Source organism: Leucoraja erinacea, chromosome 1 (genome assembly GCF_028641065.1).
Source record: "Leucoraja erinacea ecotype New England chromosome 1, Leri_hhj_1, whole genome shotgun sequence".
NCBI lineage: Eukaryota > Metazoa > Chordata > Chondrichthyes > Rajiformes > Rajidae > Leucoraja > Leucoraja erinaceus.
The window spans coordinates 169082023-169357678 of record NC_073377.1 but is presented as its reverse complement, the minus strand read 5'-3'; the positions used below and the strand labels follow the sequence as shown (position 1 = coordinate 169357678).

The 275656-nt window shown below is 42.5% G+C and overlaps 3 protein-coding genes and 1 pseudogene across 7 annotated transcripts; 1 reads left to right on the top strand and 3 right to left on the bottom strand.

Annotated features, from left to right (window-relative positions):
- Positions 1-9162: 9162 nt before the first annotated feature.
- Positions 9163-45395, bottom strand: LOC129704638 (calnexin-like). 4 transcript variants are annotated; one of them, XM_055647923.1, is made up of 15 exons: positions 45278-45395; positions 35025-35190; positions 32421-32494; positions 31253-31311; positions 30707-30848; positions 29006-29087; positions 27050-27242; positions 23307-23496; positions 23031-23144; positions 21779-21935; positions 17369-17584; positions 15600-15719; positions 13322-13454; positions 11370-11482; positions 9163-10362 (listed from the first exon to the last, which is right to left on the bottom strand). In XM_055647923.1, the coding sequence occupies exons 2-15, from the start codon at positions 35175-35177 to the stop codon at positions 10282-10284; spliced, it is 1827 nt and encodes a 608-aa protein (XP_055503898.1). In that variant the 5' UTR covers positions 35178-35190; positions 45278-45395; the 3' UTR covers positions 9163-10281. The 4 variants fall into 4 exon arrangements, with proteins under 4 accessions (XP_055503898.1, XP_055503875.1, XP_055503882.1 ...); XM_055647900.1 differs by having other exon boundaries at positions 45316-45377; XM_055647907.1 differs by having other exon boundaries at positions 11370-11479; positions 45316-45377.
- Positions 45396-56516: 11121 nt separating this feature from the next.
- On the bottom strand, positions 56517-183120 carry LOC129704629 (alpha-1,3-mannosyl-glycoprotein 4-beta-N-acetylglucosaminyltransferase B-like; annotated as a pseudogene).
- Positions 183121-194629: 11509 nt separating this feature from the next.
- elmod2 (ELMO/CED-12 domain containing 2) lies at positions 194630-223666 on the top strand. Of its 2 annotated transcripts, none has more exons than XM_055647877.1 (9): positions 194630-194648; positions 202790-202937; positions 205388-205416; positions 206236-206333; positions 211407-211536; positions 212033-212166; positions 214273-214341; positions 216858-216991; positions 222188-223666. In XM_055647877.1, exons 2-9 carry the CDS (start codon positions 202793-202795, stop codon positions 222340-222342), a joined length of 894 nt encoding a protein of 297 aa, XP_055503852.1. In that variant the 5' UTR covers positions 194630-194648; positions 202790-202792; the 3' UTR covers positions 222343-223666. The 2 variants fall into 2 exon arrangements, with proteins under 2 accessions (XP_055503852.1, XP_055503843.1); XM_055647868.1 differs by lacking the exon at positions 194630-194648 and adding an exon at positions 195858-195876.
- Positions 223667-225057: 1391 nt separating this feature from the next.
- LOC129704612 (mitochondrial uncoupling protein 2-like) lies at positions 225058-238891 on the bottom strand. Its single transcript, XM_055647855.1, has 7 exons — positions 237915-238891; positions 232942-233099; positions 232572-232779; positions 231208-231405; positions 231017-231118; positions 229499-229679; positions 225058-227243 (listed from the first exon to the last, which is right to left on the bottom strand). The coding sequence occupies exons 2-7, from the start codon at positions 233065-233067 to the stop codon at positions 227144-227146; spliced, it is 915 nt and encodes a 304-aa protein (XP_055503830.1). The 5' UTR covers positions 233068-233099; positions 237915-238891; the 3' UTR covers positions 225058-227143.
- Positions 238892-275656: the final 36765 nt, after the last annotated feature.

Below are 275656 nucleotides of genomic sequence, written 5' to 3'. Positions count from 1 at the left end.
AATACACACTAAGTGGAAGCTAGTCCTGGAAATCAGAGATTGTCCACCTTGCTACTTGCAAGAATGACTCATTCCAGCAAATAGTTTTATTTCCTTCTCCTCAGAATGAAAGGTGTACAATTTCCTGCACCAAGAATTGATATTATTCTCCACTCCAACAGCAGGCACGTGACATCCTTAAAAACGCATTTGATCACTTGCATCCTAAGCACGTTTCCCTTTGCAGTATGGGGGTGATCGAGGACACAACGTTTTGTGGTAAAACTGCAGATTTGGCCCTTGCTAAACTTCTTATACCTGATAAATACTATATTTACTTGATGAATTAAACTACAGTGCCCTCCATAATGTTTGGGACAAGGATCTATCATTTATTTATTTGTCTCTGTACTCCACAATTTGAGATTTGTAATAGAAACAAACACATGTGGTTAAAGTGCACATTGTCAGATTTTATTAAAGGATATTTTTTATACATTCTGGTTTCACCATGTAGAAATTACAGCTGTGTTTATACATAGTCCCCCCCATTCCAGGGCACATGGCTTCACAGGCGTTTGTAATTGCTCAGGTGTGTTTAACTGCCTCCTTAATGCAGGTATAAGAGAGCTCTCAGCACCTAGTCTTTCCTCCAGTCTTTCCATCACCTTTGGAAATTTTTATTGCTGTTTATCAACATGAGGACCAACGTTGTGCTAATGGAAGTCAAGAAGCCATTGTGAGGCTGAGAAACAAGAATAAAACTGTTAGAGACATCAGCGAAACCTTAAGCTTACCAAAATCAACTGTTTGAAACATCATTAAGAAGAAAAAGAGCACTGGTGAGCTTACTAATCGCAAAGGGACTGGCAGGCGAAGGAAGACCCCCACAGCTGATAACAGAAGAATTCACAGCATCAGTTGTCTCGTCGATTGAGATCCATATTTTGTTGATGCAACTCCAGCTCTAATTTTCTGCGCAACAATGTTGAAGTTGCTGTCAACATAATGTTTCCTTAATGATGACTCGCTCGGTATATGTTCCTCTGTGTATTTCTCTAATAAACCTCTGACAGATTTGTTTTCCAATTTCCACAGTGGAACTCCAGCATCAATGAATGCCTTGCACAGATCACTCAAACTCAGATTTGCGACTGGGGCCAGCAGTAAATGTAGATAGATATATAGATATGCCATTTATTGTCACTATACATGTACAGTGAAACTGAAAGCTGCTCGTACTCAGTGCATACATACAATTTTACACAAAAAACAAGAAACAGAAAAACAAAACAGAAGGGAGATGGGGGGGGGGAATAGGTGCACAAATTCTACGGCGCTACATACATATATACAGATGGAAGTCCTGTTGGGCGGTGTAGTCAGTGCATGTGTGGATTTGAATTTATGGTAGATATAATTCTCGGGAAGCAGCTATTCCTGAGTCTGTTTGTCCTGGATTTGATGCACCTATAGCGCCTTCCAGAGGGCAGCAGGTCGAACAGTCCAAACGCAGGATGGGAGCTGTCTTTGGTGATCTTCTTTGCCCTGCTAAGGCAGCGGGAGGTGTAGATGTCCATCAGGGAGGGGAGAGGGCAACCAATGATCCTCTGCACTGTCCTGGTTACCCTCTGAAGCCTCTCCCTGTCTGCCATGGTGCAGCTGCCATACCATGCTGTAATGCAGTATGTCAGCAGGCTCTTGATGGACGAGCGGTAGAAGGTCAGCAGCAGGTTAGAGTCCAGGTTGTGCTTCCTGAGGACCCTCAGGAAGTGCAGCCGCTGCTGAGCCTTCTTGATGACCGCTGTCGTGTTGTCCGTCCAGGAGATGTCAGCCGCGATATGGACACCGAGAAACCGGAAGGTGTTGACCCTCTCCACACACTCGCCGTTAATGTGTAGGGGGACTAAGTCGGTGCTGTGCCTCCTGAAGTCGACAATGAGCTCTTTTGTTTTCCTGGTGTTCAGAGCCAGATTGTTTTCTGAGCACCAGGTTGTCAACTTCAGGACTTCCTCTCTGTAGGCTGCCTCGTCTCCCTTTGAAATAAGTCCGACCACAGTAGTGTCGTCAGCAAATTTGACGATGCGGTTGTTGTGGGCCGGACTACAGTCGTAGGTGTAGAGACAGTATAAGAGGGGGCTTAGCACACAGCCCTGTGGGGAACCGGTACTCAAGGTAGTGAGGAGACGAGCTTGGGCAGTCTACACCCCAGCAGTATCAACATTGACTTCTCTAATTTTAGATAACCCTTGTCTTCTCCCTCCTCCCTCCTCCCAGCTCTCCTCCTAGTTCTACTGTCTCGATCTCTTCCTTTCTTTTTACTGCCCCCCCCCCCCCACATCAGTCTGAAGAGGGGTTTCGACCTGAAATGTTGCCTATTCCTTCTCCATAGATGCTGCCTCACACACTGTTTCTCCAGCATTTTTTGTCGACCTTTGATTTTTCCAGCATCAGCAGTTCTTTCTTAAATAGATCTTGGAGCAAACTGAACCAGCGGGCAGTGGCACGAATGACCGACGGTGGCGCCCCGAGTTTTGCCCCGGTGGTGGAAGTTTTCTTGTAAGATACTATGTTAACACGTTAATAATAACATTAATATTAACGTGTTAACATAGAAACATCATTGTAATCACGGTACAACTAGAGAAAATAGCACAATCTTTTTGCATTACGGCAAAAAAGGCTGATTTAACCATATAACATATAACCATATATGATTTAGCCACTTGATCGTAAAAAATGCATTATCCTGGTGAAATCAAAAAAGGCATTCATGGCATTTATGGCAAAATCCTGGCTCTAGTGATAATATAATGAAGGCATTGACAAATGCATGTTTAAATCCTGCATTACTTCTCATGGTGTTCAGGTACTATCTGGGAACAAACAATTCACCCACATGCAATAAAAACAAACTGATGGATTAAAATATAGGAATAACTTGCAATAAATATTGTGAAAATCCTATTTATTGCCTCCCAACAAATGATATCCCTTATTGAAGTATTAGATCTTCAATGAGCACATTTTCTTGCTCCCTTTGGTAAGACTGAAAAGCCACATGCCTTTCATATGCTCGCGATGTGGAAAGCAATTTGCAATACATGAATTAGTTTTGAAACACATTTCTTTATCAGCAAAATGTGGCTGCCAATTTGCTGGAGAAGATTGCCAGAAAGATAGATCTGACCTTTAACTCTTTTTAATGCTGTTGGTGGAGGGTTTAATATTGGCCAGGCACCAGCATAATTCCATAATGCTTCCGTTATTTTTAAAATGTTCACTCACAGACAGATGGGACGTAATTGAATGGCTCATGCAAAAGAGATGGGTTGGAAATATTTCAAGTCCTTTTCCAATTTGGTGCAAAGCAATGAAATATTTCACTGTTCATAATTGTATCCCTTATTTAAGTATTAAGGTGCTGTGTGCTGTGGAATGGTCATCTTCCACACAGAATGGAATGGAACTCAGAATGATGGTGCAGCAGACAAGCAAGGCTGGCTGGCTCGCTCGTGAGTAAAAAAATGGAACATCCAAGTCCAGTGAAAAGAGGTAAAGATAAGAAGAGAAGCATGAGGTTGCCAGTGGTCTTTCTACTTTTGCTTTAATACAAGGAACCCCGCAGAAAAAGATAAATGAGTTGAGAGTGTGGATCAGCACATGGGAAAATGATAATGTTGTAGTCAGAGAAACAAGGTGATAGGAAGGGCAGGCGTGGTGTGCTCCACAGTGACACAGTAGTGCTCAGTGTTCTGATGTGCAGAGATTTCAGGCATGGCTGGGGCAGGTGCATTACAGGACAGGGTGTTGCACTAGGGCACATATCTTAGAGGGATTAATTAGTGGCTATTTTCTACATGAATTTATGAATATAAAATGGGTGATTATTTTAATAGGGTTATAATATAGGCAAATTAGAAGAACAGATATGGAGGCAGATCACAGAGGAGTACAAACAATCAGGTTATAGTAACAGGAGATTTTAAACTTTCCCAATATTGACAGAGATGACCTTGTTGCTAGGGTTTATATGGGCAGGAATTTGTAAAATGCATTCAAAAGGGGTTTGAAACAATTTGTGGAGAGTCGTACTAAGGAGCGGTCTGTACTGGATATCTTTAGGAAACAGACAAGTGATTGAAGTGTTTGTGGAAAAGTCATTGGGGAACAGCGATATGGGTTCAGTAGCTTCGAGGCAGCCATGGGAAAAGGTAAAGTTGGCCATCAAGTTAGGGTGCCAAATAGGGGGAAGGCAGATTTCCATAGTGGATGACAGGAGCTGGGAGAGGTAGACTGGGAAAAGCTGCTGGGGTTAGGTTAGGGAAAGAACATCTGATAAGTGAGAGGTATTTAAAAGCAAGACAGTAAGAGTCATTGTTTTCCTGTAAGGGTAAGAGAGAAAGATGGCAAGTTTACATCTGGTCAGCATGGACTAGTAAGTGGGTCGTAAGGGACAATTTATGTGTTGTACATTTCCATTTGCATTTGGGAGAGCCTATTGTACAATGGCAAAACTTTATCAGGATCACAAAAGATGGCATAGAGGTAACTGGCAGAGACTTCCTCCAGCCACGTAAATTACAGGAAGCAGCATGGAAAGATTAGGATAGACAAAAATGCTGGAGGAACTCAGCGGGTGCAGCAGCATCTATGGAGCGAAGGAAATAGGTAACGTTTTGGGCCGAAACCCTTCTTCAGACTGATGTAGGGTGGGGGTGGGAGAAGAAAGGTAGGGGAGGAGCCAGAGGGCTGAGGGGAGCTGAGAAGGGGAGGAGACAGCAAGGGCTACCGGAAATTGGAGAAGTCAATGTTCATACCGTTAGGGTGCAGACTGCCCAAGCGAAATATGAGGAGCTGCTCCTCCAATTTATGGTGGGACTCACTCTGGCCATGGAGGAGGCCCAGGACAGAAAGGTCGGATCCAGAATGGGAGGGGGAGTTGAAGTGCTGAGCCACCGGGAGATCAGATTGGTTATTGCGGACCGAGTGGAGGTGTTGGGCGAAGCGATCGCCAAGCCTACGCTTGGTCTCACCGATGTAGATCAGCTGACACCTAGAGCAGCGGATGCAGTAGATGAGGTTTTAGGAGGTGCAGGTGAACCTCTGTCACACCTGGAATGACTGATTGGGCCCTTGGATGGAGTAGAGGGGGAGGCAAAGCGGAAGGATTATGACTGCTTTGGGAATTCTAGATGTTTGATGTCTGAAGAGGTAATCAGGATGTTACTCTCCTAACCAACAATTCAGAACAGATTTGGCAGACTCCTGGGATGATGTCTATTCCCAGACACATGACACAGTGTTTCCACTTTGAAGAAAATTACCCGAAATTCGGGAAATTCTGGTTGTCGGGTAATTTTAGGGAAATTGAATCATTTTGGGGAATTTCCGCATCCGGCCCATAAAGGCGTGTAAAGGTAATACACGCAGTACTTACTACCAGTTTGGCGCTCAAAGGTTTCAACAGAGCGCTGTCAGTGGGAGTTTAAACAAAGAGCTGTCGGCTGCAGCTCTATGGGTTCTAAATTTAGCGCTACCCAGCTACAGGCTTTAAACATAACGCTATAGCCACTGCTCTGTGGGTCACAGACTGTTCAGGAACATTCTCGTGTAACGATGAGTCTTTGGAATTCTCTTTCTCAGTGAATGTTGAGCCTTTGATTATTTTTCAGGCAGTGGTAGAATTCTGGATAAGCCTAGTGGTGAACAGTTACCAGTGGGATTGCAGTTACATTGGGATTGGCTTTGATTTTACAGAATGGTGGGTGGTCTCAAGGGGGAGAGGAAGGGGTGGAGAGACGGAGAGAGGAAGGGATGGAGAGACGGAGAGAGGAAGGGGTGGAGAGAGGAGAGGAAGGGGTGGAGAGACGGAGAGAGGAAGGGGTGGAGAGACAGAGAGGAGGGATAGAGGGAGAGACTGAGGGAATAAGAGAGGGAGAGAGAAAAGGGGGAGAGGGAGGAAGAGAGAGAGAGGGAGGGAGGGATGATGAGGGAAAGGTGGAGGGAGGGAGAGGGAGCAGAGACACATGAGAGCAGGTTGAAAAAACAAAGATAACAAAAGCTGTTGGAGGCAACGAAAGGTGCCATGCATAACACTGTACAAGTAACTAACAGAAGCAGGTAGATACGGTGTTGTTACATAGATCTGTTTTGCTTTGTTCTTTGTGTTGTTAACGTGTGCCCGTGGAAAAAAAACACAACAAATAGTACGCAGGAAGCATATTTGAAAATTTCAGGAAATACCTTCAGGAAATTTGGGATTCTATTTAAGGAAATGTTTTTTTGAGGTGTGGAAGCACTGAGATGGCAACAGACATGAAGGGAATAGGGTGCACCAAATCCATTTAAATAAATTCAATGATTGCAGTGTTCATCCATGTTTGCTACAGCAGGCCAAGATTCTGCTCCCATGCAGAGCATTGAGAAAGTATTCAAACCCTTTCACCTTTTTCACATTTTATTATGTTACAGCCTTATTTTAAAATTGATTTTTATCATCAATCTGCACACAATATCCTGGAATGAAGAACAGGTGTTGAGAAATGTTTGCCAAGTAATTAAAAAATAAATAACTGAAATATCACATTTACAACAGTATTTAGGCCCTTTGCTGTGACACTCAAAATTGAGCCCAGGTTCTTCGTGTTTTTATTGATTATCCTCAAGATGGATGTTTCTACAAATTGATTGTGGAGTCCACCAGTGGTAAATTAAATTGGTTCATCAGGATTCCAAAACAGGCCAACGTCACAAAAACTCTCATTCTTGATCATTCACTTGTCACTGATTATTTTTTCCCAAACTTTTGGCATTCTGAAATTATAATCAAATAGCATTGTGGGTCATTTTCATCACATGGACTGCAGAAGTGCAATGTGAACAATCTCCAATACTTAAGATCATTTGGATAGGCAACACCAGCCTTGCTAGTGATTCCCCAAAAAGCCAAGACACTGAATTTAACAAAAAGGTATAAGGAATTTGAGACTTTATCAACAGCCCATAACAAATCCTGCTTCAAATCTACACGTGTCTCTCATGTCTGTGTATTACCACTGGTCCCCAATGACAATAAAGGTTAGGGCTCCAAACAGTAAACTCCAGATGCTCCTTCACAATGGAAATATCATGCCGTGGAGTTTATAAATAGCTATTCTTTCTCCCCCCTAATGTGGCACCAACTTAGATTACAAAAAAACAGCTTGAAAAGTCATTAGAAAACAAAAGGTAATAGGAAATTGGCATGTGGTAGATTAACTGCTTACCATTCTATGCTTGCTGTCAATTTCGATAACTTCAGGGAAAAAATGTGAAACAGCAATTAGGAATAAGAATTGATAAAGTCAAAAGACTAAGATAAAGTGAATTATAAATAGCTAGTTATTTGCCAAAATTCAAGGTAGACAAAAATGCTGGAGAAACACAGCGGGTGAGGCAGCATCTATGGAAGGAATAGGTGACGCTCCGGGTTGAGACTCTTCTTCAGACTGATGTAGGGGTGGGTGGGGAAGAAGAAAGGAAGATGTGGAGACAGTGGGCTGAGGGAGAGCTGGGAAGGGGAAAAGGGGAAAGTAAGGACTACCTGAAATTGGAGAAGTCAATGTTCATACCGCTGGGGTGTAAACTACCCAAGCGAAATACGAGGTGCTGTTCCTCCAATTTACGGTGGGCCTCACTCTGGCCATGGAGGAGGCCCAGGACAGAAAGGTCGGATTGGGAATGGGAGGGGGAGTTGAAGCGCTGATCCATCAGGAGATCAGGTTGGTTATTGTGAACTGAGCGGAGCTGTTGGGCGAAGCGATCGCCAAGCCTACGCTTGGTCTCACCGATGTAGATCAGCTGACACCTAGAGCAGCGGATGCAATAGATGAGGTTGGAGGAGGTGCAGGTGAACCTCTGCCGCACCTGGAAAGACAGTTGGGTCCTTGGATGGAGTCAAGGGGGAAGGTAAATCGACAAGTGTAGCATTTCCTGTGGCTGCAAGGGGAAGTACCAGGGTAGGGGGTGGTTTGGGTGGGAAGGGACCAGGGAGTTACGGAGGGAGCGGTCTCTGCGGAAAGCCGAAAGGGGAGGAAACAGGGAGCTTGTTGGAGGTGGCGAAAATGTCAGAGGATTTTCTGTTGTATGTGACGGCTGGTAGGGTGGAAGGTGAGGACAAGGGGGACTCTGCCCTTGTTACGAGTGGGGGGGGATGGGGAGTGAGGGCAGAGTTACAGGGTATGGAAGAGACCCTGGTGAAAGTCGCAACTATAGTCCAAGAGGGAAACTCCTGTTCCCTAAAGAATGAGGACATCTCCGATGACCTGGTTTGGAACAGTAGGGGTAGAGTCCTTACAGGAAGCACGGTGGGAAGAAATGTAGTCCAGATAGCTCTGTGAGTCAGTGGGTTTATAGTAGATGTCAGTCAGAAGACTGTTACCTGTGATGGAGATAGTGAGGTCTAGAAACGGTAGGGAGATGTCGTGAATGGTCCGGGTGAATTTGAGTGCTGGATGGAAGTTAGTGGTGAAATGGATGAAGTCATTGAGTTCTGCATGGGTGCAGGAGGTAGGTCCAATGCAGTCGTCAATGTAGCGGAGGTAGAGTTCGGAGATAGGGCCACCGTAGGATTGTTCGATGTACCCTACAAAGAGGCAGGCATAGCTGTGGCCCATGCGCATGCCCATAGCTACACATTGGATTTGGCCAAATTAAAGTATTAGGGATGACAAAATTAAGCATGCCAATTTAGGAAGTATTTACAGTATGCACAGTCTCTTATTCTGATACCCATTGAGATGCCAACAAGTTGGGTTTTCTTAAACAACTTGCAATAAAGGATATTCACCTCCATCTCACTGCTGCTTTTTAAATTTGTTCGGCTTGCATTGACATTTTAGATAATGCAAAGGAAAATAAACCCTCAATAGGAAACGTTTACTAGGAAAAATCCGAGGTTGTTAAATACAAATACAGGTGTTTTAGGAGGATGATTTATGAAGCCATCAAGGAATGGGAGCACCAAAAATAGTATTTAAGGTGAATTTCAGTTTTGTTCCTCATCCTACAACACCAGTTTAAAAAAATTCAAGTCAATTATACTTGCAGATAGGAGACACAAAATACAGCAAATACTGGAATCTGCCAGTGCAACTCACCAGCTCACTCAAATATAGATTTAATATGTAGTCAACACTAATATTTCCATTATATTAAATATTTATTTCAAAGAGCAATTATACATTTGCAAACATCAGTGTAAACAAGGATTATGCTAACTCAGAGTAACATTAAAACTATAAAACTCCAGAAAATTCAGTACACTCCATACCATTCATCTCCCCAAATTCGCCCATTGGGGGTCTGTTAAATCATTCATCTCTGTATTCATAACATTGAAACTCAGACAGGAGATGACTTAGGAATGTCACTGCACTGTAATACTAATTATTTACCAAAATACACATGCACACCAAAGAAAAACTATGGGGAAAGATAATTGCTCACAGCTAGGTTGATAATATGGAGTGCAGATCACAAGATGTTTTACATTAGTGGTACAGTTAAAATGCAACACAACTATTTGTACCACATAGAACTGTGCGTCGAAGGGGAGAAATAAAGCACAACACCTTTGTGTGTACCCGAACAATTCATATGTACAAAGAAATTCAGTGCATTTTTAGTTTTTCTACAATACAATCCAGTAGGAGATCTATTTAGGGAAGAAAACATTGGCAACAAAGATAAAACAGAATTGTGCCAAGAGCTGCATCATTTAAATTCATATACAGTATGTACATTAGAATTACGGTCATGTTAATTTATCCTCCCCACAATAGGGTGAAAACTTGAAATGAATAACATCAAATACCAGTCATAAAGTATGCCAATGCGTCTCCCCTTTCAATACAATACAAATGTTACCATATAACTGAAACTACCTTTCATTTTATCATATTTGTAATTACCCTGGTTAACACTTTTTTCGCAAAAGTCATCAAATATTTTCTACAACTTTCTTTGCAATACCAGAATTTGCTTCCCCAACGGGTCATTTGGTGTTAGGCCACATTCTGATAACGTTAAAAATGAACAACATCTTCAGAGCATTTTTGTTTCTCGCCAGGAAGACTAAGAGGTTTGTAAATGAAGCAGGGAAGATAATAGTATGGAGGCTAGGATTAGATAGGTACTTCTACAAGGCTGATTTATCACTCAGCCATTAGCCAAGTAAATCTGCATGCTTTCAGGAAGTACAGAGGGCTTTATGCCCATCCGAAAAATGACAATGCCTCCATTCCAAGAGTATTAAAGTATTTATTCTTTCCTCAGTTTTTTCTTACGGCTCAGTTTTGTTTGACAGTCACCCGAGCCAGTTCCTTCATCTGCTTCTTTCATCTAAAAAAAGCAAAACATGTATTACAAAAGTTGAAGTTCCACTGCCAAAGGAAGTAACGTCGTTTGCACTATTCACCTTGTTCTGTTCGAGTATTGCTATCAGATTCAGAGCTATACAAAATTATATTACAAAGCTAGTTTCCAGTCTTATGTACATGTGGATGTTTCAACGTGGATAAGAGAGCAGAGGATTAGATACCACACAGTTAGCTTATCGTATTACTCAGTTGAAGACATCTAAAGTATGCTCCTCCCTTTTTGGTTTCGGCCCGAAACGTTGCCTATCTCCTTCGCTCCATAGATGCTGCTGCACCCGCTGAGTTTCTCCAGCATTTTTGTCCACCTTCCCTTTTTATTAATCTGCCCTTAAACCACATGCTATTACATCTGATTTAAAAGTGGATTTCAAATTACTCCACACTACACAGAATCCTATTCATGTTCATTTTGGGTTATTCCTCATTCTAGATGCCTATCATGGGCAAATCCCAGCTCAACACAACTTGAAAATCTGTTCAGAATGGGAATTCACTGGCAGATATTGGGTGACCAGATCAGAAACTGATATTTCATTCAATTTAGTATAACTCATCACTTAACTAAACAAAAGAAGTTAATCACTAATCAAATTAAACAGCCCCCAAACTTTTCATTTTAGAAAAATCAAATGACTTTCTGATTAGTAAAGCAAGTATGAAAATGAGTCCTCATATGAAATCTGCATATGCTCAAAATATGCGCCGGCCCTTTTGAACGTTTTGGGTCAGGATACATCGTCACACTGATTGGAGTAAGGACCCCACTTGAAACGTTGTATGTACATTCCCTCCACAGATGCTGCCTTACCCATCGGGTTCCTCCAGCACATGGCATTTTGTTCAAGATTTCAGCATCTGCAATCTCTTATGTCTCCAAAATATATTGCACTGATGAGTTGGATATAAATTAATTTTAAATCCTCAGCAAAAAAGATTTCCAAGACGCACTCAATTGAACAAAATATTAACCTCATCCTCTGAAGCAGATTTTGATTTTTTTCCTTCTTCTTCCTGCTCATCATCTTCTTGACTGCCGTCTCCAATGTTTTCATCATCTCCACTTGCTTTGTCATCATCAGCTTCTGGAGTGAAAAGGGGAAAGAAGTTATGCTTGACAAGTACTCTGAAAGCTAATATCCTGGTACAAAATGTAAAGATAAAGATCATTTATTACATTGTATTCAAAGGTACTTTGGGGAGGATGGGGGTGGTTGTGAGTCTGTCGTAAAGGGATTGGAGTGAAAAAGGAGAAGTATTTACATCTGAAGAAGGGTCCTGACTCACAACATGACCTATTTGTGTTCTCAAGGGATGCTGCCTGACTACAGCATTTATGTCATTCATTGCCACTCTAGCAGCTGCATTGCCTTGTTTCTGCAAGTTTAGAGATACAGAGTGGAAGCAGGTTGTTCGGCCGGTTTCCACGCTGGCCACCCATAACCCACACACTAGTTCCATGTTATCCCACTTTCACATCCTACACACTAGGGAACATTTACAGAAGCCAATTAACCTACAAACCTCCATGGAATGTGGGAGAAAAACAGACTATCTGGAGAAAACCCAGACGGACACAAGGAGAACATACAAACTGCAGAGAGTATCCGTAGGCAGGATTGACCCCAGGTCTCTGGCACTGTGAGGCAGCAGCTCTATCACTGTGCCACCTGTCTAGATTCAAGTCAAATCCTACTTGTAGATTTGTATTCATTTTGAACACAATACTTTAATAAGGTTGCTTAAACCATGGAACAGTATGCATTGCAGAGTTAGCAACATTAGGTTTGAGAAGGATGAATTAAGGTCAAAACTGGGTTTGTAAACTTCAAATACAGGAGAAGACTGATCAGTAATTTCTTGGCATAGGAATAGTAATTTCTTAGATGAACTTAAAACATGAAGGATTTGAAAAAGGCAGATGTGCCAAGGTATTCCCCTCATGTAGGAATCGACATGAACGGATCATATGTTGATACATTCACCCTTGGTCTTCAATTAATCCAAATTTAAAACTCAGAGCACGGTAAACTATGATTATTGAAGGCTACCATCCCAGGAATTATATCCTCCACATGTTTTCTTTCTGGTTTACCTGGACTGCACATGAAACAAAGTTATTGACAATAATAAACCAGTATTAATGGCAGATTTGAATACAATATTCAGAATACGATACCTAATTATTTTATAGGTCGATAATTAAAAGCACAATGGATGAGGTGAAATTGGTGTATCCCCAAATCTACCTGCAGAGTCTAGATTAGCAAGATATAGATGTGGAATTCAGAGCCAAAAAGAAGGTGCTCATTTTGGAGCCTCAGAAGCTCAGCTATAATAAAGAAATAAGGAAGCTGCAAACAAGTGTTAATTTGAAGAAGTTTGAGGCTACAGGTTGTAAAGGTGATGGATTTAGTACATTTAACCTTAATCAAAGCGAATGGCGGTTCAGTAGATAACTGCATACACCATTTGTTGACCTCCATTTGTACCTTGGCAACAGAGTATTTTATCGCCACCTGTCATAGTTCCTCCAGTTCCTGATTTGCAAACTTACTTGTTCAAATCTATTCTTGGGTGAAACTTACAAACATTTAAAATAGGTGCAGGAGGAGTCCATTTGGCCCTTCGAGCCTGCACCGCCATGCTGATTGCGGATGATCAGCCATGATCACAATGAATGGAGGTGCAGGCTCAAAGGGCCAAATGGCCTCCCCCTGCAACTAGTTTCTATGTTTCATCCAAGAATAGATTTTGAACAAGTAAGTTTGCAAATCAGGAACTGGAAGAACGATGGCAGGTGGTGAACAAATACTCTGTTGTCAAGGTACAAATGGAAGCCTACAAATGATGACTGCACTAATCTACGTCCACAAGACTTCTATAATAGCAAAATTAAACAACACATTAAAATATTATTCTACCTTTTTTGAGATTATTACATTCCTTTTTCTCATCCATCACTTCTTCCTGCTCCTCCTCCTCCTCCTCCTGTTCTTCTTTAACATCGGGCTGCACCGCATCAGTCTTCTTGTACTCAGCTGCAGGGTCTGATTTCTTAATAAAAAAGTTGTAATTATTTACATTCTCGCTTGATAATTTATACCAAGAACTCTTTTATTTCTTGAATAATGTTGATTTTAATTGTTTAGCCAAAACATATCACAATCCAGGAGTACATCTCCTAAACTTCCCAGTGCGAAAGATGTAGTTGAGGATAGTTTTCCAGTATACTAACGCAGATGTACACAGTAGCCATTACGGCTACTATAGATCAATAAATACTTTCTCACTCCTCTCATTAAAAAAAATGTTGTAGTTACAAAACTGAGCAATGGGCAAGGAAAAGACTGGTCATTACAGACCTGTAAGGCCAACATTAGTAGTAGGACAAGATAACGGACAACATTCTGAGCGACAGGATTAATGGAAGGGTAGGGACTGATCAGAGATAGCTAGATAGCTGTGTCAAAGGTAAATCCTGTGCCACTATTTTTCTTTCTGAGGTAATAAAATAGTGCATTTATGAGGGCAATGCAGGAGATGAGCCTTATGTAGACTTCAGTAAGGCCTTGGACAAGGTCACACATGGGAAATGGTCCAAAAGGATAGGGTCCATGGGATCTATGATGATGAATCCAGTACAGGTAGACAGAGTGATGTTAGAAAGCATTTGTGATAAGATGCCTATGATTAGTGATGTTCCACACGATCAGAGTTAGATTCTTGCTGTTTATGATAGGTTAAACCAGGGCATGATCGTCACAGGGAATTGTTGGGAAGTTGTAGATTAGAATGATCTAGGAGTACATAGAAATAGACAATAGACAAGCGACATCACTGGTAGATATGGGGATGAAGGTAGCTTTTGGGGCACTGGCCTTCGCTAGTTAGGGAAGTGAGCATTATGTTACAGTTGTACATGATGTTGCTGAAGCCACATTTGGAGTATTGTGCTTGGTTTTGGTCACCCTGCTATAGGAAATATGCCATTAAGCTGGAGATAGTTGAGAGAAGATTTATGTTGGCAGGACTCAAAGGCCTGAGTTATAGCAAGACGTTGAGAAGGCTAGGGGTGACCTTATCAAGCTGTGTAAGATCATGGGGAACAGATAGGATGAATGCAAGGTCTTTTCTCCATGGTAGGGGCAGAGGCTTAAGGGGGGGGGGGGAAATAGATTTACTAGGAACCAGAGGGGCAACTTTTTCCACACAAAGGGCAGTGGGTATATAGAACGTGCTGCCAGAGGAAGTCATTGAGGCAGGGACAATAACATTTGGATGGGTACATGGATAGGAAAGAGGGATAGGGGCCAAATGAAAGCAAATGGGCCTAGCTTAGATGGGTAGACACAAATGCTGGAGGAACTCAGTGGGTCTGGAGAAGCTTCAGAGATGCTGCCTGACCCGCTGAGTTACTCCAGCATTTTGATTTAAACCAACATCTGCGGTTCTTTCCTACACATAGCTTAGATGGGTCCTGTTTCCCCACTATACGACAATGACATTTGTCAGACTGCACCTGTTCTGGAGAGGGTGCAGGGGTGATTCACTAGGATGTTGCTTTGAAGGTGCATGTCAGTTATGGGGAGAAACTGAAGAGATGAGATCTGTTTTCCATGGAGCACAGGAGGAAAGAGGGGACATAATTGAGGGGTGCAGATAAAGCAGTCAACAAGAAAAATCTCAAAGGTAGAAAATAAGAAAAGTTGATTTGGGGAATGGACAAGAGATTTAGAGGGATTTGAGGGGGGAATGCTTTTCTCCCATAGATAGGCAAATACACAAAGAGAGTCATAGAGGAAGAGTGAGCACTTGAATCACCTAAACATAGAAGTGTATGGGCCCAGGGCCAAAGGGTAGGGTGAATGCAGATGGGCACCCACTGGTCAGTATGAATGGCCTACTTCCATGCAGTGTAACTCTATGACTGTCCTTTGCTTGAATGAAGATGGAACAAGCAGAGGGAAACAATGTGAAGGTTAGCCATTGCAGCAGATATTCACATTTTCTGCAAGGAGAACAAATCAGAATTGAATCATCTATGTTCCCCATTAATCCAGGAGGAGAGTGTGGCCAAGTCCAACCAAAGTATTTCTCTCCAAACAAGAAAATTAAACCTGGTACCTTCCCAAAGCCTAGCTACTCGCTGTCTAAAAACCAGACAAGAGCATTAGCTTACACTTGCACATATATATTTACCTTGCTTGGCCAGCAGAACAACACAATCAGCCCCAAAGGCAAAACAGCTGTCAGGATGTAAATAATCCAGAGCCATGGACGTTCCTCTGCAGCAGTTGTCAACTGACCCAACACACCAGGCTGGAAATTACATTATTGACAGTTACATGAAGTCAGTTGTTATGTTATTCAGATATCCATGAGGGCTAATCATTTTTAATAGATTAGAGTCGCAGAAGATAAATTATACCAGCACGAATATTCATGAATATGAAAGGAATTAATTCTATAAATGACCTAATTGCATTATGAATCATTTTAACATTAGGTAGCTTTACCATTTCAAGTATTCCAAATAATACTGTGAGAAATAAAATCCTGAAGTGGATGATAAGAAGCATGAAAATAGTTAAAAGTAAAATGTGATTAATTAGTCATAAGGAAAGACAAGATTAATTAAAATGTAAGATTTTTTGAAATATGTAATTAAAATAACAGCAATCTATCTACCCAAGACACACCTTTTCACGTTTGGTTATTTTATGTTAATGTAATTTACCCTGGTAAATAATAAAATAGTCATCAAGAAAAAGACATTTCCCCGTGCACATCAACACATGGAAGAACAAAATTAAAACAAAAACCTTGTGCTTTGGTGCAATTTGGAATACTTGAAATGCAATTATGACAGACTTCACAAAACTATTGAGATATGGAATTCATATGAAAGTTCACTTTAAACATAGAACACGACAGGGCCCAACCGGCTACATGTCTAAAGAAGATTGTCTACAGTGCCTGTGCCAAGTTAAACACGATCTCTATCCCACCATATCAATGTGTCTATCCAAAACCTTCACGCAGAAAGCACCGAAATCCACAAAAATCACAGCAAACATTTAAGTCTGTGGATCTTCAAATGAAATGTTAAAGTTTGATTGGTTTTCAAATGACGATTGGTTAGGTTGGGAAAGGAATGTTTTTCCTGGCTCAATGTGAAAGCTTGAGGATGTTTTACAGGGTGCTGTTCAATTGAACACCAATATTTCAGTTTGAATTTTGAAAAAAATACAATTAGTGCTAAGAAGAGTGAGAAGGCCTGCCCTGTTGTTCAACACCTCGGGGCATCCTAAATAGACATCCTGCAGAGAAAATAATCACCTTGGATTTAGAAGCAAACTGGATTTTTATATAGCACCTTTTTGTAGCATATCATCCTAAATGCTTCACAGTTAATGGTACTTCCAAAAGTGTTATTATTAGTGTAATACATCAGCCAATTGTGCACAGCAGGCTTCCAATGGTGACTATCTCCAGGTTTGTGCCATGCATTGGAGAGTTAGGGCAACCTGGAATACGTGCTAAAGGAAAAGTATTTTTGTATTGGACCCAGGGCACAAGATCAAGTGCCATGGTGTTGCTATGTCCAGTTGCAGTGTCAGACTGCCTGACCCACTCCAAGCTCATTTAAAACAGGGCACATATGATGTGCAGTGTTAAGAGGAGTACATCTTCCATGATAAAAACATACAATTCAAAGCAATGATCATACACATGTCAAGCTGCTGATGTAATGTGCAAAAATCATTCTGTTCACTGAATGTGCTTTCTTAATTTGGTTCTACAAAACAAAAGCAGGGAATGTATCATTGTGGTGCTATTACATGTGTGATGGAAACAATGAGGGACAAGATTTCTCTTTAAACAAAGCATAGAAAGCAAATGTTAATTTTATGACCAGACACCAATAATGAATGAATTAACCATGTAATACTAGACCGACGAGGTACCTCATTTGCAGTAGCCACCATTTTCTTTAGTGCCCATCCATCAGCTGCCCACTGGTCAGACACTTTCCTCTCAGCACAAATGATAAAGTTGTCAAATAAGATGTCAGAAGTCATGGACCATAATTCAAGGCCAATAGCGACGATTGGAGTCATCTTGTAAGGATGAAAATCCTCAAAGTAATTAGGATTTTGGATCTTCCTTGGAGTCCAGACACCCTGTGTATTTAAAAATCAAAAATGCAATCTAAGCTGTTCTTCTAGGTTCATTCATCTGGCACCTTTCTCATTTATTTTAGTTTAGCTTAGAGGTACAGTGTAGAAACAGGCCCTTCAGCCCACCAAGTCCATGCCGACCAACGATCACCTATACACTGTTCTATCCCATTGGGACAATTGACATAAGCCAATTAACCTACAAACCTGCACGTCTTAAAACATTGCAGATAATAAGGATGATACATGTTACAGGTCAAATTAAATACCCTAATGAAATGCTATGTGGACCCGTTTTTAATCCAGTAATAAACTACTCAGCATTACTTGATACTCCCCACATGCAGTATTTGTATCCCTCACACAAAAGCTGATTCCTGACCAGATCACATATAGGTCCACCCATTTCCCCATTTGGAGAATTAATCCTGCAAACAACCTTTCACAAATTATAATGATTCATTCCCTGAATTGTTATATGCAAATCTGATAACTGCAACACGCCAGGTCTACAAATTGAAATTAAACCCCACTAATCTAAATAGATGGGCCTATTTAAGCAAAACCTAGCCAGTGGGAGGGAGATTAATTTGAATGTAGCTGATAACTGGGTAAACTATGTGAAGGAATTCTAATGCAATCAGGAAGATTAGACCCCACAAGTCTTTTCTTGGCACAGATAGAATTCGAAGGGGAGGATAGTTACAAATAATTTCTCTTCTGGCCATGTTCTTCCTCCCAATTAATTTGGACTTTCCCCATATCCATTCCGGTGTGACAGAATAGTTTCTCCTCATCAGCCATTAGGCTCTGGAACTATCCTCCACAACTCTTTGCACTAATGTTGCACTGCATGCTTTGGCTTGCACTAATATGGTCCAGGTTACCCAGATATCTAAATTAATTGTACATTTGTGTATTTACTATGCATGTAAAGCTGCAGCAAGAAAAATAATATATTTGTTCTCATCCTGATGCATAACAACAATTAAACATTCTTGACATCACAAGCCATCAACGTTCTTGGCACAGGCCCAGCTTTGGCAGGAGCATTACCAAGATCCAACATTATTGTTACTAATATTAAATGTCAGTTTCTGGGATAAGGGAGTTTTACAAAATTGCCTCACCCAACCATTAGTGCTGACTAGGAGTCAAGAGCGCGGTAAATGAAAATGTATATTACGTTTCGAAGACCCAACTTAAAAAGAAAAATAGTCACTGAAGCAGCTGAGAACTTTGCAGACGACAACTGTACATCAATTGGTCAGTGCTGGGAGATTATTATATTATGAGAAGTGCAGGTAAATCCAATGACATTATGTAGGATTCATTCCCAATCATTAAAATACAAATATCAGTGTCAATATTTACTACATAAAAAATGTGTAATACCAATAAGAAAAAAATATAATTGTTTTGATACTTGGCGTGTCCCAAAGTTTCTAATCTGTTGATGCAAAACTGAGACAAATGTGAGCAGGACACTCATTCATTCATTCATTGTGACTTTAAACATTTCCAATCCTAATCCGAGTCCTTGCAGGATGATTTATTTTGTGTCAATATATTATTAACCCTCTACCCAAGGTTGCAGTTCTACATCCACTTTAGCATTAATGAAACCAGATGATGATACTTTGTAGAGAAGTCACACAAAGGGTGAATTACCAGAATTATTGGCAGCTGGGGGCGTGTGGGGGAATGCACAGGCCCTTGCGGAGATAATGCATCATCTTCAGCCTCTGATGAATTTCAGGAAGACTGAATTATTTACAAAGGGTAGCAAAGACAAGCCACTGAGTTATTCCAAATTTAGGAGAGGCCCGGTTTTTGCCATGGAAGAAATAACAGGGAGCAAAAGGCAAACTGAAGTAGTTGGAGACACAAGAGACTACAGTTGCTGGAATCCACAATGGAAGAAAGATCCCGACCCAAAACATCGTCTATCCATTTAATTTAGAGATACAGCGGAGAAACAGACCCTACGGCCCACCGAGTCTGTGCCAACGATCACTCGTACACTAGAGACAATTTACACAACCTAATGAACCTCCAAACCTGCACGCCTTTGGAATGTAGGAAGAAATCAGAGCACCCGGTGAAAACCCACGTGCTGGGACCGCAGCTATTTACAATATACATCAATGATTTAGATGAAGGGATTCAAAGTAACATTAGCAAATTTGCAGATGACACAAAGCTGGGTGGCATTGTGAACTGTGAGGAGGATGCTATGAGAATGCAGGGTGACTTGGACAGGTTGGGCGAGTGGGAGGATGCATGGCAGATGCAGTTTAATGTGCATAAATGTGAGTTTATCCACTTTGGTAGCAAAAACAGGAAGGCAGATTATTATCTAAATGGTGTCAAGTTGGGAAAAGGGGAAGTACAATGGGATCTGGAGGTCCTTGTTCATCAGTCAATGAAAGTAAGCATGCAGGTATAGCAGGCAGTGATGAAAGCGAATGGCATGTTGGCCTTCATAACAAGAGGCATTGTGTATAGGAGCAAAGAGGTCCTTCTGCAGTGAGACCACACCTGGAGTAAAGTGTGCAGTTTTGGTCCCCTAATTTGAGGAAGGACATTCTTGCTATTGAGGGAGTGCAACGTGGGTTTACAAGGTTAATTCCCGGGATGGCGGGACTGTCATATGCTGAGAGAATGGAGCGGCTGGGCTTGTATACACTGGAGTTTAGAAGGATGAGAGGAGATCTTATGGAAACATATAAGATTATTAAGGGTTTGGACACGCTGGAGGCAGGAAACATGTTCCTGATGTTGGAGGAGTCCAGAACCAGGGGCCACAATTTAAGAATAAGTGGTAAGCCATTTAGAACAGAGAAGAGGTTGAATAAGTTAGGGCTTTATTCTTTGGAGCGCAGAAGGTTAAGGGGGGGACTTGATAGAGGTTTTTAAAATGATGAGAGGGATAGACAGAGTTGACGTGGAAAAGTTTTTCCCACTGAGAGTAGGGAAGATTCAAACAAGGGGACATGACTTGAGAATTAAGGGACTGAAGTTTAGGGGTAACATGAGAGGGAACTTCTTTACTCAGAGAGTGGTAGCTGTGTGGAATGAGCTTCCAGTGAAGGTGGTGGAGGCAGGTTCGTTTTTATCATTTAAAAATAAATTGGATAGTTATATGGATGGGAAGGGAATGGAGGGTTATGGTCTGAGCGCAGGTATATGGGACTAGGGGAGATTATGTGTTCGGCACAGACTAGAAGGGTCGAGATGGCCTGTTTCCTTGCTGTAATTGTTATATGGTTTATATGTTATATGGTTTAAGAGGAAACACTTTTTCACACAGAAAGTTGTGAGTCTGTGGAATTCTGCGCCTCAGAGGGCAGGTTTTCTGGATGCATTCAAGAGGGAGCTAGAAAGGGCTCCCAAAGATAGCGGAGTCAGGGGATATGAGAAGGCAGGAACGGGGTATTGATTGGGGATGACTAGCCATGATCCCAATGAATGGCGGTGCTGGCTCGAAGGGCCGAATGGCCTACTCCTGCACCTATTGTCTATTGTCACAGGGTGAACGTACAAACTCGATACAGACAGCCCCTATAGTCAGGATTGAAACCATGTCTCTGGCGCTGTAATGCAGCACTTCTACTGCTGTGCCACTGTGGTGCCCCCCCCCCCCCCCCACACCCCCATAGATGTTGCCTGTGCAGTCTATGGATTTCCCTTCATAGATGCTGTCTAATCTGCTGACTTATAGACACATAGATACATAGACAATAGGTGCAGGAGTAGACCATTCGGCCCTTTGAGGCTGATGATCCACAATCAGTACTCTGTTCCTGCCTTCTCCCCATATCCCATGATTCTGCTAGCCCCAAGAGCTCTATCTAACTCGTTTGAATGCATCCAATGACTCGGCCTCCTGAGGCAGAGAATTCCAAAAATTCCACTTCCTCCAGCAGTTTGTTTTATGAAACTGAATTACTCTGTTAACTTTTAGATGATTGCTTTTCACGTACTTATTCCAAGACAGTTCTTACATGGTAAAGCATCCCATTGTACAAGCCTAAAAAATATAACAAAGAATTGTACAATAATCCCACCCCTCCTTCACTCCGTTTAGTCCAACCATTCAAAAGTATTTAATCAAACCCCTAACTTAACACTTGTATTTTATGGTTCTAAGTGCTTTCTGCAATATTGAACAACTTCAAAATGTATTTTTCATACCTGGTAGTTGGGATTGTCAATCACAGGTGACTTCCATTTCCCTTTGTAATTGGGATTGCTCATCATAGGTGCTTCCCAAACTCCACAGCCAGGTGCCGTTTCACATTCTGGATTAGGAATCTGGGGAGCTTCCCACTCACCATCCATCTCTTCATCCCTGGAAATGGAAAGGACATTCAGTGTGCATTGCCACACGCATGTTACTATGATAATGTTATTTTATGCCAACTTAAAAAAAACAAAGAAACTTGAAATATACAAACACCTTAGCCACTTTAGAACTGCAACGTTCAGATGTCAATGACCTGCCATCACCATCTCACCAAATTTAGAGACATCGCACCCTGGATATCTTAACCCCTAAAGATTAGGGAATTGACGAATCCCCATTTCTACAATTTATAATGAACGCAGGCAGCAAATGATTGTGCTGCAATATGGCAGCACGGTGGTGCAACGGTAGAGTTGCTGCCTTACAGCGCTTGCAGCGCCGGAGATCTGGGTTCGATCCTGACTATGGGTTCTGTCTGTATGGAGTTTGTACGTTCTCCCCTTGACCTGCGTGGGTTTTCTCCGAGATCCTCGGTTTCTTCCCACACTCCAAAGAGGTACAGGTATGTAGGCAAATTGGCTACGTATTAATTTAAAATTGTCCCTCGTGTGTAGGATAGTGTTAGTGTGCGGGGATTGTCGGTCGATGCGGACTCAGTGGGCTGAAGTGCCTGTTTCCACTCTGTATCTCTAACCTAAACTAAAAAGGGAATGCATTTTTAATGCCTGCAAGTCAGGCGACATCCGTGGAAGTACAAAAATAAATATTGGGTTGATGATCCTATGCCAGAACTGTGAAAGCAGAGTACACGTAGGTTGAGAAAATAAGAGGGTGGTTCAGCCTGCTTCACTTTCCACAGATGCTGCTTGATGTGCTGAGAGGTTTCTTCATTTTTTGTTTTACATTTATTGGATGGGTATAAATTATGTTTAAATTAAATTTTACATCACCATTTTCCATGGCAGGTGTTTGAAATGTTTATACAAAAGCAGCACTTCTATCCATATTTCTGATTATGCGAGTGTTAGATATTTTAACCAAACTGAAAACAGAAGTATATGGATGCCAACACAATCGCAAGCAAAAACACACAAGTGCTTGATGGGCTGACTTTGAAAGAATCTTGCAGAACACGATTTGTACAGTACCCTAATCTTCAGAACAAATAACACTAATCAAATGCTTAAAAACATAAATTACCAGTCCTCTGGTTTCTCTGCACTGGGATCGCCAATGTACTCTGCTGCATTATCAAGCCATCCCTCTGGTTTAACAGCAGTAGGATCAATTATCTTTGCTGGTGCATCTTCATCCCTGAAATAAGATCCTTTATTTTGAGGTTGCAACTGTAGAAGCATTCCAAATTATGTGATATAAAGAGCAATTTGAAAAAATAAAAACGCTGCCACGAATTTGCAATTAAAAATATAAAAGTAAAGATTAAATTAGAGAAGTTGTCGAGGAGACTGTACTCACCAGTCTTCAGGTTTGTTTGTATCAGGATCAGCTATCTTTGGGTTCTCATCCCAGTCTTCAGGCTTCCTATCATCAGGGTCATCTATTTCTTTCGGGGGATTAATAGGTGGGGTCATGTCCTCCATCAAATTCCCCTTATTAACAACAATTTGGTCAATCAACACCTCAAAGCTGTTATCTGGATTCAGCACTAAAAAAAAATAATAATAATCTTATGTTAAATCAAAGATAGTGTTCTACAGTCATATAGTTATCCCTGAACAGTTAACCTCCTAGCTCCAGCTAAAGTGTACAGCCACATGTTCAAGACAAAGGAAAAAATGTGGGATAACTTGGTTCATTCAAGGTCATAATTTTATATTTTGAAAATGAATGACTGAAATCTAGACTGACTAGATACAATACTCAAAGCAATGATACTGACATATGCACTGCAATAGTCATCTCCTAATTTGACTAAAGGAATCGTTTTTTTTTTAAATAAATCACCTTCAATTTGTGCTTTCACCAATATAATAATCCGTATTCTCAATTATCTTAACTACCAATTGACATAGGAAGCTTGCTTCATTGACGTGCATATTATAACATTTATCAATGGGGATAATAAGGCACGGTGGGAGAGTTGCTGCCTTATAGCACCAGAGACGGACTCGATCCTGGCTACAGATGCTGTCTGTACGGAGTTTGTACATTCTCCCTGCGGGTTTTCTCCGGGTGTTCCAGTTTCCGCCCATACTCCCAATATGTACAGGTTTGTAGATTAATTGGCTTTGGTAAAAATTGTCCCTAGTATGTTAGGATAGTGTCAATGTACAGGGATCGTTGGTTGGTGCGGACTCGGTGGGCCGAAAGTCTCTAAACTAAAATTAGAGTTGTCATATTATTTCATTTCTTTAGGGGCTTTTTTCGAAGGCATGTACACCATTTAATTTTATCCACCCGTAATTTACGTGTACAACTGGAATAAAAGATGAAAGCTATGCTCCTCGTCTATAAAAGCAAAGCAAAAGGTAACTAAATGTTAAAAACATACAGTAGCAATTCATAGAACTTGATTGGCAGTTGCAAAGGTTGGAACTTTTGTTCAACGATCTGTGGTCAGATCATTCTGAAGTGCCTGAGGCAGCCTTAAAGGAAAAGCTTACCAGTGTAGCGTGCACATAAAGATTCACCCCTCATCTGTAGATTTTACACTGGCTATGCTTAGAGACAGGCCTATGGAAGATCAGGGGGTGGGAGGGGGGGGCGTAATACGGACGGAAGAAAAGAGAATAAAGAAAAATCAATGGAAGAGTCAGATTGGGGAATTGGACTGTAAAGGTTCAGGATGAGTGCTATGTTGTGGGTGTTAGTTAGATGGGTGAAAAGTGAATTCACTTGTTGCAGTCAGTAACAATGGGGCAGTTAGGTAATTATAATTACTTTAGAGGACATTTAGGGGCACTGTCCTTGGATCTAATTGGGGAGGTCCTCCTTAAGCCTGAGCAGCAGGTTTTACAGGTACTACCCTGCATGCACAACTGAACATTTCAGAATGGCACAGTACGTAATAGGGTATCGAACATGTCCAGAGTCCATCATGCATTCATGTGAAAAACTAAAGTGGAAAGCAATGAATTTGAGATTTGTAATAGAAAAGAAAAATCATGTGGTTAAAGTGCACATTGTCAGATGTTATTAAAGGGTATTTTTATACATTTTGGTTTCACCATGTGGAAATTACAGCTGTGTTTATACATATTCCCCCCATTTCAGGGACACATGGCTTCACAAGTATTTGTAATTGCTCAGGTGTGTTTAAATGCCTCCTTCGTTAAGGAGGTATAAGAGAGCTCTCAGCACCAAGTCTTTCCTCCAGTCTTTCCATCATCTTAAGAAACTTTTATTGCTGTTTATCAACATGAGGATCAAAGTTGTGCCAATGATAGTCAAAGAAGCCATTATGAGACAGAGAAACACGAATAAAAATGTTGGAGACATCAGCCAAACCTTAGGCTTACCAAAATCAACTGTTTGGAACATCATTAAGAACAAAGAGAACACTGGTGAGCTTACTAATCGCAAAGGGACTGGCAGGCCAAGGAAGACCCCCACAGATGACATAAGAATTCTCTCTATAGTAAAGAAAAATCCCCAAATAACTGTCAGACAGATCATAAACACTCTTCGGGAGTCAGGTGTGGATTTGTCAGTGACTACTGTTCGCAGAAGACTTCATGAACAGAAATACAGAGGCTACACTGCAGGATGCAAACCACTCGTTTGGATGGCCAGGTTGCAGTTTGCCAAGAAGTACTTAAAAGAGCAACCACAGTTCTGGAAAAAGGTCTTGTCGACAGATGAGACGAAGATTAACTTGTATCAATCAGAGTGATGGCAAGAGCAAAGTATGGAGGGGGGGGGGAAAGATCTGCCCAAGATACAAAGCATACCACCTCATCTAACTACCACCTCATTTTAACTAATCTTTTTCTCTTCACATATCTATAAAAGCTTTTGCAGTCAGTTTTTATGTTCCTTGCCAGTTTTCTTTCATAATCTATTTTCCCTTTCCTAATTAAGCCCTTTGTCCTCCTCTGCTGGTCTCTGAATTTCTCCCAGTCCTCTGGTAGGCTGCTTTTTAGCCAGAAAAAGCCAATGAACTGGCCTTGACTACCCTCTGTGGCAGGGAGTTCCAGAGATTCACCACTCTGAAAAAAAAGTTCTCCTCATCTCGGTTTTAAAGGATTTCCCCCTTATCCTTAAGCTGTGACCCCTTGTCCTGGACTTCCCCAACATCGGGAACAATCTTCCTGCATCTAGCCTGTCCAACCCCTTAAGAATTGTGTAAGTTTCTATAAGATCCCCTCTCAATCTCCTAAATTCTAGAGTATAAACCGAGTCTATCCAGTCTTTCTTCATATGAAAGTCCTGACATCCCAGGAATCAGTCTGGTGAACCTTCTTTGTACTCCCTCTATGGCAATAATGTCCATCCTCAGATTTGGAGACCAAAACTGTACGCAATACTCCAGGTGTGGTCTCACCAAGACCCTGTACAATTGCAGTAGAACCTCCCTGCTCCTATACTCAAATCCTTTTGCTATGAAAGCTAACATACCATTCGCTTTCTTCACTGCCTGCTGCACCTGCATGCCTACTTTCAATGACTGGTGTACCATGACACCCAGGTCTCGCTGCATCTCCCCTTTTCCTAGTCGGCGACCATTTAGATAATAGTCGCTTTCCTGTTTTTGCCACCAAAATGGATAAACTCACATTTATCCACCCGAATAAATTATAGCTGTCAAAGATAGCTCGTGAACAATTTCCCTCCAAAATATTTGATGCATCTTTGTCATTTTTCAACTCTACACACACAGCAACTAATGATGAGAGAAAATGAATGATGATTTTTGCTAAAAAAAATGTTTCAACGGTTTGGATGAGAAACTAATATCCTCATCAAACTGTAATCAAATGCATTTTGTATATTTGTGCTTTTGGATCCCAGTAGAATGCATAAAAGACACAATGCAAACACAATATGTGAAGCTGGGGAATATTTCATTTTGGATAGTAGGGCTCCAAGTGCACTTGATTTTCTCTCCCCCCTCCCCCTCCCCCCTCCCAACTCACAATTTAACTGCCAGAACATCTTATTTAATTTCTAAACTTTTAAACATGGTCAAAAGGGATAAATATAACAATACAAAAAAATGTAGAAGGAAGCAATGGAAGTTGGCAAAATGTATACAGCACCTAAAGTATACAAATGCGTGATCTTGTCTGTATAGAACTTCTTTAGATCTACATCAGGGCGTTTTGCGTGTTTTTCTTCATGCTCTCCAGTTACAGGGTGTTTATGTCTGAAAATAAAGTGTAATTTGTAGTCTTCACCACATTTGTCTGGTCCAAACATTATTGTGTATGGAGTTTTGTCAAAGAATTCTTCCTGGAGAGTAAAGCAAAGAGTTCAGATTAATTTTGCAGCACATGAATATCTGTAATAATATTATTAGCCAACAAGATGTCCTTATTAACAAATGATGGTCTGATATTTAGTGACAAGGTCATGTTTGGTTTAGTTTAGAGATACAGTGTGAAAACAGGCCCTTGAGCCAACACTGATCATTGATCCCCCATTCATACTAGTTCTATGTTATCCCACTTTCTTACCCACTCCCTACAAGCCTGTATATATTTGGGATGTGGGAGACAAATCAGCACACCCGAAGGTCAGGATGATCCTCAGGGAAAAAGTACAAACTCCATATGGACAGCACCCGAGGACACGATCAAACCCAGGTCTTGGTCGTCACAATGTGGCAGCTCTATCAGCTACACCACTGTCAGCCATCATCATTAAAAAGCATCTTTGAGAAGTCAAAGAGCATCAGTACAGTGGAGAATAGTCCAATCAATAACGGAGCACGTTGCCAGGTTTAAGGTGAGGGAGAATGATTTAATAGGAACCTACAGGGCAACTTTATTTTAAATTATATATAGAACAAGCTGTCGGAGGAGGAATTTGAGGCAGGTATTGTCACAACATTTAAAAAACATTTGGACAAATCCATGGATAGGTGAGAGGGATATGGGTCAATCGCAAGCAGATGGGACTAGTGTACATGAGAAATGTTGGTTGGCACGGGCAAGTTTGACTGGAGGGACCTGTATGCCTCTCACTGACAGCAGATTGATTGCAAATATGGTTGTATTTCAGGCAGACCATATTCGGTAAATTCAGAGTGGGGAAAGTCATAGTGAGTGAGTAAAGAATGAAAACATTGGGATGGTTGAAGTCATGGCAACAAGTTGCATTGAACAGACCCAAAGGGAGTAAGGCTGCGATCAGAGGTTCTGAGAATTCAAAAGTTGAGTGAGGGGTATACAAAGTGGAAGGGGAAAGATAGTTAGGGGAAACAAGAATTCTGGTCAAATAAATGAGCACTGAGAAGAGCTCGAAATTCATGATGGAAAGAGAGAGGATGAAGTGCAATATTCTGAAAGATTGAATAAGAACAGAATGTAGTATTAACACTAGTCAGCCAGATGACCACTCTGATAGATTTTTCTGGATAATTATACTAGCATAATAAATTTTACAGAGGCCTTGAAGGTTTCTTAAAAGCATAGGAACAGGGTCCTGAGGGGTTTATAATGAGCATGAGAAACATTGCCCAGTGATTCAGATGTCAAACCATGAGGATTAACCTTGGGTTAAGTTTAGCAACTAAGAAAAAGCATGGTTTAAAGATATCCAGGAGTTTCTGGTCATCATCATTAATGAGCTGTCCAAAAGGAAAAAGAAATGCAAGTTAGGAGAGGCGTGGATCTTCTTCACTTCTGAACTGTGACCAGAAATAACCAATTATTTTTATTAAAAGGGATGGCATGGTGGCACAGCAGTAGAATTTTTGCCTCACAGCACCAGAGACCCAAGTTTGATCCTGACTCCGGGTGCTGTCTGTACAGAATTTGTACGTTTTCCCTGTGACTTTGTGGATTTTCACCCCTACACTCCAAAAACATACAGGTTTGTAGGTTAATTGGCTTCGGTAAAGATTGTAAATTATCCCTAGTGTCTAGGATAGTGCTGCCGTATGGGGATTGTTGGTCAGCGTGCACTTGGTGGGCTGAAGGGTCTGTTTCAGCACTATATATTCTCTAAACTAAAAAGGGGGAAAAAAAGCCATCCACTCATTTATTACTTACTAGCTTCAGGTCCTCAGTATGAGAAAGCAGCTTTAGATAAGCACCACCACATTCAATACCATTTTGGAAGTTCACTTCATACCTGTAAAACAATTTGGGCATATTGGTATATAATTCACCAAGTCTTTCTGAACCAAAACATTTACTGTTACTCACAAATTTGTTCTGGCAGATATCCCAAGTCAATGTTTGTTCTTATTTTAAAACAATGGTCATGTGTATGAAATAAACATGTTCCTTTCCTCAAATTCCATTTATTTTATTTAGCCCCTAACTCAATATATTGCATTCTACTTACGTTTGCCAATTTTACAGCTGCTCCTTACTTTGTGGTTACTTCTGCCATGAGCTACCCATCTCGTTATCTGAACAGTTCCTCTGCTGCTCTTAGCAATGGCCAATTTTATACATCTTGCCACTTTAGTCTGATTAAATTTAAAACCATACGAGTAATGCTTTATGACCACCTATAGGTGAATCACATTGAAATTTTCTGCCAGTTCTGTGATAGTAACCTTCACCTTAATTTGTTCTTACTGCAATTAAATTAGTATTAGGGTACATTACAGTAAAAGCATGTTCATTTTGCAACATCCAAGTGTAAAAAATCCCAGCGAATTCCAATCTCTGTACCGATAGGATTCTATATCAATTTTTATTTCGATCTTTGATGGTTATGCACAATTTCAATTAATTGGATATTGATAAAAAATGATCTTAGCATATTTGATAAGTTAACATTGTGGTTTCTGACATTGTTACAAATAACAGTTACTGCAAAAATACCCTTACAATCATAAAATATCCTTAATCAAGGGGACAAACTAGGTTATATCTGGTTACCTAACTTAAACAGTTGAAATAAAATTAAATTTATAGTTTTTATCACAATGGAACTTTCAGAAGCAATAAACAAAATTCCATTTTGGAAATCTGACAAGCAATTAACAATACCTTAAATGTTTGGATGTGCCAGCATCTGTGGAGGGAGAAATGATTTAATATTCTTCTAGGTCAATAGTCTTTCACCAGAACCAGGAATGGATAGACAAGCAGTTTTACGATTTGCAAAGAAAGGGACAAGGGCGCAGAGATCAAAAGGGAAGGCAGGAGAGACCAAATGCAGTGGGAATTTGGTGTAAACAAAAAGTAGTGGTTGATGTTCAATGGAAAGAAGCATAATTACCTTAAAATATAAAAGGAATGAATACAGGGGATGGCCATAGGCACATGGTAACCATTGAGAGAGAAAGATTAAAAATCAACCATTTCAGAATTAATTTCTCATGTTAGATTTCAAGCATCCGATTTTCCTTTTTTTTTTTAAATTCAGATGATTCCAGTTCTCCCATTTATATCCCATCTAAGTAATCTTTTGTTTCTTTACTTGTCTCATTACGATCCAGTTTCACTTGGCTGACCACTTGTTATCCGTCCTATTGTAATTGCTCTCTTTTGTTCTCACCTCGCCTTCTCTGCCATTTAGGACCCTTTCACACTAACTGTTCCTTACTCCGATGAGAGTCTACTGATCCAAAACAATTCCAATTCTCTCCCCACACATACTGCACAACTTGTGAATTTTACAAAGTAACAAAACACCAAGACTCAAAACATTTTTAATTTAAGCATGAAACGGACCTACACATAATTCACAATTAATTATGCAATTTTCCTTAATACATTACGAAGCCAACTTACTGGACAATTAAAGATTCGCCATCGAATTTAAAGGGCTTTCTCAGTGGAGCTGAAATTGCATGATGCTTTGCTTTGGACTTCAATACTAAACTTTGGTCCCCAGGCACGTTGTTGTCCATTAATTCCTCTACTGCCCATTTTCCTGCAAAAGACAAGAACAGAAATTATAACTTATTCACAGGTTCATATAAGTAAACTTCAAAAAACAATCTGCAATCACTTCATAAATGTGTTTGACGACAGCAGATTTGGAAACATCACCTAGATATAGGGCTACATTTGCATTGTCCTTTGCCGATTTTTTGCACTTTGCACGTCTACTTGCCTGGCCTCACAACGGGGACCCAACGGCACCACGGGTAAGTTTTGTTCTATTTTACAAACCCTGCCATGGATCCTCTATTCACTTTATTAACTTTAACTTAATTTCTGCCGTCAACGGCACAACTTTGAAAGTGTCCTGCGCATGCGCAGTTTGGTAGAATATTGCGTTGGGGGACGGGACCCAACGCAATATTTACTTTATTTACCCTGAATGATGCCTACCATCATATTTTGCGATATCTTCATCTGTATCATCTTTCTTGGTGGTGGAAACAACCCATCTGAAAAAGGAGTGGAAAGTTATCTTGCAAGACATTTCTCTGATGTCATCAGTATATTAGCACAGCTATGAGAAATGCTAACAATGATGTATTAATTTATGTGTAGGGAGGAACTGCTGATGCTGGTTTAAACCGACAGATACAAAAACCTGGACTAACTCAGAGAGTCAGGCCCCATCTCCGGTGAAAAGGAGATGTTTCAAGTTGAGAACCTTCTTCACGACCCGAAACGTCACCCATTCCTTTTCTCCAAGTCAAGTCAAGTCAAGTTTATTTGTCACATACACATACGAGATGTGCAGTGAAATGAAAGTGGCAATGCTCGCGGACTTCTGTGCAAAAGACAAACAACAAAACAACCAAACAAATTATAAACACAATCATAACACATATATTCTTATTCATAATAAATAATGGAAGGAAAAACGTTCTGTAGAGTTAGTCCCTGGTGAGATAGGCGTTTACAGTCCGAATTGCCTCTGGGAAGAAACTCCTTCTCAACCTCTCCGTTCTCACCGCATGGCAACGGAGGCGTTTGCCTGACCGTAGCAGCTGGAACAGTCCGTTGCAGGGGTGGAAGGGGTCTCCCATGATTTTGTTTGCTCTGGAGTTGCACCTCCTGTTGTATAGTTCCTGCAGGGGGGTGAGTGAAGTTCCCATAGTGCGTTCGGCCGAACGCACTACTCTCTGCAGAGCCTTCTTGTCCTTGGCAGAGCAATTCCCAAACCAGATGGTAATGTTCCCGGACAAGATGCTTTCCACCGCCGCTGCGTAGAAGCACTGGAGGATCCTCGGAGACACTCTGAATTTCCTCAATTGCCTGAGGTGGTAAAGGCGCTGCCTTGCCTTACTCACGAGTGCTGAGGCGTGTGATGCCCATGTCATATCCTCGGAGATGTGGACTCCCAGATATTTAAAACAGTTCACCCTATCCACAGGATCCCCATTTATCCTCAATGGAGTGTACGTCCTCGGATGATGTGCCCTCCTAAAGTCCATGATCCAGAGATGCTGCCTGACCCACTGAGTCACTTCAGCTTTTCACGTTTGTCTTCAATGCATTAATTTAGTTGGATGTTTACCAATAAGTACAGTGGAAAAACTCTTACCCGTCCAAATAACCTTGATCAAATGCGTCAGCAAAGTATACCTCTTCACTTGGCACTGGTGTCTTGTAGGATACCTGCAATTTCATTAATGTGAGCCTGAAGTTAAAAAATATTATATAACACAGAAAATAGATTTTTGTTGGAATGTTGTTCTTCTGGATTTACATTTGGCCCCATTTCAAATATTACAAATTGAAAAATAGAGGTTATTTAAAATACCGTATTTGCTGGCAAAGAAGACGCTATTTTTCACCCTAAAATAAGGCCCAAAAATGTACCTGCATCTTGGAGGCCGAAGCTTAGATTGTTAGCCAAGAAAGATAGACTTGGCTATCCCTCAGTACAGCGGCTGTAAAAGGACAGCACCGCTGGGGGGGGGGGGGGGGGGGGGGGGGGAGAGAGAAAAAAGAGTTCCTTCCACAGCGTGTTGGGAGTCTGGCCCAGGTCAGCACATACGGTAAAGTTGCCAGGGGTAAAGTTGCGGGGGGACAGGAGCGTTGAGAAGGAGGAGGTCTGGGATCATGCCAGCGGAACAGGGAGAGGGGGACTACACACCGGAATCACAGCTAGACCCGGGGCTCACAGACAGGACAGGTTCCTCCCACCCCCCCCCCCCCCCGAAACTTGGCGGTCCCGGAGTACAGCTGGGGGGGGGGAATAGTTCCTTTCACAGCATGTGGGGAGTCTGGCCACTTGGCTGGGCCGCCAGCGGTAAAGTTGTGGGGCGGGCAGGAGCATTGAGAAGGAGGGGGTCGGGGATTGTGCCAGCAACTCACTCGGTAGCTCGGGGAGCTTCGAGTGGCGCCGGGACCGGACAGCGAAACCGGCCACCACTTCAGTGCCTTCTGCCGGCTGACCGGCCAGCCAGCCACCGTGTCCTTCGGCACAGGCGCAACCAGTGGTGGTGGTGGTTGGCGGATGTCTAGCTGCTCCGCCCCAGGCTCGCTCTCTCTCTCTCTCTCCCCCCCCGTTATGTGATCACCCTGAGCCAGGAAGTACCCGTCCCTTAGACCTGAACCGCACAGCGCATTATGGGACAGGCGAAGCTGGAGGCTCCCCGGTCCAGATTGCCTCCTTGAAGGAGTTTCACATCTTTCTTTCTACTGACTAAACCAAACCCTTAATTCTGTCCCGCCAGCCTTTTATCAAAATTTAGTAACTCAAAATGGGGGGGTGTCTACATTGCCAGGTAATAGTGTATACAAAAAAACCTCCCACCACATTAAACTATTCTTGCACTATTATTATCTAAACGGTGGCCGATTGGGAAAGGGGGAGATGCAGCGAGACCTGGGTGTCATGGTACACCAGTCATTGAAGGTAGGCATGCAGGTGCAGCAGGCAGTAAAGAAAGCGAATGGCATGTTGGCTTTCATAGCAAGAGGATTTGAGTATAGGAGCAGGGAGGTTCTACTGCAGTTGTATAGGGTCTTGGTGAGACCACACCTGGAGTATTGCGTGCAGTTTTGGTCTCCAAATCTGAGGAAGGACATTATTGCCATAGAGGGAGTGCAGAGAAGGTTCACCAGACTGATTCCTGGGATGTCAGGACTGTCTTATGAAGAAAGACTGGATAGACTTGGTTTATACTCTCTAGAGTTTAGGAGATTGAGAGGGGATCTTATAGAAACTTACACAATTCTTAAGGGGTTGGACAGGCTAGATGCAGGAAGATTGTTTCCGATGTTGGGGAAGTCCAGGACAAGGGGTCACAGCTTAAGGATAAGGGGGAAATCCTTTAAAACCGAGATGAGGAGAACTTTTTTTCACACAGAGAGTGGTGAATCTCTGGAACTCTCTGCCACAGAGGGTAGTTGAGGCCAGTTCATTGGCTATATTTAAGAGGGAGTTAGATGTGGCCCTTGTGGCCAAGGGGATCAGAGGGTATGGAGAAAAGGCAGGTACGGGATACTGAGTTGGATGATCAGCCATGATCATATTAAATGGCGGTGCAGGCTCGAAGGGCCGAATGGCCTACTCCTGCACCTAATTTCTATGTTCTATGTTTCTATTTGAATCTTAAACAGCCAATTCAGATATAGATAATATTGATTTTTTGTTGTGAACGAGCTGGTCCGTTTCATGGACCATAAAGCTAGTTGACCCTCAACTAGAATAATGAAGAGGGGACAAAAATCTCTTCATCAGATGTACAATACCACCCTCCACAGTAAAATGTATAATATCTTGGAGATTATGCATCATGGATTGGGATATTACCCATAGAATGGAATTGACTTTTGGTTTTGGATAATATTGCATATGTGGTCATATTTAACTCAACATGATCAATGGTGACTTGACCAAAATGCAACTTATTTTCACTGTTCAGCTCTTATCAACTGCAATGATAAGCAGAAACATGAAGCGCATTACAAAAATACATAAATAATACTGGGCAATGTAGAAAAATACTGACCATAAATCTAATTTTCAGTTGTCTGGAAACTAAGAAGAGCTGAGATTTCAACTTTAAAAATATTTGTTATTTAAAAACCATTTACTTTTCTTGGTTACAAATACAAACAACATGAAAACAGATCAACATTTTCTTCACTGAACCATTTAGTAATCTTGGATAAATTACTCAAAGTTAAGAGTCACCTTAACTGGTGATTTAGTCACAGTATTTGTTTCTTCCAACTCCAAGGCATCTGCGTCTGGTTCTTCATCATCATCATCGTCATCACTTTGAGCCTGGACTGCTGCTATTATGATCAAAAATCCCAGAAAAATATGATCCCATTTCAGCCTCATTTTGGTCCCTTGCCTGCAAAGAATATACAGAACTATTGAGAATCAGTTATTTTTCGACTTTTAAATTGCAACAATTTGCTTCCTTCCCCTTCAAAATCACCAACTCTTGTTAGCATTCTCTTGATCTTTATTCATATTCATGCAAGAATGGCAAAAAAAACATACAATAAAATGCCACAGTGAAAAGCCTAACCATATTCAGTGTTCAACTAACTCCTGCCCACATATGTCTGGTGCCAGGTCACTGTAGGAGCAATCCAAACAAACCATGATAGAATCTGGAGCATCTTCTAACCAGGATATGTGTCTTATTACACAACTTAAGTTTAAGAAAAAGGAGTAAGCCATTTAGAATGGAGACGAGGAAACACTTTTTCTCACAGAGAGTGGTGAGTCTGTGGAATTCTCTGCCTCAGAGGGCGGTGGAGGCCGGTTCTCTGGATACTTTCAAGAGAGAGCTAGATAGGGCTCTTAAAAATAGCGGAGTCAGGGGATATGGGGAGAAGGCAGGAACGGGGGTACTGATTGGGGATGATCAGCCATGATCACATTGGCTCGAAGGGCCAAATGGCCTACTCCTGCACCTATTGTCTATTGAATGCCAAATTAGTGGAATGTATTTCTCAAAATGCAAAACATGCCAAGCTGCCTCAGAGGTGCATCAAATTTTGCTTGACACAAAATTAATTATAGTTAAGAGTAGGTAGCAGGAATTGTCCCGCTTGACATAGGTGTTTGAAAACAGAGGGCATAAGTTTATATGAGAAATAAAAGTATTAGAGGTTGCACAGGAATAATTTTTTTGGACCTCGAGTATAGTTGAAGTCTGGAATCAATCCACTGCCTGAGGAGGTGGAGGACTCGGGTTAACACAGAACATTTGAAGCATCACCTAAATCATAGTAAGCTAAGGATGAAGTTCTGGCAAATGGGAATATTTATAGGCAAGTACTTAATGGTCAATGTAGACATAGTGGGCAGCCAATATTATCAAGGACCACCTATACCCGTCTTCTCGTGTCTCCCCTCTCTCATCAGGCAAAATCTTGATAACACATACCACCGGATTCAAGAATAGCTTCTTCGCCCATTATCAGACTCTTCAACTTCGCTTGTGCAAAGAATGAATTTCCAATCATGCAATCTACCCCATTGCAGCTCTTGTACTTAAAAAAAAAAATCTGCACTTTCCCTGCAGCTGCAACACAATATTATGTTTATTTTCTCTTTTGCAAAACCATTATACTCATTTGAGGATAAATGGTTGTATATTAGATTCTGGAGTAGTTCCTGAAGATTGGCGGGTAGCAAACGTAACCCCACTTTTTAAGAAGGGAAGGAGAGAGAAAATGGGGAATTATAGACCAGTTAGTCTAACATCGGTAGTGGGGAAACTGCTAGAGTCAGTTATTAAAGATGGGATAGCAGCACATTTGGAAAGTGGTGAAATCATTGGACAAAGTCAGCATGGATTTACGAAAGGTAAATCATGTCTGACGAATCTTATAGAATTTTTCGAGGATGTAACTAGTAGCGTGGATAGGGGAGAACCAGTGGATGTGGTGTATCTGGACTTCCAGAAGGCTTTCGACAAGGTTCCACATAAGAGATTAGTATACAAACTTAAAGCACATGGCATTGGGGGTTCAGTATTGATGTGGATAGAGAACTGGCTGGCAAACAGGAAGCAGAGTAGGAGTAAACGGGTCCTTTTCACAATGGCAGGCAGTGACTAGTGGGGTACCGCAAGGCTCAGTGCTGGGACCCCAGCTATTTACAATATATATTAATGATCTGGATGAGGGAATTGAAGGCAATATCTCCAAGTTTGCGGATGACACTAAGCTGGGGGCAGTGTTAGCTGTGAGGAGGATGCTAGGAGACTGCAAGGTGACTTGGATAGGCTGGGTGAGTGGGCAAATGTTTGGCAGATGCAGTATAATGTGGATAAATGTGAGGTTATCCATTTTGGTGGCAAAAACGGGAAAGCAAACTATTATCTAAATGGTGGCCGATTGGGAAAGGGGGAGATGCAGCGAGACCTGGGTGTCATGGTACACCAGTCATTGAAGGTAGGCATGCAGGTGCAGCAGGCAGTAAAGAAAGCGAATGGTATGTTAGCTTTCATTGCAAAAGGATTTGAGTATAGGAGCAGGGAGGTTCTACTGCAGTTGTATAGGGTCTTGGTGAGACCACACCTGGAGTATTGCGTACAGTTTTGGTCTCCAAATCTGAGGAAGGACATTATTGCCATAGAGGGAGTGCAGAGACGGTTCACCAGACTGATTCCTGGGATGTCAGGACTGTCTTATGAAGAAAGACTGGATAGACTTGGTTTATACTCTCTAGAATTTAGGAGATTGAGAGGGGATCTTATAGAAATTTACAAAATTCTTAAGGGGTTGGACAGGCTAGATGCAGGAAGATTGTTCCCGGTGTTAGGGAAGTCCAGGACAAGGGGTCACAGCTTAAGGATAAGGGGAAATCCTTTAAAACCGAGATGAGAAGAACTTTTTTCACACAGAGAGTGGTGAATCTCTGGAACTCTCTGCCACAGAGGGTAGTTGAGGCCAGTTCATTGGCTATATTTAAGAGGGAGTTAGATGTGGCCCTTGTGGCTAAGGGGATTAGGGGGTATGGAGAGAAGACAGGTACGGGATACTGACTTGGATGATCAGCCATGATCATATTGAATGGCGGTGCAGGCTCGAAGGGCCGAATGGCCTACTCCTGCACCTAATTTCTATGTTTCTATATATACTTAAGGATTTGAGTATAGGAGCAGGGAGGTTCTACTGCAGTTGTACAGGGTCTTGGCGAGACCACACATGGAGTATTGCGTACAGTTTTGGTCTCCAAATCTCAGGAAGGACATTATTGCCATAGAGCGAGTGCAGAGAAGGTTCACCAGACTGATTCCTGGGATGTCAGGACTTTCATATGAAGAAAGACTGGATAGACTCGGCTTGTACCCACTAGAATTTAGGAGATTGAGGGGGGATCTTATAGAAACTTACAAAATTCTTAAGGGGTTGGACAGGCTAGATGCAGGAAGATTGTTCCCGATGTTGGGGAAGTCCAGGACAAGGGGTCACAGCTTAAGGATAGAGGGGAAATCCTTTAAGACCGAGATGCGAAAAACATTTTTCACACAGAGTGGTGAATCTCTGGAACTTTCTGCCACAGAAGGTAATTGAGGCCAGTTCATTGGCTATATTTAAGAGGGAGTTAGATGTGGTCCTTGTGGCTAAAGGGATCAGGGGGTATGGAGAGAAGGCGCGTACAGGATACCGAGTTGGATGATCAGGCATGATCATATTGAATGGCGGTGCAGGCTCGAAGGGCTGAATGGCCTACTCCTGCACCTATTTTCTATGTATATGCTATGTCCTGCTTGGATAGTAGGCAAAATAAAGTTTCTTACCGTATCTCAGTACACATGACAATAATAAACCAAAATGAAAACTAAAAATGTAGATTGGTTATTGCATGTGAACCAATCATAGTAGAGTAGCATAATTAACCTCACCTTACTGTATGCTTTATATTAACACCCACTTCCTACATTAAGTAGTCTTGGAAGCAGTGATGATGAATTAACAACTAGCAACCTGCTGTACCGCAATACTATGTGTTACAATTAAAGATGACTTTAAACTCCAGACCTGTGTAACATCATCATTTACAGAAAACAAAAGCTAAATTATTATTTCAAGATGGCACATATATTGCAATAACAGAAATTTTATTTTTTTTAATTGTCAGGAAATTTAAACTTCCTTTTTGAAAATAAAAATTGTGCAGGAGGTCCTCAACTATCAAGTTGCTTATTACTGCAAGATCACAAAGATGACTGACCTTGCACAGGTTCAGTGATGTCATTCATTCTGATGGTGAAGAATAACCAAGAGAAAGAGATGCAAGCTTCAGGTAATATACAACCTTTACATTTATTTTTTTCCAATAGCAGTATGTATATATATTATATCATTTTATATTTTAATTTGTTTGCGCAAATCTGATATTTACAGACAATCAATCTCTTACACATTGTTTTGCCTTGGGATGTAGTTGACCAGCCTTCCACAGAATATAGATTGAAGCATTTGTTTTGGATTCTGCACAAAAGTGCTACCAAATTTCAAGGCGTCATGCAATCAATAAAAAATGATTGAATTTAATAAACTTTTGCCTTTTAAATGAAGTGCTGCAATACATACTTCCCAAGCTAAGTGTAGAAAATAATGTGTTTTCAAGAAAGTCCTTAAATACAATTCATGAATATGGCAAAGGTTAAACAGGGCTACAATTCATTGCATAATTGAAAGGTACTATGGGCCAAGAATATTCATCTTACGATTATGCCACAAAAAATGATCACGTTTATCCATGCCATGCAAATTTAGACTAATGCAGGCTGGGTTTCAAATTGTTTGTGGGAGACAGCTGCAAATGCATGACAATTGAAGTGATCTGCAAATGTCTTTCCCAATCACACAAGCACTTGCACTACAAAATCTACCCACATAAGAAGCCTTGCGGGATGTATAAGTGCTCTAACAAAAATGGAATGATACCTCAAGGGAATTGCAAAGTTTTTATGTATTTTTCAAAAGTAGTTAGATGTATATTCTAATGAAGGTCTACTGAAACAAAATGAATAAAACCATTTTGTGGCAGCTTGACACAATAACAGGAAGATGAGGACAGAATGAAAACTGTTTGCCTACAGTTCCTCAAGCCTAGGTCCAACATTATGGGTATCATTGGCTGGTATCCACTAAAGGACAGGACATCTCTGGATACAAATCTTTCCCAGTTGGCGAACGTTCACTTAACAATGTATTAAAGTTCATTGATTAACAAAGATTTCATTTGCTACCATGAAGAGTGGGGAATGCATTTTACATCCTTTAATACAATCTCATAGATATTAATGATCAAAAGTATATTGGGCCAAGTAGTATTTGAAGAATTTTTGTAATCCAATCCAAAAATCATGGTATCTTGAAACCAAAAATGAAATTAGCCATCCTTTCCAGTAAAGGAAAGCCATAACAAGAAATGAAGTTGGACATTGTGAAAAGGAAGGAAAGCAGAGGAAACATAATTCACTGTCTGGGAACGTAGCATAGTGGACTCTACCTTGGAAACCAGTGCAAAATAACAAAGAAGCAGGAAGGAAAATGACATAAACATCAGTTGGTTCTGGAGTATCAAGAGGGGCAGAGATACAATAATGGAGAAATTACTAATTTCAAGGAGCGGGGATCAAATTGCCACCATTGTCCCCTCTCCTTTAACATCATTTAAACGGCATAAATCACATGGCAGGATCTTAAGCAGCAGTATGATGGGCAAAAAGCATGAACCATCAAAAGCTAAGAGATAAAAGCAGCCAACTGACATTTATTGTAAGCCACATATTCACAAATATTATGCAATATAATTCCAATAATCTACTATCTGATAATTCTAAAATTTCCAGTGGTTCAGCATCTGGCTGACTTGGTGAGGTTACCTACACTCTTCATCCACTTCCTGGGGTCCAGCTCCCACTATCCTCTCTCCCATACTAGGCCCCCCATTCAAGCTAACCAACTTCACTAGAAATGTATTCTACTGTTTACCATCTACAACAGTGACAATTATATGTTGGAGCATTAATATAATAATATCCATTAGTCTCAAAAATCTACGTCCATCATAATCAAAAGCTCTAAGTGTGCCACATTAACAGAGTTTTACTGTAACGTTCCATTTGATTAAGATGGGTGGATCGGCTGCTGATTCAGATAATGCTGCTGCCCAATGATATCCTGAAGGGTTTGCAGATGTTTACATGCATCAGAACAAGTGTTTCTTTTTGAGAAGATAAAATTTAATTAGAAAAGATGACGAAATATTACGTTCATGTCATGGACGAAGATGTTCTACCCCAGAATACAAAGCAGGCAAGGACTGTTTAACCGTTGCCCTTGTGGGCAAAGTTTGGAGCAATTTCAAGTTTAACCTATGCCTCATTGGTCACTCAAAAAAAGGCTGATCAAAAGGTAGACCTAACACAAGCAAATTACAGCTTATTGGCCAAGGTGACACTTTGACATTAGAGGCTTATTATGTGTCATATGATGCATCAAGGTATTAGAGAAAACATGAAAGACGATTCACTATCATTCACTGTTGCATAGAAATAAACCATAAATAAAACCATAATATAGCAGTCACAGGATGAAGTGAAGCAGTTGTGGATGACATTGTTTGTCAGAGGTTACAGCACAAAGCAGTGAATTACTTCAAATGCTTCCCCCATGTTGTCAGCATTAAGAAAGATTAATTCAGAGACTAGGGTCCTGAACTTGAACTTTGAAGGTATGAGACGGGAATTGGGTAGGATAGACTGACAAATTACACTTAAAGGGTTGTCAGTAGAGATGCAATGGCGAAGATTGAAAGACTGCATGGATGAACTCCAGAAATCGCTCATCCCCGTCTGACGAAATAATAAAACTGGGAAGGCGGCTCAACCGTGGCGGACGAGGGAAGTCAAGGATAGTGTTAAAGCCAAGGAAGAGGCATATAAATTGGCCAGAGGAAGCAGCAAACCAGTGCACTGGGATAAATTTAGAACAGAGGAGGCCAAAGGTGTTAAGTAAGAGAGGAGGGGAAAAAAAGCATGAAAGAAAGCTTGTGGGAATATAAAAACTGGTTGTCAAAGTTTCTGGGTGGCCGTGCGAGCTGCGAGGAGGATGCTATGAGGATGCAGGGTGACTTGGATACGTTGGGCGAGTGGGCAGAAGCATGGCAGATGCAGTATAATGTGGATAAACTTGAGGCTATCCACTTTGGTGGCAAGAACATGAAGGCAGATTATTATTGGAATGGTGTCAGATTAGGAGAAGGGGAGGTGCAACGAGACCTGAAAGCCCTGAAAGTAAGCATGCAGGTACAGCAGGCTGTGAAGAAAGCCAATGGCATGTTGGCCTTCATTGCGAGAGGATTTGAGTTTAGGAGCAAGGAGGTCCTACTGCAGTTGTAAGGGCCCTGGTGAGACCGCACCTAGAGTATTGTGTGCAATTTTGGTCTCCTAATTTGAGGAAGGACATTATTGTTATCGAGAGAGTGCAGCGTGGGCTCACCAGGTTCATTCCCGAGATGGCAGGACTGACATGATGAAAGAATGGGTCGACTGGGCTTATATTCGCTGGAATTTAGAAGGATGAGAGGAGATCATATAGAAACATATAAAATTCTTAGAGGATTGGGCAGGGGAGATGCAGGAAAAATGTTCCCGATGTTGGGGGAACGTGTCCCCAGGTAGTCCATTTAGGACTGAGACAAGGAAAACACTTTTTCACCCACAGAGTTGTGAGTCTGTGGAATTCTCTCCCACAGAAGGCAGTGGAGGCCAATTCACTGGATGTTTTCAAGAGAGTTAGATTTAGCACTTAGGGCTAAGGGAATCAAGGGATATGGGGATAATGCTAGATTGGGGTACTGATTTTGGATGATCAGCCATGATCGTATTGAATGGCGATGGTGAAGCAAAAAGGGTGGCACACTAGCACAGTAGTAGAGCTGCTGCCTTATAGCTCCAGAGACCTGGATTCAATCCTGACTACAGGTGCTGCCTGTGTGAAGTTTGCACGCTCTCCCTGTAACTGCGTGGTTTCCTCCAGGTGCTCCAGTTTCCTCTCACATTATAAAAACATGCAGGTTAATTGGCTTCTGTAAATTACCCCCAGTGTACAGAACTAGTGTATGGGTGATTGATGGTCAGCATAGGCTTGGTCAGCTGTAGGGCCTGCTTCTACACTGTATCTATAAATTAGAAAAGTATGCAATGGAGCAATTCCGTGTAAAATTATAGTTTTGAAGGTTACAAGAAGTACAGAGGAATAATACCACAAAAAGATGAAGTCATGCAGCAATTTAAATATAGATGAAAACAATCTGTAGGTGCCAGAAATATGAAATATAAACAAAACATGCAGGAAACATTCAGGTCTGGCTGCATTTGCAAAAAGAAACAGATTTCACATTTCAGGCCTAAAAGCGTTCCCAGAACTGGGAATTTTTAAGTTGCAGAGAAGATGAAGAGATGGAAAGAACAAAAGGAATATCTCTGGAAAGCTGGGACAAAATGGTTCAGCATTGACATTTGATGCAGATGTTTCTTTGAAAGTGTTGTGAGTTGCTAATAGCAGGACCAAGATAAAGTTGGAAAATGTTGCAACTCTTATTAATACAGTCAAACACACAAGTCCAAGGAAAGAATTTGCATTCATGTGGAAACTTAATGTTTGGGTTGTGCGTGGGCACTGTATTTGTTAAATAGAAATTATTCCACATGACATTTTAAGTGGCATTGCCCGACAAAAACAAATAGGCAACTACAATTCAGTTATCTTTAACAAAAAAAAAACTTGATTTGTTGAAATAACTGCATAAAATGTTCAAAAACAGGTACTTCGATTTTGTTAGTACATTATAAAATATCCAACAGATAGATTAAAAATGTCATGTTTAAGTATTTTTGAAATCGCTAGAATTTAGAAGATTGATGGGGGGGGTCTTATAGAAACTTACAACATTTTTAAGGGGTTGGACAGGCTAGATGCAGGAAGATTGTTTCCGATTTTAGGACTGAGATGAGACACAGTGAATCTGTGGAATTCTCTGCCACAGAAGGTAGTTGAGCCCAATTCATTGGCTATATTTAAGAGGGGGTTAGATGTGGCCCTTGTGGCTAAAGGGATCAGGGGGTATGGAGAGAAGGCAGGTACAGGATACTGAGTTGGATGATCAGCCATGATAATATTGAATGGCGGTGCAGGCTCGAAGGGCCGAATGGCCTACTCCTGCACCTATTTTCTATGAAATCAGAACAAAATTAATCAAATATCAATTAAACTAATTGCAAGAGTTGTCACATTAGAAACTAACAAAGTTTATATTTAGTATGGTCAGTTATTTAGAAATCACACAATACCTGAAACAAAATACTGCAAATCTGAAATAAAAACAGAAAATGCTGGTAACACTCAGCAAGCAAGCTGTGGAAAGATTAACAGAATTAACATTTCAAGTTAAAGACTCACCAAAACCGTGAATCTGAACTAGATGTAAAAGATGCTGCAAATACCAAACAGGTTAGGGGCATTTGTAAGTATTGCCAAACCACCATAAAATAAATAACCTTTTCTCTCACCAATAGCAACTGCAGGGTCTGCTGAAAATGTCCAATCGTTTCCATTTAAAAGGGGCAATTAAATACCCAAATTATGTAGGGTAAACATTTGAAGCAAATACCTCAATATAATGGCCTGGATTTACTTAAAATGTTCCAATCCGTTCTCCATTTTAACTGGGAGGCAAAGGATAAATGTCATTCCACTTCCATTTATCACCAACCAGGTCGACCACAAAATCTGACCAATTATATTCACCCTATTTTCAAGCTATGGTTTCATCTTTAATAAACCCAGCTTTGTTTATATTAAAAAAAAATTAAATGTTTGCATAAAGCCACAAAGATGTAATACACAGTTTAATGTGGTCCATTTTGCCCCAGTTTTCCAAAGGCCCTCCTGATACCCTCCTGAATCACAAGAGGAGGCCACACATTGTTATCTTTATGAAGCATTGACCGACATTTACAATCCTTATCTTTCTATTCACACACCATCACTCTCCCTCATGCCTCCCCCCTAAAACATATAAAACGCAATAACGGGCCTGCAATAAATATTTAACCTACTCGACCAGTTTTATCATTAAAACAAAATACTGACGGCTGCCTGGTGAGATTACAATCCATGACTAAAGATCATCTGGCCATCGGGGGACTTTAATTTGCGGCGCACAGGCCGGTGTTGCAATGAATGGAAATCAATGGAGTGGTATCTGTGTGCGGAGCTGATGCAGAAAATCACCAGCTGTAGCGGCCGGACACACACACACAGCGAGCATTTACCTCAAGATGTATTTACAGCATTACCCTGCCGTTACTCACACAGGCTGGCCGTGCGGGCTTTATATTTGTTACCAATAATCATTATTATTTCCCGCCCGCCCGCCAGCCTCCATCACTTACTTACCCACTGACTGTGACTGACTCTGACTGACTCCCCGTTACCTCTCGCCTCCTCTTCTCATGGGCAACCGCCAGACCACGCTGCGCATGCGCGCCGCACGCTGAGGGAGGCGGACGTCAGATTCAAACTGCAACGGGGAGGAGAGTGGGCGGGGCTGAGCTGAGAGGGGCGGGGCTGAGCTGAGAGGGGCGGGGCGGGGCTGAGCTGAGAGGGGCGGGGCTGAGCTGAGGGGCGGGGTTGAGCTGAGGGGCGGGGCTGAGCGGAGGGGGGCGGGGCTAGACTGAGTTGGGAGGGGCGGGGCTGAGCTGAGAGGGGCGGGGCTGAGCTGAGAGGGGCGGGGTTGAGCTGAGAGGGGCGGGGTTGAGCTGAGAGGGGCGGGGCTGAGCTGAGAGGGGCGGGGCTGAGCTGAGGGGGGCGGGGCTGAGAGGGGCGGGGCGGGGCTGAGAGGGGCGGAGCTGAGCTGAGGGGGGCGGGGCTGAGCTGAGGGGGCGGGGCTGAGCTGAGGGGGGGGGGCTGAGCTGAGAGGGGCGGGGCTGAGCTGAGAGGGGCGGGGCTGAGCTGAGCTGAGGGGCGGGGCTGAGCTGAGGGGGGCGGGGCTGAGCTGAGGGGGCGGGGCTGAGCGGAGAGGGGCGGGGCTGAGCTGAGAGGGGCGGGGCTGAGCTGAGAGGGGCGGGGCTGAGCTGAGGGGGGGGCGGGGCTGAGCTGAGAGGGGCGGGGCTGAGCTGAGGGGGCGGGGCTGAGAGGAGAGGACACATTGAAGGAGTGGCTACAGGAGGAGGGGAAAGTCAGATACAAACCCCGATAAGGCAAAGTGCAGCAATGTTACAACATTTTGAGATTTAAAAAATCACGTTTACAATTTATCCCATCAGATAAAGCATAACAATAAGTTTAATTTGACACCTAATTCACTTTCATATCTTCAGTATTAAAAAAGTTTTTGGCCATTTTCATACTCGGAAATTAGCATCTTGTTCCCTATTGCTTTTCCATTGACTTAACACAAAAGCTGTGATCGAGGACAGTCAAAAGCCCATAACTTACTTAAAAATTAAGAGAACTGAATGAAATTTTCAGTTATTATAGATTGAACCATTCTGAAACAAACATGAAACAATCTTGTTAAAGAGGGAACTGCAGATGCTGGAGAATCGAAGGTTACACAAAAAAGCTGGAGAAACTCAGCGGGTGCAGCAGCAAGTCTGAAGAAGGGTTTCGGCCCGAAACGTTGCCTATTTCCTTCGCTCCATAGATGTTGAAACAATCTTACTTGGATGACCTGAAATTAAAGCATATAGTTAGTTAGTTACCTAATTGTAGTCAATTGACCGTTGTGACGAAATAGTAATAAACACCCAGACTGCCTTGAAAATTCAAAAATGTGATATTCTCAAGATCAGAATTTTAATATTATTGTATTATATGCTATGTCGCTAACAGATAGGTAAATAAATTAAAATTTGTAGCAATAGACCAAGTCTTTATTTAAAAGATCAGTTGCTAGCTGGTACATTGGAATATCATAATCAGTAGCATCATCATACTCCTCAGATTGTAACCAATAAGTAACTCTGTACACCTAGTTTTTCCTCAACCTTTCCATTTTGGCATTGTAAACTACAAGTTTTTGCTCTTCAAACCATGCATGACATGCCTTTCTGCCCACTACTTTCCTATTAAGAATGTTCTGTAGATTACATTTCTTAAGAAAAGGATTTTTTTTTAAAATAGCCTAAGTATCCAAATAACAAACTAATCCCATTCACACAAGAATTCACAATATAACATGATTTTTAAATCTCTGTCATGAACTTATATGCCAGATGAAAGGAATTTAATGTTTAATTCCCATAAATTAATCCAGAAAAATCCACCCAAAATATAATCAAAATTATTGTTTTTTGCACAATACATGTGACTCAAACTGTTGTGAATATTCAGTTTAAAAATAATGATCATGGAGAGAGAATAAGACAAAATATAGACAATTTAGACGGCTTATGACATGATTGTCAAATAAAATGTGCATTTTAATCATCTTGCTTCTGGAACGCGATCGATTGGAACGTTTAAATATGCGGTGAACTCCATATCGGCAAGAAAAACACTGCCGGTTCGTATGGGGCCCAAATAACATTTTCGCAACGTAAAATTAGATTAAACCCATCCCAAGAAGCAAGATTATATGTAAAATACACGACTTACCCTTTGTTTTGTCCAGTTCTTGCGATCTGTCACATTTTAGGCGTTGAGGGCGTTAGAGGTCGCGTTTTATTTTAATCTAATTATTAAATTGACTAGCGATTCGGGAACGGAAGTCCGATAGATTTTTCTTCAGCAGCTAGCAGCCCGAGGAAATCCCTCTCTGACAGTCAAGAGAAAACGGCATTTTAATCCCGCCCCCCCTCAAAGGCGCCAAAGTTGCGCGCACGGCCAGTGGCAGAACTGCAGCGCCGCTGAAGGTAAGTTTTGTAACATCGCTACAAAGTGTATTACTTGTTGGTGAAGGTCATTTATAACAAACACATGTGCAGGAATGAACTGCAGATTCTGGTTTAAACCGAAGATAGACACAAAATACTGGAGTGACGTTTCGACTCCCAAGAAGGGTCTCGACCCGAAACGTCACGCTTGAGAGGTAGAGACGAAAGAAGGAGATGTCAGGCAAGCTGATTCAGTGTGATGCTTGCAGTATGTGGGAGGTCAAGGACACCGCTGGTGCCTCTGGCTGCTACAAATGCGAAAAGTGCATCCAGGTAGAGCTCCTGAAGGGCCGTGTTGGGGAACTGGAGAAGCAAGTGGATGACCTCCGGTTCGTACGAGAAACGGAGTCGTTCCTTGACAAGTCCTATAGTACGATTGTTACACCTAAGGTACTGGAAGAGAGAAGGTGGGAGACAGTGAGAAAGGGAGGGAAGCACGGAATGCCAACGTCCCCGGGTGGTGTGCCTCTTGTAAACAGGTTCATCCGCTTAGAAGTTGTTGGGACAGAAGACGTGAGCGGCGGACTGGCCTGTGATGCGAATAGGGCTGTTGAGCCAAAACCAAAAAGGCCTAAGGTTACACAGAAAAGCTGGAGAAACTCAGCGGGTGCAGCAGCATCTATGGAGCGAAGGAAAAAGGCTTGAAGGCAGGCAAGACCATTGTCTAAGGCAGGCAAGACCATTGTAGTGGGAGACTCCATCGTGAGAGGTACGGACAGGGGTTTCTGCAGCAACAGACGGGATGCGAGGATGGTGTGCTGCCTTCCCGGTGCCAGGATCCAGGATGTCATGGACAGAGTGCAGAAAATCCTCAAGGGCGAAGGTGAACATCCGGAAGTGGTAGTGCATGTCGGCACAAACGATGTCGGAAAGAAGGGGATGAATATTCTGCAGCGTGACTTTAGAGAGCTCGGAAAAATGCTGAAAAGCAGGACCTCCAGGGTTGTTATCTCCGGTTTGCTTCCAGTTCCCCGTGCTGGCGAGAGCAGGAACAGGGAGATATGGGACCTGAACGTGTGGCTGAGGAACTGGTGCACGGGGCAGGGATTTAGATTCTTAGATCACTGGGATCTGTTTTGGGGTAAGGGGGAACTGTACAAAAGGGACGGATTGCATCTTAACAGGTGTGGGACCAGCATTCTGGCAGGCAGGTTTGCCACTGCTACACGGGTGGCTTTAAACTGAATAAGGGGGGTGGGGTGTTGAATGGGACAGTGGAGGATGGAGTTAAAGGGAAAGGGTTTCTTAAATGTGTGAGCGTAGAGACCGAGGGGTGTAAAATGAGGGTAGAAGAAATAGGTAGCAAGGTGAAAAGTAAAAGTGGCAGGCAGACAAAACCAGGGCAAAAATCAAAAAGGGTCACTTTTCAACATAATTGTATAAGGGGTAAGAGTGTTGTAAAAACAAGCCTGAAGGCTTTGTGTCTCAATGCAAGGAGCATTCGTAATAAGGTGGATGAGTTGAATGTGCAGATAGCTATTAATGACTATGATATAGTTGGGATCACGGAGACATGGCTCCAGGGTGACCAAGGCTGGGAGCTGAACATCCAGGGATATTCAATATTCAGGAGGGATAGACAGAAAGGAAAAGGAGGTGGGGTAGCGTTACTGATTAGAGAGGGGATTAATGCAATGGAAAGGAAGGACATTAGTTTGGAGGATGTGGAATCGGTATGGGTAGAGCTGCAAAACACTAAGGGGCAGAAAACGCTGGTAGGTGTTGTGTACAGGCCACCTAACAGTAGTAGTGAAGTTGGAGATGGTATCAAACAGGAAATTAGAAATGCGTGCGACAAACGCAAAACGGTTATAATGGGTGACTTCAATCTACATATAGATTGGGTGAATCAAATTGGCAGGGGTGCTGAGGAAGAGGATTTCTTGGAATGTATGCGGGATAGTTATCTAAATCAACATGTAGAGGAACCAACGAGAGAGCAGGCTATTTTAGACTGGGTATTGAGTAATGAGGAAAGGTTAGTTAGCAATCTTGTTGTATGTGCCCCCTTGGGCAAGAGTGACCATAATATGGTTGAGTTCTTCATTAGGATGGAGAGTGACATTGTTAATTCAGAAACAATGGTTCTGAACTTTAAGAAAGGTAACTTTGAGGGTATGAGACGTGAATTGGCCAAGATTGACTGGCAATTAATTCTAAAAGGGTTGACGGTGGATATGCAATGGAAGACATTTAAAGACTGCATGGATGAACTACAAAAATTGTTCATCCCAGTTTGGCAAAAGAATAAATCAGGGAAGGTAGTACATCCATGGGTAACAAGGGAAATCAGGGATAGTATCAAAGCGAAGGATGATGCGTACAAATTGGCCAGAAAAAGCAGCATACCGGAGGACTGGGAGAAATTCAAAGACCAGCAGAGGAGGACAAAGGGCTTAATTAGGAAAGGATAAATAGATTATGAAAGAAAACTGGCAGGGAACATAAAAACTGACTGCAAAAGTTTTTATAGATATGTGAAAAGAAAGAGATTAGTTAAAACAAATGTAGGTCCCTTGCAGTCAGAAACAGGTGAGTTGATCATGGGGAACAAGGATATGGCGGACCAATTGAATAACTACTTTGGTTCCGTCTTCACTAAGGAAGACATAAATAATTTGCCGGAAATAGCAGGGGACCGCGGGTCAAAGGAGTTGGAGGAATTGAGTGAAATCCAGGTCAGTCGGGAAGTGGTGTTGGGTAAATTGAATGGATTAAAGGCCGATAAATCCCCAGGGCCAGATAGGCTGCATCCCAGAGTACTTAAGGAAGTAGCTCCAGAAATAGTGGATGCATTAGTAATAATCTTTCAAAACTCTTTAGATTCTGGAGTAGTTCCTGAAGATTGGCGGGTAGCAAACGTAACCCCACTTTTTAAGAAGGGAGGGAGAGAGAAAATGGGGAATTACAGACCAGTTAGTCTAACATCGGTAGTGGGGAAACTGCTAGAGTCAGTTATTAAAGATGGGATAGCAGCACATTTGGAAAGTGGTGAAATCATTGAACAAAGTCAGCATGGATTTACGAAAGGTAAATCATGTCTGACGAATCTTATAGAATTTTTCGAGGATGTAACTAGTAGCGTGGATAGGGGAGAACCAGTGGATGTGGTGTATCTGGACTTCCAGAAGGCTTTCGACAAGGTCCCACATAAGAGATTAGTATACAAACTTAAAGCACAAGGCATTGGGGGTTCAGTATTGATGTGGATAGAGAAGTGGCTGGCAAACAGGAAGCAAAGAGTAGGAGTAAACGGGTCCTTTTCACAATGGCAGGCAGTGACTAGTGGGGTACCCCAAGGCTCAGTACTGGGACCCCAGCTATTTACAATATATATTAATGATCTGGATGAGGGAATTGAAGGCAATATCTCCAAGTTTGCGGATGACACTAAGCTGGGGGGCAGTGTTAGCTGTGAGGAGGATGCTAGGAGACTGCAGGGTGACTTGGATAGGCTGGGTGAGTGGGCAAATGTTTGGCAGATGCAGTATAATGTGGATAAATGTGAGGTTATCCATTTTGGTGGCAAAAACAGGAAAGCAGACTATTATCTAAATGGTGGCCGATTGGGAAAGGGGGAGATGCAGCGAGACCTGGGTGTCATGGTACACCAGTCATTGAAGGTAGGCATGCAGGTGCAGCAGGCAGTAAAGAAAGCGAATGGTATGTTAGCTTTCATTGCAAAAGGATTTGAGTATAGGAGCAGAGAGGTTTTACTGCAGTTGTACAGGGTCTTGGTGAGACCACACCTGGAGTATTGCGTACAGTTTTGGTCTCCAAATCTGAGGAAGGACATTATTGCCATAGAGGGAGTGCAGAGACGGTTCACCAGACTGATTCCTGGGATGTCAGGACTGTCTTATGAAGAAAGACTGGATAGACTTGGTTTATACTCTCTAGAATTTAGGAGATTGAGAGGGGATCTTATAGAAACTTACAAAATTCTTAAGGGGTTGGACAGGCTAGATGCAGGAAGATTGCTCCCGATGTTGGGGAAGTCCAGGACAAGGGGTCACAGCTTAAGGATAAAGGGGGAAATCCTTTAAAACCGAGATGAGAAGAACTTTTTTCACACAGAGAGTGGTGAATCTCTGGAATTCTCTGCCACAGAGGGTAGTTGAGGCCAGTTCATTGGCTATATTTAAGAGGGAGTTAGATATGGCCCTTGTGGCTAAGGGGATCAGAGGGTATGGAGAGAAGGCAGGTACGGGATACTGAGTTGGATGATCAGCCATGATCATATTGAATGGCGGTGCAGGCTCGAAGGGCCGAATGGCCTACTCCTGCACCTAATTTCTATGTTTCTATCTCTGGAGTGTCAAAACAGGGCTGCCAACATTGGGTGAGAGTTGAGAGTGAGGAATGGCGAGGGAGGGTGAGGGAGGGGGTGTCCCCCCTCCCATAGTCGGCTCCGGAGGCGGCACCCACTCACCCGGTCTACTCCTGGCTCCGGGCCGGGGTTAAAACTCCATGGGGAGTGGACAGAGTGGTCGACAGAGGTGAGGGTGGGAGGTGTGTGTGCCGTGCCTCAGGGAGGAAGGGGGAGGGGGGTTGGTGCTGGGACCACCACCGCCGTGTCTCACCTATCACACCATCTGCATGGGAGAAACAAAACTACTTTTTTCCCCCCCAAAATAATCCCGCAGGCCAGTAGTTTGATAGCCCGGCTTTAAACCAATCCCCTCTAGTGCTTGAATCACATATCCTGGGAAAAAGACTATACATTCACCTGATATTCCCCTCATGGGTTTTACTCACCTCTAAAACAATTTTTGCTTTATTTTGAACTTTCAGCACCCGCAGATATTTGAGCGTGAGAAATGTTGTGATCAGCGTGAGAACATGAGAATTTTGTGAAATGTGCGAGTCTCACACTCAATGCGTGAGAGTTGGCAGTCCTGCTAATAATGCAAACATTTTATGCAAGTTCCAATTGTTTGGACAAAAATCACTTATTGCTGCTTTATAACAGTTGTTACTTTAAGACCATTTCAGAAATGACGGCACTCAACAAACAACTAACAAATTAAAGCAAACTAAAAAGAAATACCATGTTCCCCTTCCTGACTCGACCTCACAAGTACTTTAACGCTGTTAACAGAGCAAAGGGATATTAATCTCAAGAATCAAAATGGGGAAAGTGGGGGCAACTTTGCTTAAATGGTCATTCTAAGCCCATTCAGATCTTCATAGAATCAGAGTTATACAACATGTACGTGGCTGGCCCAATGTGTCCATAATGATCAAGTTGGCATTCTGCGTGTCCCAGGGACTGTCTGCCGTTCCCAGATCAGCTCGTGTCCCAGGGACTGGCTGCCGTTCTCAGGTCGGCTCGTGTCCCAGGGACTGGCTGCCGTTCTCAGGTCGGCTCGCCTGCCCTGACCCTGCGAAAACGAATTGAAATAACACGTGGTTTTTCGGGTTACGGGCCGGATTCAGCCCGTGTGCCGTTGGTTGCCGAACCCTGTCCTAGATGTTTGGCCTCATTGTGGTCCTCCCCATGTTTTACAACCGATTCACCTGGTTAGTTCTATCTCCGGCTGCTTCATGTTGTCAGCGGCTGCACATCCAACCAAGAGAGAAGAGAAGAGAAGAGAAGAGATGCGACGTCACTCACAGCCGCCAACTGACACGTTTCCCCAGACCGCACAGATCGTTGTGATGTGGTGCAAAATGACAAACTGTGCAGGGACTGAACACAGCGTGAGAATTCTGTCATCAGCGTGAGAATTGGCTGAAATGCGTGACTCTCACGCTCAAAGCTCCAACGACGGGTCTGTGGACGACGGCACCGGGAGCCCGCGGATCCCTGGAGAGAGACCGCTTTTCGGGGCTCCTGCAACGGCGACTTCTCCCGCCCGAGTTGCGGGGTTGAAGAGCTCCTGGAGCGGGGCCTGACACCACTGCCCCGCGCGGCTGGAATGGCCGCGGGACTCTGCGAGCGCACGCCGGGGGCTCCAACACCAAGACCCGGTGTGCGACCTCGCACCACCCGGCGTGGCTTTAATGGCCGTGGGACAATCGCCATCGCCAGCCGGGGGCTATGACTTTGACTCTGACATCGGGGGGGGGAGAGTGCAGTGGAGAGATAAGTTTATTTGGCCTTCCATCACAGCTATGTGATGGATGTTTATGTTAAATGTAATTATGTTGTGTCTGGGGTCTATTTGTGTGTAATGTATGGCTGCAGAAACGGCATTTCGTTTGGACCTCCAGGGGTCCAAATGACAATTAAATTGACTCTCTCTCTTGAGCCCTGTCTAAGGCAGGGATGTGACAACAGACGCACAGGGAGACACATACACAAAGGAAGACACACACAGGGAGACACACACAGGGAGACAGACACACACACACACACGGAGACACACACACACAGGGAGACACACACACACAGGGAGACACACACACACACGGAGACACACACACACACAGGGAGACACAGACACACTCACACAGACATGCACAGGGATACACACATGCACAGGGAGACACAGACACACACACAATGAGACACACACAGGGAAAGACATTCACACACCTTTCCTTCCCCCCCTCCTTCCTCCCCTTCAACCCCTCCTCCTTCTTTCCCCCTCCTCCCTCCTTCCTCCCCCTCCCTCTTTTTCCTCATGCTTCCTCTTCTCCCCTTTCTCCTTCCCTTCCTTCATCTCCTTTCTACATTCAGCGTGAGAATTCTGTCTTCAGCGTGAGGGCGTGAGAATTGGCTGAAATACGTGAGTGTCACGCTCAAAGCGTGAGAGTTGGCAGCCCTGGTCAAAATGTAGAAACACAGAACAGCAGATGCTGGTTTGCTCCAGAAAGTCACCGATCCATGTTCTCCAGAGATGCTCCCTGTCCTGCTGAGTTACTCCAACACTTTGTGTTCTCCAACAGTTGCTCTGTGTCTCCGAGTTACAGTTTATACTGACCCAGGAAGAATAGGATCCCAGATTATGTGTTGCATGTGTTCAAGCTAAATCAGTATCCTAAATCAATGCACGTGCTTCATGTGACAAGAATAAACAAAGCTTCACACCATTTTATTTTACATATTTATAAATAGTCAATTTGACTTTATCTACCAACCACAAAACTCTAAGAAAACTGGTTTAAAGTGATATCCACTAAACACGCAACCTTACAGCCTTGATTCCCTCAGCCAGTTTATATAGTTGTAATTTTTGACAATTCGTTGGCAGACTTACCAAGTCAAAGATTGATAAAAGAGTGATGGTCTTTATCTCTCAAATTTTTGTTTTTTTAAAAGCACAAAATACACTCTCACCTGATAGAATGCAATTGCCCAGAACAATGATCTAATCCAGAGACACGAGGAATTGCAGATGCTGGAGTCTTGAACAAAGTGCTGCAGGGACACAGCACATCTGGCAGCAGTTGTGGAGGGAATGGACAGGCAACAATTCAAGTTGAGACCCTTCCTCAGACTGATTGTAGAAGGTGAGAAAAAGCTGGAGGAGAGAGGTGGGGGGCAGGAAAGTCTGGCAAGTGGTAGGTAGATACAAGTGGGGGGGTTGGTAGAGTAAGTGACAAATGCCAAAAGTCATGAGGGTATCAATTAAGGAGAGAAGGGGAATCAAATGTAAAGCCAGAGAGAGAGAGAGACCGAAGGGGCAAGAGAGGAAAAATAGGAGATGAATGGGGGATAGGAGATAATAATAATAATAATAATAATAACTTTATTTATAAAGCACTTTAAACAACTGCAGTTGCCACAAAGTGCTGTACATGAGAACTCATGGACAAGAAGTTATTACAAACCATTAAAAACCGTAAAACAAAGGACTATAAAACAGTAAAAATTAAAAGACATTAAAAGCACTAAAAACAGGAGCAATGTCTCAGCCAGTGTTGAAAGCCAGAGAATAAAAATGAGTTTTTAGGGTGGATTTGAAGATGGACAGTGAGGGGGCCTGTCTGATGTGCAACGGCAGGGTGTTCCCGAGTGCCGGGGCAGCAACAGAAAAGGCTCTATCCCCTCTGAGCTTCCGCTTAGACCTTGGTACATGATGTGATGAGTGTACATAGGAGAACCATCAAGATTATTGGGGGATAGTTGAAGAAATCCATCCCTCTGTCTACTCCCCCCCCATCTCCTTCATCATATATCCTTCCCTCTTGCTTTACATTTCACGCCTTTCATCTGACACCCCTTTGTCTCCTTTTCACCTCTAGCCTTTATAACTTACTCAACCCACCTGCTAATCAAAACCTGCCCATCCCTCATGTGTATCCACCTATCTATCACTCGTGAGGCTTTGCCCAGCCACAGCTCTCTATTCCAGCTTTCTCTCCCCCTCCTCATTACAATCAGCCTGACGAAAGGCCAGGACACAAAATGACTCCTGTCTTCCGCCCACTGCCTGACCCACTGAGTCCATTAAGCACTTAATGATGTGGAAGGAACATTATAGCAGTAATGACATAGAAAGTATAAAAGAACCACTTCCTCTCTTCCATAAAATAAGTAATATACGATTGGTAGAAATAACAATCAGAATGGTTCATTATAATTTAATGTTCAATTATTTATGTTAATGCTAATTACAAAGTAACCTATTCGTTTTTTGAAACGTGACAATTTCCATTAAAAGGACATTTTTCATTCACTCTTGTCGTGATGGTAAATGGTTGGTGAAATATAATAACATGGCAACAACATTTTTTAATAAATATACAAAATTATTCTGTCAAAGACAATTTCAAAATTTTGCATAGAATCTCACAGAATTGTTGGTGTGTAAGCTGTGTCACTGGTCGACTTTTCATTCCATTGCCCTGTTTATATCGTCACACTAGATGGCGCAGCTGTTGAAGAAATCATCGCCGGCAAACGTCAAAAGGACAAGAAATGGCTGTGGTTTTGATGGGGACCATGATTCCCTTCACTTATGCAGTTGCCTCAATGAATATCTGATTAAAAAATGCAGAATTTAAACCAAAGGCTTTAAATATATTTTGTAAACTTTATGGGACAGCATTATATACTAGAACATAGAACAGTAGGGTGCAGGAACAGGCCTTTTGTACAATTATAGACAATAGACAATAGGTGCAGGAGTAGGCCATTCGGCCCTTCGAGCCAGCACCACCATTCAATGTGATCATGACTGATCATCCCCAATCAGTACCCCGTTCCTGCCTTCTCCCCATATCCCCTGACTCCGCTATTTTTAAGAGCCCTATCTAGCTCTCTCTTGAAAGCATCCAGAGAACCTGCCTCCACCGCCCTCTGAGGCAGAGAATTCCACAGATTCACCACTCTTTGTGTGAAAAAGTGTTTCCTTGTCTCCGTTCTAAATGGCTTACCCCTTATTCTTAAACTGTGGCCCCTGGTTCTGGACTCCCCCCAACATCGGGAACATGTTTCCTGCCTCTAGCGTTTCCAAGCCCTAACAATCCTATATGTTTCAATAAGATCTCCTCTCATCCTTCTAAACTCCAGAGTGTACAAGCCCAGCTGCTCCATTCTCTCAGCATATGACAGCCCCGCCATCCCAGGAATTAACCTTGTAAACCTACGCTGCACTCCCTCAATAGCAAGAATGTCCTTCCTCAAATTAGGGGGCCAAAACTGCACACAATACTCCAGGTGTGGTCTCACTAGGGCCCTGTACAATTATATGCCAAATATGATATCAAATTAAAGGAACCCATCTGCTTGCACCTGATCCATCTTCCATTATCTGCATGTTCATGTGCCTCTCTAAATGCCTCTTAAACATTATAGTGTTGCTTCCCCAGCCTTCCACGGTGGCACATTATTGACACCCACCACTCTGCGTTTGACTCTGTGACTTCATGAGTTATGGATATAATAGTGTGGGAGCTGGTACAATTCACAACCTGATATTGGGTTGTAAAGGAAGCCAGCTTGAGCATTCTGCAGACACAGTGGCGCAGCGGTAGGGTTGTTGTCTTAAGGCCTGTTCCACTTGGTGATTTTGCCGGCCTCATATCAGTATCGCCAAAAGATTTCGAACATTTCAAAATCCAGCGGCGACAAAAAAAATGTTGCGACACTTGAAAAAAGGGCGTGCGTCATGCATCATCACGTCACATCACTGCTGCGACATACGTCATCACGCTGCGTAGTTCTCGGTGACCTGATATGTCAGTCAATGATGCCGGCAGTCACCGAAACAAAATCGCCAAGAGGGACAGGCCCTTTACAGCACCAAAGACCCAGGTTCCATCCTGACTACTTGCTTGTCTGCATGGAGTTTACACATTCTCCCCGTGACCTGCCTGGGTTTTCTCCGGGATCTCCGGGTTTCCTCCCACACTCCAAAGATGTACAGATTTGTAGCTTATTTGGCTTGGTAAAATTGTAAATTGTCCCCAGCGTGTGTAGGATAGTGTAAGTGCGTGGGGATCGCTGATTGGAACAGACTCGGTGGGCCGAAGGGCCTGTTTCTGCACTGTATCTCTAAATCAGGGGTTCCCAACCTTTTTCGTTCGATTTACCCCAGGCAACATTAATAGCACATAACAATGTTATTTTATTTAATTCGTCACATGTTTAAATTATAAAGGTTTATTTTTAATTGCTTACTGTATATCGTGTTGCTACTTGCGAGCAAAGCACCAAGGCAAATTCCTTGTATGTGTACATACTTGGCTCATAAAATGTATTCAATTCAATTCAATCCAATTCAATACACAATATACAGAAGCCAATTAACATGCAAACCTGCACATCTTTGGGATGTGGGAGGAAACTGGAGCACCTGGAGAAAACCCATGTGATAACAAGAAGGTGTAAATTCCACACACGCAGGCAGGCAGCACGCATACGGGACTGAACCCGGGTCTCTGGCACTGTGAGTCAGCAGCTCTACCACTGCGTTACGTTGACATTAGATCCCCATCCATGGACATTAAATACCCAAGGATATTCTTTATCGATATAATCATATACATTCTCAATTGTCAACAAATTCTCCACTTTTCTATGTTTTCAGGGCAAGTTTAGCTTTATAAATGTGCATTAATTGAATTATTGTTTTTAGATCTCCCACTCAATGTACAATGGTGGAAACCTTTGAGGTGGCTTGGCCTTTGAGGGTTGAAGCAACAGCTCATTATCTTTCAGGAAAAGCTTGTGAAGGAAGCTTGCATGGAGTGAGGTTTCACACTACCTCCTCCTATGGGCCTGGAACTTGTCATTTTTTAGGCCTCGTTACACTGAGATCCTTAATTGTACAATTAAGTTATACAATGGAAGAGCTTTCATATTAATGACGCTGAAGATATCTGAGATATTGCCTGGAATCAAATTGTTTTCTTTGACATTATCAGCAACAACACTGAATTGGTCACCTGTCCCAGATATAAGCTGTAGTGCCTGGTGTTGTGCAAGAATCTGCAAGGAAATGTACACACAACGAACTGCAGGTGCTGGTTTACAAAAAAATCCACAAAGTGCTGGAGTATTTCAGCAAGTTAGGCATTATCTCTGGGACACATGGATAGGTGACATTTAGGGTCAGAACCCTTCTTCTGACCACTTGTGGTAGTGGAGAGTAAGCTGGAAAAGAGATAGGCGAGGGACAAAGTCTGGCAAGCAGTAGGCGAGCACCTTGTCTCACCCCCACACGATTGTTGATCCAGGGACCATACAGCATGGATACAGGCCCTTCGGCCCAACTTGCCCACACTGACCAACATGTCCCATTTACAATACTCTTGCATTTGCCCCATATCCCTCCAAACCTGACCTATCCATGTACCTGTCTAGATGTTTTTTAAATGTTGTTATAGTACCAGCCTCAACTACCTCCTCTGGCAGCTTGTTCCATACACCCATCACCCTTTGTGAGATAAAGTTACCCCTTGGGTTTCTATTCCACCTTTCTCCCCTCACCTTAAACCTATGTCCTCTGGTTCTCGATTCTCTGGGCAAGAGACTCAGTGCATCTACCGGATCTATTCCTTTCATGATCTTTCCCCCCCTCACAGTGATGATGTAAATCCTTATTGTTATTGAAACAAAGTCTTGGGTGATTTATATGAGCAATACATTGTCAACTGCATGAGACCAGTGGTAAATGAGAACGATGAATCTGTTTTGACATATTACCTCATTCAGTAAAACCCAAAATGGGGAGTCTGTAACAATGAATAATCGAATAGCTTCAATTTTTCCAATCAATCCATCGACTTCACCTTCTGCAATTCCATTCCTAAATGTATCTTAAAACGTAAAAGGAAACAAGATCACAATTTACATAAAAATATGAATACAGTTATAAATACCCACCGGAAGGTCACTGAGTCGATGTTTATATTAATTGCTTTAAAGGAATATAGCGATGATGGTACTGGGAGATTCTAGATCAAGAGTTAATAGTGTTTTATTGTCATATGTCCCAGATAGAACAATGAAATCTGTCTGTTTCATCAGAAAGAAAATGATGGAAATCAAAATAATGCATTGAATAGAATGTTGGAGGAAAAATAGAGGCAGCATCAGTTCAGAACTCATTCCTCAACTTATCTTAATTTTGATATTATCAGCAACAGCATTGAATGAATCACCTGTTCCTGAAATAAGCTATTTGTGGTGCCTGGAGTGGAGCATGGACATGAATGGAAGGCACAGTCAGGTAAATTGTGTTGCCTCTTGGTGGGGGTGACATTGGTGTTTGAAGACTAGTTGTACTGAAGTCAAGGAACATTCACACCTGAGGTTTGTGCTTGATATTTAAGTCAAAAGTGAAGAGTGTTTAATTGTCAAACGTAATGGACTCAATGGCTAATCCAAGGACCAGTGGTGGTTACTAAAACAAAGTCAGTGGATCAGTCATAGAATCGTCCAATACATTTGAAAATACAATAATGTGTGTTCAAAGGCTGGATCGGAATTATTTTAAGATTTCACACAGTTCCAACAAGATTCTATAAATAAAATCTAGATATTGCTGTTGGTGTGGTACTAAATGAAGACCTACCAACAAGACATCTGCTTGAGAAACGGTCCAATTTATTTCCCCCTGCGCCCCACCCTCCCCATTTATACTGTTCCACCCGCTAAATTCCCTCAGAAGATGTTTGTTGCTCTAAAATAATCCAGTTCAATCTGTAAAAATGCTTTTAAAAGGAAGTTATTCAAAGTTGGGCTGATTATAAGGCTGACAGCATTCTGACAAATTCTTACGTCTGTACGTTATATAATTTTATTGTTGGATTAAAAAAATTAAATAACTGGTTACCTATCCTATAATAGCCATCATCTGTTTGTTGGTACTTGGAATATTTTATGCTATTGTTGTGTAGAGATTTCTTCGTCAAATCAGTTCTCTGAAAAATTATGAAAACATATTAATTGATAGGAAGCATTTAATAAAAATATAGAAATTACATTGTTGAGAAAACCTTGTGATTAATATTGTTCCATCACAATTCCCATGTTAAATATTATTTCCATCTCCTTTCGGTCGTGTAGGGTGGAGGGAGCTTGGAATTTTGAGTTTATAAAAGCTTTTTTGGTTGGCGACAGTTTAATATAATTATCTATCTTTCACCAGCTTCATAATATTTTCCGTTGTTGTTATAAAACCAACAAAAGCAGAAAATAAAGTGGGGCGAGTCCAGAACCAGGGGCCACACAGTCTTAGAATAAAGGGGAGGTCATTTAAGACTGAGGTGAGAAAAAACCTTTTCACCGAGAGAGTTGTGAATTTATGGAATTCCCTGCCACAGAGGGCAGTGGAGACCAAGTCACTGGATGGATTTAAGAGAGAGTTAGATAGAGCTCTAGGGGCTAGTGGAGTCAAGGGATATGGGGAGAAGGCAGGCACGGGTTATTGATAGGGGACGATTAGCCATGATCACAATGAATGGCGGTGCTGACTCGAAGGGCCGAATGGCCTCCTCCTGCACCAATTTCTATGTTTCTATGATATAGTCAACAAATCCTAATTGTCTTGCGGTATATCTGAGGATAGATCAATCCTTTTCAAGTTGGGATGGTTGAGTGGTATGTGACATAGAGATTGGTTCAGTGGGGGAATGGCCTCAACGCCATAACTATAAATAACTTGGACAAAGTTAAGTGTTGCTAAATTTGGGGATGACACAAACATAGTTGGGAAAGTAAGCTGTGAAATGGACAGAAAAGGGTTATACATGGATATAGATGCCTTAGTGATGGGCAAGGTTTTGGCAAATGAAGTCTATTATATAAACGATGAGAGATTGCAAACCTCTTAGATGCAAAGAGATCTGAGTATCCAAATGCATGATTTTAATTAGGAAAGATGTCAAATTGTTATTGTTTATTGCAAAGGAAATTGAATGCAAAACTAGAATGCAAAACTCTGGAGGGTATGCTCCAGTCATAAATCGTATTGACCAGACTACATCTGGAGTATGGTCTATAATATTGATATCCTTATTAGAATATTAGTGGATTGGAAACAGTTTGAAGATTTTTTTGTAGACTAATATCTGGAATGGGTGGTTTGTCAAATGGGGAAAGGTTGGTCAGGCTAAACTCATATCTGTTTGAGCTTAAAAGAGTGAGAGGACTTAATGGCAACATGTAATATGGTTGTGGAATGAATGTTTCCTCCTGTGGCGAAAACCACTGTTTAAAAATAAAGAGTCACTCAATGAGTCAAAGATGAGTTTTCTTTTCTTTTAGAGGGTTGTGGGTCTTTTAACTATTTTTTTTTTTAAAGGGTGGCAGAAGCACAGTTTTAAATATGTCCACAGTAGCAATAGTTTGGTTATCAATAAGCAAGAGGGTGAAAGATTACTGCAGGTAGTTGAGAATGTGTAGTCAAGGAGACAATCCGATCAGAAGTGATGCCTAACAAGTTTGGCCCCTCTACATCTGGCCCAGCTAAATATGCAGGGCCAAGAATGGTCCAGAGGCCCAGCATGATCTGGCCAAATAACAAATACGTTCTGAGAGGAGATATATATGTGTTTACTTTTACATATTGTAAGGAAGTGACTGTGGAATGGATTAGACTTCTTCAAATTCAATTATAAAAAATGTAAGCAAACACTCTTGTTATGAAGAAACAAAGAACTGAAGATGCTGGTTTATACCAAAGATAGACATAAAGTGCTGGAGTAACTCAGCAGGTCAGGCAGCATCTCTGGAGAAAAAGGATGGGTGGCGTTTTGGGTCGGGACCCTTCTTCAGACCTTCAGAAGGATCCCAACCCGAAACGTCACATATCCTTTTTCTCCAGAGATAGTGGCTGAGCCGCTGAATGACTCCAGCACTTTGTCTCTAGCTCGTAATATGAATGCTGTCAAATAAACAAACCATTCACAGTGAACAAATGTGATTCATGGTTAATTTGCTTTTGCTGGGATATATTAGTTGATTAAAATAGTGGCAATGCAGCAAAATCAATGCTTATGGCCAGTATGTTTGCATGGGTATCCTAAAAACTGAGCATACTACTAACTGAGCATACTACTAACGAGCTTCTCAACACTTGCTCAACTAGAACCCCGCTAACTGTTCAAGACTTGCATGGTTGGTTTAATGCTAACCTCCATTTCTAGGTCTCATCACAGAGCCAGGTTGATTAAAACTAGATAATCTGCCTGTGTTTCACGATCATATTGACAGACCGTGAGGAAAAACAGTTTCTCGGTTTCACTATTTTCTTGCATCATAAAACCAGCACCAATGAATGTTCAACTAATACTGTAACAAATAACATGGTTCTAGATTCCAAGGAAGTTTCCTTCCATTCAGACTCAAGAGTCAGGGCTACTCTGTGAGTTACAATGTTGCCAGAGGGGGAAATGGATCTAGAACCGAAGGAATTTTGGATTTAGTGTTTGCTGTAAAAAAAAAATGTCTACCCTAGTAGTTAATAACAGGTGGACTTACATCAGCTGGTAGAACCTCCACTGTTGTATTAAAGAGTTTATCTCCTGGATGTTCTGTATCGCCACTTCTAAAACGGTATCTTTGAGGTAAAGATTGCAAAAATAGTGAATGAGAGGGAATATGGACCAAACATATACCTTTGCTGTAAAATTGTAATGCATCTTGTAATGCACCATCTGAGTATGTTAAACTGTACAATGCCAGTAGGTGAATGCCTATCTTCTTTTGCAAAATCTCTTTCTTTCCACACCTTTAGTAGAGTGCCAACCTGCTTATTTTAAATAGGTTAATCCTTCTGTCAGCATAATGGAATGATGAGTATGAATCAACCCATCGTGTATTACGAGTGGCGCTTCAGGACATAAGGAGTGCCATCATTTCTATCCTTTCATCTCCTTACAGGGCCAGAATACTACAACAAACAAAGAACGTAGTATAATCCAGAAAACCTTCCAAAAGATCAGATGTTCAGAGATGAATAGATGATTGTTTAGTTTGCAGTTAATTAATTAATCAGCCTTGGTATTCCCAGATGAGTGAGAGGGATGTGTGACGTGCTGGCACACCTGTGTCAGTTTCAGCTACTTTTAACTCCCAGAGCTCATCAAAATATATCAAGCCTGAAATGCTGTTGCCATGAGGATGTGGGTGGGTGGCTGTGAACGATGATGGTGAGAGTTGGAGGAGGCAATAACTTGGAGCCTCTGAGAACGTCCGCAGTTAGGTAGGTGGATAGGGGAAGAGAAGTTGATAGCCTGGTGCTTTTGAGATGTGGAGGAGCTTATCTGCTTCTAATAAATCCTAAAATACTACAGTTGCCATTCTAAATTCCATCTTCTTTCAAGTTGTGATTCCATCCCAAAATTCAAATTAATCAAAATAATGCACTGTGACTTAAACCTAATCAGGGTCTCGTCCACCTGCATTGCTATGCCTTTATTTTACCCACCTCCAATCACCCCCACCTTTCTCATTGGGTATGAGGTTACATTTAACTCTGAAGGCCCCTCTTCCCCACCTATAATCTCACATTCCCCTTCCCCCTATATTGATCCTCCACTAAAACCTGTCTGAAGAAGGGTCCCAGCCCAAAACATCGCATGTCCATATTCCCCAGAGAAGCTGCCTGGCCCGCTGAGTTACTCCAGCACTTTGTCTCTTTTCTTGTGCTAATAAATTCTACCACAGATGATGGTTGAGTAGATATTTCGTATTAAACACCTGAGAGCATTTCTGTTGCAACTACTACAACCATATTTTAAACTGTGCATTTCAAAACCAAATTGAACAAAAGCAGCATGATTCAGCATCAGAATCAGAACATTCTTTTTTTTTAAATCAGTCAAGGCAGCTGATGTTTTATGGTAGAGTAACTATAGAAGGTATAGCATGTTACAGGTCTACAGAAAAAGCATTGTGTTTTGGATTGGATTGCCCTACCAATTTTGTTACATAGAATTGATGACAGGGCTGGCTTCATCTTGCACCCTGTCTGATTAAGCTTCTCCTTTCCTGATCGAGATAAAAACATAACATGATAAACATGGACATAAATGACAATTCTCGCACCTGTTGGAGTTTATTAATGCACCAGCACATCACCAGCTAATAGTTACATTTTAGATCTTCGACGTAACTATTAGCTTCTAACTCAGTGAAATGAAACATAATTTGGAAGTAAAATGGGAAATAATCCTACAAAATAAGTGTAAAATATAACTTCACTGTATAAATGGCTAGAACTATCAGCATCCTAGATTGAAGAGATTATGGGTGAGTGCACTTTGCAAATTACACATGAAATATGTTTACATAAGACAATTTGATACCAACCTTTCTATTTTCAATGGCTGGAAGAACCTAACTTTGATAAAGTCCCCTGCCACCGGATTAAATGCCCACAGGAAATCCTCTCCTTTATAGGCCTTCTCCAGACTGTGGTGGAGGTAGATTTTCAGGCTGCTCGTTAATTCTGCTGTAGGATTTGAATGTCCTTTGCGTAATAATTCTTTCTTAAAATCCTTATCCTTGCATTTAAAACAGAAATATTAGATTAAGGACTTGAAAACCCGAACTCTTAGCTACTCATAAACAGGGTCAGCTCAGAATAAGTCAACTTTTCAAAACAAGCACCAAAAGATTTGTTGAGCACTTTATTATAGTAAGGTTGTGTAATATCACTCCATTTCCTTCACTTGAGGCAAAACTGAAAGCTACAGATTTATTTTGATATTTCATTAGCAAGTGTACCTTCGACTGGGTGGTATGTCTGAAAATCAAATCTTTATCTATCTGTTTAAGTAGCCAGAAATATTACTTACAAGTTCAGGATTGAAAAATCAAACACTAATGGGCATGGCTTTAAGGTGACAGGGACAGCGCTTAAAGGAGATGCACAGGGCAAGTTATTTACAGAGAGTGTGGTGAGTGCCTGGAACATGCTGCCAGGGGTGGTGGTTGAGGCAGATATCATAGTGGCATTTGGATAGGCATGGATATGCAGGGAGTGGAGGGAGAAGGATATGTGCGGGTCTTTGCTTCATGTTTGGCACGGACATAGTGGGCCGAAGGGACTGATTTATGTTAATATATGCTGTACTGTTTTATGTTAATGTGTGCTGTCCTGTTTTATGTTAATAAAATAATAAGTTAATAAGATGATTACAGATGAGGAAGGTTACCTTGATTTATTCATCTAATCATAACTCATAACATCTAATCATAACAACATAACATTCACTAATTATCCATGTACTTTTATAATATTATTCCACACCATGAGAAGGCATTTCCTGGAACTCTGAACAAAAATACTTCCTTCATTAGTTTGAAACAGTATCCCCTAATTCTAGTACACCACTTTAATGGAAGTAACATTTAAAACTGTTGAATCATCATGTTAAATCACTCTGATCTGCAACTCCACTTACCTTTTATTTCCATTTTCATTGACCAAACAAAAATATTTTTTCCCCCAGATTCGTAGATTTCAATTGGCTTGGCTTAACCACCACATCCATTACATAAAAGATGCTGGCCTCCTGCCTTAGTTAATGTTTTTTTTACAAGTCTCCATTTCACTCTCAGCTGGTTTCATTATCCATTGGTTCAGTTGGAGTCTCGTTAAAGATCTTCTCACTTTTGGTTCTGACCCATTCATTCACCTTTATCTTTGCCGTTTGCAACCTGTTCACCAGGTTTTCAATCTGTCAGTTATATAAATTGATACCCAGTTCCTTTGCCTCAACTCCAGCTCTTTCTCCATTGCAAAAAAGATCTCTTTCTAATACCTCGAGTGTCTTACCTCACACTTCCCCACATTGAATTCTATTTTTCACAGTTTTTCCTCATCTTACAGAATCTGGTCTATTCCTTTTCCCCGCTATTGAATTTACTTGTAATTTAGTGTCATTTGCAAGACTTGTCAATTTTCTTGGCCTATTAACAGTGTTTCACACTTGTCTGCATTAATTTTAATTTGCCTTTGTTTGGTTACTTATTTCTGATTTGCTTCTTCCAATCTTGCATGCATTATTTGGATTATTTTGCATATCTGGTCGCTTTGCATTTAACTTCCTGATCGAAATTACTTATATAATTTGAGATTAGTATAAGTCCCAGCAATGACACCAGCTGCAACTCAATCAATACTCACCCTTATGCTTCCCTATGGCCTGGAATCTTATTCATTCTCTAAGTTTATTTGAATTTTTCAAGTGTTGACTTGCGTGCGTGACAAATTTATCAGAGTAAATTTAGAAACCAAGGCACACAATAAAGGTCATCTTGGCAAAATCCACCTGCGTTACTGAAATTAAACTCAGAACGAGGAACGTATTCATCAAATCTGACAACACAAATAGAGTAGAAACAAAGAACTGCAGATGCTGGTTTATACCAAAGATAGACACAAAGTGCTGGAGTAACTCAGCGGGTTAGGCAACATCTCTGAGAAAAATGATGGGTGACGTTTCGGATCAGGTCCCTTCTTCAGACTGATAGCTGCCTGCTTGCAAGCTGAGTTGCAGCTGCCTGACCCGCTAAGTTATTCCAGCACTTTGTGTTGATCTGTTAACAAAGGAATGGAGCAGCTTGATGACCTGAATTCAGAACTAAGAATAATTAGAGGTAAACATGATTTAAGATGAAGAGAAAGAGTTGAGGGGATGGTTGGTGAGAAGGAACATTAGATGATATGGGTTAGTGTGGGAAACTGGTGCTGATAAAAGACCTTCTCTTTTTTAAGTCCATACAATGCTTTCTTCATACGAGCGTTTGACGGCACTAGGCCTGTACTCACTGGAGTTGGAAGGATGAGGGTGGACCTCATTGAAACTTACTGAATAGTGAAAGGCCTGGATAGAGTGGATGCAAAGATGATGTTTCCACTAGTGAGAGAATCTAGGACTAGTGGGCACAGTTTCAGAATAATGAAATGCACCTTTAGAAAGGAGAGGAGGAGGAATTTCTTTAGTCAGAGGGTGGTGAATCTGTGGAATTCATTGCCACAGACAGCTTTGGAGGTCAGGTCATTGGATATCTTTAAGATGAAGATTGCCAGATTCTTGATTAGTATGGGTGCCAAGGGTTATGGGGAGAACGCAGGAAAATGGAGTTAAGAGGGAAAGACAGATCAGCCACGATTGAATGGAAGAGTAGACTCAATGGGCCGAATGGCCTACTTCTGCTTCCAGGACTTATGAAGATATGAACCTTTCTAGGATGGAGGCCTGGAGAAACCGATTGAAACCGATTGACAAAACCGGGATGGGGAAAAGACATAACCAAATGAATAACAATAAGTGAATCTGAAGCAGGAAGAGATAAATCACATGTGAAATGTTCAGTTGGAGACAGACATGAGAATATTTTTTAAAAGCTTGTAGTCGGGTTGGGAATCATGTTTCCATAAATACTGCCGTTTTAAACTGGGACTGTTCCTGCTCATCAGAGTTGGGTGATAATTAATGAAATGGCCTCTTCCTACAAACCCATCGCCAAACTGCTCAGTTACTTTGCAAAATGTTCTGTTTTTCTTATTTTCTTGGCCACATAACTGCAGACATTCATTGAGGTAGGAGCAAGCCTACTGTGCAGTTTGATTTTTAGATCATTTTCTGATCTCATGGCTGTGGACCACTGTGCCATCCTTTGAGTTGCATATTTTCTTTCATTACTAAGCAACCTCTAAAACAGAAAACATTTAAAAGGAGGCACCCAACTTGGTTTGAATGGTAGAAATAAACATGTATGTCTTGCATGGCATTGCCAAAATAGAACTGGGATTTATTATTCTATGTGTTTCATGGATAGAGTTTGAATTCAACAATTTGGATTGTGGTATTCCCTCTGTTAGCTATGATAGTCATTCTGGGTGGAAATATGTAGATTATTTTGTCCACTCTCCTTAGACTTCTTTGGCATTGCTAGAGGAAAAGAATTCTAGGTCCCTGCTTTTGCAGCAACTTTAATATTCCAATCCAAAGTGAATAGCAACAGGCCTGAAAGTGACATCGTTGCTGTCTGCCACTCGTTGCCTGATCCTTGTGAATGACCCACACTGCAAACAGAAAGTTGAGCTGCGAGTGACAACCTCATTGTTAAAAGATTGATGGCCAGCAGGAACCAATGTAATTTCAGAACAAATATTGAATTTCTTATTGTTGTGAGAATGCTCTGGAGTTCTGTTTGTAGAGGTCTCTGCAAATGATAAGTCTGTTGCTTGCTTAATAACTGCTCATGGAGAGGTATTTTAACTGCTCATGGAGAGGCATTTTTAATGCATTTGGACATATTTTGCCAGCATTTTTCTTTGCACCGAGGTGCTGAGTTGATAACTTTGTTGGATTTATCTAAACAAATCTCAGATCTGCCTGTTTTCAAAGCATAATAGACAGTCTGTTATGTCCTAAATGTAGTCAAACTGCTGTTCCATGCATGTGTGGCTCTATTACAGATCTATTCTTCAAGGCAACTGGCTTCAAAGTCTCTACAATGACAAGATTAGGCTGCGTTTTATTTTTTGACGGCCAGATCTTTGTACGTAACTGAAGTTCATATAGGCATTCATCATTTATTTGTGCTTGTATCTTAACTAAATTCTATACTGCCTCCTTTGTAAATAAAGCCACAGATAACATTGAAGAGGCAATGTTAATTTGAGGCATAGCACTACGATTATTTTCATCACTATTTTCTCTTCCAAGTTTCGACTCCTGGCACAGCAATGAAATGGCCTTTATCTAATTAACAAATGACAGTTTAGTTTAGAGATACAGCACGGAAATCGGCCCTTCGGCCCACCGAGTCCATGCCGACCAGCGATCCCTGCACATTAACACTTATCCTACACAGACTAGGGATAATTTATACCAAGCTAATTAACCTACAAACCTGTACGTGCGGGAGGCAACTGAAGATCTTGGAGGAAACCCACGCAATCACGGGGAGAACGTACAAACTCCGTACAGACAGCACCCGTAGTGGGGACGGAACCCTGGTCTCTGGCGCTGTAAGCGCTGTAAGGCAGCAACTCGAACACTGCGCCACTATGCCATGCAGATACTCATTATTCCAGCAGATTATTTATAGAATTATTTTTTGCTCCAGATTCCAGCATCTGCATTCTCAATTACACAATGACTCCTTGTGTAATTGTGGCCAATTTTGTTTGATAATATTCCTGTGAAATGCTTTGGGGTGTTATTGCATTAAAGATGCTTTTCAAACACAAGATGCTATTCACAAGGTGCCTTCTTGCACTCTGCCAATTCTTTGACACGTATTATGAACTTGATTGGTATTGGAAGATAATGGTGACTGCTTGCAAAATGGAAGGCATATGAGCGCCAAATGTATTTGTTTGTGTCACGTATCCAGAAGCCATTATGTTTATACAGGTTTGAGACCTATAAAGAATAAGGGAATATGTTCCATGGGTCTCAGTCTGTTTGCTCTAGCCTGCGTTGAGGTCTACATGTTGGGATTTCAGCCTTTTCAGACCATGCTTGTAACTGACCAAGGCAGTGGGAAGAGACTTTCCAAACCAGAACCCTAGCCTTACACAAGCAGAAATGTAACTTTCATTTGCCTAAATAATTGCCTGTTAGACTGGCAAATAAATGCTTAAGATGGTATCAATGACTTTAGTGAGAAAACCACCAAAAAGTAATTAAGCAAAACCAAAATCGCCTGCAAAAAAAAGCACTTAATTGTAACCAACTTGATACAAGATTTCCTGACATAGAAAAGAAGAACTGAATCCACTGTTATTGACTGTAGAAAAAAAAAGTCACTCATTGCATATATTTTTATGCAGCGGAGAAAATCTTCTGGTGACAACCATGTCAGTTTACTTTGAACTGGTACACATTTTTGTTAACAGCTTACCACCATGTTAAAATAATGCACACAAACTGCACACACTAAAGTAATATACAATAAGCTTTCACTACACAGATACTTTGACATACCTTTAGGTTCTGAATTTTCCCAGCCAATGAAGAATGAGTTCCTACATGCTGAAAAAGGGAAGGTCTGTAGCGAATTCGCAAATTAGCTTTCTGTCTTTCGCAATGTTTCTGAGAGAGGAAAATGTGGAAATAGTTGAATTTATTTAAAATGTGCAACTTAAAACCACAGGAGTTCTGATGAATTACGCAATCGTACCATGATGTGATTTACAGAAGGACATTGCGTAACTATTCATTGCAGAACCAAAAGCATGGTTTGTTAAATCTGCATTTAAGAGCAGAACAAAAAAATACCATCTCCAGAGTATTTTAAAACCCTAAACATTTATCGTTCCCTCTCAGACATGAAAAGCAAAATTGGCTTAATACCTTCCATCAATTAATCTGCCAACAATTGCTACATATTTGCCACTACTATTATTGTTAATTACACATTTTCTGACTGCTTTGTGTTAAATATTACAGGTTTTTGTGCAGAATTAAGTGTTCACTTAATAGTTTCAGTTACTTACTGGTGCATCAAGGGAGCACCTATTATAAACTGTGCATTAACAATACCCTAATATTCATTTAAAAGGACAAAAATGTGTATGTAGCAGTGTGGTTTTTCACCAAATGCTCCCCATGAGTGTTGTTCCTCAGTGGGGTGAACTCCGATGAGAACTCCAAGATTAACTCCTCGAGTCCTAATTCTTTTGTGTCAGGAACTGCAGGATGCTGGTTTAAACCAAAGACACAAAGTGCTGGAGTAACTCAGCGAGACAGGCGGCATCTCTGGGGAGAAGGACTGGGTGACGTTTCCGGTCAAGACCCTTCTTCAGACTGCAAGTCGGGAGGGGGGGGAAACAAGATATATAGATGGTGATGTGTGATCTATTGTGATCTATTGTCTATTGTTTAATGTGCAGTGATATAGAACAAATGAATGAAAGATGCAAAAAAGTAACGATGATAGAGGAAGCAGGCCATTGTTAGCTATTGGCTAGGTGAGAACAAGAAGCTGGTGCGGCTTGAGGGTGGGGGAGGGGTGGAGAGAGGGAATGCAGGGGTTACTTAGAGGTTAGAGAAATCAATCTCCAATCTTCCTCCAATTTGCATTTAGCCTCACTCTGACAATGGAGGAGGCCTAGGTCAGGAAGGTCGGCGTGGGAATGGGAATGAGAAGGGGAATTAAGGTGTTCAGCAGGGAGATCAGGTAGGCCCAGGCAGACTGAGCGAAGGTGTTCAGCGAAACGATCGGCCAGTCTGCGTTTGGTCTTGTCGATATATGAGACATCTTGAACAATGGATACAGTAGATGAGGTTGGCGGAGGTGCAAGTGAACCTCTTCCTAACCTGAAAGGACTGTCGGGGTCCCTGGACAGAGTGGAGGGAGGAGGTATAGGGACAGGTGTTGTATGTTTTATCTGCACAGCATCACATTTTGGTTCAACAATGGGGTGAGATCAGATTTGTTACCACAAATGCAGCTGCTAAATATAGTTGTTATGGTGCCTGTAAAGTCATAGTCACAGAAAAACACAGCATGGAAACAGGTCCTTCTGCTCACCGAGTCCAAGCTGGGAACCAATTTTACACTAATACTATCCAATGTTATTCTCTATAATCAGTTCAACTTCCCCCTCCCTGCATATTACACACATTAGGGGCAATTAACCTACCAATCTTCATAGTTAGTTGGACACCACCTTGACTTGGAAATATATCATTAGTCCTTCATCATTACTGAGACTAAATCCTAAAACTGCCCCCTCCCCCCCCCCCCCTCTAACTGCAATATATGAATATCATCGGCAGGGCTCAAGACCACCACCTTATTTAAAATGGGCAATAAATGTTGGTTTTGCCAGAGAGTGAATAGAAATATCAAAGTCCTAAGTGGTGTAATTTTGGACAAATGGGGCAGTATGGGAAAATGTGTGCATCTTTTATCTACAATATGTTACCATATAACAAGATAAAATATAGTAAAATAGGAAGAAGAATAGGCCATTTAGCCCTGTGAGTCTTCCACCATTGTAGGATGATCATGGCAGATCCATTTTGAATTTTTGTAATCCCATTAATAGTTTGAATTATCACATCATTTATGTTACCCTCAAGCATTTCCCCACTGTTAGCTACTTTTCAATTCATGAGTTTTTAGGATTATATTACATCTAATCTGATAAGAAACACAATGAAAGGCCGCTCATGTTTTCACCCCAGTGCCTGCACAGATCAGGAATAACTGGAAATAGAATGATATGAACATGTTCAGGATTTTAGGTGATGAAAGATATGTAAGCAAATGTATGCATGGATATATCTGCTGTTATTATGTATAATCTTCTGACACATTTTTCTTTGTGCTGACCAAGAATTAAAATAACACAAGAGCATAGACAAACATTGACAAAGGCAGTTGCTATGAGAGACTTTATTATGACAGGAAACATTTCATGAGCATGCAAAATTAGTGGTGGGAGAATTAAAACCACAAGGATAAACAGTGATGTCTACCTCCTTGTATCGCAGTTTGCCAAATATAAAATTCTAAATGCAATATCCTTCTGTGCTATCCATGAATCTTTAAGGATGCATGTACCTGAAGTTTGTAGTATCATGAAATTCATCCGTTTCAAGTTTTCCACAGTTTAGAAACTGCTCTTATTTTAATAAAATAATTCTGAGAGGTAAGGCAGGTGAACGCAGAGCATTGATAGGTACAGGGAACTGGGATTAGCAATTACAGAAAGGCAGTTCAGGGATGGGCAGAACTGGTAGCTAGCTCAGTGTTCTGGGCTACAGATGCTACAGGCATGATATGGCAGATAAGGTGAAGGAGAATACTAATAGATTTTATGTACATTAAGAACAAAAGAGTAACTAGGAAGAGAAGGGCCCCTTGAAGATCAATGTACCCTGCATGGAGCCATTGGAGATAGGTGAGGTCTTAAAGTAATATTGCTCTGTATTTACTATGGAAGAGGTCATGGAACCCTGGGAATTCAGGGAAGAGGGTAGTGATGTCTTGAAACATAAACACATTACAAACAAAGAGATGCTGGTAGCCTTAGAGTGGATAGATGTGGATAAATCACAGGGCCTGGTCAAATGTGCCCTCTGACATTGTGGCTTGAAGCCAAGGAGAAAACCCTGGGGCCCTGGCACAGATATTTATATCACTGTGTGTCGGAAGGAACTGCAGATGATGGTTTACGATGAAGATGAACACAGAATGCTGGAGTAACTCAGTGGGCCAGGCAGCTTCTCTCGAGAAAAGGAAAAGGTGACATTTCGTGATGAAACCTTTCTTCAGATTGTCTGAAAAAGGTTTTCAATCGAAACATCACAGATTCCTTTTCTCCAGAGATGCTGCCAGGCCCGGTGTGTTATTCCAACATTCTGTGTCTATATTTGTATCACTGTTAGCCATGGTAAGATAAGAGGCTGGTTAACGTTATGGCTTTATTTAAGAAAGGCTACGACAAGCCAGGAAACTGCAGGCCGGTGAGCCTAACATCAACCTGGACAAGTGTGAAGGGTTACATCTTGGTACGTTAAACCTGGGCTGAATGTACTCAGTAAATGGCAGTACCCTGGATGGTGTTATGGAACAGAGAGAACACAGGCAAGTACATACATCCCTGAAAAAAGTAGATAAGGTAGACAAGGCGGTGAGAAAGGCATTTGTCTTCATCCTTCAGGGCATTGGATACACAAGATGGAACATCGTGTTGCAGCAATACAATACATAGGTGGGACCACACTTGAAATATTGTGTGCAGTTCTGGTCACATTGTGACAGGAAGGATATGATTTATCTGGGAGGCAGAAATGATTCACATGGATGATATCAGGATCGATTGGGACTGGATGGCTGGAGTTATAAGGAGAGGTTGAATAGGCTGGGGCATTTTCTGCTGGAGCATAGGAGGGGATAAAGTGAACATATTGTATAGAGGCATATAAAAAGGTGAAAAGTCACAGGATTTCCCCCAAAATACGAGAGAATAGATTTAAGGTGAGAGGAGACATTTTTAAAGGGGCTACTTTTTCATATAGAGGTTGGTGGATATATGGAACAAGCTGTCAAAGGATACAATGACAATGCTTAAATACATTTGGAGAGTTACATGGATATACAAAGTTCAGATGGATAACACAGGCAAAAGGAACTTTGTTGGACAAGTTGGGTTGAAATGTCTGCTTCTGCACGGAATAACTGGATGGTGTCCCTAGACATTAGTTTGAACAGGGCATCTTAGATCGCAAGGGACATTTGCCAGGATATATAGTCACTTCCATCTTCAATCAGCTTCCTTCTATCGAGGTCACATTCATGACTACTTTAAAATAAGTTGACTGCATTTAACAAAACAAAATCTGACCACTATTTATATCAGAGACCCCAGAACCATGTTTTTAATATGCTCAAAGGAAACGACATATATGTAATTAAATATTACCCTCTTATTTTTGGTACAATTATGATCCACAATGAGATAACCTTCTGGGTATTGTAATTAATATTCCATGATGTGACAGTCTTGGATTTCAGAATAGCTTGAAAAACATTTAGCAGGGTAGTTAAAATATTAATATGATTCTTATTATTCTAGTGGGAACTGGCTAAACTAGATTTGTAACATCTTCTGTGATTAATGTCTTCAAAACACAGTTAAATCGTAAAGGAAATAGCCATGTTCATTCTGTTATGTTGATTGATCATTTCATCCACCAGAGTATGAGATACTACACATTGGATGATGTAGTCTCCAAAACCCAGCAGACTGCTGATGGCCCTGTCTGCTACCTGATACTCATCAATCCTGTTCTAATATCACAGCCCACATTAACATGATTTTAGAAGATAATCTGAGCAATTGAGAAAACCATTAGAAGTTGTTGCATAAAGCCTACCACTTATTCCTAAATCCCTAATCACTTCAGTGCTTTCACAATAGAATCACTGCAGCCTTGTATCCAAAGGATGAGTGCATTATGTCCTAATGGATTACACACAGTTTGAAAGTCAGTCCCTTTGGATAATGCAAATCAATATTATGGTGTATCATGATTCTTTTCACTGAGGGATCATAAAACAGATGAATAAAATAAAGCACTTTTCAACTTCTCTCATTATTGGTTAATTTAAAGATATAGAAAACTGATGTGCGTGGGACAGTGTATTCCTGACCATTGTTCCTTTTAACCAAAACTCCTTCGGCCTGAGAGTCAGATGTAATGCCTCTGATTTGTAAAGAGGAAGCTCTCATAGGCTCTTTGTGTTGCACAATAATGTTAACACCAGGTGACCTGCAGAAACTTCCCCCAACTGCTGTTTCAGACAGCGTTATATAGACGTAGATAGACACAAAATGCTGGAGTAACTCAACGGGACAGACAGCACCTCCAGAGAGAAGGAATGAATGATGTTTCAGATCTAGACCCTTCAGACTAGTCAGGGAGAAGGGAAATGAGAGATACAGACTGATGTAGGGAGATATAGAACAAAAGAGTGAAATATACAAAATAGTAATGATGATATAAGGAAACAGGCCATTGTTAGCTGTTTGCTGGGTGAGAACAAGAAGCTGGTGGGACTTGGGTGGGGGAGGGATGGAGAGAGACGGAGTGCAGGCGTTACATGAAGTTAGAGAAATCAACATTCATACCACTGGGTTGTAAGCTGCACAAGCGAAATATGAGATGCTGTTCCTCCAATTTGTGTTTAGCCTCACTCTGATAAGAAAGGTCTGTGTGGGAATGGGACGGGGAATTAAAGTGTTTAGCAACTGGGTGGTCCAGGCAGACTGAGCAAAGGTGTTCAACAAAACAATCACCCAGTCTACGTTTGGCCTCACTGATGTATAAGAGTCCACATCTTGAACAACGGATACAGTAGATGAGGTTGGAGGAGGTGCAAGTGAACCTCTGCCTGACCTAAAAGGACTGTGGGGGTCCCTGGCCAGAGTTGAGGGAGGAGGTATAGGGACAGGTGTTGTATCTTCTGCGGTTGCAGGGGAAGGTGCCTGGGGAGGGGCTGGTTTGGGTGGGAATGGATGAATTAACCAGAGAGTTGCGGAGGGAACGGTTTCTGCGGAAGGCGGAAAGGGGTGGAGATGGGAAGACGTGACTAATGGCGGGATCGCGTTGGAGGTGGCGAAAATGTCAGAGGATTATGTGTTGTATGCAACGGCTGATGGGATGAAAGGTAAAGGGGCTGTCCCACTTGGGTGACCTAATTGGCGAGTTTAGAAGAGTTTGAAAAAATGACATGTTGAAGACCTCCTTCGACTATGTTGAGGATTAGCTACGACTAGCTTCGAGAAAATTGGACACCGAATTGTGGAGAGTGAAGACGACCTCCTTCGACCTCCCTATGATGAAGACTATCCACGACTATCTTCGACTACCCTCGATGACCTACGACTACGACTAACATGCCGACCTACTACGACCAACTACGACAAGTAAAAAACATATTGATTTTCTCCATGGCCACCTTTTTTTAACTCAGACATTTTTTTAACATATTGAATAAAACACCGTGACTGAGCTGACGCCTCGAGTACGCGGAGACCACTCTCGAGCATGAAGGAGAGTTAAGAAGACCTCCTACGACCTCGTGTCGACCATGCTGCGAGTATGAGTCGAGGGCAAACTCGCCAGAACTCGCGGATTAGGTCGCCCAAGTGGGACAGCCCCTTAAGGACTAGGGGTTAGCAGAAGATACAATGACTCTTAATAATCAGGGACTATTCAAAATGCACACAATTATTATTAAGCATAATGGTTTTGACAATATTTTCTCTTTTTAAAATTTGTAAGTATGAGCTGCAACGATCTTGAACAACAATTAAAACTTGTATCTACCTATCTCATGAGTACAAACAAGGTAGAATAAATCACCTACCCTTCATAGATTACTATTCAACTCACTTCCTGGAATCTGACCAGCCAGAATCCTATTGTAAAACAGACACCCTTCCTGGCAGAGAGAATAATATAGTAGAGGCAACTATTTAAACAGCATACGGCCAATTATGTATTCTCCACCTTCTCAAGGCAACCTGTGCTTGGGAAAGTACAGGTTTAAGATGTAGGACTTTAATGTTATACCACTGTCTCCTAACCATGTACTTTACCTTAGCCTTAGAATTATGGAACTGATCCTTTAAAAAGAATTATCAAGCAAAATAATTTCAATAAAAACCAACAGCGCATACTTTATGCAGACTCCTTGCACTTCACACTCTGAACAATGACAAAGGTTTTCGATCAACATGTTGCCTGCAATGAAACATGCAGGCTTTAAGGGGCTGTCCCACCTTCACAACCTAATTCACGACCTCTGCCGAGTTTGCCCTTGACTCGTACTCGCAGCATGGTTGTCACAAGGTCGTAGGAGGTCGTAGGTAGATTATGATGCTAGTCGTAGGTACTCGTGGCATCAATTAGGTCGGGGCGTTTTTCTAGCCTGATGAAAAATGTCCACGAGTAAATAAGGTCGTGAATTAGGTTGTGAAAGTGGGGCAGGCCCTTTAAGCTGTCATTTCACTTAGGGATGTTATATTAGTTTAGTTTAGAGATACAGCACGGAAACAGGCCCTTCGGCCCAACAAGTCTGTGGCAACCAGCGATCCCCGCACACTAAAGGGCCGTCCCACTTTCACAACCTAATTCACAACCTTTTTTACTCGTGGACATTTTACATCAGGCTAGAAAAAACGCCCGACCTACTTGATGCCACAAGTACCTACAACTAGCACCACAGCCTTACCTACGATCTACCTACAACCTCCTACGACCTTGTGACGATCATGCTGCAAGTATGAGTCAAGGGCAAACTCGGCAGAGGTCGTGAATTAGGTTGTGAAAGTGGGACAAGCCCTGAACACTAACTTACACACACTAGGGACAATTTACAATTTTTACCAAAGCCAATTAACCTACAAACCTGTACATCATTGGAGTGTGGGGGGAAACTGGAGATCCCGAAACCCACACAGGTCACATAGAATGTACAAACTCCGTACAGACAGCGCCCGTAGTCAGGATCAAACCCGAATCTCTGTTGTTGTAAGGTGGCCACTCTACCGCTGTGTCACCGTGCTGCCCCTGTTTTTTTTGTGAGACCTCTGAAATTTTAACAAATGAATAGTAATTTTCAATCTTGTTCTTTCTTCGTGGAACTAATTACCAGAATTCGCTCTGGGTAATAAAATCAATTTTCATAATTACATTGATTGGGGAAACCGCATTTATTAAGGGCAATTGAGAAATCTAATTTTGTTCTAATGTTTGATAACAGATTTGAAAATTTGGTAGAAGTAGGTCTTTCGACTTTACTTCAGAGAAACAGCGTAGAAACAAGCACTTTGTCTCACCGAGTCTGCGCTGACCAGCGATCAACCCATGCACTAACACTATCCTGCACATTAAGGGCATTTTACTATTTACAGAAACCAATTAACCTATAAACCTGTACATCTTTGGAATGAGGAAACTGGAACTCCCAGAGAAAACCCACAGGGAGAACATTAAACTTCGTACAGACAGCACAGGTAATCAGGATTGAACCTGGAGACCCTAGCACTGTAAGGCAGCAACTTTACTGCTGTGCCACAACGTGATGGCATTTCGATGGCATCTTTCTGCCAGAGTAGTTCTGCGGTTTCTCCCACCCAGTTCTTTATCAGGCTCGTACAAGTTAGAAAATATCACTCATACTTGCAATTACTTAAATGACCACCCCAAGTGTTGAAATATTGGAGACATTTTGCATTCAGATCATTAATGAACAGAAGTCACCAGCATTGTTTTCATGCAAAGGTGGCACCAGTTATTGGTAAATATTGTTTCCATTCAGTGCAAAATCCCCTGGATGCCTTTCCATGATTTTGCTGTGAGCTCCTATAATTCGTTGATATTCCAGGAGCGTGTGTTTTGAGCGTGTGTTCTTGGGGTGGATCATCACTTAATGGGAAGTTACAATGATATTATTCCCTTTGCACAAAAGTTTGATTGGGCTCAACTGTGTGGTCCTCCATAATCCTCCAACATGCTCACACTTGATTAATACTGCTGGTGGAATCTTTGCAATATACACCCAGGTAGAAATTAACACCGTAGGTTGGGCAAAATCAAAGTGGAAAAGAAATCAAATGCGAATTTCAACCCTGCTGAAGCCGAGATAACTAAATGAACAATGCTGGAAGGCTGAATCGATCATTGTTCCAACTAACATGGAGCTTAATACCGATACTACAAAAACACATTATTCAATAGTTTAAACATAATACTTCTACTCTTAAATCTGTTCCTCATACAAAATAATTCATTGTGCACTTCTCCCCAACTGGTTATGGATTCATTATGACCATGTAATACTAAAGTTACCTTCATCAGTGTCAAACGTCCTCAAAGTTAAATAAAGGTACACTACAGTTTCTAATATTCATAATGAGGTTGAATCAAACAGAGACAGCAGCAGGAATTTCAAGTTTCATTTCTATTGTCACAACTACTGACTGTGAAAGATAAACAAACTTACTGCATCTTTCTCAGGATTGCAAACTTTCACCCACAATATGTGGTCAAGTAACCAGTCTATTGGCTTGTCCTTGTAGAACATGATAAGGAATTCTATGATTAAGGTCAGATCAGGAGTCTTGAACAATTTTCCTAAATCAAACAAAACACAAAAAGGAGAATATTTTAACTTGCCTCTCTGTGTATTATGGGAGGTCTTTAACAATTGAAGCATGAAAAAGTTAACAAAAAGAAAACAAATGAAGTAAGTGACTATAATCTATGTAATATTATAAAAGCAGATTAATTATTCAGATTAAACATTCATAAACACCTGTTTTGTTTGCAAAGTTGACTGCGAAATCCAACTATTTTGATTGCATTGTGATTTACTACATTGACTTTTTGGCAAATTGTATTGGAAGATTGTGAAACAGATAATAGTGTGTTGCAGATATCTGAATTACAAGAGTTGGTCAATATGGACCTTGGTGAACTGACATTCAGTCGCATGTTCAATAATGAGAGTGCGTGCATTAAAAAAGATGAAAATTAGCAGTACACAAGATGTCGACAAGGTGCTTAAATTACTCATGAATAAACATCCACTTTTTTTTAACTAACAAAAAGAATGTCACATCTAAAAACTGCTTTCTCGGTTCTATTATTCATACCATAGGCTGTGATGGCCTAAATGTGGAGACTACAGAAAAGGCTGACTTCATAATCAAATTCAATATCTCTAAGATCCTTGAATAGCTCAGATATCAGCCTTCATCTTGTTACATATGTATATCAACAATGAGCTCCTTAAATGCTGCAAAGAAATTTGATAGGAATATTGCAAATCAAATTCCAAGTCAAGTTGTGAAATACAATATAAAGCTTTTGTACTATATCTTAGAGAGTGCAAATCAGTGCTAGACTTTCTAATATTATTAACAGCTACTATTTTTTTTCAAGATAATTCCAAATACATAAACCATATTATTCAGTGCACAGAGTTTAAAAAAATGCTATTACTATATTGTCATTATAAAGCATTGAATGTTTTAAGGGGATTTCTTTTTAACCTTGCATGTATGTACAATGGTAGTTTTCAAACAGTCGAATAGAGATTTACGTCAAACTGTGGTTTTAACTTCAGTTAAATTGGAATAGCTAACAAAAAGTAAAATAATCTATAACAGTGCGAGAACTTATCTGATGCTAACCTTATTTGAGACTTTGATCAATTTGATAGATTAACATTAATTCTGATCGATATTTTCACTGTGCTTGAGACAGCAGAAAACAATTAATAATAATGAGGTTTCCAACTTTTCTTGTAATTTCCATTCAAATTGGCAAGCAACAATTTTGCATCTTTCACATTCACTTCCTTGACCAAGAGAATGAAGTACTCTGCTTCTCGAATATTACAGGCAGCAACAATTTCATCAACGTCACCAACTTGCACTACTTCTAATCCCTCCACCAAATATCCTATGTAGACTGGGACTGATCTATAGCCGAGAAATTCATTCCAGTTTGTTGTGCCAGTCTGTTAAAGTCTGACTCATTCTTCAGATGTAATTTCCTGTAAGTATATGTTTTATTTGAAAGGTCAAAGCCTGTGCAAATCTACAAATTCAGCTCTTCATACAAGTACATTAAGAATGTGCAGGCTGGAACTCCAAAACCAAAAACATTTAGATACACTGCAGATTTGACAGCATCTGTGAAACAAAGAAACAGTGACTGTTTTGGGTCAGAACTGGAAGATAAAGAAATGGGCAGAGAAAAACAGAGCCAACATTAGTACTAATATAGATGGATGATTTACAGCAGGAAAGGCCAGTTATGAAACAAAGGGAGTTACCTGAAATGATAGAATGTAAGAACAAGTCTGGAAGGTTTAAATGTGCCCATTTGGAAAATGAAACACTGTTCCTCAAACTTGCATTGGGTGTTGTTACAATTGTGTAAGATTCCAAAGACAAATAGGTTTGAGTGGAATTGAAATAGAGGATTTTACTTCGGAGTCACGTGAGTGACTACGTGAAGAACCCGTCCAGCACGCATGCGCGACATGAGCGTTCACGCAGTGCAACAGCGACGAACGGGAGTACGGGCGCTCCCGCTAGAAGTTTAAAAAGACAGACCGTCAGGTAAGTAACTTACTCTGAGGTCGTAAATTCCCAAACCTTCTTCTGTTTTGTGCACTCCAGAAAAAAATGAACAAGTCAAAACAGGGAAAGAAGGTCGAATTGAAATAGAGGATTATAGTGGAAGGCAACAGTGAGCTCCGAATCACCCTGTAAACTGAAACCAGGCACGACACAAAGTGGTCACCCACTCTAGTCTTGGTTTGCTCCATTGCGAAGGAGATCATTGAATTGTGCTCATTATGAATATATCATATTCCTTAACTAGTAACCGCATCAATTCATCCACTTTATTACGAATGCTCCTCGCATTAAGGCATAAGGCTTTCAGGCTTGTTTTTCTTATCTCCCTTCTACCTTTTGCTTCTGTCCTTGTCTTATGGCCCCCTGTCTTGTTGCATTGGTTCCCATTCCCCATGGCCTGTTAGTTCTTACAGTCTCTTTCCCATTAACTGCATGCACACGCTTCCACAGTGTTGACTCCACTCCCCCAAACTAAACAATGCGGGGGGAGTCAACAACGTGGATGCATGTGCATACAGTTAGCGGGAAACGTGTTTCTATACACAAGATTAGAAGTACAATGAGTTGATGTTTCATTATCAGAATGTAACCTAAACGGTGTGCCTAGTGGGTGTGCATGAGTAAACGCCTCGTGTTAAAGGGAGAAGCAGTTTAGAGGGATGGAGGTGATACGTGTGGGATAAGAGGAGATTGAAGTAGAGCGGAAATTAGTATCAGGAGCATGAGGAAGAGGGTTGCAGGCAAGAGTACATTTGCTCCTCACTATATGCACACATGTGCATGTGTGTGGTCAGACTCCATTTGCATGTGGTGAGAATATGTCTTGTATGTGTGTCTGCATTTGTGTGCATGCTTAGTCATAAGGTCATGTGATAGGAGCAGAATTAGGCCATTCGGCCCATCAAGTCTACGCTGCCATTGAATCATGGCTGATCTATCTCTCCCTCCTAACCCCATTCCCCTGCCTTCTCTCCATAACCCCTGACATCCATTCAAATCAAGTATATATCTATCTCTGTCTTAAAAACATCCATTGACCCGGCCTCCCCTTCCTACTGTGGCAAAGAATTCCACGGATTCACCACCCTCTGACTACAGAAATTCCTCCTCATCTATTTCATAGAAACATAGAAACATAGACAATAGGTGCAGGAGTAGGCCATTTGGCTCTTCGAGCCTGCACCGCCATTCAATATGATCATGGCTGATCATCCAACTCAGTATCCTGTACCTGCCTTCTCTCCATCCCTTTAGCCACAAGGGCCACATCTAACTCCCTCTTAAATATAGCCAATGAACTGGCCTCAACTACCTTCTGCGGCAGAGAGTTCCAGAGATTCACCACTCTGTGTGTGAAAAATGTTTTTCTCATCTCGGTCCTAAAGGATTTCCCCTTTATCCTTAAACTGTGACCCCTTGTCCTGGACTTCCCCAATATCAGGAACAATCTTCCTGCATCTAGCCTGTCCAACCCCTTAAGAATTTTGTAAGTTTCTATAAGATCCCCCCTCAATCTTCTAAATTCTAGAGGAACGTCCTTTAATTCTGAGACTCTGACATCTAGTATTAGATTCTCCCACTAGCGGAAACATCCTCTCCACATCCACTCTATCCAAGCCTTTCACTATTCTGTACATTTCAACGAGGTCCCCCCTCATTCTTCTAAACTCCAGTGAGTAAACTCCATTGCCGTCAAACGCTCATCGTATGATAACCCACCCATTCCTGAGATTATTCGTGTAAATCTCCTCTAGACCTTCTCCAGAGCCAGCACATCCTTCCTCAGATTTCGTGCCCAAAATTGCTCACAATACTCCACATGCAGCCATCCCTGTTTTTGAGCCCTCTTGAGCCCTGCTAGCATTGCGTATGCTTTCTTTACAACCGATTCTGGCCTGTCGCTTTGCTAGTTTGTGTGCAACAGTTATGCCACTTTAAAATAAATCACACACAGGCTAGTGTGGAAACAAGTGGACTGCTTAAGGAGAAGATATTGAGCAGCGAGTGTTGTTGTATTAACATGAATACCTGAGTAAATATTGAGCATTAATTTATATTATGTGATGTAGGACTGTTACTGAATGCATGGTTCAGGAATCTTCCCTTCTGGGAATGCAAAATCATCGACATTCACCCAGGAATTCCATTCTCAACACTTCTACCCTTTTATTACAGATACATAGGTACATAGGCAATAGGTGTAGGAGTAGGCCATTCGGCCCTTCGAGCCAGCACCGCTATTTAATGTGATCATGGCTGATCATCCACAATCAGTACCCCATTCCTGCCTTCTCCCCATATCCCTTGATTCTGCTAGCCCTAAGAGCTCTATCTAACTCTCTCTTGAAAGCATCCAGTGAATCAGCCTCCACTGCCTTATGAGGCAGAGAATTCCGCAGATTCTTAACTCTCTGTGTGAAAATCTTTTTCCTCATCCGTTCTAAATGGCTTACCTCTTATTCTTAAACTGTGGCCCCTAGTTCTGGACTCCCCCAACATTAGGAACATGTTTCCTGCATCTAGGGTACACGAAAATGCTGGAGAAACTCAGCGGGTGCAGCAGCATCTATGGAGCGAAGGAGATAGGAAACGTTTCGGGCCGAAACCCTTCTTCAGACCCTAGCGTGTCCAATCCCTTAATAATTCTATATGTTTCTATAAGATCCCCGCTCATTCTTCTAAATTCCAGTGGATACAACGGAACATCGAAGGACAAGAAGCTGAAGCCATGAAGTGGAACCCAAGATTACCGAACGTACATCACGCCGACTGGACACGAACCAGAACGGACACCACGCTGCAGAGGCAAGACGCAGAACGGACATGACGTCACCGGGGACGGGATTGGTCCGACATCCATGTCAGTCATCGACAAAGGTTAGCGATTGGTCCAGACCCCCGACATCCATCACATCACTGGCCAGGGGGAGACGGGAGGGTGGGGGGGAGCTTGAGCTTGCATTTGTAACATGATGGCAGTGAATCCAAGCTGCTGCAATTGCCACACAGGCTTTTCAACGTCATGTTCGTTCCCCATCAGATTTTAAGCCGAAAAACAATCTGACGCTGGACGCACATGAAGCCGGAATGATAAATGGGCATGAAAAATCTAAATTTGCTGCAAGAATTGTTGTACCTTGTTACATTTTGAAATAGTTAAATTGTTGTACCTTGTACGTCTCCAGGGACGGGATTGGTCCTTGACCTCGTCAGTCATCGACAGGGGTCAGCGATTGATCCAGACCCCTGCGGCGTCCATCACATCACAGCCTCTGTGGCAATCGCAACAGCTTGGAGTCACTGCCACTATTTTACAAACGCAAGCTCAAGCTCCCCCCCCCTGCCCCCCAACCTCCCGGCCAGTGATGTGATGGATGCAGGGGTCTGGACCAATCGTTGACAAGGTCAAGGACAAATCCCATCCCCGGTGACACCATGTCTGTTCTGCGTCTTGTCTTTGCGGCGTGATGTCCTTTCGGCGTTGTGCCCGTTCAGTATCCTGGCTTCCACTTCTTGGCTTCGGCTTCTCGTCCTTCGATGTCCCGCCCGCACACGGAATACAAGCCGAGTCACTCCATTCTTTCAGCATAAGACAGTCCCGCCGTCCCGGGAATTAACCTTGTGAACCTACGCTGCACTCCCTCAATAGCAAGAATGTCCTTCCTCAAATTAGGGGACCAAAACTGCACACAATACTCCATGGGTTTCGTTGAGCTGGTGGAGAAGATCTCCTTCGTGAGCGCCGTGTGGGTGAGTTACCGCAACGGCGACGGAGGAGACAGACCCGGGGGGGAGGCGTAGACGAGACCGCCATTGCCGCAGAGGGTGGGCGGGGGAGAGGGGTGAGTGATGAGGGAGAGAGAGACGGGAACTGATCCTCCACTGGGCCTCTGGTGGTGGGGGAGACGAGAGACGAGTTACTGTGAGATGGGGAGAGTGGAGTTTGTGAGTGAGGCGGGACAGGCCGCCGCTGGTGGGGCAGGAAGGGGCGTCACCATCCCGGCCGTGGCATTGACTGACAGGAAAAGAGACCAATCTGCGTGGCGCTTACTGAAGGAATCTGCGCCCGTGCGTTTTTAAAGATTTTTAAACCTCAATAACTTTTATAATATACCACCGAACGGAACGAAACGTGTTGCACTCACAGCACAGGAGAACGGTGAGTAACATGGCAAAAAATCATAGCGCTATCCCCTACCGTTTCTGCGCATATAGAAAAACCCTCAAACGGGAAGAGCACAAGATTAGAGTTTTAGTTATGTATAGATTATCAGTTATACTGGATAACCAGACTAAAACATTCGAGGTACTTAGAGCAACCCATAAAAGTCCACAGTAGTTTGATGCTGAGGTAAGGGTATGTGTATTCAGGAGTCTAATGGTTGATAGGAAGGAACGGTTCTTAAACCTGGAGGTAATGATTCTCAGAATCCTGTAGCTTTTTGCCAATAGTAGCAGTAAGAGGAGTGGCCAAAGTGGTGTGGGTCTGATGATATCATCTGACTTCTTGGGGTCAAGGAAAGAGCGTTCACGTTGATCGCGGCCTTGCTTCCACCAATCATTCCACCACCATGCCCAAGAAGCAACAAGACAACAAGACTGACACCATCGTATGCAGATGATGAGAGGTGTGTTTCAGCTCTGGCTCAACAACTTCTAATCTTGTGCGTGGACTTGATAAGAAGAAGCTGACTTCTCGAGCAAGTGATTACTGCAGATCTCTTTGATGGTGGAGAGGTCAACACTTACCAAGTACAGGGAAATGTCTTGCTACATGCTCAAACCTCCAAAATTAGAGGCTTTGATGAACTTTCTTTGTAATAGCATGGATGTGTTGGAGCCAGGACAGATCTTCACGCTGAAGAACAGTCTTGCCTCGCTCCACCGCCACAAACACAGGTTCATTGATCCTTGCTTTTCCCTTCTTGAAGTCAACAAACAGCTCTTTGATCTTGCTAACATTGAGAGCAAAATTGTTGTTCTGGCACCATTCAATCAGATTATAAACCTCCCCCTGTGCTCTAACTCATCAATACCCTTTATTCATCCAACAATGATGGATCTGCAACAAATTTAAAGATGGCTTTAGAGCTGTGACTTGCTACACAGGAATGAACCCACTTGGAAGCTCCAGGTCGCGGGGAGTCTCAACCATTCTGACGAGGGAGTTTCGATCACCTCAACGCGAGGGCTTTGGATCGCCGGCTGCGGGAGCTTTGACGGTCCCGACAGTAGATGGTTCGACAGCCCTGACTCCATTAGAATAAAGAGGGAGAAGATTGGACTTTATTACCTCCCATCACAGTGAGCAATGTGGGGAGCCGCTGTGGTGTTAACTTTGATTTGATGTGGCCGTGTGTCTTGATGAGTTTCACTTAGTGTGGCTGTATGACCACTCACATTTCACTGCACCTTCATTGGTACAGGTGACAATAAACTGATCTTGAAACCTGATAGCCATTAAGAAATGGTTATTGGTATGTATAATTTCATGTTTCCAAAATTGTCTTCAGACTGATATTTGTACATGTTGTATATTCACTTCAGTTGTCATCTGTGATACTAAATTTCAGAAGTTGATTGCCATTGTATCAACTCCATTGTGCATTTACACACATCTCACCAACACTCTGTCTCAGCCTTTTATTTGAAAGAAGAAACAAGGTGTCACAGTAAGTAACTGCCCACGCTTCACTGTAAATCATGTGAGCATTCTTACACAAGGTAGGGTATCTAACCAAGGCATTACGGATGGGATGGGTAGAGACTGGATCAGATATATAAGTCATCATCACTCTTTGGAATTTGTGGCAGAACAAGCCTCAGAGAATTTCAAAAAATGTGCCCAAATTTGCCCCTAATCATTTGGCAGTGTTTATCAGCATTGCATTTAAGTGCAGTTCCACAAGGATTCATAAATTACGTTTGTAATCAAAAACATGAATATATTTGTAGCATATGGTTATTTAAAGCCAACTGCATCATGAAAATTAATTAGTTATTGAAAATCTATTTTGTTATTTCAAGAGATGCTTACCAATAAATCCAAGCTGGGAAAACTCCAGGATCATCCATTCATCAGAAGACTGGTGTTGAGCAAAGTTCAGGATAGTTTGTAGATAGTTGGGTGTTGCTATAATATCATCCTCTAACTGTTAATAATACAAAACATGTCATTACTACATGTCTTCAAGTTATTAATATGCTTCCAGTCATCTTAATTTGTTTTGATAAGGCATTCCTTATGTGCTATGCTAAAGTGCTGGACTAACCCAGCGGGTCAGGCAGCATCTGTGGAGAACATGGATAGGTGATGTTTCAGAGTGCTGGAGTAACTCAGCGGGTCAGGCAGCATCTGTGGAGAACATGGATACGTGACGTTTCAGACTGACTGTAGGGAGGTGGTTATAAAACTGGAATTTCCAAACTGACCTAAAACGTCCCTTATCCATGTTCACCAGATATACTGCCTGACCCGCTGAGTTACTCTAGCACTTCATGTCTATTTTGTAAAGCAGCATCTGCAGTTCCTTGTTTCTACACATCACTGGAGGAAATTTGGTCAGATATCGTCCACCTGCTGCCTGCATATTTATCCAAGAACATTCACTTCTGTCACTGGTGCTGCCAGATCAATCCATGCGTACCACTGAAGGATTTCCTAGCCTGACCATAGTGCTGATGAAATACTACTTGCTGGATGCAGACGTTTTCTTCAGCTATTAGCTACGTAGCTTCCTGGTGTGCAGCTGGCAAATCCACAAAGCTGCTAACATCTGAGCCACAAATTACTGGAGTAACTCAGCAGGTCAGCCAGCAACTCTGGAGAACATGGGCAGGTGATGCTTTGGGTGAGGAACCTTCTACAGAGTCTGAAGGGCTTTCTCTCTTTTTATTTTTGTAAACCAGCATCTGCTAATTGCATGTGTCAACATCTGAAGTACACAGCTCCATTTGTAATGATGAAAGGAGCAAATTACCTATCCAACTCCAACCCATCTTATTTAAACTCAATTGTACATCAAGTGTTTAAGAAGGAACTGCAGATGCTGGAAAATCGAAGGTAGACAAAAATGCTGGAGAAACTCAGCGGGTGCAGCAGCATCTATGGAGCGAAGGAAATAGGCAACGTTTCAGGTCGAAGAAGGGTTTCAACCTGAAACGTAGCCTATTTCCTTCGCTCCATAGATGCTGCCTCACCCGCTGAGTCTCTACATCAAGAGTGGTTGGGTTTGCCATTTGTAAGGAGTTAGTTTGTCTCGTACACATAATGTAGATTTAATTTGGACTCACTTTCAATTGAAAGAAAGAGAAGAATTTTCAAACGTGTTTTAAAAAAAATGAGAATGGGAATGCCCTGAGAAAATATAATGTTAAATCCCTGGTTTCAGAAAACCTCATCTTTCATAGTTGTCTCAAATACAGATTTTTATTTCTGCTGTAATGCCAATTCAAAAGACTCCCCGATTACTAAACCACAGAGGTGCCACCATGCTTTCAACTCCTAGCTCAGTTCAGCCAAGTCCAAGAAACATTCTCCTGCAATAGCACCTAAATAATCAGAGTTATTGAACCCACTCCCTTGTGAGTGCCACAGTCTGTCAGATATCAATCTTCAACTGATATCTCTGGATCAACTTTCACATCTTTAATTAGCCATATCTGTCCAGCATGTCATCCTAGCCGACAGGCTAGATGCAGGAAGATTACAGGCTAGATGCAGGAAGATTGTTCCCGATGTTAGGGAAGTCCAGGGCAAGGGGTCACAGCTTAAGGATAAGGGGGAAATCCTTTAAAACCGAGATGAGGAGAACTTTTTTCACACAGAGAGTGGTGAATCGCTGGAACTCTCTGCCACAGAGGGTAGTTGAGGCCAGTTCATTGGCTATATTTAAGAGGGATCAGAGGGTATGGAGGGAAGGCAGGTACGGGATACTGAGTTGGATGATCAGCCATGATCATATTGAATGGCGGTGCAGGCTCGAAGGGCCGAATGGCCTACTCCTGCACCTAATTTCTATGTTTCTATCCATTAGATGGGCATGAAAAGCACCAAGCAATACAATAGACAATAGGTGCAGGAGTAGGCCATTTGGCCCTTTCAATGTGATCATGGCTGATCATCCCCAATCAGTACCCCGTTCCTGCCTTCTCCCCATATCCCCTGATACATAGACACATACATTAAGAAACACATTAAGATATGACGGTCACTTAACAGCAATAATAGAAAATAATAAATGGGGTTTGACTTAATCGTTATTGGATATTAAAGTGATACTCTAACACAAGATAGAGCTCCTACAGCTGGAAAACAACAAACCATTAAAATAACCAACTGTTTAGTTTACACGCCTGTACATGTGTTCCTGGCAACTTTCTATTATATAACTCCATCTTGAAATGAATGAATAAAAACTGCCTTTATGTCACATTATAACTACAGGCTCCCACCATTCGAGTTGCAGTTCTGCCAGTGAGACTGTACAGGTGCACAACCTTTATCCGGTGTTCCGGAAACCGAAAAACTCCGAAAACCGGCCATTTTTTCCAGGATGTCGTCTGCACACCAAAGCTCGCGTTTGGCGCCAAACTTGACCCGAAACGACCCACGGTCAACCCAGGTCTGTACTACTGTAGCGGCTGCCTCCTCCCCGGAGACCGGGGAGACACTTAAACATCTGTAAATCATTGCTTAAATGTTAGTCAGTTAGTTTGGAGGACTTTTATGTGAAGGGGGGGGGTTGAAGGGGTAAACTTTAATTCTTAGTCCCCTACCTGGTCGGAGAGGCGGGGAGCGGTCAATGCCTTACCGGGTCGCCATGCAGTAAGCTCCGCAGCGCTGTGGCCGCCAACTCCCAGCTGGGGCTGCGGGCGGCGCCGGTTGTAGCTCCGACCCCGGCAACTCTACCCCTGGCTGCGAGGCGCTCCAAATCCAGCGCCGCCCCGCCGGAGCCCCAGCTCCGCAAATGTTGGGAGTCGGCGGCGTCGCAGCGCTGGGATACCAGCGGGAAGCGGGCAATGCCTTACCGGGTCGCTGTGCGGTAAGCTCCAGGGCGCTGAGGCCGCCTTCTCCCAACATTCGCGGAGCTGGGGCTGCGGGCGTCCGACCGCGGGCGGCGCTGGATTTGGAGCCGCGCAGCCAGGGGTAGAGTTGCCGGGGTCGGAGCTACAACCGGCGCCGCCCGCGGCCGGACGGAGCCCCCAGCTCCGCGATGTTGGGAGTCGCCGACCAGGTAGGGGACTAAGAATTAAAGTTTACCCCTTCACCCACCCACCCCACCACCACCACATAAAATCCCTCCAAACTAACTGACTAACATTTATGCAATGATTTACAATGATTCCCCGGTCTCCGGGGAGGAGGCAGTCGCTCCAGACTTTTCAAGCCGCCCGCGCTACCTACCTAATCTACGCTAAAAATCTTCCATTCGGAAATCCGAAAATGTCCGAAATCCGACAAGTGTCTGGTCCCAAGGCTTTCGGATAAAAGGTTGTGCACCTGTATTACCAGCTGGAAACATTTATATAGAGTCATAGCATAGAGACAGGCCTGTCAGAAAAAAATACATATAACTGCTTTATTGTAAATGTGAACATTGTATATTTCAATGAAAAATATTTTGCTAAATTGCATGTTTTTAAAAAGGGTAATTTTCAGACTTCAATTTTAGACATGCCATTTCATAGTTATCAGCAAGCTATAGTTCAATTCTTTAGTTTGGTTGACATTGTTCATTCATAGAAACATAGAAATTAGGTGCAGGAGTAGGCCATGCGGCCGTTCGAACCTGCACCGCCATTCAATATGATCATGGCTGATCATCCAACTCAGTATCCTGTACCTGCCTTCCCTCCATACCCCCTGATCCCTTTAGCCACAAGTGCCACATATAACTCTCTCTTAAATCCATCCAGTGATTTGGCCTCCACTGCCCTCTGTGGCAGGGAATTCCATAAATTCACAACTCTCTGGGTGAAAAAGTTTTTTCTCACCTCAGGCTTAAATGACCTCCCCTTTATTCTAAGACTGTGGCCCCTGGTTCTGGACTCACCCAACATTGGGAACATTTTTCCTGCATCTAGCTTGTCCAGTCCCCAGACATGGGGGGAATAAATCAAACCATTAAGTATGAAAATGAAAAACCATTTGAGGTCAACATCGATGCTGGCTTGAAGCAAGGATGCATCTTAATACCTACTACTTTGGCATTGTTGGAACCTTGGATGGTTGTAAGCTGGTTCATCAGTTGGCTTCAGAACATAAGATGTATCAACCATTTCACCATTCATGATTTTCTCTTCAGAGGTGACACTGCATTTCCCCAACTGACCCGGTAAATTGCAGACCATAAAGAACAATTTCTCAGATGCGTATACCAGGTCTATGGTGCAGATATAAAATACCACATGCAAAATCTCTGTCACCACTGAAGCTTTGACCAATGTAATCACTTCTTAACTCACCTCTAAGCAGCTCACATGGCCTTGGTGAAGAATGGTGCTCAGATCAGCAAAGACTGTTACCTATGGCTAACTGACTTCATTTGTCTGGAACAAAAAGGTTCTGCCCCAGAACAGAAAGTTGTTCATCCGGTGGGGTTATGTCTTCAGTAGTCTTCTTTAAGGCTGTGTAGTTTTGTATAGAGATACAACATGGAAACAGGCCCTTTGGCCCATTGAGTCCATGCTGAACATTGATCACCCATTCACACCAGTTCTATGTAATCCCACTTTCTTGTTAACTAACTAATTATATGCTTTAATTTCAGGTCATCCAAGTAAGATTGTTTCAGAATGCTGCAATCTATAATTTCATTCTGTTCTCTTAATTATTAAGAAAGTTATGGGCTTTTGACTGTCCTTGATCACAGCTTTTGTGTTAAGTCAATGGAAAAGCAATAGGGAACAAGATGCTAATTTCCGAGTATGAATATGGCCATAACTTTTTTAATATTGAAGATATGAAAGTGAATTAGGTGTCAAATTAAACATATTTTTATGCTTTATCTGATGGGATAAATTGCAGACTTGATTTTTTAAATCTCAAAATGTTGTAACATTGCTCCAAACCCGCAATCTTTAGGATGTGGGAGGAAACTGGAACACTTGGAGGAAGCCCACGCTGTTACAGGGAGAAGGTGAAAACTCCTCCCAGGCAACATCTAAGGTCAGAATGGAAGCCAGGTCTCCGGCGCTGGGAGGCAGCAAATCTTCCAGCTGCACCACCGTGCTGACCTGTGAAAGCTGGTTGTGCTCCACACAACACTGAAGATTAAACAGCTTAATCACATGGAAGCAAAACATTGCCAATGAGGAGCAAAACACAACCTGCTAGAACAGCTCAACCTGCTGAGTTACTCCAGTACTTGTGTTTTACTCAAGATTGCAGCATCTGCAGTTCCATTGCCATCAATTACATCCTTTATGTACTGGTTAGAGCCCATGCTGATTTAACTGGATGCTTACTGGCTTACTGCTGGGAGAGCACATGTAGCACAAGCTTCAAGGTCATCCATTGAAGGCTTTGCTCTGTGTTCATCATCAGGGGAAGGCCAAAGCTTCAACACAGTCGTAAATCCAAACAAGCTTTCAGCAAATCCAGCATTTCTAATGATAACTAGAGAACTAGGAACACGGTGGCGCGTACAGCGGTAGAGCTGCTGCCTGACAGCGAATGCAGCGTCGGAGACCCGGGTTCGATCCCGACAACGGGTGCTGTCTGTACGGAGTTTGTACGTTCTCCCCGTGATCTGCGTGGGTTTTCACCGAGATCTTTGGTTTCCTCCCGCACTCCAAAGACGTAAAGGTTTGTAGTTAATTGGCTTGGTAAATGTAAAGTGTCCCTAGTGGGTGTTGGATAGTGTTAGTGCACGGGGATCGCTGGTCAGTGTTGACTCGGTCGGCCGAAGGGCCTGTTTCCGTGCTGTATCTCTAAACTAAACCAATGTGAACTTTGCAAGCTATTACTGTCTGGAGAAGCCATGTTAAGGCAGGTGCATCACCAAGGACGGATGCCACAGAGGTCAGGTTGAAGCAGAAGCAGAGAAAAGAGAGTGTGGGTTGAAGGTCAGTGAGTCAGTGGGAAAGAATGTGTCACAGGGAAAGGGGTGTGGAAAGGTATGAAGTAGTATATTCCTTTTCTTCTCTGTTCTGTTCTTTTTTTCTATTTTTGTTTTTCCTTTCTGGTTTTCTCTATTTTTCTACATCTTTATGGGCTCTTTCTCTCTCTCTATCTATCTATCCACAAACTACTAATTGTTAACACATCACTACTGTCCTGAATCTTTTCATTTCTCTATTTTTTCTTGCTTTTGTTACTTTTCTATTATTAAATTTAAAACAAGAAGTTGTACATGAATTGTGTTATGTTATATGCCATGGTTTATACGATTGTACATTGCTTCTAATAAAAATATTTTTTTAAAAAGCTTAAAATTCAGGTAATTTACGAATTTGCCCTAAAGTAGTTGATTAGATAACAGATATAAACAAGGGCAACTGTAGCAGAGTGGTCTTGTTTAGGTGAAGTGCCTCGGAGAGAAAAGCGCGGGTCTTTGGCTCAAGAGTCTTCGGCGAGGAAGCTGAGGCAAGGAGGCTACACTGGTTCTGTTCTGTTGTGTGTTTTTTAAACACTTAGGCAGGGAAGCTCATGCTGTGTGTATGTTGCAGGATGTGGGAACTGGCCAAGACCACTTGTGGGAACTACATCCAGGTGCGGTTCCTAAATGAATGAATTAGGGAACTGGAGCAGCAACTGGATGACCTGTGGTCCATCCGAGAAGCAGAAAGCTTCCTGGACAGGACCTACTCAGCCATGATCACATTGAATGGTGGTGCTGGCTCGAAGGGCCGAATGGCCTACTCCTGCACCTATTGTCTATTGTCTATAGACCTTTTCTTGTCGGGTCTCCGTTGTCGTAGGGGCTGCAACGAGGAGCAGCCTCCAACAGGAGAAGACCGGGGACTCTGGTGCCGACGACTCACCGTCACCGTCGTGGGGCTGGCCGAGTCCGGAGCGGATGGAGCGGTGGTGGAGCGCTGCTGCTGCTGCTGCGGCCCGACCTCCGGAGATTCGGAGGCTGCAACTGCAGGTCTGTGGACGGCGGCACCGGGAGCCCGCGGGTCCCTGGAGGGAGACCGCTTTTCAGGGCTCTCGCAACGGCGACTTCTCCCGCCCGAGTTGCGGGGTCGAAGAGCTCCTGGAGCGGGGCCTGACATCACCGCCCCGCGCGGCTTGGAATGGCCGCGGGACTCTGCGAGCGCACGCCGGGGGCTCTAACATCAAGACCCGGTGTGCGACCTCGCACCACCCGGCGTGGCTTTAATGGCCGCGGGACAATCGCCATCGCCAGCCGGGGGCTTTGACTTTGACTCTGACATCGGGGGGGGGGGGGGGGGGGGTGGGGGAGAGATAAGTTTTTTGGCCTTCCATCACAGCGATGTGATGGATGTTTATGTAAATTATGTTGTGTCTTGGGTCTATTTGTGTGTAATGTATGGCTGCAGAAACGGCATTTCGTTTGGACCTCAAGGGGTCCAAATGACAATTAAATTGTATCTCTATCTCTATTGTCTACAGTCAGGTCGTCACTCCAAGAGTGCAGGATGTGCAAGGAAGAGGATGAAGCAAGTTTAGGAGACCTCGGTGGAAGTTCCTCTCGCAAACAGATACACCCTCTTGGGATCTGTCGGGGCAGAAGAGGCTTCCAGTCAGGTCGTGGACAGGTCGGTGGCTCCAAAGCTAGGGATGATACTCGACCGGCAAGACCGACATTGGGCAAACCCATGGCGATGGGTGACTCCATTGTCCGAAGTGCGGTCAGGAGATTCTGTGACACTACGGAGGAAGGTGTGTTACCTCCCTGATGCCAGGATCCAAGAAGTCTCAGACCGTCTTCAGAACATCCTCGCATGGGAAGGTGAGCACCCTGAGTGGTTGTGCACGTGGGCACAAATGACGTTGGGAAGATGAGGAAGGAGGTTCTGCAACGTGAGTTTAGGAAGAAGACTGAAAAGCAGGACTTGGGTGGTTATCTCTGGATTGCTTCCTGTACCATGCTGGTGAGGGCAGGAACAGGGAGATAGGGATCTGAATGTGTGGCTGTGGGGCTGGTGCAGGGAGCAGGGATTTAGATGTATAGACCACTGCAATCTCATCTGTGGTAGGGGTGACCTGTACAAAAGGGACGGGTTACACCTTAACTGCAGGGGGACCAACATTCTGGCAGGCAGGTTTGCTAGTTTCAACATGGGTGGGTTTAAACTAAATAGCGGGGGGAGGGGGTTGACAAATTGGGAGTATAAGGATGGTATTAAAGGAAAAGTTACAAAAGACTCCTGAATTAATGGGAAGGAAAGTTCGAGAGGGGATAAGAGAGTAAGGTCAGTGGCAATAGTGACCGTGTGAGAGGGGAGGTGAATACCAAAATTATTTCTTATACTTCACGCATTCATATACAACACTTTAACGTTGGTATTCACCTCCCCTGATTGTGGATGATCAGCCATGATCACATTGAATGGCGGTGCTGGCTCAAAGGGCCGAATGGCCTACTCCTGCATCTATTGTCTATTGTCTAAGTCTGGAGGTGAGTGGAGCTATAACTACTGGGGAAGCGTTTGCTGTTCATGGCTGAAGCTCACCTCCAGCACCATGGCCAAGCACAACCGATGCTGACCTCTCTCTCTCCTTCCAGTTGCAATATCTTGCGAATCTTCTTAAGGCTTCCTATCACTGACACGATTCTTTCAGGAAGTTGTTGCCATGTGAATGTCAAAGCAGCAGGCCAACCGAAAGGCAACTTGATGAGACTTGGAAGCAAAGCTCAAGCTATTTGTTTGTCATCTACAGCCCAAGATTCAATTATTCTCTGCTGCAACCCTCTGTTGTCATTAAAGTAATCATATTAACCTTCATCAGTACCGTCTCCTCTGTTGCAAAAGGCATGACAATATAAGATGATAAATTACAAAGAATTTGACAGTTTGCCCTGTATTCTATATTTGAGTGAAGACAAACATCTTTTTAAAACAAGTCACAATTTTCTGAAGTTTAGGCAAACTGCATTAATAAAAAAAAATACAGAGCTGACATCAATGGTCCAAACAAGGAGTAGACGAAAACTATGAGTGTGTATTGGGATTACAGTCATCAATATGGGACCTGACGACAATTGGGTGGGTGATACTACTGACTCTGCATTCTTCCCTGTTCAAACAAACAAAGCATTGAATGTGCATCCTTTCATTAATGTGCACCACTGCCTTTGGATTTAATTAATTCAATCATACATTTAAGGAACAACAAACAGGACAAACACTTTTCTGCTAATGTGATGCGGAAAAATAATAATGCAAAGTGGTTGGACCTCTTGGCACAAGGGCAAATTGGTGCCTTTGTCCAATCTAGCAAGTTGCACATTGTACAATTGTATTCTATATTTTACATCAATTCAAAGGTGAAATTGTGTTACATTAACATCATCCTATAAACAATAACTGGCTTGTTGGAAACCATGGATGCTGTGTATAGCTAAATGTTTGTATTGGTTTGGAGGTTAGATAAATAAACTATCTAAGTACACCATTTAACATATAAAATAATAAAAGGACTGGACAAACTAGATGCAGGAAAAATGTTCCCAATGTTGGGCGAGTCCAGAACCAGGGGCCACAGTCTTAGAATTAAGGGGAGGTCATTTAAGACTGAGGTGAGAAAAAAACGTTTTCACCCAGAGAGTTGTGAATTTGTGGAATTCCCTGCCACAGAGGGCAGTGGAGGCCAAGTCACTGGATGGATTTAAGAGAGAGTTAGATAGAGCTCTAGGGGCGAGTGGAACCAAGGGATATGGGGAGAAGGCAGGAACGGGGTACTGATTGGGGATGATCAGCCATGATCACAATGAATGGCGGTACTGGCTCGAAGGACCGAATGGCCTCCTCCTGCACCTTTTTTTCTACGTTTCTATGTTTTTATATTTGTTTACCCACTCTGCTCCTCCCATTCAGTTGCACATTAGTTCCTGCTAGTGTCAAATGAAAGCCAATGTACCAAAATATACATTTTGTTACCATTGAACCATATCAAAACTGATTACACAATATGCATCATAAGTCTTGTCATGACAGGTACACAAAAACAGAATATAAGAATCTGCAAATAGAAGTTGGAAAAAACATTCAGCTCCTCATATCTGTTCCACAAGCTATTAAGCCATGGCTGATCATTTACTCCAGCTCCACATACCTGAATTTACCTAAAAGCCCTTGATTTATATGCAAAAAACCCCATTAATTTCCCTTCTCATTGACAAAAACTTGATATCCAAGTATCCTTACCATGGGTTGATGTAATTTTTGTTCTCTGGCTATCTGAAACAGTGATACCAGGCACTAGACAGGCCAGTGACGGGAAACACCATTCTTGCATCAAACCTGTCAAAACCCACATGAATTATATCCAATTCAAAGAAATTACCTCTCGTTCTTCTAAACTTGAGGTATATGTGCAAGAATAAAATGCTTATTTAGAATTCCACACTGTGTTTTTTTGCTCCAAAGTGTACAGGCTCAATTTGCTTAATTCCTCCACATATGACAAATGAGTCGGTTTTTTCCATTTCCAACCCAGCCTCCGCAAATATTCTTATTAACAATTATATTTATGTAAAGAAAATAGACGATGCTGGAAAAAAACTCAGCAGATCAGGAGCATCTGTGGAAAGAGAAACAGAATGAACTTCTCAAGTTAGTTTCTCTCTCCATTGATGCTACTCAACCTGTTGAGTGTTTTCAGTATTTGCAGCTTTTTATTTATTTTTAATCATATTTACGTATTAAGGATTTTATTCTCTTCTGTTTTAATACCAGAATTAACCTTTATGAAAATGCTTTCATTGTAGTTTGTGTTTATCTTTACAGTGATCAGCTAGTGGAGCCACTGCCTCACAGCACCAGAGATCCGTGTTCAATCCCGACCTCAGGTGCTGTCTGTGTGGGGTTTTCACATTCTCTCTGTGACTGCACGGGTTTCCAGGAAACCCGGAACTAGTAAAATGGACAAGGGAGAGCCAGTGGATGTAGTGTACCTGGACTTTCAGAAAGCATTTGATAAGGTCCCACATAGGAAATTAGTGGGCAAAATTAGGGCACATGGTATTGGGGGTAGAGTGCTGACATGGATAGAAAATTGGTTGGCAGACAGGAAACAAAGAGTAGGGATTAACGGGTCCCTTTCAGAATGGCAGGCAGTGACTAGTGGGGTACCGAAGGCTCGGTGCTGGGACCGCAGCTATTTACAATATATATATCAATGATTTAGATGAAGGGATTCAAAGTAACATTAGCAAATTTGCAGATGACATAAAGCTGGGTGGCAATGTGAACTGTGAGGAGGATGCTATGAGAATGCAGGGTGACTTGGACAGGTTGGGTGAGTGGGCAGAAGCATGGTAGATGCAGTTTAATGTGGGTAAATGTGAGGTTATCCACTTTGGTAGCAAAAACAGGAAGCAGATTATTATCTAAATGGCGTCAAGTTGGGAAAAGGGGAAGTACAACGGGATCTGGGGGTCCTTGTTCATCAGTCTATGAAAGTAATCATGCAGGTACAGCAGGCAGTGAAGAAAGCCAATGGCATGTTGGCCTTTATAACAAGAGGAGTCGAGTATAGGAGCAAAGAGGTCCTTCTGCAGTTGGACAGGGCCCTAGTGAGACCACACCTGGAGTATTGTGTGCAGTTTTGGTCCCCTAATTTGAGGAAGGACATTCTTGCTATTGAGGGAGCCCAGCGTAGGTTTACAAGGTTAATTCCCGGGACTGTCATATTCTGAGAGAATGGAGCGGCTGGGCTTGTATATTCTGGAATTTAGAAGGATGAGAGTGATTTATGATATCTTGAGCTCAGACACAGAATAACAAGTTAACTCACTACTGACTGGAACATCACTGCACAGCTCCACTGTGGTTTATTCAATCATTTACAACTCTCTAACCAAAGGTGGCGTTATTACAGGGCTCTCATTGAAACATATAAGATTGTTAAGGGTTTGGACACGCTAGAGGCAGGAAACATGTTCCCGATGTTGGGGGAGTCCAGAACCAGGGGCCACAGTTTAAGAATAAGGAGTAAGCCATTTAGAACGGAGACGAGGAAACATTTTTTCTCACAGAGAGTGGTGAGTCTGTGGAATTCTCTGCCTCAAAGGGCGATGGAGGCAGGTTCTCTGGATGCTTTCAAGAGAGAGCTAGATAGGGCTCTTAAAGATAGCGGAGTCAGGGGATATGGGGAGAAGGCAGGAACGGGTACTGATTGGGGATGATCAGCCATGATCACATTGAATGGCGGTGCTGGCTCGAAGGGCCGAATGGCCTACTCCTGCACCTATTGTCTAGTGTTTCCTCAGGGTGCTCGGTTTCCCCACACATCCCTAAGATGTACAGGTTTGTAGGTTAATTGGCCTCTGTAAAATTGCCTCTAATGTGTAGGGAGTGGGGCAACATATAACTGGTGTGAACCGATGGGTGATCGATGGTAGGCGTGGATCCGGTATGCCAAAGGGCTTATTTCCTGCTACATCCCAAAACTAAACTAATTACTTCTTTATAAAAGAAAATCAAACTTCTAGCACAGGTGCATGATAGTTGTGGGCACAATTAAAGTTTAAGTGTGTTAAGTACAGAAAACTTTTAATCTATGCTGTCTAAGCTAAGCCATGTTTAAAAATAAATCAGCATTAGTGGCATGTATTTCTTTCAGGAACATCTTTACTTTACCTCAATTAGGTATTATCACAGTTATTTATCTCTTGGCGAGACAGTGGCCTCTTTCCTATTTGTTCCTATGAAAGCAGCCAGTGTACAGTGTTGAATGGCTAAACTAATTACTGGACAATGTTCAAATGCCATTGAGAAAGAGCAAACATTTGTCAGCCCATAGGCTTTGCAAATAGAGGCAAATAGAGGCATTACACTTCAGAACTTACTTTGTGATTGCTACATGAATTAAGAATGAAGACGCTGGAAGAAGCCGTAATCCTTGACGCTTCTAGTTTTCTGTCTCTCAATCACACAAAATCCTGGCCAACAGTTTGTAACCGAATGACCTGAAACACTGAGCTTTAGAATTGCACGATTATCAGAAATACTGAAAGTGCTTTAATGGGCGCAGGGAATAATAGCATCTCGTTTCTTCGCAGAAGGATCATGTGGCCTGCTGTTATTATCGCATTATGCCGACTGTATTAGTCTCTTGGCAAGCTCCTGTGAGACTCTTATGGTCATCTCAATAGGTTTATGAAAGGATGTATAAATCTGTAACATTTGGATCAGAGTTACACAGATATTAATTGCTTTCAGCTGTTTTTGATTTTTTATGTATAGACAAAGACATTACAGAATCGGAGGAAAGGACAAAGGATATGGGCGTGTGGGCACAATAATGGACCCAACAGACTAAATGAAAAGAGACTGTGAAGATTTTCTGGAGGCATGGTGGCGCAGTGATAGAGTTGCTGTTTTACAGTGCCAGAGACCCGGGATCAATCCTGACTATGGGTACTGTCTGTACAGAGTTTGCATGTTCTCCATGTGACCACGTGGGGTTTATTTATCCAGTTTCCTGCCAAAGACAGGCAGGTTTGTAATTGGCTTCTGTATATTGTCAATAGTTTGCAGGATAGTATGCAGGTGATTATTGGTCAACTCATTGGTGGGCCGAAGGGCCTGTTTCCCACTCTGTATCTCTAAACAAAACTACGCATATCTTTATGCTCTACTTGGGTTTTTTCCATTTTATTTTTGTCACATTGTCTTATTTACAGTTCACTGCAGATTCTGCACTTAATTGGTGCTAAATTTGTGACTGTGATTGCATCGAGCAGCTCTGGTGAAAATACACTCTTGCAGCCTGTCCCATCTGGCAAGCAGATCACTCCACTCCTGATAGCACAGCCATCATTAGACCCAACACGACAAACAAGTGACCTTAACAGTGTAGCATTCAGTAGGGAATGTGGAGGTCATGACACCCAATCATGTTAATGTCAGCCAATGTAGCATCAGAAGACTCTCTTCACCCCAGTCCTAGTAGCATCTATCACTTATCTTTGGCCTCCAAGCTCATCCAGTGGGTCATCATTGTTTAACTTGGCATTCAATCATTCCCAACTCTGCTTCATTCTTGCAATGTCAGCAAAATCATGCAACGAGCACATAGCCACTTCTCCAGTCTGTCAATATAAGACCATCACTAATACACAGTAACATTCTCTGCCAGAATTGGAAGGAGTTTAAGTTGCAAAGTACTACCACAAACCCTTAAACCTGCTTACACCAGTACTACATAACCAAAGTGATTCATAGGTAGGTTTAATGCAGGATGAAACTCATGAGCCTATTCCTGTTTAGCTTTACCTCTCCGGTCATTATTGCATTTTGACATTCAAATTTTGAATGTTGATCTATTCAGAAAATACAGATCCTAACACAATCCTTGATGAATTCATCATCAAGAAAAGCATGTGAAGTTTTACATTCGCTGCTACACCATAGCCATAAGCAATTATCTGAATTCCCTTATTTTAGATATTTCTTTACATTCCAAAAATAACAACAGCCACATTATAAAATTACTCGCTCACTTTGAGGTGTTTCTGTTTGCCTTAAAACGTTAATGTTTCTTTATCCTGATTGCTATCAAGCTTCCTGAATGTCATTGGAGCTATACTAATGTAGGGAAGTCAAGAATATTCTACCATTCCTGCTTATACCTGATGGATGGCAAAAATGCTTGTGTAGCACACCACACAATACCCAGCCTCCAATCAGCTCAGAAGATAAACACAAAATGCTGGAGTAACTCAGTGGGACAGGCAGCATCTCTGGAGGGAAGGAATGGGTGACGTTTCAGGTCGAGACCCTTCTTCAGACTCGACCCGAAACGTCACCAAATCCTTCCCTCCAGAGATGTTGCCTGTCCTGCTGAGTTACTCCAGCATTTTTGTGTCTATCTTCGGTTTAAACCAGCATCTGCAGTTCGTTCCTACACTCCTCCTCCAATCAGCTCATGTAGCTACAGTATTAATGTGGCTAGTTAGAATGGAATAGAATGGAATAGAATGCCATTTATTGTCATTCAAACAAGGTTCAAACGAAATGTCATTCCTGCAGTCATAACAGCAAAAAACCAAAACACACAATTAACACAATTCCACACAAACATCCATCACAGTGAATCTCCAAACACCTCCTCACTGTGATGGAAGGTAAAATTATTATCTCTTCCCTGTTCTCTGTTCTTTATTCTTCTCCCACAGTCAAGCAGTCAAACTGCTGCATCGAGCTGATCGAGGCTCTTGGTGTTAGAGCCCCCAGCGAGCGATGGTAAGTCCCGCTGCCGTTTAAGCCGCGTTGGGCGATGGAAGACCCAGCTCCGGGTCGATTTAGACCCCTCGATTCGGGCGGGCGAAGTTGCCGTTGCGGGAGCTCCGAAAAGCGGTCTCCCACCAAGGACCCGCGAGCTCCCGATGTTACCGTCCACCGGGCTTGCAGCCGGAGCCTCCGAAGCTCCGGGGTTGGGTCGCAGCCGTGCGCCACCACAGCGATCTGCGGCGCGCTCCGGTCGGCTGGAGCCGAGGCCACAAGGCGTCGCCACACCGAAAGCTGCGTTAGATAAGTGGTCTGTGACGTTTCCACAATGTTGAGAATAAGATACTTAGTTTAATTTATTGTCGGGTACCAAGGGACAGTGACAAGCTCTTTTTTGTTGCGTGCTATTTGATGAAAGCCATGTTTTAGACGTCAAGAAGAGGTGGTTAGGCCACTGTGTGATATTCACATTATTTACTGAATCATTTTGTACTTTTCAAGCCTGATTAAACACTTGAAAATTATCCGCCCATGATTTGGTTAAATACATGTAGCATTTGTCAGTACCAGACGAGTTAATTGCAGCTCTCAACAACATGTAAAACATGCCAGCTACTTTGGACAGTTTGTTTTAGAAAATGTGTGTTGATAGTTTTCACTCCTTCAGTGTTTATTCAATAAACATAGATCAGTGATTAAACACATAAATGAGATTGCGGAAAGGGTGGAAACAATAGAGGAATAAACCGGATCTTTGTGTCCTGAGAAAGTCACTGTCAGAGTGAGGCCCACCACAAACTGGAGGAACAGCACCTCATGTTTTGCTTGGGCAACTTATACACCAGCAGTAAGAACATTACTCTAATTTCAAGCAAATCTTGCATTCCCTCTCTCTCTGTCCCTCCCCCAGCCTAGATGTCCTGCTAGTTTTACTGTTCGTATCCCCTTATTATCACCTCCTTCATAGCCAACAATGGACTATTGTGGGCTCTTTGGCAGTCGGTGCAGTTCTGTACCTTTTCATATCTCCTGTTTCCCTCTCTCAGTCTGCAGAAGAGCCTCGACCCAAAATGTCACCCATTCCTTTTCTCCAGAGATGATGCCTGACCCGCTGAGTTACCCTAGCATTTTGTGACAATCAGCTGTAAAGGGGCCTGTCCCACCAGCATGCGATTGCATGCGTCTAGCGCGACCAAACGTGGTGGCTTGAGGCGTACGGTCCCAATTCGAACCGCGGAGGTGTATGGAGTTGTGCGGGGCTGGTCTCGACATCATACTCACCAATCAGCTGGGCAGGAGGCGGGCCGACTGAATTTGGACGTCGCACGGCGTCGGGCGGGTGACATCATCACGCAACGGCACGTGATGTCATCACGCTAGGCGTACGCCATCAAGGCGCTGCGTATGACATCGAGACGCTGCGTACGCCCTCAATGCGCCTGCGGGCCGACAGGCCGTTGGCGCGCGGGATTTTCGGACAGTGCAAGATTTTTGGAGCCCCGCGCGATGTCGGGACCAACCCCGCACAACTCCATACGCCTCCGCTGATCGAAGTGGGACCAGCCCCGCGAGGCCATACGCCTCAATCGACCACGTTTGGTCGCGCTAGATGCATGCAATCGCATGCTGGTGGGACAGGCCCTTAAGTCTTCTACGCAGTATTCATATTACCTTTATTTCTCCAGAAGATGACTATACTATTCAGGATTACAAACTGTGTTGGTTAACCATCCTACTTTAAATTACCAGAGAATCAATGGGAGAGCATGGAAACAGGCCATTCAGCCCACCATGTCTTTGCTGACCATCAACCACCCATCTTACATTTCCCCAGTCAGTTAAACACTATGCATCACTAATGACCATTCTCATCTTACCACCACGGACTGCAAGGGTGCATTTCCACTAGAGCTGCTTCATGCAATCACAGTAAACAGTTTTGCACTAATTAATGATTCCATTATTTTTAAGTACAGGATCTGCAGTAAACTGTAAAGAAGACAAACTGACAAAAATAAAATGTAAAACACAATTAAGTATGCTCACTTTGTTTACAGAGAGCGGTGGGTTTTAGAGAGAGTGGTGGGTTTTAGAGAGAGCGGTGGGTTTTAGAGAGAGCGGTGGGTTTTAGAGAGAGCGGTGGGTTTTAGAGAGAGCGGTGGGTTTTAGAGAGAGCGGTGGGTTTTAGAGAGAGCGGTGGGTTTTAGAGAGCGCGGTGGGTTTTAGAGAGAGCGGTGGGTTTTTGAGAGAGCGGTGGCTTGGAGTTACTCTACCCAAATAAACACAATAATTCTGAAACTTAACTTCACCTGATCATATCTTCATGGAATTACTCAGTCTTACCTACAACCTGTCCACACTGACAAAGTCACACAGCGGTTCTAAAACCTCCAGTTTGGTTGTACACAGGGCCGGCCTTAAGCCGATTGGACAGATTTCTCCCAATTGGACCCCGCGCCTAAGGGGGGCCCCGCGCTAGAGTTATCCAAAGCTCCACTCTAGGATCATTGGAGTAATCTACTCTCGGCTCGGGTAGATCTACCCCGGGTGGAGGGGGGAGAGAAGGGTGGATGGGGAGTGGGGTGTGAGGGGGAATGGAGAAGGGGGAGAGGGGGAGGTCCCTTACGGTCCCAAGGCAGCGCTCCCGCCCCTCCAGTCGCCGTGCTTCACGCACACAGCCCCGGCTCCACCCCGCTCTCTCCCCGGGGAGACACGGTGAGCAATTCAGGGAGGGTGAGCAATTCCTCCCTTCTCTCCTTCCCTCCCAGTAGAGGGATTAATGACGTCTGCATGTCATTAGGTTATTGTGAAATTTCCTTGCATGTGCAGTGTACAGAAGTTGCTAGTTTTGAGCTATTTGATGCTTTTGGACAATGAGCACTGGAAACCAATATGAGGGTATTGCAGTCTCTATGGACAGCATCTACTATGGGCAACAAAGAGCACTGCAAGGACGTAATTGAGCAACTCAGCGGGACAAGCAGCATCTCTGGAGAGAAGGAACGGATGATGTTTCGGGTCGAGACCCTTCCCCAGAAATGTTAAAGCATCAGGTTCCCCAGACTTGGGAAGGATCTCAACCTGAAACATTACCAGTTCCTTTTCTCCAGACATGCTGCCTGTCCAACCTTCATTTACTTTGGAAGTGCTCTCTATAAATATAAATTAACAAATCCAAAGAGGAAAGTGCAGGGAACAAAATCAAGTTAGAAAGCAAAATAAAAGTTGCAGACCTCTATTTATTACAACATTTAAAAAAAAGGAAATACAATGATAAGGTAGAGGTAGATGTTGTCTCAATGTATTTTAGTAAAGCATTGATAAAGTCCCCCCGGTAAGCTGATCCAGAATATTAAAATGCATGCGATTCACAGTGACTTGGTCGTATGGATTCAGAACTGTCTTACTAATAGAAGACAGAAGGATGTTATTCCTTCTCTTAAATGTTGTCATATACAGAGGTATGAACATTTAATTTCTGATCTCTGCACTTATGTCTAAGGATTTGTCAAAATGCTTACATGAAGATACAAATCACATCAGCGATTCAGATGAATCTCAGTACAGTTGTCATAACCTCCAGTAGCTGCTTTTATTTCATCTGGAGACTATTACATCCTTGATTCTATCTCTGATGAGATAGACCTTTAGTAGTACTAAGAGTGCCAGATGCTGGGATGAAATTGATTTCTTAAAGGTTTTATACAGCAGGCACCGTAAAGTTGCTGTTACTATACCTGTAAATAAAAACTTCCTTTGGCTTGAGCATACATCATCAAAAAGCTGTAGTCCAAGTTCTGTTTTGTTCTCCATCTGAAAGCAGAAATTATCAAGTATAATGAAAATGTTAAAGCATCACATTTGCAGGAGATTTGATGTTGTGAACTTAATATCTATTCAGGCAACCAGCAATATCATTGAGACACAAGAGATTGCAGATAGAAACATAGAAACATAGAAATAGAAATAGGTGCAGGAGTAGGCCATTCGGCCCTTCGAGCCTGCACCGCCATTCAATATGATCATGGCTGATCATCCAACTCAGTATCCCGTACCTGCCTTCTCTCCATACCCCCTGATCCCCTTAGCCACAAGGGCCACATCTAACTCCCTCTTAAATATAGCCAATGAACTGGCCTCAACTACCCTCTGTGGCAGAGAGTTCCAGAGATTCACCACTCTCTGTGTGAAAAAAGTTCTTCTCATTTCGGTTTTAAAGGATTTCCCCCTTATCCTTAAGCTGTGACCCCTTGTCCTGGACTTCCCTAACATCGGAAAACAATCTTCCTGCATCTAGCCTGTCCAACCCCTTAAGAATTTTGTACAATCCCCTCTCTCTGCATCTTAAACCCGGCTCTGGCACTGTAAAGCCAACTCTAACTGAATTTTCACAGACTCTTTTCATTTAGTTGTTGGGTCTATACACGATATCCCCTCCTCAATCTCCTAAATGTAACTCTGAGTTACAGAGTATAAAGACCATCCTTAAGCTCTATCCCTAGTCTTTCTAGCCTGCCCATAAGACAGTCTCAATGAAATTCAGAGAGTCCAAGTCAGGAATCAGTCCTGGTCTGGTGAACCGTCTCTGCACTCCCTCTATGGCAATAATGTCCTTCCTCAGATTTGGAGACCAAAACTGTACGCAATACTCCAGGTGTGGTCTCACCAAGACCCTGTACAACTGCAGTAGAACCTCCCTGCTCCTATACCCAAATCCTTTTGCAATGAAAGCTAACATACCATTTGCTTTCTTTACTGCCTGCTGCACCTGCATGTCTACCTTCAATGACTGGTGTACCATGACACCCAGGTCTCGCTGCATCTCCCCCTTTCCCAATCGGCCACCATTTAGATAATAATCTGCTTTCCCGTTTTTGCCACCAAAATGGATAACCTCACATTTATCCACATTATACTGCATCTGCCAAACATTTGCCCACTCACCCAGCCTATCCAAGTCACCTTGCAGTCTCCTAGCATCCTCCTCACAGCTAACACTGCCCCCCAGCTTAGTGTCATCCGCAAACTTGGAGATATTGCCTTCAATTCCCTCATCCAGATCATTAATATATATTGTAAATAGCTGGGGTCCCAGCACTGAGTCTTGCAGTACCCCACTAGTCACTGCCTGCCATTCTGAAAAGGACCCGTTTACTCCTACTCTTTGCTTCCTGTTTGCCAGCCAGTTCTCTATCCACATCAATACTGAACCCCCAATACCGTGTGCTTTAAGTTTGTATACTAATCTCTTATGTGGGACCTTGTCGAAAGCCTTCTGGAAGTCCAGATACACCACACCTGGAATCTGGAACAAAACACAGACTACCGGAGGAACTCAGTGTGTGAAACCCCATCTGTGGAGGCACTAAACATCTCTCTGCCTCCACAGATGCTGCTTCACAAACTGAGTGCTTTTAATAGTTTGTTTTCTCCGCTTATAGCATTATTTTATTTGCGGTTGAATTGACCACATTCAAGGCCGAGCTGGCAAGGATGCAGTGAAGATTTATGAAGATGTTGCCAGGACCCGAGGGCCTTGTAATGAGTTGAGTCGAACACATATCAACATACAACACATGTTTATTAAATCTACTTACAGCGAGGATCTGGAGGACATTACATTTCCTAGCAGAATTCTTCGCACACGAACTACTAAAAATTAGAGGGAACATTGGTGTCTACATTGATAAATGTGAGGTTATCCACTTTGGTGGCAAAAACAGGAAAGTAGACTATTACCTGAATGGTGGCCGATTAGGAAAAGGGGAGATGCAACGAGACCTGGGTGTCATGGTACACCAGTCATTGAAAGTAGGCATGGAGGTGCAGCAGGCAGTGAAGAAAGCGAATGGTATGTTAGCATTCATAGCAAAAGGGTTTGAGTATAGGAGCAGGGAGGTTCTACTGCAGTTTTACAGGGTCTTGGTGAGACCACACCTGGAGTATTGCATACAGTTTTGGTCTCTTAATCTGAGGAAAGACATTATTGCCATAAAGGGAGTACAGAGAAGGTTCACCAGACTGATTCCTGGGATGTCAGGACTTTCATATGAAGAAAGACTGGATAGACTTGGTTTATACTCACTAGAATTTAGAAGATTGAGGGGGGATCTTATAAAAACTTACAAAATTTTTAAGGGGTTGGACAGGCTAGATGCAGGAAGATTGTTTCCGATGTTGGGGAAGTCCAGGACAAGGGGTCACAGTTTAAGGATAAAGGGGAAATCCTTTAAGACCGAGATGAGAAAAACATTTTTCACACACAGAGTGGTGAATCTCTGGAACTGTCTGCCACAGAAGGTAGTTGAGGCCAGTTCATTGGCTATATTTAAGAGGGAGTTAGATGTGGCCCTTGTGGCTAAAGGGATCAGGGGGTATGGAGAGAGGGCAGGTGCAGGATACTGAGTTGGATGATCAGCCATGATCATATTGAATGGCCGAAGGGCCGAAGGGCCGAATGGCCTACTCCTGCACCTATTTTCTATGTTACCCTATTTCTGTCTCTCATAATTGTATGTACTTCGATCAAGTCTTCCCACAATCTCCGGCATTCCAGTTAAAACTATCCAAGCTAATACCCCCCAATCCAAGCATCATCCTGGGAAACCTGCTCTGTAACTTTTCCAAAGCCTCCATCCACATCCTTCCAGTAACAGGGCGATCGGAACTGCATGCAATACTCCAAATGTGGCCTAAACAATGTCCTATAAAGCTGTATCATGACTTCCCATTTGTGGAGCAGTTGTAAAACCTTTGCAATTCAAAATTTGACAGAAACATCTTGGACAGTGTGGTTATTGAGTAATGAGAGAAAAAGATAAAGTATAGCAAAGAGAATGCTGCTCCATAAATGCCCTCAGTCACTGCATAAATAATAGATGTCCACCTATGGTGATAGAGCATTAAATGCCAATCTGATTAGCTGATGGGCTATGATACGCCAGCACCTTGTGGCAGAAGGAGAATTATACATCTGTCTGAAGAAGGGTCTCGACCCGAAACGTCACCCATTCCTTCTCTCCAGAGATGCTGCCTGTCCCGCTGAGTTACTCCAGCTTTTTGTGTCTATCTTCTGTTTAAACCAGCATCTGCAGTTCCTTCTTATTCATATGTTTTGGTATATTTAGGCCACTTGAGGGTAAAATGCGAGAGACAAAACTAAAATAAAGAACCCCATTGTGGACTTCATTGTGTCACTTCTTTGGCACCTGCTACAACAGGAAGCCACTTGAAATTGCAAATAACTGCTCCAAGCCTGCAGGCCTCACATCTTCTTCCTACCGTCAGCTCACTAGGAATGGGGCCTCCCTTAAATATTTCAGCAATCAGCCATCGGTGGGGTTAGGGAAAGAGCGTTCACGTCACGGCCCTGTTTCCACCAATCTTTCAACCACCACGCACAAGAAGCAACAAGACAGACATCATTGTATGCAGATGCCGAGACGCGTGGTTCAGCTCTGGCTCGTCAGTATCAAGGGCGCTGTGATATTTCTTGGTAGATGTTTGAAATTCTTGGGTTTCTCTTCAATTAAAAGTCAACAAAGTGACTAGACTTTCCATTGCCAGGTAATACAATGGGAAGCCTCCCACAGTAAGAATGTGACGGAGGCAGGGAGAGTGGAAAAAAAGTAATTTCTTCAGAATGAGAATTAGCAGGAAGTAAATTCAAATTTGACAGAAACATTTTATACAACGTGGGTAATGAGTAATGAGAGAAAAAAAAATCCATTGGGGAAGTTTCCCACAAGTTCGAGAAGAGGTTTAGTTGAGAGATACAGCGTGGGAACAGGCCCTTTGACTCACCAAGTCCACTCTGAACATAATCGCCTTTACACTGGTTCTATCTACACTCTAGGGACAATTTAAGGAACCAAATTAACCTCCAAGTCTTTGGAATGTGGAGCGCCCGGAGAAAACCCACGTTGTCACAGGGAGAACGGATAAACTCTGTACCGACAACACCCATAGTCAGGATCGAACCTGGCACTGTAAGGCAGCAACTCTACTGCTGCACCACAGTGGCACACTTTTGCCAATCTTTGCCTAGATGCCAAATATTAGTTTCAATTTACTCACTACAACAACAAAAAGTTTAGGCTATGGGAAAAGAAAAGTAGGTAGTAGGCTGTTCTTCATAACGCATGTTAGTAGTTCCCAGATTTCTGACTAGAAATTCGAGCCACATTCTCATATGTGCCCATTGTAAAATATATTGCATACCTCAGCAGCTTAACATAAGGCATATTTCCATCAGTTGCATGCTAATAACTCTGGAGACGCCTCACAGACTATTTTTAAATGGGTGTATATCATGGTGCAAAAATATTCAATTTCTTTTAAAATTCGTAATATTTGAACATTTAACAGAATAACAGTTCTGCTGCTGTTGAACTCCAACTCTGAGGAAGTTATATAATGTAGTAAGATATTCAAAGGCAGCAATGACTCATCATTATTAAAGCAGCAAGCTCAAATTAGAAGCTTTCATTAACATGTAATGTATAGATGACTTTTGCCAAGGCTACAGATTTATAATCTACTGGCCTGTTTGCAGAGATAACTGCAATATGCATTTGCTTAATTTTAATTATTAAATATTTCTTTTTAATCGAAGGGCATCATTTTGGAAATTATTTATGGTCACAATTTGTAAATCAATATTGTTTCAATGCTGAAAGGAAGACGTGCACATCAGGGTTATATGGAAAGAGTCCGTGCAAACACCTACTGCACTAGACCTCATGGCATTATGATTCTCAGCATGGGTGGAGGATTAAGTTTAGTTTAGTTTAGAGATACAGAGCGGAAACTGGCCCTTCGGCCCACCAGCAACAAATATGCACCATAGCCAACCTTCAAAGCACTTCATTTACAGTAAAATACATTTGGGCAGCTACATAGAAAAGGTTTAGATGGTTTTGGACCAAACGCAGGCAGGTGGGACCTTGGTCGGCATGGGCAGGTTGTGCCGAAGGACCTGTTTTTGTGTTGCATGACTCCACAAGTCTATGATCTCAAGTGCTGTATCTTTACATTGCATTAATACGCATTTTATATTTAAAAATACCAATTTTCATTGGGTGATGAGTAAGTACTTTAAATGCAGCCGAGCATGGAGTTCAGTATTTAATTTCAAACGCATATGTAATGGTTAGGCAAAACAGAGTTTCACAGAGTACAAGGCAAATAACCATGCAGCAGCAAAAATGCCTTCCAATTTCCTGAAATCTGTTGTGAGCTGATAAGTGAGATATCATATGCTTTTTGTCAGGGATGACACCTTGTTACTTCAGGTGTCTATATATTATTTTATTTACTTTAGTTGGAAATGGTTTATAATCAGTTATGGAACTAACTAAACCACAGCTTTCTAACAGCTGCTTTGCCTTGAGTTGGTTTATACCAGTGAATGAATTAACTGTGTCACAGATGTTTCCAGTCATTAACACCAGACATCTTCCTCTTTGAAAATAGTTGCAGTCCCTAAAGGTTTCACTTTTGTCTGTAGACATGCCACGACACATGACTCAGTTCATGCCTGGTCACATCTCGTCTCACAAACACGTCCCAGTTGATCAAAATGAACAGAAGCATCAGATAAGTCACCGCGATAAAGCATTTGTTTTGTAGCCGTAGGCCAAGCGCATGGACCGGACCCAACTCGACTTTGGAAATGGTGCCAAAACCTGCTGACTTGTAAATCCTGTGTCAGTGGACTATTTCTATCCACTTTCTAATTAATTGGGGGGTTTGTGCTTGGGTATAGTAATACTTTATTGAATTGTATGGAAAAAAAAAAAAAAGAATTTCACTGTACCTCAGCACATCTGACAATAAAGAACCATTGAGTCATTGTTTTGTTGTGGAATCATGTTCTGTTTCATCACCTGAAGACATTCTTGTGGCTGATGTTGATCCAGAGTTCCACATGCAAATCTAATGAAAAATGTGCTGTCAGCAATACATAGCAATCTCTCCCTCCTGTTAGGAAATAGTCAACATCGTAACAGCCCAATTCTGTCAATATAATCACTCAAAACTGGACCTATCCATGAAAGTAACTTTGTAAGGATGCGAAAGGATGATATGCAACACAGTTTGCTTTATGGGGTAACATTGAACTCTTTTTTAAGAGTACAGAATCTTTACCCTGTTCGGTTGAAAGGAAAGCTTAAAAATTGTAAAGAGCCATGGTTTTCAAGGGAAATTGGACACTTGGTTCGGAAAAAGACTACAATAATACAGTAAATGAGGTGCTTGAATAAAAAGAAATTAAAAGTAACGGTCTGATCTGCAGTTTGAAAAGTAAATGGGGTTTCAGTCATTGTAAAAGGATAACGAGCACTGCCTTTCAGACTCTCTGCAGAGCAAAGGATATGGGGGAGACAGTTTCATAAGGAGTTTGTGTGAGACATGTTTTTGGAAACTATGAGGATCAAAGAGTCTCTTTGGTATAAAAGGGATATCCTCCTTTCCACAGGATATTCCCTAGGAAGGGAAGTTGATGTTCAATGGCAGAAATATTTCAAATGTCCCATGCCGGATTGAATGCGCATGTTGTTCCATTTTTAAATTCACCTCAATTATATGACACTCAGTGGGCAAATTAATGGAAAGAATACATAATCATGCCAACATGTGGATAAACATTCATGCCAACATTCTGTGCCTGCTCCTAATCTGCTGTAAGATGTCACAAATTGATGAGGGTAACAGTGGATGTCAAAGGCCTTTGACAAGGTTCCTCAGAAGGGCACAAGGTTCGTTTTGGGTATTACAATCAGGATTCAACAGTGGCAAAGATGCCAGAGAGTAATGGTGGATCTGTCCATGACGAGTGGGGTGCCTTCCCATGGTTGCATGCCAATGACCTGCTGAGGTGTGGTAATCCAAGTAAGTTGCAGATGATACTATGGGGTTGCGGGTAATGAAGTAGAGTTTCAAAGTCTAAAGAGATTCCTAAGAGTTTGAAAGATCCATGCTTATATGTGAGGTGCTCATCTTGGAGCTGAATTTTAGGGAAAGAATGTAGGTGAACACTGGGATACACTCCATCTTGAACAAATAGGGTGGTAAAGAAAGCTTTTGTCACAAACTCTATTAATAAAGTTGGGATGTAATGGAAAGTCCAGAGTATGCAATTTTGGTCGCCTGATGCAACAAATGGAGATTCTTTTACTAAATGTTGCCTGGGTTTCAGCAACTACAGAGCTTCAGTTAGCCATAGAATTATTTTTTAAGAAGGTAGAATAGAGGTTTTTAAAATAATTTGGTGGAAGGCCCCACTCTTTAAATTCATGATTTACTAACATACTTTTTACTCAGAGAGTGGTTTGTGTGGAATCTCCAAAGGTTTCCATTTAAAAATTTCGAGAGGTCTGGATAAAATGGATCTGCTGAAGGTGAGATGATCGAGATGGCAGAAGTCCTGATTGTATTTATTTGGGGTACCTTTTGTCAGCAATCTCTCCCATATCAATGTAAAACCAGATTCCTATCCATGACCAATGTTCAGAACACACTTTCAGTGCCAAAGACAAGTAGACATTTATAACGGTCTCATCTGCATTTGAAGGGTGGCAGTCATTGTAATTGCAACTTGTAAACATCTTCTGAGTTGACTCTTGAGATAGTTGGTGTTCAGGATCATGCTGTTCTTCCAGACATGCGTCCCAAGTGCACTCATCAAACAAGGTCCAGCACACCAGCAAATGGGGCACAGTTTCACAGGGTCACACCATGGTCCAGCACTACTCCCTGTCCCAGCGCCATCCCATGGCCCTAGCCCATGGGCCACTCCCAGCCTGGGGAAAGTCAGAGATCACTCACAGCCAAGGGACCGCCCATCTCCAAACCTCTCCCAGCCCACACCCTCTTCCGCACCAGCAAGCCACTCCCAGCCCAGTCTACTCACAACCCGGTGCACCTCCAGCCTGGGGTCTCTCCCAGCACAGGGCCCAGCTGCACCCGTCCCAGCAACACTCTTTGGGCCCTTTCAACTCCAGATTACCAGTTCAACACACATGCCGACAAGTACCCAGGATCTTGTAAAATTCTCTGGGACCTTGAGAGTTGGTCAACACTCTTCAGACCCAGCACCACTCTCCAGACCCAGGTACAGTCCAGGGTCACTGGTCCAGCACTACCCAGCACCACCATCCTGGCCCAGCCCTGGCCACTCCCAGACCTGGGATCACTCTGGGCCAAGGACACACGCCACTCTGGGCCCTCTCCCAGGATCACTCCAGACCCACTCCCAGGATCACTCACAACCGACCCCAGCCTGGGGTCACTCCAGCCCAGGGCCCACTCCACCCGTCCAGCATCACTCTGGACCCAGGACCACTCCAGACCCAGACCCACTCCAGCAGCAACACTCTGGGCCCAGGACCTCTCCAGACCCAGCACCACTCTGGGCCCAGGTCCTCTCCAGACCCAGGATCACTCCAGACCCAGCACCACTCCAGACCCAGGATCACTCTGGGCCCAGCAACACTCCAGACCCAGGATCACTCTGGGCCCAGGATCACTCTGGGCCCAGCACCACTCCAGACCCAGTACCACTCCAGACCCAGCACCACTCCAAACCCAGGATCACTCTGGGCCCAGCAACACTCTGGGCCCAGGAACACTCCAGACCCAGGGCCTCTTCCCGCTCAAGAGCTGCATTGATGCAATGGCTTTGACAGCCACTGAGACCCTGGCACCAGATTCAGTAATTGCTACAGTTATCACTGAAATTGAACGTTAACACGTGTCTTTGAGCCCTGAATTATTAACAATATATATGTATTTAAAATACACTGATTGAAAATTGAAGACATGTAAAAAGAATGACCTACAATTAAAATAACCGAATAAAATAGATTTCCATTTTCCTGACAGTTCTGATTCCTCTTTGATTTCAGTGAGACTGCCGCACTGGCACCAGACCCAACCCAGTGAGGACTCCGTTTGCAGATTTCCAGACCTAAAGAGTCCGTGCAAGTTTGTGGGGTGCTGTCGGCTTCTATTGGGAGTCCACTTGTGGAGTTCTAGGGATCAAATTGCATGAGCAACATAGCGGGGGATACCATGGCTGACATAAACCCATGTCAGCGCTGGAACTTGGGACTTTTGTGGAGAATTGCACGATATGTGGAAAATCTGCCCCACTGATTTGTTGTTGTCGTAAGTTCTTAAAAGCTGAAATTGCAGTTATGATAATGATCAGCACATTACCTTGCAACCAATTTGACACTATCCATAATTAGTTTGGTTAAAAAGGTTAACTTTAACACTGCAGCAAGAATTGCTTCAACAGTTGCACTAACAAGTTTACAGCATCCCATGGAGCAATTTCAATTCATCTGTATCCTACAATATTTTGTATCTTACAAGTTTGCTGTACCTTATAACCATATAACCATATAACAATTACAGCACGGAAACAGGCCATCTCGACCCTTCTAGTCCGTGCCGAACACGTATTCTCCCCTAGTCCCATATACCTGCACTCAGACCATAACCTGCGTTCAGACCATAACGCTCCATTCTCAAGTCATGTCCCCTTGTTTGAATCTTCCCTACTCTCAGTCTCATTGGGAAAAGCTTATCCACGTCAACTCTGTCTATCCCTCTCATCATTTTAAAGATCTCTATCAAGTCCCCCCTTAACCTTCTGCGCTCCAAAGAATAAAGCCCTAACTTGTTCAACCTTTCTCTGTAACTTAGTTGCTGAAACCCAGGCAACATTCAAGTAAATCTCCTCTGTACTCTCTCTATTTTGTTGACATCCTTGCTATAATTAGGCGACCAAAATTGTACACCATACTCCAAAATTGGCCTCACCAATGCCTTGTGCAATTTTAACATTACATCCCAACTTCTATACCTTACAATATTTTTAAAAAGTAAATTATTTTAAACCAAAATATTATGGTCACTAACAAAATATTTAGCATAATCCATGAAAACCAGACTAAGGAAATGAACTATGAATACATGGAATAATAACAGATAGGTTATATTAATTAGGATGCAAAATTAAAAAGTGCAAACACTTAAAACATACACTGAAAAATAGAATGCAATTTAAATTAAATTCCATTATTCAGCGTATGTTTATAGCACCAACATTTAGTGTGTGGTTAACTCCATAATGCAACTGAGAAAGGAATCTGAAATATCTGCATTAAGTTTATTTCCAAAATAAAGTCGTGGCACGCAAGGCTCCTGACTGTTGTGTAACAATTTTTTTAATGATAATTGTCAATGTTTGCAGAATTTCTGATTTTTTCACTAACAGCATTACCAGCGATGATCCATATGTCCCATCCTTCATCTCCATTTACCAAAGGCACATGCCGATATCTTCACACCAACAGCACCCTGATGTAATCTGTCTCATCTTTAAAACCGTTTTCCTACTTTCCTGGCCTCCCAGAGGCACACACAGAGGAAGATGATATGCTTTCATGGTCTCCACTAAGATTACTGTCGAGTGGTTGTTAGGAGGTGAATGGAATCTTCCTTTTCTCCTGACCTTTGGTCAGCATCTCCTTATCTACCTTGGTGAAATTAAGACAGGTCCACTTTATATTTCTTGTGAAATGATATAAATTGTTGTTATCAACCATACCTTACATAATACTTACGTGTCTTTTAACTTTTCTGCCAGTTCATTAACATAAGTTTCTTCCACCTGTGCAATAAAACAGAGAATATATTTAACACCAGGTGTTTCACAACATGTTTATTCATTTTAATTTTGATGACTATAGGAAGGCATTTTGTACTTTGGACGTGCAATATTAGTGCAGTCACCCACTGGGTCAAACACAGAGCAGTAAATGTAAGACTATATCTCATTATACAGAGCTCCCAATGTCATGCACCTTTTATGATTCATGTTTCAGGTAAGTGGCATAACTCACTGCCAAATTAAACCTGCCGAGTAAAGTTTTCTTTCCACTTTTCCCAAACAATTTAATCCAATTCCTGACTTTAAAATAGTGCTCTCCTCTGCACCATTGTTCACCTGTCCACGCGCTTTGGCACAGTCACAACTTGTTAAGCTGACTTTAAACAGACATCAATCTAGATGCTAATCAACTGCCAGGCCTCAAGGCTATAGGGACAGGAGCCAAGCCTACCAGTGTTGTATCTCACCTCACCGAATAAGTACATTGACACTTCAGATTGGTCAGCATGACCTGGTTCTGGTTAGACACACATTAAAAGCTCAAAGTACTGGGGAGATTTTAGATATCATGACAAGTCACATGCTGTAGGCCTAAATATGATCCAAGAATTCTGTTTGCTGCAATCATACCACGTTCAGTAATAGATGATTAACCAGCCACTTCACTTGTCATGAATCAAAGATAATCCCAAGCACTGTCATAGTTACACAAGGAGGGATAACTAGAGAGTAGGCTTTGTCCCTTGCCTCATGATATAATGGCCTTACACAATATAGAATTCATCTGATTTTCGTTTCATGTTTTGGGAGAATGAAACTGAAGCAAATTTAATAATAGCAGGCAATACAGCTCTGTCAGATGACTACCAAATCAGTGAAGACCATTAGAATCCATCCATGCTGATGTAGGGCACACAGTTATGCTGTACAAGATGGTTGAAATTTCATCATGTATTATACATTTTTTTTAATTGTCACCGTATTCTCATTTAGGAGCCTGAAATTGTGCAACAGATAATTAGATTGCTTAGCGCATCATGTCTGTATCATTTATTGACAGCTTGTCAATGAATCACATTCCCTTTCTTCATAGTCACTCTTTGTCCAAAGTATTTATCCAACTTTCTTCTGAAAATTACAACTGAATCTGCTGCTACCATCTTTGCAAGTTATAAAAAGTCATAAAAAGGCCAGGTAAAATCATTTCTAGCCCTTTCTTCTGTTAATCTCCTTCAATGAGTGCCCTCTTGTTATTGACCTATGCTCCTTCACCTCCACACACTGCCGGCAGGCCAGCCGTCTTGCAGCGCCCCCACCGACTGCCGAGGTTTATGGCCCTGACCACGGGGGAACAATAGAGTACTGACTGTACTTTGTGCCTTCCACCACAGTGAAGAATGTTGTGGTGGATGTTTGTGTTACGTTTTTATTGTATATTGTGTGTTCTTTTTGATTGTACCGCTGCTGGCAAATTCATTTCACTGCACTTTATTGTGTATGTGATGAATAAATATGATTGATTGATTGATCTACCACCCACCCCCTCCAATGATCAGAAGTGGCTATTTCTCTTTGCTTATTAAAAGCTCTCGTAATTGGAACAGTTCTGTTAAATCTCCCCATAACTTTCTTGTTTTTCTCAGTTTTCTTCAACCCTAATACCATTCTGGTAAATCTCCGAATGTGTCTTAAGGGCCCGTCCCACTTACGTGTCCTTGGCATGCAAATTACGCGACCTCGTGCGTTGACATCGCGCGGGGCTCCGTAATTTTTGTAGCGAACAAAATCTTCGCGCGCCAACAGCCTGTGGCGGAACTGACGGCCAAAGTGGGACAGGCCCAAGACCCTGGCACGACGCAACGTCTCACCTCCAACAGCAGCAGAAGCCGGCAAACGATCGCCGAACTCGGCCTGGGGCTCACGGCCGTTGCGGTCCGGATCCGCCCCCACTTCTACTCCCAGAGCGGGGCCAAGAAAATTGAAGATAGACACAAAATGCTGGAGTAACTCAGCGGGACCGGCAGCATCTCTGGAGAGAAGCAATGGATGACGTTTTGGGTCAAGACCCTTCTTTCAGACTGAAGAAGAGTCTCGACACGAAACGTCACCCATTGCTTCTCTCCAGAGATGCTGCCAGTCCCGCTGAGTTACTCCAGCTTTGTGTCCATCTTCAAATGACGTCACGCGCTCCAGACGGCTGTGCGGGCGCATGAAGTTGCGCACGACCTTCGCGGGACCGTTGCGATGATGAAGTCACGTAATTAGCGTGCCAAGGACACGTCAGTGGGACAGGGGCTTTACTTGCAGCATAACAGTAGTCAGTGGCCTGTTGGTTATTGGGAAGAAGCTGTTCCTGAACATGGATGTTAGAATGATCAAACTCCTATACCTTCTTCCCATCGGTAGGAATTAAATGAGAACATGACCAGGGTGTGTGGATCCTTCATGGTGATGCCCACCTTTTTGAGACAGCGCCTTCTAAAGATCACTTCGATGGTGGGGAGGTCAATACCTGTGTTGGACTGGGCAGCGTTCAACATTTTTTGTAATCTCCTTTGTCCCTGGGCATTTGCATTGCCCAACACGGCCATGATACACCCAGTCAATAAGCTCTCTACTCTACACCTGTAGAGGTTCAAGAAAATCTCTGTTGGCATTTGTCCGATCTCCTCAATCTTCCAAGGAAGTAGAGGCGTTGACGGCTTTCTTTATGATTGCATCAATATGCTAGGTATAGGCCAGATTTTCAGAGATAATAAAGAGATTTCCGGTTGTATTAAAGGTAGGGTTAAATACATATGGAATACCAAGTAAGTAATATCAAATACAAACCTGGTGACTTTGATTATCTATTAAATAAACCAATACTATTATGATCTTTTTGTTTTCTCAGAAGCTGTTATAGATGTTTGTCTGTGCCTTGTTATTAGTCTGGAATGTGAATAAAGGTGAGCGTGGTGAATTTAAGGTGTTTCTGTCCAATGCCACACCAAAGACATTAGATCTGTTTTTCCTCTCTCTTTGACTATTGATGAATGTAATTCATAACCTCCCCCCCTGTCGCCTACTCCTTCTCTCCATAGATGCTGCCTCACCCGCTGAGTTTCTCCAGCATTTTTTAGTCTACTTAAAATCTACCAGACAATGTAGTGTTCCAATCCCCAGTGTTGGAATTAGAATAAGCTCCAGAATTGGAGCTGCACAATAGGAGCCTCTGTTTTTATGAGCTCTGTGTTTTCAAAATAATGAAGGTCATCAAATAACTGAAGAATTACTGTAAGCACAGAGACCACTTAGAAAATTAGTTTGGCCAAAACAAAAATAAAGTATTGTAAATGCACAGCAACTTTTATGGTATCGTGCAAGAGCAAATATTGATCGATTGATCGATTGTTCCCGGTGTTGGGGAAGTCCAGAACAAGGGGTCACAGTTTAAGGATAAGGGGGAAATCTTTTAGGACCAAGATGAGAAAAACCTTTTTCACACAGAGAGTGGTGAATCTGTGGAATTCTCTGCCACAGAAGGTAGTTGAGGCCAGTTCATTGGCTATATTTAAGAGGGAGTTAGATGTGGCCCTTGTGGGATCAGGGGGTATGGAGAGAAGGCAGGTACAGGACACTGAGTTGGATGATCAGCCATGATCATATCGAATGGCAGTGCAGGCTCGAAGGGCCGAATGGCCTACTCCTGTACCTATTTTCTATGTTTCTATTAATGTTTGCTTATTGGAGATGCCTACTTTGTTGAATCGATGGAGTAAAGAACTATGATCAACTGGCAGTGCCTTCACTCCCATTTGTAAGTTACTGGAGCTTTTTCACACCCAATGAAACTAGTGACAGATGGCAAAAGAATAACCTCGAATTCCAAGAACAATATAAGACATTTGGTAGTTCTCACGGATAGATAATAATGTTTCTGGCCTCTGAAAATCAAATTTAGATGAACATCATTGAAGTTAGAATAACATTGAAAACTGAACTAACCTCTGCAATGAGAATAACTATGACACAATCTCTCTTTTCATCAGGAGAGAGCTCATAGATAAGGGAGTTCAACGTGTCCAGAAGGTAAGTGTGAGACTCCCTCTTTACTGTAGGTATCCCCATCACCAGTGAAACTACAATAAGAGAAATGAAAAGGTGGCAATGAAGTAATAAAGCACAACTATCACTCTATTTGTAAACTCGAAAACTGCTGCTGCATGCAAACACACGAGATCTTACGCTGAATTCACAGCATTCACGGACCTATATCTACATTGAACCGAGATAAATGAGATTGCCATTTACTTCCAACAAAAATTAACGGCACCTCTGCACAAATTTACATGTTATTATGAAGCACCAAATATACAAGGTCAGAAATTCTAATGCACTTTAAAACATAGTTTACAGCAGAAGGTACAGAAGCTTGTAAGTGTGCACCACCAGACTCAGGAACGACTCATTCCCCTCTGTACATACTGTACAGCACAGGAGGTCTATGTTATTTTGTATGAGACACACAGTTTCACAGACTTCACTGTATGACTTGAAGAACAGCTGTGAAGGGGACAGTCACTGATGTGGAAACATAAAAGATGGAACCCCTCTGGGGTCCAAAGCACCATTTGACTCTCAGATATTTGCCAGAAAGATCAACAGTGAGTTGTGTGCCATTTGATGTCAATGTGCATGGCCAATAACCTAGTTCTACTTGGCCTTCATTAGCACTTAAGACCAATAATAAAGACTTGGGTGGCACCAGCAATGGCTGCCTCGCCAACAGTCTGTCTGTCCTTTCCTTCTTTGTGTGTTTTGTATGTTTTAAATGTATGTTTTTTAGTGTTCTTTACCTTGTTTTATGTGGGGGGTGGGGTGGGGGAAACTTTTTCTAATCTCTTACTTTGACGGAGATGCAAGACTGGAAGCTCCATCGCGGGAGCCTGTGGACTTACCATCACGGAGCGAGTGGTGTCTGTCAGGGGTCATCTTTGGGGCTCCAGCCGTGGGAGCCCCAAACCTATCAAGAACCTGCTCACAACCATCTTCACTATCTGCAATACCACCCATTTTTGTATCATCTGCAAACTCGCTAATCTGAGCATGTACGTTCTCATCCAAATCTTTGATATAGATAACAAACAGTAACAGGCCCAGCACCAAACCCTGAGGCACATCACTAGTCACCGTCCTCCAGTACAAGAAGCAACCTTCCATCATCACCCTCTGCTTCCTTCCATCAAGCCAATTTTCTATCTATTCAGCTATCTCTCCTTGGATCCTATGCAGTCTAACCTTCCAGAGCAGCCTCCCATGCGGAACCTTGTCGAAGACCAATGTGTCTTTGCCTTTCCAAACCCTGGTAGATCCTATCCCTCCGAACCTCCTCCAATAACTTACCCAGCACTGATGTAAAGCTCACCTTAAATTAATGAGCTGGTGACCAAAATAAATTAAAGAAAATTGGATTACAGAAAACCTTACAAGGTCCTGGTTGTGAGGAAAGAATGAATCAACAATTGTTATTTTCTCTTGCTGTTTATGTTAGCAAAAGTTAAAGAGAAAATGTAAAAGCAATGTGATAATGTGGTGCTTTGCCTGACCAAGGAGGGCAAGATCACTGTCCACATTCTTCCACATTTATACAGTGGTCTACACTTCATTACTTCAGGGATCCAAGAATATTGTGAGGAGCAGCACTAAATTAAGGATTCCCATCCTACACTGGGTTTACTGATGTCTCAGCTGTGTGACATCAATGGTTGGACACAAAATGTTGGAGTAACTCAGTGGGTCAGGCAGCATCCCTGGAGAACATGGATAGGTGATGGGTTGGGACCCTTCTTCAGACTGAAAAATGGGCCCCGACCCAAAATGTCACCTCTCCATGTTCTCCAGGGACACAGCTTGGCTCGCTGAGTTACTCCAGCATGTTGTGTCTTTCCTTGGTGAACCAGCAGCTACAGTTTCTTGTTTCTATCCTCTCAAAGGTTGCTCTCCATTTAGCTACAAGCACAGCCTCACAGCTCCAGCAACAATTAAATCCTGACCTGCAATGCTACCTGTGTGGAGTTTGCACGTTCTCTGTGATTCTGTGGTACAGCAGTTTCCTCCCAGTGTATATATGAGGGGTAGACTCTGGGGGAGAGGTAATGAGAATGTGGAGACAATGAGATGGGGTTCATGTAGGTCAGTGTAAATGGGTGCGTGATGGTCTGTGCAGATTGAACCCTCTGTTCCCAGTGTTTTATCGTTTCATGATTCTGAAGACCCACATAATGGAATAAGTTGAGGGGGGTTCAGTTCAATTTCAGGTTGTTGTACTTTCACAGCATGAAACTTCCAATAAGTTAATGTTATATAAGCAAACGTCAGCAGAGATAGTGTATATCTGGTGGGAAACAAACATATTTACAAAGCTGCAACATCGGAGCAGATACAAAGCTGTGAGACATTGGTCCATTTCAATTCAATTCAATTCAATTCAACTTTAATGTCATCGCACAAAATACAAGTATCAGTACAACGAAATGCAGTTTTGCGTCAGTCCGTAGTAGTTGTACATAAAGAGAAAAAACAAGAAAAAAAATAGAAAGAGAGAAGATACAGAATAATCAGGAAATACAGAATGATTAAACAAAGGGGGACGGAGGGACCAGAGAACACCATTAACACCTGCCTGTATTTATTCTGAGTTTATTAACCACACTGATGGGAACTGATTGAGAAACAATTTTTCGTTTCATCTGTGTATGTAAGTACTCAGTTAAAATGACATTAAAGTAAATACTGAATACTGAATACTGCCTGGTCCATCACTACTGCAATAAATGGGAGCTGGTGAAGTTGTAATAAACCTGACCAATTCACAATTACTAAATGTAGATCAAAGGAAGAAGAAAAAATACACAACTCTCAGAAGATTGAAATGATTTAGAATGTCTCTCTGGAAGTGATTCCTTTCACCACCACTGTACCTTCCTCCAATACTGCCCACCAAAAGTAAAAGCCAGCACTAAATAATAAACTCCCAATTCATAAATAAAACCATAGCGTTTTTTGTAGAAATGACAACTGACCTTGAGGTTTATCACGTAATGGAGGTAGAACTGTGTGAGGCTGCTGACTATCGGGAGAGGTGACTGCTCTTAGAATCAACCTTGAACAGCTCTGAGTTTAAAGGCCTGGGTTTGGAGTGAACAAGGACAGTCTTGGCTGGCTGACACACAACAGTTGGAGAGGACATGCAGTTATCTTAACGTGGCCGCTGACTCGTGGGGTCATGGTTACATCCCGAGGGAGGGGTCTGGTCAATCCTATTAACCCACACAAGGAGAAATTGCTGGACCTCTGTGGCACCGGCTTGCAAGCTCCTGTGAACAGTCATATGAGGGAGCATCAATGTTGCTTCAACTTGTGTCATTCCCAAAGCTGCACAATAGCCACCAGAAGTTGATATGCGCCATAATCAACCTCTCAAAGCACTTCATCACCGCAGACGTTAGTGCCACTGGTCAATAGTCGTTGAGGCACATCACCTTGCTCTTCTTGGGCACTGGTATTATTGATGCCCTTTTAAGTGAGAGGTTGAAAATGTCCGCAAAAACTACAGCCAGTTGGTCCACACAGGTTTTGAGAACACAACCCGGTATACCATCAGGTCCACCCCTCTGAAGGATCTTCTGACGTTGGCCTCTGTGACTGTGACCGAAATACCATCACGGCGAATGGGGGCTCAGGAAGGCACATCCGTGTTCTCCCTATCAAACCGTGCGTAGAACGTGTTGAGCTCAATAGGGAGTGATGGTTCACTGTCATTTGAGCCGCCTCCTGATTTCGCCTTGTGATGGCATTCAAGCCCTGCCACAGTTGCCGAACATCTGTCTCATCCTCCAGCTTGGAGCAGAAGTCACTTTTTGATGGCCTTACCAAGGTCGTATCTGGACTTCTTATAGACCTCTGCATCTCCAGACCTGAATGCCCGGAATCTGGACTTCAGAAGAGTGCGGATCTCATGGCTCATCCAAGGCTTCTGGTTAGGGAACACTCGGAAGGTTTTTGTTGGGATGCAGTCCTCCACACATTTCCTTTTGAAGTCTGTAACGACTGTGGCGTATTCGTTCAGATCTGTTGCCTAGTCCTTGAACATTGCCCAGTCTACAGACTCCAAGCAATGCTGTAGTTGTTCCTCTGCCCCCCCCGACCAGCTCTGTACTGTCCTCACCTCTGGGGGTGCGCTCTTCAAGGGATAGATCAATAGGCATTTTTGATGGTGGTGTAGCAGTGGTCAAGGGTGTTAGGTCCTCTGGTGCAGCAGGAGACATGTTGGTGGAAGTTAAGGAGAGATTTCTTCAGGTCGACTTTGTTGAAGTCCCCGGATACGGTGGTAAATGCCTCGGGGTAAGACGTCTGGTGCTTGTTGACCACGGCGTGCAGCTCCTCCAGTGCCAGACGGACGTCTGCCTGGGGTGGGATATAGACCGCGGTCAGGATGAAGGAGGGAAGGTAGGTAGAAGGGACGGCACTTCACTGCCAGATGCTCGAGGTGTGGAGAGCAGGAGTTAGATAGGACTGCCATGTCTGAGCACCACACAGAGTAGACCATGAGGCAGACGCCACCTCCTCTCCATTTCCCAGATGCCAGCGTACAGTCCATGCGATGGATGGAGAAACCTCAGGCTGGACTAAAGGATAAAGGGGAAATCCTTAAAAACCGAGATGAGAAGAACTTTTTTCACGCAGAGAGTGGTGAATCTCTGGAACTCTCTGCCACAGAGGGTAGTTGAGGCCAGTTCATTGGCTATACCACTGATGTGGCCCTTGTGGCTAAGGGGATCAGGGGGGGGGAGAGAAGGCAGGTACGGGATACTGAGTTGGATGATCAGCCATGATCATATTGAATGGCGTGCAACTCGAAGGGCCGAATGGCCTACTCCTGCACCTATTTTCTATGTCTATGTTTCTATGGACCGCTGATTCTGAGGAGCTGAGGGTGAGCCATGTCTCTGTGAAACAGAACACAGAGCATTCCCTCAGCTCCCTTTGATAAAGCAGTCTTGCCCTTAATTCCTCCACTGTATTCCACTCATCCAATTTGATTCCCAAAGTTTCAATGCTCGTTCAATGAGTAATTATCTTGGCAGTTTTATGGCCGTTGTACCTAATTAGCTGAAATCCAATCAAACAGATACCTTGTGTAGGAAGGAAATTCAGATACTGGTTTACACAGAAGATAGACACAAAATACTCGAGTAACTCAGGCACCATCTCTGGAGAGAAGGAATGGGTGACGTTTTGGGTCGAGACCCTTCTTCAGACTGAGAGTCAGGGGAGAAGAAGACTAGGTATATGGAAGGGTAAGGCGTGAAAATGACAGATGATGATCAATGAAATGTAGAATAGTTGGTTGTTGGCTGATGGGAAGGTGACAACATGGCAGACAAACAGTAAAATTAATCATGATGGCAGTGAAACTAGTGGGACAACTAGGGTTGGGGGAGGGTCGGAGAGAGAGGGAAAGCAAAGGTTATTAGAGAAGTCAATATTCATACCGCTAGGCTGTAAGTTGCCCAAGCAAAATATGAGGTGCTGTTCCTCCAATTTCCATTGGTCCTCACCCTCCTGGTTGGTAAACACTTTAACTCCCCCTCCCATTCCCATACTGACCAGGGCCTCCTCCTCTGTCAAACGCAAATTGGATATTGACCAGATACCTTGTTGCTGCCAGTGCAGTAAGCATAAAGCATGGACAAGTGCAGCACAGGAGCTTCAGTCCACGGTGCCTGCATCAAACATGATGCCATGTTAAACTAATCTCCTCTGTCTGCACATGATTCACATCCATCCATTCCTCCAATATTGCTGCATTCTCTAAAAGATAGAAGCTTTCTGTACTGCATATTTCATCCTGCATGAAAAATGATGAAAGATCTTTGATCTAAAATGTTAATAGTATTTCTCGTTTCCTCATCTGCAGACACCAGAACCCAATTAAAACACACTGTTTCCACTAAGTAGTAGTGGGAATCTAGAAACTCCAAAAGGCTTTGGATGGAATCGATAGATTGTCATTCTATAGGGGCACCAAGGGAGATTGAATGTTGATCAATTATGCCTTAATTGGATGGAGAAAGAGTCCTGGTATATGAATAGTCTTATTATTCTGAAATGTTTGATGAAGTCAGCCTTTCTGATTAGCTAGTGCCACTCTGTGATTGTGGCTTAGTGGATGTTCGGCAGCTTGGGTAGTGAATAGGTTTTAATGGCTCTTCACATTCCTCTGTCATAAATATGGGGGCAGATGGATGAGCTGCTTGTTCCACTTGTTAAGATAACATAAGGTAAGAGAAAGACAATTTCAAGTTCAAGTGAGTTTATTGTCATGTGTCCCTGTATAGGACAATGAAATTCTTGCTTTGCTTAAGCACAGAGAAAATAGTAGGCATTTACTACAAAACAGATAAATGTGTCCATATACCATGATATAAATATACACACACATGAATAAATAAACTGGTAAAGTGCAAATAACAGAAAGTGGTTATTAATAATCAGAGTTTTGTCCGAGCCAGGTTTAATAGCCTGATGGCTGTGGGGAAGTAGCTATTACTGAACCTGGTCGTTGCAGTCTTCAGGCCCCTGTACCTTCTACCTGAAGGTAGCAGGGAGATGAGTGTGTGGCCAGGATGGTGTGGGTCCTTGATGATGCTGCCAGCCTTTTTGAGGCAGCGACTGCGATAAATCCCCTCGATGGAAGGAAGGTCAGAGCTGATGATGGACTGGGCAGTGTTTACTACTTTTTGTAGTCTTTTCCTCTCCAGGGCGCTCAAGTTGCCGAACCAAGCCACGATGCAACCGGTCAGCATGCTCTCTACTGTGCACCTGTAGAAGTTAGAGAGAGTCCTCCTTGACAAACCGACTCTCCGTAATCTTCTCAGGAAGTAGAGGCGCTGATGAGCTTTTTTGATAATTGCGTTAGTGTTCTCGGACCAGGAAAGATCTTCAGAGATGTGCACACCCAGGAATTTGAAGTTCTTGACCCTTTCAACCATCGACCCGTTGATATAAATGGGGCTGTGGGTCCCCCTCCTACTCCTTCCAAAGTCCACAATCAGTTCCTTGGTTTTGCTGGTGTTGAGGGCCAGGTTATTGCGCTGGCACCATATGGACAGTTGCTCGATCTCTCTTCTATACTCTGACTCATCCCCATCAGTGATACGCCCCACAATAGTGGTGTCGTCAGCGAACTTGATGATGGAGTTTGCACTATGTGGTTCGCTACGCAGTCATGGTTATAGAGTGAGTACAGCAGGGGGCTGAGCACGCAGCCTTGAGGTGCTCCCGTGCTGATTGTTATCGAGGTTGACACATTTCCACCAATACGAACAGACTGTGGTCTGTGGATGAGGAAGTCGAGGATCCAGTTGCAGAGGGATGCGCAGAGACCCAGTTCTGCGAGTTTGGTAGCCAGCTTGGAGGGGATGATTGTGTTAAATGCCAAGCTGTAATTAATGAATAACAGCCTGACATATGAGTTTTTGTTGTCCAAGTGGTCCAGTGCGGAGTGGAGGGCCAGCGAGATCGCATCCACCGTTGATCTGTTGTAGCGGTAAGCGAACTGTAGTGGGTCCAGGTTTTTGTCGAGGTAGGAGTTGATTTGCTCCATGATCAACCTCTCAAAGCACTTCATCACCACTGGCGTTAGTGCCACTGGTCGATAGTCATTGAGGCACGTCACCTTACTCTTCTTGGGCACTCCTCATGCCCAGTTCCCTCATTAAATTAGTAGCTACAATCGCAATGTTTAAGCAGGTATTACCACAATGTTTAAAAAACATTTTGGACAGGTACATGGACAGGATGTGTTTGGAGGGATATGGGCCAAACACAAGTGGGTGAGACTAATGTAGATTTCAGTTCAGTTGAGTTTATTGTCACGTGTAACAAGGTACAGGGAGAAGCTTTTGTTGCGTGCTAACCAGTCAGCAGAAAGATGCAACATGATTACAATCGAGCCATTGACAGTGTCTGGCTGTCGGAATAGAGGTTTAAGAGTGTGGAGCGATTGTAATGTGTGTTTGTTGATCTGCTTTCTCTGGCTCACACGTAAATAGTACTGTTGGTCAGTGTGGACAATTTGGGCCAAAGGGTGTGTTTCCACATTGTATAACTCATGACTGTGATAACTCGTTCAATCTTCAAATCAGCAGCGTGCAATCTTTAAATCACTAACATACTTTCTCTTTTGTCCTTCTGTCATGGTTTTGCTGTGAACATTTCAGATGGTGCACCAAACAGCTTGCTCAAGTTTCTTGGAAATTAAGATACAAAGCAAATAAACACAAGCTCCATGTCTTTTAGCTCCTTACATTCAACATTTTATATCATTAAACAGGATTAGGCTTGATATCCACCCATTTCTTTCAAGTACTGGGTCATTGGACTTGATTTGCTCCTATCAAATTCTCCAGTTATTAGAACAAAGCTGAAGGATAAATGCAGCACTATTTCATGCTGACATAAAAACTGAAGGATCTTTGACCTAAAATGTTAACTATTTCTTGTTTCCTGATCTGCTGAAATGTTCTTGTACTTTCCAGTTATTTTTCCCATTTCCAGCATCTGCAATCTTTCTTTTATTTTCATTTGCCTTTTCATACTTGATGTAAAGTGAAAATTGGCTAACGTCCATCAATACAAAATAATGGAGGTATATATTGAAGAGATGGTCACGGTTCAAGAAACGTCACCCATTCCTTCTCGCCAGAGATGCTGCCTGTCCCGCTGAGTTACTCCAGTATTTTGTGTCTAGTCACGGTTCGTTACTTTGGTGATATCAACAGGACTTCATTGGTTCTAAAAAACACTTGGAGAGATCCTGAGATCATTGCAATTGTTATGTGAATGCATGCTCATTTTCTTGAGTTAGCATAATGGAGAATGCTTGTCTTTTTAGTAGGCACTAAAATAATTTTAGTAGGCTCAATAATAATTCAAAGTTCATGATTGGTGCCACAAGACCTGGTGGGGGGGGGGGTTGATTTATTTTCACCCAGAGGGCAGAGGAATCTTGTGTCCGTCATTACTGAAGGTCCAACTTTAGGTTTTGGTTTATTATAATCCCGTGTATCAAGATATGACGAATAGCCATCCTTGATATCCAATCAGATCAGAAACTACTATATATAAATACAATCAATCCAAACTCAAGTACAATAGATAGAGCAAAGTGCAAGATACAGAGTGCAGAATATAGCTCTCAATTTGTAGCGCATTCGTTCAATCTAATGCCCACAATGGGGTAAATGTGAACAGACGGTAACAAAGATTATGGAAGGACTGCTCAGGAGCCTGATAATAGAGGGGATGAAGGTGTTCCTGAGTCTAGCAGTGCACACTTTTAAGCTTCTGGACCTTCTGCTGGACGGGAGCAGGGAGAAGAAGGAATTCCAGGGGTGGGACAATTGTTTGATCATGTTAGTGATGGGAAGCCTGGGCTGTGTGATGGACTGGGCTACATCAACAACTCTTTCAAACTCGCCGTTGTGATTCTAAGGTAATGAATTCATTTACATCAGTGCAGCGAGGCACTGCAAATATCAGGGATGGCCATGAGTAATATCTCCCAGGTAGACAAAAATGCTGGAGAAACTCAGCGGGTGCAGCAGCATCTATGGAGCGAAGGAAATAGGCAACGTTTCGGGCCGAAACCCTTCTTCAGACTGATGGCAAAGTTTCGGGCCGAAAAGTTGCCTATTTCCTTCGCTCCATTGATGCTGCTGCACCCGCTGAGTTTCTCCAGCACTTTTGTCTACCTTCGATTTTCCAGCATCTGCAGTTCCTTCTTAAACACAGTAATATCTCCCATTTCTTTGTTCCATTTTGCGTTAATGTTATTCCATTATCGGGCTTCTGAGCAGTCCTTCCATAACTCATGGTACTGTCCACAAAAACCTAGCACACAATACAGTGTTTTTCACCGAACCCTGGTGTACATGCCAATAATAAACCTGAACCTTTAGCTGTCACATGGATGTCCAAAGCCTCTGGCCAGTATAGGGATCTCCAACTGTGCCATGGTCTACTACCAGCAAGATAAATGCCACCGGGAGTTGTCATGTGTGCTGTGGGGGTGGTGTTAGCAAATCAGGATCATAGTCGCCCTGAGTTACGTATTATCACCAGGTGGCACCAGCAATGGCTGCCACGCCAACAATCTGTCTGTCCCTTCCTTCTTCGTTGGTTTTTGTTAGTACGTGTTAAATGTATGTATGTTTTAGTGTTCTTTAGCTTGTTTTATTTGAGGGGTGGAGGAGGGGGTTGAGGGAAACTTTTTCTAATCCATTACCTCGAGGGAGATGCGATTATTTTCTGTATCGTATCTCTGTCCGCAATGCGGCCTAACATTGAGGAGTTGGCGGCCTCTGCTGGAGACCGACTTCGAGAGCTTCACCGCGGATGCCTGCGGGACTTTAACCATGGAGCTCGCGGTGTCCAGTCGCCTGTCCAGTCCCTCCAGAGGTGCTGCTTGACCTACTGACTTACTTCAGCATTTTATGTTTCACTTATTCATATTTTTATCACATTTTAAGCCCTCAAAGTGATTTTATTTTTTTAAGACCGACATCAGGAACTCTAAGCCTCAGGAATTTCGACTGCCCCGACGCTGGAATTTCGATCGCCCCGACACGGGGGCTTCGACCGCGGGCTGTGGGATCGCCCTGACGGATGGTTCGACTGCCCCAACCGCAGGAGAAAAATAAGGGAAGATTAGACTTTATTGCCTTCCATCGCAGTGAGGAATGTGGGGAATCTGCTGTGGTGGATGTTTATGTTAACATTTATGTAGTTGTGTTTCTTGTTGCATTTTTAGTATGGCTGTATGGTAATTCGCATATCACTGCACCTTAATTGGTACAGGCAACAATAAAAAACCCTTGAAACCTTTGAAAAAGCAGGTTACACACCGAACCAGTCATCCAACAGTAAGTCGCTGAAATGGGGTTAGGGCCACCCAACCCATTTTGTGGCAATTACTGCCTTGGGAACACGAGGCATCATAAGTGAAAACCAACCTCACTGTTCACTTCAACATATTATCAGGATGCTTGGATATTAAATAAGAAATAATACTCTGTCTCAGTGTAAAGCCTCAATCAAAATCCCTCACAAGGTGAATTAAGAACTGCCAGATACATAACTAAAAGATTCTATTGTTACCAATAATATTAAAGAGCTGGAGAGTTTAATCCTAAATGACTGAGATGTTTTAAATAATGAAATAATTAAACATTAACATAAAATACATATTATGTCCACATGGATAAGATTTTCAAGGCAGATCATTTATGGAGATTCAGAATAAAGAAGCCATGTACGGACGGGGCTAGGGTTTGTTTTATGGATTGCTTAAGGGCCTGCCCCACTTGGGTGTCATTTGTGAATCCCAAAATCCTGGGGCGCTGCACGCTACCGCACGTCACTGCCCACGCCACCACGTCTTTCCACGCACCATGCGAGCGTAATACACGCCATGCGCCCATGTCGTGACGCGTAAACAATGTAGCGTAATTGACGCGCAAATAATGCCCAAGTGGGACAGGCCCTTTACTTATATTTACTGAAGATTGCTCAGACAGTCAGCATGCCCGATATGATGATTATGCATCAGTCGCTATGGAGTTTACATTGTGGCCTTTATTGTTCATGGAGAAATGTTTTAGAAGCTTTTCCTAAATTGGCAAAATTGTTTCTCTCAGCTTCGTGGCCTCTGAGAGCTAATCAATTATGATTCAATGCTACATTCTTATCAAGTGGTTCAAGTCCTATTCCACTGAAGGAAGACAAAAATCTAGACTCATGGGCCTGTCCCACAGGCAAATATTTCATGCGACTGTCAAGTTGCCGGCAGACACCTGAAAAACCGGCGACTGTCAGACTGGAACACGAACACGAACACGAACACACACCACACATTGCTTCCTTCACCAGCCCATTATGCAGGCGGGGGACAGGGCAAGCGGGGGAACTGCTGTCTGAGTGAAATTCACACAGAGCAAAGCCAATGTGATACAGACATACAACGCGATGAACAGGAAGGTTGATTGATTGATTGATTGATTGAAGGTTGGCTGTAACTAAGAAGCTAAAATGCACAATGTAAAGTAAGTCCTTTAAAAGAGGGGGGGAGAGGAGGAGAGGAAGGGGAGAGGAGGGGAGAGGAGGGGAGAGGAGGGGAGAGGAGGGGAGAGGAGGGGAGAGGAGGGGAGAAGGAGTGGCGACAATTTTTAAGAAGCCAGAGAGAGAAACACGGCTGTGAAGCTCGGCGGACGACTGCTTACGTTTTTATTCCCAATGAACCAATGAAATTCTCCGGTCAGCACCGGCTACAACCTAGGAGAACCCAAGAGAACCTTCGACCTCCTGGCGACCCACATACGGCACGAGAATTCTCGCTACTCTCCATGGCGGCTTCATTCTAGTCATCCCTAATTTTGAAAAATTTGCGGTGACTATAATGAGGCCGTGACTAGTTCCCAGAATATGGGACCATGAAGGCTACTCCCCGGAAACTCCCCGGCAACCACCCGCGAACATGTGGTCTCCTGCAGTCGCCTAAAAAGTTGCCTAACTAGGACAGGCCCATAACACTCCCATTCAGTACAGAGGGGTGTAGCATTATTGGTGACTTTGTCATTCAGGAGAGCCTGCCCTCTTAGGCAAAATAAAACAACCCATGGCATTATTTTGAAGGGGATTGTCAATTGTGTTCCAACCAATGTACATTTTTCAAGGAGGTTATTAAATGCTATTTTTAGGACCAAACCATGCACACAATGAGTCTGATTTCCTATACTACCACAGTAACTGAAGCTACAGGAGTATTTATTCAACTGCAAATCACATTAGAGCATCTAGAGTTTGTGTAAAATGTTATTCAAATCCAAGGCTTTTAAAAAAAACTTTTACACATTGTCCCATCATTCACAAAACCTGAACGTTGACAAATCCTGGAGCAACAGTCCAACTTTAAGGTGAAAGGTTTCGCAAAATTGAAAGCAAAGGAATTGACATTTAATGGTTGAATTGTTTCAATACGACAGGATAATGTGAGAACAATTTTTGCAAAGTTTCTACAGTAAATGTACCAATACATTTTAATTTTTACACACTTCTATGCCCCTTACCTCCAGTTCTTCCCTGTCCTATTAGTGATTTAGGCTGAAGACTTTCCTTATTAGTAATCAGATGAGGAAGATAATAGAAAATATTTGGTAGTTGAACACGAAATTTTTCCATTGGATTCAAAGTTTTCGTCTCGACTGCCCCTGTAAAATAAGGAGATGAATGTTAAGATGCTTCCAGCCCATTTTATTTTTGAGTTAGAGATCCGTTACTGTTTATTATTGATTGTGGCAACCTGGTATAATTATTGTGCAGCGTGTGGAGCAAGTTCAACATCACAACTTTGGCATAAAACTCAAACCGAGACTCACACATTAAATAGCAGGAGTGAAGAGTGAACACTCAGAGAAGTACACAGTTCCTTAAATGTAGCAACACCGGTAGACAGGTCCATGAAGAAGGCATTTGGTATGTTTTCTTTCATCGGTCACCGCGCCGATGATAGGAGTTGAGATGTCATGTTACAGCTTTACAGCATCTTGGCAAGGCCACATTTGTAGTTATAGAAACATAGAAAATAGGTGCAGGAGTAGGCCATTTGGCCCTTCGAGCCTGCACCATTCGCCATTCAATATGATCATGGCTGATCATCCAACTCAGTATCCTGTACCTGCCTTCTCTCCATACCCCCTGATCCCATTAGCCACAAGGGCCACATCTAACTCCCTCTTAAATATAGCCAATGAACTGGCCTCAACTACATTCTGTGGCAGAGAATCCCAGTTGTGGAGATACTGGTATCGTTGTCTCGTTGTAGAACATTGATCATCTTTTAATCTGGATTTTTAACTTAAGTATTGTGGGTTTTGTTAAATATAAATTATGATGTTTTTAAGTGATGTACTATGATTTTATATATATTTATGATATTTGATATGCAATGCATTTTTAATGTAATGTTGCCCCTTATCTGGACCTTGAGTCCGTAATCAAGTTTATTATTATTATTATTATTATTATTATTAATTCCACAGATTCACCACTCTCTGTGTAAAAAATGTTTTTCTCATCTCGGTCCTAAAAGACTTCCCCCTATCCTTAAACTGTGATCCATTGTTCTGGACTTCCCCAACATCGGGAACAATCTTCCTGCATCTAGCCTGTCCAACCCCTTAAGAATTTTGTAAGTTTCTATAAGATCCCCCCTCAATCTTCTAAATTCTAGCGAGTACAAGCGAACTTCTAGCGAGTACAAGCCGATTATGGTCTAGTTATGGTCATCTACAGTACATTCAGAAAGTATTCAGACGCCTTCACCTTTTCCACATTTTGTTACGTTACATCCTTATTTTAAAATGGATTAAATTATATATTTTTAAATCATCAATCTACACACAAAACCCCAGAATGAAGAAGCGGAAACAGATGTTTAGAAATGTTTGTAAAGTAATTAAAAATAAATAACTGAAATATCACATTTACATAAGTATTCAGACCCTTTGCAATGATACTCAAAATTGAGCTGAGGTGCATCGTGTTTCAATTGATTATCCTTGAGATGCTTCTACAACTTGATTGGAGTCCACCAGTGGTAAATTAAATTGATTGGACATAATTTGGAAAGGCACACACCTGTCTATATACGGTCCCACAGTTGACAGTGCATGTCAGAGCAAAAACCAAGCAATGAAGACGAAGAAATTGTCCATAGACCTCTGAGACAGGATTGTGTCTGGAGAAGGGTATAAAACAATTTCCGCAGCATTGCAGGTCCCGAAGATCACAGTGGCCTCCGTCATTCTTAAATGGAAGAACTTTGGAACCACCAGGACTCTTCACAGAGCTGGCTGCCTGGCCAAACTGAGCAATCGGGGGAGAAGGACCTTGGTCAGGGAGGTGACCAAGAACCCGACGGTCACTCTGAAAGAGCTCCAGAGTTCCTCTGTGGAGATGGGAGAACCTTCCAGAAGGACAACTATATCTGCAGCACTCCACCAATCAGGCCTTTATTGTAGAGTGGCCAGACAGAAGCCACTCCTCAGTAAAAGGCACATGACAGCCCGCTTGGAGTTTGCCAAAAGGCATGAGAAACAAGATTCTTTGGTCTGATGAAACCAAGATTAAAATTTTTGGCCTGAATGCCAAGCGTCACGTCTGGAGGAAACCAGGTACCGCTCATCACCTGGCCAATACCATACCTACGGTGAAGCATGGTGGTGGCAGCATCATGCTGTGGGGATGTTTTTCAGCGGCAGGAACTGGGAGACTAGTCAGGATCGAGGGAAAGATGAACAGAGCAAAGTATAGAGAGATCCTTGATGAAAACCTGCTCCAGAGCGTTCTGGACCTCAGACTGGTGCGGAAGTTCACCTCCCAACAGGAAAATGATCCTAAGCACCCTTACAGCCAAGGCACGCGCAGGAATGGCATTGTGAAAAGTCTGTGAATGTCCTTGAGTTGCCCGGCCAGACGTTGGACTTGAACCCGATCAAACATCTCTGGAGGGATCTGAAAATAGTTGCGCATCGACGCTCCCCACCCAACCTGTCAGAGCTTGAGAGGATCTGCAGAGAAGAATGGGAGGAAAAATACCCAAATACAGGTGTGCCAAGTTTGTAGCGTCATACCCAAGAAGACTTGAGTCTGTAATCGCTGCCAAAGGTGCCTCAACAAAGTACTGAATAAAGGGTCTGAAGACTTATGTAAATGCGATATTTCAGTTATTTATTTTTAATTACTTTGCAAAAATGTCTAAACACCTGTTTTTGCCTTTTTATTATGGGGTATTGTGTGTATATTGACAATAAAAAATAAAGAATTTAATCCATTTTAAAATTAGGCTGTAACGTAATTAAATGTGGAAAATGCGAAGGGGTCTGAATACTTTCTGAATGAACGGTAGTTATCGGAAGGATGTTGTTAAGCTGGAAATGGTGCAGAAAATACTTACAAGGATGTTATTGGGTTTGGAAGATTTGTTATGAGAGACTGGATAAGCCAGGACTTCTTTTCCCTGCTACGTAAGGATGACCTTCCAGAGGTAAATAAAATCATAAGGGCCATAGATAACATGAATAGTCACAATCCTTTCTCCAGGGTGGATGAGACAAAGTAGAGAGCATTGGTTTAGGATGAAAGAAGAAAGATATAAAAGGGGCCTCAGGACAACTTTTTTCCACACAGACTGTGGTGCTTGTGTGGAACGAGTTGCCAGAGGAAGTGGTAGGGTTGTGTGTACAATTACAACTTGTAAAAGATACAAGCAGGATCATGAATATGAAAGATTTGGAGTGATATGAGCCAGGTGCAAGTAATTGGGACTAAAAGCACTGTCCCACTATTCATTCAAGAGCTCTTCCGAGTTTAAAAAAAAAAAAATCAAACTCGTGATAAGCATGTAGAATGTACGTAGAGGATACGTCGGAGCTCGGGGCGTTTCTTAGCGGCTCGTAACGCAAACGGCAGGTTCTTGGGAAACGCAGTAAGCACGGGAAGACTCGTGAAGATTTTTCAACATGGTGAAAAATGTCCACGAGAGCCCTGAGTACCTACGAGTGGCCATTACCGTAAATCTCCGAGTCCAAATCGGGGCAAACTCGGGAGAACTCTTGAATTATCTCGTACAGTGGGACAGGGCTTTAAGTCAATTAGGCAACCTGATCAGCGTGTAGGGGAAGGGCTGAATGGCATGTTTCCCTGCTCCCATAGGGAGTGCTTTCTTGGTTGAAGATGTTGCATTGAAGATAAAATCTTCCACTGAAATCTTGTTGGCTAGATGGGAGAAAAATTCCCAAGCATTATTGAAGCTGGTTTGGAAAGCCACTTTATGTCCTGGCCATCAATATGCACCCATTTGCCATTCATCTCACTTCCAGTGCACACAGCTTAGCACCATGAAATGAGTGTCCATGTTTGCACTTTACCAGCACCAACCACAATTTGGAAGCAATTATTTGGATATGGAAGGTTGCCGGGTATTCTGCAACCATGAACAATGCTGTTTGTGATGGGGGGGGGGGGGCCTCGCTGTAGTTGGAGTAAAGGTAGTGCAGAGTACTGTCACAGCTTATATAAATTCTGGCCACTGCCACAAAACTGAGGCGAGACCATCATGTCGTTCTCCCCATGTTTGCAAAAGCTGTACATTAGGAAAATTGAATTCTTTCCGAACCAAAACAGCACCAGGCTGGTGAAGATGAGAATGAATACCTTGTGTTTACAGGAACACTTTAACATAGGGAAACCTCTCAGTGCACTTCCCTGCAACGTTACCAACAAAACAGCTCACTGTACCAAATACGGTACAACATGCCACATGAAGAGACCGTTGCCCAAACGCCCAACAAGCTTGCTCAAGCATTCATATCTTAATTATAGGAGGAAGGAAAGGTTAAGAAACATAATTGATTAGTGAAATAACGGCAGAAGTTTCAACATCGACAGTCATTGGTGTGGCTGATCAAGAGACTGGTATTTTAATATATTGTAAGGGTGGGGAATGGTAATGGAATTGTGGTGGGTGAACAAGATTTTTTTATGGTTAGAAAATGGAAACGGGTTTGAATTAACTTAGGATTCTAAAGTGTAAAGTTTAAAGTTAAACCAATGGATCTCCCTCCTCGTCCCACTTTTTTTGTAGTTTAGTAAGACAGGCCCACCGAGTCCGCGCCAACCAGCGACCCTGCACACTAGCACTATCCTACACACTAGCGACAATTTTAACAAAGCCAATTAACCTACAAACCTGCACGTCTTTGGAGTGTGGGAGGAAACCGGAGCGCCTGGTGAAAACCCACACAGTCATGGGGAGAAGGTACAAACTCCGTACAGACAGCATCCGTGCCCAGGATTGAACTCCGCCACCATGCTGACCACTCTTCCTGGTGCAGTATAAAGACACCAAGCAGATCTTTCTTTTACATATGTTAACATTTGAAAATACAATCGTGGCATTTAAGAGATTTTTAAATAGGCACATGGACATGCAGGGAATGGAGGATCATTTGCAAGTCAAGTTTATTTGATTGATTTATTGATAGAATTTATTTTCCACACAACCAGGGTCGGTGGAATTTTGGGTTGTCAGCAGCGATAAAATAATAAAGAACACACAACCACAATAAAAAATATAACACAAACAGCCACCACAGTGATGAATGCACAGAACTAGGTCGGTCCTCCTCCATTTCCCCCCGTGGTCGGGACCTCCACCCTCCGCAGCCGTTGCTGCGGGCGTCCAGATGGTAAGGGACAAAGTCAAAGGCAAGGTAAGTCCAGGATCGGCTCTTCCCCACCGGAGACCGCGGCTTCAGGCTGGTGTAGGCCGCAGGCCGGCGGTCGAAGCTCCCCTCCAGGGGAGATGGTAAGTCCATGCTGGACCCGCGGTAGAAGTTGGCCGCGGGCCGGCAGTGATGGCTTCTTCTTCCCCTGGGTCCCCCACGAGGGCCCGGGCTGTAGACGCCGCGCCAGCTGGAGCTGTGCAGACCGCGGCTTCAGGCTGCCGGCAGCCCCGGGCCAGCGAAACGGAGCGCTCCCCTCCAGCGAGGGCTCACCCGCTCCACGCCGAGAGTCCACGCTGCGCCTGCCGCTGAAGCCCCGGGAGTCCACGCGTCTCCGGGGAATGAGATGCGAGATGTGCAGTGAAATGAAAAGTGGCAATGCTCGCGGACTTTGTGCAAAATGACAAACAAACAAACTACAAACAGAATGGAACAGAATCACACATTATTTTACATATTAAATATTGTGGACGGAAGGAAAAAGGAAAAAAACAGCAATTTTAAAAAAAGCTTAGTTTAACCTGGCATCATATTGGGCACAGACATGGTGGGTTAAAGGGGTTGCTCCAGTGGTGTACAGTTGTGTATTCTATGTTAGCACAGAAAGTACAATTTGTATTCACAAAGCCTGCTTGTGACAGTTTGCTCTAAGATGTAGAGTCTTTTCTGTGGTTGAAGATCTGCCTCTTTCCTGTGGTTAAATGTTTTTAACTGAAAAGAGACAATTTCTTGTAAAGACACATGATCTTATTTTTCCAGCTCTTTCATATCACTTGGAGATTGATACAGAAACACAAGCCACCACGACCACAAACAACCATGGATCCACCATGGGCTAAGTGAAGAGATGCATCAACTACCAACAATGAATGATTTGATTCAGCCGCTTCAAACTGCACTTTCCCCAAGACTTTGAAAAATCAGCCTATTTGTTTAATTCTAAAGCCAGGGAGTGGCAGTAAAACATGGTCGCCTGTAAGACTCGGCAAGGTTTTCAGCAGATTTGTCCTTCTAGATTAAGATTTGGCACTGTCAGCTGTTTGCGTAACTCTCCAGGTACAAACAAGGCAGAATTTTACCTGTGGCTATCCTGTGGAGAACTTTATCATCTCAATGTGTTAAGACTGGAGTGGGGATGAATCTCCCCAGCAAACAGGAAACATAGATGTTTCCACTACTGATAAAGCTTTAAGGCCGCAGAATCTACCCAATACTTATTTATTTCTCATCTCCACCACACAGTTTCACTGGACGAACCATCATTAATGTCATCTTAGATGTCTCCCGTGACGTTTCCCCAATCTGTAAAGCAACCCCCCTCCTCTTTTATCCCCACGTCTATGTCACCTGCAGCGCCTGTACCCTAGAACGTGAAGCCACCAGTCCTGCCCCTCCCTCCCTTAGCCAGGTTTCTGTAATGGCTGTAACATACCTATTGCATTTACCTATCCACACCCCGAGTTTAACACACCTGGCCTCTCAAATTGAAATAGATGCAAATTAATCCAACAGATCTTCCTTGCCCTCTGCCAGAGATATCTTCCTTTTATGATAGTTCTGGTCTCGAACTGAATGAAATGCAGTGTTTCTGCCTCCTTATTTTTAATTTCCATATTCTATAAATCTTTGGTAGACAAAAATGCTGGAGAAACTCAGCGGGTGCAGCAGCATCTATGGAGCGAAGGAAATAGGCAAAGATTCGGGCCAAAACCCTTCTTCCGGCCCGAAAACGTTGCCTATTTCCTTCACTCCATAGATGCTGCTGCACCCGCTGAGTTTCTCCAGCACTTTGTCTAACTTCGATTTTCCATCATCTGCAGTTCCTTCTTAAACACTTCTATGAATCTTTTATGTTCCTTTGTAGACCAATGGCAATTGGGGATAAGAATGGGGGACTGAGATTAATTGAATAGATTATCAAAAGAGCCAAACGTTATTCCCTTATCATGTATCCATGCACTGTAAATGGCTCGATTGTAATCATGTATTGTCTTTCCATCAACTGGATAGCACGCAACAAAAGCTTTTCACTGTACCTCGGTACACGTGACAATAAACTAAACTGTAACTAACCGTAATAAGGCTCTGATGAAAGGTTCTTGACATGAAACGTTAACTGTTTCTCTTTCCACAGAAACCACCTGACTTGCTGAGAGTCTCCTGCATGTCCTGTTTTATAATTCAGATTTCCAGTATCTGTATTTCTTTGATTTTCTCTCAGCCAACGTGGATTTAATTGGCGTATGATACTGATTAATTTTATCCAGATTTTGGATTTGCTCCTATGGACAGTTTTCAATCATCTGTTTAACACGACTGTCTATTTTCCTCCATGCTCGTAGTATTGAGCTTCAGTTCATTGTTTATTTGTTTCGCAGACACTGACATTTTTGGAACAGATACAATTTTGATGTATTAGTGTACTATACCAGAAAAAAAAATCTGCCAGAATTATGGCCAAAAGCCATTAACATAAGATGCGTTGTGCATAGACATGATTCAAAATTGTATACAGCCTCATGAAAGAACATGCGATGAAATGTGCTCCCATTATGCTATTTAATGCATTATTCAACACACAGTAGCACAGTGGCAGAGCTGCTGCCTTGCGGTAGAGACCCAGGTTGGTGATTCTGACTACGGCTGCTGTCTGTACAGAGTTTACACGTTCTCCCTGTGACTGCGTGGGTTTTCTCTGGGTGCACCGGCTTCCTCCCACATTTGACAAATGTGCAGGTTTATAGGTTAATTGGCTTCCATAAATTGTCCCTAGGATAGTGTAGGATAGAACTAGCATACGAATTATCATAGGTTGCCGTTGATTCAGTGGGCTGAAGGGCCTGTCTCCATACTGTATCTCTAAAGTAAACTGAAAATGTACTTTTCCAATAACGTTAACTGAACAATTTGCAGTGATTCTTCCTTGCTCATGTGATGTAACTTATGCACCAGTCACAAGTGGGATGACATCATCTCCTGCTATGCCGTGCTCTTTTTAAATTGTTTCAAAATGTCATTCAACAATCCTGGCACATCCAGATTAAGATCCACAGTTTTGGACTGGGATCTCTGCAAGGAACTTTGATCCTATTGAAGTGGAACCAATACCCTTATCCCACCTACCATTGATCACATCTCCCCAATCACCTTTTAGTCCCAGTACCAATTTTGTGGCAGCCAGATCCTATGATCTTTCCTGGTCCTGACATCTGATCATTTTAACCCAGTCCAATATCCTAAGGTCATGACTCGCCTTCAATTGTTCTTCTCCCACTATCTCATATGATCAGTTGAGTCCAAGATCCCGTGATTTTTAGATTTCTAATGCAGACAGTGTTCTCCACCATCCCACTGCCCTAACCCCACACACCAATCCGTCCTGCAAAACCTTCTTCTTTATCAGCCCTAAACTAGGTCCTGATTCTTCTTCGGAAGCTTTCCATGCCTGATCTTTCTTGCATACATCACTTCCCTAGTCACCACTAGACCCTCTTTCCCAGCAACCTATCAAACCAGCTCACTACACTTTCATGAACCCAAGCCAAGATTCTATATTATTTAACCATCATGATGCCCAAAATTGGAACAGGGTCAATGGCCAGAACAATGTTTCCAGCAAGCGTTCACTCCAGTATAATCATGTGCATCTGTGCTGGACATCCTGGGGAAGGATATCCAGTGAGCATTTAATGGAGCATGATTTTCATTTTGTAGCAAAATCCATTAGCATGTTCGTTCTGATTTTTATCTAAGTGTCACTGCGACTTGCTGGCCTCCGAATCAGAAAGTCATAATTTCAAGCTCCATGCCAAGATTTGAGTGCTTAATTTAAGATGACATGTCTTTGCATGTTTCAGGGAATGTTGAAAGTGCATTGGTTTGGATGGAATATTTGATTAACCAAGGTCTTGTTTTTCCACTCAGGTGTCACAAAGGGCCGACAGTATGTTTTTTAGTGGGATGTAATGCATATACGCATGTAAACATTTATCTTGAACCACATCAATAAAAGCAGAGCAATATGTTATTTATTTATTTATTTGCTATTTTTGTAGGACCCCACCATTTTTCCATGCAGTGATAACTAAACTATTAATTTGACAGCAGACACAATGGGAGTTTCTGATACTGCAAGTTTCTACCCACAGAATCTACAACTGTACATTATCATCCCTGTTCAGGAAAGCCCATTGAAACTCCTTCATTATGGCACAGTACAGGGTCTAGAATAGCATGTTGATTTCCCTACACAGCAATCTAGAAATTAGTTCTCATACACTACATTCATTCACTCTGCACGCCATTATCGCTGAAATGACAAAATGCTGGAGGAAAGAACTCAGTGGGTCAGGCAGCATTTGTGGAGGGAAAGAAATTGCATCGTTGCGGGTCGGGACCCTTCAATCAATAATGATAAGATTGATTTGACTATGGTGAAGAAAGTTGGAAAGAGAAGTAAGGGATGGGGCAAAGCTTGGCAAGTGATAGATTAATACAGGTGAGAGGAGGGTGATTGGCAGATGGGTGGAGGTAGTGACAAAGTCCAGAGGTGAAAAGGAGACAAAGGGAAAGAAAAGGAGAAATGAAATGTAAAGCAGGAAAGACAGATATGGATGGAAAGGGAAGGAGGGGGAATGAAAGGGAAGGGTGGGAGATAAACCTAAGGAGGGGATAGGAACAGAATAACGGGAGAGATGTTAGCGCATTGCTAGGGGGATTGGAGGATGAGGGGGGGGGAGGAAGGTGCAGGATTTTATTTGAAATTAGAGAATAGAAAAGTACTTGATAACACTGTGAAACATTGAGAAGCAGATAGATTAACAGATCATGTACACAGATTGTTAAACTGTTATGGATAGGCACAGACAAAGTAATCATAAAGCCTTAACCAATACTAGAGAATGATTATTATTCCAGAAGATTAGAATGCAGGTGTTAGGTATGCTACAGGTGTAAAAAGTCCTGATAAGATGACACCTGGAGTAATGTAGGTTCCACCATCGGGTGCATATACTCGGTTTAGTGGGAGTGCAGGATAGGGTGATATCTAGAGAGATTGCATAAACAACAGTTGCATACCCAGAATTTAGACGGTTACAGGGAAATGGCTTCAAAGTTTCCTGGAATTAAGGCAGCGAGAGAAATATTAGCCCTGCTGGTTAGATGGAGCATAGTCTTAAAAAGGAGAGGCAAAGAAAATGAGGAAATATTTGTGTGAAAGAGGATGTAGAAACTTCAAACTCAACACCAGACTGTAGGACAAATGTTCATTTAAACATTTGGGATTGATAATTCTTCAATAACCACTGGCATTAAAGAATAGGCGGCAAAACTAAGTTTTAGGTCAGCCAATCTTTTCCTTTCTGCTTGTGTGTGAATGTCAATAGCATCGAGTTTCACTTAGAGTGCTGGTTCCTAACCTCCCGTACGCAGCCCAATTCTGGTCCATGAAGGAAGGGCTGTAAGGATGTCCACAACATTTCATTTCATGCTTGTATTTTGTTTTAATTATTTAATTTGATTTTATGTATGCTTTTATCGTGTGTTTAATAAGCTGCAGAGCCAAAATGAAAATGTTTTGAAATATCAGCCGTTAAGTCTAAATGTTTGATCAATATTTGACCGTGGATGAGAAAGTTTGGGAGCGACTGACTTAGAGCATGGCCAGATTGTAAATCACCAGACTCCAAGGGTCAATCTTGAGGAAGTAACTTGGATGCCTTCAAAAGGAGACCAGTCAAGTACATGAAAGAAAGGGGAATTGTGAACAACAAATTATGAGGAGACAATATTCATGAGATAATAATCACTAGTTGAACTGAATGGTCTGTTTCTGTACTCTGGCTTAATTTGTTCAATTGAGCACACACCAGGGTAAGAACACAAGATCCTCCTGGCATTTATACACAAGCCACACACTAGGAAATGTCAAAGAAAGATGTTCTCTTTACATGGTAACTTTAATCTTTAAATAATGTCTCCGCTTAGTCTCACCCAGTCCCCAGGTTAAGAATTGATCTAATTTTCTGAAACAATTCTCAAAGCAGTAAGAAAAATTAATTAGACCTAAAAAACTCTTCATCTGGCTTTGAGAGATTTTCACACGGCACTCCTGCTATCAGTCTGTATTAGTCAACATTCAGCAAATGAACCACGGAGAGAAAAACAAAGTTAATGTCACTTAGGCAATCAACTGCTGCTAGCATTTCCTGTTTTTAGTTTCAATTTACAGCATTAGCAGATTTCTCATTTTAATTTAGTTGGATTCTTGTTCCCTGGCATTTGATAAACAATTATAATTTGTTTAATTAATAACATCAATGTCCTGCTTGTTCCCAATCTTTACCAGCATTTACATAAATCAGATCAGCGCTGTTTATCATTTGAATTCGCAGAAATAAAATTTAAGTGAGCTTACCCGAAAAGTTGGAGAGTTTTATGGATGTGTCATTGTCAATTGGCTTCATCCCGATAGCATTATTATATTTAACCTCTTCCAAGAGAAGCTTCAATTTCTGGGAGTAAATCAATATGTCTTTCTCAGCTTTGTGCAATCTGGTATCAAACTCCAGAAGTTCTTGTTGGTATTGAGTTACTCCATCCACATCATCTAGAAATAAATATAAAATGTCCGATTTACTTGAATTACAAAGATATGTCATTTTATCAAATCTTCATTATAATTGTCGATATTGGAAAAACCTTTAGTATACATTTTCTGGCAGGGTTCCAAGGACATTTGGTACTGATGCATGTCAATGATAAAACACTTCCTTTACATGTTTTTCAAACTGTAGTTCACTTTGCAAATAAATAGCAATGCTGGGTCCCTCAATGGCTCCATCAGTATAAGATGTTGCATTTATACCAAATATTTAATGAACTTCTGCGGGTGGCATACTGGCACAGCTGGTAGAGCTGCTGTCTCACAGTGCCATAGACCTGGGTTTGATCCTGACCTCTGGTGCTGTGAAAGTGGAGTTTGCACGTTCTACCTGTGACCACATTGGTTTGCTCCGAGTTCTCGGCTTCATCCCACATCCCAAAGACGTGCTGGTTTGTAGGTTAAATGGCCTCTGTAAATTGCCCTGAGTGTGTAGGGAGTGGACAAGAAAGTGGGATAACATAGAACTAGTGTGGATGGATGGGTTACTGATGGTTGCCTTGGTCTTGGTTAGCTAAAGAGCCTGCTTCCATGCTGTATCCTTCAGTTAATCAATATTAAATCATTCAAAAGGATGCGCTGAAGCAATAAGGAAGTGGTCAATTTGAAATGCAACTGCAATTTGCACACAGCAAAGCCTTGAATGCAAATGTTATACTGCCCAGTGTTGGAAGAACAATATTCGCCAAGTCAACCGAATTATGCTTTTTTTTTCCAAGATAATTTCAGATTGGACTTGAGGTAACATCTCAAAAGAAATATAGACCATCTGTCAATGGCAGTTCCCTCCATATTGCATTGAGCTTCAACATAGATTTTTGTACTCGTCAATAGAGTACAACATCAACACACATATTGGGTCATATAACAGCTCGGATTACACAATACTCGATTGAACTGTACCAAGTTAGAACCTAAGAATCTTAGATTATTAGTAACCTTAGAGTCTTGGGTTACTAAGAATCACCAGTTCTATTCTCCTTTGACAGGTCTGGGGGGGGGTTATCACACTTGCTCTGAGCAGACAGATCATGATAGATAATTATTTTATGGCTCCTGAATCATTTTGGAGCTTACCTACCCTCCAATCAACTTTTCCTTCACCTTGGAACGCTGAAATGGTTCAGCAGGAGAACCCTCTTCTGCACACTGCCGTACCGTGGTAATTTCTGAGATCTCATCCTGCCCCCATGGGCTTGTGACTGCTTGAATCTGAATTGTGTTTGGGGCTTCTCACCAGTGATATTTGGTGCAACATTCTGAAAGGAGTGGTGTAGCAGGTAAGTGCTGAAGGGCATTATGTTGACTTCAAGGCTTCTGTATCGTGCTGTTGCTACCTTTAATAGGAACTTACCTCTCAATTTTATCATAAACTATCATGTTAGCAACTGATAATTTATGATTTTATCATAAACTATCATCAGCACTGTGCTTATCACTAGCCAGATACCGAAATCATTCACAATGGGCAGCTAGCACTAAGCTGACATGATATGCAAACAATGCACACCTAGATCCGCATGCCTATTCCGGAGGGAGCAGGGCTTTACGATTTAACCCAGAGAAATCTCCATCTGCATGCATTTCACTGCCAAATATCAGTCCTTGTCGGTCTGTCTGTCATTTTCCCTTAGCCAAATTTAGATTCTTTTTTTAAAAATATATTGTCAGTTTAGTTTATTGTCACGTGTACCAAGGTACAGTGAAAAGCTTTTGTTGCATGTTATCCAGTCAGCAGAAAGACAATACAGAATTACAATCGAGCCATTTATAATGATGTACACATGATAAGGGATTAACGTTTAGTGCAAGGTAAAGCCAGCAAAGTCCAATCAACGAAAATCCAAGGGTCACCAAAGAGGTAGATAGTATTTCAGCACTGCTCTCTGGTTGTGGTAGGATGGTTCTTTTTTATTATTATTTATTTATTAAAAGTACAATACATTGGAACAAAAATTATGTAGCCAAATTTAGATTCAACAATGGGTTGGATCCATTTAGCAGGATGTGAGCCAAACCAGACAGATGGGACTAGAGTTGATGGGATGTGTTTGTGGGTGTGGGCAGGTTGGGCCGAAGGGCCTGTTTCCATGCTTTATGATTCCATTACAAGAGTAGAATGAGTAGTATGACGTATAAAATCCAAATAATTCTGTGACTACACATCCTTGTGACCAAAGTAATTGGGTGGTTGTCAATGTTCACCTTACATTGTCTGCAGTGGCGGACTGGGTCTAAAAATATTGGTTGCCAGGAGACAAAGGGGGCCCACTTCATCAGGGGCCCACTTGATATAGGGGGGCCACTTGATATAGGGGGCCCACTTGATATAGGGGGCCCACTTGATATAGGGGGCCCACTTGATATAGGGGGGCCACTTGATATAGGGGGCCCACTTGATATAGGGGGCCCACTTGATATAGGGGGCCCACTTCACCAGGGGCCCACTTCATCAGGGGCCCACTTCACCAGGGGCCCACATGATATTGGGGGCCCACTTCACCAGGGGCCCACTTCATCAGGGGCCCACTTGACATAGGGGGCCCACTTCATCAGGGGCCCACTTCACCAGGGGCCCACTTCACCAGGGGCCCACTTCACCAGGGGCCCACTTCACCAGGGGCCCACTTGACATAGGGGGCCCACTTCATCACTTCATATAGGGGCCCACTTCACCAGGGGCCCACTTCATCAGGGGCCCACTTGATATAGGGGCCCACTTGATATAGGGGGCCCACTTGATATAGGGGCCCACTTGATATAGGGGCCCACTTGATATAGGGGGCCCACTTGATTTGATATAGGGGGCCACTTCATCAGGGGCCCACTTGATATAGGGGGCCCACTTCATCAGGGGCCCACTTGATCAGGTGCCCACTTGATATAGGGGCCCACTTCATCAGGGGCCCACTTGCCATCGGGCAAGCCGACACCCTGGCCAGTCCGCCACTGATTGTCTGCACCATATTTAGCATTGTAAATAAATCAGACACAAAGTCAAAAACAGACATTGTTTTTGGTGCCCTTGCATCATAATTTAATAAAAATGTATGACTTGGAATTGTTAGTCCTCAACCTTCATCAAACAATTTCAATTGATTTATGATTGATTTCAATTGAGCACCAACATTAATTAAGAGTTCAGATGGGCAGAGAAGATGGAGCTTAAATCAGGCTTCCGGGGGTGGGGGGGGGGGGGGGGGGGGGGGGGGGGGGGGGTATTAGTGCCCTAGGAACGAGGGGAGGCCACATGGCCAACATTCCTGCTCCACCACATTGAAGGAGCCACTCAGTTCTCCATCTGTTCCCACAATACATCCTTTTCCCTCTGTCCTGCAATATTTCTGTGCTCAAATCATTTGTCTATCCATTACAATTTTCAAACCTACTCAACCTCAATGACATTTTAATAAAGAGCATTGTAGATTTATACTTCGTATGATAAGTACTTCACCCTGAATGGCCCCACTTAAACTAAATGTATGCAACCCTTTCTTTGGAACCCCAGAGGAAATTATGTATACCTTGCTGAACCTTGTAATCACTTAAATCTTACATTTAGAGTCATACAGCACAGAAATAGACCCTTCGACTCAACTTGCTCATGCCGATCCAGATGCCCCATCTACACTAGTCCCACCTGCCTGTGTTTGCCCCATATGCCTCTAATCCTTTTCTATCCATGTGCCTGTCCAAATGTCTTTTAAATGTTGTTATAGTAGCTGCTGCAACCCACTTCCTCTGGCAGCTTGTTCAACACACCCACCACCGTCTGCGTGAAAGATCTGCCCCTCAATTTGCTATTAACATTTTCCCTTCTCACCTAAATCCTGTGTCTAGTTCTAGTTCTGGAGAGATGCTCCTCAAACTGCAGAGCGGCCTGGACAATACAGCTCACCCCCTCTATGACACACTGGTCCACCTGAGGAGAAACAGACTGGTTCCACCAAGATACAGCACAGAACGCTACAGAAGATCATTCCTCCCTGTGGCTGTCAAATTGTACAACTCCTCCCCCTTTTGTCAGAGGGTAAACTGACACTGACTCCCCTCCTCTCACCCACCCCCAATCTTGGCACATCCCCAATCCTTTCCACTCGTCACTTTAATTTCATGTTTAATGTATTTTGTGTTTATAAGACTGTTAACATCAGAGATGCATGTCAAGATCCACCAGGGCAGGGAAAAGTGCCTGAGAGAGCTTGGTGAGGGGCCTCGCATTGACCATTACTTTCTAAGAGGTAGGCCAAATCAGTCGAGTGAAGCCCAGTGGCAGGTTAACCACCACAGGGTATCAGCACCCCAGGCCAAGCTCAACCAAGTACTGTCCCAACAACGGACACGAGTCATTGGGCCCAACCAGCCACAGTCAGCGGTAGAGAGGAAGATGGAAGGAAAAAAGCAGAATGGAGCAGTCCCTAGCTGTGGCTGAAGAGAAAAGATGCTGCCTGGACTGCCACGTGACCATCTAGAGGCTAACCATAAGACACACACCCAGGTCTGATCACCTTGCGGTGGGTCTTCCTCGACTGTGGGTGTCTTGTGATAAAAGGCCGAAACACCCAGTGACGTTGAGGTACACAACTGAAGATGTCTGATTGGTAGCAAAATCACCCAGTGGTCATCCCCAAGAATACCAGGTGTCAGTTGTGGTGAAGAACCTTAGGGATTGTAACATCCAGTCCTACTAATCAATCTGGCAGATCAATCGCTCAATTTCCATCCTGGGATAAATATTAGTTTTATTTTATCATAAATTTTACTCAGAGACTCACAGAACAACCTGTCAGACGTTCCTATGCACTACAGCCCCCAAACTGACATTTCCCATTGCCACACACTATCTTAACTGATGTGTTACTAATTCATCCAACTGTTATGATCTCGGCAGCTAATTCAAAGAGATAAAAATTATATGAGCAACAAGACAGCCACAAGGAGTTTTGTTACAAAAGAAGGAACTGAGATGCTGGTTCACGCTGAAGGTAGACACAAAATGCTGGAGTAACTTAACGTAAACCAGCATCTGCAGTTCCTCCCCACACAGTGCTTTCAAAGGAAGTTGGGTTAATAAAGAAAAAATGGAAATTAACAGAAACACTCCGTAGGTCAAGCAGCATTTGCAAAGAAACAGTTAATATTCCAGATCACTGACCCTTCAATAGTAAAGTGTTTTTTATATTCAGAGAGGGGGAGAGGAATGGAGAAAACAGAAGAATAATCTGCCTTGGAATGAATAGCAAGACCGTATCGGTAACAATTACTTTCTAGTTAATGAGGAGACTTAGATACAAGAAGGGAACATTATTAAACTGCAGGATATAGCAATGGGTAGAAATTGAAAACATAATGGAATGCTGAAATGAGAGTCAAATCGTAACCTCCGAACCTCTCAGGCAATATTTACAGAAACAGGTAAAGCCAAGTCAATGGAATGGGTGGGTGATAGAATGGCTTAGAAAATAGGTGCAGCAGTAGGCCATTCGGCCCTTCGAGCCTGCACCATTCGCCATTCAATATGATCATGGCTGATCATCCAACTCAGTATCTGGCTCATTGGCTTGTTCTGACACAAACAGGAAAGACTGGTTCTCAGAGATTATTTAATTTATTGAGCGCATTGGACTGCACGATGGGGTTATTAAAACCTGGAGATCAGAGAAACAGGAGCTTAAAATGCTGCGGGGGGAATAGTGTTCTCAGACTAGTCCATCACGGAAGCATCTACATGAGGTGCTGCCTCAAGAAATTAGAACATGTTATTCAAGTCACACCCACTGTGCCCTGTCTTTTTCTTGTTGCTGCTGCTGCTAGTCAAGCCTGAAATTCCACAACTGTGCCGAATGACATTCAGTCATGGGATCTCCACCCACTAATCATGGCATTTAAACTGGTTTATAGCCTCTCTCTTCCGGAAATCTAGAACACGTACTGTCCATTCTCCCACTATCGATATCACCCACTGAGGACCCTGCCACCATCAGATTCCTCTACAAACTCCTCAACTTTCCCTGTTGACTGTGGAACAGCCTCCCACTTCCCATCAGAACTGCCCCCTCCATCGACTCCTTTAAGTCGAGACTTCAAACTCATCTCTACTCCCAAGCCTTTCTTGACGTCCTCTGAGCGAGGGCTATATGTATGTAGTGATGTTTGTAAGTAATCTATGAACCACTGTTGTATAATGTTAGTACCTCCACCAATGTGAAGAACTTTGGCCAACGGGAGTTGTTTTTTAAATGTGCTATAGAAATAAAAGTGACGACGACTTTCCCGGTCTGTTATTGTAGATTCTATTAATGTTGATATAATTGGCTGGGCTGATGCTCATCATCTCTTGAGAACTCCCATTATAATCTGGAGATACAGCATGGATTTAGGCCCTTTGCCACACTCAGTCCACACTGACCACCCATCACCCATTCACACTAGTTCTATGTTATCCCACTCTCCTGTCCAATCCCTACATACTAGGGGTAATTTTGCAGAGGCCAATTAACCTGCAAAACCACATGACTTTGAGATGTGGGAGAAAGCCCACACGGTAACAGGGAGAACGTGCAAACTCCACACAGACAGCCCGAAAAAGGTCAAGATTGAACCCAGGTGTCTGGCCTGTGACGCAGCAGCTCTACCAGATGTGCCACTTTTATGATTATGCATGATTAAAATATAATTTACATTTTTCATTATTTTTACCAGCTAGATATTTCTGCTGTAATATTTCCCCATTGCAGATCTTTTCATTTATATCTATGGACTTTACAAATGTACTGTGCACAAACAGCATATTAGTAAAGTCCATAAGTTAGAAAGATTTGTGGACTAAGCAGTCCACATATTTTTCTGTGCATGAGTGAAGCATTTTATTATTTTTACATTTTCTTTGTGATCACACTCAAACATGCAGAAGAAAATACAAAATCCAAGCACAGGAAATTATCAATTAAAATAATAGGCTGTTTTAGTGACTATCTGTCTTCCAAACATAAGCAACGAGGCAAAAATAGTTATTGAAAAGAATTCCCTCTATAACAGAGTGCTGGAAATGTCTCAAAGCAACTTCCTAGAAAGTAAATTATTGGTTGATTTTTAAGGGAAATAGACACAGACAGACAGAGATAAGGAAAAAGGAAAAGTGGAAAACAAAATAAACTATAAACCTTGGAAGAGTAGGATTTTTTTTTGTTTGGTTAAATTTGGCTTAATTTAATTCAGAGATACAGCACAGAAACAGAGGCGATGACTTCAGCCAAAACCAAATGTCCGGTCCCAAGATCCTGGAACAAAATCAACATGCATTCAATTTACACAGTTGTCAGATTTCTGAAGTGTTTGTGTCAAATACCTCGTGCTTGATTGGAAATTCACTCTGATCATTAGATTAGTAACCAATATAAGGATACATTGAGGAAAGGACCATTACATGTTTGTTTAGGCGGTTGCTATAGATCTCAGTAGATTATCCAAAGATAATTAAATTTACATAATATTAGTTAATATTATTATTTTAATCAATGTCACCAAAGAAAACGGGTTCAATGGTTTTTCATCTCATTTCACACCTGGCAGCTCTTCACACTGCAGCTATAAGATCCACTGTGTATGTTTGCTGTTGAAACATCAGATGCGCATCTGGAGATGGCAGGAAGATGTTCAGACATACTTGTCCTGTGCATACACACAAAACCCATGGGTGCAAATAAGAGAGTTAACAAATGTATAACAGGGTTGCCAGGGTTAAACTTGACCAGAAGTACTTGGTCAAATTCCCACTGCAAAGATAAATGATGAAAAAAACAGACATACAGATCAATAGCACCGAGACAAGGATAAACAGCATTATATGCCCAAATTTCTAGTATCCACCAATGTCTCAGCACTCTTTTGCATAATGGACTTCTTAATAGACACACAGTTTGCTCCAAGGACTCCAGTGATTCGGGGAATAGCTACAGATCACTGTGTGCAAAAAGTGCTGGTACATTCATCTTGTTAGTGTTGCATTTCTAAAAAAAATGGGAATTAAAGTTCCATAAATTGCGAGTCGATACAAATGATTCGATGCTATGTGATCTTGCTCCCTTAATCATTTTTATAATGCAATGAAATGATGGGGGAATGGAGTCCTGCACTTGGAATGGTCTCAATCTAGTTACTGCAACACCAATTAGTGTTGACTGACACTAAAAAAAAGCTGCAGTTTGACTTGTGTGGGAAATGTAGAAAATCATTTGCATTGATCTAATGTGTGCCCTCTACTGAATTTCAGAATCAGGTAGGCTGTTGACCCCAAACTAAAGGAAAATAAACTCTGGGTCTATTAAATTTGTATATGACTGTACAATATCTGACCAACAAGTACTTAATGATGAAACTGGAAGAGTTCCAAGTATCTTAATGTGTGCTAAAACAAAGGTGTTGGCAACTTTCCAAAATAAGTGAGTGGTTCTGATGAATATACATATTTAATCCAATTTAATTTGGGCATATTGAAACAGGTATCATTATGAAGTTGCATCCACAAAAGGCAAATTGGTGACTTTCCCTTTAACCCTTCTCACAATTGGGCCTTAACCCGTTCTGATACAGTATTGCACAAGGATCTAACTGACTTGCTCTTTAGACAGTAGATGAACATGCTATATATCTTGAAATATTTTCTGGTGTTAAAAGTTAAGCTGTATTAAGTTCAAATTCAAGTGAGTTTATTGTCATGTGTCCCTGTATAGGACAATGAAATTCTTGATTTGCTTCAGCACACAGAAAATAGTAGGCATTTACTACAAAACAGATAAATGTGTCCATATACCATGATATAAATATATACACACATGAATAAATAAACTGGTAAAGTGCAAATAACAGAAAGTGGTTATTAATGTTCAGAGTTTTGTCCGAGCCAGGTTTAATAGCTTGATGGCTGGGGGGAAGTAGCTATTCCTGAACCTGGTTGTTGCAGTCTTCAGGCTCCTGTACCTTCTACCTGAAGGTAGCAGGGAGATGAGTGTGTGGCCAGGATGGTGTGGGTCTTTGATGATGCTGCCAGCCTTTTTGAGGCAGCGACTGCGATAGATCCCCTCGATGGAAGGAAGGTCAGAGCTGATGATGGACTGGGCAGTGTTTACTACTTTTTGTAGTCTTTTCCTCTCCAGGGCACTCAAGTTGCCCTGGATGAATTGAATGAATGAATTAAAACGTTTATATTTCTGCATGAAAGGGAATTATACAATCAAGGAAACAAGTCCTTCGGCCCACTAGGCCCATGCATGAACATGATCTAATCCTATGCCATAGAAAGTGGTTAACTCAGTCAGCTCCATCACAGGCACTGCCCTCACTGCCACTAAATGAGTGGCAACAAGAAAGGAAAGAAGAGGGAATTCACTCAGTGTTTTCATCAACTCTCAAGGCACTGATCATTCCAGCTTTCACAATTCCCACCTCCCCACGACAAAATAATCGTCAAATCTAAGGCATGATATTTGCAGGCTTCCCACCCACACCAACTTCCAATTCCAAAGCACCCACCTTTCAGGATTCTCAACACCACATTCCCAGGTGCTGCTTGGTTCAGTTGCCCCAATGCCCTCAGGCAAGGAATCAATCAATCCACACTCTTCCTCTCTCTACCTATTCACACTGATCAATGATACTCCATAATTGAGCCCACAGTCATTGACCTCTAATGGCTCAATTAGAGAACATTCACAGAAGGAACCCATTCTGTGAAGTGCACACAAGTGCAAGTGAAAGGAATTTGCCAGCAGCGGTACAACGATAAAGAACACACAAAAACACGATAAAAAATGAACACAAACATCCACCACAGCACTGTAGTGGAAGGCACTAAATTTGTCCAGTCCTCCTCCATTTTCCCCCGTGGTCGCGACCTCAACCCACCACAGCCGCCACTGCGAGCGTCCAGATGAGTAGACAAGGTAAAGTCCATGTAAGTCCAGAATCAGCTCTTACCCTTCAGCCATGATCAGCCATGATCAGCCATGATCAGCCATGATTGAATGGTGGAGTAGACTTCACTGCTCCTATTACTTATGAATATATGAACTTATGAACTTATTTGCGTGCATTGGAATCTCTAGCTAACACATATTGAGAATATGAAATATGAAATTTCCATAGATATTGAATATAATTTTGGACTATTAATTCATAGAATTATTAGGACCATTTCACATTCCCAATGTTGACATGTTCCTTTCTATAGACCCTGAAATCAATCTGACATAAACATCTTAGGATTTGCCTTTGTTTTATCCCAAGAAATTAAATTAAAATTACTAACACCCCTACAACTGAATAGAGCATGATATCTACACTTGAATTAACGCAATTAGGTTCAAGACAAGTTGCAGAAGGGTGTTCCAGCATTCATGAAAGAGGCTAGTTGCGTTTGAACTCAGTTATTGCTTTCTTCTTCCAAGTGGTTCAGGTTTCAATCTTTGGAGACAGAACAAAAAATAAATTGGCTACATCTATAATGGTACCAAGACAAAATTCGAAAAAATAATTAATTTTGTAATAATCCCCTGGTTGAAATTATATAAATTGAGGCCCCATTTAATTTTCAGGTGTATTTTATGGGCAAGAAATGTATACATAAGTGCTGGTGCTAACTACATGTGGACATATCAACATTTAGCTCTCTTGAACTTAATAGAAGTATGTCAGTTTGATGTATGTCAAATGACTTCTGAATTTAAATTTAGAAGCAAATGCAATGCTTGTAAACTGCTTCTGAAAGTCACTTTAGAACACAGATCCTGGAATATTGTGCAATTAGCAAAAGATGCCAAGTATGAATTTCTACCCCAGTGGAAATGTTTTAGGAGGTTTTACAACCGTTGTAAGATGTTGCGCATGTTTAATGTCAGTGACCTCGGTGAATTTCACTTCCTTTTCGTCCACTGATATTGCAATAAATGTTCCTTCCTGCATTCATATTGAGGAAAGGTTAATTAGCCTCACATTCACCGTCTTACGTGGGAACCTGACGAAAATAAATCTTCCGCTGAGAAATGCAGTAAGGAGTTTAATTACTTGATGTCGTATTTTGCAGGCCAACATAAAAATGTAGTAGAAAATAGATGACAATACGGCAAGCACTGCGATAAAATGAGGGACTATTGGACAACTGTCAGCAAGTCAGGCAGCATCTGTAGAGGAGGAACCAGAGGTAATGGCCCCATTATTTACAAAATCTCAAGTCAAGTCAAGTCAGGTTTACGAGATGTGCAGTGAAGTGAAAAGTGGCAATGCTCGCAGACTTTGTGCAAAAAGACACACAAACAAACAACCAAACAAACTACAAACTGAGATAGAATCTAAGATTGTAACTGAGATAGGGAAGAGTAGGTGCAGAAGTAAAATACCCCACAGCTGCTTGCAGAGGTAGTGAGATTAGAAGATTAAGAAGGAACAGACAGAGAATAACTGCAAAGCTCCAAATAGTTAGCAGGGCTGAAAGTTATTTTTTCCAACTGATCACAAATGATATCGTCTATATTACTTCAGCTTTCCAGCATCTGCAGTTTTTGAACACAATATTTTAGAACTTTGTCTCACTCCCGTGTCAGGTTTTGAGATCTAAAGATAAACTTACAAATACAAATTTCTGCAGAACATTTGCACAGGTTCTGTCTAACCTTTTGACTCATTTGTGGACTGCAGACAATCTATCTCGATGGGCAGTTAATCATCTATGAAATTTCTGCAAGTCCCAGGTCACATGTAGAGCAAATTAGGTAAGGGTGACAGACTTCCTCTCCATTAGGGCGTCTGTGAATCATGGGTGTTTTAAGGCAACCTGATAGTTTACCAAAATTACGTTTCTTATTACAGATTTTATTTAATTACCTGGAATTTAACCCAATGCCTCGAGATCAATAATACAGATGTCTGGATACCAATTCAGTAACTTAACAACTAAATCATTCTACCCCAAGCTGTTGTTTGACTGGAGACTTTTTGTTGCATCACTGTAAGACAAGCTGATACACTTAAATGAGATCTACTCCATTGTCTCCTGTAGATTGTTCTCATGATTGGTATTCAATTATTTGCGCGACTCATCTTTTGCAATATATAGTGCGCAGCTGGGTAACTTATACTCCTTCCATTCAAAATACTAAGCAGATCACACCATTCAAACAAGCTGTTTTTTTAAAATAAATTCCATGCTGAATTTAATGAATACCTGCTTCTGTAGTCACTCAAAGGACAAAAAGCACCACTCAAATTTGTCCTGTCCTTCCACTATTAAGAGTGTAAAATGATCTGCAACTATACTAAAGGTATTGGGTACCTACAACAAAAAATAGTGTTCTGCAATTCTTTGGTTTTGGTTTGGGGTGGAGGAAAATGCTAAACCATTAACATTGCATGGTATTTTTTTTTAAATCACCGAACCATTGAAATCTGTTGTCTATTTGAGGTTTGCAAATTAAACTTGTTTACTTGTTAATTTTTTTTTCAAATAGTCCCCTTCAAAGGAAACAACACCTGCATTTAACATTACTTGGGGTAGAATCATCTACATTGTAAACCTTCTTATCTTTCTGCAGGCGTTTCCATTTAACACAATCTAGCATCATGCTTTATCAACTCATTCCAATTAAAATACAACAAATCATAATTTTGCAGTTGGAGTTCTAATGAACCAACACTGAACAGAAGGGCATGAATCCAGCAGAGAAATATTCAACTGTTGATGAGAAGACTTTGCCACTTGTACCTCGCTTGGTGCAGTGAAATTCTTTATTTCTGCATACAAAGTACACAAAAGTGACACCACAAAGGCACTGACAATGTTTATTAATGATCTGGATGAGGGAATTGAAGGCAATATCTCCAAGTTTGCGGATGACACTAAGCTGGAGGGCAGTGTTAGCTGTGAGGAGGATGCTAGGAGACTGCAAGGTGACTTGGATAGGCTGGGTGAGTGGGCAAATGTTTGGCAGATGCAGTATAATGTGGATAAATGTGAGGTTATCCATTTTGGTGGCAAAAAAAAAACGGGAAAGCAGACTATTATCTAAATGGTGGCCGATTGGGAAAGGGGGAGATGCAGCGAGACCTGGGTGTCATGGTACACCAGTCATTGAAGGTAGGCATGCAGGTGCAGCAGCAGGCAGTAAAGAAAGCGAATGGTATGTTAGCTTCATTGCAAAAGGATTTGAGTATAGGAGCAGGGAGGTTCTACTGCAGTTGTACAGGGTCTTGGTGAGACCACACCTGGAGTATTGCGTACAGTTTTGGTCTCCAAATCTGAGGAAGGACATTATTGCCATAGAGGGAGTGCAGAGACGGTTCACCAGACTGATTCCTGGGATGTCAGGACTGTCTTATGAAGAAAGACTGGATAGACTTGGTTTATACTCTCTAGAATTTAGAAGATTGAGAGGGGATCTTATAGAAACTTACAAAATTCTTAAGGGGTTGGACAGGCTAGATGCAGGAAGATTGTTCCCGATGTTGGGGAAGTCCAGGACAAGGGGTCACAGCTCAAGGATAAGGGGGAAATCCTTTAAAACCGAGATGAGAAGAACTTTTTTCACACACAGAGAGTGGTGAATCTCTGGAACTCTCTGCCACAGAGGGTAGTTGAGGCCAGTTCATTGGCTATATTTAAGAGGGAGTTAGATGTGGCCCTTGTGGCTAAGGGGATCAGGGGGTATGGAGAGAAGGCAGGTACGGGATACTGAGTTGGATGATCAGCCATGATCATATTGAATGGCGGTGCAGGCTCGAAGGGCCGAATGGCCTACTCCTGCACCTCTATTTTCTATGTTTCTATGTTACATAAAATACTCATCCTTTCCTAGTACCCCTCCCCACCGGGTCCCCCTTAGTTCTCGTCAGTCCCCCATGCCGGGTCCCCCTTAGTTCTCGGCGCCCTGTCCATTAAAGTCCAAGTAGGAATGAAAAAGACAAAATAATCCAAATGCCTAAAATACATCATGAACATATTCTTGCCTGGTCCTTCATACCGCCATATATCAAGTAAGTCATGGAACTATAAGTATGAAAACAATACATGTTTAAATTTACCAATACAATTGTATTTGAATAATTTAATGAACACTTCTTGAGCGATCTCACATTAACAAGTTTACCTTGGCCGTTTCCCAGACGTATTAACCACACCTGGGCCAATTGTTGGATTCCAGGTATGTGCTTTACATTCATTATGACTCAGTGACTTGTATAACATGATTCATGAGATTTTCTTTGTAAAGTTGGAATGTGATCTTTATTTATTTAAAGGAAGGCTGACTTAAACTGTAATCAATTACACGTTATTGAATCACAGAGAAACATAGATCCGACATTGGATTGGAATGGCAGAAATTGAGGGGGTGTCTGATAAAAGTAGAAACATTATGAAAGCATAGATAGGGTGAACAGTTGGAACATTTTTCCTAGGGTGAAAATGTCAAAGACTAGATGGCATTGCTTTAAGTTGAAAGGGGAAACGTTGAAAGGAGATGTGCGGGGCATAGATAGGGTGGACAGTTGGAACATTCCCCCCCCCCCCCCAAGGTGGGAATGTCAAAGACTAGAGGGCACAGCTTTAAATTGAAACGGGCAAAGTTTAATGGAGACTAGACTAAGTCACACGGGAGGCCTGGTCCCCCAACGTAACCCGTTCCCCCAACGCAATATTCCACCACTCAATCATAGCCCCTAATTGCACAGGTGCAGTTCATTTCCCCTCATCCCCGAATATTCCCTCCCCCTCCTCTTCAGGTGTGGGAGGAGAGGTGTGTATGGGGCCGGGAGGGGTGTGGGGGGGGGGAGAGAAGGGATGTGGGGAGAGGGGCAGGGGGGGAGTGAGCTCGGAGAAAAGATGGGGGAAGAGCCATGGGGAGAGGGAGTATCACGGGGGAGGGGGGCAGGAGCCAGCGAGCAGGACCAGAGGGGTAGGGGCTGGAGCTGGCGTTGTGATGGGGACTCACAGCGGGCGCTGGGCGCTGGTCGCTGATCGTTCTTCTCCGCTGGGATCAGAGTCTCCAGTTCCTGTTTGGCGACATTGGCGACATCTCCATCTCCGGGCTGGGCTGGGTCCCCAACGCTGGGCTGGGTCCCCAATGCTGGGCTGGGGGTCCCCAACGCTGGGCTGGGCTGGGTCCACAACGCTGGGCTGGGTCCCCAACGCTGGGCTGGGTCCCCAACGCTGGGCTGGGTCCACAACGCTGGGCTGGGTCCACAACGCTGGGCTGGGTCCCCAACGCTGGGCTGGGCTGGGTCCACAACGCTGGGCTGGGTCCCCAACGCTGGGCTGGGTCTCCAACACTGGGGGGCTGGGTCCACAACGCTGGGCTGGGTCTCCAATGCTGGGCTGGGTCCCCAACGCTGGGCTGGGTCCACAACGCTGGGCTGGGTCCCCAACGCTGGGCTGGGCTGGGTCCACAACGCTGGGCTGGGTCTCCAACGCTGGGCTGGGTCTCCAACGCTGGGCTGGGTCTCCAACACTGGGCTGGGTCCCCAACGCTGGGCTGGGTCTCCAATGCTGGGCTGGGTCCCCAACGCTGGGCTGGGCTGGGTCCACAACGCTGGGCTGGGTCCCCAACGCTGGGCTGGGTCCCACAACGCTGGGCTGGGCTGGGTCCCCAACGCTGGGCTGGGCTGGGTCCCCCAATGCTGGGCTGGGCTGGGTCCACAACGCTGGGCTGGGTCTCCAACGCTGGGCTGGGTCCCCAACGGGCTGGGCTGGGTCTCCAATGCTGGGCTGGGTCCCCAACGCTGGGCTGGGTCCACAACGCTGGGCTGGGTCCCCAACGCTGGGCTGGGCTGGGTCCACAACGCTGGGCTGGGTCGCCAACGCTGGGCTGGGTCCCCAACGCTGGGCTGGGCTGGGTCCACAACGCTGGGCTGGGTCTCCAACGCTGGGCTGGGTCCCCAACGCTGGGCTGGGTCCCCAACGCTGGGCTGGGTCCACAACGCTGGGCTGGGTCTCCAATGCTGGGCTGGGTCCCCAACGCTGGGCTGGGCTGGGTCCACAACGCTGGGCTGGGTCCCCAACGCTGGGCTGGGTCCCCAACGCTGGGCTGGGTCCCCAACGCTGGGCTGGGTCCCCAACGCTGGGCTGGGCTGGGTCCACAACGGGCTGGGCTGGGTCTCCAACGCTGGGCTGGGTCCCCAACGCTGGGCTGGGCTGGGTCCCCAACGCTGGGCTGGGCTGGGTCCCCAACGCTGGGCTGGGCTGGGTCCCCAACGCTGGGCTGGGTCCCCAACGCTGGGCTGGGTCCCCAACGCTGGGCTGGGTCCCCAACGCTGGGCTGGGCTGGACTGATTCTCCCACGCTGATGCTTTGTATGATTATTGACCACAATCTCTAATTTACATTTCACTGGAACTGACTGAGGAATCTACTTCCTCAATGAAATACATTTAAATCAAAGGGAATTAAATGTCACAATATTTCACAAACTAGGTCTAGATGGATTCATTCACAATGGTCAACATATAAAATGGGATGTACAAGACCTCACAGTTGAAGGGTTTCCAATTTATTGAAGCTGCAGTTTGAGATAGGCGAAGGCAAATCCCAAAACTAGCTGAAAAACATTTTATGAAGCAAAGTTTACGGTCAAGAAATTGGTTGTAGGCAAGTGTCTATGTCAGCTTATGTCCCCCTGTACATCAATGCTCCTACTGGTCCTGCCACTTCAGGGCCTGTTCCACGAGCATGCGACTGCATGCGGCAAGCGCGACCTAACGTGGTCGCTTGAGCCGTGCGGCCTCGCAGGGCCGGTCCCACTTCCATCGCCAGAGCTGTATAGAGTTGTGCGGAGCTGGGCCCGACATCGCGCGGGGCTCCGAAAAACTGACACTGTCCAAAAATTCAGCGCGGCAACGGCCTGCCGGCCCGCAGCCACATTGAGGCCGTACGCACCGCCTCGACGGGCGTGCGCAGCTTCTTGACGCCGTACGCAACGTCTTGATGCCGTACACAGCGTCTTGATGCCGTACGTCACGCATGGACTTCGCTCGAACTTCACGTCAACTCGTACGGGATCACTCGACCGCCGCGCGGTCCCCGCTTCCGGTTTGGTCGCGCTCGCCACATGCTGGTGGGACAGGCCCTGTACGGGGATCACTCAACCTCCGCGCGGCCCCCGCTTCCGGTTTGGTCGCGCTTGCCGCATGCAGTCGCATGCTCGTGGGACAGGCCCTTTACTGCATACCTTCTTCTTTCGTTTGACCTCCTAAAATACATCACCTCACACTTGTCTTGATTAAACTTCATCTGCCATTTCTCCAACAAATTTTCAACCGATCTATCTATACCCTGCTGTGTATTTTTGACTACCTTCCTCGCTATCCACAACTTATCCACCTTAATGGATCTCAGGCACCCAACAGGTCCTCCTTCTTAAAATGATCATACCTCTTCCTAACCTCACCATCATCCATGTCCTTCTGATAAGGTTCACTACTTAATAAACAGACAACTCACAAAAAGGTTAGTGTTGTGAGGCAAATGAAATATTCTAATTTACTTATACTTTATTTAAGCTTTAAGCAACTCATTTATGTAATACACATCTTCAAAGTGCCTGGAAATTATCGCTGATTCCGCAGGCCTCACCTGCCCGCACATGCGCCCACTTCATTCTCCCCTCCTATTTATACGTTGAGATGGTCAGGAGGTTTAGTACGTCTTGATGACCGTCGCAGCACTGGAGCTTCAGGAGATAATGGGGTTTCAATAGCTGGTGGTACATATATTGCTTGGTCATCAACTTCACTCATATTGTTATTTACATTATCAATTTTAGATTTTCTTATAGAGGTTTTCATAGGGGATGATGGGAGTGTTGAAGGAAGTTCTCGATTAATATTATCAAGGAGTGACGGAGCTGATGGAGAAGATGGACATGGTGCAAGGTCACGAAGTGAGACAGTTGACTGACGTCCATCCCGATACTTGATAGTTGCATAAGAAGGGTTGACATCAGTCAGTTCAACTTCATCAACAAAAGGCTCATTCTTATTTGATCGGACATACCGACGAAGCAACACAGGCCCAGGGCTAGTTGACCATGATGGATGAGAAGTACCACTAGAAGAACGCCGTTTGAAGTTAAAGAACCGCTCGTGTGGAGTAGTATTGGTAGCAGTTGACAGTAGAGATCTGATGGTGTGTAATGCATCTGGTAGAACACATTCCCACTGCTGATCTGGTATATCATTTGACTTTAAAGCCAGTTTGATTCCGTTATACCTCTCAACCTGACCATTTCCAATAGGATGATATAGTGTTGTTTTACTTGTTGCAATTCCTCTATTAGAAAGGTAGTCCTTTAAATCTTTTGACATGAATGAGGTGCCCCTATCAGAATGTATGCAACTTGGAAATCCACAGAATGAAAACAGTTGATCTAAACATTTGATAACCATAGCAGCTGAAATATTTGGACAAGGAAAGGCAAATGGAAACCTCGAATATTCATCAACTATGGTAAGTATATAAACATTTCAAGAGGAGGCTGGTAAAGGCCCTTTGAAGTCAATACTCAAATGTTCCATAGGTTGAGTAGCTTTGATCAATCTTCCTTTTTCAGGACGGAAGAACCTTGGTTTTAATTCAGCACAGATTCTACATGAAGCACACGTCATCTTCATATCTTCTGTAGAGAAAGGTACATTTTTGGAACGAACATAGTGTAACAAACGAGTGACTCCAAGATGACACAGCCCATTGTGAAGATCAGTGAGTACAGAAGAATGAACAGAGGCACAAAATGCTCGAGTTAATGTGTCCGGAGCAACATTATCCTTACCAGGGCGGTACTCAATTGAATAACTATATGCAGATAATTCAATCCTCCATTCATGAATTTTATTGTTTTTAATCTTCGTTCATTTCCGATTATCCAGCATAAAAGCTACTGAACGCTGATCTGTTATCAAAGTGAAGTGCTGGCGAGCAAGGAAATGACTCCATTTCATGTAGCTTCCTTTTCGACGGGTGGGCAGTGCAATTCACTACCTTGGAGAGTACGAGACATGAAAGCCACTGGCCGTCCTCTTTGATTTAATATTGCTGATACTGCTAAATCAGAGGCATCACATTCAACAACAAAGGGGAGATCCTCATCGATGGCGTGTAATGTCGCAGATTCCAATTGTTTCTTTAAAGAAGTAAAGGCACCAATTGCTGTAGAGTCAAGGGGGAAAGATTTTGCTCTAATCAAAGGTTGAATTTTGTCAGAAAAATTTGGTGTCCATTTAGCATAATATGCAAACATCCCAAGAACCCTGTGTAGAGAGTTTAATGTAGCTGGAACAGGTATCTCTTGGAGTGGGCGGAGTCTTTCTGGATCAGACTTGATTATATCATTTCCAACCCAATAACCAAGAATATTAATTGATGACACTGATGTTATTGACTTATTATGTTATTGAATTGTTAGATTTTTAGAATGTACAACTTCTAAAAACCGTTGTACATTTTTGTCATGTTTCCCTTGGTCTTTTCCTGCAATATTTACATATCAAGATAAGGGAAAGTATCTAAGATTTTCCTGTTCAACAAGTTTGTCCATCTCTCTCTGAAAAACAGCCACGCCATTAGTTACACCAAAAGGAACTCTGCAATAATGATATAATTTCCCATTTACTTCAAACGCAGTGTATTTCTTCTCTGATTCTTTCAAAGGAATTTGGTTGTTAGCACTTTTTAGGTCAAAAGTAGAGAATATCTTTTACTTAGCTAATGTTTCGATAATCTCTTCTATACGAGGTAATGGATATGCATCAAGCTCCGTGAACTGGTTTATAGTTGAGAGTAATTAATGCAGAGTCTCTTTCTATGTCTCTCCAAGGGGTCCTTAACCACGACAACTTGTGCCCTCCAAGGGGAAGAGCTGGGTTCTATGATACCATCTTGAAATAGATCAGTTACTTCTGTGTTGATTACGTTTTTGGCATCTTTACTAAAATGTCTGGATTTTGTAGTAGCAACTTAGAGGATAAATTAGTGAATAATGGAGGACATTCAACAGATGCAGCAGAAAAAACACACAATACTGGTGGCTTTGACAATACAAGATCAGGCATAGTTCCTTCATACATTATTTGAAGTGATCTGAGCTGTTTCTGAAAATCCCGACCTAGAATTATATTGTTACACAATTTTTTTAAAATACCAAGACATACAGATTTATAACTAGTTTTGTTCAGAATAAAGTCTACAATATACAAGATCCAATAATTTGGGTATTGAGAGTTGTCAGAGCCATCGAGATTTCTCTATTTGAAGGAATTATAGTTAGATTTAGTCAAGACACAACTTGTTCACTTATAAAACTTTCTGACCTACCAGAATCAAATAGTACATTAAGTGTATGGCCATTGGTGGATACCATTGTAGCTGCATGAGACAAGCTCTGAGGAAATGCAGCTGTAATTGCACATAAAGAAGGCATATACATGGCAGCAGTCACAATTTTAGTAGTTGCTTTGGACTTGCATACTCTAGAATAATGTCCCTTCTTGCCAAAACTATTACAAGTTGCATCTCGAGCAGGACATATCTCTATATTATGAATATTACCCCCACAAAAGTAACACTTCCTTTTCAAATTAAAATATGCTGCAGCAAGGGCACAGTTATCAGTAGAAATTGTTTCAGCTTGCTCCATATTAGTACTTGGGTGAGATTATTTTGTAGTAGTTGCAGCAGAATACACATTAGATGAGCCATAAGCATCTGAATTTTTCTGAGCTAAGTCAAATGAGTAAGCTTGAGTGTAAGCTGACTGTAAATCCAAGGCTTTGTTTTTCTAATAGTGTCTGTCGTATTAAAGGCGATGCCAAACCATTGATAAGAGTCTCAAAACATATTTTGCAATTTGCAATTTGCACATCGCAATTTGAGAAGGAGAACGTTAAATCGGAAGTGGCAGTGATGCAGTTGAACAAAGGGGACTATGAAGGCATGAGGGGGGAGCTGGCCAAAGTAGACTGGAAAGAGATCCTAGCAGGAATGACGGTGGAACTGCAATGGTAGGAATTTCTGGGCATAATCCGGAAGACTTTCCCAAAAGAACTCAAACTCAAAATCAGTTATCCATAACTTCGCCAATATCCTTAAATCCTTTAAAAAAAAAATGATGATTAGGAAAAAAAACAATTTAAAAATCATTCCCAATTGTTCCAATCTATCTACCCAATTTCACAACCTCAAATTCCTAGCATAAATGCATACCAATCACAATTTTCCCAAATCAACATTTTCTTTTTCTCTGCGATATTGGCATTTCCAATCTATCTAACACTTTAATCAGGATGCCAAAAGCATCCAGGTCCAGCTTTTGTTGAACTCAGCTCAAAAAATTCCGGATTAGGGGGAGAAAAAACCCGATAAGACATTGCAAACTGTATTTTTTTGTATCCCAGCGCTCGACGTTTAAGAGTCAAAAGACATTCAAAGAATAAACAGTTAATTTTCCGCGGGCCGGGCTAAGATTTGGAAGAACAAAGGAAAAGGGGTCCACCCCACGGGGTCGTAACTTCAACCGAGACACTACCTCTTAAAACGGAGCCACTATCTCTGTGACATTCACTCATGTTGCCACACCTCATTCAATATTGCTACCTCAGATAGTCACACACTTTAAAACAATAACATTCTCACTCAAAAGTAACGCAATTATACACACCACAAGGAAATTATTCAAATTCTTAAAACTGTGAATCACCCAAAGATGCTCATAAGCTTGCCCATCATTCCACACGTGATGTACTGAATTAACATGGAATTTTCACAAAGGAAAATGGGCATCATAATTAGATTTTCAAACTGTATCTTCATGGTTTTCCCTCTTTACCAGCATTCGTAAGGCAGTACATATGATATAAAAGAACGGACAGAAAAACACCAGTTACACAAACTTTTCCGAAAGGGGTTAGCCAGAGGCCCGTCAAAGAGTCAATGGTGCCGCCCTCTCATTTCCAAAAATCACACTGCGCGGTAAGAGGCGTCCCTCTGTATTAACTTTACATCACCCATGTCTTGGCAAGGCCGTTCTGTTTACTAGAATCTTTGGTTCTGTGGGGACCAATGTGCAGAATTTGGTGCTTTGGCAGAGGCAAGGGCCGACAGTAGTATCCTGTCTCAATGACAATCTGGCTCTGCATTGTTTAACTCCCTCACTGCTGGATTTATTAGTGCTCTTTCTTCCTCTTCTGCATCAAATCAATAGTCAATAGTCCAATCTATCTATTTCAATTGTCAAATTCCTACCCCTCACAGGTTTCCAAATCAAATTTTCTTTTTCTCTGCGAGCCATACATCTACTACACAAATACCCCAGACACAACATAATTACTCTTTTACACTCAAACATCCAAAACATAGCTGTTGGAAGGGAAAAAAACTTATCTCTAAGACTGCACTCTGTAATTTTTGCATCTCTCCTCTGTCAAGAGTCAAAGTCAAAGCAGAATAAACAGGCGATTTCCGATTGTAAATAGATAATTATAGCCACGAACAAATGGAAAAGGTCCCGGTCGCCCCACACCGGGTGTAACTTCTTAGAGACCCCTCTTAAAACAGAGCAGAGTCTCTGTGACATTCCAATGTTGCCACACCTCATTGATGTATTGCTACCTCAGATAGTCACACACTTTAAAACAATAACATTCTCACTCAAAAGTAACGCAATTATACACACCACAAGGAAATTATTCAAATTCTTAAAACTGTGAATCACCCAAAGATGCTCATAAGCTTGCCCATCATTCCACACGTGATGTACTGAATTAACATGGAATTTTCACAAAGGAAAATGGGCATCATAATTAGGTTTTCAAAGCAGTAGCGGCAGCGCTCCTCCACCGCTCCACCCGCTCCGGTCTCGGCCAGCTCCGCGACGGCAAAGACAGAGTTGGCACCAGAGTCCACAAACTTTTCCGTGTTGGAGGGCTCAGCCAGCGCCCGTCAAAGAGTCAATGGTGACCCGACGATTTCCAAAAATCACACTCCAGTGCAGGGAGAGTCCCTCAAAATTTTTCTTTACCCACCCACCCTTGGCAAGGCCGCCCACCCACTAGACACACACCCCAACATAACCAATGTGCAAAATTTGGTCCTTTGGCAGAAAAACCGACAGTAGTAAAAATGTCTCAATGAAAATCGCTCTGCAGGCTTTAACTCCCTCACTGCTGATTTAGTAGCGCCGCCTACCTCCTCTCCATCAGCCCTTTCTCCTCTTCTTTCTCATCTTCCTTTTTAGTCTCCCAGTCGCTATTTGTTCCCCATTCCCCCCCAAATTTGTTCCTTATCCCCCTTTCTTCCATAAACAGTGTCGCCATGCCAGACAAGGGGTCCCCGGGGTTATTTCGTTTTAGCACCCTTTTTTTTAACCAATTGTTGCTTAATTTGCGACTCAATGTGGCCTTTTCTTTTTCAGCCTTTTCCTGTTGTTTTATCATGCCAATTATATTCTGTTTGTAACACATCCCAATTCTTAGGTATACCATCCTTTTTCATCTTTTCTGCCTTTTTAAAAAAAAAAAAAAAGTTTCTACATTCCATAGTCTTTGTTACTTTTAGGATTCAAATAACACATGTTGGACGAGCATTCCCCCGTCATTTTTATCCAGATTATTCCCATAGCCGCGAGCATGTTCTCAGCCCAGCTACTTCCCACCCTAGCCACGAGTTTCTCCCTGCCCGGCTACTTTTCAATCTAGCCTTGAGTTTCTCTCTGCCCAGCTACTTCTACTTTCCCAGTAGTAAAACACCTTACCAACAACTTTCCTAGTAGCAAAATCTCTTACCAACTACTTTTCTAGTAGCAAAAATACATTAATTCACAACAAAACTTTTTAAGTTTGCTCGATCCAATCGCCGACTACTAACTTGGTAGCAAAGTGCATACACAATTGGTCTTACCGTTGTCGTATTAAGGACCTCGGTGGGGAACCAGATCAACCTCTAACGAAGGACAACAGATGTTACCGGGAGTTTCTATGGGAGTTGGTCTCAAAGGGTCCAATTAGAGCTCAGTTTTCTACCTGTCCGATCCCGGTCACTCTGTAGCCTCTTGCACATTCACCTGGTGACGGTCCCAGCGAGGTCCTGCCGACTATACGCCAATGATAAGCTTCACTGCTTAATAAACAGACAACTCACAAAAACGTTAGTTAGACCAACTCAAGCTTTACTGATCAACGGCCGGGAAGTGACGGTGACATACCGGTCAAGTAAGCAACACAGACACTTGACTTCCCCCCCCCCGTGCCATTAATTCAATGAACAAAGAATTGCATGATGTTTTATACTATGTATTTGTCACTTAGTCACATTCCAAAGATGTTAGTCATGGTCAGAGATACAGTCAATACACATTACCACAGGATGCGCCTGAGCTTGTCTCTTGTCAATTAGTAGACACATTTCAAAGGCATCTTATCAGTGATGTATATTGAGACAATCGGTCATTGCCTCAATATACATCACTGAGACAAGTCTGAGCTTCTCTCTCTCATCAATTGGTAAACACATTTCATAGACATCGGTCATTGTCTCAGTAGACAGCAACCTGAGGCAAGCCCGGGCATGTCTCTCTTATCAATCCATATAACAATCCACTGGAAAAGGCCTGCTTGAGACAAAATATAAGCTATAACCTAGTCCAGGATTCCATTATATATCTTTTACATATTTAAAAGCATTTAACCTTTTAACTTCATCTTGGTGAATACCGATGCAAAGTCCTCTCTTAGTGCAGACATATTGTTTTTCCTAATCAGCATTGAGACTCCCTCACATGTTTTATGTTCTTTTGTCACACCTGAAACATACATATCATTTTATTTGCTGGCAATGCCTCCCTGCTCTCAACCAAATTTCTGTAAAGGCTGTAGTTTCATGTACTAATCCAAACACTAAAATCATGTCTTTCCCATTTCATTAAAATAAATAAATTTCAGAGCATCATTCCTGCCACATTCATTATCCTAACTTTGCCAGTTTTACCTATTAGACCTACTTCTCAGTCGCTCCAGTTTCCACCATCCACTTCTACACTAGCTTAAACCCTCGCAAGTCACATTGACAATAGAAAATAGACAATAGACAATAGGTGCAGGAGTAGGCCATTCAGCCATTCGAGCCAGCACCACCATTAACTGTGATCATGGCTGATCATCCACAATCAGTACCCTGTTCCTGCCTCCTCCCTTGATTCTGCTATCTTTAAGAGCTCTCTCATGAAAGCATCCAGAGAATTGGCCTCCACTGCCTTCAGAGGCAGAGAATTCCACAGATTCACAACTCCCTGGGTGAAAAAGTGTTATCTCATCTCCGTTCTAAATGGCCTACCCCTTATTCTTAAACTGTGGCCCCTGGTTCTGGACTCCCCCAACATCAGGAACATGTTTCCTTCCTCTAGTGTGTCCAATTCCTTAATAATCTTATCCACCCCGCTTCAACCACCCCGGGCCGCGGTGTTGAGCCGCGGGACTGTTCTTAACATCGCCCGGGGGGGGGGGGGGGGGGGTATCGCCCCCAGCGCAGAGGGAGAAGAGGAGGGAAGAGACTGCAGGCCTAAGACTTTTGCCTCCATCACAGTGAGGAGATGTTGGGTGGACTCACTGTGGTGGATGTTAATGTGTGTTTATTGTTGTTTTTTTGTATTGTATTATATGTATGACTGCTGCAATTTTGTTCAGACTTCGGTCTGAATGACAATAAAAATCTGATGGCTATCTGGCTGGCTATCTGTTTCAATAAGATCCTATCTCATCCCTCTAAATTCCAGTTGCCCCATTCTATCAACATATGACAATCCCGTCATCCCGGAATTAACCTCATGAACCTACGCTGCACTGCCTCAATAGCAAAAATGTCCTTCGTCAAATTTGGAGACCAAAGCTGCACACAATACTCCAGGTGTGGTCTCACAAGGGCCCTGTACAACTGCAGAAGGACCTCTTTGTTCCTATACTCAAGTCCTCTTGTTATGAAGGCCAACATGCCATTAGCTTTTTTCACTGCCTGCTGTACCTGCATGCTTAATTTCAGTGACTGATGAACAAGGATACCCAGCTCCCGTGTACTTCCACTTTTCCTAACATTAAGATAATAATCTGCCTTCCTGTTCTTGCCACCAAAGTAGATAACCTCACATTTATCCACTTTAAACTGCATCTGCCATGCATCTGCCCACTCACCTGACTTGTCCAAGTCACCCTGCATCCTTATAGCATTTTCCTTACAGTTCACACTGCCACCCAGCTTTGTTGTTAACTGCAAATTTGCTAATGTTAATTTTAATCCCTTCATCTAAATCATTAACATATATTGTAAATAGCAGCGGTCCCAGCACCGAGCCTTGCGGTACCCCACTAGTCACTGCCTCTGCCTGCCATTCTGATAGGGACCCATTAATCCCTACTCTTTGTTTTCTGTATGCCAACCAATTTTCTATCCATGTCAGTACCATACCCCAAATACCATGTGCTCTAATTTTGCCTACTTATCTCCTATGTGGCAACTTATCAAAGGCTTTCTGAAAGTCCAGGTACATCCACTGGCTCTGCCATGTCCATTTTCCTAGTTACATCCTCAAAATATTCCAGAAGATTAGTCAAGCATGATTTCCGCTTCGCAAATCCATTCTGACTCGGACCGATCCTGTTACTGCTATTCAAATGTGCCACTAATTCCTTTTTTATCATTGACTCCAGCATCTTCCCAACCACCGATGACAAGCTAACTGGTCTAAAATTCCCTGTTTTCTCTCTCCTGCCTTTCTTAAAAAGTAGGATAACATTACATATGCTCCAATCCACAGGAACGGATCCTGAATCTGTAGAACTTTGGAATATGATCACCAATGCATCCACGATTTGTTAAGTACCCTGGGATGCAGACCATCAGGCCCTGGAGATTTCAGTCTATCCAACACCATTTCCTGCCTAATGTGAATTTCCTTCAGTTCCTCCCTCGGTCACCCTTGGTCCTCTGGCCACTACCACGTCTGGGGGATTGTTGGTGTCTTCCTAAGTGAAGACAGACCCAAAGTACCTGTTCAACTCGTCTGCCATTTTTGGAAACATACCTGTAAGGGTTTTGGAGCCCCTCCAGTTTAGATATAATGCATCCTCTTTGTACAGGTCCCACCTGTTCTGGAAGAGATCCCAATGATAGAGGTGCCTGAAGTCCTCCCTCCTACAATCAGCTCTTTGGTCGCACATTCAACTGTACTAGTATCTTGTTTCTGGCCTCGTTAACACACGGAGCAATTGGCCATTGAAACAGAAGGACACGAGTACCTTATTCAGCATTTAGGGCGTATTCCCTGGAATGAGTATGTTCATTGAGTGAGCTTGCAAAACCCTCATTACATATTCCACTTTCAGTGGTTGAGTATCAATGATGAAATGCACTCTCATTGGCTTAGTGAACACGAGCCACATATTCAGCCAGCAGCCTCGACATATTTGACGGTGGTAAGCTGGTGGTTTTTGGTTTCTCATATCTATCTATACATATCATATCATATACTTATTAAAACTCTGATCTTGTACGTGTGTATATGTGTGTGTATACGTGGTTGTCTTTACATCTTCGCAAAAATACTAAGCAGTAACGATTACATTTTTACATATTCTGATTCACATTTCTCCCCTCTAAGCAGAGTCACCTTCACTGAACATTTTATGCTTTATTTCTTGACTTATTTTACTGATTAGTTTAAAAAAATCAAAATACTTTGAATTTAAAACGACCAGCTTCAACTGATGATGTCACAATGGCTCAGCTAGCAGTGCTCAGCTTCACTAAAGATTTCATCGTATATTTCACGGTATTCATGATTAAAGCTTTAAAAATGCCAACTTTCACAAGATTTTTACTGTTAAAATCATTCCTGCCAGCTTCCAATACACTTTGATCCAATTTTGCGACACAGGAAGACACTGAACTTTTCACTTCATAGGAGGGGGAGGGCAAATTGCTATTGCAACACACAGGACAAGTGCAATTGGGGGATACGGGTAGAGGACAGATACTCTGTGGGAGCAGACCCAATGGGTCTGCACTTGGTCTAGTACATATTACTAAAACTCTCTGTCTGTCTGTCTGTCTGACTGTCTTCCAGAAATTACGCCAAAACGGTACACGATAGCACTACAATTTTTGGACCACCTTACTCACAATTGGCATGTGGTGTGTTTTTATCAAGTTTCGTTCAGATTGATGTTATATTTTACATGTTATTCACATTTTCAACTTTACAAAATCCCACTTTGAGAAAAATGACTTGAAGTTACAGTGGCAGTTGTAGCTATGATGTCACAATAGGATCTCATTTACATAAACTGCCCATGAACAGTGCTCCACCCCACAATTACGTCTCAATGGGATCTCATTTGCATTAAAAAAAACTCGCTGCCCCCATCGTTGTCCCTGATAAAAAACACGCTGGACACATACACGGACACATACACGGACTGGGCCCAGAGCCACGCTCCTCCCTCCCCCTCCCGCGGATAACTGAAAGTGTCACTGGGGCGCGGGATTATAAAATAGCTGAAAGTCTGACAGTCACTTTTTGACGCTGCGGTCTGGAGCCGCGGGAGGGAGAGGGGGAGGCCTCTTGGTCTAGTCTGAGAACTTCATAATGCATTTGCCCTCTTTGGGATGGTATTAAATAAGGTACCATTGAAATCTCAGACTTATGTGCATGGACTGAAAGTCCAAAACCTATTGAGTGCCAGATAGTGCCGTATCTGTGCTCCATATCACACCGTTTCCTGCATATTCACATGTCCATCTAAAAGCCACTTAACCGCAATTATCATGCATGTTTCCACCACCACCCCTAGCAATACATTCCAGGCTGAACCATACCCAGGATCGCTGCCAGTAGTCCCTACACTTACCTGGATCTAATGTACACAATTGAACTCACTGACCCTCTGCACCTTCAAATTTTACAATTAAATAAAAACTTAAATGTTTAAAAATATTTAACCGTAAGTCATTTAATTCCTCAATCATGTGTGATCGATATTTTAACTCCACCCACCCATCTTACTTCCATACATTAATTATTTTGCCAAATAAAAGTCAGGCGGTAATTTTTACATTTTCAGTTGACTTTCACTCTTTTGTGAAATTGAGTTCTAGACTTCCATTGTGTAAAGAAATGTCTTTTCATATTTCTTCTGAACCTCCCAGGTTTAACTTTTATTGGTGTTCCCAAAGGAAATCTAAACTACAAATGTTACTGATAGAGCCCCATTATTGAACTACAAAACAGAATAACAAAGAGGTAACATTCCTGTCATTTTCTTGTCGTCTATTTGAGGAAGGAAGGAAAGACACAGACCATCATTCCCATAATAATCTTATTGAAGACACAAGGAACTGCAGATGCTGAAATCTTGAGTGAAAAATGACAAGCTGGAGGAACTGAGTGGATCAGCGGGAAATGGCCAAATGACATTGTGGACCAACCCAAAATGTCATCTGGATCATTTCCCTCCGCAGATGCCACCTGACCTGTTCAGAAACTTTGGCAGTTTGTTTTATATTATTATTGAAAGCAGCTAAAAGTATCCGGACATGTACTGGACTTACACACTTAGAGACTGGAAACCCAGCTTGTAGAGTCATAGAGTGATACAGTGTGGAAACAGGCCCTTCAGTCCAACATGTCCCAGCTACACTAGTCCCACCTGCTCGTGTTTGGCCCATGTCCCTTCAAACCTGTCCTATCTGTGAACCCGTCTCACTGTTTCTTAAATGTTGGGATAGTCCCCTGCCTCAACTACCTCCTCTGGTAGCTTGTGCCATACAACCCCCACCCTTTGTGTCTGCACAGAGATATTCACAGACATGTGCTTAAAATCAGATGAGACTAGTAATTCAGTAACTAGATAATAACTCTGTTATAACATACTGCGTGCCGAGCCTACGGCCAGACTATTCCTCCAAACCCACTGTCAGCCATTTTCGGTACCCCTTCCAACACCAACCTCTCTGTTGCGGTGAAACGGGTTCTAGCTTTTACAACCTTGTTAGCCCGGAGACTGATCTTGCTTAACTGGAGGCTCACCTGTCCCCTGACACACGCCCGCTGGATTAAGGAGGTGCTTTACAATTTAAAGCTTGAAAAACTTAGGTTCTCTCAAAGGCTCTACCAAGACATTCCTAGATACATGGAACCCTTTCTTGGAACTTGTTAACTCTCTCAACTTGTCCCCGGACTCGGAAGAGGTCTGAGTGCTCTCCACCATTGTTCTGCTCTACTGCAGCTGCTCTCCCCTTAACCCCCCCCCCCCCCCACTTATTTATTTAATTACTTACTTATTTACTGTTATTAGTGACCCCCCTTTTTATTTTATTTTTTTTTTATTTTAGTTTCTTACTTTTTGTTTTGTTGTATGTTTGTTTGTCCCCGTTTGGTTCCGACCTGATTCGGGTGGGTTGATTACATACTGTTGCACAATTATGCTTACCATATAATTGTGTGTATGCATGTGTTCATGTATGTGTGCCGTGTTGTTTGTCCCCTCATATATTATCAGTTCAACTCACCAATGGTTTTCCCCATTTCACCCATGATTCGGGTGGGTTGAAGGTGGGTAAGGGTAAGGGCTTTGAGAGTCGCTTATATACTGTTGCGCAATTATGCCTTGACTGTCACTGTCTGTAATCATTGTGTGTATGCAAATTGCTGTGAAATTCAAATAAAAAGATTTAAATCATAACATACTGTGTGCCGCTATGTAATAATTAATTATGCAGACTGAATCCATGTTCTGTGGGGTTCTGGGTTTCTCATATATTATCAGCTCCAATCAACTCACCAATGTTCCCATTGCTCCCATTTCCCCATTTCAGCCCATAAAATAAACACTGTGGCATCTAAGATGTTGGTGAGCTTACGTGCTTACATTTTGAGCAGGAAGTGTGCCAGCTGTCATGATTGGTAAAGGCATCGAAAGAGGTTTTCAGGGCATATGCCTGAAACAGGTGTTTAGATCTATGCACTTGAAAATTAAGAGATGCTGTCTGCCTTGCATGATATCCCCTTTTTAGGTCATCCAGATTTGTTGTGCAAAGTCACCAGGTCTGCAGTAGAGGGGTCAGAGCAAAGGTGTGTGAAAATGGATGAGATGCAGCCGTCAACATTTGTAGTTAGTTTAGAAAGAAGGCAGGTGTTCATCATTGGAAACTCTATCTGAAATACAAAGTTGTTTGGAAGTCAGTTTTTTGTGAGTATGCACCCTGAGATCCCAGAAAAGAAGGGGAGGCATTAAGAAGGTGAGTGCAGCAGAGTTGATTCATGGGTAGTAACAAATTCATCACCCAGAAAAAGAGTTGATCAGTGACCTGGGTACAACAAATTGAGATGACATCAAACATTCACTGCATCCCTTATAACCTTGTCCCCCCTTCCACCCATTTTTATTCACATCATTCTTTTCCTAGATTTCCCATCCACCCTGACTTCCCGTTTACCACAGACCTGACAAAATTACTCTGGGCCTCTGCCCGTCTCTCAGGGAGTGCACCCCTTCAGTGGGTTTATCTCGACCCACATTTTAAACCTTGTCTGATGGTTGCTGCCAGTGACATAATAGACCACAATACAAAAGTGGGAAAGAGACTCCACCACAACTCTCACTTGGAGGTGAGACTCACACATTTCGCCCATTCTCAGTTTTCTCTTACTGGGATAGTCTCTGCCTCAACTACCAGCTTGTTCCATACACCCACCATCGATCTGATTCAAAATGATGCCCAAGTTCTAATATCTTTGTGTGAAACCCCCCCCCCCCCCTCCAAAATGCAAGTGATCCCGACCCCCCATTACGAAATCGCCTCTGGCACTGCCACTTGTGAGCGGGTAACTAGAACATAATGCTTAGTAATTAGTTGACAAAGCCCTTAATTAGTTAACAAAACTTCATTCATCTGGAATATCCAGGGGGGTAGGATAAGTGTAATATTAAAATGACATGCAAGGTGTCAGGCTGTCTGTCACAACATACAGCCCCGATAACACATTATTTCATTCAGTTAAATATTGGGAAGGTAGCACTATTGTCATTTGCCACTCAACTATTATGTTTGTTTACCTCACTGACTATTTCTAACCTCCCCCCTCCCCCACAAATTCCTTTGGCAGGTTGAATAGAAATGTCCCCAATCTCGTTGTTTTATTAATTGAACACGTAGATGAACATCCTCAAGGAGTGTAATCAGATGGAAACTGATTCAGATGTGATGTTTAAGAGCTTGTTCAAAGAAGGGGCATATTTTAAAGGAGTGACAGAGATACTTGCAGGGGAATTTTGTGAGGAGGTTATTATTTGTCTTTAGTTTTAGCTTGAACCAGGACGTCTGAGGATTCAAAGTTTAATATAGTAATTGTGCTGATACTGACTCCAACCAACCAAGAAGGAAATGGTAACAGAATACTTATACAGCTGAGTGAGTATAATTTTATGGATGAGAAATTGTGTTCAACCAATTGATGATTTCTTTGACAAAGTAACTAGCATGTTAGATAACAAGGAAGCCAATGGATGTAGCAAAGCTTGTTATACAAAATTTGGTCCGTGAAGTGCCCCATAAAAGATTACCGCATTAGATAAACACCTGTGGACTTGAACGTAATAGGTTAAATCCAGGGGGTCAGATATGGGGCTTTAAGTGTGGGCCAGATATATTGTCAGAGCAGAGGGGCTAGGAGCAAGGCCAAGTGTGCATCCAGAGTCAAGGTCTGGAATAGTGCTAGGTGTGCAATCAAAGCTGGGACAATGGGAGTGGGAACCTAAGCAGGTAAGCAGCTATGATCAGGGTAGAATAGGGGGCCAGGTGTAAGGCTAGACTCGGGGTAAGGAATGCTGGAAGGTATGCAACTTGAGTCGGGGTCAGGAGTAATACCAGGTGTGCAGTGAGGCCCAGGTTGGTCAACGTGGGCCAAGAGTTTGATTATAATCTGATTTCCATACATGTTACACTAAGATCATTCATGTGCTGCACCTGTTGATCAAAACCTGGCTCTACTGTGGAATGTAATTAGGAATGTAATTTAGCCTAATCTTATTCATAGTGGATCCAATTTGAAGCATAAATATTGCATTCAAGTGCAAGTTAAAAGACTCGCTACAGTATGCACCAGATTGCACAATTTCAAGCTGAAAAATGCAAAAGCTCCGTACCATCGGAGGGGGCTTGGTGGGGCAAGATCAGGCTAAAACAATGGGTCTACTGACCGCGGTCCTGCTTGAGCATTTTGTGCAGAAGGGAGAAATGGGCTGCACATGGCTGGAACACCATAACATAGAAACATAGAAATTAGGTGCAGGAGTAGGCCATTCGGCCCTTCGAGCCTGCACCGTCATTCAATATGATCATGGCTGATCATCCAACTCAGTATCCCGTACCTGCCTTCTCTCCATACCCCCTGATCCACAAGGGCCACATCTAACTCCCTCTTAAATATAGCCAATGAACTGGCCTCAACTACCGTCTGTGGCAGAGAGTTCCAGAGATTCACCACTCTCTGTGTGAAAAAAAGACTGGAAGCTGTGAATGGAAGATCTCCTGAGGAAATGAGATCCACAATTGTCAGGGTGACCATTTCCTGATGTTGGGCACATAATCTGTAGGGAAGAACAAGGAGGCGTCTCAGAGCTGACGTGTGGCTTCTGGCACCATAGAGATCAGTTTGTTAGGCTTTAGTGGCACCAATCTCATCAGCGAGGTTGCCTGGGTGAGTGGTGTGCTACACATTCAGTCAGGGATAGGTTAGAAATGGGTGGAAAAGCCAAGACAGTCAATGCCACATCAGCAGTTAGCAATGAATAGATCTAGACAGTGTATTTGGTCCGAGGGAGGTGTTCAGGTGGGCACTGAAGATGAGTGAAAGAGTCCACCATTTGTAGTGAAGCTGCCTAATCAGAGAAATGGGACCAGAAGCGGGGGAATAAACATCATGTCAAGCTCAGAATTCATTAAGAATGAACATAGGGGGACAAAGTTGGGCCCACTACCCTCAGACACCAATATAAGCTTTCTGGAGCAGGTGGGTGACATCTAGCCCTTCGTCGGGTTTACTCTGGGAATTTGGAAGATTTTTTCTACCAGAGAATCTCTGTGCAATTTCAAAATAAATATTTAAAAAATACCCAAGCAGTGTATGTGCCAGAGATTCGACATTAAATATGATCTAGAAAATAACTCAAGCAGCAAACTATCTGTTAACATTTCTCTTTTTCTACATCCTGTCCTTGATAACACACATAGCAACTATCTAAACCCTCTTGCGATAAAGAGACTAAAAGGGTAAACTTAAACTTTAGATTTACTACGAGCGAAATTATTGAGCAACGATTCTCGGGCAAAGGGACAAACAATCGCGAAGCAAGTGTGTGTGTACAATATCTTCTCAATCCGAAACTGCTCGTTTGCTCTCAGAAGGACCGAAAACAGATTGGAATGGTGTTACCTCGGTCACGGCGGGGCGAAGATTCACCCACATTAGAAATGTCTCACCTACCTTTCGTTTTCAGCCGAGAGGCGAACCACGATACTGAAAGAAATGCACCCAGGCAGAGGACTGTTAAAACCCTTCCATTCCTGAGCCTCATTTCATGTCATGTCATCCCAGAACGGTGGGCATCGGACACTTTGTGCGGATGATCGCGATATTGATGAAATAAGACTCTCTCCAATAGTCCCACTCTCAACAAACTCTCCAGCCAGAACGAGCTGTTGAGGAATCTGACACGCCTTCATTCATTTCCTCAAAATACCCTTTCTCTTTTACGTGTCAGTATTTTCAGTTTCCTGTCCTTTTCAAATCATTTTTAGTTATTTATTTCCAAATGTCTCCATGTCTATTTCCTCAGGCAGCTTCTGTTTCCCTACTTCCCGGACAGTTCAATGGCACACGTCGTTTCCCACGAGGGCTGGTCAGTTATCTGGTAGTTCAGACCACCGCCACTGTTTCAATCTCTCGCCCGCCGCTGTCTCTCTCCGCCCTCAATGCCTTTCCTCCGGGGCTTGTTCTCGCCGAACGACCAGCCCTCACAGACACATGCAAAGTTTATTCTTTCACCCCTCCTCTCTCGTAACTGTTGCTAACTCGACTGTTCCCTGGGTTCAAGTTATTGTGCACTCTGTCGTTTATTGGTGCGTGTGTGTGTTTCTCTCTCAGATGGTAATCTTCAGGGTTGTCCAATAATGCTTCCTACTTGTTTTTCCTCTCTCGGTGTTGCTATCCTTCTTCCTTATTTGTTACACCTTGCATGCCAATCCCTTTCCAGTATAGTTAATTACTAATGATAATGGCATTCCTGCGGTGTGCTTCAGTTGTTTCATGTTGTTGTATGCAAAACAAAACCTTGCTGGAGAACCGCCCTAAACCTCTGTCATCCTTTTGCCTGCACAGATGCTGCCTGATCAGGGCTTGTGGGGAGAGGGCTGGAGAATGGGGTTAGGAGGTTGAGATAGATCAGCCATAATTGAATGGCGGAGTAAACTTGATGGGCCGGATGGCCTAATTCTGCTCCTATCACTTATGATCTTATGACCGTACAAAATTTTTAAGGGGTTGGGCAGGCTAGATGCAGGAAGATTGTTCCCGATGTTGGGGAAGTCCAGAACAAGGGGTCACAGTTTAAGGATAAGGGGGAAATCTTTTAGGACCGAGATGGGTAAAACATTTTTCACACAGAGAGTGGTGAATCACTGGAATTCTCTGCCACAGAAGGTAGTTGAGGCCAGGTTACACAGAAAAGCTGGAGAAACTCAGCGGGTGCAGCAGCATCTATGGAGCGAAGGAAATAGGCAACGTTTCGGGCCGAAACCCTGCTGCACCCGCTGAGTTTCTCCAGCTTTTCTGTGTAACCTTCGATTCTCCAGCATCTGCAGTTCCCTCTTTAACACAGGTAGTTGAGGCCAGTTCATTGGCTATATTTAAGAGGGAGTTAGATGTGGCTAAAGGGATCGGGGGTATGGAGAGAAGGCAGGTACAGGATACTGAGTTGGATGATCAACCATGATCATATTGAATGGCGGTGCAGGCTCGAAGGGCCGAATGGCCTATTCCTGCACCTATTTTCTATGTCTATGTCTATGACCTCTTATGACCTGAGTTCCCCCAACAGTTTGTTTTTTTGCGCTAGATTACAATATCTGCAGTCTCTCGTGTCCCCATTGACTATTGTTTGAATATTTGTTTGCATTTGAGATTTCCCTGTGAAAAAAACAGATTGCACTGCAAGGCACTTGCATTTTATGTCTGTCTGGAGAGTACATACTTTTACAAAGCCCTCTGAAGGTTGCATTCGTTTTCATAAAGTTTTGATGCGCTTGAAAATAACAAGAGAAATCCAACAGCAAAGTAATGGCAAGTGGGAAGAAAAGTTGCCTGTCTAGTTTGTCATTAAACTCTGTTGGAAAAAAAAATGTATTGCAATGTAATTATCTAATGTCCAAAAAATGATGAAACACTCAGCAAGTCAGGCAGCACCTGTGGAAAGAATAGAGTTGTCACACTTGCCACGCCTCCACACACTTGTGACTCTTACCCCACTCCTCCACTGAACTATTAGGAGTTACACCTGCATTTAATCTGCTCCCCTAATCTATCACACTATAAATACCTGAGATCATCAGCAATTGTAAAGTACCATCCGAATATCATGACCTGAAAGAGGTCTTCTGCCACTTCTGAGCCACCTCTTTACCTCCTCACCTGCCATTGGCTTATTATCCGGCACCTCTCCACCCCGCGGTCATCTGTACTCGCTCTCTGCTCCTGAGACCAACGCCATGGAGAGATACATTTCAGATTCTCTGGCAGCTGTTTTAATTTGTCCATCCTCCTCTCCCGCCAGGACGGGATTTTTCTTTGTGAGTAAGAAGGATGGCGAACTTCGCCCTTCCATTGACTATCGAGGCCTGAATGACATCACTGTCAAAAACCGTGACCCCTTGCCACTCTGTCTCCAACTGCCTGCAGCATGCCAGCATGTTCACAAAGCTGGATCTACGGAATGCCTAGCATTTGGTTCGCATCACGGAAGGAGATGAGTGGAAGTCAGCCTTCGACACACCCAGTGGGCATCGTAATGCCCTTCGGCCTGACCAATGCCCCGGCTGTCTTCCATGATCTGGTCAATTATGTGCTCCGGGACATGCTGAACCAGTTTGTCTTTGTTCACCTGGATAACATCCTCGTCTACTCTGGCTCTGCATTGGAATATGCCTGCCATGTCCGTCTCGTTCTGCAGAGACTATGGGAGAACCAGCTGTTGGTCAAGGTTCCACCAGCCCACGTTGTGCTTGCTGAGATACATCTTCTCAGCTGGCCATGTCGAGATGGATCCAGGAGCGGTGAGAGTGGTGGTAGGTTGGCCTGAGTCTACCAGTCGGAAGGAGCTACAACGCTTCGTCAGCTTTGCCCATTTTTACCGCTGCTTTATCTGCAACTACAACATCCTGGGTGCTCCTCACACATCTACATCCATCACGTTTGCCTGGTCCCCTGCTGCTGAGGGGGCATTCAGGGACCTTAAGCAACTCTTCACTACCGCCCTCATCCTGGAGCATCTTGACCCGGCCCGTCAGTTTGTGGTGGAGGTTGACATTCTCTGATGTTGGAGTAGGGGCGGTGTTTTCCCAACGCTCCTCATGGGACCAGAAGATGCTCCCCTGTGCCTTCGCCTCTCCCTGGCTGAGAGGAATGATGACATCGGCAACAGTGAGCTGCTGGCAGTGGAGCTGGCGTTGGAGGAGTGGAGGCATTGGTTGGAGGGCACCAAGCAGCTATTCCATGTCTGGATGGACCACAAGAACCTGGAGTACCTGCGTTTGGCGAAGCGGCTCAACCCCCATCAAGCCTGGTTGGCCCTGTTTTTCACCTGGGTTAACTTCACATTGTCATACCATCCTGGGTCCAAGGATGTCAAACCCGACTCCCTCTCCCGCCAGAGCCGTTCTGACCAGGACAACCATTCCCACAAACCCATGCTGCCTCCCACCTGCCTGGTGGGCTCCATCGCCTGGGAGATTGAGGCCATAGTTCACAATGCCCAGCATCACAATGCCCCGATCCTTTTTCTGGACCCCCCCTCCCCAATAAGTTATTTGTCCCGGCCCAAGCCCGCTCTGAAGAACTCCAGTGGGCCCATTCCTCTAATCTCGCCTGTCATCCTGGTATTCGCCGCACCCTCTACCTGCTGCGCCAGCGGTTCTGGTGGCCCACCGTGGAGACCGACACCCGGTCTATCGTCTCCGCCTGCTCTGCCTGTGCACAGAATAAGACATTCCATCAGCCTTCCTCTGGTCTCCTTCGTCCCCTGCCTGTTCCGCACCGTCCCTGGTCCCACATCGCCCTGGGCTTCATCGCCAGCTTGCCTCCGTCCAAGGGTTATTCTTACCATTGTGGACCGTTTCAGGGCTGCTCATTTCCTTCCTCTTCCTAAGCTCCCATCTGCTGTAGACCTCGCTCACCTCATCGTGAACCAGGTGATCAGACTCCATGGTTTCTCTCGAGACATCGTCTCTGACAGGGGTCCGCAGTTCACCTCATGATTTTGGAAGGCTTTCTGCTCCCTGGTTGGCTCCTCCAAGACCGTTAACCACTCTGTTGTCCACCTTAGACTGCCTGGGTTAAGGCGGATTCACCCCACCTTCCACATATCCGGGGTTAAGCCTGTGTCCTCTAGCTCCCTGTCTCCCGCTGCTCTGCTACCTCCACCACCCCGCATCAGTGTACACGGTGAAGCAACTGCTGAAGTCATAGAAACATAGAAATTAGGTGCAGGAGTAGGCCATTCGGCCCTTCGAGCCTGCACCTCCATTCAATATGATCATGGCTGATCATCCAACTCAGTATCCCGTACCTGCCTTCTCTCCATACCCCCTGATCCCCTTAGCCACAAGGGCCACATCTAACTCCCTCTTAAATATAGCCAATGAACTGGCCTCAACTCCCCTCTGTGGCAGAGAGTTCCAGAGATTCACCACTCTCGGCCCGGCGGAGGGGCAGAGGGATCCAGTACCTGGTTGACTGGGAGGGCTAAGCTCCAGAGGAGAGGAGCTGGACTCCTGTCCGTGACAACCTGGACCCCTCCCTGATCCGTGACTTTCATCAGCAGTATCTGGACCATCCAAAGAGGACACCAGGAGGCGTCTGTGGGAGGGTGGCTCCTGTCACACTTGCCATGCCTCCACACACTTGAGACTCTTTTCACACTGCTCCACTGAACTATTAATAATAATATATTTTATTGCCTTTTCTGTTGCTGCCCCGGCACTCTGGAACACCTTGCCGCTGCAGATCAGACAGGCCCCTTCACTGTCCATCTTTAAATCCTCCCTAAAAACTCACTTTTATTCACTGGCTTTCGACACTGGCTGAGACATTGTTCCTGTTTTTAGTGCTTTTAATGTCTTTTAATTTTTACTGTTTTTATAGTCCTGTCGTCTTAATGGTTTTAGTAGTTTGTAATAACTTTTTGTTGACTTCCCATGTACAGCACTTTGTGGTAACTGATGTTGTCTAAAAGCACTTTATAAATAAAGTTATTATTATTATAAAGTTATTATTGTCATTGCACATATGCGCAACGAGATTTTGTATGCAGCTTCCATCCGATGTCATAACTTAAACAACTAATAAAATTTGGATTTAGATACCCCGAGAAACATGATTTATAAAAAGAACAGTAAAACAGTTAAAAGTGCAAATGTGTCTGTGCCGGGTCGATGTGCGACGTGACCATCCGAGGGAGACAGTTCATGGGGGTGGGGGGGGGGGGGCACTCAGCAGGGCCAGTTCAGAGCAGTGATAGCTCTGGGGATGAAGCTGTTCCTGAGTCTGGTGGTGTGGGCGTAGAAGGCCTTGTAACGTCTGCCGGAGGTAGGAGTTCGAACAGTCCATTTCAAGGTTGTGTGTAGCCTCATCTGCTGCCCTAATCTATCACTTGGTATAAATACCTGATATCATCACCAATTGTGTGTCGAATAATCACTTCTGCATTCTGTAGGTTCGATAGCTGTTCTGAGTTCTGTCATATTTTGGTTCCATTTGCGTCTGGGTTTGTTCAGTACTTCTACCTGGTGAGCCTGCATTCGAGTCCTTTCCATTTCGGGGCCTTCTGACAAGAGTAAACATTTCCGGTCAAAAATTGTCGAATCTTTGGTCATCTAATCTGCGTTTGGTTTCTCATCATGAGAAATGCAAATGCAAATAATGCAATATAGTATATTGGAAGAAAAAATACCACTTCAGGAGTTATGAATGCAATTGGAATGTAACTTTAATTCCCCATCCAGTTGTCACCAGAAAACTTCCTAAATTGACATCATTATAACTCGTATTTCCACTGAGAAAGTCTTCTAAGCTCCACTTGTTTTTCATTTACAATATGATACGATAGAAATGTTCCCGATGTTGGGGGAGTCCAGAACTAGGGGCCACAGTTTAAGAATAAGAAGTAAGCCATTTAGAACGGAGACGAGGAAACACTTTTTCTCACAGAGAGTGGTGAGTCTGTGGAATTCTCTGCCTCAGAGGGCGGTGGAGGCAGGTTCTCTGGATGCTTTCAAGAGAGAACTAGATAGGGATCTTAAAAATAGCGGAGTCCGGGGATATGGGGAGAAGGCAGGAACGGGGTACTGATTGGGGATGATCAGCCATGATCACATTGAATAGCGTTGCTGGCTCGAAGGGCCGAATGGCCTACTCCTGCACCTATTGTCTAAATGTATTCATCCCAGGAGGGAAATTGATCAGATTAGATATCTGCCAAAGCCAGCAAGATCATCTGAAAATTGCTCCATTTTAACATTGTTCTTGGTGGTACTCAGCTCTATCATGTCCCCACCGCTCCTGACCTCCTCATTTAATTGTCTGTACACTCTCAGAATATTTATCCGAGTTCAAGGATAGAAAATTATTTCATTGTCTTGGTTCTTGCTGCTGAAATCCACATCCATGCCTTTTGATATATCTAGATTAGATGACCAAAGATTTAACCATACCAAAGCACTCCAGGTCTCACTCTTTCTATACTCAATAAATCCCAGTCACATCATTATGTAATGCTCACTGTTCACTCACCACCTGCATACATACATTTTCTTCTTCTTAAAACCACCTTCCTTGTTTTCAAATCCCTTCCATGATCTCCTGCCTCTGTTACCTCTCTGTTATCCCCTCCAAACCTACAATCCTGATATTTTGTGGTCCCTGGATCGTAATTTCCTGATCATTCCTGTATTGAATTGCTCTGCTCTAGATGGTTCACTAACCTTCTCAGCTGTTATCAGGCAACTGAACCATCCTATCAGTCCTGAGCTGCTATCTACCTCATTGGTGACCATCAGACTATCCTTAATCAGACTTTACTGGGCTTTATCTTGCACTAAACCTTATTCCCTTTACCATGTACTGTATCTATGCGCTGTGAATGGCTTGATTGTAATCTTGTAGTCTTTCCGCTGACTGGTTAGCACGCAACAAAAGCTTTTTACTGTACCACGGTACATGTGACAATAAACTGAACAACACTAAGCTCAGTGATTGTGCCTCCCTTGCCACCACTCTAACTCTGGAATTCCCAACTCCAAACCCCTGCTTCATTTTCCTTCTCTAAAAAGCTTGGTTAAAGCTTTTCCTGGCTATCTGTCCTAATATATCTAAATTTGACATCTAGAATTGTATCATACTTCTGGGATGCTACTCGATATATTTTACTTTGTGAAGTATGCAGAATAACATTATTAAGTAAACTTTGTTCTTAATTTCTTTGTTGAACACTTATGTCAGGCTATTGTTCATCGACTACAGCTCAGTGTTCAACATCATCATCCCCTCTAAACCTATTGTCAAACTCAGGTACAGGGTCTCTGCTTGTTCCTATGCAATTGGATCCTCAACTTTCTCAATTATGAAGCACAAACTGTATGAATTGGAAATGCTTACTCCTCACTGACCATGAGTACAGGGGCACCTCAAGGCTATGTTGTTATCAGTCTCCTGCTCTCTATATTACAACTATGTACAGTAGCTAAACACAGTTCCAATGCAATCTTAAAATATTACCAATGATAGCACCATTGTTGGATGAATAATGGATAATGATGAGTCAAGAGTACAGGAGGGAGATCAATAATCTAATTGATTGGTGCCAGTACAGCAATCTTGTACTTAACATTAGCAAGGCCATGAAGCTGATTGTTGACTTCAGAAAAGGAAAGCAGAATTTGCCTTCATCGATGGACATGGAGAGAATCACCAGCTTCATGTTTCTGGGCATGCATATCACTGCCAGCCTTGGGCCAACATATTGATGTAAATGCTGAGAAAGCTCATCAACACCTACACTTCCTCAAATGTTTGTGGAGATTTGGCATATACTTGTTAGTGAAAGGCAAGGCAGGCAAATGTAAGGAAGCTTGGCTGGAGGGAAATTGAGGCATTGGTCAAGAATAAGAAGTCACATGGGATAGGTATAGGCAGCTGGGATCAAGTGCATCTCTGGAGGAGTTTTGGGAACTAAGGAGCAGACTAAAAAATGATCCTATTAAATGGTGGTACTGGCTCGAAGGGCCGAATGGCCTACTCCTGCACCTATTTTCTATGTTTCTATGCTTGATTGCTACACTGGGATGTTGCAATATTGCATCATCCATCCAGCTGAAGGCAGATTTCACATAAAGCCCTCAAAATTAATACCCGGAGAATAAAAAATGACCAGAACCATTCTTTTGAAGAGATTTATATGGTTTCAGAAAAATACAAGAACATGGACATGGAAACTTGTCATGTGAAAAAATAGCAAAGTCAGTCCGTGATTCAATTAATTTGCACAATGATGTAGGTACAGAAACCTGAGAACCATTTCCTGCAGGTTCAAGAATAACTTCTTCCCATCAACCATCCGGCTCTTGAATGATACTGCACAACCCTAACCACAACTCTACCACTGCAACTATTATGGACTTATGCACTTTTGGTTTGCATTATTATGGTCTTGTTATCTAGGATTACTTTTAATTTGTTGCATTATTGACTATGGTATATTTAATTGTTGTTGCATTAATATCTCGAATGCTGTAGCAAGTAAGAATTTAATTGTTTAGTTCCCAGTACATGAAAAGTAAACACTCCTGACTCTTGAAACCTATTTATAGATATGTATATAGCGCCGCAGAATTGTGCACCTATCCCCCCCCCTCTCCCTTTTGTTTTTGTTTTCTGTTTCTTGTTTTTTGTACCAGATTATATGTATGCACTGAGTACGAGCTGCTTTTAATCTCATTGTACATGTATAGTGACAATAAATGGCATATCTCTAATATCTATATTGAAAAGTGCTCTGGAGCCACTTGGTGGCAGTTCTCGTGCAGTGCAATGTTTACAGTAAGTGAAGTGAGAAGTGGACATTCACGGCAAGAGTTCACTTTACTTATTTGGTACAAAAAAGTATAGATTTGTTCATACATTGACTTTCTTGCACAAATTTGGAATTACCCCAAAACCTCTAGGAACACTGGAGTACTTGAGGTTATGTGTTAATATTATGTCTGCAATCAAAACAGTTGATTAGCAATTACAATTTTGTTACTGGTAATTTTGATTGCCGTAAATTCAGAGTGGCAATATGGTAAAGACTCTAGAATGGAAAATGTTATGAAGTGCAACACAATAGGTCTGAAGAAGGATCCCGACCCAAATTGTCACATATCGATGTTCTCCTGAAATGCTGCACCACCCGCTGAGTTACTCCAGCACTTTGTCTCTTCTTCTGTGAACCGTCATCTGCCGTTCCTTGTTTCCACAATAGATCAGTTTACAGATTTACAAACTGCATAAATAAACCATGTCTCAATGACATTTTGTATACTGACCTCATGATTTTTCTATCTTCCTATTGAGGCATACAACTTTGTTTTGGGTCTAGACAGATTAACTATAATCTTTAGATGTTGTTTCTAAAGGTTTGCATTTACATGACCCCTTTCACAATTTCAGGTCTTCACAAAGCATTTTACAGCAAATTAAATACTTATAAAGTGTAGTCACTGCGATAATATTCAACCCACAAGCCCACAACCAGATGTTTTGTTTTATTGGGATTGGTTTAAGACAAATTATAAATTACACATTGGGGACAACCTCTTCTTTGCTCATCCAAGTGTTCAGACGGGGACAGAATTTAATATCTTATGCAAAGGCAGCTTCAAATATGTGTTCAAATCCACTGAATGGAATATGAAATTATAGCTTTATGATTCTTGAGTTATTTAGATGAGCCATACTATTTGAACATAGTCATAAGAAAATATTCTAAATGTGCTGTGCCAAATTGCACATCAGTTAACATATTTGTTAAAATTAAAATATTTGTATACATCCATGAAGTGTTATCTGTGTCATCTCACTAAACCATTGGTTCTCTAATGTGTCCAGTTACTTCTGTGTTCTCTTCCATTATAGCAGATGCAAAATATTCAGGTTCAGTTTATTGTCATGTGTACCGAGGTACAGTGAAAAGCTTTTATTGCGTGCTAACCAGTCAGCGAAAGACAATACATGATTAAAATCGAGCCAGTCAAAGTGTACAGATGAATGATAAGGGAATAACGTTTAATGCAAGACAAAGCCAGTAAAGTCTGATCAAAGATAGCCCAAGGGTCACCAATGAGGCAGATAATAGTTCAAGACTACTATCAACACAAGGATTGCAGATGTTGGAATGGGTAAATAATCTCGAAATCGGAGGTGCAAAGGGACTTGGGAGTGCTGGTGCAGGGTTCCCAAAAAGTTGAGTAGTAAGGAAGGCAAACACAATGCTAGCATTTATTTCGAGTGCTAGGATACAAAAACAGGGATGTAATGCCGAGGCTCTCTGTAAGGCTCTATATGGATAATATCCGAGGAAGGTAGACAAAAGTGCTGATTAAAACTCAGCGGGTGCAGCAGCATCTATGGAGCTAAGGAAATAGGCAACGTTTCGGGTCGAAACCCTTCTTTAGGCTGATGTAGGGTGGGTGGGGCGGGAAGAAGAAAGGAAAAGGAGGAGCCAGAGGGCTGAGGGAGAGCTGAGAAGGGGAGGAGACAATAAGGGCTACTGGAAATTGGAGAAGTCAATGTTCATGCCACTGGGGTATAAATTGCCTGAGCGAAATATGAGGTGCTACTCCTCCAATTTCCAGTGGTGCTCACTCTGGCCATGGAGGAGGCCCAGGACAGAAAGGTCAGATTTGGAATGGGAGGGGGAGTTGAAGTGCTGAGCCACTGGGAGATCAGGTAGGTTACTGCGGACCGAGCGGAGATGTTCGGCGAAACGATCGCCAAGCCTACGCTTGGTTTCACCGATGTAGATCAGCTGACATCTAGAGTAGCGGATGCAATAAATGAGGTTGGAGGGATGTGCTGGCTCTGGAGAGGAGGTTTACAAGAATTATCCCAGGAATAACTGCGTGAACATATGATGAGCGTTGTCGGCAGTGGGCCTGTACTCGCTGGAGTTTAGAAGGATGAGCGGGTCATCATTGAAACTTACCGAATAGTGAAAGGCTTGGATAGCGTGGATGTGGAGAGGATGTTTTCACTAGTGGGAGCATCTAGGACCAGAGGTCATAGCCTCAGCATTAAAGGGCGTTTCTTTAGGAAGGAGATGAGGGGACATTTCTTTAGTCAGATGGTGCATCTGTGGGGACAAATCAATTAATATTTTTAAGGCAGAGATAGATTCTTGATTAGTACAGGTGTCAGAGGTTATGGTGAGAAGGCAGGAGAATGGGGTTTGGAGGGAGATAGATCAGCCATGACTGAATGGCAGAGTAGACGATGGGCCGAATGGCCTAATTCTGCTCCTATCACTTATGACCTAAAAACATGTGTTGAGGGAACTCAACTTTTAGGAATTTTTCAGTCTGAAGAAGGGTCTCGACACGAAACGTCACCCATCCCTTCTCTCCAGAGATGCTGCCTGTCCCGCTGAGTTACTCCACATGTTGTATCTACCTTCGATTCAAGATTCAGATTCAGATTCAGATTCAACTTTAATTGTCATTGTCAGTGTACAGTACAGAGACAACGAAATGCAGTTAGCATCTCCCTGGAAGAGCGACATAGAATATGATTTCAATAAATAAATCTATTTACATGCATAGATTCATATGATTTCAATAAATAAAAATTAAATTCTTGCTTTGCTTCAGCACAACAGAACATATAGGCTGTGAGCCGAGGAGCTTTATTCTGCAGTTTCGTGACCTAAGTCACCAAACTACATGAAATTTTGACATATTGTGTAAAAATATTTATATAAATCACCCCTGAAACTCGATATGAAGAAGACTTGCACATTTTTATTAAATTAGAGAAAAAACGGAAAAAATGGGAATGTTTTAGTCCAATCAAAGCACATTTAACATTGAGTTGTCTGCCAGTTGGCCAATCACGCGCTTTGTTTCAGGCTAGCACACAAAATGGCTGAGGGGGCTTCACAGATGCCTGTTTTACTGGAGATTCCGATGTGTTGTTCTGTGGAATAAATGTCGTGGAAACTTGCAGCAGGTTCATTGTATTTAGTGGGAAAAGCATTAAAAAGGCTGAAGAAAGTGCTGCGTGGGATTAAAGTGCAAGAAAGCCTTCAGTCCCTGCTGATGTGCTGGAACACAAAGAAGGCCCCCATGAATCAACTCTAACTGAAAGGTAAGACTAAAGTCTGAATTTATGAAAATCTATCTGTATGGACTTTAATTAATTTAATATAATGTGAATAAATTCATTCATTCATCATTCACTCATGCACTCACTCATTCACTCTCACTTACTCATCCATTCATTCATTCACTCACTCACTTACTCATCCATTCACACTCATCATTCATTCATTCACTCACTCATTGATTCATACATATATTCATTCATTCACCGAGTAATTTATTTGATCAATTAATTAATTAATTAATTCATACATTCACTCATTCATTCATTCATTCACTCACTCATTCATTCATACATTCACTCATTCATTCATTCATTCATTCATTCACTCACTTCATTCATACATTCAATCACTCATTCAATCATTCACTCATTCATTCATTCATTCACTCACTCATACATCCACTTATTCATTCACTCACTCATTCACTCAACCATCATTCACTCATTCATTCATCACTCACTCACTCATTCACTCACTCATTCATTCACTCACTCACTCATTCATTCACTCACTCATTCATTCACTCACTCACTCATCACTCACTCACTCATTCATTCACTCATGCATTCACTCGCTCACACATCATTCACTCATTTACTCATTCATTCATTCATCATTCTCTCACACCCATTCATTCATTCACTCACTCACTCATTCATTCACTCACTCACTCATTCATTCAGTCATTCATTTCATGTAGTTTGGTGACTTGGGTCACGAACTCCTATTTCTAGACACATTTTTGATGCTGGGCCCACCGCCCAATAGGCATGAATACAGAACAGATCAGTGTGTCCATATACCGTTGTATAAATCGGCCTTTTTGCAGTTGTTTCCTACACAACGTTTAGTAAAGCAGCTGAAGGAGATCCCGACCTGACTCGCCGCCCGTCCATGTCCATGTCCATGTCCCTCCTCCACAGATGCTGCCCGGCCCCGCTCTCCATCTTCCGTTGAGCGACGATGGACAACTCATGGCCGCCGCCGCCGCGCGCTCGCCCCCCCCCCCCCCCCCGGCCTCTCTCCCCCTCCCCCCCCCCCCCCCCCCCCGGACCCGCGCCGCGCGCTCGGCGGCCGCGAGTGACGCGCTTCCGGTGGCCGTTGGCCTGGTGACGGCGGCTGTGAGTGAGTGAGGACAAGCTCGGGCCGCGGAGAAAGTTTAACTGGAGCCTCGACCCGTCCCGGCCCCACCCGTCCCGACCCAGGCCGGTGAGTACAAGCGGACCCCCGTCTTCTCTCAAACACCACACAGCTTGTGCGCTGGCGTTAATGCCCGGAGAGGAGAGGAGAAGCGAGGGAGCGGACTTGTTGCACTGTCGCTCCGCTCTGTTGATTCAAGGGCCGCCTCGCCTGCTCTCTGTGTGTGTGTCTCTCTCTCTCTCTCTCTCTCTCTCTCTCTCTCTGTGTGTCTCTGTGTCTCTCTCTCTCTCTCTCTCTCTCTCTGTGTCTGTGTCTCTCTCTCTCTCTGTGTGTCTCTCTGTGTGTCTCTCTGTGTGTCTCTCTGTGTGTGTCTCTCTGTGTGTCTCTCTGTGTGTCTCTCTCTGTGTGTCTCTCTCTGTGTGTCTCTCTCTCTGTGTGTCTCTCTCTGTGTGTCTCTGTGTGTCTCTCTCTGTGTGTCTCTCTCTGTGTGTCTCTCTCTGTGTGTGTCTCTCTCTGTGTGTCTCTCTCTGTGTGTCTCCTCTCTGTGTGTCTCTCTCTGTGTCTCCCTGTCTCTCTGTGTCTCCCTCTGTGTGTCTCCCTCTGTGTGTCTCCCTCTGTGTCTCTCCCTCTCTGTGTCTCCCTCTGTGTGTCTCCCTCTGTGTGTCTCTCTCTGTGTGTGTCTCTCTCTCTGTGTCTCCCTCTCTGTGTGTCCCTCTCTGTGTGTCTCTCTCTGTGTCCCTCTCTGTGTCTCTCTCTGTGTGTCTCTCTCTGTGTGTCTCCTCTCTGTGTGTCTCTCTCTGTGTGTCTCTCTGTGTGTGTGTCTCTCTCTGTGTGTCTCCCTCTCTGTGTCTCCCTCTCTGTGTCTCCCTCTCTGTGTCTCCCTCTCTGTGTCTCCCTCTGTGTGTCTCCCTCTGTGTGTCTCCTCTCTCTCCCTCTCTGTCTCCCTCTCTGTGTCTCCCTCTCTGGTGCCAGTCGTGGGACGCGTGTCTAAACATTACTTTCCTTAAGTCTGAAGAAGAGTCTCGACCCGAAACGTCACCCATTCCGTCTCTCCACAGATGCTGCCTGTCCCGCTGAGTTACTCCAGCACTTTGTGTCTATTTACTTGTTTAAATTAAGTGGCTTCATCCTATCCTGCTCCATTTACATGCGCCAGATGATAGGACTAGTTGCTGGTGCTATGCGGGGTTTTTGTTTTGCATTATTTTTGCAACACCTCTGTTTAACTTTCAATGCGTTTGATGTTAGAATTGTCGGGGGTCTATTAGCACTCGTTCACGATTATTGTAAGTTTCTGTTGCAATAGAGTAAACAGACTAGCCTAGAAGTTACCAGCTGAAGCTGACTCCTGAACTTTTACCAGCGAGACACTCTTCATTTACATATTCACAATTTACAATACAATATTTATTCATTGTCATTTGAACCTCGAATGAAACTCTGTATCTAAAGCCATACAAACAGAGTCGATCAATAGGCAACCCGCACTCTAGCGTTGAAATATGACCCCACTGCTTGTATTTCAAAAAAAATTGCCTTCCTTTTGAAACCCGAGAAGCAGCTGCTTTTGCTATATTGATTAGGTGATCTCTGAATTCTGGTGAAAATTTCTGAACATGGAGTTTGTGTGAATGATTCATGGACTACAAAAACGAAATGCATCAGTTTTACAAACTAGTCTTCCCTGGAATTTGGACTATTAACTTTTTATTGGTTGAGGACTAAGAAAATTTGAAGTAAAAATTAGCATTGGGCCTTTCACTAATGGTAATAGAAATGTGGAGCACTTCTACAAGTGACAATTGGTGCTAATATGATAATTTTACATATTTTTGTTATGCTACAGTCTGTAAGAAGAATTTATGTATCTCAGTTTTAAATGACAGGCCAGTTATCTGGCAGTTACGTGTTCAAGATTCTACTTCTGGAAGAGTATCTTCACCTATACTGTTGTGTCCATTTAGGACTATACTTTTCAATAACATTATCTTTCCATTCCTCTAAATTAGAAAGAATATAGACTCTGACTGTTCTGCCTCTCTTGATTGGAAAATATTCTGTCGTCCAAGTAATTAGTCTGGAGAATGAATCCCTTTTGCACAGCTTCTAGTGCTACTTTATGGGGATGAGAACAGCTCTGTACTCCAGGTGTGGTCTCAGCAACTCACAGCAGAACAGGATCAGCTCAAGGATAAAATGGTCTTCTGTGTTTTTTGTAGAACGAGTAATTACTTTTTCATTGTATATAACATGCAGGTGCTAACAAACTAAATGTTCTGCTTTATAATGATACACAGAGCTGAATCTGTTATTGCAGTATTACAAGGCATGTAATTGTTAAACTACTTAGTTTTCATTTGGTTTTGTGAGATATGAATTTGTCTTGCCTAAGTAAAATGTAACCAATTTGGGCTGAAGTTTGGTGGATACCAATAAATAAATGTTACTCTTGTCGTACGAGGACGAATAGCTCACTGGTTACTTCAGTATATTGCTGCTTATAAAAGCTGTGACTGCGTTTTTTTTTTAATGTTCAGTTATCTGCCTTCTTAGAAGGTGATGAATAACAGCAATGCTATGATTTAGTTTCTCAGGAGTTGGATGTCTTGTCCTCTGATAAGGCCTCCTCACTTTAATTGTACCCGATGATTTGTATCTTTCCCAAAAGTAGCTGTTCATTTTGAATCTGTATTCTTTTGCAACATCAAAGGTATTATTTTTGCTTTTGTTATATTGACCTCAAATGAACTTTTTTTAATACTAAAAAATCAACCTAACCAAAGTTTTGTTTGTGAGGAAACCAGTGCATAGCTATGATTTTTTGTGTACTGGTGAATATGTAGTAGCTTTTTGTCTATGAAATGCACAGCAATCACATGAGATCCTATCCTCTCAACACGGAGTAATAACAATTTACATTTGTATTGTATATTTAACAATGATAAACACCCAGAGTTCATTTTTTTTAAGTGGAATTAACGATTGTTCTGTAACCTCGAGTGATTTTAAAGGTATGCTCAGAAGAGTTCTGCTTCAAATTCAATTCAATTCAACTTTTATGTCATTGCACAAATACAAGTATGGGTACAACGAAATGCAGTTTAGCGTCAGTCCGTAGTAGTAGTGCAATATAGAAATAAAAATACAGAATAATCAAACAATGTGGATGGAGGGACTGGAGAAATCTATCGGCGGGACTCCGAGTTCAGCAATGTGATGGTATTATTGTAGAAGCTGTTCCTCATCCTACTAGTATGAGACCTGAGGCTCCTGTATCGCCTCCCTGATGGGAGGAAGGCAAACAGTCCATGGTTGGGGTGGGAGGGGTCTTTAATGATCTTCCCAGCCCGTCTCAGACACCGTTTTCGGTGTAGGGCATCCATGGCAGGGAGCGGGGTACCGATGATGTACTGCGCGGTTTTCACCACCCGTTGTAGTGCTAGGGGGAGACATTATAAAGAAGGAACTTGAAACCTAGATGGGTGTGTGCTAATCCTCTGATCCTTGGAGAAAGAAAGTCAGGATGCATTTGAGATTGGTTTGAATGATTGTGGAATTCTTGGAACTTATCACCTCCAACCTTGTCCTGATGTATAAAGGGATTACAGAGAGAGAATGAGAATTCTGAAAACAAGGTGCTTTCAGAGTGGGTGTTTTACTGTGATTATAGACTTGGTATGCATTATAATATGAGTGCAATGTTTTCAATATAATCAAGTCTTAATATGGGTAATTGGAGAATATTTGAGTAACTAGCCAGTGTTTGCAAAAGCCTGGATAATGCTTCCATCGATTTAATCGGGTGATATCATCAGCAAATAAGTGCGTTTGAGGTTTGAAATTCACTTTGGGTTTAATGAGCGTTATAACATTGTACATAGTTGCGGTCAGTCCAAGATGATTTAGAAAAAAGGTGCTGTCATCAGAGAATAGGGTTTGGTGTAACGGAAACATTTACTTCAACTTCCTACTGCTGTATTTAAGGGAATCTAGAGTAATGGTCTGACGGAGCTTAAAGGGAAACTTTTGCAGGAGATTCTCTGTTCACAATAAACACAAAATCATAGAAGCAGAAGTTGACTATTTGACCCTTCGTGCCTGTTCTGCCATCCGCAAAGATCAGGTCTGATCTTTTACCTCTATCACTTACCTATTCTAACCCCATATCTAATTCCCTTAGAATCTACCTATGCTAGACATAACATTACTGAGCCTTAACAGACGATTGGTGGAGAATTCCATAGTTTTTCTTGCCCACTGCGTGATGACATTTCTTCTCTCAGTCATGAATAGCAGATCTCTGAGACTGATTCCACGTTCTAGGATTTCAGCCAGAGGAAACATCAACACCACATCTGCCATGTCAAGCCTTGTAAGAATATTGTATGCCTCAATGTGTTCAAACCAATCCCCCTACTCTCAACTTGAAATTCAAAACTTGAAATTTAGGCCTAGTCTATGTAATCCTGGTCGGGAGATAATCCACCGTCTGGGGAATAATTCTGATGAACATTTTGTGGTACTGTATCACTAACAAACCTACTCTTGAGTCTTAATTGCAACGGGACACTTCTACTCTTCTTCTGTCAATTAATGTTAACGTGCCTTTTGGCTTACTTTGCAGATGCACTGTAGAAAGCATACTATTGGGATGCATCACAGCTTGCTTAGGAGCAGCTCTACCCAAGTGGATGAAATAACCTAGTTCATCACACAAACCAGCCTTCCACCTCCTATTGACTGTATTTTCACTTCATGCTGCCTCAGGAAAGCAGCTAACATAATCAAGGACCATTTTGACTCTGGCAGTTGCCTATCCCATTGGGCAGGAGGTGCAAAAACGTGAAAGCACCTATCACCAGATTCAGAAACAGCTGTTCCCCACTGTTGAAAGACTACTGAACAGTCCTCCCTTGAGCTATGGTGTAGCACTCGTCATCCAATCTACCTTATTGTGGGCCTTGAACTTTTTTTTATCCGCACTTTCTCTGTAACTGTAATGCTGTAACGCTGTTCAGTACTCTGGTATTATTCTCTTTGCTTTATCGTTGTGCTTGTGTATGGTTTAATTGTACTTGTGAATAGCATGATGGCACACAAACAAAGCTTTTCGTTCTATCTCAATGTACACAACAATAATAATGAACCAAACCAAACTTCCCGCTTAGATTCTACCTATACCACTGATCTTTGTTTTCACATTGTTTAAGAAAGAACTGCAGATGCTGAAAAAATAAAAGGTAGACAAAGCTGGAGAAACTCAGCGGGTGAGGCAGCATCTATGGAGCAAAGGAATAGCGAAACGTCGCCTATTCCTTCGCTCCATAGATGTTGCCTCACCCGCTGAGTTTCTCCAGCTTTTTTGTCTACCTTTGTTTTCACATTAATTGATTTGCTACTTTTCAATTTATGATAACTGTTCTGGAAACTGAAATTCCAAGTATTTAACTATTCAATTAACCAATTCAATGAACCAGTATATTGGCTATCTCTAGCCTCAAAACCCAATGATGCAGGTCCTGCTGATTTATTGCCTTTCAGACCCATTAATTTCTCCAAGACTAAATTCCTTCTATGTACATATGATTGGGGAAACATGTTGAGGACAATTGATCTGTCTGACGGACGTGAAGGGGGATATGCAGGGGGATATGAGGGGGGGAATAATATGACGTTTTAGACTATATATAATATCATATTAGAAAAGTGGACTTGTTAAGCATTCCAGTATCTTTTAGTAACAAATCACTTGGATAAAATATACCTCCAGCTCTTGAACGAAGTGAAGGAGAAAATAGTGTGGGTCTTTGGCTACATATATGGTGCTGGTAGGCAGCTGATTTGGCCATTTGTTTAAAAGCAGGAGAAGGAATAAGATCAAGCAGGGCAAATTGGTTTTTTTAAGTATGTCATAAATCAGTTTATATGGAGAGGTTTTGATTTATTGAGGATAATTGGCATGGATTCTGATTATCAGCGGTATTTTGTTTTGAGCAGACAAGTAGTGCCTATAACGATGGAGCATTTGATGTTCTGTACCTGGGTTTTGGCATCACATTTGATCATGAAAAGCCAAGGAAAGTTATTGGATTGGATGAAGATTTGACAATGGCAAAAAGCAATGGTGAAAGGGTATTTTAGTGATGAGGGGCGCACATGATGGGAGTTCCTGAAAACTTGGTATAAGGCAATTTATGGTATGCTTATTTTGGATTCAAATTTAGGGATTACTATCAGGAACTTTATATCTATATTGTCTGAGAATGATGGCAAAATATTTTGAAACTACAGGAAGATATCAATGGACTGGTTGGGTGGGCACACAGTAGGCAAAACAGTATTCAGTCTGTACAAGAGCAATGTGAGGCATTATAAGAAGAACAAAAACTGAAGCAGGAATAGGCTGTTCAGCCCCCCCCCCCCCCCCCCCCCATGTATGTTCTGCAATTAAATAAAATCATGGCAATTTTTTTACTTCTGCTCCACTTTCAGTCATGGAATAAGAAGTTGACTATTTAGTATTGAAATTAGAAACTATTGTTGGATAAATGGACAGTGAATCAGCTGAGCTAAATAACTTGCACATTTTCTTTTTTTCGCATTCTGATTTATTTGCAAGCTACAGTTCACTTGAGAACAGGTGAAGCCAATTATAGTGATCAGATAAGTTAAAACATAAATAACAGTGGAAGAAAATAACTTGTATTATCTTTCATCCTGTTCATCCTTACAGTATGGAATACGTGGGCAGTGAGAGGAATTTAATGTTGGAGCTGCTTCAGCTGCCTGGTAGTTAATTCTTGCTATTAAGTGACTGCTTTCAATTTAGATGATGTTACAAAATGTAATGATAGCTGTTTTTTTTTTTTACCCTAGTTTATTAATGATATTTTTAGTTCATTTTCGAGGCACATTGTCATGGGATTCTAATTTAAAGTAAAATTATTTAAAGGGTTAATTTGACTTTTTTTTCTCCTCATAGGGCATGTTTAGTTTAATTTGGCATTACCTATACAGCTCCTTTCTAAGGTCTTGGGTGAAGTGGATGCTACGTAAGATCACTGGAAGATGTGAACTTCAACGCATTTGTGCCAATACTATTCAGGGAGCAGAGCGAACTATGCAAATAGGTAAGCATTGGTAACAGCTAGTTAACTTGTTCAGGACGGAATCATCCACCAAAGTCTGTTGTCTCGCATAACTTTTTTCACACTTTTAAATTTGGCTTCTGGTATTTTGGTTAAGTGCCACATACTAAATTTTGATGAGATGTTGAATATCCAACATATTTTAACGTGTGTACACAAAAAAGCTGGAGAAACTCAGCGGGTGCAGCAGCATCTATGGAGCAAAGGAAAAAGGCAACGTTTCGGGCCAAAACCCTTCTTCAGACCCGAAACTTTGCCTTTTTCCTTCGCTCCATAGATACTGCTGTACCCGCTGAGTTTCTCCAGCTTTTTTGTGTACCTTCGATTTTCCAGCATCTGCAGTTCCTTCTTAAATATTTTAACGTGTTATTGATGCTGGGGGCTTTTCATCCTTTCAGTCAATCTGTATGTAAATAATCCAGTTAATCACCATTCATCAATAGAACAACCAGAAAATCTAGCATTTTGATTTGGGAAACATTGGATATTTAAACCATTAATCCTTGTTGATGCATTCTATATATTATCTTTCTCCAATTTTATTTACCCATCTAAACTCTTTTTAAATAGGCTATTATATAGAATAGATAATCCGTCTGATAAAACTTAATACACCTAACTCTCACTTTGCCCTTGTTCCTCATTTAGGATGTTGTGCCAACTGATTTGATTCTTCACATTTGTGGCATATTTACATGAAAAGTTTAACAGCATTTTAAATGTCTTCTTTCTCAAAGTCCAGATTCTCTTCTAGGTTGGGTACTCAATAATTCTGTGCACAGGGGCAAGATTGTTTTCATCTGAATTGTTGTCCTGTTCCTTTTATAACCAATTAAGCATCCCAGCATTTATGACAACATAAGTTCATGTGATATGAGCAGAATTAAGCCATTCGGCCCATCAGGTTTACTCCGCAATTCAATCATGGCTGATCTATTCCTCCTTCCAAACCCAATTCTCGTGCCTGCTCCCCATAACCCTTAACACCTGTACTAATCAAGAATTTATCTATCTCTGCCTCAAAAAAATATCCATGGACTTTGCCTCCACAGCCTTCTATGGAAATTAATTCCACAGATTCACCACCCTCTGACTAAAGAAATTCCTCCTCATCTCCTTCATAAAGGTATGTCCCTTAATTCTGAGACTATGACCTCTGGTTCGAGACTCTCCCACTAGTGGAAACATCCTCTCCACATCCACTCTGTCCAGGCCTTTCACTGTTCGACAGGGCGGCACGGTGGCGCAGCGGTAGAGTTGCTGCTTTACAGTGTTCAAGAAGGAACTGCAAATGATGGAAGATTGAAGGTACACAAAAATGCTGGAGAAACTCAGCATGGGGGAGCAGCAGCATCTATGGAGCGAAGGAAATAGGCGACGTTTTGGCCCGAAATGTCGCCTATTTCCTTCGCTCCATAGATGCTGCTGCACCCGCTGAGTTTCTCCAGCATTTTTGTGTACCTTGCTGCTTTACAGTGCTTGCAGTGCCGGACACCCGTGTTCGATCGGGACTACGAGTGCTGTCTGTAAGGAGTTTGTATGTTCTCCCCGTGACTGCTTGGATTTTCTCCCAGGTCTTTGGTTTACTCCCACACTCCAAAGACACATAGGTTTGCAGGTTAATTGGCTTGGTATAAATGTAAAATTGTCCCTAGTGTGTGTAGGATAGTGCTAATATACGGGGATCGCTGGTCTGCACGGACCCAGTGGGCTGAGGGGCCTGTTTCCGTGCTGTATGTCTGAACTATTCAGTAAGTTTCAATGAGGTCCGTCCCCCCGTCGTCCCCCCCCCCCCCATCCTTCTAAACTGCAGCGAGAAGAGGCTCAATGCCGTCAAACGCTCATCATATGTTAACTCACTCATTCCTGGGATTATTCCCATAAACCTCATCAGGACCCACTCCTGAGCCAGCATATCCTGCCTCAGATATGGGGCTCAAAGTTTTCATAATATTCCAAATGCAGCCTGACTAGCACCTTAGAGCCTTGGCTTTACATCCCTGTTTTTGTATTCTAGTCCTCTTGAAATAAATGCTAGCAATGCATTTGCCTTCCCGACTTGCAAATTATCTTTTGCGGAACATAATACTTTGTATCTAATTGGAGGTTTTTTAAAACAATACATTTTATAATTATCATTAATAGGGGATTGGTCCATGCACACAATCATCTTGATTTTCTTTTCAAATGAAGACTGGGACTTTATTTGTAGATAATGATACTTGGAGCAATTCATCAAACTAAGAAGTATTTAAATTTCTTACAGCAAATAGTATGAACCACTGCAAGCTTGGAATCAGTCTTTTATATGCTTAATTTCCTGTTTTGTCAAATTCATTTGTGATTTAATTTATTTTTAAAATGTTTTTAATCTATGAATTGTTTCAATGTATTTCACCAAAACATTTATCATTTAACATTTTTTTCAATAGAATATTCATTGGAATCCTCCAGAAGTGAAGTAAGTGAAGTTCATCGTGCGTGTGTGCGAGTGTGTGTGGTGATGTGTGTGTGTGTGTGGTGTGTGTGTGTGTGCGTGTGTGTGTGCTTTAAAAAAAAATTAAAACTGATCCTAAATTCCTCTTGCATTATAGTGTGGGAATAATATGCTTGAAATGGAGCTTGACTTAACATTGGACTTCCTAACTTGGATAATAATCATGAGAACATCACATTTCTTTGGGGTTATCAGATAATGATCAGATGAGCATTTTCTAATGTTTGTTTTCCTTCCTGTTCTCATGTAAACAGAAGCCCACAACATTCTTCATTAGCACATAAAAGATAGAATGTTGAAACTTGCTATGAAGTTAAAATACAAATATTAATCCGAGCACTTGGATCACAATTATGGTTGTAGCAGGAGGACAGGCAATCTGAGAGGTGGGTAGGAAAAATATTGATCTGAAGCATAATAATGATAATGACCAGTGCATTAGGAATATTTGGGAAACAATATTCTAATATTTGTATAATTATATTCCCTTCATATCAATCTAAGCACCAGGATTGGAATTATTCCATAGACCAAAATATTTATTAATCCATTTTGGCCTTGAGCGAATAAAGTGAAAAAAAAAATCAAAATATTCAAATAGAAACTTCATTTCACATTTCTGATATTGTATTCCCAGGATCAACTTTTTGGGGGTATTGTAATTACTATTTGAAAAATGAAACGAATAAAAATATAATTTGCACTTAATTCATTATTTTTATCTACTACTCTTTAATAGATTTATGCTGAATAATGTGTCTCTGTTAATCATTTCCCATTTAGATTTTAAAGGGCTCAGTGACCATCAGTGAGGAGAATGTGGGGAACAGAGCTGATGAGATAATGAAGATCAAAAAGATTTCCACTCAGAAAGATCCTAAGTATGTTTCTTTGAGTTTGTGAATGAGTTTGAAATTGTTACACAAGTTTGCTGTCCATTTAAACATATTAATTCAGACCAGGTTTTGCATACTTCAAATTGTAACACTTGGATAACTGTTACTTGATGTATAATTTATAAACGTCATTGTACACGTGCTTGATAGGTCAGACAATACCAAGGAAAGAAAGAGAAACTGGATAAAGGTATCATCTATATTTTAAACTTGTAATCACCCACCTCCTAGTTTTGCTAGTCATTGACTGAAAATGTTAAAGATGTTATTGAGTATTTCCAGAAGTTTGTTTTTATTGCTGATTTCCAAGATGGTGAATTGGATTGTCACACAGGGTGGTCAAAAAGACTTTTGGCACATCAGTCAGAGTATTGAGTATAGACGTCATGTTGCAGTTATATAAGACGTTGGAGAGGCCGCATTTAGAGTTTGAGTTCAGTTTCTGGCTCCATGTTATTGGAAAGTTGTCAAGCTGGAGACTGCATAGAGAAGATTGACGTGGATGTTGCCTGGACTCGAGGGTCTGAACTATAGGGAGAGGTTGAGTAGGCTGGGATTCTATTCCTGGGAGCGCATGAGAATGAGGGGTGATCTTATGGAGGTGTATAAAATCATGAGGAATAGATCGGGTAGATGCACAGAGTCTCTTGCCCAGAGGAGGGGAATTGAGAACCAGAGGACATAGGTTTAAGGTGAAGGGGAAAAGATTTAATAGGAATCTGAGGGGTAACCTTTTCACAAATAGTGGTGGGTGTATGGAATTAGCTGCCAGAAGAGGTGGTTGAGGCAGGGACTATCCCAACGTTTAAGAAACAGACGGGTACATGGACAGGAAAGGTTTGGAGGGATATGGGCCAAACGTGGGCAGGTGGGACAAGTGTGGCTGGGACATGTTGGCCGGTGTGGCAAGTTGGACCGACCGGCTGTTTTCGATGCTATATGACTATATGCCATATACGTTCTCATCCAAATCGTTGAAATAGATGACAAACAGCAATAGGCCCAGCCCTGAATCCTTAGGCACACCTCTTGTCACAGGCCTCCAGTCTGACAAAAACAACCTTCCACCATTGCTCTCTGCTTCCTTCCATGAAGCCGATTTTCTATCCATTCAGCCATCTCTCCTTGGATCTTGTACGATCTAATCTATCATCTGTTCTGTCAATATACAATCTGCTGGAGGAATACGATGGGTCAGGCAACATCTGTGGAGGGAAATAGATAATAAAAGTTTTGGGTGGAGAGCATTCCTCTGGTCTAGGAGTCTACTTTCCACTTGTGGTATTTTATGGTGCATTTGGATCATGCAAAATGTGTGCCACAGAGTACGGACTGACAAAATAAATTATTAAAATTCTTAAACAGCAAGCTGCTCTTTAGCTTAATTAGATGAGCCAAAGAGGGAGCTAGTTTTCAAAATAATTACTATACTAATGAACATCTTGTAGTGATAAAACCAGATGAAGTTTTTATAATCGTATATAATCTTTTTGCTGACAGGATAGCATGCAATAAAAGAAAGCTTTTCATTGTATCTCAGTACATGGGGCAATAAACTAAAGCAAACTTTTGTTGCATAACAAAGTTTTTAATGGTGATTTAGATTTTGGAAAATATTTGTTTAATAAATTTGCTTGGAAGCTAGCACTAAACTTTTAAACTGCTATTTTAACACAAAACTTGTATGAGAATTAAAATAAACTATAGTGTCTGATCTTTTGTAATGATCCCATTATGCAGTTGTGCCCCTTTCAAATGCATTGCAATCCATTACATAACTACATCAAAAATAATATTTCTTGTAATATCAAAACATTTCTTCAGATGTGATACCAGTAACTGCCTAGTTAACTGTGTCTTTTGGTGTGGTAGCCAGACAAAGGAATAAATCTTTTGATTGCAGACTATCCATTTTCACTGTCCAATTGAACATTTTGTTGCTTGTTATACTTTGCATATTTAAGTAATAAAGACATTGGTAATCTTGCTAATTCAGATTATTTGTATGTAGAAACCAGGAACTGCAGATGCTGTTTTACAAATAAACACAATGCTGGAGTAACACTGTGGTCAGGCAACATCTCTGGAGAACATGGATAGGTGATGTTTTGGGTTAGGACCTTTCTAATTGTGGTTACCGCAATTGGTCTAAAGAGAGTACCGATCTAAAATGACATCTATCCATGTTCTCCAGAGGTGCTGCCTGACCCACCGAGTTACTCCAGCACTTTGTGCCTCAATTTTATATTGTGAATTGTATTAATTACACAGTTCTTGTGGCAAGAGAGTATTTTTCATTTAAACTTCACTCTTGTTCATACAGTAGTTCTCATTGTCATTTTTCCTTGCAAGCTCTCTCTGTCAAGTGACAGACCCACTATGGTAAAAAAAAAAATGCTGCAATTAACCATACACATTTTGAATTTAGGTTTTAACTCCATGCCTGGCAAGTTAATTTTGTAGTCAAATGAATGAAGAACCAAAATGGACCAACGTGTAGTGATTATTTCTAATGTAGTATTTGTCTGGCAGAATGGCAGATATTTGATGCAAACAGAACATTTAAATCAAAATATATATTGGCATTGTTGAGTTCCAAACTAACTACAGCTTTGGCAGGGAGAGTAAAACAAATCCACTTTGAGATATAAGTGGAGGATACATCTCTGGGGAAATTATTGGTCTAATAGCTTAACATCTGCTGTGAATAATTTACTATAATCTGTTATTAAGGACACAGTGATCACGTTTTTTGATGCAGCATGGCTTTCTAATTGGTTCTTAACGTCTTAGAAACATAGAAATTAGGTGCAGGAGTAGGCCATTCGGCCCTTCGAGCCTGCACCGCCATTCAATATGATCATGGCTGATCATCCAACTCAGTATCCCGTACCTGCCTTCTCTCCATACCCTCTGATCCCCTTGGCCACAAGGGCCACATCTAACTCCCTCTTAAATATAGCCAATGAACTGGCCTCGACTACCCTCTGTGGCAGAGAGTTCCAGAGATTCACCACTCTCTGTGTGAAAAAAGTTCTCCTCATCTCGGTTTTAAAGGATTTCCCCCTTATCCTTAAGCTGTGACCCCTTGTCCTGGACTTCCCCACCATCGGGAACAATCTTCCTGCATCTATAAGTTTCTATAAGATCCCCTCTCAATCTCCTAAATTCTAGAGAGTATAAACCAAGTCTATCCAGTCTTTCTTCATAAGACAGTCCTGACGTCCCAGAAATCAGTCTGGTGAACCTTCTCTGCACCCCCTCTATGGCAATAATGTCCTTCCTCAGATTTGGAGACCAAAACTGTACGCAATAGTCCAGGTGTGGTCTCACCAAGACCCTGTACAACTGCAGTAGAACCTCCCTGCTCCTATACTCAAATCCTTTTGCTATGAAAGCCAACATACCATTCACTTTCTTTACTGCCTGCTGCACCTGCACACCTTCAATGACTGGTGTACCATGACACCCAGGTCTCGCTGCATCTCCCCCTTTCCCAATCGGCCACCATTTAGATAATAGTCTGCTTTCCCGTTTTTGCCACCAAAATGGATAACTTCGCATTTATCCACATTATACTGCATCTGCCAAACATTTGCCCACTCACCCAGCCTATCCAGCCACCTTGCAGTCTCCTAGCATCCTCCTCACAGCTAACACTGCCCCCCAGCTTAGTGTCATCCGCAAACTTGGAGATATTGCCTTCAATTCCCTCATCCAGATCATTAATATATATTGTAAATAGCTGGGGTCCCAGCACTGAGCCTTGCGGTACCCCACTAGTCACTGCCTGCCATTGTGAAAAGGACCCGTTTACTCCTACTCTTTGCTTCCTGTTTGCCAGCCATTTCTCTATCCACATCAATACTGAACCCCCAATGCCGTGTGCTTTAAGTTTGTATACTAATCTCTTATGTGGGACCTTGTCGAAAGCCTTCTGGAAGTCCAGATACACCACATCCACTGGTTCTCCCCTATCCACGCTACTAGTTACATCCTCGAAAAATTATATAAGATTTGTCAGACATGATGTACTTTTCGTAAATCCATGCTGACTTTGTCCAATGATTTCACCACTTTCCAAATGTGCTGCTATCCCATCTTTAATAACTGACTCTAGCAGTTTCCCCACTACCGATGTTAGACTAACTGGTCTGTAATTCCCCGTTTTCTCTCTCCCTCCCTTCTTAAAAAGTGGGGTTACGTTTGCTACCCGCCAATCCTCTGGAACTACTCCAGAATCTAAAGAGTTTTGAAAGATTATTACTAATGCATCCACTATTTCTGGAGCTACTTCCTTAAGTACTCTGGGATGCAGCCTATCTGGCCCTGGGGATTTATCGGCCTTTAATCCATTCAATTTACCCAACACCACTTCCCGACTAACCTGGATTTCACTCAATTCCTCCAACTCCTTTGACCCGCGGGCCCCTGCTATTTCCGGCAGATTATTTATGTCTTCCTTTGTGAAGACGGAACCAAAGTAGTTATTCATTTGGTCCGCCATATCCTTGTTCCCCATGATCAACTCACCTGTTTCTGACTGCAAGGGACCTACAAACTTCCTAAAACGTCTTAAAACTGATCGTGTGGAGGAGAGGAGATGACAAACAATATGAACCAATATTTAATTCTATAACTTCCAAGGAACTTAACTTGCATTGTATCAGTGGTACACCTGTGATATTGGCTCAGTATGTGTTATTTTCCCTCTGGAAGTGAGGGACATGTCCAGCCGGGCATGTGTTCCTGCATTGTATTTTGCCGCTTCCATGTTCTTGTGTGTATGTTCTGTTTTCTAACTGCTCCCACTCACTCATTTACCAGCTAGCCTTATTCTCATGGTTGCCCTGGGTTTAGAGACATTCCCCCAGCCCACCCATCCTGCTTAACAAGCATCTTTTGATCCTTTCCACTTTTAACAAAAGGTATTTGACCTAAAATATCAATTGCTTCTTTTCTCACATATGCAGCCGTTGAATATTTGCAACATTTACTGTTTTTATTTTGGAATTAATTTTTTGATTATTATTAAGGTCGTTTTTTTCCTCCCTGTAGGTTCAAGTTAAGTTTGCAGATTTGCTTACTTCAAGTCACGGGCTATAAAAAACTCTTTGTTGATGTAGAAAATCTTCGCAAGCAGCCCTTCGACTCTTCAAAGAAGCAACATGAAGATATGCTAATAAAGGTATGTTTCTCCTCCATTGCCATTGATTACCACCGACCGAGGCAGTCATTTGCACAACATTTTGAGGAGAATGGATAAGATTGTCATAAGATTCATTTTTGGTTTTAAAGCAAGTTACATTATGATCATTATGTTGTACTGAAAAAGTATTTTGATGCATGCTAAATAACAATGGAATAATAGATCAGTTTTTTGCAAATCTTTCTCTTTGCAAATGAAACAAATTCTTAAGTGTTGATTTTATTAAGACGCAAAGCTGAAACAAAATTTTTAAAACCAGCTTACACTGGGTTGTGTCTGATTGAATTGAATAGGTTCAAACATGATTTTCTGCAGCTGTTGTTGAATATAACCAAGCTGTCTCATAGCAGAAACAGTTCTATTTAAAGTCCACAGATTTTCTTTATTAATTGTAGTTTTGGTTAAAGATTTGCTGGGTTATGGTTTCCAGAGAATGGTGGATGATCACATTACTGTTTATTTCTTCTGTCTTTAGCTGTGGGAATTGTTAATGCCCCATATACCCTTGGAATCGAGAATCACCAAGCAATGGGGTGATATTGGTTTCCAAGGTGAAGATCCTAAAACTGACTTCAGAGGCATGGGAATGCTGGGGTTGCAAAATTTAATGTAAGTGCTTGCATCTTTATGTATAATTATTTGAAAACATTTTAACTACATATTGGTTAAATGGTCTCCATACTAGATGATTTTATTATCAGACTTTTAACTAGTTCAGATATGTTCTAAATAGGGGGACACAATTATTCTTTGGACCATTTAGACAATAGGTGCAGGAGTAGGCCATTCGGCCCTTCGAGCCAGCACCACCATTCAATGTGATCATGGCTGATCATCCAACTAATTTACAATCTTCAGGTGACCCAGAATATTTTTTGCAAACAAAAATATGTATTTTGATCCCAAAGTGATCTTAAAAAAACGGCTTGGTACTTGAAATGTCTGCAATTAGCGATAGGAGGGCAGACAGGTTGGTTTTAAATGGGAGCTTCATGCAGCTCCTCCAGTTGGATCTGTATTCTGCTTAGAATTATTACAATTCTGTGGTTTTCTAAACTCTGCAAAACTCCCACCTTTAAGCGGGTAGCACCAATATTTGATTGCTTTTTGTTGAATTTGGAATTAAGGTACTTGTAACTTTTTAAGAAGATATTGTATGCATATCAACAAGATGCTTGCTTTTGCTGAATGAAGAGACCTTGTGTAACAGTGTATTGGTGTCTGCAGGAGTTGATCAAATTAGTTTTGGAAATTACAAGTGATGTTCTCAAAATATAATTTCCCCATCACTAAAAACATTATTAAATTAATGGTCCAATAATGGGATTAAGGACGAAATGGTGGATGGTGGTATTGCCAAGAGTTCTGTGGCTGAGAATTTGGATTTGATTATTTTTAAATAAAGGTAAAATAATGAATGAGAGCGAACAAATAATAAATATAAACACAGATTGCTAGGTGTGCAAGTGTACAAGACACACATGGAAACCCAAGGAGAATTAATCGGGGGAGAGAAAGGAAGTGTTTTGACAATTAATTGAATATTTTCTGTGTCAACCAGTGGAAGGAATGAATAGCGTATCTTCTAGTATGAAGGTATATGAAATCATCTAATTTTAAAAACAGCAGTAATTAATAAAAGTAGAACTTGACTCTTAACCTAGATCTGATGTTCTAAATTGTATGATTCAAATGGATTGAAAAGCAGCAAATGTAACGACTATTCAAGAAAGGGTGAGATCTACAGGCTGGTTACCCTCTCATCACTTGCTGAAATGGTATGGCGCAATGATGCAGTGGTAGAGTTGCAGGTTCGATCCTGACTATGGGTGCTATTTGCACTGAGTTCTCCCTCTGATAGTGTGGGCTTTTTCCGGGTGCTCTGGTTTCCTTCTACATTCCAAGTTTCTGCCACTTTAAACGAGATGCTACCAGCAGATACACATCTCTCCCTTTGGCATATCAAAGGAACTTTCCCTTTGCAACTCCCTGGTTTATTCTTGTCTCCATAAACATCCACATTTTCTCAGTGTCTTGTAAAGCCATCAGAAGAAATGTCTCCTTTACCTCTCTTCCCACCATCCAAGGTCCCAAACTTTGCTTCTAGGCCAACTGCAAGTGAATAGCTGCTACTTCCAATTTACTGTACGAGAGAGACGTGGGTTCATTTAGACTGAGAAAATGAAGAGCAGGTTGGTGACCATTATGCAGTGCACACGCTGCATGATGGCCCTGACCTTCCAGTTGCCGTTCACTCTCACTCTGATCTCTGTTGTTGACCTCTTATGCTTGGGCTTCATTTGAGCTGTATAAACTTGACCTACAAATCACCTTCTAGCACGGTGTCCATGAGGCTCAACACTGAATTCAACTATTTTAGAAAAGCAGCTGTTCCAGTTTATTAGAAGTAGCCGGTGCCTGTGCAGTGACATGGAATGCTGTGGGACTATGTGGGTTGGATGAGGTTTGGGTTGTAGCGTTCCTGATACGCAGCTCCTGGGAAAGGGTTTGGTGTTTCCGGGTGATGACCTCATGATGGAGTTCAGCGTTCAACTTGCTTCTCTCTTTGTGGATGCTGCCTGACCTGCTGTTTCCACAATTTACAGCGTCTGACATATAGATGTTTTGCTTCGGAAACGGAAGAAGTAAAACCTAAATTATTACATTTTTGACATTAAATGGCGTAAATTAATTTGAATGTGTTTGTTGTTTTAGTTTCTTTGGAGAGCATTATCCGGAAACGGCACGACAGACTCTTTCTCAATCAAATCACCCAAAGATGGGGCAAGTAAAGGCATTTTTTTTTTCCACAAAGAAAGATTATCAAAAATAGTTACAGTAAACTTTCATTGTAACGGACCCCATACGGGGGGGAGGGGGGGGGGGAGAGAATTGTGAACGTTATTGCTGATTGTCGGTGGTAACTGAGTAACATATTATCATAGGTGGACACAACATGCTGGAGTAATTCAGCGGGACAGGCAGCATCGCTGGAGAACATGGATAGGTGACGTCGGGACCCGTTTTCAGACTGATTCAGTCTGCTGAGTTACTCCAGCATTTTGTGTCATTTCACCTTAAAGCTAGGTACTAGTCCGCACCAGTGAGCCCTTCTTCACCAGTTCACGCATCTGTTGCTGCAGCTCTTGTTGCAGCCCCCCACAGGATGTGATTTGTTCAGGCCACTGCCACTGACGGACGTGCTTGGTCACCGTGGGGCTCCCCTCTTACCTGCTGCTGGTTCCAAGGTGGAGTATATCGGTGACTCCAGGATAGGAGGAGTAGCAGATGGGGGCGAGGCCGAGTGGACAGAGAGACGGGAGGAAGCAGTTGTCCAGCAGGGAGTGGATAAAGCCACTGCCAACAGCAAGAAGCAGCAGCAGCAGGTGATTGGAGGGAGACCCATGGGGACCAAGCGTGTCCTGTCATTGGCAGCGGCCTGAAGAAAGCACCATCTTCCAGGGCTACAACATGAGCCACAATAGCAGCCATGTCATGCAGTGGGCGAAGAAGGGCTCGCTGGTGCACCTTGGAAGTTGGGAATGGCTTCAGAGTCTGGGCCTTTAAACAGCCACAATATACGGTGCAAGCAAAAACACTACACGGTAACGATAAAATGTTTACATATTCCGATTGATATATTTCCCCTCGAGGCCGGGAAACACCTTATCTGAACATTTTATGCTTTATTTCTTGACTTATTCTCGACATTACTGATTAAAAGTCTAAAAAAGTCAAATTAAAACCACTGGCTTCAAATGATGACATCACAATGGCTCAGCGAGCAGAGATCAGCTTCAATGAAGATTTCATCCTATATTTGACACATTGTTTGAGATTAAAACTTAAAAAATGCCAACTTTCACAAGATTTTTACATATTCTGATTCACATTTTCCCCCTCTTGGCAGAGATCACTTTCACTGAACATTTTATGCTTTATTTCTTGACTTATTGCTGATTAAACTTGTTTTTAAAAAATCAAAATACCTAGAATTTCAAACCGACCAGCTTCAAATGATGATGTCACAATGGTATCTTCAACTGATGACATCACAATAGATAGACTAGCAGGGGGAGTGAGAATTTGCTATTGCAACACGCAGGGCAAGTGCAATTGGAATTCACTGCTGAGGGAGGCAAGGAGAGCGCATCAGAAATACTTCACATGCTCTTCACCACTTAAAAAAAACTTTCAATTCTGAGTCCCCCAACGCTTCCATCTTTATCATGTATGTCCAGTCACTTTTCGTCTCCATTCCTGTTTAGCAAGGTCTTGGGGCCCACTGTTTAAGGAAGAACCACAAGCCCAATTAGTTTCGCTCCTCTGCCTGGCGGAACTTCTGTAAGATTCGTGGGGCCCATCCAAGTGCTCATGGTTACACCTTTGACTGGAAGAAAGTGAGGGGAGTCAAAAGTTGTTTTATTACAAAAAAACGTTTGTTCCAAACCTACCCAGGCTCCATTCTTTCTCCAACTCTTTCTCTGCTATGTTGATGATGGTATCAGGGCTGCCTACTGCACCTGGGCCCAACTCAGTGATTTCATCAACTTTACTACTAACTGTCTCCCTGCCCTCAAAATCACTTTACCGATCTCTGACACCTTTCTCCCCTTTCTTGATCTGTGTCCATCACAGGGAATTGACTGTACTGACATCTACTACAAATCCACTGACTTCAACAGCTACCATGACTCCACCCCTTCGCACCCTGCTTCCTCCAACACGTGTTACATTTTACTCAAGGGGGCGGAACGGTGGCGCAGCGGTAGAGTTGCTGCCTTACAGCGCCAGAGCCCTGGGTTCGATCCTGGAGGATCATGGTGTCTCAATGGACTATATACGTTCTCCACCTGACCTGCATGGGTTTTCTCTGTGAGCTCCGGTTTCCTCCCACAGTCCAACGATGCATAGGTTTTGGGTAAATTGGCTTTGTATAATTGTAAATTGTTCCTAGTATGTAGGATAGTGTTTGTGTGCAGGGATCGCTGGTCAATGTGGACTCGGTATTACTGCACTGTATCTCTAAACTGAACTAAACTCTAGCATCTGCAGTTTTTTGTGTCTCTGAGCATGGAGAGCCAAATGTAAAGTGAAGGTTTAAAAACAAAAAACTCAATAGATGGAAGGTGATTCGGTCTTCTATTATGAAGAAAAATATCTACATTATAGTTGCACTTGAATTTACAATAAACAAAATTTTGATTGGTAAATTAAAAATTAGCTTCCTTTTGGAGACTCGGAATATGAATGCACTTTAGATCTATTTGACAGATTATATCTTGTGTTATCAATTTCAGATATTCTTATGCTATTGTGGGAATAAATCTCACTGAAATGGCTTACAGTATGCTGAAGACTGGGATATTAAAAACCCATCTTTACAACGTCGTTTCTGGGGCTCCTCAGATGCACCATTTCCATGAGTTTTATTGTAAGTAATTTAAAGTTTCCTTCCACAATTTACTGCCTGTTTCTCATTCATGCAGACTCTATATTGTTTGTTGTAATGTTAAATTACACTTTCAGTGAATTCCATATCCAGATGGGTGTAAATTGTTTGAAATTAAAATTGTCCTGTGATTTGTTACATAAATATATAAACAGTTAATTTTCAGTGAAAAAATAATCTTACCTTGACGCATATTCCTGCCTTAGATTGTCACTGCTTTCCAACTGGATAATCTGTTTCTCACCTCACCATGCAGAAAGGAGTGTCTTTGTAACATGTGCATTCTAATAACGTGTCATCTGGTCATTTCCAATAAAAACAATAATGGTCAGAACAACATGAAACCATTTAATGACCACAGACAAGTTTTTAAACATTAACCTGATCAATTTTGGGCTACAAAATATCAAACTTTCTCCGTCCCCTAAACCTCTTTTCGTTTGTGAATTGCAGCATTTTCTGGGGTTACACATCCATCATCTAATTGTGCGTGTCTTTCTGTGACTGCTGGAACTAACTTGGTGTTAGAATCGCCCAGTCAAAGTGCAGACATAAATCCAATTGAGAATCTCTGGCAAGACTTGAAAATTGCTGTTCACAGACGCTCTCCATCCAATCTGACTGAGCTTGAGCTATTTTGCAAAGAAGAATGGGTAAAAATTTAAGTCTCTAGATGTGCAAAGCTGGTAGAGACATACCCCAAAAGACTTGCAGCTGTAATTGCAGCAAAAGGTGGTTCTACAAAGTATTGACTCGGGGGGGCTGAATACTTTTGCACGCCACACTTTTCAGTTTTTTATTTGTAAAAAAATTTGAAAACCATGTATCATTTTCCTTCCACTTCACAATTATGCGCCACTTTGTGTTGGTCTATCACATAAAATCCCAATAAAATACATTTACGTTTGTGGTTGTAACGTGACAAAATGTGGAAAAGTTCAAGGGGTATGAATACTTTTGCAAGCCACTGTAGAACTAAAGATGTGCAAAAAGCAACAATCAAGGAAAGGTGGAGCCCACAATGGTCCATTGTTCGCTTCGGGTTAGGTGATAATGAGTTGTACAGACAGTGAAGCTAAACAGGACAACAGTGAAACGTGTATGATGACAAGGGTGGGGGAGGGACAAGGAGAGAGAGGAATGCAAGTGTTACTTGAAGTTAGAGAAATCATTATACTGCTGGGTTGTACCTGCCCAGGTGAAATATGAGGTGCTGTTTGTCCAATTTTCGTTTGGCCTCGTTCTGACAATGGAGGAGGCCCAGGACAGAAAATTCAATATGGGAAGGAGAGTTAGTGTTAGGCAACTGAGAGATCACGTATGCCAAGGCGGACTGAGCGAAGGTGTCAGCGAAACGATGGCCCAGTCTGCGCTTGGTCTCACCAATTATATAGGAGTCCATAACTGGAACAGTGCATGCAGTAGATGAGGTTGGAGAAGGTGCAACCTGAAAGGACTATTGGGATCCCTGGACAGAGTTGAGGGAGAAGATATAGGGATAGGTGCTGCATCTCCTGCGGTTGCTGGGGAAGGTACCTGTGGAGGGGGTGGTTTGGGTGGAGCGGGATGAGTTAACCAGGGAGTTGCAGAGGGAAAGGTCTCTGCGGAAAGCAGCAAGGGGTGGAGATGGGAAGATGTGACTGGTGGTGGGATTACGTTGGAGGTGGCAAACATGTCGGAGATGTTTGAGATGGCTGATGTGGTGAAAGGGAGGACTAGGGTAAGGTCTAGACTAAGGAGGACTGTTCCTCCTGCGGGATGCCAAAGAGATGCATGTGAGGGCCTCATCGATGATGGAAGAGGAGAACCCCTATTCCTTAAAGAATGAGGACATCTTTGATGTCTTGGTATAGAGCACCTCATCGGGCGCAGATGTGGCATAGATGGAGGAATTGGAAATACAGGATAGTGTTTGTAGGAGGCATGGTGGGATGGAGTGGTCAAGATAGTTGCTAGAGTTGGTAGGTTTATAATAGACGTCAGTCGATAGTCTATCTCCTGTGATGAGGACGTTAAGATCAAGAGAGACAAGGGAGATGTTGGAGATGGTCCAAGTGACTTTTAGTGCAGGATGGAAATCGGTAGTGAAGCTAATGAAGTCCATGAGTTCTACACGTGTGCAGAAGGTAGCCCCGATATAGCGGAGATTGAGTTTGGGGATAGGGCTATTGTATGCGTGGAACAGAGATTGTTCGATGTACCCTACAAAGAGGCAGGCCGAGCCATGGCCCATGCGATTGCCCATGGCAATGCCTTTGATTTGGAGGAAGTGGGAGCAGTCGAAGGAGAAGAATGAGGACCAGCTACGCTTGACGGGGGAGAATGTTTGTAGAGGGATATTGGCTGGTTCTGAGGTAAAGGAAGAAATTGAGGGCATAAAGCCCTTCCTGGTGGGGGATGGAGCTGTAGCGTGTAGTGTGACTGAACGCCCATAGTAAAGATGAGGGAACGGGGGCCTGGAGAAAGTAGTCATTAAAGAGACGAGGGCATAACAGGTAGCTTGAACATGGGTCTGGAGGAATTGGACCGGAGGGAATGTGAAAATGATTTCAGTGGGGCAGGAGCAGGCAGAAACAATGGGTTTGCAAGGCAGTAGTGTTTGGATTTTGGGGAAAAGGTAAAACTAGGCTGTGTGGTTCTGGGGAACGATAAGGTTGGAGGTTGTGGAGGGCAGAGAGTAAGCGGAAATGATAAAATGAGAGAGAGTCTGCTAAATGATGGCCTGGTGCTCATCTGTGGGGTCCAAGAGCTGGCACTTGACATCAGCGTGGTAGAGGTCGGCTCGTCTGACTTTTAATTTGAATGGTACAGGTGCACAACCTTTTATCCGAAAGCCTTGGGACCAGACACTTTTCGTAATTCAGAATTTTTCGGCTTTCGGAATGGAAGATTTTTAGCGTAGTGGTAGAGTGCTCGGCTCATATCCGCAAGGTCGCGAGTTTGCGCCACGATCCCAGCAGTTACTCAATCGCGAGTTTGAATCTTCAATGTAGTTTTTTCTTGCAGAATAGGAGAGAATAGGGAGGGTTAGGCTGGGATCATTCTCTGCGAGATGATCTTAGTGCGGGAGACAAGTGTAGGAGAGGTGTACCGACTGTGTGGGCAGAACTTTGGAAGTGATTGCCCACCATTCTCAAAAGCCGCTGTGTCTCCCTGTCCCTCCAACTCCAGAGGAATCCGCTGCCCGATGGGCCGCTACGGCGACAAGTGGCAGTTCGCCCACAGCCCGAGCTGCGCCCCCTCATCCACAACCCGGGTTCCTCTGGAGTTGGAGCGGGGCTGGGCTAGAGTTGCTGCTGGCTGTGAGTCTCCGGGATCTCCATGCTTGCAGTCGGTGTCCCGTTGGTCCTGACGTCTCCGGTCACCCCTCTGGACTGGAGCTGAGACTGGGAACTTTACCGCCCTTGCCCCCTCCCTCTGCAACTGCAAACAACTCCACAGTTCCCAGTCTCAGCTCCTGTACAGGGGGTGGCCGGAGTCGTCACAGCCCGAGCTGCGCCCCCTCATCCGCAACCTCAAGACCAAGACGCACCTTGCACACCATCAGCTTCGGTCCCTACGGGGAGCGTGTTCCTCTGGAGTTGGAACGGGGCTGGGCTGCTGCTGGCTGTGGGTCTCTGGGATCTCCGTGCTTGCAGTGGGCCTGGGGGTCGGTGTCCCGTTGGTCCTGACGTCTCTGGTGATTGGCACTAGCTCCGACGTGAAGACAGTGCAAAACCCCCGCGCCGGTGCAATGAGCGGGGAGCTGGAGAGGGGAGGGAAGGGGTCACACACATGGCCTGGAAGCAGAGGGGTGTAGGTGGGGTGAAACTTAAGGGAGTGACAATTTGCTGCTGCCTGCCCGCTGAGTTAAAAATTTCTCATGCAAGACTCACGATACACTGTGTATCGTGAGTCTACCGTGGGAACGTTTTAACTCAGCGGGCAGACAGCAGCAGATTGTCAATTATTAACCCTCCCGCGCAATATACTCTCACCTTCTCTTTTATGAATGGGGATTTAGTTCCCCTTTCTTCGAGGACCGACTGGAGGTTCCGCTGTCACCTCTGCGGGCCGCCCTCGGTGAACGTTTTCAAGGACCTTTCTTCAAGGACTGAAAAAATGTCGCTATTCGGAGGTTTTCGTTATTTGGAACTTCGGATAAAAGGTTGTGCACCTGTATTGGGCTACTTTCACTGTCACTGCTTTATCATTTAATTTTTCCAGCATTCTATCCAGGTTTTTTTCCCTTTTCAAATGCTTTTCTCACCAACTTTTCAGATTTTAAATGGTGATTGTTGAAAATGTTGCCCATGTTGCTGAGTATTTCACTCAATATTCAATATTCTCCATGTTTAGCTTTTCCAAAAATATTTTAAAATGTGTGGGAAATTCAAATGTCTATTACTCGTGTATAATCCAGGCAGAATTTATTGGGTCTTTTTGCCATTTGCTCTGCATGCTGAGTTGAGTCTTCATGTCGGATCCCTCTAAATTATTTCTGACCCTTCTATGATTTCTCAATCATGCCTCAAAGGTAATGGCCCCATCATTGACAGAAATGCCTTCAACTGCTTCTTCTTCTTGTGTATGGCGTGCACAGCCTAAAGTTGTAAGACAACTTGTTCTATTTGATCTTCTGTTTGTGCACACCAGGTTGATTGCATTCGTCGAAACAGGGTGGACCACATGAAGGTTGCAATCTCCCAACCCCCTTCAACTGCTAAGACTGCTAAACTGCAAATTCCCACCCAATCACACTACCATCCAACCCTGTTTTAAGATTCAGTATAAAACTTGCCAATGTTTTCCTATCCTAATTTTCTTTATAACATTTCTGTGATGTTCCTAGAATGTGATTTGTTAATTATGCTGTTTGCTGTCTTGTGAATTGTTTTAACCTGGCTGTCTCTAGATATTAACTTTCTTCAGCCTGTGACAATTTTTGTGTAAACTTAAGTTTAATTCTTTACTTAAAAAAAAAAAATCTTTCTTTGCCTTAATTGCTTTTTCTACTCTTTGAGCTCAAATACACAATGCACAATGGTATTTCAACTATTGCTGATTTGTACAATGGAAAACTTGCTATAGATATTCAGTTAGGCATGTTTATGAGCACATTTATTTTGGTAACTAGTTGGTGAAGGGGTAGAATGGAAGTGAAATAGTGTGTCCATAACAGTTTCTGTATTGTTTTAGGTTATCTGATGTATGAGTTTAATCGGTTCTGGTTCAAGGAGAAACCAGCCAGCATTATGGAATTCAACTATTACAGAGAACAATTTCACAAAAGGGTAAAAGAGCTCTTGCTGGATCACAATTCAGTGCTAATCCTGAAAGCAGAAAAGCAGTGAATTGCATAAAACCCATGAAGTACCACTTGGGATTAATTGAACAAAGTGAGTTTATGCAGTGGATCTCAATGGATTTGTTGCTCTTAAATGGAAACCTATGAACAACATGTGACTGAATTTAGAATGAGTCCCTTTTCAATATAGATATTTCAATTATTTCAAGGTGCCTTGTGTTTGATAGCACAGATATGGAGAATTTATTTATAGTGCGATTCAGAATTATTGTTGCAAACACTAAAATGCATTTGAGTGATTTTTCAGGTTTACCTTCAAAGCACAACCTGTTATATCCCGTTAAAAAAAAAAAAAAAAGCATTACAGTTTATTTTTTTCTGATAGTGCAGAGAGCTTCGTAAATCCAATTGAAAATAATTTCAACAATTCTTGAGTTTATATTTTATTACATTAAAATAACTAAAGGACATCTTTGGAGTAAGACTATGAGAGCCAAAGCTTGACATTTGTAAGAATATAATCCTCAATTGAAATTACTGTTTAGATTTTATTCCATGTGTCTTTTCGTGATAAAGATGCATTACAGAATTGGAGGGGAAATGGGTAGCATGCTAAATCTATCAGGGCATTTCCATGTACCTTAAGAATGGGTTTCTTGTATATAATTAAACCTAAATTTTCCAGCAATAATTAGTTTTAATCTGACATGTTTATTTTCCAAACCTCTCTGTATTACATAATAATTATTAATTTCAGATGAATTTATAAACCAATCTTTTAATTGGTTGTCAATTACAAAGAGCTGTGGCCAAGTTCAAATTGGTGACAATCTTGCTTGTACAATTAAGTGGAGGTCTTCATGAAGTATGAACATTTCATCTTTTAGTGCTTTTGTTACGTGATATGAAGTGTGAACTAGCTGCTGATTATGCCACATTGTATTCACCATGACTTTCCATGAAGGCAAATTAAATACACAGACAGTTAAAAAGTAATTTCAATGATTGTTGGTAGAAATTTTGAAGAGATGCAAGGAAGATGTACATATTTTTTTTTGTTTTGAGCCTCATCTCACTCAGGATGGCAGCCGCAGCGGGTTACGGTTGTTCCATGCACCTTTCCTGCTTTCTATCGAGGATTGCTTGTTGGTGTATGACCACCGGTCCTATGTTTTATTACTGGTGTGATTAATCTAGATAATACATTTGTACTTGAACATTAATTAGTTTATTGAACAAAATACTTCCCACCAAAAAAAGATGATCTGACGTTTAAAGTTTATAGATTTGTACCAGATGGCTTTCCTTATAGGTGGGAGGTTGGAACTTATTTTATGAATGTTTGCTCAATTAAAAATATACCTGCAATACCCAAGTGTATATGTATTTATTTGCATGTTTTCTTTTACTTTGAATTTTAAGCCTTTACTTTTGATTTTGAGTTAATCATTGCAAAGGGAGTTGCCACTTAAAGGGCACTAAATACCTTGGACTGAGATGTTTTGGTCCAGTTACGCTAATAGAAGTAGCAACATTTCTGGGATCTGTCTTGGAGGACTTGGGCTTCCATTCTACAATTTTTGCAATTAATTTTCAGATTGCCAAGTCTACAGCGAAGAGACATTTTTGCAAACTTAAGTCTACCCTTGTTGCTTTAAGAATCGCATCTTTTTAATTTTGTGAGTTTACACCAAATCTACACTCACTAATGTAAAACTGAGGCACTAGAAACGGTGTATCCAATTCCTGAGTGAAGTTGAAGGTTGAGGACACTTCTAACACGTTCCTGACTTCTGTCCTACAACGTGCCTTGCTGTTAAGTAGTACCGATTGTCACAAGTTTGGACAAAGAGCAAGATATAAGGAGCATCTTCACAGGGCTCATCCACAATTCCAGAGCATTATCACTTTGTCCATTGAAAGTCAAACCACAAAGAGATTGAAATGCATAATGTGCAGAAATGAAAATGCAATATCTCAAAAGGTTATTAACCAGGAGGAGTTTATGGAGGATAAACAATGTGACCGGCAGTGTCTGTGGGGGGGGGGGGGGGGGGCAGGAAAGGAAGTGTGTTTTAAAATCAGTGATGAGTTTGGAAAAATACAACCATACCAACTGTTAAAATGTGGATTAGGAATATGATGGACATAGCACGCCTTGAAGAAATGAGACTCCGACTAATAGATAAATATGACCAATTCTTAAGGAGTTGGTCTCCTTTCATCGACTTTTTGGAATCATGGGATGCAGCGGTACCGTAAGGATTGCTGATTTCAGTTCATGACGCGGATAGATCTACATCTCCGAATACAGATTTGAAAAATTCTCTTTTAAGGGGCCTTCTCTTCTATTTCTACTTTCCACTTTCTCTCTTTCTTTTTTATTTTTTATATACACACTTCACGTTTTTCTACTCTCTACCATCTCTTTTTCCACTTTTTCCTCTTTCTATTGTTTTCTTTTTCTTGTCTTGCTAACTTCCTTCTCATAACATAAAACTAGAGGTTGTACATAGAATGGATTACGGTATTACATAGTTGGCACCTAAAATTAGGTTCCACTGTACTGTTTTGTGCTATATTAACTTCTAATAAAATAAACAAAACAAAAAAAAAAAAAAATCAGTGATGAGAATGGATCTGGTGCAAAGGGCTGTCCCACTTGAGCGACCTAATCCGTGAGTTAAGAATCGTGTCTTTGACCTTCGAGCTCGATGGCACTCGCCTGGATAGCCTCGAGCTGGATCGACTGTCTGCGTTATAAACCGCGAGCTGGATCGATCACGCGCGTGCGCGCACGCACACACGGCGGGGGCCAGGGAAAGTGGGGGAGCGCTGTCTGAATTTCACAGAGAAGGGGAGGAGAAGGAGTGGAGACGCTTTTCAGGAGTACAATAAAGTTTAGCGGGCATTCTTTCTACCGGTAGGTTTTTCTGGGTCCTGAAAACTCCAATCAAAATGCCCGGTCAACATGCTGAACATTTTTCTGCCACCTAGCTCAGGCCACGAATATTCAGGAACTTCCCTCAAGTATGAAGGAGAGTTTTAGCAACCTCATAGGACCACATGTCGACCATGCTGCGAGTTTGAAGGTCAAAGACAATCTTCTAAATTCGCAGATTAGGTCGCCCAAGTGGGACAGCCCCTTTAAAGCACATTTCACCTGTAATCAGTTAATATTGATGCCAAGTACATTTTAATGGATCAAAGATCTAAGTACACCATCATTAGGATCAAGTAAAATGTTATCAAGAATGACTCATCCATTGGTTGTACATAACTAGCTAGTGTACTTTATTCCAAGCTTCCTTCTATTTTGTTTTACACTAAAACATGGCGAGTGTCATCAACTTTCACTGTGGGCATACATCGGGCATTTATATATTATGTATTTATACAAAGTAATACAAAAAAAGATTCATTTCCCCCTCAATTAACATGAAAGATTATGTAGTTTATTATAAAATATGCTTTTAGAACAATTCAATATGAACACTGACTAATAAATAAATATTCAATCGTAGCTAGCCAAGATTCAATGCAAGCTAACAGCAATTGCCCAATGACAGGACTGAAATTAGCTTTTCAAATGATGTATTCATGCATCTAATGTATTATATGTGCTGTATATTATGCATCCATGATTTTGAAATAATGAAACTGGCAGTAAAGTGCATTTTACTCGATATAATTTAAAGAATAGGGGTGGCATGGTGATGCAGCGCCAGTGACCCAGGTTCGATCCTGACTATGGGTGCTTGTCTGACCAAAGTTTGTACCTTCTCCCCGTGACCTGCATGGGTTTTCTCCGAGATCTTTGGCTTCCTCCCACACTCCAAAGACGTATAGGTGTGTAGGTTAAATGGCTTGGTATAATTGGGGGTCGGTGTGGACTCGGTGGGCAGAAGGGCCTTTTTCTGCATTGTACCTCTAAAGTAAACTAAAACTAAACTGATACAAGGATGTTGCCAGGACTAGAGGGTCTGAGCTATAAGGAGAGGTTGAATAGGCTGGGACTCTATTCCTTGGAGCGCAGGAGGATGTGGTGATATAACCATATAACAATTACAGCACGGAAACAGGCCATCTCGACCCTTCTAGTCCGTGCAGTGATCTTATAGAGGTGTATAAAATCATGTGAGGAATAGATCCGGTAGATGCAGAGTCTCTTTCCCAGAGTAAGTGAAGAGAGGACTTAAGTTTTAAGGTGAAGGGGAAAAGATTTAATAGGGATCTGAGGGATATCTTTTTCACGCAAAAGGGTGGTGGGTGTATGGAATGAGCTGCCAGAGGAGATAGTTTAGGCAGGGACTATCCCAACGTTTAGGAAATAGACAGGTACATGGATGGACAGGTTTGGAGGGATATGGACCAAATGCAGGCAGGTGGGACTAGTGTAGATGGGAGATGTGGGTAAGTTAGGCTGGCGGGACTGTTTCCACGCTGTATGACTAATACAAAGCCCATTGGATTGTTTTGCTTGCCTGACATAACATTTAATATGAACATGAAATATTCAGTCATATTCCAGTTAAAAGTGTCTACCATGAATGCCTACAAGCTTTAATGTAACAGAATAAAATCAAAACACTGGGAACATTCAGTAGATCAAACAGCATTTGTGCAGAGAGATTTCTATGTGCAGACCCCTTATCCTGCTGTAGTTGTACTTCCAATGTTTGTTTTATGCTGCCCATGGAGGCACGTTTCATACAAAACATTTTTGTAAATAATAGAAACCTATACAGAAGAGGTCCATGTTATAACACCAGTTCTTCAAGTCCATGTAGGTCTGTGTGCTTGGTGAAGTGTCAAATGCTTCATTAAGATTATTAATTTGAAGAATCTTAACTTTGCCTGGCCAGCATCATTGCCCTCTTAATCTGCTCGTATGACACAAACATTACCACGTTCCAGGAACCAAGGCGTAGATAAGAGGGGACAAACCTATAAATCCAGAGAAATCGGTATATAGTGATGAATAAGCACGATTGTATAATAATTGGCAGCCGCAATCTCCCAAACTTCAAGCAAGATAAAGATAAAACAACATGATGGCATTGCTTTCATGAGGAGAGTACTTTTGCAACAATAATATATTATAATGTTGCCAGGAAAAGCAGTGCAAATAAAATCAACACATAGGTACAAAATAGTATAAAACCCACAGACATATACAAAGATATATACTGGAAGTTTTTAAGAAGGAACTGCAGATGTTGGAAAATCGAAGGTAGACAAAAGTGCTGGAGAAACTCAGCGGGTGCAGCAGCATCTATGGAGCGAAGGAAATAGGCAATGTTTCGGGCCGAAAGCCTTCCTCAGACTAATGGGGAATCCAGTGTAGTAAACACTGCCCAGTCGATCATCGGCTCTGATCTCCCTACCATCGAGGGGATCTATCGCAGTCGCTGCCTCAAAAAGGCTGGCAGCATCATCAAGGACCCACACCATCCTGGCCACACACTCATCTCCCCACTACTTTCAGGTAGAAGGTACAGGAGCCTGAAGACTGCAACGTCCTGGTTCAGAAACAGCTACTTCCCCACAGCCATCAGGCTATTGAACTCAACTTAAACAAAACTCTGAACATTAATAGCCCATTATCTGTTTATTTGCACTTTATCTGTTTTATTTATTCACGTGTGTATATATTTATACAATGGTAGATGGACACACTGATCTGTTCTGTAGTCATGCCTTCTATGTTCTGTTGTGCTGAAGCAAAGCAAGAATTTCATTGTTCTATCTGGGACACATGACAATAAACTCTATTGAATCTTGAAACTTGAAATTGCTCCACCTATTTACCTGCCACACATTGCTCTGCCTTTCCATTCTCCCAGCCTTCTGCAACCCCCCCCCCCCCCCCCCCCCCCCCCCCCAACCTAATCAGTCTGAAGAGGTGTACGACCCAAAATGTCACCTCTTCATATTCTCCAGAGATGCTGTCTAAATGAGTTGTGCCAGCACTGTCCTTTTTTTTAATCGCTAAAATGGTTTGCAAATATTAGGAGAATTTTTTATAGAGATGTTAATATTAAAAATTGAGTTTCAAATTATTTCTAGAGGTAGCCAAAGTAAAGGTTTGTTGAGGTTATGCCAATTGAAAATTTGAAAGCGTTAATACTTGAAAATTACTGTAAAGAGCCAAGTCTTTTGGCACAATAGGGCAGTCTATTATTTATGCTCGACTTGAGCCTCTTTGCAAGGAAACTATCAACACTTCTGTTTCTTCTTCATATTTATCTAATTTTGCTTTCAGCCATGCTGAAAGAACAAAAAAACAAAACAATTTAAAAGATTAAAAATTGACAGGTTGGTAGATTGTATATTGGTAGAAATGTTTGGAGAATATATTTTGCAAATTTGTTATCTGATTATAATATGCCCACTATCCTGGAGGATCTTCAGAGGTGAATGGGCTGAGGAACATGAAAATTGCAATGTTTCAAGTCTAGTGAATCCCTGGGACAGACATAAATGTTTTAAGGTGTTGAAGGTAAGAGATTTATGTTGATCATGTGAATGAACTACTAAACACGTGTTAGAACCTGAAGATTAGAAGCAAACAAGGTACAGGTTCTTTGAAATGGCATCAGAATTGAAAAAAACGACAGGCCTATTATTCATGGTCAATAAAAATTACAATACTTCATTGCAAGATCCAACTTGGAGAAGTCCCTTCAAAGCAAATCTAAAATAGTTAACAAGTGAGTTGATAATGCCAAATGAATGTCGCTTGCATCTGTGGAAAAAATAGTTGCCCAGCAAATGTAAATTGTTGAAAGTTTAGCCATCATTGACAAAGTTCCACAGAAACAACATCTAATTCAACAGGGCGGTGATTTAGGATGGAACATGGAAAAGGATAAAAAGTTATAAATCACAGAACATGAAGTACTCAAGAAAGAAGAAAATCTGTTTGATTGGAGGTAGAGTGGAGATCAACAGAGAGATGTACCTTAACCCAACACTCAACTTCTGTTTATTGGGTTGAATGCTTTTGAAGCCATCCAGCATGCAGTGATTGATGGCTGTTGTAAAGGAAATAATTGCCAATATGGCTCCCAGGTCCCTACACAACTATCATCCAGAAAGGAAAAGTGAGGGATAAAATCAGATGGTAAAGGACAAAAAATATAAAACCAAACTAAGCAGATGTACCTGACTGGTAATGAATCAGAAATCAATGTATTTACCCTTTGTAAAAGGCTGTTGATCCTTCTTCAAACAACATAGTCTGGGCACAACTTAGTGCACTCTTGTATTGTCCAGGTAAAGAGTTCATGTACCTTGTCTTTATTACATCAACAGGAGAAGCTACCACAGTTGTACAAAACCCCGCACCAAAGGCGGCGAGGAAGTGGCACGGAAAGTTATCTGCAAATTGAAAAATAAACACTTATCTATTCCAGAATCTGAATCTGTTTTAATAAAGGCATGAGATTAGTTCCATCTTGTGATTTCAATATAAAGAATTTTTAGGATTGTAATGTGTGTGGTATGCCAAGGTTTCTGGAAATTAGTACATCTGAGAACTCACATTATCCAATATTCTGGTGGAATGATCATAATTCTTAAGTTTTGATGCAAATGATTGGTGGAATGAAAATGTAAATAATCTGATATGTGGATACATGTATTTGCTGGCAATAAGCATAACCTAAATATTAATGCTATAAGATATTTAATAGCAGGGTGGAAGTTCACTCTTATACTGTATGGTCTCATCATTAATTAACGTTTGTTATTGAGACAAAACTGTACAAATAGTTTATCCTTCAAACAGCTGCAGCCTATAAGTTTTTTTAACACGTTCTCTGTAATAATCAAGTAATATAGAGAGCATTGAACTTCTTCTTGCGTATGGCGTGCACAGCCTAAAGTTGTAGGACAACTTGTTCTATTTGATCTTGTTTGATTGTGCACGCTGGGTTGATTGCATTTGTCGAAACAGGGCGGACCAGGTGAAGGTTGCAATCTCCCACCCCAGCATTAAACTTGAAAATGGGTGATCATACCTGATGATACTTTTGGTAACATTCTCATCCATTATCACACTAACCCGATGTTTATTCCTTGCCTGTTTACCGGGCTGCTATATACTCCACTAAAGCTTTTGTACCTTGCACCTTTTTCACTTCTCTTATCACTTTGATGGTCCTTATATACATTTCCCCCTTTTGTAATGCACATCCAAAATATACAAGAAACAAAGAACTACAGATGCTGGCTAATACACAAAAGGATACAAAGTGTTGGAATTACTCAATGAGTCAGGCAGCATCTCTGGAGAATATCATCGAGTCCTGAAACATCGCCTATCTATGTTTTCCAGCTGAGTTTCTTCAGCACTTTGTGTCCTTTTGTCCAAAATAAAACATACTCTTTAATTTAATAGTCAGTGGAAGAATAATCAATGACCTTAAATAGTATTGTTCTCCCTTGCATGGATTTCTTCATGTTTTATTTCTGGAACAATAGCAGATGGCTCAAGCTACTAACTACCAACGTTGCATCTATGTATTTTGCTAAAATTAGCCCACAGTACAAGATATAATCTACACATTCACCTTGACCAGTTTGTTTATAACACAGACAACTGCAATGTATTACAGTCTATGAACTACCTTGCACTCATTTAAACAAAGCAAATGTGAAAGGAGAAAAAGAACCAACATTAACTTTGCCAACAAGTCCCAGGTTGTCAACCTTACCTGTCAACAGTTTGTTCCTCAGAATTGTCTCCTTAATTATGTCATAGGTTATAAGCTCGGAACAGTTGACAATAGCATTCCGAGCAATGTTAGGGAAAGTTCCTAAGGAAAGATAAACAAGGTTTGATTAATGCAACTGAAATACCCTGAGATACACACACAGTATGCCAACTCAGTGTTGTCATGTGCACCTTTCCAAAGGCCTTGAACTCCCTCCTCTTTGGCTATTGATTTATAGGCCTGGAGCGTTCCATTGTATCGTTTCCGAGCACCCAGGATGTTCTTCTGTGCCTGAAAACGAACTTTAACGACATCCATTGGTTGAGCGAGTGCAACAGCAAGTCCCCCCGTGGTGCAGGCTGCAAGTGCTGCGGTGCCTATACTGGCATCTGCAGGGGAAGATGGGATTCATCAGTATTCCACACCACACCACGACTGAACGACGTATTTACAAACTGTTTAAACATCTTTGTGTTATTTTACAGCAGTTATAATTACCATTGACAATATTCCACATTTTATTGTAATCCTCCTTAAAATTGGCCAACATGCGTTTAAAACTAACTGAAACCGAGCGCTGCATATTCATATTCATGCATTTAAGTATTAGTACAGATTCAGATTCAGATTCAATTTTAATTGTCATTGTCAGTGTACAGTACAGAGACAACGCAATGCAATCCTCTAGATACGTGACGGTGTACATTCATACAACTTATCGATACTTTTACTGAGATATGTGTATTGTTTTAACGGCTTCGCTGGAAGATATTTGTATCTATTTACCCGGAATATCTATACATTGATCCCATTCACTTTCTTCCATCTGATAACTATGTGTACTTACTGTGTTCATTACCTGGATCAACATCGCCATTCTATCAATTTGCAGAGCTACAAGACGGGAGCGGGGGAATAGAAGGGACCGGATAACTCTAGACTAGAGAGAGCTGGTATCGACTGTACCATTATAATTGTTTCATCACCATAGTCTTGCAGCCCAAACCGTCCATGCCGACCAAGATGTCCCATCTAAGGTAGTCCCATTTAGTAGATGGAGCTGTACATACTGTGATTCTAAATCTGTGAACTTATTTTTACCTGAGATATTTGCACACTCGCTGTTAATTTTCTACTAGAAATATTTGTACATTCACACCATGGTGTTTATGTATCTCTAACCGCTCATGTGTTTATGCTGTCATGATGTTATATGATGATATTTGTACTTAATCCTTGTGTCAGCCACAACAGGAAGGATGATCTGCCTCCAACTATTCGCTCCTCTCTCTCGTCTACCAATGATTTCCGTTCACTCACTCGGTTTTAAATATATTCGTCCCTCCAAGATAATTCTCCGCGCATTAAGTTAAAACTCTGCAAAGTCAATGTTCATTCTCAGTGCTTCTCCGCCCTGTGATGTGTGTGCGTTCATTCGTTGCGTTAATTCATTCATTTGTATCACAGAAATATCCCAATCCTAGCCAATATAATGATGACAGTATGTGATATGTGTGTGTTTAATATTTCCGCATCCCCGGCAGTTGTTACTTACGGTCATTGCCTCTGCTGTAAAACTGTTTGACAGAATCATACAGTCCGATTCTAATTGAAGCGAAGCTCATTTGTCTCTGCAGCCCAGCCACCAGACCACTGTATAAACTCATGGGTCCTTCTGTTCTCACCATGGTGACCACGGTCCCCAAAACCCCACGGTATTTGATACTTGTGGATCCGTGGCAACTTGCAACTTCGCCTTGAATCTAAAGCAGACGCGCGAGTTACAACAACAAAGAATGTTTCCTGATTTCACTTTCACCACTTAAACCAATGATCTAATTTCGTCACCGAGACATTCGAGTTTCAAAATACATTTCGGAGAGAACACAAAACTAAATAATGTTTTTGTTTGTTCGGCTCGTTACCTGTAATCTAACTTTAGCCGTGTCTAAGGGGAAGGTGATGAGATCGGCGATGCAAGCTGCCGTGCCAGCACCCAGGAAGCGCACACCCGGCGTTGGAGGAACTAGCGATGGTTTCAACCCAACCATCCTGACCAAAGATTGCAAAACCTCGCCAGGATCTAGAGGGAAGGAATGAAGAAGACGTCGTTGGCTACTCAGGTTACCAAGGTGGCTGATGCATTGTCTTTGAAGGTTCTTTTTTGCATTCATTGGAACAGAAAAATAAATCTGTGCTATTTCACACATTGTACATTTCTTTTCCCATATGTAAATAGTCTACATCTCTCATAAGTCCATGGACATTTCCAGCACCATGTTTTCTGTATTCATAGTCGTTTCACCAGTCCTATAACCCCACCAGTCCCTCCTCGATTAATTTCCTGAAGACTAGAGCACATGATGACACTGCCGCCGGTATCCACTCCCACCCCTTTCACAAGGTAATCACCAAAGATCTCTAAGATCTCTAAGATCTTTGGTAATCACGGGCAGCATTTTACACGTTGTTGAACCATTCTCACATCTCCTAATGGAAGCACCAAATCGCTACAATTTGTCACGCAACATGTTTTGTATTTGTTGAGTCACGCAGGCCTTTCATCCCAACTTGTCCATGCTGACCAGATGCCTTATCTGAGCTAGTTCCATTTGGCCACACTTGGCTCAATAGACAATAGGTGCAGGAGTAGAGGCCATTTGGCCCTTCGAGCCAGCACCGCCATTCAATGTGATCATGGCTGATCATCCCCAATCAGTACCCCGTTCCTGCCTTTTCCCCATATCCCTTGACTCCACTATTTTTAAGAGCCCTAGCCAGCTCTCTCTTGAAAGCTGATATCCCTCTAAACCCTTCCTATCCATGCATCTGTCCAAGTGTCTGTTAAATATTGTTATTTCACCTGTATCTCCTGTGGAAGATCATTCCATATACCGACCATCAAAATTAAATTTTATTCATAAATAATATTTACAAAAATGACATAACTGCATGGCTCTCTTTACATTCACAATGTCCTGTCTATTCATTCAGTGTTGTCAACAATCTACATTTGTCGTGCCATCGTACCAAGTGAATACATTCTATGTACAAAGGACATTGCCACTCACTTGGCCCCTTTGAATGATACATCTTTCAGGTATTTGTGTTATGCAGGGTACTCTGTGGCAGAACTGGAGATGGGAGTCTTTCCTCACAAACCCTTTGTGTTGGCTGCACCGACCTTAGCAACATCCTACTGCTACCTCAAATGAGCCAGGTGGCAGCACCCACTTACAGACATCTGGTGACACTGGAACGCCAGCAAGGTTCGGGTAGACCAAAGTGCATCTTTCACCATGCTGATGATCTTAATGTTCGTCAAGCTACACAGAGGTGCTTGGGGAGAGGGAAAAGCTCCTTACCACAGACTTGGAGGGGAAATGACAAATCCATTCATCCCACAAATTCAAAATTAAGATAAAAATCTGCCTTTTGGTCATAGAGACATAATGCAAAATATAAATGTTCAAAACACATTTTATCAAAAGCAAGAAAAACTGTAGTTTTGTAATAAAATATCTAAATATCTAAAACATATTATAAATTTGTCCTGGTGGATTCACCATGAACTGCATTGCCACTATAGTAGGGATAGACACACAATGCTGGAGTAACTCAGCAGGACAGGCAGCATCTCTGGAGAAAAGGAAAGGGTGACGTTTCGGATCGAGAATGACAAAGGGTCTTGACCCGAAACCTCACCCATTCCTTCTCTCCAGAGATGCTGCCTGCCTCACTTACTTACTCCAGCATTTTGTGCCTACCTTTGGTGTAAACCAACATCTGTCGTTCCTTCCTACACTGTAGCAGAGGTGTTGTGAACACATTTAGCATGCTGGGGATATTTGCCAAGAGATTAGGCTGCAATGTTTGGGATTTACATAAACATGTGTCTGGTCTCCTAGACTGATTTTATGGATGATTGTCATTGTTTTTGTCTTTTTATTAACACTCTGTTAGGACGGGGCAGGGGCTGAAATGTCATTATCTTGGTCATAAAATTGGATTTACAGATAGTACACTGGGAAAAAACCACTTCATTACAGGGCTGGAAACACATAGAAAAAATGAGCTGCTTTAAAAACCTGCCTTCTTAACATCTTTGTTAACCAACCACCAAGGAATGTACAGCAAACATCTGAATCCTTGGATTTAATAGCCTGTTTGCTTACATTTTGTCAAACAACATGGACACAAAACATAGAAACATAGAAACATAAAATTAGGTGCAGGAGTAGGCCATTCGGCCCTTCGAGCCAGCACCACCATTCAATATGATCATGGCTGATCATCCAACTCAGTATCCTGTACCTGCCTTCTCACCATACCCCCTGATCCCTTTAGCCACAAGGGCCACATCTAACTCCCTCTTAAATATAGCCAATGAACTGGCCTCAACTACCTTCTGTGGCGGAGAATTCCACAGATTCACCACTCTCTGTGTGAAAAATGTTTTTCTCATAACCTTTGGTCCAACATGTCCATGTTGACTCAGCTCCCCCATCTAAGCCAGTCCCATTGGCCGCACTTTTGACCCATGTCCCTCTGAAGCTTTCTTATCCATGTTCCTCACCAAATGTCTTTTCAATATCGCACCTGCCCCAACTACTTGGCATGGCAGCTCATTCCATACACTCACCACCTTCTGCGTGAAAAAGTTGCTCCTGAGGTTCCTATTAAATCTTTCGCCTCTCACCTTAAACATATGCCTTCTATTTCTTGCTGTTCCCCAACCCTTGGAAAAAGCCATAGTGCATTCACCCTGTCTGTGTGTCCCTCATGCTTTTATAAACCTCTATTAGGTCACTCCTCAGTCTCTTGTGCTCCAAAGAATAATGTCCTGGCATGTCCAACCTTTCCCTAGAACTCAGTCCCTTGAGTCCTGGCAACATTCTTGTAAACCCTCATTATTAAGATTCAAGTTTTAATCGTTTAAAAGTAGTTACAACATGTTCAGCAATTCAGCTGGTCAAATGTTTCAAACCTTGTTATTGGGCTACAGTTTTGATTATGGAACTGGCCCTGTCTTCAGAGCCCCTGGAGGCTGCCAGAATGCACAATGATTGGGTGCCTGAAGATTTCCACAGGTCTTTCCTGGTGTGTTTTGGGTTAGGGATCTGGGCTAGGGGGTAGGAGAGTGAATGGTCGGCAATTTGGGGGGTGACCCCAGAGTGGGTGAACTATGATCTCACTGTGGGAGAGAGCTGGTGGGTGTAGATCAGGGGAGGCTGGATTGGGGATGAGGAATGGTAGCAAGAGAATGGGGAACTGGAGATGGCAGGGGAAAGAGAGAAGAGAGAAGAGAGTCAGTATGGAGAAAAAGGAGACTGAAGAACACGGTGGATTAGGGTGAGTTGGCGCAAGAAAGTGTTTCTGTGTTTGATGGTTAGCATTTATGTTGGGTGTGTACGTGCATAAATGTTGGGGTTCACAGCAAAGCCCGGTCTCCATTAATCTTGGATCTCCTTGTCAATGGACCTGGATCTCACTCTGTCAAGTCCTTGGTGGACAAGTGCCACTCCACATTGAAAGGATAAATGGAAAGACAACTTCCATTCTTCAGAGCTGGAATGGAAGCAGGACATCCTCTACACCGAGGGATCGCCCGTGACGAAGGAAATGGGAAAGCTATGCGTGGAATGGAAGATTCATCCTCGGTCTAGTTCGACTGTGGAATTCTCTGCCTCAAAGGGCGGTGGAGGCAGGTTCTCTGGATGCTTTCAAGAGAGAGCTCGATAGGGCTCTTAAAAATAGCGGAGTCAGAGGATATGGGGAGAAGGCAGGAATGGGGTACTGATTGGGGATGATCAGCCATGATCACATTGAATGGCGGTGCTGGCTCGAAGGGCCGAATGGCCTCCTCCTGCACCTATTGTCTATTGTCTATTGTCTATTGTCTATTGATCCAATATTCCCTGTATTCTTTTGAGGTGGTGTTGGTTAAGCAGCGTAATCAAGGGACCCAACTCTGCACAAAGTATAAAGTTGACTACAATCCTTACAGAATTAGAAACATAGAAACATAGAAATTAGGTGCAGTAGTAGAGGCCATTCGGCCCTTCGAGCCTGCACCGCCATTCAATATGATCATGGCTGATCATCCAACTCAGTATCCCGTACCTGCCTTCTCTCCATACCCTCTGATCCCTTTAGCCACAAGGGCCACATCTAACTCCCTCTTAAATATAGCCAATGAACTGTGACATCAACTACCTTCTGTGGCAGAGAATTCCACAGATTCACCACTCTGTGTGAAAAATGACTTTCTCCTCTCGGTTTTAAAAGATTTCCCCCTTATCCTTAAACTGTGGCCCCTTGTCCTGGACTTCCTCAACATCGGGAACAATCTTCCTGCATCTAGCTTGTCCAACCCCCTTAAGAATTTTGTAATTTTCTATAAGATCCCCTCTCAATCTCCTAAATTCTAGAGAGTATAAACCAAGTCTATCCAGTCTTTCTTCATAAGACAGTCCTGACATCCCAGGAATCAGTCTGGTGAACCTTCTCTGCACTCCCTCTATGGCAATAATGTCCTTCCTCAGATTTGGAGACCAAAACTGCACGCAATACTCCAGGTGTGGTCTCACCAAGACCCTGTACAACTGCAGTAGAACCTCCCTGCTCCTATACTCAAATTCATCCTCACAGGATCCATGCACTGTTCACTGAGCCAATAACATACGAATGTTATTATAGTTTTTCCCATCAGATAAATGTCTATTTGGATGTTTCCCCATACTCAAGCTATCTTAAAACTGGTACATATAATCAAAATGATCAACAGTATAAAATATTAAAGAATGACATTGAATAAATGTAAACCACTCACTCCACAGAACAAGATGGTCAATATTTTAAACACACGACCTCTCTCATAAAAGTCTTTCAAAATTACCTTGAATGGATGGATACGTGAATGGACTGTTCAGCGGGAACAAATCTCGGATGAGTTCTCCCTGACGTTTGGCTGCTGTGTACAGGTACTGGTGCTGACCTGGTTTTTGTACAGTTGTTTAATCTTCAACAGTTCAGACACTGGGTCAAAGTACAGCCTGAAGTGGGTGTTCCTAAAGGGATCATAAATGATTGCTGCTGCCACTTCTGCTTGCCTCAGCCTAAGAATGTTGTCATTATTTCAACACAGAAATTAAGAGGAAGCTCGGTTCACGACTTATAACTTTAACCTTCATCATGCAGACAAATTCCCGAAATGTCCCAGGCTATTGTGGCTAGATAGAACAAAGTTCTTGAGAAAAAACAAAGGTGGGGCAGAGAGCAAGAGTTATTTTGAAACTCCCTCTCTTGAGATGTAGAGGTCAGCATTTTCTACAGCAAACGAAAACTGCAGCTCAACATTTCACAAGTAATGTTCATGTTCATTCCACAATGAGGTGATATGCTATCTTAAAGTAATTTTATGGTCCGCCTTTTAATATATTATATGGGCTGTGTGGAATTTGTCAAAGTCCATTGATTTCTCAAACTAAAATAATTCCTTTGATTGATTTAAGGCAGGGATTCCCAACCTTCTTCGTCCCATTTACCCCTGGCAACTTTAATAGACAATAGGTGCAGGAGCAGGCCATTCGGCCCTTGGAGCCAGCACCGCCATGCAATGTGATCATGGCTGATCATCCACAATCAGTACCCTGTTCTTGCCTTCTCCCCATATCCCCTGACTCCACTATCTTTAAGAGCCCTATCTAGCTCTCTCTTGAAAGTATCCAGAGAACCGGCCTCAGACTCACAACTCTCTGTGTGAAAAAGTGTTTCCTCATCTCCGTTCTAAATGGTTTACCCCTTATTCTTAAACTGTGGCCCCTGGTTCTGGACTCCCCCTTCATCAGGAACATGTTTCCTACCTCTAGTGTGTCCAAATCCTTAATAATCTTATGTATATATAATACATATATGTATGTAGCGCCGCAGAATTTGTGCACCTATTTCCTCCCCCCATCTCCCTTCTGTTTTTTGTTTTTTTCTGTTTCTTGTTTTTTGTGCTAAATTGAATGTATGCACTGAGTACGAGCAGCTTTCAGTTTCACTGTACATGTATAGTGACAATAAATGGCATATCATTCATATATTTCAATAAGATATCCTCTCATCCTTCTAAACTCGAGATTATACAATCCCAGCCTCTCCATTCTCTCAGCATATGACAGTCCCACCATCCCGGGAATTAACCTTGTGAACCTACACTGCACTCCCTCAATAGCAAGAATGTCCTTCCTCAAATTAGGGGACCAAAATTGCACACAATACTCCAGGTGTGGTCTCACTAGGGCCCTATACAACTGTAGAAGGATCTCTTTGCTCCTATACTCAACTCCTCTTGTTATGAAGGCCAACATGCCATTCGCTTTCTTCACTGCCTGCATGCTTACTTTCATTGACTGATGAACAAGGACCCCCAGATCCCATTGTACTTCCCCTTTTCCCAACTTGACACCATTTAGATAGTAATCTGCCTTCCTGTTTTTGCTACCAAAGTGGATAAACTCACATTTATCCACATTAAACTTCATCTGCCATGCATCTGCCCACTCCCCCAACCTGTCCAAGTCACCCTGCATTCTCATAGCATCCTCCTCACAGTTCACACTGCCACCCAGCTTTGTGTCATCTTTAAATTAGCTAATGTTACTTTGAATCCCTTCATCCAAATCATTGATGTATATTGTAAATAGCTGCGGTCCCAGCAGCGAGCCTTGCGGTACCCCACTAGTCACTGTCTGCCATTCTGAAAGGGACCCATTAATCCCTACTCTTTGTTTCCTGTCTGCCAACCACTTCTCTATCCATGTCAGCACTCTACCCCCAATACCATGTGCCCTAATTTTGCCCACTAATCTCCTATGTGGGACCTTCTCGAATGCTTTCTGAAAGTCCATGTACACTACATCCACTGGCTCCCCCTTGTCCATTTTCCAAATTACATCTTCAAAAAATTCCAGAAGATTAGTCAAGCATGATTTCCCCTTCGTAAATCCATGCTGACTCGGACCGATCCTGTTACTGCTAACCAAATGTTCCGCTCTTTCATCTTTTATAATTGACTCCAGCATCTTCCCCACCACCGATGTCAGGCTGACTGGTCTATAATTCCCTGTTTTCTCTCTCCTGCCTTTCTTAAAAAGTGGGATAACATTAGCTACCCTCCAATCCACGGGAACTGATCCTGAGTCTATATAGAACATTGGAAAATTATCACCAACGCATCGACGATTTCTAGAGCCACTTCCTTAAGTACCGTGGGATGCAGACCATCAGACCCTGGGGATTTATCAGCCTTCAGTCCCATCAGTCTTCCCAACACCATTTCCTGCCTAATGTGGATTTACCTCAGTTCCTCCGTCACCCCAGATCCTCTGGCCACTACTATATCAGGAAGATTGTTTGTATCCTCCTTAGTGAAGATGGATCCAAAGTACCTGTTCAACTCATCTGCCATTTCCTTGTTCCCCATAATAAATTCACCCATTTCAGTCTTCAAGGATCCAACTTTGGTCTAAACTAATTTTTTCCTCTTCAAATACCTAAAGAAGCTTTTACTATCCTGCTTTATATTCTTGGCTAGCTTACCTTTGTACCTCATCTTTTCTCCCCGTATTGCCTTTTTGGTTATCTTCTGTTGCTCTTTAAACATTACCCAATCCTCTTGCTTCCCGCTCATCTTTGCTACGTTGTACTTCTTATCTTTAATTTTTATACTGTCCCAGACGTCCCTTGTCAGCCACGGTCGCCCCTTACTCCCTTTGGAATCTTTCTTCCTCTTTGGAATGAACTGATCCTCCAGTGGTGGGGGTATCTATCACACACGTAAAATCCTTATGCAACTTTGTGATCTTTGTGAACTTTATAAATGTTCCTTTGAAGTGACCTGCATGGATGCTATGGCAACAGTAAGCAATTGCCAACTGAAAAGTTGACTTTTTAGTTATTTTTTGTACTGCTGATATAACCATATAATCATATAACAATTACAACACAGAAACAGGCCATCTCGACCCTTCTAGTCTGTGCCGAACACATAATCTCCCCTAGTCCCATATACCTGCGCTCAGACCATAACCCTCCATTCCCTTCCCATCCATATAACTATCCAATTTAAATTCTAGGTAACTATTTTCAAGATCTATTCTCTGCAAGGCCAGAGATAGAATGGAACTCCTGGGGCACATTATAAAACAATCATGAATGAATCATTGTGAATGGGTGGACATTAGAAGGATGTTTCTCCAGGTGGGATAATCCAAATCTTCAAGGCAGAGTTTCAGGATAAAAGCATGGCCATTTTGAAATTGAGATGAGAAGGAATTTCTTCACTGTTAAAAATTGTGAATCTTTGGAATTCTATCCCAATGATGTGGGAATAGTGAGTCATAGAGTCATACCGGATGGAAGCAGGCCATTCAGCCCAACTCATCCATTCCAACCAGGTTTTATAACTGAGCTAGTTGCATTTGCCTAGATTAGGCCCGTATCTTCCAAACTTTTCCTTCCCATATAGCTGGTTAAATATATTTTAAATGTCACAGTTGTACCTCAAAGTCAAAGTCAAAGTATCCTTTTTTTGTCATTGGTCTGAACGAAATATCGTGCCTTGCAATCATACATATAATAAAAATAACAAATACACACAATAAACACAAATTTAACATCCACCACGGTGAGTTCACCAGGCACCTCCTCACCTCCTCCTGCCTCTATAACTGACATATGTTGATAGCAGAGAGTGATATTTGGACTACATGGAATAAAGGGTTATGGAGTTTCAGAAGAGATATGAAACAGGCTAATAATTAAATCTTTAACATATTAAGTGATGGACTGGGCTGAAAGGAACATGGAGCTTATTCCTGCACTTGTGTCTTGTATTCTTCTTTCCAGAGTTGGCTACCAAAGAAGTCCCAGCACACAATGATAATAGGAATGGAAATATCCTGCAAGATATTTTATTATGACAACAAATTAAAACCTCAGGTTTGAAAGCAGGTGCTGTTTATCACACACAACCATCTCCCCACTCCGTATTTTTTAATCAATCAATCTGCATAATACAAAACAAAGCTTCAGAATAGATATTTTCCATTCACCAAGACCATTTTAATGATTCTACATTCATTTGTCATATTGTAAAGTGTAAACATAGAAATTAATTTGTATAAAAATGTGTTTCACAGGTGATGCAATATCAGCAATAGGGAATATTTCATAACCTATAACAAAAGTTTGAGAAGTGTAATTGATTTGACCAAAGGCTTCAAGGAAAATCCCGTTTGACCTGTTTGCTGTAGTTGTTTGAAGTGTACACTTTGAGGATGTGACTGTCAAGGCAAAACCAATTTGTTTGGCATATTTGAATTTTCAGAAACGTTCTAGTATATCTGACACAGTAGATTGGTTCAGAAGGTTAGTCCACTTGGGGTTGGGGGCAATATGCCGACATAGGTGGAAGATTGGTTATTGCACAGAAAACAAAGAGTTGGAATAAAGAAACATTTCTCAGGTTGGTGTACTTTGGCGATCAGTGGGGATCAGTGTATGTGTACTAGTTCTTAATCCTCAACATTAAAATGGTCCTGGAGTGGGAGGGTTGGGGGGGGGGGGGGGGGGGGGGAGAAAATGTTGTACTTTCCAGTTTGCTGATGATACAAATCTACATGAGGTTATGCTATTGGGATGCAGATATGAAAAAAGATTCAAAGAGAAATTGAATGAGTGGGCAAGAATGCAACGTGGAAAAATCTGTGGATATCTTTAAGGAAGATATAGACAAATTCTTGATTAGAACGGGTGTCAAGGGTTATGGGGAGAAGGCAGGAAAATGGGATTAGGAGGTGAAGATAAGCCACGATTTAATGGCAGAGTAGACTCGATGGGCCGAGTGGCCTAATCCTACTATAACTTGTGAAAATGTGAAGTTATCCACTGTAGAAATTCAGGTGAGCACTTGGCGACAGACCAAATCTGCTCAATCTTCAAAGGAAGATGTTGACTCTACCACCAACCCATTGATAAGGTGGTGGTTGATGCTCTGGCACCATTCAATCAGGCGTTCAACCTTCCTCCACTCCGACTTGTCATTATACGTAAATCATTCAACAATGGTGATGCCGTTGGCAAATTTAAAGATGTAGTTGGAACTGTGTCCGGCTACACAGTCATGGGTAAACAGTGAGTAGAGGAGGGGACTGGACGCACAGCCTTGAGATACCCCCTGTGTTGATAGTTATCAAGGAGGAAGTGTCGTTGCCAACTCATACTAATTGTGGTCTGTTGATGAGGAATTTGAGGATTCAGTTGCAAAGGGATGCACAGAGACCCAGTTCCCTGAGCTTGGAAACATGTTTGGAGTGGATGATGGTGTTGAACCGGTACCGAGCTGTAGTCGATGAACAACGGCCTGATGTTTGTGTTTTTATTGTCCAAGTGGTCCAGTGCAGAGTGTGGAGCCAGCAAGATCGCATCCCCATTGATCGGTTGTGGCAAAGGAAGACAAAGGGGGATAGGGAGAATAGCAGGATAAAGAATTTAAAAACAATAGCCCATGCAAATGTACAATGCTTAGGTTGGCAGCAAGGTTGTAAATGAATAGAAAATATGAATAAGTAGGCTAACAAATAATTCATTGATCCCAGTCTTATGTTTGAAAACCTTGAAGAGTTTTGGAGAAAGTATATGTACAAGGGGCTGAAACCTCACATTTTTGAGGACTTTGGAAAATATGAGGCACAGTGGATGATGGTTCAATAGCCTCTAACAGTGAATGCACCAGTGGATGCACCAGGAGGTGTCGTTAACATGAAATGACTGTGATGCAGATGGAATTATACTATTAGCGCATTCTCATTGTGTCAGCACCTAGTCAGCACTAAGCTGGATGTCATTTCTATGTCACTTTAGTTGTTGGATTTGGCAAGGGGCCTAATTGCTACATTGCCACATTACAGGATCCCACAAGTACACTGGGCTATTGGACTTTTCTGTCAGAGCTCCAGAAAATATGGTACAGCAAAATAGGTGAGGCCGTCAAGTATGAAAAAGCAGCCCGTTCGAGAAACACAGTGGATCAAGCAGCATCTGTGGAGACAAGGAGATCTTCAATGTCTTGGGTCGTGACTCCATCAGCTTATTTTTTGCTTCAGAATCCATCATCCACAGTCTCTTGTGCTTCTAAGAAAGCCTCAGAATGAAAAGATGTTCCTTTAGGAAGATGAGAAGGGATTTCTTTAGTCAGAGAATGATTATTCTGTGGAATTCATTGCCACAGACAGCTGTGAAAATCAAGTCATTTAGTATTTTTAAGGCAGTGATTGACATATTCTTGATTAGTAAGGCTGTCAAGGGTTATGGGGAGAAGGCAGGAGAATGGAGTTGAGAGGGAAAGATAGATCATCGAAGATTGAATGTCGGAGTAGGCTTGATGGGCCGAATGGCCTAATTCTGCTCCTATAAATGATGACCTTATAAAACAGATTTCAGCAAACTGAGCAGTGCCTGCGGAAAAAGAAAAAACTGGAATAATGTTTCAACATTAACTCTGTTCATTTTAATATTCACATTAAAACATTGTGTTCCTTTCTTTCCAACTCGCTGATTTTCTCTGCTGTTTATTATATTGGGACATAGCTTATTATAAGCCGTTTTAGGTTAGTGAGCAAAGTGCTGGTGGGGACTAGATGTGAGCTGGGGACATAAGCTTGCATGACCTCAAGATGAAGAATGATGGTTGGATGGCCAGGTGTGTATTAGAATAATTAGGATTAGGAAACAAAATTGCTTTGGCTGCTGAATCCACAATCCAGAATTTTAATTTCAGTACAGAGTTAACAAGATAAACATTTCTGCAGTTAATGTCTGCAGCAGGCGATGTTACAGAAGTGGAAACAAGGACTCTTAATGATACCTTAGTTTATACCTCGGCAAGGCCAGCAGCATAATCAAGGACCAGTTGTACCCTGGCCACTCCCTCTTCTCCCCACTTCCATCAGGCAAAAGGTATAGAAGTGTGAAAACACACACCTCCAGATTACATGGAAACATAGAAACATAGAAATTAGGTGCAGGAGTAGGCCATTCGGCCCTTAAGAATTTTGTAAGTTTCTATAAGATCCCCTCTCAATCTTCTAAATTCTAGAGAGTATGAACCAAGTCTATCCAGTCTTTCTTCATAAGACAGTCCTGACATCCCAGGAATCAGTCTGGTGAACCGTCTCTGCACTCCCTCTATGGCAATAATGTCCTTCCTCAGATTTGGAAACCAAAACTGTACGCAATACTCCAGGTGTGGTCTCACCAAGACCCTGTACAACTGCTCCCTGCTCCTATACTCAAATCTTTTGCAATGAAAGCTAACATACCATTCCTTTCTTTACTGCCTGCTGCACCTGCATGCCTACCTTCAATGCCTGGTGTACCATGAAACCCAGGGATCGCTGCAATCTCCCCTTTTCCCAATCGGCTTTCTGCTAGTCTGTTTTCCTGTTTTTTGCCACCAAAATGGATAACCTCACTTTATCCACATTACTGATTCAGGGACAATTTCTTCCCGGCTGTTATCCGGCAACTGAATCATCCTACCACTACCAGAGAGCGGTGCTGAACTATTATCTACCTCATTGGTGACCCTCGGACTATCCTTGATCATACTTTGCTGCTTTACCTTGCACTAAATGTTATCCCCTTATCATGGGTACACAAAAGCGCTGGAGAAACTCAGCGGGTGCAGCAGCATCTATGGAGCGAAGGAAATAGGCGACGTTTCGGGCCGAAACCCTTCGTCAGACCCCTTATCATGTATCTGTACACTGTAAATGGAGGGATTGTAATCATGTATTGTCTTTCTGCTGACTGGTTGGCACGCAACAAAAGCTTTTCACTGTACCTCGGTACACGTGACAATCAACTCAACTGGAATTAGAGTCAATGTTTGGCCAGTTTTATCTCTGAATAAACATGCAGCTGAAAACTACAGACGATTGGCTTTAGCCTCATAGGTTTGCCTGGGAGAATATTGTTGTTGTCCTGGAAATAAGCCATTTTGTTCTTATTTGTTGTTGGTGAATGACTCAAATGGCCCAGAGACATGATGGAAATTCACTTTTCCTATGTTTTATGCAAGAATTCAATATATCATAAACACATGAGCTAAAGGATATTGCTAGGGGAAGCCTTTCTGGATGTCCTGATGTTGTTGGTGAATGCTTTACATGTACACACACTGAGCAAAGTTATAAGCATCAGTGCTGGTGTTTACCCATTAAACCATGTTAAATACAAGTCATTACAGAATTTTACTTCAGAGTCACGTGAGTGATTCCGTGAAGAACCTGCTCAGAACGCATGCGCAGCAGCCAGGGAAAGAGCGTTCAGAAATGTTATAATAAGCCGTTGGCAAAACCTGTTTTATTTGCAGGAAAGATTTTACAAACTGCAAATATTTAATTTAAGCCCAGGGTAGCAATTTAATTTCTTTGTTGTTATTGTTAAAAAATACCGTTGTGTTTTTCTACAAACAGATTCATTGGTTGATTACGATAACACACTTCCTCCCTCAAAGACTTCGGCAGTGATGAAGTAATAACTGTTACACAGTTTGAAATCACAGAGCTTTGAAATCTTCACGTAGTCACTCACGTGACTCCGAAGTAAAATAGTAAGATTAAACGAGAACTTACCAGTTTGAAGTTTGATCTGTATTTTATGAGGAGTTACGATGATGGATTACGTGCCCTCCGCTCCCACCCTCAATAATATGGGTCAAACTGATAAACTGATGTCTCCTTGTCTTTACTATGTTTACTTCAATAACTGTGTCTGTCTGTGATTCCACACCGCTGCTTTGAAGTATGCCGCGCATGAGCGGGCTCTTCACGTAATCCCTCATCGTAACTCCTCATAAAATACAGATCAAACTTCAAACTGGCAAGTTCTCGTTTAATCTTACTACTTCCAGGCACAACCAGAAATAATCCTGCAATAATTCAGAATAAAACACATTGCTTGAATAACTCAACGGGATAGACAACACGGATGTGACATTTCAGGTCGGGACCATTCTTCAGGTTGATTGCAGTAGAGGTTAGAAAGCTGCAAAAGAGGCTGGGATGGGACACAGCCAGGCAACTGATGGGTGGATACAGGTGAAGGGGGTGTCCATCTATCAATTGCCCGGCTTTGAGCTGTCTGATCAATTCTCCAGCTTGCCAACCTCTACTACAATCAATCTAAGGAATGGTCCGGACTTGAAACGTTGCCTATCCAGAAATACTGCCTGACAGTATTCCACCACTCACCCATAGGGAGGGGGGCACGGGGGGGATCCCCTCATCCCCTAGGGGGGGGGGTGGGGGGGGGGGTCTTCATGTGTGGGAGGGGGTGGAGGGGTATGAGGGGTGTGTGTGGGCAGGGGGGTGGAGGGGGATGGGGGTGGGGTGTGGGGGGGTGGGGGTGTGGGGGAGGGGTGTGTGGGGGAGGGGTGTGTGGGGGAGGGGGTGTGGGGGGACGGGGAGGGGTGTGGAATGAATATAGAAAGAGCTGCCAGGGAAAGTAGTTGAGGCAGATACTAAAATAACATTCAGGCATGTAGACAGGTACATGGATAAAAAAGGTTGAGAGGGATATGGACCAAATGCAGGCAAATTGGACTAGCGTAGATGGGGCATCTTGGTCAGCATGGACAAGTTGGATAGAAGGGCCTGTTTTTGTGCTATATGACTGTGACATGCAGCTCGCACCTTGCACACAACTTCCAGCCTTGAGCCACACCAGGGTTGCATGCACAGATATTGTAACACTATTCAACTGGGTTGGTCAAACAGGTAAAAAGCCCACGTCATCCGCGGGAAAGTGAAAAATAGAATCCAGATTAGTTATGGGGACATGAAGCAAAGGGTGATCATTAACAGAAATATTGTTACGTTTGAGCTTCCACAGATAACACGTATTCAATTGCTTGTTCATTGTGATATACATTCATGAACTACAGCTAAAATAAGGGGTAGGGAGAAGAGGTTTGCACGTAACACAAATTCTGGCCAAATATTTGACGGAAAGAAATCTTTAGATTGCAAAAGGATATGGATGCTGCCACTATATGAGCGAAAAATGGCAAATTGTATTTTATCCAGGGAGATGTGAAATAAAAGGTAAGGAAATGAGCAATTAATGGGAGGATGTTGAGTTATGAATCATAATTGTATGCCCACTCATCCTTAAAGGTAATGGGGCAGGTCAATAAAGTGGTTCCAAATCATACAGGAAGTATTAACCATATAACCATATAACCATATAACAATTACAGCATGGAAACAGGCCAGCTCAGCCCTTCTAGTCTGTGCCCAACACTTATTTTCCCCTAGTCCCATCTACCTGCACTCAGACCATAACCTTTCCATTCCTTTCCCACCCATCCATATACCTATTAGCCAAGGTACACAATACAAGAGCAGGAAGATTATGGCAAAAGTATATTATTGGGACTGACTGAGCTACTTGGTTGAAAATTGCATAGAGTTCTGGTCATACAATGCAGAAGTCTAAAGAAGGGTCCTGAACCGAAGTATCATTAGTCTCCACAGCCACGTTACTCCCTTCCATCACATGATTGCCTTCCACCAGAGTGCACTGTGGTGAATGTCTGTTCATTTTTATGTAGTTGTGTGTCTTTGGTACAATTTTTGTACAATTTTGGCAAATCAAATTCCTTGTATGTTTACATACTTGGCTAATAAATGAATTACAATCCAATACAATACCATGCTGACCGATGAGTTCAGTTCCTCCGGCAATTTGTTTTTTGCTTGAGATTCCAGCAACTGCTGTCCCTTGTGTCTCCATAGTACAGAATAGATTTTTTTTCACTGGAGATTTATCTTGTCAGGTCAAGCCAATTGTGAGTTTTATGAAATATTGAAAACGCCATGATTTTCTTTGGGACAAAGGAAGTCGAGGTGCATAAAATTATGAGAAGTGTTAATAGAGTAAATAGTTTGGCCCCAACAACAAAAGTTCACAAACCGGGGGGCATAGATTTAAATTAACTGATGGAGAATTGAAGCACATAAATAGATCATGAGACAGTCAACGAACAGAAAGAGGCAAACTTCAGTGCTGTGTCTATCAACATAACCCACAGAGAGATAAGTATCTTAGTTACCAACTTTCATATTTTGGAACTTAACCACATATGATAATGGGAGTTACATTATGATTGAATCTACAATATTGGTGAACACTGACAATCACATCATAACATTCAAACAACTGACAGTGCACAGTTAATGTTCCTGCCACTTTGTTATTATTTAGATCAGCAAATAAGAATATGAATTTATTTTAATAGAAATTATAGTTTTAATAAGTTTACAAGAAAAGATTATGAGAATGATACAGTTTAAAACTGTGAAGTTGGTGTTTGAAGGACAGCACATGTTTGCTTGTATTATTGCTTAGGGTAGCCCCATAGCAGAAGCATTCAGGCCACGGGGCTGGAAACTGGAAGTATCCTGAGCTAATTCTGCTACCACCATCATCTATTGCGAGAAGTGATGGCTCCCACTGATTGTCGCCGGAAGCTTGCGTCCTTTTTAGGACGGACGATGACAGCGAGGTCAACATTTGTAACAAGATGGACACGGAAGGAAGAAGATCGCTTAGGGTGCTGTGTCAGTACACCATGAATAGCCTATTGCTTAATATCTGCTTTGGTCATCTAAACTGCACCACCCGAAAATAAGATCAAAGCAAATTCTTCTGTAAGTTCAGTCATCCGGGATTGAACAGTGGCGACAATATACTCCTGAACAAAGGAACAACCAGAATGTTGTCCTCACAGTAATAAGGATTTCAACACCAACTTGCGTTTATACACCAGTTTTTAAAAGAGAAAAATGTTCAAGGATTTTGATGAGTAGAGGGGGTGTTGCACGTAAGGTCACTGGGTCATAGGGCTTGACGCATGGAGCCGATCAATCCATCTGGAGGACATCCGTAACTTCCGGTATATGTTATTAACGCAAGAAACGCGTACTTTCCTGCCTGTTAAAAACCGGCAAAGTGTTGAATTTTTGCGCTGAAAAAAATTGTGGAAGTCGGGGTAAGCGTAAGAGACGTGTACCCAACTTTAGAATTCCAAAAGTGAAGCAAAATGAAGGTAAAGAGAAGTGAGAACTGAAGGGACAACAGCAGCTAAAGTGCTTGGCGAACATTGGCCGTGCAGATATTGGAATTGAAAATATTGGGAATTATCACGTTTGCTCACTGCATTTCATCAACAGTAAGGCATTATTTGTGTTTTTTCTTGATTCCTTTGGTATCTAAAAAGTCTCAGAAGTGATAAATCTGGCTGTAAATTTTTCTTCAGATGCGTTTTCATTTTGTACGTAAAAACCCTGGGTGATTTAAAACATTTACAGTCAGTTTGATCACTCCTGAAACTTTTTAGATGCCAAAGGAATCAAGAAAAAACACAAATAATGCTTTAGTTGATGAAATGCAGTGAGCAAACGGCCAATGTTTTCTAAGCACTGTTGTTGTTGTCCCTTCAGCTCTCGCTTCTATCTACCGTCATTTCTCCTCACGTTTGGAATTCTGAAGTAGGCTAAATGTCTCTCACGCTTATCCCGATTTACATAATTATTTACAGCGCAAAAATTGACAATTTCAGTGGTGGGGTTTTAGCGGGCCCGCTACGCTGGAAACAATGGTAAATGCCTACCTGCAGTTCATCGCGTGTACTCCACTTGGCGTAGCGTAGCAACAGCATGGGTCATGGGTCGTGACCCGACTGCCGTGAAAACCTCCCTATAATTGGAAAAAAGTTAAGCCAAGATGGGCGTTTGCGCTGTGTCAGGGAAACGGCATTGACTGAGAGTTGCAGTAAAATACAGTGCAAGAACAAACCCTTCGGCTCACAATGTCTGTGCCTAACATGATACCAGCACCATCACCTATCTACCTCCATATAACCCATATCCCTCCATTCCCTGCATATCCACATACCTATTTAACAGTCTTCCAAATGCTACTAAATGTATCTGTTTCAACCGCCATTTGGTGCGCTGTAGTACATATAACCCCAACCCCCTTCTTGTTTCCATCCTCCACCCATTTGGTGCGCTGTAGTACAGTATAATCCCAGCAGAGTGATCACCCTCTTCTTGTTTCCATCCTCCACCCATTTGAAGAACCTTCTAGGATATCCACCATCCTTACTGAAGTATGGGACTCCTGATTAATATGATTCGCAATATCTCATGCGCTTTGCTAACCTCTCCCAGTATATTATGACCTCTGGTGTAACCCTTTACAGTTAAGCAAATAATCACAATATTTGCAGCTGACACAAAACTTGATCATGTTTGAGAAGAAACGAGATGGAATAAGGAAGGTGGATACAAGCCGGTGAAACAGGAACATTTATTCCACATGCAAAATAACACCAATAACTATTGCTGACATTTTGTAATAAATAGTTAACTAATATCAAGGGAGGATGCCACACTGGAGCAGTGGAGCAGGGGCTGTGAAACTCTGCTTTTATCTGAGTAGCCTATGTACAGTTGCCTGCCGTTTGATACCACTGGATGATGTCGGGTGTCCTCCACATTTTAGGTCTTTGAATGCACAGAAGGTCCAGACACGTGGTTTGTTTAAATACATGTCTTGACTTCAGAATTAAGGGACAGAAGTTTAGGGGTAATATGAGGGGGAACTTCTTTACTCAGAGAGTGGTAGCGGTGTGGAATGAGCTTCCAGTGGAAGTGGTGGAGGCAGGTTCATTGGTATCATTTAAAAATAAATTGGATAGGCATATGGATGAGAAGGGAATGGAGGGTTATGGTATCAGTGCAGGCAGGTGGGACTAAGGGGAAAACAAAATTTGTTCGGCACGGACTTGTAGGGCCGAGATGGCCTGTTTCCGTGCTGTAATTGTTATATGGTTATGTAAATTGTGTAGCTGTTTCCCCTGGATCACTGACTCATGATTTACCCAAAGGGTTTGGAACAGATTGCACAAGATTTTATTGATTTGCTCTTTCTGTGTTTCCACCGTGTTTGTGAGAGAGCTGGAGCTGACCGGTTTTGGCAAGTTAGTTATTGTCTCAGAAAACTAAATTCTGTTTTCTTGCATTTATTTCTGGCCTATCTATTTGCTTGTAGCTGTCTGTGCAGTTTTTTTAATCTTCATAATGAAGACATTATTTGGTTGTTTGTATGTAATTGCATAGATTCACTCCTCTAATGCCCCCCAGACAATGACACAAACCATCCCCCTTCCCATCAACTCTACCTACACTTCACACTGCCTCTTATAATGTAAGAGTGTAGTCCTGATCTTCCAATCTGCCTCATTGTGCTCCTTACACTTTTTAAAATCTGCATTTTCTCTGGTCGTCTTGGATTCCATGCTACTGGATCCTTATATTATTACAGCTGTTACACTACCTTTGCTACATGCATTTGATTTGATATTACATACGTCTGGTATGTATTTGACTGGATAGCATGCAGAGCAAAGGTTGGAACTGTATCTTAGTACGTGATAATAATTAACTAATTACCCAATACCACAATTGATGACGTGTGATTAGATGGTCATTAAATTAGGTAGCATCCTAATTTTCAAGGAAAGAAAGACAGGCCTAACCACACGGACCCACAATGACAGCAGAACCTTCATCAGCTGGGTAAGTGGGTGAGGCATGGCTAAGTGCGGCATTTTGGGTAGTCAAACCAAGGTCGGACTTTCACAGAGATCCATAGGGCCCTTGGAAGTATGGAAGAACGGATGGACCTATGAGTAAGAGCACGTAATTTCCTGAAAATGGCATCGCAGTTGACAAGGTGTTGTGAAAGCTGTTGGCACTCTAGCCTTCATCAGTAATAAGAACCTGACAGATAACTATTTCATACAGAGAGTGGTACACATATGGAACGAACTGCCAGAGGAAGTAGTTAAGGCAGGTACCATAACAACATTACAGGAAGGATTTTGAGATATAGACCAAACACACAAAAATGGGGCCACTATAAAGGGTCACCTTAGTCAGCATGGATACTTTAGGCCAAAGGGCCAGTTTCTATGTTGTATGACTCCTTGATTAAAAGATTAATTTGAATGTGGATATGAAATTAGCAGAGAAATAAGGAATAATTTAATGGTGAATGCTTGATTTTCTAACCTGAGTTCAACATATCTTCAATGCTTTTATAGTCTACCTCCATTTATGAATCCCAAAACCTCAGTTACTTTAGTAAACTCTCTCCCAGTACATATTATGTGACCTCTGGTCTAATTTCTTACTGGTGGAAGTTAAGAACACAATGAGAATATTTGTATTTAATAGTACCTGTAATAAGTGTAAACATTTGTAAGGAAGAGTTAAATAAATCTTTAGTAGTATTTATTACACAATACAATTTTAAGGAAAGTTGAGAAAGTTTAATGTACAGAACTTTAACAGCAGCAAGATTCAAAAATGATGCTTTATAAAATAAAAGCATAAAAAGTCACAAAGTGTGGTGGGTGTATGGAACAAGCTGCCAGTGGAGGTAGTTGAGGCAGGTACTATCGCAACATTTAAGAAACATTTGGACAGGTACATGGATAGGACAGGTTTGGAGGGATATGGACCAAATGCAGGCAGGTGGGACTAGTGTAGCTGGGACATGTTGGCCGGTATGGGCAAGTTGGGCCGAAGGGCCTGTTTCCACACTGTATGACTCGATGAATCCAAATCATTAGTTCTAGAAAAAATGGTGTATAAAATTGAATGTATTCTGATAAGTTATAAATATTTGGTCAAGATCAGGCTGGCATGTTATGTTGAGCCAAACGACCACTGAACTTGAGGAAGGTCCAACCTTTGCAGAGAGTCCAAAGCAGATTTCCCAGGGTGGTGCCGGGGACAATTGTTCCTTATGTGAAGAAACTAGAGAAGCTGGAATGACTTGTCGTTTTATGAGGAAGGTGCACATTTTTACACTTGTAATTTATCTTGTGAAAATAATGGAGACTGTGTACATATTTCACCGAATTACAGTGCAGATTTGTGAATCTTATGCAAGGCTGACTTAAAACAATTCTGAATTTCTGTGAAACACGCATATTGGCAGGACATCCAGTGGCGCTGTTGATGGCTGCCTCCGCCTGCAGTCTGTTTGTCTTATTATCTGTTTTATTTTTAGTATGTTTAAAGTATGTTTTTGTTATTTTTTTTAGTATTTTATGTGGGGGAGGGGAGTAGGGTAATGGGGAAACTGTCCTTCAGTAACTTCCTGGCGAGGATGAGACTATTATCTGAGTCGTGCCCTCCCCCCCCCTCACGGCCTACCAACTGGATTGGCGCGGCCTTTCCTGCCGGGACGGGACCAGAGCTTCAGCAGCGGCGGCGCAGCGCCGGATACATCGCGGGGCAGGTAATGCCTCACCTGGGATCGCTGTTTGAAGCTCCGGAGTGTTGGGCCCTACTGCATCGACATCGTGGAGTTGTGGTTTGCAGAGTTTCCAGCGTGGGCGGCGCTGACCAACATCGCGGAGCCCTGGGACCCTTTGCCGGGGGCCGCCAGCGTGAATCTCTGCCCAGCGCGGCCTGTGGACTTTGGGAGCCGCGGACTCCGGTGGGAGGTGGCTGATTCAGACGTCCAGGCCGTTGAGGATGTTCTCCTGTTCGACGTTGGGGTTCCATCGTTCCCGGCGAGAGGGCCTGAACATCGGGCCGCCAGTGGCAGCGACTGCGGGGGGTGCGGGAGGCCACGACCACGGGTGAACGTTGGGGAACATCGGCGAGGAGGTTGACTGGACTTTGGTTCCTTCCCTCACAGTGGGGAACTTTGCTGCTGCTGTGGGGATGTTTGTGTCGGGGACTATCGTGTTCTGTGTTTTTGTTTGTTTTATTCGTATGACTATATGGGAAACAGCGTTTTGTTGTCTCTTACTTGAAGACAATGACAATAAATTGAATTAAATCAAAATAATTTCAAATTAAAATAGTTAAGAGCAATCATTAATAATCCTGTAGTCACGCCAATAGCTCACTCGTGAAAGCACACACAGTAATTACATCAAATATAAATTAAAACAGCAACATTTCAGTGTATATCTTGTATGTGCAGGGCTAGTCAATGGAACAAAAAAAAATATTTTGCAAATATGAGTTATTCATGAAACCAGTTCTTCATTTCAATGGACGCTGTAGCCACAGCTCTCCATGCTGCACTGTCTCACCTGGAGCAGCAGGGGAGCTACGTGCGGATGCTCTTTGTGGACTACAGCTCTGCTTTTAATACCATCCTTCCCCACAAACTGGTGGACAAACTGGGGGACTTGGGACTTCCACACTCCACCTGTACGTGGATAAATAGCTTCCTGTCGGGTCGCAGCCAGAGAGTCAGAGTGGGCCATCACACATCCACGGCCCTCAGCCTCAGTACCGGCTCTCCACAGGGCTGCGTACTGAGCCCCCTGCTCTACACCATCTACACACATGACTGCACCCCCGCCCACCACAGCAACACCATTGTCAAATTTGCGGATGACACTACGGTGGTGGGACTCATCTCCGGGGGGGACGAGTACGCCTACCGGGATGAGGTGGAGCAGCTGACAGTGTGGTGTGAAGAAAATAACCTGCTCCTCAACACCTTAAAGACGAAGGAATTAATAATAGACTTTAGGAAGAATAAAACGGACATGGTACCATTGATTATCAGAGGGGACTGTGTAGAGAGGGTGGCGGATTTCCGCTTCCTGGGAATCCATATTGAGGAGGACCTGACGTGGAGCGTGAACACCACTGCGCTGCTGAAAAAGGTCCAGCAGAGACTGCACTTCCTGAGGGTGCTCAGGAAGAACAACATCACTCAGAGACTGCTGCTGTCCTTTTATCGGTGCTCCATTGAGAGCATACTAACATACTGTGTATGCGTGTGGTACACCAGCTGCACAGCGGCTCAGAGGAAAGCGCTCCAGAGGGCCATTGACAACGCCCAGAGGATTGTCGGCTGCCCTCTCCTTACCTTGGAGGACTTACACAGTTCCCGCTGCAATAAAAAAAACCCAGAATATAATAAAGGACATCTCCCACCCCGGACACTCCCTGTTTGAACTGTTGCTGTCAGGCAGACGGTACAGATCCACAAGGACAAGGACAAATAGACTAAAAAACAGTTTTTACCCCACTGCTATAAAGGCACTAAATGTAGCCGCCAAGGAACGCAGGGGCGATACATACTAAGGGACTGTGGTACACTGTGAAATCGACAGAAGGATGGAGGGTTGGGTGTGTATGCGTGCTGTGTTCGTGATATTTATTTAGTTGTTTATCTTTAATATTTTACCTTGTATGTATCGTTAGCTTTTAGAAATGTTTGAATGCTGCACTGACTGGCTGACATTTTAAATTTCGTTGTACATGGTTCATGTTACAATGACAATAAAGAAACTATTCTATTCTAATGTGCTTCTGAACCGTGGGGAACCTAGTTTGACCAAGGAGAAATCTGGGAATATAACATAGTTTGTCATTTATACAGCTTTTTAAAAATTAAATAGGCGCATTGTGATACAATAACATACTCAGGATATAATTCACTTGTCAGGTTTATAGATTTAATGGTTGGAATTTCCACTTTCCCGTTACTGTGGCTGAGAGGTATCACCAGCTGCCATCTAGTGTTCATTTATTAGCCTGCAGGTATAGTTTATATATCAACATTATTTCTGCAATCATTTAAAGATAACCTCATGCAAAGGCTGAGGTAAATGTCGACACCCCAATGGTTGTTGAAGCAATTATCATCTGCTGGATTCTTTTATTGCTTTTGATGCATAACAAGAGGATTTCAGTACAGGAGTAGCGAGGTTCTTCTGCAGTTGTATAGGGCTCTGGTGAGACCACATCTAGAGTATTGTGTACAGTTTTGGTCTCCTTATTTGAGGAAGGACATTCTTGTGATTGAGGCAGTGCAGCGTAGGTTCACGAGATTGATCCCTGGGATGGCGGGACTGTCATACGAGGAAAGATTGAAAAGACTAGGCTTGTATTCACTGGAGTTTAGAAGGATGAGAGGGTGTCTTATAGAAACATATAAAATTATAAAAGGACTGGTCAAGCCAGATGCAGGAAAAATGTTCCCAATGTTGGGCGAGTCCAGAACCAGGGGCCACACACAATCTTAGAATAAAGGGGAGGTCATTTAAGACTGAGGTGAGAAAAAACGTTTTCACCCAGAGAGTTGTGAATTTATGGAATTCCCTGCCACAGAGGGCAGTGGAGGCCAAGTCACTGGATGGATTTAAGGGAGAGTTAGATAGAGCTCTAGGGGCTGGTGGAGTCAAGGGATATGGGGAGAAGGCAGGCACGGGTTATTGATAGGGGACGATCAGCCATGATCACAATGAATGGCGGTGCTGGCTCGAAGAGCCGAATGGCCTCCTCCTCCACCTATTTTCTATGTTTCCATGATTACTTATTGGGATGATCGGAAAGGAACCAAACAGATTGACTTTGGGATATTCTTTGTAATTTAACGTTTCACTTTACCCTGCTCCCCCTGAGGGGTGTGGATGATGGGTAGAGAATGATCCATGAGCAGCAGGGCTCATCAGGAACCAGGAGGTACATGTAATATGAGGACTGGCACTTATGCAGTACTTACTGTGAAAGGTTCTTGCTTACTCGCTCTTTGATGTGATTTGTAATTATTGATTGCATCGTTTATGATTTTGTATTATTTTTTAAATGCCTCACATTCAGATTTATTGGGATTTCACACAAATAACATTTTGTATTTTGATCTTCTGCTCAACAACTTACTAAGACGTGTTGCGTTTGGAGTGCAGGATGTGATTCTGGGTTGTAAATGGCCAGTGTTAAGTTGTCTGAAATCCTGTTCTGTCTGAAATTCCTTTCTATTTTATCTTTGCAAAGGCATTGATCAATTCAAATGTCCTGCTATTTATCATATAGTTTTTTTTGTTTTTTTTTGTTTTTTTTTTGTTTATTTTATAAGAAGTTAATACAGCACAAAACAGTACAGTGGCACCTAATTTTAGGTGCCAACTATGTAATACCGTAATCCATTCTATGTACAACCTCTAGTTTTATGTTATGAGAAGGAAGTAAGCAGAACAAGAAAAAGAAAACAATAGAAAGGGGAAAAAGTGGAAAAATAGATGGTAGAGAGTAGAAAAAAACGTGAAGTGTGTATATAAAAAATAAAAAAGGAAGAGAGAAAGTGGAAAGTAGAAATAGAAGAGAAGGCCCCTTAAAAGAGAATTTTTCAAATCTGTATTCGGAGATGTAGATCTATCCGCGTCATGAACTGAAATCAGCAATCCTTACGGCACCGCTGCATCACATGATTCCAAAAAGTCGATGAAAGGAGACCAACTCCTTAAGAATTGGTCATATTTATCTATTAGTCGGAGTCTCATTTCTTCAAGGCGTGCTATGTCCATCATATTCCTAATCCACATTTTAACAGTTGGTGTGGTTGTATTTTTCCAAAATTTAAGTATCAATTTCTTTCCAATTATTAACCCATAATTAAAAAAAACATTTTGATCTTTATTTAAATTGGTATCTTCTCCTATTATTCCAAATATAATCCATTCCGTTTTAGGTTCTATTCTTGAGTTGAAAATCTTTGTAAATATATCAAATATATCACTCCAAAATTTATTCAACTTTGTACATCCAGCAAATGAGTGTGTTATATTAGCGTTTTGAAACAAACATTTATCGCATCTGGGAGAGACGTTTGGATAAAATTTATTTAACCTCGTTTTTGAATAATATAGTCTATGTAATAATTTGAATTGAATTAAATTATGTCTTGCATTAATAGAACAGTTATGTGTATTCATCAAATACTTTTCCCATCTATCCTTCGAGATCTTTATCATTAACTCTTGTTCCCAATCTTCCCTTAATGCTTCTGTTGAGGGTGATTCTCTATTTAATATATTATTATAAAAGTATGATATTAATTTTTGTGAATCAGCCTTAATATTCATTGCTTCTTCTAAAGGATCTAAAAATATAGTTTGAAATCTATGTGTATATTTCTTCATAAAGTCACATACCTGTATATATTTAAAATATTGATTATCCTTCAATTTAAATTTTAATTTTAATTGTTGAAATGATAACAGTTTGCCCACTTCATACATGTCCCCTACTTTCCTAATCCCCAGTCTATCCCATTGTTGATATGTGTTGTCAATGAGAGAAGGTTTGAATGCGGGGTTGTTCAATAGTGGAGTTAGTACTGATAAATTATTTAATTTCAAGGATACTTTTATTTGTTTCCAAATTCTTATTATATTGTGAATAATTGGGTTCTTCTTATATATTATACTATTCAATTTTATCGGTGAGAGCAGGATCGTTCCTATATCGTGCGGATAGCACTCCTCTTTCTCCATTCTTATCCACTCCAACTGCTGAGTGGAACTATCCAGCCAGTATATTATGTTCTTAATATGCACTGCCCAGTAGTAATATATAAAGTTAGGTAATGATAAACCCCCAACTTCTTTAGATTTGCACAAATGCTTTCGTTGAATTCTATGTGTTCTGTAGTCCCATATAAAATTAGTGATAGTGGTATTTATCATATAGTTGAGAGAAGATTCAAATTAAGATGATTAGCTTTAATCCCACAGCATTAAGCAAGGTTAATCTTTATGACGTCCTTCTCTGGTTTATATATATTATATAAGATTAAATATACTAAATGTCAAAGAGCCTTTTCCTTAAATGCAACTTTTCAACAATCTCTGCTTGAGAACAAGTGAGAAAACAATAGAAAATTCAGAAATAAAAGACAAAATCCTAGCTCAGATTGATTTAAATCCATCTTCCACTCAAAGATGTACAGTGTACGAGGATTGCAGCCTTTGATATGACCATCATCAAAGTCTATTATTTCAGTTTGATTTTGAAGGACCAAGATTATCTCAGAAATGTCATAAATTGAATGATCACTTGGAGCGTTCGGCACAGTTTGAATCTATAATTATGATCTATAGCTACTGATGCTGATTGGTTATTGTAAACCTTTACCTTAATAAACAGCAAATATTGAAACTTTATATTGTGCCTTGATTTCACCTTGCAATTTCTTGCATTCCTGTGTATTGGAAATGCCGTACAAGGCCACAATGCAACCAATCAGGATATTTTCTGTAGTAATGAAAAGGAGCTGGCTCTTCAAGAGAGCCTGTTTTCATGAGAGAGATGGATTTAGCTCTTAGGGCTAACGGAATCAAGGGATATGGGGAAAAAGCAGGAATAGGATACTGATTTTGGATGATCAGCCATGATCATTTTGAATGGTGGTGCAGGCTCGAAGGGCTGAATGGCCTACTCCTGCATCAATTTTCTATGTTTCTATGTTTATGTCTCTATGTCTCTGTCTCCGTGTCTCCGTGTCAGGCCGGTTCATTAAGGCATAGACATGAGGCACTGCCTCAAGAATGTGGCATCTATCATCAAGGATCCCATGCCCTCTTCTCCCTGGCTGGTGGTACAAAAGCCTGAAGTGTCACAGCATTAGGCTCAGGAACAGCTACCATCGTACAACTGCAAGGTTCAAGTTCAAGGTCAAGTTCAAGTGAGTTTATTGTCATGTGTCCCGGGCAATGATATTCTTGCTTTGCTTCAGCACATAGAACATAGTAGGCATTGACTACAAAACAGATCAGTGTGTCCATATACCATTATATACGTAAATACACACATGAATAAATAAACTGATAAAGTGCAAATAGCAGATAATGGGCTATTAATGTTCAGAGTTTTGTCCGAGCCAGGTTTAATAGCTGATGGCTGTGGGGAAGTAGCTATTCCTGAACCTGGTTGTTGCAGTCTTCAGGCTCCTGTACCTTCTACCTGAAGGTAGCAGGGAGATGAGTGTGTGGCCAGGATGGTGTGGGTCCTTGATGATACTGCCAGCCTTTTTGAGCCAGCCCGCGCAACCCTAATCCCACATCGACGATGGGACACTACTGGCCATCTCTTCAACTACCATCAACTATTTATTTCTGATTGTGGTTTGCATTACACACAATTTATATTTTGCATCAGATTGTATTTTGTGTTTGGCTGAGCCCATATGCCTGTGCTGCTACTGCCAGTGAGAATGTTATTGGACCTGTACCTCACTATACTTGTGCCTATGACAATATATACATATATTCGACAGCAAGTTCTGGAGTAACTTAGCAGTCCAGGCAGCATCTCTATAGAACAAGGATGGGTAACGTCGCCTACCCATGTCCTCCACAGATGCTGCCTGCCTGACCTGCTGAGTTACTCCAGCACATTGTGTCCATTTTCACAAACCTGCATTTGCTGCCCTTGTTTCTGCACAAATATTGTTTTTTAATTGATTGAACTGTTCATTGTGTTATCTATGAGTACAATACAATACAACACAATACAGCCTCAGTGAGGCTCAAACCAAATTCTGTTTCCACAGCCATACAAACAAAGACAATTTCCTACAGACAGACACACAATTTAATTCACACAAACATCCATCGCAGTGAACCCACTGTGATGGAAGGCAAAGTATTTTCTCTCCCCTGTTCTCCATTTCTCTCCCGATGTCCAAACCCCAGGCAGGCGATGATAAGTCCCACGGCCATTTTATGCCGTGTCGGGCGATTTACGGCCCCGCTCCCGGTCTAAAAGTCACAAAGTTGGAGACCCCGGCGGGCGCTGGAATGTCCCATGGCCATGAAGCCGCGCCGGGCGATGTACGTCCCCGCTCCGGGTTATTCCAACCCCGCGAAACGGGCTGGAGAAGTCGCGTTGCGGGAGCTCCGGGAAGCGGTCTCTCTCTCCCCCCGGACCCGCGAGCTCCCGATGTCCCGGTCCACTGGACCTGCGGCTGCGGCTGGAGCCTCCGAGCCCCAGGAGTCGAGTCGCAGCAGCGAGTCACCACCGCTCCCCACGCTCCGAGGCCGGCCAGCCCCACGATGGTGAGTTGTCTGCAGCTCCGCAGTCTCCCGAGCCCCCGGGTCGTTCAGGTTGGAGGCCGCTCCACGGTGCTAGGCCCCAACGACAACGGAGACCCGACAGGGAAAAGGTCGGGTCTCCCAGACAGGGAAGAGATTTTAAACGGTTTCCCCCTCCCCCCCACATATACACATTTAAAACCAGTATTAAAAAAACACCAACACTACATTTAACTAGACAAAAAATAAAAAAAAGACAGACAGGCTGTAGGGGCCGCTGCAACGGGTGAGTCGCGCCACCAATGTCTATATCTATACAACGTTATGCTGCTGCAAGGAAGAATTTAACTGTTCAATTTTCGGTGCATATGACAATTAAACACCATGGACTTGATAAACTCTAATCCCAGGTAGACAAAAGTGCTGGAGAAACTCAGCGGGTGCAGCAGCATCTATGGAGCGAAGGAAATAGAGCAATGGGCTGAAACCCTTCTTCAGCGGTGAAGGTCTGACGAAGGGTTTCGGCCCGAAACGTTGCCTATTTCCTTCGTTCCATAGATGCTGCTGAACCCGCTGAGTTTCTCCAGCACTTTTGTCTACCTTCGATTTTCCAGCATCTGCAGCTCCTTCTTAAAAACGCTAATCCCAGTCCATTGATGTAACATCTGCTAGCTTTTTACTGAGCCACTAGGTGGTGCCTCACAGCAATCTAAGGAAAAGCTCAATGGGGATAATTGTTGGCAATCAACTTCAGAATCTTAAACTGCAACACTATCCTCATGACAACAGCAGTTTATTTAGCACTAAAGATGAGCTGTGAAGGTCAATGTTTTGCTTCTTAAATTGTGCAGTATCTCACGATAAGACAGCTCACTGTCTCGACACCACTTTATGTTATGAAATGTCAGAGGAGCCAGCTGGCTCCCAGCAGAGTGTGGATGTCCTGCAAGGCCGACAGACTGGAGGCATGTAGGAAGCACAAAGGACAATCTATGAAGCAGACAAGATATATAGACAGCTGATACTGGAGAGATAAACAGCAGGCAATCTAACGCAATGGCTCCATGCTGTGACTCTATATAGTGATACTAAAAAAATTATTCCACTCTACCCCAGCCAATTAATCCTGTGTCCATTCTCATCTGCCTATAATCATAAACTAGCCATCGACAGATTTTACCCGTCCAAAATTGAGGAGCAAGCGGGAAATCACCCGATGGTTCTCTGCACTCCAACTAGCTTTACAGCAATTGAGCACAAAAAATAACTCGGAGAATGTGTTGGTAGAAGGAGGTGGATTAAATTCTGCAGGAGTTTTCTCAACATTCTGCTGGAGTTTTTGGTGCAAGGTAGGTGGGACTCTCTGGTAAATAGAACTGTGCATGGACTTGTTCTCCGTTCCTCAACATCATTCTTCTCCACGATGACCTGTAGACTTTAAGACTTTAGAGATACAGGCCCTTCGGCCCACCGAGTCCGTGCTGACCAGCGATCACCCGATACGCAAGCACTATCCTACACATGATGGACATGTCGGAGACAGTAAGATTGGTCGGATGGGCTCCTATTTCATGCATTCTGATATTATGATGATAATTAAGTATCGTAACATTAAAAATAGAGGGAGATTCTAAACTGTCCAACATGTGACCCATGGACTGCTGATAATGTGTTCCTCTCTCAATCAAATAAAGATGCCTTTACACATCCCTAGTTCTTCACTTCCTCGTTTGTATTTGTTTAATTTATTTTTCTACGCCTTGGTGCATCGCTATTAGATTGTGTTAAAACTTCATGGATTTTAAAGGGGGGCAACTCTATGTGTCTGCTGTTTTTACATCAACCTTCATCTGAATTGTACTCTGATTACTCCAATTAGGGAAATGATCAAATGTTTCACTGTTAACTAAGTTTCAAAATGCATCACAGGCAGGAATATTACTCTGCCAATCCCTGGAGCAGTGTTGGAATGAATGTGGAGTTGCTTGCACAAGCCATTCTTTCTTGTTTGAACGCAGCATGTTAATCTACGCACCACCATCCAGCTAAAAGAACCATTTTATTTAGAAAAATAGGGGAGAGCTGTTGAGTCCCTCCACCAGAAGGTAAAGCTCTGGTTAACTCATTGATTAGTATACACACTTAAAGCACACGGTGTTGGGGGTTCAGTATTGATGTGGATAGAGAACTGGCTGGCAGACAGGAAGCAAAGAGTAGGAGTAAACGGGTCCTTTTCACAATGGCAGGCAGTGACTAGTGAGGTACCGCAAGGCTCAGTGCTGGGACCCCAGCTATTTACAATATATATAGTAATGATCTGGATGAGGGAATTGAAGGCAACATCTCCAAGTTTGCGGATGACACTAAGCTGGGGGGCAGTGTTAGCTGTGAGGAGGATGCTAGGAGACTGCAAGGTGACTTGGATAGGCTGGGTGAGTGGGCAAATGTTTGGCAGATGCAGTATAATGTGGATAAATGTGAGGTTATCCATTTTGGTGGCAAAAACAGGAAAGTAGACTATTATCTGAATGGTGGCCGATTAGGAAAAGGGGAGATGCAGCGAGACCTGGGTGTCATGGTACACCAGTCATTGAAATTAGGCATGCAGGTGCAGCAGGCAGTGAAGAAAGCGAATGGTATGTTAGCATTCATAGCAAAAGGATTTGAGTATAGGAGCAGGGAGGTTCTACTGCAGTTGTACAGGGTCTTGGTGAGACCACACCTGGAGTATTGCATACAGTTTTGGTCTCCTAATCTGAGGAAGGACATTCTTGCCATAGAGGGAGTACAGAGAAGGCTCACCAAACTGATTCCTGGGACGTCAGGACTTTCATATGAAGAAAGACTGGATAGACTCGGCTTGTACACGCTAGAATTTAGAAGATTGAGGGGCGATCTTATAGAAACTTACAAAATTCTTAAGGGGTTGGACAGGCTAGATGCAGCAAGATTGTTCCCGATGTTGGGGAAGTCCAGAACAAGGGGTCACAGTTTAAGGATAAAAGGGAAATCTTTTAGGACTGAGATGAGAAAAACATTTTTTACACAGAGAGTGGTGAATCTGTGGAATTCTCTTCCACAGAATGTAGTTGAGGCCAGTTCATTGGCTATATTTAAGAGGGAGTTGGATGTGGCCCTTGTGGCTAAAGGGATCAGGGGGTATGGAGAGAAGGCAGGTACAGGATACTGAGTTGGATGATCAGCCATGATCATATTGAATGGCGGTGCAGGCTCGAAGGGCCGGATGGCCTACTCCTGCACCTATGTTCTATGTTTCTATGTTTCTATGGCTGATTATACATGCAAAAGGAGATGCTGGAATCTGGAGCAAAAATCAAACTGCCGGAGTTTTACATTGACTGGTTGGCTGACTGCATGCAATGCCCACTATTTCTTTGTCTTAGGCAGTGGAATCAAGGCTGGCTTGTCTTTACTTTGGCTTTGTGAATATTGAAGTGGCTGATGAGACCAATGTGAAATATTAGAGCATTCTGTTACTAACACAAATACAACACAAAAAAAAACACCAGACAAAAAGATATTATTCTTAAAAACCACACGCTCTCTTCAATTGGCCTTGAATCCAAGGGCCACCTAAAGTCTATTTTTTAAAGCTGTTTTTTACATTGGTTCTAGTTTAGCATTTTTCTCTCCATTTGGAGAAGTTTCCAATACATTGGAAAATAATGAATCTAACTCTTTTATTTATATGGGGAGGAAAAGAGAAAACAAGAAACTGCATGTTAGCTAACTCAATATCTGCCTTTAGGGAAAATGTTGGAAGCTGTTCTTGAAGGCCCTTAAGGAGGAGGCACTTGGTACAATCCAGGGTCAAGAGTCAAAATCACCATGGTTGATGTTGATTGGTGAAAGAAAAATCAGGTTTGACCAAGTTATAGAAGTTCCTAGAAGAAATCATATGATCTTGATAAAAGGGAAATGTTGAATGAACAGGCAGGAACCCGGTTTTACAACTGCACTGACTTACGAATTGAAGACTACAAAAATGTTCCAATTATTGCAGTATTTTTCGAAACAATGTAAGCTTCCCTGTAACTTTGAGTCGAGTTTCACAGGTGAGTCTGTGAAGTGATTCGGGGCCGGATGTGCAGCTGTACGCTGCTGAGACAGAGGTGATATTTTGGGTGGGAATTAGTGGTTTGGGAAGCTGTGCTGGCTGTTTGAGACTGGCTGGATGGATTTGCGGGCTCCTATGGATTAGATTGGATTACATGCGGTGTTAAACGGTTTATCACATCACTTATCTGGCGTGTTAGATAGGGATGGATTTGCCACCAGGGGGCGCCGTACGATTGGCAGCCCCGCTAACAGTCTGTTTGTTTTGTCGTCATTTTTTAATGTTTAGTTTGTGTTAATAGTTTGTGTAAATGTTCTCAGGTTTGTTTTATGTGGGGGGAGGGGGAGGGGGAAACTTCTTACCTTGCTGGAGATGCGATTACTTTTCGGATCGCATTCTCTGGTCGTTTTGCAGCCTACCATCGATGGAGCTGGAGGCCTTGGACTGACCTTGGGCCCCACCGCGGGGCGTGGACTTACATCGGAGTCGATCTCTTGCCTGGGTTCACTCTAAACGTGGCCTGCGGACTTTACATCGGGAGCTCGCAGTCTCGGGAGAGGCCGTGGATGTCGGGAGCACCAATGTTGCGGAAGGTTCGACCAGCCCTGACGCATGTTTCGATTGTCCGGCGTGGGGGAGCTGACATCCCCCCCGATGCAGGAGCTGATCGCCTCGACGCGGAGGGCCCACCGCCGGCTATGGGAGTCAAGTTCATCCCGTCAACGGAGACCGCGGGAGAACAAAGGGAAGAGATTGAACATTTTTTCGCCTTCCATCACAGAGAGGAATGTGGAGGGGTCACTGTGATGGATGTTTATGTTAAAATGTATTTTGTGTGTTCCGTTGCTTTTTATTTGTATGACTGACTTGGCCAATGAAATTCCTCGTATGTTGCAAAACATATTTGGCTAATGAAGTATTATTGTGATTGTGTGATTGTGATTTGGGGCTGCAAGCATCTTCTGCTGGGTGGGAACGGGGCACCTCGCCCAGGTAGGTGAAGCAATGCAGAACTGGGAGCATTGAACAGTGACGCCAGCTAGCGGCCACTTTGCCTGCACCTAGAACATACAATATAGAACATACAGCACAAGAACAGGCACTAGGGCCCACAATGTCTGTGCCAAACATTATGCCAAACCAAACCCTTATCCTGTCACTGCTGTATCTGTGATCTTCCCCGACACACTGTTTTTGCTCATTTCTAACAAGATAAATTTAGGTTATGAACAATTCTCAGGAGTGGGACTCTATTGTAACTCAGGGACCACCTATACAAGTTCCAATGATTCATAGGATATACCAACCAGGAGTTGGATGACTGAAAATGAAAACGTAGAGAGACTAATACTGAATGAAGTCTTAAACCACTATTTTCTCACTGCGGCTCATTGATGCCACAAGTAGTGAAATATTTAGGTTTAGCACCTGCCTCAGTTGTGAATTTGAAAAAATAAGTGTTAATTTCCAATCATGTGGTTAAGAGTTCCAGCCATGGAGCTGAGCTTCTTTACTCCCCAGAGAAAAGGGGATGTATTCCCTACACACCCTTCATTTACTCTGTCAGTGAAACTACTGTTGATCTTCTGTTCCTTTTATTAACAGAACATCTTGCTACAATGACAGAAGGGTCCCGAACCAAAATGGCGTATTTCCATGATCTCCAAAGATGCTGCCTCCCTGACCTGCTGAGTCACTCTGGAACTTTGTGTCTCCTTATGGTACAATGACATTATATGTAACAACTGGAGGTTTCCTTGCTCACTTACCCCGCTGTTCAAGAACAGAGCGAGGCAAAAGAAGGGAAACTATTAGCTGATTAGCCTAACTTCAGTGTTTGGTAAGATTTTGGAGTCCATTATTAAGTTGAGATTTCCAAGATCTTGCCTGACAAATCTGTTGGAATTTTTTGAAGAATTAAATAGTAGAATGGACAAAGTAGAGTCAGTGGACATTATTTACTTGGATTTTCACAAGCCCTTTGATAAGGTTCTGCTAAACAAAATGAGAGCCCATGGTATTAGAGGGAAGACACTGGAATGGAGAGCAGGTTGTCCGAATGGCAGAAACATGGAAACATAGAAAATAGGTGCAGGAGTAGGCCATTCGGCCCTTCGAGCCTGCACCGCCATTCAATATAATCATGGCTGATCATCCAACTCAGTATCCTGTACCTGCCTTCTCTCCATACCCCCTGATCCCTTTAGCCACAAGAGCCACATCTAACTCTCTCTTAAATATAGCCAATGAACTGGCCTCAACTACCTTCTGTGGCAGAGAGTTCCAGAGACTCACCACTCTCTGTGTGAAATTTTTTTTTCTCATCTCGGTCCTAAAGGATTTCCCCCTTATCCTTAAGCTGTGACCCCTTGTTCTGGACTTCCCCAACATCGGGAACCATATTCCTGCATCTAGCCTGTCCAACCCCTTAAGAATTTTGTAAGTTTCTCTAAGATCCCCCCTCAATCTTCTAAATTCTAGCGAGTACAAGCCAAGTCTATCCAGTCTTTCTTCATATGAAAGTCCTGCCATCCCAGGAATCAGTCTGGTGAACCTTCTCTGTACTCCCTTGGAGTCAAGTCTTCCAGGGATTTAACGGAAGACAAGAAGGGTTTGTGGGACTTCAGGCACATGTTGGGCAGATTGTTCAAGTCAGCATTGATGGGAAGGTCAGGGTTAGCCTCGATGGTGCATCAATCTTTCAACATCCTCTCCCTGCTGCGTATGCTGGGAGGGGCGATATGAGAGAGGACAGGAAGCCACTGCAAAGGTGTTGACTTAAGCGTCCCTGTGATGGCCCACATTGCAGAGTTAAGGACAGTGTCAACTCGTTTGGTGTGGCAGCTATTAGCCCAAGCTGTTGAGCAAAACCCGGCTGTGAGTAGACTAGGGCTAAGCCTGTGGTACGGGGGGTGGGTGCATTGGATCCCCAGCTGTTGCCTGCAAGTTTCCTGATGATGTTGACCCTTGCATTCAGTTTATCAGCCACCCTCTTCAGGTGTTCACGATAGGTGAAGGTGCGATCCATGGTGACTCCGAGCTACTTGGGGAATTCTTCATTTTTCACCGGCTACCACAAAACGTCACGGAGCTTTGCATTGGCGAGCCCAATACTGAGATGAAAGGCAGTGACAGTTGGCTTAGATGGGTTAGGGCAAAGTCACCAGAAGGTGAAGTACTCCTCCATCACCTTCAAGTCTTGGGTTAACACTCTGCTGATATCCCCAAGGGCAGCTCCCTGGTTGGCGAGGGCAAGGGCAAGGTCATCTACATACGCAAACTTCCTGGACGAGGTAGTCGGCATGTCACTCACATAAATGTTGAAGAGTAGGGGAGCTAGGGCAGATCCCTGGGGGAGACCGTCATTCAGGGTCCTGACAGAGCTGCTCTGGTTCCCAAGCCAGACCCTAAATCTACAGTTGCATAGGATGGATGAGAGGTTTGGCACTTCTGGAAGATTCCGGAAGCTTCCAGCAACAGACCATGTCTCCACACGGTGTCATAAGCTGATGTGGTGACAGATGGATGAGAGCAACACCAGTTTTCAGGGCACGTTGGAAGCCAACCTCAATGTTGGTAGTGAGGGCAAGGACTTGGTCTGCGCAGCTTCTACCAGGTCTAAAGTCAGCTTGCTCTCTGGGTAGAACAGGTTCTACCAATGGAGAAATCCTGGCAAGCAGGAGGTGCTCAAACAGCTTGTAGAATGTACACAAGAGGGACGTGGGTCAGTAACTAGCTGGATCATCAGCAGGTTTCCCAGGCTGGAGGATGGCGATGACTCTAGACTCTCTCCGGGCCTTAGGGATACTTCCACTACAATGGACATGGGTGAAATAAGCAGCCAGCCAGTTGTGTCCATGGGGGCCAAGGCTCTTGAGAAATTCCGGGTCCTGCTGCTTTCCCAGCTTCAGTGGAGGCCATCATTCAGGGTCCTGACAGTGGAGGGAGAGGCCTTTGTCTACATCAACTGGAGAGTATGGATTAGAATGGGGGCTTGAGACTAGTGAAGAAGAGATAATAATAATAATAATCTTATTTTTATAGCACATTTTTAGTCAACTTGCATTGACCCCAAAGTGCTTCACATAATTACATTACATTTACACACAGGCAAAGGTGGGTGAAGTGTCTTGCCCCAAGGACACAACGACAGTATGCACTCCAAGTGGGATTTGAACCGGCTACCTTCCGGTCGCCAGCCGAACACTTAGCCCATTGCGCCACCTGTCGTCCCACGTGAGATGGACTTTGTCAGGCTCCGTCTCACTTTTTGTGGGGCTTCTTTGGAAGTGGCGACCTTCGAGTTTGCCAGCAGGCGAGAGAGAGGCTACAGCATTTGCTGACACCTTGAGGGGGTTGTACCGGGCTGGAACAGCTGAACCAAGATGACCAAGGAGAGTCCAAGCCTTCCTGCTGGAGTGTGTAAAGTTCAAGCCATCTACACTATTGCCAGCTGATGTGCACAAAGCCATCTACAGTCTCTTGTTGTCCATCTACAGTGCACAAATGGGCAGGTTGAATTGCTATTAAGGAAGGTTAATGGAATGTTAGAATTTATTTCAAGGATTACAATACAAAAACAGGCATGTAATGCAAAGGCTTTATAAGGCACTGGTCAGACCACATTTAGAGTATTGTGAGCAGTTTTGCGCCCCATATCTGAGGAGGTATGTGCTGGCATTGGAGAGAGTCCACAGGAGGTTTACGAGAATGATCATTGGGCATTGTATGATGGCAACTCTGGGCCTGTACTCGCTGGAGAAGGGTGAAGGGAGATCTCATTAAATCTTACCAAATAGTGACAGGTCTGGATAGAGTGGATGTGGAGAGGATGTTTCCACTAGTGGGAGGGTCTGTGCTCAGGTGGCATTGCCTCAGAATGAAAAGATGTACCTAAAAAGCCGTAGTAGGTCTTGGGTGATTTTTAGCGCCATCTTCGGAACCAGCTTTGCGATTAGTATCTTTGCCTGCAGCGCCACGTTAGGAATGCCAGCACCGCACAATAATGTTAGTGTATTAAGGCACATTAAAGGTTGATTAGGTTAAAGTATGCATTCAAGCAAAGACAAAATGACTAACCAAGAATTTCATGTGAGGAAGGCTGTGAAAGAGCAGTGAGGTGCCCCCCCCCCCCCCCCCCCCGGAGGGAAATAAATCAGCTTTCATTACTTCACCCACATTTAATTCTCTCAACAATGTTCTCCAGAATATATCAGCTAGACTGGCAGGTGTAAAGGCGCAGACAGTCTGCTATTAGCTTAAATCAGAAAGGTAAGAGTCAGGCAACAAAGAGTTTCTATACTTCACTCGCTGGGCTATATCACAAAAAAAAAATCATAAAATAAAATTATCATTCATGTTTTTTCTAAAATCAGTGCACTCGGGTTATATGAAAAGTGAAGCAACTGTTTCTGTTTCATTTGGTTCTTTTGTAATGCAAACCTCGTCTGTGCAAAGCTATTCAAAACCAAAACTAAACATATTTTATAGCTTTTGGCCAAGCAGGAATAGATGAATAAATATTAGCCCATTTTCCGCAGGCTTGCTGTAACTTCATTGACCACAACTCTCTCTACTCTGTTGTTTAGGAATGATCAGCATTTGATCATTCTAAACTAGGGGAGAATAATTGTTCGGCATGGACTAGAAGGGCCGAGATGGCCTGTTTCCGTGCTGTCATTGTTATATGGTTATATGGTTAGAAGCCATCTTCCTCTGCAGATTCATTACGGAATAGCAAGAATGTGAACAGAAGCTCCAGAAATGACAGCTTGTTTCTCATCCTTGGCTCCCTGTCCCACTTCCCATCATATGTCCAAGCGCCACATTGGAAATGCCAGCACCGCACATTCATGTTATTATATTAAGGCACATTAATGGGGGGGCCCATTAGACTGCAGCCATGATTACGCAATTCGAGACAGCTTGCACCATAGCAACAGTGTTCCTAGCTCCGAGTACTTACTGCGTTATCAACTAGGAAGCAATTTCTCCCAAGTTTGGACCATGCAATTCACAGTGCAAACTTTTTTGAATTGGATTGCAGTGAAAAATGCACGCACTCTGTGAATTATTATCCAGAAATGGTTGCCACTGTTATGATCTAGAAATTAGTGGCTCAATTTTAGTGGAATAACTTCAGGATCAATTTGATGATTGTTGCATCTTTCAATCACAAGTTGTATTTTAAAGTATTAGGTGTAAATTATAATTCAAATGGGTGATATAACTACATAGGTTAGAAATTGTGAAATCAATAGATTACTTTATTGTCGATCTTCATTTGATGTGGGGCTGAAGCATTAAAATGATTAGATTTAGTCTCTAGGTTTTTTTTCTAAGACAGTAATATTCAGATGTGGCTTTTAGTACAGGCATCTATGATGGCTATATCAGTTCATTTTATTTATCTTATTTATTTTTCAATTTTGAACTCCAACCGACACCTTATTTGATAAGTTGCTTCTTCAAGTTACAGTTTCTGCTATGACTCACTGTACAAACTTATGAACTTAAAATGAGTTTCACGATTGCAAAATAGTGGCTTTTCCGGAATAATTATTCAGATTTTCCTTTAATTGTTGCTCGAAAAACTGCTCAATTTGTCAACCTATTAGTCAGCTCCACAGCATATATATTTTTATAAATAAATATGATTTTTTTATACATAAAAATATGGCCGTTATCTTTATAGATAACTAATATGCAATATACAGTAGGTGAAAATTTGGAGGTTCACAGTTGTGAAGTTTTTGCATATGAATGTTCCCTTAGTGTTAAATTATATGACATATACCAGATATTATTTTAATTAATTGATGCCTAACTTTAAATCTTCTGTAAATTGATTTTTTTTTTAAAAAAGCAGCTTAAATCATTTGAGGAAATAGGCAATGTTTCGGGTCGAGACCCTTCTTCAGACTGATGCGAGTGGGGCGGGAAGAAGAAAGGAAGATGTGGAGACAGTGGGCTGAGGGAGAGCTGAGAGGGGGAGGAGAAAGCAGGGACTACCTGAAATTAGAGAAGTCAATGTTCATACCACTGGGGTGTAAACTGCCCAAGCAAAATATGAGGTGCTGCTCCTCCAGTTTACGGTGGTCCTCACTCTGGCCATGGAGGAGGCCCAGGACAGAAAGGTCGGATTCGGAATGGGAGGGGGAGTTGAAGTGCTGAGCCACCGGGAGATCAGGTTGGTTATTGCGAACCGAGCGGAGGTGTTGGGCGAAGCGATCGCCAAGCCTGCGCTTGGTCTCATCGATGTAGAGCAGCAGATGTAATAGATGAGGTTGAAGGAAGTCAATCCTTCCCTTCCCACCCGAACCACCCCCTCTCCTGGTCCTTCCCCTTGCAACCGCAGGAAATGCTACACTTGTCGCTTTACCTCCCCCCTTGACTCCATCCAAGGACCCAAGCAGTCTTTCCAGGTGCGGCAGAGGTTCACCTGCACCTCCTCCAACCTCATCTATTGCATCCGCTGCTCTAGGTGTCAGCTGCTCTACATCGGTGAGACCAAGCGTAGGCTTGGCGATCGCTTCGCCCAACACCTCCGCTCGGTTTGCAATAACCTACCTGATCTCCCGGTGGCTCAGCACTTGGCTCAGCACTTCAACTACCCCTCCCATTCCAAATCTGACCTTTCTGTCCTGGGCCTCCTCCATGGCCAGAGTGAGTCCCACCGTAAATTGGAGGAGCAGCACCTCATATATGAAGAAGGTCTCGTCCCGAAACGTTGCCTATTTTCTTCGCTCCATAGATGCTGCCTCACCCGCTGAGTTTCTCCAGCATTTTTGTCTACCTTCGATTTTCCAGCATCTGCAGTTCCTTCTAAAACATTAAATCATTTGAGTGGCCTATTAACAGATAATGTGATTGAGTGGGTGTCCTTTAATTAAACAGAGATGATGTTACTGAGTTAAAATGAAACTGTGATGATGCACTGAAAAGATTGACAAAGAAAGGAATTTTACACATGCAGGGAAGTTCTGGATGTGAATCATTAATATTACCTCATCTGGGCAGTTTGCCAATCTCTGAAAACTAGCAACGCAGGAGAAGATGTCACCCTCCCAGAGGAGCGCTGTGCTCCAGCAATTCCTTTTACATGTTTTCAATTACGTTTCACCACATGAGGAGGTGAATCACTTCTGGCACTGTTTCACCAGCCGAATGAATTTCATTTAAAACAAAATGGGACTGAGTTTGCTGTGAAGATAGACGCAAAAAGCTGGAGTAACAACGGCTCAGACAGCATCTTTGGAGAAAAGGAGTAGGTGACGTTTCCATCACGACCCTTCTTTACAGCCCTGTGGTATCAGATCTATTGGAATGTAACGTTGTTTCCAACAGCTAACACTGTGCAATCACAGGCTTGTGTCTGTGTATGTGACTGCAGCATTCTATTCCATATTGACAACATGTCTGGTTTTCTGAAGGTGTTTTTTCACACTATCATGCCATTACCCCCCGAGCTTCACGTGCATTCCAACATTTGTTGCATATCAAACTGCCTTCCAATGGGGATTTGCTTACTCCGTCACTTCTCTTGCTGGATGGCATGGAGATGGTTTTAACAAAGGCAGCCAAGGTGGAGGAACCATGGGGCACAGAATGGATCAGAACCCAACAACCGATCCACACAACATTTTCCGGGACACATATTAGAAAACATAGGAAATAGGTGGAGGAGGAGGCCATTCGGCCCTTCGAGCCAGCACCGCCATTCATTGTGATCATGGCTGATCGTCCCCCATCAATAACCTGTGCCTGCCTTCTCCCCATATCCCTCGACTCCACTAGCCCCTAGAGCTCTATCTAACTCTCTCTTAAATCCATCCAGTGACTTGGTCTCCACTTCCCTCTGTGGCAGGGAATTCCATAAATTCACAACTCTCTGGGTGAAAAAGTTTCCTCTCACCTCAGTCTTAAATGACCTCCCCTTTATTCTAAGACTGTGGCCCCTGGATCTGGACTCGCCCAACATTGGGAACATTTTTCCTGCATCTAGCTTGTCCAGTCCTTTTATAATTTTATATGTTTCTATAAGATATCCCCTCATCCTTCTAAACTCCAGTGAATACAAGCCAAGTATTTTCAATCTTTCATCATATGACAGTCCCGCCATCCCAGGGATCAATCTCGTGAACCTACGCTGCACTGCCTCAATCACAAGAATGTCCTTCCTCAAATTAGGAGACCAAAACTGTACACAATACTCTAGATGTGGTCTCACCAGAGCCCTATACAACTGCAGAAGAACCTCGCTACTCCTATACTGAAATCCTCTTGTTATGCATACGAATATTCATTCATAGACTTCTCTGAAGAGGAACGAGTTCACAGGCTAGGCATCAACACACTTCACTGAAATCTGTGACGGTCTTCACGCTTACTATGTGTCTAGCCTGCTTTGTCTGTAGAAGTCAAGGTTATGTTAAGTTTAGTTTTTAGTTTAGTTTAGAGATACAGCGCAGAAGCAGGCCCTTTGGAACACCGAGTCCCCTCTGACCAGCGGTCCCCGCAAACCAACACTAACCTTCACCCAAGCAACAATCTACAAACCTGTACACGTCTTTGAAGTGTGGGA

Excerpts from the sequence above, each read along its gene's own strand:
- elmod2 (XM_055647877.1), top strand. The coding sequence starts at position 202,793 with ATGTTTAGTTTAATTTGGCATTACCTATACAGCTCCTTTCTAAGGTCT. Across the intron at positions 202,938-205,387 it reads AGAGCGAACTATGCAAATAG|AATATTCATTGGAATCCTCC; the intron begins GTAAGCATTGGT and ends TTTTTTCAATAG. Across the intron at positions 212,167-214,272 it reads CTGGGGTTGCAAAATTTAAT|TTTCTTTGGAGAGCATTATC; the intron begins GTAAGTGCTTGC and ends TTGTTGTTTTAG.
- LOC129704612 (XM_055647855.1), bottom strand. The coding sequence starts at position 233,067 with ATGGTTGGGTTGAAACCATCGCTAGTTCCTCCAACGCCGGGTGTGCGC. Across the intron at positions 231,406-232,571 it reads TTACAGCAGAGGCAATGACC|ATGCCAGTATAGGCACCGCA; the intron begins GTAAGTAACAAC and ends CTTCCCCTGCAG. Across the intron at positions 231,119-231,207 it reads AGTTCAAGGCCTTTGGAAAG|GAACTTTCCCTAACATTGCT; the intron begins GTGCACATGACA and ends ATCTTTCCTTAG.
- LOC129704638 (XM_055647900.1), bottom strand. The coding sequence starts at position 45,362 with ATGCGCAGCGTGGTCTGGCGGTTGCCCATGAGAAGAGGAGGCGAGAG. Across the intron at positions 30,849-31,252 it reads AGATATCGCAAAATATGATG|GAAAATGGGCAGTAGAGGAA; the intron begins GTAGGCATCATT and ends TGTCTTTTGCAG. Across the intron at positions 23,497-27,049 it reads CACGCATTTGTATACTTTAG|TGCTGAATCCAGATAACAGC; the intron begins GTGCTGTATACA and ends ATTTTTTTTTAG.